Source organism: Micropterus salmoides, unplaced genomic scaffold, assembly GCF_014851395.1.
Source record: "Micropterus salmoides isolate LMB-PRFRI ecotype aquatic unplaced genomic scaffold, ASM1485139v1 Ms_hic_scaffold_4, whole genome shotgun sequence".
Classification (NCBI taxonomy): domain Eukaryota; kingdom Metazoa; phylum Chordata; class Actinopteri; order Centrarchiformes; family Centrarchidae; genus Micropterus; species Micropterus salmoides.
In genome coordinates, this window is record NW_024043372.1 from 32,631,754 (window position 1) to 32,920,111 (window position 288,358).

The 288,358-nt window shown below is 40.3% G+C and overlaps 6 protein-coding genes and 2 long non-coding RNA genes across 10 annotated transcripts; 2 read left to right on the top strand and 6 right to left on the bottom strand.

The window, feature by feature from the left end:
• Positions 1 to 65,398: 65,398 nt before the first annotated feature.
• LOC119885849 (ADP-ribosylation factor-like protein 8B) lies at positions 65,399 to 71,124 on the bottom strand. The gene is made up of 7 exons (XM_038696143.1): positions 70,917 to 71,124; positions 69,358 to 69,438; positions 69,174 to 69,247; positions 68,784 to 68,877; positions 68,251 to 68,318; positions 67,403 to 67,473; positions 65,399 to 67,305 (listed from the first exon to the last, which is right to left on the bottom strand). Exons 1-7 carry the CDS (start codon positions 71,037 to 71,039, stop codon positions 67,256 to 67,258), a joined length of 561 nt encoding a protein of 186 aa, XP_038552071.1. The 5' UTR covers positions 71,040 to 71,124; the 3' UTR covers positions 65,399 to 67,255.
• Positions 71,125 to 71,243: 119 nt separating this feature from the next.
• Positions 71,244 to 72,750, top strand: LOC119885850. Its single transcript, XR_005441395.1, has 2 exons — positions 71,244 to 71,819; positions 71,939 to 72,750. It is a non-coding gene; the product is annotated as an uncharacterized LOC119885850 (long non-coding RNA).
• A 40,160-nt stretch (positions 72,751 to 112,910) lies between these two features.
• On the bottom strand, positions 112,911 to 116,438 carry LOC119886685 (N-acylethanolamine-hydrolyzing acid amidase-like). Its single transcript, XM_038697587.1, has 11 exons — positions 116,181 to 116,438; positions 115,424 to 115,588; positions 115,170 to 115,293; positions 114,895 to 114,985; positions 114,699 to 114,784; positions 114,440 to 114,612; positions 114,297 to 114,359; positions 114,149 to 114,215; positions 114,009 to 114,037; positions 113,551 to 113,620; positions 112,911 to 113,177 (listed from the first exon to the last, which is right to left on the bottom strand). Exons 1-11 carry the CDS (start codon positions 116,351 to 116,353, stop codon positions 113,160 to 113,162), a joined length of 1,059 nt encoding a protein of 352 aa, XP_038553515.1. The 5' UTR covers positions 116,354 to 116,438; the 3' UTR covers positions 112,911 to 113,159.
• Positions 116,439 to 121,699: 5,261 nt separating this feature from the next.
• On the bottom strand, positions 121,700 to 125,255 carry bhlhe40 (basic helix-loop-helix family, member e40). The gene is given in 7 exon segments (XM_038696735.1): positions 121,700 to 123,174; positions 123,177 to 123,491; positions 123,494 to 123,847; positions 123,995 to 124,118; positions 124,487 to 124,594; positions 124,698 to 124,761; positions 124,875 to 125,255. Coding segments are annotated over 7 exon segments (1,233 nt in total). The 5' UTR covers positions 124,952 to 125,255; the 3' UTR covers positions 121,700 to 122,983.
• Positions 125,256 to 127,712: 2,457 nt separating this feature from the next.
• LOC119886455 (inositol 1,4,5-trisphosphate receptor type 1-like) lies at positions 127,713 to 219,047 on the bottom strand. Its single transcript, XM_038697213.1, is given in 63 exon segments — positions 127,713 to 129,024; positions 130,546 to 130,707; positions 137,552 to 137,712; positions 138,706 to 138,871; positions 142,390 to 142,538; positions 143,417 to 143,509; positions 143,788 to 143,977; positions 144,179 to 144,343; positions 144,853 to 145,028; positions 149,670 to 149,792; positions 152,806 to 152,998; positions 153,461 to 153,568; positions 154,037 to 154,171; positions 154,242 to 154,337; positions 155,080 to 155,190; positions 157,064 to 157,264; positions 158,022 to 158,284; positions 158,677 to 158,860; positions 165,250 to 165,434; positions 168,189 to 168,318; positions 169,173 to 169,220; positions 177,589 to 177,624; positions 178,996 to 179,107; positions 180,648 to 180,796; positions 184,864 to 185,048; positions 185,161 to 185,281; positions 186,353 to 186,481; positions 186,660 to 186,785; positions 187,727 to 187,978; positions 188,143 to 188,343; positions 188,456 to 188,581; positions 188,723 to 188,860; positions 188,973 to 189,044; positions 189,183 to 189,350; positions 189,508 to 189,673; positions 189,768 to 189,822; positions 190,099 to 190,237; positions 190,324 to 190,517; positions 191,020 to 191,173; positions 191,266 to 191,290; positions 191,292 to 191,405; positions 191,500 to 191,751; positions 192,020 to 192,041; positions 192,044 to 192,210; positions 192,298 to 192,417; positions 192,835 to 193,007; positions 193,090 to 193,248; positions 193,343 to 193,484; positions 193,676 to 193,836; positions 193,920 to 194,019; positions 197,085 to 197,239; positions 197,715 to 197,744; positions 197,857 to 197,901; positions 198,133 to 198,237; positions 198,507 to 198,653; positions 198,905 to 198,988; positions 199,152 to 199,250; positions 200,345 to 200,503; positions 201,620 to 201,706; positions 201,943 to 202,058; positions 214,118 to 214,188; positions 217,402 to 217,515; positions 218,859 to 219,047. Coding segments are annotated over 62 exon segments (8,274 nt in total). The 5' UTR covers positions 217,494 to 217,515; positions 218,859 to 219,047; the 3' UTR covers positions 127,713 to 128,937.
• A 9,366-nt stretch (positions 219,048 to 228,413) lies between these two features.
• Positions 228,414 to 232,871, bottom strand: setmar (SET domain and mariner transposase fusion gene). Of its 3 annotated transcripts, none has more exons than XR_005441530.1 (3): positions 232,717 to 232,871; positions 229,348 to 230,480; positions 228,414 to 229,268 (listed from the first exon to the last, which is right to left on the bottom strand). XR_005441530.1 is itself a non-coding variant. In XM_038697558.1 (3 exons), exons 1-2 carry the CDS (start codon positions 232,816 to 232,818, stop codon positions 229,683 to 229,685), a joined length of 900 nt encoding a protein of 299 aa, XP_038553486.1. In that variant the 5' UTR covers positions 232,819 to 232,871; the 3' UTR covers positions 228,414 to 229,509; position 229,682. The 3 variants fall into 3 exon arrangements, 2 of the variants coding, with proteins under 2 accessions (XP_038553486.1, XP_038553485.1); XM_038697558.1 differs by having other exon boundaries at positions 228,414 to 229,509; positions 229,682 to 230,480; XM_038697557.1 differs by lacking the exon at positions 228,414 to 229,268 and having other exon boundaries at positions 229,335 to 230,480.
• A 10,806-nt stretch (positions 232,872 to 243,677) lies between these two features.
• LOC119886383 lies at positions 243,678 to 244,260 on the top strand. The gene is made up of 2 exons (XR_005441481.1): positions 243,678 to 243,760; positions 243,897 to 244,260. It is a non-coding gene; the product is annotated as an uncharacterized LOC119886383 (long non-coding RNA).
• Positions 244,261 to 257,175: 12,915 nt separating this feature from the next.
• lrrn1 (leucine rich repeat neuronal 1) lies at positions 257,176 to 272,129 on the bottom strand. Its single transcript, XM_038697827.1, has 2 exons — positions 271,830 to 272,129; positions 257,176 to 260,319 (listed from the first exon to the last, which is right to left on the bottom strand). The coding sequence occupies exon 2, from the start codon at positions 260,157 to 260,159 to the stop codon at positions 258,006 to 258,008; it is 2,154 nt and encodes a 717-aa protein (XP_038553755.1). The 5' UTR covers positions 260,160 to 260,319; positions 271,830 to 272,129; the 3' UTR covers positions 257,176 to 258,005.
• Between the last annotated feature and the right edge of the window lie 16,229 nt (positions 272,130 to 288,358).

The following is a 288,358-nucleotide window of genomic DNA, read 5'->3' on the forward strand; positions in this document are numbered from 1 at the left end:
CTTTTGTTTTTGTCCCCATTCATCATGAGCCGAACTCAAAGATCTAAGACTTTCTCTATGTACACAAAAGGCCTATTTCTCTCAAATATTGTTCACAAATCTGTCGAAACTTCTTCACTTCTCCTTTGCTGAGATAATCCATCCACCTCACAGGTGAGGCATATCAAGATGCTGATCAGACAGCATGGGTATTGCACAGGTGTGCCTTAGGCTGGCCACAAAAAAAGGGCCACTGGAAAATGTGCAGTTCCATCACACAGCACAATGTCACAGATGTCACATGTTTTGAGGGAGCGTGAAATTGGTTTCCTGACTGCAGGAATGTCCATCAGAGCTGTTGCCCATGAACTGAATGTTCATTTCTCTACCATAAGCCGCCTCCAAAGACGTTTCGGAGAATTTGGCAGTACATCTAACCGGCCTCACAACCGCAGACCACCAGCCCAGGACTTCCACATCCAGCATCTTCACCTCCAAGATTGTCTGAGACGAGCCACCCGGACAGAACACAACGGTCCACAGGCCACCACCAACCTGATCAACTCTATGCGAAGGATGCATTTGGCAAATGGTGGTCACACTAGATACTGAGTGGTTTCTGGACCCATGCTACCTATGCTGTCTGATCCGCATCTTGATATGCACACCTGTGAGGTGCAGTGTGCGAACTAGCCTATACCACGGCTTTCGGTGGGGGGGGGGGGCAAACTGTGAGTCTTACTGATGAATCATTAATAGCTGCAAGCATGTAGGCCTGGCTGTGAAAATATCAGGCATGTTTGTCTTATTATTATATATATAAATATAATTATTATATTATATATGTAGCCTTTTTGCTACAGTTATGCTTCACACAACAGCTGTTTGCAACCTGACCTTTCTTTTCTCCATGAGAGGAAAAATTTTGAAAAGTTGCGTGGCACTGCAGAGAGCCCCCAGCTGCAGTAGTGCGTAACATTCATCCAGCCAGACTAACGATCACGAACCGTTCAATATTTTAGAGAAATGTCAAAAATTCTGCTTTTAGGGGAGCTGATGTCCTCTCTAGGGGAGCTAAGCTCCCACTGGCACCCCTGTAGGTCGCACCCTGGTGAGGTGGATGGCCTGTAAAATACACCTGTAAAATACCCATGCTGTCTGATCAGCATCTTGATATGCCACAAAAACAAAAGTGTTGCGTTTATAATTTTGTTCAGTATAATTAACACTAGCAATGTTGTGGGCATAGCAAACTGTCACTACAGTTGCTGCTGAAGCTAACATGCAGAGATTAGCCAGCACACTAGCTCCAGATAGCGACACTCACAACTCTCCTGCTACCAAAGCTAACATCACAACAACAGCATATCTTGGTAAGCTACAAATAAAGCTTAATGTGTGCGGACACTGATACTCATACCCCCCTAAGCCCTCCTGTACTGTACATCCCGTTTGTACATGCAACACTAAAATTAACATATTCCATTGTTTATTGCATTTAGGCTTATTACACTATTCATTCATTTAGAGCGTTTTTAACCATACCGTAACATTTTAAACCATAGAAGCCACTGCACAGTAATGCCGCATGCATTGGCAGATTAAAACCCACTTTTTCTTTATAACAAAGTACATTTCTTTAAATGTGTTTTATATTTATTACCTTGTTGTTAATGCAAGGTAGCATAATATGCATATTTGTCCTATTGCACAACAGGACCGAGCAAGGCTCTGCAATTAAACCTATTATACAATTGTGAAAGATTTGAAAATAATAGATCATTTACATACAATTGAATAAGAATTCACCACTAAAAAATCCCCCTGCAGCTCTGAAAACTACAAACTTTCATACAGTGCTTGCACACAAGAAAAAATCTGATGGTATAAAAGGTAAAGACAGAAAAACAATATGCAAAGATTTTTTAAATTACCATCATAATGAAAGTGAGTGTGTCAGAGTGCGAGGACTCTACCACTACTTTCTGCTGCTTATCTACCACCCCATGTTGTTGTCCTCCAGTGTTGTTGCGAAGTTTCAGAGCAACAGAAACAAACAGCATCCCTGTAACCACAATAACTCACTGTCACTCCTGCCTGCATGTGCACGTTGCTAGAGGAGAGATGCTGACTGAGATTAATCTAGGCAGCATGCAGGGAAATTAATTTGCCAACAATATAATAGACTTTTGTATATTTCTCACATTCCCCCAGATGGTTGAAATAACTCACTAGATTGGTCACTAGTCGCTTTTTAGAAATAAAGTGGATATGGCGGACTAAACTACTGATGAATCTTCTCAGGGTTTGTTTGAGTGCAAACAGAGTTGCACCTCTACTGTATTTTTGACAGAGTAGCTGCTCAGAGGATGCTTCGCATCCCCAGTGATTAATTACAGTTTTTCTCAGTTGCTTTGGTGCATTTCTCAGATCAGAATTGAAATTCTCAAAACTAATTGTTCAACCTCCACATCATCTCGTCACTTGTGCACATCATAAAAGCACTTTCTCATTGTTTTGAACAAATTGCAAATGACTTGACACACTGATGCAAATGATTATGTACAATTGTCTGCTGCCTCCTACATTATCAATTGCTTATGTCCTGCTGATCACAATGAATTATACCAGTCTCTGTTGAACAATCTTACCCCCCAAAACATCTAGGCATAAGCATAAGTTCATTGCATTTGTCACTACATGCAAAATGGTTGAACACGTTTTCAAAAATCAAAGTTAAAATACTTTATTCATATCCTTTGCCTACAAGTATATACTGTAGCTAAACGAAATGTTGTTTCTTAAGGACCACAAACAAAGTAAGAATAGAAAACAACAACATCACAATAGCAACACTCATACCAATACTCAATACCAGTAAACAGTAACAATACACAGTGAGAAGTATATATATATATATATATATATATATATATATATATATATATAAAGCGAATGTTGTTTTCCCCTGAAAACAGGATAATTAATTTTCTCGTGATCACGAGATAACAAACCATAGCTGAATACAGGGGCTGGCAGGTGCATTTCTTTAGGATAATTTCAAAGCAATTACCAGTGTCACTGGTTAGTTCAGTTGGTAGAGCACAGGGCTCAGTTTGATTAGTTTGATTCCTGTTCTTGTTGACTTTCTTTTTCTTCTTTTGTTTGTATTATCCTCTTCAGCAAATTTGTTATGAAGAGACTGAGGGGAATCCAATCACACATTTCCCGACGGCTATTTCAAAGGTTCCGAAAGTCGTCAGGAAATGTGTAACGTTACATGGATTCCCCTGAATGAGAAGGAATTTCCTCTGCCTGGGAATGATGGGGAAATGAAAAGTCCATAGGTTGATGGATGTGGACCAAGAACGCACATAGTCCAGCACGTGCTTTACACTAATGTGAGCATGTGAAACAGTCTTTTCATAAGAACTTTGTTGAAGAGGATTATGAAAAATATAAAAGAAAAATTTAGTCTTCAGTGAGAATTGAGCACACAACCTTAAACCTATAAGGCCTATGCTCTACCAAGTGAGCTAACCAATGCATCAATCCACACTATAATTACCATTATAGTTATCTCGAAATCACGAGAAAATGATGAGTAAAAAAATATTTGATTAGGGCTTCCGTATATATATGAATGTATATATAGATAGACATTCTATACATGTCTATTAGAATTTTTTTGTAAATGTGTCCTGAATTGATGAAGATATCTGTTGTGATGTGGAAGAGAATCTGTGATACAACAGGCAACAGTCCTGTCTCTTTCTTTTCTTCTTACAATGACATGCTCTGTCAACAAATTACAGTACGAACAGTAAAAGCATAGCTGTGATTCCTGTCCTCTCTCCTGCAATGTATAAGTTTGTACTGGTGAAAGTGATACATGCCATACAAACAAAGTGCAGCCTTGTGCATTTTCAATCATTGTCATCAAAATCTTAGCCAAAATGTACATCAGAAAATATTTAACGAGTACACTGTTATATTGACAAGATGGCTAAACATTTTGACTTGCTTGTTCATAAACAAGACACAAGGACTTGTCGTTCTGATGGCACTGACAAGTTCAATGACATAAAGATTTGCTTTTGAGAGATAGATTAAGGATTTTGAGCAAGTTATGGGCTTTTGCAGGTAATCCACTGTGTTGTGCCGTTTGTATTACCTGTTTCGAGAAATGCACTTACTGTTTTGGAAATGTTAAGGATGATTCGAGAAATGCACCAAAGCGACTGAGAAAAACTGTAACATGTGAATTCAAATGAAAATCTTCCATAGCTTTACCTGTCATCAAATCAACCAAAACTGAAATCTTAACAGTCTATTGTGCTAGATTTTGAAATTTTTTTGTTCACTCAAATTAAAGAGAAGTACTACTTAAGACAAATCATTCACTTGTTTCTCATCCAAATCAGTTTGTCTAAAAATTCTCTCTCTGTTGCATTTTATATATTGACATTGTTGAAACAAAAAATAGACACATTTTCACTCACTGACAACAACAAGTTCAGAATTATTAAATCTGCAGGCCTTCATGGAGGTTGAAAAGAAAAAAGAAAACTGCTCGCTTCCTCCTCCCAGGATTTCCATTCTTCATCAGCTGGTTGATTATCCGAACAAGCCCAAACCTTGTCTGTTCTCCCTTATGACAGCCCATTACTGCCAGGCTTAGCATGAGCCTTGTTCAAAGCAGAGAGGATTAGAGGATAATTAAAATGAACAAGCTGATGTCATCTAAACTTACTTGTTTGGCGGAGGGCACCAACCAACACTGCTCTATTGAATCCCCTCATTCAACCGTATTTCTGGGTGCAATTAGAAGCCACACTTGTTCCACAAGGGAAGTGGCACTTGATACTGCGGTGACTGGCTGGAGTTCCTGTGTACTGCAATACTTCCTCTGCTCAAATTATTTGGGCAGGGCAGTGGTTGGTTGAAATTAGTGTTTGGTTTGGAGTAAAATATGTAATGGCCAATAAAAGATAATACCTTAGTCCAGGAATGCCCCTCATCACTATGGAAGGCATGGCTGTAATTCACTGTCTTAAGTTAAAATACCTGTTGTCATTCGGTAATAAAATGTAGTGACCTTTCATGTAATTTGTAGTGACCGTCCCTTGAACTCACCTTAAACGCATCATCAAATACAGATGTGCATGTGGTGGCAGGGTAACATACTGTATATATAAGCAACAATGTTTGCAGTGTGATGATGATGTGGTGTTGGAGAGAATTCATACAAAGGAACAAGGTGACAGGGTGGTTCAGTTGATACCATCCACTGTACACTGTAACCAAATAATCCAATCACTAGGATGCACGAATAAATAAATAAATAGAAATAAGGTCATGGTTGTTCACAGCTAAGTGTCAAGTTAAAGGTCAGCGGCTGAAGAGGAGTTGAGTCAGATCAAAACAGCAGTGCTGAAGGGAGGGGCATTGCTTTCAGTATGTGACAACATTTCATGATCACTTTGGCTGATGCACAACAGGGCCCACAGCAGAAATACCTCATTTTATTCCCAGTTTCCCTCATGCTTATTGTTGCAAAGCACCCTTGACCTCCATCATTCCAGGTTACTGAGTTCACGAGTCATTTAAAAAAGAGAAGTTAAAGGACAAGATAAGAGCTTAATGGAGGCAAAGGTCTCCATCTAGGTGTGGCATTGACTGTATATATTGTGTCATATTCATAATTGAAAGTCCATAAAAATTCAGAACATATCTACAATGACTACACCAATGTTTTGACGTATTTAGAACAAACCAGTGGGCTTGGGATGAGAGCCACAGTTAGGGAATGGAAATTGGAAGGTACTGAAAAATATTGGTATTTTCATGGGATTTGATAAAAAGAAAAATATACAATATTACTAACCTTTTCCTGTAAATTATGGAATACATTACAATTATTTACAAAGAAAAAGTTGCTTGTAATTTTGTTGGTTTAACTTTATTCAATTCTAAAAAATAAAATTATCATCAATTATCTTCTGTTTATTAGAAATAAATTGTGAGAAATACCAAAGCGAGATCTGGAAGTAGTAGCAGTAGTATTTTCAGTCCATTTATCAGGAGGCATAGCAGATGGTCCTACTTCTCAGTCTGTGGTAGAGCCCGACTGATTTATCGTTGTGCAGATATTATCGGCTGATATGAGCTAATTAAAGATAAGTAGGTGTCGTCATTTATAATAGAGAGACAGAGAGTCAGATCCTTTATTCATGTCAAGTGTTGCAACAAATCAGATATTTTTAAAATGTTTGTTGTGGTTTTATACATTTGACTCTTATTTATCAAAACTTTAATATTTTGTTATAATCTTTGTTTATGTTATGCGTTCTTAAAAAAAGGGGGGGGGGGGGGGGGGGGGGGGCATATCAGCCGACATTTTGGCATTTCGGAATTTTAAATCCTCAAATATTGAAATCGATATAGGACCTAAAAATCCCATATAGGTTGGGCTCTAGTCTGTGGTTCAATCCCTGGCTCCTCCAGTCTGCAGATACTGACAGCGTGTGTGAATGGGATTAGTTTCTTTTTCTGATGAGCAAGAGTTGGTGGATACCAAAACAAAGCCACATAAAAGGAGAAAAGGAATATTGGACTTAACATTTGGATGGCCATGCAACACTGCATATTGCATATTAATTCTAATGTTGCTCTGTTTCTACTGAATGTATCAAGAGGCAAGTGGTGATAATATGTCAATGTTGTGTTAACAGATTGCTCCTGCTGCCCCCAAGTGGCCACAAAATTCCATGTCTATCCACTCTGATTTGGAATTGCTACGATATCTGACCATCAGATATTAGTTTATTCATGTGATTTCTCAACAAACTGCAAAGTAAAGCATGGACACCATAAAAAATATTGTTTTGGTGAAACTCTTTCAATTACATAGTGGTTACAAGCTCCTCTCCTGTGGAACCAGGTTCCAGTTTGGGTTCAGGAGGCAGACACCATCTCCACATTTAAGAGTAGGCTTAAGACTTTCCTCTTTGATAAAGCTTATAGTTAGGGCTGGCTCAGGTGAGTCCTGAACCATCCCTTAGTTATGCTGCTATAGGCCTAGACTGCCGGGGGATTTCCCATGGTGCAATGTGCTCCTCTCTCCTCTACTTTCTCTCCCTCTGTATGCAACCTCATCCCATTATTGCATGTTACTAACTCGACATCTCCCCTTTCCGGTAGTCTTGTGCTTTCTCGTCCCTCTCCTCTCTCCTCCTATCACTTCCTGCAGGTGTTTCTGGCTCTGGAGCTGTGGAGTCTGGATCTGTGGCTGCGGGTCACCTGCTGCCCGCGTGTTCCTGCTCGACACCCTCTGCTACAATTATTGTAACCAGTCCAATTGTTATTAATGTTATTATAATCATTAACATTACGATTATTATCATTAACACTTCTATAAATATCTGTGTCATTATTCATTTAGTCTATAGCAACATCACCTTTACTGTCTGTACCTCTGTGTGTATATTGTGTAGGCTGCCTCCCTCCCCTCTCTCTCCTTCTCTCTGTTCCTCTCTTGCCCTCTCTCTCACTCTCTCTCTCTCTCTCTCTCTCTCTCTCTCTCTCTCTCTCTCTCTCACCCCCAACCGGTCGAGGCAGATGGCCGCCCACCCTGAGCCATGGTTCTGCTCGACGTTTCTGCCTCTTAAAAGGAAGTTCCTTTTCCTTGCCTCTGTCGCCTAGTGCTTGCTCTTGGTGGGAACTGTTGGGTTTCTGTTAATATCACGGTCTAGACCTGCTCTTTTATGAAAAGCGCTCAGAGATGACTGTTAAAATTGAATTGAATTGAATTACAATGACCAGTGGCCCAAAACCCCAAAACAACTTTGAAGTCCCTTTAAAACCAGAGAGAGGAACAGGGTAGAATTGTGATTCTTGAGAGCATATAGTGTGGCAAAAAGCAAGTGAAACTACGTAATTTAACAACATACATAGATCAAAATGAAGAGAAAATGAGTTGAAGCAAGCCATTACTCTTTCACAAAATAAATGCTTTTACAGGAGAAATCTGATACCTCAATCCCCATATCTCAATTACCCTTTCCCTCTAAATCTTTACTGATAGAGATGCATTTATTTTCCCGCTTCCCCCGGAGGAATCAGAAACAGATGTAGGGAAACACTACCGCTGGCAAAACAACACAGCATGATTAGGAAAAGAGGATAAATGACAACATAAGGGGGCCCCAAAACCTATAAATGGACACTTTGCAGGACATTGTGTGATCTGGAGCAGAGGTCCTATCGCTTCACGCCAGCAGAAGCTCAATGGAACTTTTAAAGGAATGAACTCTGAGAAAGTGCCAGGTCACGATGAGGGGAGGGGTGGAAAACAGCCATGATGCTGAATGCCTGACCTAGCATTTAGATGAGTTAGCCTCCACATCTTACTTTCCTCAGGGAATAAGCATGTTCCACACTGTGTGACTGGAAATATCAGCCAGAGCAGCTTTCTGTGTTTTACTTTTACAGAAAAGGTGGCGTATTCTTTTTGGTTCATTATATTACAGTGTGCCTTTTAGACATTGACCTTTGGCTGCAGTCTGTAGTGTTAAACTCACTCAATGTGGAGCAGAGCTTGGCTGATTTTAGTGTAAGCTTGTGGCAGCTGAATGCGCTGTGACAGGCCTTGGTCACTGTTCCCACCCCCCTTGCTTCTGCAGACAGCCTCCAAAGAAGCCTTGTCAAGCCCAAGGGTCTGGTTAATGCACTCTCATCCACTCAAACACATACACACAAACAGAAAATACACGCACACAAAGACCTTTTCACTTTCTCTCAGAGGAAGCTAAATCATTCACCAGCTTTGGCAAGCTAAACAAATCGTCAAGTCTTCCACACCACCTTGGAAATATTTGCAAAAGCTTACATATAAGGTGTTCTACTAAATAATGCATATTTCAATTATGGATAAGTTAATGACATTCCTGGAACAAACTGAAGCGAGGTTTGCCTAGAATATGTGATGCCCCATAGGCTCCTGTCCTTTCTTGAACTTCAACAATACTTTAAAAGGAAAACTTTTATTTCAACTAGTGTCTTATTGCTGTTGTTTTGACCATCATTTCTATCTGCTATGATAACACTATACTCACCAAAATAATTAGTGAGACAAAAATGAGTTTAGAACTTCACTTAAAGGAAGTCAGACAGGGCAAAGTATATGTGTGAGCAGACAGTCATACAGGTTTTAAACAAACTGATTTTGGCAGCTATGGGCAAATGTTGACCATTGTCTAATGAAGGTAAACAGAACACAGTTTCAAAACAGAGTTTTAACTATGAGCATTTCTAAATTTAACCACATGGTTTCTTAAAACATGTCATTTTGCTTCACTTTGTGAAGCTTGTGTAACTTTCAAACAAAACACATTCCACATATTAATAACCATCAATAACCATTTTGAAAAATGTTAATAAAACAATAAAATCTATACAGGTACAGTAGGAGCTGAAGGGACTCGCAGTGTTCTGTCACCAACAACTTCAGTCAGTTGATACCTGTGTCGAGTGAGCCTATAATGCTAGCTGCATTAAGCTGATCAAATATGCTTTATGGTCGATTATTTTTTCGCTTTATTACTTTATATATCTATATATTGATCAAAGCATATTTGTATGTAATGGGTGTGTGTACTGTACTGTAAGTTTGGTGAAACCTAACCTCAATCTCGATTTATTTAGCACTAAATAATTTGATTGATTTTACTTGGTTGTAGTAGTTATATCCACTCATGGGGTTATAAGGTGGTTGTTTTGACAGATGAACTGATAAGCTTAACATTATATGGTAATATATAGTATGTTTATAGATTTTATTTGTTTAATATACAGTTGCAGGAAAAAGTATGTGGTCATAAAATGTAATCTGATCTTCACATAAAGGCTCGTGCAGACTACACGACTTTCAGCGTCGGGCAATGGCCGTGCCGTTCACACTACACAACTTGCCTTCTTCTGACGGGAGTCTTGAAGTCATTGTGGCGTTGACACTACATGACTGATCAGTGACAGGGGGTCACACACTACACGAGCTGACAGCGGCTGTGTCACCTACAGCACCTACACTCTACAGAGAAAACAGCTGTTGTTTGTTATTATAAAGATCGCAATTGTAAAGACAAAGCATATGGCGAAAGAGTGGATTAGCAAACGCAGGTAGCAGGAATTGCTCGCTTTGGTTTTATCTCTGAATAAAGCACCTATGATAATCTTGCTTAACTGTGGGCTTATTTACAACCTGTATGATTGTTTGACCGCTCTGTAGCAATCCCAAACTCAGCAATTATTTAGGACAGTTCAGTGTTATTATAACTGATCACAATGATGGCCAAAACTTTTTAATTAAGATTTTCATTTAAAACTGAATTGAAAAAGTATGTCACAAGTACATAACTCTAAGCATCCTCATTCAAGTATGGTCCTCTACCCTTTTGCTTGAGTGAGTCTAACTTGTAGAAATACTAATGGTAACTAACTAACAGTCTCTATAACTCGGTTGCAGTTGTTGAGCTCTAAATTGGGAGAACAGGACTTGTTATCACAACTGTCATCTCTCCATTCTTATCAGTCAGGCGTGCTCTGAAGGCAAAACAATTCAAGACTGAATCCAAGGCACGCTGGTATATTTATGATGCTCTGCATGCAAAGTTATTACATAATGTGTTCAAGACACAAGGTTAACATTGGCTATATTTAATGTAGATCTTGTCATTTCTTTTTGCCTGACTGTTCAGAATTATGTCAGTGTGTGTGGCCACTAGAGGAAGAAAAAGTCTTCTCACCCAGTCTCTTAAATCAAACAGAGAAGGGTGAAGGGCTTATTGGCTTCATCACCAAAAAGCATTTATGTATGCTTTTCTGTAATATTAGGTTTAATTAATGTGTTCATTATCAATGTGAAAGCAGGAGAATCAAATACAGTGGAAACCTCATAGTGATCACGTCTGTCAGGGTCAAATTGATCACTGTAAGCGGATGGTTATTATCAGTGTTGGGCAAGTTACTCAGAAATTGCAATAAATTGCTAGTCACTTATTACTCATTAAAAAAGTAATAATATTCTTTTACTTTTTACTGGGTGATAAAATGTAACTTGTTACATTAATCGTTGCGTTTCTATGGGCTATTAGTTTCACTACCACCACACCCTGTCAAAAGAACGCCTTTCTCTCTCGTTCTCCATTCTTACTTAGCTTCTTAGCTAACAGCTGTCTTGATCAACATATAGTCCAATGCCGCTGACCTACTGCAAATTCACGTCAAGCATGCATTCAGCAATGCAGTAATGCAGCGTTACTTGGATTAGTAACTGTAATATTATTATTGGTTTGGAAATAGTAATCCCTTATACTGATAGCTACTGGGAAAATTAACAATATTACTGACCAACACTGGTTATTATAACCAAATGATTTTTGTTTCCTTTATTTCTCCTGTAGATTACCATCCAATTGACAATTATATATTTATTACATTAATTTAAAGTACTAAAACAAACAGCTTTGTTATTTAGGTACTTTATTTGTCACATACATGTAGCGAAATTCATTCTCTGCATTTAACCCATCCCTCAAGGGAGCGAGCAGTGGGCAGCTACTGTACAACTCCAGATCTATGCCAGTGCCCTGGTCAATGGCACTGACTGGAGAACCTAACAAAGTTTTTTATACTTACTGGATTTGACTGTTTGAACAGTCTGCACGGCTGTACACAATTTGTTCAAGTACTACACTGTGTATGTAATTCCACTGTAATTCCAAAACACTGTAGAGTAACACAGTATTATGTATAAAATATATCTTTTAAAACAGTATTGTGCTGTTTACAATTATAGTAACAGTAACTGTAACTGTAAATGCGGTGATTTCAGTGCATGTCTAAATTTTTAACAAGCCCCAAAATAAACTGCAGGTATTAATGTTGAACTGGTAGCAGAGTTTGTACGTATTTATAAAATATTCAGATGTTTTCCCACATGTTGTCATGTATGAAAAGACCCAAAACAAACACTGTAAGCGGACTACTTGATTATTGTAAACTAATTACTTAAAGAACATTTGCATAAGAATGATGCTGTGCCAAGCATTTTCATCACTATAAGCGGTTTCCACTGTAACAGCGTCTGCAGTGTAACATAATGCCTCTCTAAAAGCAATACACACCTGTATTGTATTGTCTTCTTTTTAATACACATATTTCCATCAGAAAACGTGCAAGATTGTGTACAATGAAAAAACCCGCCTAGATTGTTTCTCCAAGCTTCACTTTAGAAATGTTAATTGTTTACAGTGAGGGAATCCAATCTCCAGATTAGGGGCTCTTGAAGTTTTTCATACCACACTGAATGAATTTGGCCTCATCCTGAACTTTATTGCAACCAGTTGGTGCTCTTGTGATACAGGGTTTCTAACATGCCCATTACCTAGACTATCGATTTTCTGCTCTCAGTACAGTTTTAAAACTGGCCAGCAGACCCTATGGGTTTCATTACAGGAGGTACTGGGAACACAACATTGTTTAAAGTTTAGTTTAAATTTAGATTAGGTCAACCCTAATAATTTCAAATGCAAATCATGAGCTGTGAATTTCTCCAATATGGATCATTCCTAGGGATACTGGGCTTGTATGTGGCACACTAGCTGCACAATATTTCTTTCTGCACTGATGATCAGACAAAGCATGCCAGGCTTTCTTGGCTTATGGTACCTTTACTGCCACTGTTTCATCACACATTCTACAGTAGACTGAAAGCTGTTCTTAGCAAGAACAATCTCTCTTGGCAGTTGAGCATACCCGCTGTCTCCAAAAGCCAATGACAACATCTGGTTAAAGCAAATAAGTAATTTACTGTATGTCTGCAGTATGTGAAAACACTGGGAATCCAGCTTGTGTGAGTGAATGAACAAAACACAGCGCCATCTAAGCGTGTCTCCTGTGTGACCGTTTGGTGTTTACACCCATCATGCCCTGTTAATTACCCGCATGTCTCCGGAGCCTTCAGTTATATCCCTAGCGATAACTGGCTTTAAACAACCATATTTCATAAATTGATCTTATCTTTTAATCATCTTAATTGCCTGTATTGCTTTGAGGATTACCTTCTTCCTAGTGAGTCTTAATCTCTGGTCTTCAAAACAAAAGACAGACATGTATAACAATGCCTGATATAAAGAGGGGAGGCTTCACCCCGCTGTGGGTCGAGGCATCTTCACGCAAGTTCTCCGCACGGAATACCAAGTGGCTGCTGGGAAAACCTTTGTTGTGCCTTGATGGGGAATAGGGGTATTTGACTTAGATCTCTATGATTGCCTGTGGGCTGCGGCTACACACCATTTGCTGCATCTCTCAATAGCTTTCTGCAGGGGGATGCATGGGCAAGCATTACTTTCAGCAAAAGCATTAATAATTTCTCTTCACCATAACTCCAAAATCATATTTATTCTCTGAATGATTTCATTGAAATGTATCTTCATTATAGAGAAAATCAGCAAATACATATTTTTAACTCTTTCAAATGATTTTCAGAATGGTTCCTCAGAGTGGTTTTTGACTCAGTTGTATATTCTGCCGTGTTTGACAGGGCTTAAGTAGTGGAGTTGACCCCAGTCTGTCAGACCCTGATGCAGGCACACACGGGACCTGGCCTTATCATTCTGAGAATGTTGGGGTCCTCCCAGATAGAGATGTCATCTCACATGCGTTTTGTTTGGATGGTTTTACACTTTTATCATTCGCACATGGAGCATGACGGACCAAACCACTCACGCACAGGCTTCCCATAATTTCACAGCTTCTTCGTTATTTTCTTCAGAAGCTATGACTGTATGTCACTCACAAAGGTCATATGACCACAAGGGTTTTGCCACATAGTACATCATCTTTATAGCTTACTTTTTGTTTTGTTTCTGCACATCTGCTTTTCATCAGACAACTGCGCTTGATTTTTCACAGACCTTCACAGTATCAGGTCTCCATTTAAAATCCGCAAATGGCTTGTTGCTTAGCAGATTATCAGGTGAAAATAGAATTCATATGGGTTTTGTGATTGAAAATGTGTGGTTCATAAAAACTGCTGATGAGGTGTCACTTCTAAGCAAGAAGAATTAATTAAACTAGCACTTCTGAAATGTTGTAGGGGAAGTTGTGAGGATTTTAAATGTCTGGTTTTTATTTGCTTTCAATACATACACATAGACATATTGCTATGCAACCATCATTGTAGGCGTGGGACATTTTAAGACACATGATCGTTTAGACCATATACAGTCTATGGTTTAGACTGATTTTGATCACCTAATTTATAGTGTGGCACAGTGTTGTAGTCTAAATGATACTCAGGTACTGTATATGGTGACAGCCTCAGAATGCTCCAGGATTTCCGTATACCCATGTAAAAATGCTCAAGGATATGTAACAATATAGTTTTGTAACATAACTTTGACTCTATCAATTTGTTTTCGCAAAATATCAGGTAGAGAGATGTGACGGCAAAATGAGCAAACGTTGTCGAACATGCAGAGGGACTCTCGTAATCTTTCCTAGCTCCCACCCGAAACATTACCCAGCTGCCACCGTTGTTGCGAGTCATATCCATTTCCTGCCTGGTGAAAAATGTCAAAAATGACCTTAAAAAAATGGTTCACTGTACAAAGATTTTTTTATGTAGAGCAATATTAGGAGTAGGAATAATTTAATTTGTGTCTTTTTCTGCATGTCTTTATATGATTTACAGTATCTCAGTCTTAGACTTAGGTAAGGTGACACAAACACAACATGTATCCAAGCATACAAAACACATGATCATAATGTTTATATACATTATATGAGCAATATTTTAGATAACTCAATACAATATTAATTCATAATCCTATAGGGCACATTCTCCTGAAAACAAAAAAGATGCAGCATGTCCAGACACAGAACCATGTGAACATAAAATAAAAGTATGAACTGGTCAAGGGCTGTGAAAACTGTAGAGAGTCAGAGTCCAAGGCGTTTAAATCTCCTTGGCTGTAAATGTACTTGGCTGTTAAAGTCTGTTGCTTACAATAAATTGTTTCATCCTGATAACACGTCACAGTCTTTTGGAATGCCCTAAATTATGTGTGAATGCATGTAATGTATGCGTCAGTGAGTTTGGTGGTGAAAACTGTGAGATGGGTCCAATTAATTCTAATAAAAATTTGGTCGTAATCTGTGCCAGACTGTACCATATCAGTTTGACACATGTTGGATCGTGTGATGACTGTGTGGTTAATAGTAGTCTACAATGTAAATAAGAATTTATATGAGAGCAGAGGCACATCATGCTCAAGTCATCCATCTGTGCTGCTAAGGGTGTTCCAAAGTTATTAAAATGAATTCTTAGGGGAATATGTTTGATTAGTTGATTTGTCAATACAGCCTAATAGCTATGACAAAATAGGTAAATTGTCAGTTGTTCCAAAACGACATATGTCTGTTGGAAACAGACATACTGTATGACATAAAACACGTGCATTTGCAAGTAAGTGTCCAGCGACAGGCGTACCTTAAGTACGTTAAAGTCATGTAACCTAAGTCGCATAACGTTGAACATGTGGTAAACGTTGTGAAATGGTCGTAAATTGGTTAGGTTTAGGCAACATAGCTACTTGGTTAGGTTTAGGAAAAGACTTGGTGGTTTGGGTTAAAATAAGTACGTATAGTCACGTATGAAACTTTATGTCAACTTTGTTTCACGCAGGACTTGAACCTTGGTCAACCGAGTGAAAGTACTGAGTGTACTTTACACAGCCATCCACCTCTCAACCCTCCTTGTGCGGACTTTGTCACTTGGTATACTACATCACCTGACTTGAGGTTGCGGCCTAACAATAAACGTAAATATGGGTTGTAATAAGCTGCTGCATATTCAAGCCATACAAACGTTCTTCTGGTAAGGACAGGCTGTGATTGGTATCTATATCATATTTTAATGGCAGTCCATCCAACAGTTGTCAAGTAATTTAACCTAACATCATTGTGGCACTGCGATGGACTGGCGACCTGTCCAGGGTGTACCCCGCCTTTTGCCCGTTGCCAGCTGGGATTGGCTCCAGACCCCCACGACCCTGTACGCAGGATAAGCGGTTGACGATGGATGGATGGATGGATGGATGGATCATTGTGGCACTGGAGGGAATGTCCAGGGATCCCCATAGTCATTAGGATTCATCCTCTGGGGTCTATGAATGCCTGTACAAAATAACAAACCATTTGACAGTTGCTGAAATATTTCACTAACCAAAAATATCAAACTCATGGTGGTGCTAAAGGAAAAGTCTGGGGAACATGAAGGTCTGTACAAAATTTAATGTCAATCCATTTAATAATTTCAGTCCATACCAAAGTGGCTGAGCAACTGACATCACCATCCTTAGAGCCATGTCCCTTAAGTGGCTAAAAAAGCCACAATTTACAATTTTTTTCTGCTTCCATTTTCTTGCCTGACTTTAATTCACTGTCACTACCTTGCCTGACATCGCAATCGCAAAGTTAGACCAATTGTTTACATAATTTCAAAGGCAGATAATGGGTCATTTTTTGACCAAGACCAAATACTGAATGATGTGTTTTTCACTCAAAACACTCCATGCTACATCACAAATTATCTAGAACTGATAGTCATAAAATAATATATCAGGTCATTCAAGTTTCATTCTGGTCGTCAGATTTCATGTTAAAAGTCCATTTAGGGGTACCACATCATTGGTCAGACTTCCAACATGCAGCGGTGATAACACATTCCTGATAAATGCAATGTTGATTGAAAACAGTGAACCCTACACCTCTGGTTGTTGTGTAGAAATGGCGAGCTAGGGAGCTTGTTTGGCTGACCTTTCCCATCATTAATCAACTAGGCCGGGACTACTCTGCATGTGTCTGACATGCCACTCCAAACAACACCATGCTACAGTTAAGCCTTCAAATACAACACAGATAATTTCTAATCGCTGTTTAGCATGCTAATGAGATATGAGTAAGCCTAAAGTTCATTCCTGTCCAAGTTCTGGGTGACAGCTAGCTAACACAGCCACTATTTCCACTTTAGTCGTGTGATGGAAAACAGTATTTAGAGGTACAACTTTCTCCTTTTAAACACCCTTTAACATGAGATGTTTGGTGTTTTTTTAAATCAGTTATGTTATCCTACATCAATGTTGACTATGTGAGCAGTTTTGATACTGAATACACAGTTGAGGTCAACTACCAACCTCCAAAATAGGACACAGATCATTTGGAAACTATACCGCATTTCTATGATGAGTGTGTTCGGTCAGCCAAAGCATTACTCTGAGGAGCTGAACCAGGTCCAGAAAGCACATAGGAAGGTTCATCCGAGGATCCACTTTCTTTGGAGTATTTTCAAACTGCCATACGTGGAAAGTAACCGATGCCCCCCTCCCCACAACTTCACCCAACATTTTGCATCTGCCCTTGGGCCATCATTGACTGAGTACCCACCATCCCGTGTAACACGAGAGGTGGGGACTTGACCGCGGTAGAAAAGCTGGAGTGGTGGGCTATAAGAGGCTTCCCACGTCACCTAACAGGGGACTTCATGCAGAGAAAGACAGACTAGAGAGTGGGGAGACGCCACGAAGATCAGGGCGGCCCTTTCTGAAGGAAGAGCGGCTGGCTGCCAGCAAGAAGATTGGGTTTCCCTACAACTTGTTGCCTGGCGCTAAATAAACGCTGGCATGTTGTGTAGAGACACCCAACACCCTGGCTGAAAGGGTTGCTCACCCCGAGTTGTTCACAGCACCCAATATATGACCCTGCCTGTATCCTCTTAACCCCTTAATTCCCTTTCTCTCTTGCCCATTGCTGCTCCTGTCATGTCTGACCTACCAACAACTGCTTCCTTACTGATAGGGCATGGCTGCCTGTCACTAACAAGGGAATGGCTCAGAAGGTAGAGCAGGTCATCCACCAACCAGAAGGTCAATGGTTCGATCATTGGCTCCTCCAGTCTTGCAAGTGTCCTTGAGCAAGATACTGAATGCTGAAGGCTGTTCCAGTGAATGTGTGTGTGAATGTAAAGCACTTTGAGTGGTCAGAAGACTAGAGAGGCACTATATACGTACAGTCCATTTACGTGTAGTTTAGTAAGACAAAGGTATGTATATATGCTAGTTTAATCATCTCAGTGAGTATTAAAATTCAATACTTAATTTACTGCAAATTTTATGCCTACTGTGCACAAGCAAACTATTGACCCCCCTCCCTATAGTGCTGCTTTGCTTCAAGACTCAAGGCCAAATCCAGACAACACACACAGAGGCGCCTCAGATTCTCCTTATTCAGAACTCCAAGGATATGCCCCAATATTTTTCTTTTTACAAAACCATTTCACAGAGAAAAGGTCTGCCCAGTGCTACAGACCTCAATAACTGGCTTCCGTACCACAAAGGGAATTTATCATTAAAGAACCACAATCAATATCTCTCACCCCCTGCACGGCAAAGCAAAGCAAGACCCTGATAGCAAAGACCGGTGCTGAGCTCCGAGAGGGGAATGCGGGGTACCAGAGGAGCTAATTAGAGAGTGAATGTCGGCTATCTGGTTAGCCCACATCCAGCTGTGGGAATGGTGCTAATGAGGCGTGCTGTACCAACATAGACAGGCTGTTATTGCAACATGGAAGATCACTGCACTTCCTAATCTCGTATGCTTGTATAATCATTCAAATAATGCATAATTAATGTTTTTATTCCCTTCTGGAGCTTCATGTTGGCAAGGAAAGGAATTCTGCCAGCTACATGGACACAGCATGCAAGATCATGTCTGACACCATGCAAGCTCTTCAGAAATGCTCTGAACATTCCTGAGGTATGTAGAGGGCTCTTCTCAGAAACAACCTTATGTTTGTGTACAAATGTTCAAAAGACACATTTTGCATGTTATAAAATAGGATGTTTGCTTTGCTAATAACTTGTATTGATATGCAATACAAATGCAGACATAGATAACATAAGACAACATTTTTTGTATCAAACAAGAATACAATGTTCCAATGTGTTTGCAACCAATTCACAGTTACAGTCCAGACACAGCAAGTATTACTTACTTTATTATTATACTAAACTTTAACAAATTGAAAAAACTGCCTTTGAATGACTCCTTGAAAGGTACCTCTTTTGCTGATTAATCTAGTAATTACCAATTAGCTGTGGTAATGGCTTGCATCCAGGCACACTGCGGTGCAGCATGCCTGTTTTATCTTCATTAGAAAGAAGGGGGCTGTGAGCAGTGAGGCACATGTTGACCCCTCTCTCCTGGGATACATCACTTGGCAGCAGGTCAGGCTTCATATCAGACTAAAAGTAATTCCCCCCCCCCCCCCCCCCCCCTTTACTTGTGCTTAAAGCACATGCTTTAAGAGAGGTTAAATAAAGTTTTTTTCCCCAAGCTATCCCAAGGATTTCCTTCATTTAAAAAGAACAGTCATAAACCAACATTAGTTGTCAAAATCAGCTTAATCATCTGTAAGGTTAATATGATAAAGTGTATATCAGTATATCTTAACTACTCAGAGCTCAGCAGGTAACTCTGAAGCATATTACTCCATCCACTTAAGGCCTTCCGGCTATGGGCTTCAGTTCAGAGCATATTACTGCCAGTTCTAAACCAAACCTAATTGCCGCCTCCTATAGTTCGGGTTTAAACTTCCTCCAAGTCTTTCCTGTGAAAGTGGAATGTGCTGTACTGCTGCAGCACCTTTTCAACATGACCTCTGAGATTGAAAACATGGGCTAATTCAGAGGCTAATATCTGCAGCTCTGTCAGCATCGCTATTGATTGTGTACCTCCCTCAGTTTCATAGGCTCCTCACCAGGGTAAATATTTACAAATGTGCACTCAATAACATCTGCTGTGGTTTGGGCTCAGCAGCATGGTGGAGCAGGGGAGATGAAGCACATCATGAACTCATGGGAATGTACATGGTCTCAGGTTCCATCCGTTCCATCGACAGGCTTCAAATGCCACAAACAACTGGTCCCAGATGTATGCCATGATGCAATACAGATGAATTAAAAGCTCAAGGGACATCTTTGATTGTTTAGCATAAGGAATAGATAAGTGGCAGTTGGCAGAATTATCATAGTGTAATATTGATCAGCAATGGGACTCATGTGAAACATCTGTGGAAAAAAAGGCCTTTTCCTACACACTAACAAGTGAAGCATGTGTGTGGCAAAATGTAGTCTAAAAATATATAATAAGAAAAAAGGAAATTCCAAGTGAATGTTTCCAAAACAGTAAAAATGTTGACTAAATGACAGCAAATATGCCAAAATATAAGAACTGACAAAAAACATCTACAGATTAGCTGGAAAATACATAATTGCTTGTTTGGAAACTAGTTAATATTAAAATTGTGACTGGGTGATTATCTTATATGCAAAAAATTTAATTAAAAATTGATTTCCCAGTATGCACTGTATGTAAAATTGTACAAATCTCTGAATCTTACAAATGATGATATACAAGTTGTAAATTAGAGGCACAGATACAGATCCAAATTTACAGATACATCTACATCAAGTTACGTATCTTGACATTAGTTTGTGAATACTTAATACTTATAAGGCTGTTCTAATCTCATACTAGCAGTTCTTAAACCAGGTGCAAAAATATCAAAATCCTAAAACAAATTCAATTCAATTCAATTTTATTTATATAGCGCCAAATCAACAACAGTTATCTCACAGCACTTTTAAAAAGGGCAGGTCTGGACCATACTCTGTGGTGTTATTTACAGAAGCCCAACAATTCCCACCAAGAGCAAGCACTAGGTGACAGAGGCAAGGAAAAAACCTCGAGCAGAACCATGACTCAGGGTGGGCGGCCATCTGCCTCGACCGGTTGGGGGTGAAGGAGAGGGAGAGAGAGGGCGAGAGAGAGAGAGAGAGGGCAAGAGAGGAACAGAGAGAAAGAGAGAGGGATGGAAGGAGAGAGAGGGGAGGGAGGCAGCCTACACAATATACACACAGAGGTACAGACAGTAAAGGTGATGTTGCTATAGACTAAATGACTAAATGACTAAATGAAAAATGGTATACATATTTATAGTAGTGTTAATGATAATAATCGTAATGTTAATGATGATAATAACAATAATAACAATAGGACTAGTAACAATAGTCGTTGCAGCAGAGGGTGTCGAGCAGGAACACGGGGGCAGCAGGTGACCCGCATCCACAGATCCAGACTCCACAGCTCCAGAGCCAGAAACACCTGCAGGAAGTGATAGGAGGAGAGAGGAGAGGGACGAGAAAGCACAAGACTACCGGAAAGGGGAGAAGTTGTGTTAGTAATATGCAATAATGGAATGAGGTTGCATACAGAGGGAGAGAAAGTAGAGGAGAGAGGAGCTCAGTGCATCATGGGAAATCCCCCGGCAGTCTAGGCCTATAGCAGCATAACTAAGGGATGGTCCAGCCCTAACTATAAGCTTTATCAAAGAGGAAAGTCTTAAACCTACTCTTAAATGTGGAGATGGTGTCTGCCTCCTGAACCCAAACTGGAACCTGGTTCCACAGGAGAGGAGCTTGATAGCTGAACGCTCTGGCTCCTAGTCTACTTTTGGAGACTCTAGGAACCACAAGTAACCCTGCATTCTGGGAGCGCAGTGCTCTGGTGGGGTAGTAAGGTACTATGAGCTCTTTAAGATACAATGGTGCCTGACCATTAAGAGCTTTGTAGGTAAGAAGAATGATTTTAAATTCTATTCTGGATTTTACTGGAAGCCAATGCAGAGAAGCTAAGACAGGAGAAATGTGATCTCTTTTCCTGGTTCCTGTCAGAACACGTGCTGCAGCATTCTGGATCAGCTGAAGAGTCTTAAGGACTTTTTCGAGCAGCCTGATAATAAGGAATTGCAGTAATCCAGCCTAGAAGTAACAAATGCATGGACTAGTTTTTCTGCATCATTTTTAGACAGGATGTTCCTAATTTTCTCAATATTACGTAGGTGAAAAAAGGCGGTCCTTGAAACTTGCTTAATGTGAGACTTAAACGACATGTCCTGATCAAAGATAACTCCAAGATTCCTCACAGTGGTGCCGGAGGCCACGGCGATGCCATCAAGGGAAACTATATCTTTAGATAATGCGTCACGGAGGTGCTTAGGCCCCAGAACAATAACTTCAGTTTTATCTGAGTTTAACATTAGAAAATTACAGGTCATCCAGGTTTTAACATCCTGACGGCACATTTTAAGTTTAGCTAACTGATGAGTTTCATCTGGCTTAATCGATAGATATAACTGAGTATCATCTGCATAACAATGAAAGTTTATGGAATATTTCCTGATAATATTGCCTAAGGGAAGCATATATAAAGTGAAGAGGATTGGTCCGAGGACAGATCCTTGAGGAACTCCATGACTAACTTTGGCGTGCATGGAGGACTCATCGTTAACATGTACAAACTGAAATCAATCTGATAAATAGGACTTAAACCAGCTTAGAGCGGTTCCTTTAATGCCAATGAAATGATCCAGTCTCTGCAATAGGATCTGATGGTCAATGGTATCAAATGCAGCACTAAGATCTAGTAAAACCAGTACAGAGACAAGTCCTTTGTCTGATGCAATAAGGAGGTCATTAGTAATTTTCACCAGTGCTGTCTCTGTGCTATGATGAACTCTAAATCCTGACTGAAAATCCTCAAATAAACTATTGCTCTGTAGAAAGTCACACAGCTGTTTAGCAACTGGTTTCTCCAGGATCTTAGAGAGAAATGGAAGGTTAGATATAGGTCTATAGTTGGCTAAAACATCCGGATCAAGTTTGGGCTTTTTCAGAAGAGGTTTAATTACAGCTACTTTAAAGTACTGCGGTACATAACCATAAAGATAGATTGATCATATCTAGTATAGAAGTGCTAACTAAGGGTAAAACTTCTTTAAGCAGCCTAGTCGGGATGGGGTCTAAGAGGCTGGTTGATGGTTTAGATGAAGAAATTATTAAGTTAGTTGGTAAAGATTGAGGGAAGCAAAGCAGTCTAAACATATATCTGGTTCTACAGCTGTTTCTAAGGTTCCTGAGTCTAGAGATAAGTCTTGGTGAATTTTGTTTCTAATAGTTAGAATTTTATCATTAAAGAAGCTCATGAAGTCGTAAGTACTGAGAGCTATGGGAATACTTGGCTCAATAGAGCTGTGACTCTCTGTCAGCCTGGTTACAGTGCTGAAAAGAAACCTGGGGTTGTTCCTATTTTCCTCTATTAATAACGAGTAGTACACTGTTCTGGCATTACGGAGGACCTTCCTATAAGTTTTAAGACTATCTTGCCAAATTAAACGAGAATTTGATGACTTCCAACATTCAGTCTTCTAGGTCTCTTGAATCTGTGTACACAAATACTCCAGTGTACCCACAACAGGTGCATGAACACACTCTGTTAAAGGTTCTTTTATGCTCTACCCTGGGAACCTAAATGTACACTACCATGAGTAGACTGAAGTCCAGTCAAATGTTAAGCTTTGATGGACACAGATAGAACATATGAGAAATATGAGACTGCTGGTAGGGACACTGGCTACGAAACAAGCTACACTGTGTCCTCTCTACCCGTATCATTAAATGTCCTTTTCCTCATGTCAATCACACTTCAGTGTTATACACATACACCATGGATTTTTACTGATGATTTCCTCAGATTGTTTGATTGATTTTACTGTAACTAATTGTGAAAATTAAATATTAAAGTTGAGCTTTCACTCAATCAAAAAAGTGGTCAAAACCACTTACCACTTAGAATATTGGATGTGGGTAGAACACAGCTCAAAAACACCCCGGGAGTCATTAATAAACATTATATTACAAATCTCTGTAAAACTTTATTTTACAGGTCCTTAGGTTCCTAATAACTTCATAGGAAGTATTAAGAAATATGTAATTTGGCAATAACTATTGCAAAAGAGAGTATTGCATGTATATATTTAGTTTTGTAGATCTGCTATACAGGGTCTTCAAAATATAGAGATATACTCATTTAAATGCTGTGAAAATGCAGATGAAGTTGGTCCTCACACCTGCAAATCACAGACAGGGTGTTCACTGGCTTTGGAGAAATTAGTAAAAAAAAGATGGCTGTATGGGATGTCTGTGAAGATACTCAGTTTTCTAGATCATAGCTATCCAAAGAAGGTTAAATTAACGGCAACTGGACTTGGTTGAAGATACATGAAGACATTTCGCCTCTCATCCAAGAGGCTTCTTCAGTTCTAACTGACTGGCAGGAAGTCCCAGGTGTTTATGGGGTCCATCACCTTGATAACAACCCACAGAGCTGCCCTTGATTTTACCTTCATTGGATAAGGCTGTTATAATAATAATAATAATAATTTATCACAACGCCTCTTTTTTTTTTTACATGTTTAGTCTCTACCAACTTATATTGTGCAGAGACAGCATGTCATTTTACCTGCAAATGTCATAGAGAAAAAAAGTATAGTATAAAGAGTGACAAAGTCATGTAAGGATGAGGTCAGGGTGGATGGATGGGTTAAACAAACAGAGGACACAGGTTCATTCAGAAGGCCACTGTTTGTTTCCCATATGAAAGCAAAAGTCAACTTTGACTTATTTTAACTTGAGTATGTAAGTTAACATACTTAAGTTACATCACTTAATTTAAGTACATAACTTAAACGTGTTTATTTAAACCCAAATCATGATCTTTTCCTAAACCCAACCAAGTAGTGTTGGTGCTTAAACCTAGCCAAAATTGTTACCATAATGACAAAGTTCACCTGACTCTGAAACTCAGTAGTCATAGTTTTGGTCACTGCTGAATCATTCCCCAAGAAACGCATGATTCAGTAGTGGACTAGAGGAAATCAACTGAGGCTCTAAGATGTGGATTCGTCTAGCCAACGGATACATTGCTCACACCACAAACACACATACGTACATCCAGGCTGAAGACATTTGATACTGAAGAGAAATGAGCAACAAGAGCTAAGTCTTACGATCAAGAGGTCTAACAAGCACAAAATTCATTCTTTGCTTATGTTACAATTAACAGATAAGTAGGGTTTGTGGTTGTGAGCAATATGCAGATGTGGCCAATTTATGTGTGGATATGGAGGTTACAAAGGTCATGGTGTCTGGGGCTCCAACCTCCACTCTCATTTTGGACAATGCACCATAAAAAAACCTCCACATAACTTGATGGTTAGCCTTCTTTCCCACGGGGGTGTGAGCTGGGGCCCCTGGCACTGAAGGCTTATAAAACAGGGCCCAGATTGGACCCCTCCAGCAGCGTGACAGACAGGGCACCAAACTGCTCTTACCACCCCTGCATAAATAATGCCTGTGTAAATGAGCTGGGTAGCCCCCCACAGCCGCTGTGACCATGTTTTTTTATGAGTCGTGGTACGACACTGTGCCCCATGTAAGCTATAATGAGCCCTCCTACTTACTGGATCAGGTAAGGGTGGGGCTACTTTGCTGTTATTGGGTATGCTGTTTAGTGTTAAGTTACTTCATCATTATAGTGATAGATGGTAATTAAGGTGTGGATGGGGCAGGCTGTCGGCCACCATGCTGGCTAACTGCTGACCGATGTTAAATTCAAATGAGGGAATTAAAGTTATTCCGATGTACAAGGCAGGTTGATTTATGATGGGTTTTTTTAAGATAAACTGCCTTTTTCATCAAATGTGCAAGCAAGCATAGTTAGAGGTACAGCAAAATAGAGGTAGATTGTAGGAATATGTACATTAAGTAAAGCAATACCTATCATACAAAGCAGAAATGGCAATATTAATTTTCAAACCATGACATGACAACAGTAACAAAGGAGGTCATCGTGGCTTAGCAAAGAGTCAGTCAGACTGATGTAACACAATATATAAACCAATGAACAGCCCGACAGCTATTACCTATAAAAGTCATTGTTAGCAGACACTGCAGGGGAAATGTGTCTTTGTGTGGAAGGAAGGAAAATGTTTGAACAGACACACTAGAGAACTGAATACTCGAAGGTGGAGGCTCCACTCACCCTCTTTTCCATTAAAGTCATGCAAGCAAAGTTAATGTCCTTACTTGTGGTGTAGCATTACAGTGAACCCCCTGAAACTATGCTGGCTGTGCATTAACCAATGTCATATGTTTACTGAGTGATGGGCCGTTCTGACCTGAGACGTCTTAAAACTCATTCATGACTCTAAGACAGCAGGAGAGCTTTTAAATACTGATTCGAGGAGGCACTGAGAGACAGGTCATGTGAGTTTGAGAAGTTATTGTATGTCTTTGTCAATCTGAGGTGAGGCAACAATAAAAGGTACTCTATAAGGTGAAAGTCTGGTGTTAACACAAGTAAGCATCTCTAGACACACTGTTCATCACTTTTATGAGGGTCAAGTGGCCATGGCTATGTAGAGGAGACATAGGAGGAAGTGGCTAATGACTCCATGTTTACTCAGGGACCCACACAGCAAGACCATTGGCTCAATTAACACCCTATTTGCACCACCCTAACCCTATGGCACCAAACAGGAACCATTTATAGAATATTTACTTAACCTTATTCACAATGTTACTCATAACCCAAACTCGAAAGTTAAAGCATGAAAACTTGGGAGGGAAATGGCATTCCACCAATATGGAAGAATATTCTTTATTTTGGCAAGATAGCTGCAATTTTACCCCCTGGTGCTTATAGGTATACATGCCCATTTTTTTAAAATCTGGTTTTAGCTTAACATGTGCTAACAAAATGGAGTGCTACATAACACGTTTAGGAAAAGTCAAAGGGAGAATTTACTATTTTATTGAAACATTTATATACAACTGAAAACCAGCCACGGGTAAATTTTACCTGTTGGTGGTTCTAGTGTTAATAAAGAAAAATAATAATAATAAATAATAACAACCTCACGTTTCTTTTCACAGCTCTATTGACATTGACATTTAAGCTACATTTATTTATTTGGCAGACAATTATATCCAAAGTGACATGGCTATGGCAACCAGCAGCGGCCTGTAGCTCCTTCAAACTTTGCTACACTATTGTTTTTTATTTGTTTTTCCCAGCTTTAGTGCCAAAACATGTGTTACCTCTGACAATAAGTACAGTCATTGAAAGATGAAGACAGGGTTTTTGGATTTAAAGGCAGCAGACCACGATCCACCTGGTCCAAACAACTGGACCAGATGCCACGGCAGGTGCAGTGATTGCTCAGAGATGAAAGAGAGCCAGGAGAGGAGCCATGCTGGCCCACCTTGGATTTAATTCTGCTCCTAAAGAGCCGGTCTGGCCAAAATGGGTCTCATGTTGACCAGACAACAGAATTCAGAGACTGTTGTGCCCACATTGTTGCAGAGACCTGCCCCATTAACATCCCGGTTCAAGCACTCAGTAGGAGAGCCCAAAGGAAACTAAAGGACAGTACCCACCCAACCACAGCCTGTTCACCCTGCTGCCTTCTGGGAAGAGATATAGAAGTTTTAGCTGCTGCACCACCAGGCTACAGAGCAGCTTTTTCGCCCAAGCTATCAGACTCTAAAACTCTAATTCATCCTCACCACTGCTCCATTGATCACTGAATATTGTTTATTTCTGTTTTTTTTATAATTGCTTCTGTATTAACATATATTGTCTGCTATGTAGCAGAAAGGAGTTACAAAGCTGAGTTTTATTATATGACATGTTATATTGTGACAATAAATGTATCTACCTACCTACCTGTAATGACTAATAAACAACATTGTACCTTTTACCTTGTACCTTGATTTGAGGAAAAACATAAAAGCAATGTATTTCTATAGCCCTCAATAGTAACAACTTCATGAGCTTCTTCAAATTTTACTTATTAGAAACAAAATTCTTCTTGCCCTTAACCGCTACCAAGTTATCTTCAGACTCAGGAACATTAGAAACAGCTGTAAAATCTAATATATTTACTGCTTTGCTCCCAACGATTTCATCTATGCCATCATAATGTCTCTTGGACCCCATCCCAACTAAGCTGCTCAAAGAAGTTTTACCCTTCGATAGCATTTCTTTACTGGACATTATCAATCTGTCTTTATTAACAAGTTATTTTTGATCAGTATATGTCCTTTAACTCTCACATAAAACAAACTCCAGGGACTGCATTTTTCACCTACATAACATTGCAAAAATCTAGCACATACTATCTCAAAACAATGCAGAAAAATGTCTAGGCATTTGTCACTTCTAGGCTGGATTATCTACTATAATCTAGTCGGCATTTAAATAAAATAATGTTAGAAAAAAAATACATTTTAATTACATTTTATTTATAATATTATACTACAATACTAGGAGTTAACTTGCTCTACCCTGAAATAACAATATTGCTCCTTAATTTCTATGTCTTGGATCATCAGCTGGTAAGGATGCTTAGGGATGACAAATGTGATGTTTGTCTACTTCTGTCTGAAATCAAAGACCCATTGTTTTAAAAAAAAAATATATATAAATTTTGTGTGGTAAATCTGCCTCCGTTGTCATTGCAAACTGCACCTTGCACTAAGCTAGAATTAAAAACTTGACAGGTGTAGAAACAGTAACTAAGGAGCGGGGCAGGGCTTAGCAAAGGTTAAATTTTAATCTTATGTGTGCACCTGGATGTATTAAGGAGAATTGGAAACTGCAATCAAAGGCTCTCCATTCATTCTTGTACAAGATACTCAATGGGCACAGATTACAAAAAAGCCTCTGTAGGTTTCCTTATGCTTATGCATTTTTGGACCCATAGAGCATGTGCACTAAAGTCCTTCTAACACAGCGTTGAGCACATGACTTCCACTGGCCAAGGTTCCCTGCACACATGAATAGGATAAAATAATTTAATCACACGGCTCAAATGTACTGTATCTATCCTTTTACAGCCGCTCCTTTTCCAATAATTGTGTGTGTGAAAAATACTTTTTCAATGCCACTTTGCCAAAATCTCTTCACATCAAAGCTCTGGTCCTGCGGGCTTTGTGCTAGAGCACTGGATGGGCCACTTATTTCTGTCCGAAACCGACCCGTGTCCGAGAGTGCAGTAACCAAGCCCAACCCGAACCCGACAGCCATTCTGTTTTCGATGTCTGAACCCGACCCGAGCTCGGAGCAGTTAATGTAATCTGAAGCACTGAGTTTGTGTTACCATGTCATGCAATTGTTATGTGTGTAGGCCTGTGTCTTGCGTCCAGACGTTGCTGCCAAGTAACTGACATAGGCCTAAACAACTAACCCCATCACTGAACAGCAGGATTGAAGCGCAACCCAGTGAACACACAGACAGTAGGTCCATCAGTTTTATTTATTTTTACACTGTATTTTCAATAAAAAGAAGTTGAAGCACCATGTGAGTACGCCATAAAACTGTGATTAATAGCCCGGACTTTTATTTCCTAAAATTACTGAATTGACCCTGCCTATATTTGGGACAGCATCCAAATGGAACAGGCCTTTAATTCCTTTCGCACAAAACTGAAATAGGCTACTATGATACAGTTTATTTATTTAAACAGTATGAATATTAATTGTATAAAAATGATAAAATAATATCAAATGCACGTCATTCATTTGATCTAGCTCTGACAGACTGCTTATACACTTTTATTTTGTAGACAGCAACGTACAAAACACACGGTGCAGGATGAGAAAGGTGTGGCAGAAGTTAGATGGACTTCACATGAAAGTATTCACAACTTGGATTATTTTTTACAAAAAGCTGTTTTGTTTCTTTTGATGGTGGACCCTTACAGACTAAAGGAACAATAATCAAGGAACGGACACATTCGGACTTAACAAGCACTTCAAAGGTAAAGGTCTGCACTTTTTTTTCATCTCTTGTACCATGCCGTTACACCGGTAAATCTATAGATTTAGACATTGGGGCTTGTTGTTTCTGTTAAATTAACTGAACAATTGAATTGTAGAGAATCTAACCTATCTAACGATGTGTAGCATACTGACATATTGATCATACCTTTAAACTTAATATTTTTATTAACGATGTAAGCAGCTTAAAAACAGCTGAACCGGGCGACCTGGCGGGGTTTAATAATTTTATACAGCCAAAGAACTTCTATAAAAAACAGACCTGGCGTTTAATCGAGACCTGTGTTCATTTGTGAAAATGTGTTCCCACACCAGGCCAATAAACAGGGTAGGCAGCTATTTGGGACTCGGCTATTAAGTTTTACAGTATTAGCCCAGCCAAAGTGACCGAACCTGACCCGAAACCGATGAGATCTCACAGTTGTTTCCTCCTTTGGACAGCAGGAGCGGGGTTCAAATCCAGCTCAGGGCAAGCCTCCAGCACAGTTCTCCACGCATAGACAGCAATGTAATACAATTAAGCTCACGAACATATCCCCAGAGCTCCCAACTGCTTTTTAGGAGCAATAAGCAAGACATTAATGAACTCAAAAAGATACAATGATGAGATCTCATCTGTTACTTTCATTTATCCTATTGTAATCTCAATTCAGTATCCATTTGTCTTACCCAAGTCTCAAAACCTCAATCTCTTCTTCTCATCCTTTTCTCCTAAGGGTTTTAGGAGCAACAATTCAGACTGGAGTGATCTCTAAAAGATATACTATTGAGATCTTAGTGTTTTCTCAAGAGTTAAAGAAAAGACTATTCTGAGCAAAAGATTTTATCCTCTGGGTGTGGCACTGAAGGTGTGTTTGTGACTGTTCGATCCAAACAGTTTCAATAGTTGACAGTCTGAAAAGGCTGTGGGGTCTGTTTTGCATCACACAGGTGTTACTTTGTCATGTGTCAAACTGAGAGAGGAAATGTTCATTTTGATAGACAGCAGACTTGTTCCCCCCATCCAGTTCATCTGAAAGCACCACAGTGTGCTGTATGTATTTTTAAATGGGTGACTGTTAAGTATTTAAAACATGCAGAGGGGGCCCTTTTGACAGACAACCAAGATGTAGGCAGCCTCTCAGAGGTCATTCTGGGTGACAATGTAAAGGGATAGAGGTCAGCTGGGACTTGGTACCTTTGCCTCTTTTATTTCCTCCAGGATGAAGTGCCAGTCCCCTCCTGCCTCCTCGTCTCAGGCCAAGTGACGCCTGATGAGACCCAGACAGAGGTCAAACCTCAGCTCAGAACATAGAAAACTGTAGAAATTCGGCACATACCAAGCTCTGTTGGTCCATAACAGGACCAATGCACTCTGTTTCTCTCTCTTCTCACGGGACACAACACTAAGGAAGCAATAGACTGTACCAAGACAGTGATATGGTATGTAATGTATTCAGGTGCTGTTATTCTTTCCATGCTTAATCTGCAAGATAACAATGTGTGTACAAGAGTGTGAGGATTATGCCAGGAAGTGTTCTGAAGCAGGAAGACTTAACGATCTCTTGCAACATGTTCACCGTCACAGTGCCGATCTGAAACAAGAGGTCTTTACGCTGCTCTCCTTCACTTTGTTTCTGTAAGGCTTAAGGATTTCCTTCCCTGCTGTCCCCTGAAAAGTATCAGTTCCAGGTCAACCAACCAGAATGCGCTGCCTGTGGGATCCAAACTAGTCCTCTAGACCAGGGGTTTTCAAAGTCAGAGACTGCGGGCCTCACCTCAGACAAAGCTTGGGAAACAGCAAAACTCTCACACATGTAGGCTATTGTATGTGATCTCCTTTTGATAATAATGCAATAAGTAATGTAATATTGTTTCACTTCCATTCACTGAGCCTCCCCTGAAACTGTTTGGAGCCCCACTGGGGAAGCCCGCCTCACACGAATGAAAACTCCTGCTCTAAACTGTTTCTTCCTGTAATGAGAGATTTGTTACGATTTCCATCATTGTCAGCAATGGCTCATTTAGCCCTCCAGCAGATAATGACATGTTGGTGTCTTTCTCCTGTGAAGTGGGTGAAGTAGCAAAAGGAGAACAAAAAGGTGGAGAGCGAGTGAAGATGAATAAAGTTGTTTGTTCTATGTGTGCTGGGTCACACAGTGCATGTCTTTGTGTATACCTGAGAGGCTGCAGAGAGGTCAGAACACTGACAGACACACAGGTGTGGCTGCTATTGATGAGCAGTGCTGCCAGACCTTAACAGAGGGATAATACTTGACCTCTGTTAAGCAGACTTGTGGTGTAGGAAAATGAGTAACCTTAAAGTGTTGCTAAAATTGTTATGAAAGATATTTACAAAATTCACATAAATAATTCATGCAAGCACGTAAGAATGTGACGTGTTTACGTGTTAGTGCAGGAGTTATGGAAAGTACTGAAACATCCCATGTACTTGTAAAGACATTGCTGTGTTTAAATAAAAATCTATCCAAGTACGAGTCGCTCATTTACTTAATGCTTCTACGGTTCATATTTTCATGTTAAATGTAAATTTAAAAAAAAAACCGACTTAGAGTTGAAAGGTAAACAAACATTACCGCAAAGCATGTGAAATATATTGTTATTTTGTGTTTTAGTTGGCTCAAGTTAGATAATGTTAGCTTGTCGGCTAATGTGTTGATTTTACCCTGCAAGAAGTGCAAAACCAATAATAATGCAAGGCTGGAGCAGCCAGATACGTTTGCATGGATCTGACATTTCTGGCTTTGTAATGTTCAATGAGTTATTGTCGCTTTACCGTTACTCAGGTACACAGCTTCTTCGCCTTAGCCGCTGTCTTAGTCGCCATAACTTACAAGACATAATATGCCATCAGAGCATGGGCGTCCCTCTCTAACTTCAAGAAGCTCTTGAAAACTCATCTCTTCCGAGAACACTTCCTCTTATAACACCTCTAACTCCTAACCTCTAACATGCACTTCCTGTGCTCTTCTTCTTCTATCACCTACAATGATCTTGTATTGATTGCACTTTTTGTTTTGATTGCACTTTTTGTTAACTTTTACTTCCTTCCCTAGGTATTTACCCCATTGATGTGATATGTACTGTGAGCTCTTATTAGTATTTATTGCTGCTCTTTCTAGTATGTATTGTCAGTTGTAGATCTGTAGTTGATGCTCTGTTGATGCTTGTATGTTGTTCCTCAAATGTAAGTCGCTTTGGATAAAAGTGTCTGCCAAATGAGTTAATGTAAATGTAAATGTAAATAAACAATAATGCAACATAATGGTGCAGGACACCACAGTGGAAGACCCATTCAGTACAGTAACGTTACCTCATACGGTCTATTATACTGAAGTGTGGCAAAAATCTCATTTATAATATTCACTCTAGCTCACTGACTGTTTTCGTTATCATCCAATACATTCAGCTGTTCTGACATTGCTGAGCCTCCAGTGAAAGATACACGCATAGTTAATGAAAAGCCGGCAGATGAGCTAACGCCAATTTATCATGTCAGCTAAATGCAGTCAATATATGTCATTATCATGCAACAAGCATGGATTAGTTCAACATCAAGCTGATATAAATATTACTGTAACACTGCAGTAGGAGTTTACCTGAGTTTCCAGCATGTTGTGTGCAGCTGTCTCCGGTGTGTCGGCCTCTGTTTTGGCCCACTCATTAGTTCGAGTAAGCGCACAAGCACATACTTGGCAAAGTAGTGGTTGCAATATGAAACCTCACCGCTAGATGTGTGCACCAGATTAATTTGTAAGATATGTCAGTGCTGAGTTTACAACTTGTTTTCAACGAGTGGCCAAAAAATCTATATGAAAGGTTTAAAAGAACAGGTGTGACTGTATGTTGGGTGTTGAATATGAACATGAGAATTGATAAGTAATAACCAGTTTACAAACAAGTGTTCCACCTCTTAATAATGCCACTACACTGTTTAACTCCCAAACAAGGTACTTCAACAGTTACAACACTTACGAATTTCTATTTAATGTTTAGATTTAATTATTATTTTGATTCTTTCTGATTTCCTCACCATTGTTAGAGGCGAACACAGATCCACAGATTTTACAAATCAAATCTTTTTGTGGCTCCAGAGGGAGCTGCACAAAGTTTTATAAATTAAGTAATGTCATTTGAGCCAGGGTCAGTTGGGACTGGAGACTATGAGCTTAAAAATGACAAAAATCAGGATCTGTGGAGTTAGAAAGAGGTGAGCTTACCAGACTTTTGTAGCCCGCTCTGTTTTCTGCTTGAGGCAACTCGAAACTACATAATCCACTACTAACATAACATAGCCAAATTTCTGACTGAGCTGTCATCCATCCATACATCCATTCAATATTCAGACCACAGGAGGCAAGTAGCCTAATGTTAAAAAACTTGGATTTCTTTCTTTGAAGAAGTTACTGCTACTACCGCTGCCACCCAACTTCAGCCAATTAAAACAAGTGCAACTGTGGGCACACCCCTACAATCCCTTCATTGCGCTGGACCTTCAACCTGTCAAGACCTACTTTGTTTTCAGTGTCCACACAACTTCTTCTACTGCCACATTCACACAGCTCCACAAAACAAAACCCTGTTGCCAGCTTCTCATGAGAACACTGTGAGATCCTCATGTGATATTGATGAAAGACTCCGTCAAGACGGGTTATAGATTTTTCTCAGCCTCCTTTGAAGAACATCAGAATCGCTTGTTTTTTTTTTCAGAGGTTTATCAGGAATAGAGATGAAAACCTGTTCTCTGGGGATTGCTGTTGAGATCAGAGATATGTGCACTCTTTTCTCTCAAACACGGATGCACCCGCGTGGTGAGGATGTCTCAGAGTTCTTCCAGGGTTAGCAAAAAACTGGATGAAACGATCAAACAGAGCAGCAAACTCTGACTTGAGAGTGCTGTCCAGATGTCCAAACTCTTATAGGTTTTAATGTTCTCATCCCAGGGATGAATGACAGACTCTTTGCAGTTTTCTCTGCCTGCAGCATGCTTCATATTGGGCCAAAGGAATAGAATGTTGTCAAGGTTGCTCAGCAAGACATTGTACTCCAGAAGCCTTTACTACTTCTTTCTACTCCTCTCTGCACTCCCAATTTTCTTTTTAACCACTCTGTCTGGTTAGATTTAACCATAAGTATATGTTGTCACCCTCAATCCACAAACTCTCATGGTGGCAGAGACCAATTCAGAGGTTTTGGCACCAGATTAATCAACTTATCATGGTCACTGTAAAACTGAAGAGTTTGGATGCTGATGATGCTTGGTCCCAAGGTGACCACTAACATCCCAAACAACTAAACCTTGACCACAGGATCACAGGCAGTGCCAGCATACTGTACCAACACACACATACATACTTACACGTGTATATATAAATTATGGTCTGCCTTCTATTTTTTTAGGGAGGTTTTGGTACTGTAAAGACCAGAGAGATAGCAGAACAGAATGCCAGCTTTTCAACATACACAATAAATATGGTGTATCCACAAATCATGTGAGGCTATAATTATTCCACGGAATGAAATCTTTATACCCAAGATACCGAGATGCCATATGCACCATTCTTCATGTTTTGTCAGGATTTTTTACATTTTATTTAGTGACTGTAGAGAGATTGCAGGAAATGAGGGGAGAGAGAGAAACAGGAGGAATGACATGCAACAATGATCCCCAGCTGGATGTTGTGATTGTATTGCATGTACTGTAACCATTCAGGCACCACAATAGCATTTTATTTTGCAGCTACATTTACATGGGTTGCTTAATAAGGAAACAAGACATCATATTAGCTTCTAAACATTAAATTGTTGGTTGGCTGTGTTAATAAAAGCTTCCTGCGGTTTTAAATCTGTCCGTTATTCATGCATGGACCCCAGAATGATCGTTTTTACCCAATATTCCCAAACTTTTCTTTGGGTCGGCAGGCAGCTAAAAGTAATAAGCAACTATAGATACCATACAAAATTACCTGTAGGCTAATGCTACATATAAGTCGGACCATAACCCTGCTGTCACAAATAAAAGATTGATTGATTGATTATTTATCTATTTATTTTTTGCTGAACTTCTGTGTACAGTTTCAAAAGTCCTTTTCTCTGAAGAGCCATGACCACAGTCATTATCCCTCTAATTAGCTTATAGCTAGAGGAGGAGGGCAAGCACATTTATTGCACAAATCACCCTCAACTACTTGATAAATGTGTCATCTGTATGGTTACATGGCGTATTATTAGTGGTTTTGAATAAGGTACAGTTGTTCAGTTCACAGTTGGCTGTGGTTGATTTGTCATTTCTCTTACTGTCCACATATCCTTCTCTTAGTAAACTACAGTCTTTTGCCAATAGGACTGTCCCATGAGGGACACACATGAGATGATGACTGTATGAGTGATTTAACCACTGCATCTATGCTGAGTGCTTCTCTTCACAGTCATCCACATGCCTGACCGCAACCATCCCAGGAGTAACATCTGGAGGCCACATGTGCTCAGGACCTGGGTGGACCAGTGCCAGGGCCCAAAACAGCTCAGGGGGACATTTTATGCAAGGCTGGGATTGCGGGATTATCCAGGCTGCATGCTTGTCAATCATTTTTAATTACCAGGACTGTATATTGATGTGAGCTCCTTCACCATATTTTGGCTGAGCAGAGCGGTGGAGCATTTAGTTAATAGCAGGGGGTACATACATGGCATTACCTCTGCTCTGACTTGATTGGGCTCTGCTTTGACAAATTAGGCTCAAATTGCAATTGTAGCCTGTAGACAACATCCAAAACATTCACTGCTTTGTTATGTTGTTTGTCATTTTTTTTTTTGTAAATTAAGGGATTTATCCAAATCCAAACACACTGTCCTGCAAAGCACAAACAATGCATTTACTACAAACAGCTAGTACTATTTATACTGGGGACAGAGGGAAATATAGCTATAGTGTATTGAAAACTGAAAACATTATCTTGGGTTTTCTTTAAAGTTCTTGCATGTTTTAGCCATACAACACAAATGTTTTACATCCCCACCAGTCATTTCCCAAAGCATAACATATTTCTATAACCTGCTGAGAGTGTTTTTTGCACTTTAAAACAGCCATGGTTTTCACCTTTATTATAAAAGGCTTGAAACCTGCTTTAGCTGATACAGAAATGAATGTTTGTCTGACTTCTGCTGCATAACCAGGTAGGAAACCAGGATTGTGGACATTTAATTGGGTGATGGAAGCCAATGAAGTCTTCTGGCAAATTTCTGATTGTTGTCACACGCCGCGACTCATCCCTAATAGATTCAGAATGACTAGATTATCTTTTGTTTTGTTCCCATGTTGACCCAGCATTGTCCTTCAAGACAAAAGGTCTTTTTTTCAAGCCAGCTTTTACTACCTAGATAAATCGACCCAGGTTATGTGACACAGTGTTTGTAAACAGAGATTCAAAATCATTTCAAACAGTGATGACATAACATCAGCTTGATGTGCAAGCTCACAACAGTGTTCTCTGCTCTTTGATCAATGACTCGTTCCCTGATGCTTGTGAGCACCACTTTTGTGTGCTGACATATTTACAACCGTTGTGGAAGTGTTCTTGGAAGTTTAAAAGTAAAGGATTTTGGGAAGGAGAGTGTGTCAGCTGTCCCAAGTGGAAACACAAATCAGCTTTTGGTTTTTGACCGTTTGGCAGTTATGCAATGGCGTTTAAAGGACTTTGTTTCATGTGGGTGGCATCAGATAATAAGAACCAATATCCAATTTATGCTGTTTATTGGCTGCATTAAATAGCATTCTGTGACACTGTGCATACGTACAAAGGTAAAGAAATTTTTTAATCGCAATTAATCGCATTGTTATGTGCAAAACTGAATAATGAGTTCTAAAGTAGCGTATTGCGCACTTTTAATTTAAATGTACTGCTATATACACAAAAGTGCAATAACATGTGGTTTGCCATCACTTTAAACAAATAAGGTGCTTTTTACCAGCAGTATTCCCTTTACACAGTAGCAATAAAATATTTCTTGTAAATCTCAACTTAAACATTAACGTAATCAAACTGAATATAAAACCAAAGCTATTGATCATAACATCATAACAGGCTACTTCTGAGCAACAGCTTAACAGACCTGTTCTAAACAGGTATCAGCAGAAAGATTTTTCTTTTATCAGGGAGCAGCATACACAGTCTATGTTCAGTAGCAAGTGTCCAAGTGAAGGTGAAGTGGTCGAGCATAAGGAGTATCAACAAGCGGTCACGCACACGCCTGCCCGCTGCCGAAGTTGAATTGTCTTTAACTTTTTGTATGTGACGCGCAGCACAAATCTTTGGAAGAGAGACTTATCCTCGCTACTTTTACTTCTCCCACACGCTGCATCCAGCGTAGTCTGCCGGAGCCTCCCTCTGCTGCTTGTTTGGGTGGGTGATTTGCAAGCTGATCAACATCTCACCCCTCCTGTGATCCATAGTTTGACTCTATGTGTATTCAGAGCCAGTGAGCAATGGACTTTCAAAATAATAATAATAATAATAATAAATACTGCATTAACATGCGATAAAATAAATGTCGGCATTAATTAATTAATGCGTTGACGCGATAGTAACGCATTAACATGCCCACCCCTGGTTAATACCAATTTGAATTCACATGTACTTTGCATAAATGTCTTTCTAACACTATTTTAATGAATTGTTGGTGCTCTAAAATCCAGAAAGTGTAGGAAAAACATCCACAATTGCGGATGCACTCATGCACATACTGCTGTGAGAATGAGAGTTCACAGACATGTAAGCTACATTACAGAAGAATATGACAGTCCTGTGTATGTCCACTCAATGGGAAAGAAATGTTTGTACAGAGGGACCTGAAAAGCTTTTTGCAGCTAGCTGTTGGGCCTTGTAGCGGCTGGAGACTTTCAGTGTAGATTAGCGTCAGCAGGTAACAGAGTGTGGAGCCTGTAAACCTCCTGGGACATCTGAAGGTAGGACAACGGTAGGCAAAGAAACAAAAGGACATGTGGGATGGAAATAGAATAGGGACATTCAACTGAAGTGCTAAACAGGAAGAGTTGAAAAATGATTAGGTAGTAAAAGGGTATGAAGACAGCTGGTGTGTAACACTTTGACATATTTGTAGATTTATAGTTAATGCTGCAGTACCGCAATTTTGGACCACTCACACATTCTTTTGCCAACTGCTCCAGGTCTTTGAGATTTGATGGGTCCTTCTCCCAGCAGCTGTTTTGAGATGGGATTTAGATGTGGCCAGTATGCTTTGTGTCATTACCCTGCTGTAAGTCACATGATCTCTGACGAAGGCCCAGCTTTCTGACACAGGGCACTACAATGCGCCCTGGAATTCTTTGGTAGTCTTCAGATTTTATAATGCCATGCAGTCAAGACATCCAGTGCCTGAAGCAGCAAAGCAACCCCAAAACATCAGTGAACCTCAACCATGTTTGACTGTAGGGACCGTGTTCTTTGCTTTTAAGGCCTCATTTCATTTTCTCAAAACAGAAGAATGATGTGCTTTACCAAAAAGCTCTATTTTAGTCTCATCTGTCCACAGGACATTATCCCACAAGGATTTTGGCTTCCTTAGGTAAATTTTGGCTTCAATCCAATCTGGCTTTTTTATGTTTCTATGTCAGCAGCGGGTTCCTCCTGGGTCCTCCATTTTCATTCACATGGCAACGGATAGTGCAAGCTGACACTATTATACCCTGTGTCTGCCGGTCAGCCTGAATTTGTTTGGAAGTTGATCGAGGTTCTTTATCCACTATTCGAACAATTCCTCGTTGCCGTCTGTTATAAATTTTTCTCTTTCATCCACGTCCAGGGAGAATAGCACATCATCACATGCTTGAAATACAACTATTTCTGAAGATTTTGAAAAGGTACCAATAATTTTCTCCAGTCAATTTTTGCAGTCCTGTGTGGAATGTCTAAGATTTGGCTTTTTTCTCTGCTTTTTTGTGTATTTACAATGCAAACAAAAGAAATAAACATGAGATTACAAAAGCATTTGTAATTGTGACAATTTTCTGGGAGAAGTAGTGTAGTTTCAGGTATAATGCCATATGAATTAGAGCATGTCAGATTTGTTCTAAAAATGGCTGGGAAATGCAGGCATCCTTTCAAGTAAAAGGTGTGTCTGAAACAGCTTGTCAGTTTGAAAAGGTCAAAGTAACTTTTGTTTTGTATCACGGATGGGAAAACGTCTTTTTAACTTACAGTGACTGCGGTTTTTAAACAATTCTAATTAGGTTTTGAAAGTGAACACAAGTGCTTCGGTGTGCGTGCAAAGAAAATAGAAAAAGAAAGCTACACTGCTCCTGGCCCTATATTTCATTGCACATATACACATACATATGTGCATGCTTGTGCATGCGTGTAGGACTATGTGTGCATACTGTGTGCGCACACTAAGCAAACTCTTTAAATGACCCAAAGTTAGCCATGCCTGGCACGAGTCCCCCAATATGAGGGAAATACAATCCTTCTTCTTCTCTAACTTTAAGGCTTAATAAAGGAAAATTGCAGTGCCCCTCTAGGAAAAGTCTTTATGAAAACAAGTCCTGTTCAGTGCCTCACTCTGGAGTATGTAATCACAGGTTACAGGGGGCAAACAAAATGACATTTCATATACCAATATGATCGCTTAACTGCTGTTGGAGATTTTTTATCCTTGCTGTGTGGCACTTCTCACTCAGACTCTCTTCATGGTGTGTGGAGAGAAATATTTCATCTTTATTATCTATCATTACACATTAACATGAAATAAAGTTGAATCTGTAAAGCTACATGTTAGTAATGTTAGTCATCTACTTGGCTCTTGACTCTCAAAATCATAAAACTGAAAGAAATTATTATTATACAGCTTTTTTGGATAGCAAAGCTGTTGTGTCGGGTGGTCCAGATTGAAGAATCTCAAAACTATAAGATTGATTGCCATTGAATTTGGTACATTCATGTTCCTCTCAGGATGGATCGTAACAACTGTGCGGTGTTTTATTGTCTATGGTGATCACTAAACTAGTGCTTGGCTGTACTTTATGTTCAGTGCTAATTAGCAAATGTTAGAATGCTAACACGCCAAACGAAGATGGTGAACATGGTAAATGTTACACTGTACCTGCTTAACTTTGACAAGGTAGCATTGGCATTGCGAGCATCCTAGTGGGCCATTGTTAGCATTTAGCTCAAAGTCTCACCGAGATGCTAGCATGGCTAAATCTTTTTGATTAATATTTTATTGGTTTTATTATCTTTTTATTACTTAATTTGTCAGATTTATCATAATTTGAGAACACTATTTCACTCATTACGTTTTACTATGCTTGGGTCGTATGGCTGCCTGAAAACTGAAATGAGGCTCTGTGTGTAAATGTCTATTCAGGGATCATCCTTCAGACATTCCACATTACGTAGACATTTTTATTTTCATATTGTGACTGTTATCTGCAGCTACTCTAAAGTGGTGACACATTCAATCCGTTGTTGTGAGGGTCTCAGATCCAGAGGACAAAACATTGCCACACACTCAACTGAAATGATAGCTGTAGACAGAAAGATAAAGGTTTAGATAAACAGACAAACACAAACACACTCAAACAGAGCAAAACTGTACCACTACAGAGACGCTGCTGATTTTACAGACATCAGGCCCTGCTTCATTTCATTCAAAAAGATCAAAGACTGGATTCTCTCTCTTTGCAATCAAGATGCACACTAAGATTTTAAATATGTATCCTTTCTGTCTCCAGGGAGAAATTGCACAAAGCAGAGAGGTTTAATCAGTTTGGACTGTGATGAGCTCATGAGAAAAAGATACGTAGCTTTTGCTTTGTCTTATTGTGATGAAAACAAACATTTGAGTGAATGCATCAGACAAATGCTCAAATTGGATGGATGGGTCTGTGAGATGCTGGATTCAATTTACTTAAAGTCTGTTTCTCACGATGGTACAATAAAAGCAGCAAGAGGAACTTGAGCTGCTCATTGTCCTGACAAAAGCACCCTGATATATCAACTGTAACTTGTTGCACTATTATACCAGTGTTCACATAATGCACACACAAACAGAAGACGTCACCGTGATGACATTACAGTATGTTGTCATGGTTGGCTTCCATGCGGTGACATTGTGGAGGGACATAGAAATCACAGCTAGACCCACAATCTGATTACAACAACACAGACATAGAGATTAAACGTTCAAAAGCTCCTCATATAGAGTCTATTGAGTGGATGGAAACAGAGTAATATCATCATAATGCCATGTTGAATAGTGTCATTTTGGCTGCCTAAGACCACAGGTTGCAGAATGACTGTCAGGCAAAAGAATATCAACATTAATGCAGGAAGCAGGAATGCTACAGTTGTTGCTTGTATGTGGTAGTTAGGAGGGCCCAGTGGCACAGAAGGCCCCACATGAAACCAGTCACAAAGAACAAGACACCTCCAGAATGTAATGTCTAGTTCAGACTACATGACTTTCAAAGTGGACAGATCGCTGTGTTGTTCAGACTACACAAATTGCTGTTTTGTAATCTGGAATCTCGAAGTCATTTTGGTGTTCACACTACATGATTGTGGTGTTCACAAGCTGACATCAACTCAAGTCACCCAACAACTGGTCGGGTCTCCAAACCAGGTTTTGTCAAGAAAACACATGCAAGGAGTGGCGTGGGAAACGACAAAAACCCCGAGCAAAACAGGAGTTGTTCATTTGAAAATGGACGTGGGGAAGACACGAGCGGTGCAAGCTGTTTGCGCAATGATTGGATCTGGTAAAACCTGAAAAAGGAAAAGACAAAGAATATGGGTAGAAGAACGGATTTGAAACGCGGGCAGCAGGGACTGTGCTACAGAAAGAGTTTGTGGTGAAAATGTTTTGTAATGAAAAAGTAATTGCCTGCTCTGCCGGCTACCAACTCTCATTGGCTGTAGCTTGCGCAGCAATCACTGCCAGTGGCGACACAGGATGTTAAGTTGCCGACAGCTCCAGTTATTGAGCATGCTAGAGCTCTGTCTGGCGTTAGCAATGCCTTGGTGAGCCTCTTTAGTGCGTCGTTGAGTAGTTCACACATAGCAGGGGTTTTGTCTGCATGCTGAAATAGCTTGAACCTCTTATAATTATTGGATCATCAGCTTTATGACTATGACTTATTAATTTTTATCTGAGTCTTACAGTTCAAAGATTTGAGACAGTCTTACAGTCTAGTTAAATGCAGGTGATTCATTAAGGCGTGTGTATTCAAATTTAAAGGGAACCCATTCTGTTTTTTCAAATTATCAAGAAAATGTTGCAAAACTATGAATTATTATTAATTACAGTTTATTACACCCAGAAACTTAAGTTGGTCCCATATTCCAATCAATAATTATATGACTTCAGAGGAGAAATTAAAAGCTCACTGTACAATTATAACCCACACTGTCAGTTGTAAACATACATCACAGTATACAACCTCCCGGTTCAAATCCACCTGCTATGTGTTTTCCTGTTCAATGAGGGATCATTACTGATAAGTAATACAGTAACAGGTGTGTCCAAATAATGATTTAGATACAGTAATAAGGATAAACTGCCAGTCTGTTTACAACCCCAGTTGTCCGGCCACTTGTGTTTCCTTTCCTGTTGGACTTTATTATAACAATGTAGATTTCAGCATTTGTGATGGCCAAAATATGACAAGAAGTTTCAAAGAACTTTCAACAGTAATGTACATTTTTGTCTTTAAAGAATTCATTAAGTGCATTACTATTTTTCTATAGTTTTATGCACATTTTCAATTTGCATCGATCTGTCTGGAGCAAGGGACATACTTTTACTTTTACTTTTACTTTAGTTTTTGCTATAATGTAATATTTTCTTCCAGTGAAATCAGATTATGTTACATCCATTTTTCAGACTGGAAAACTCTGCATAACTGTTGTAAAATAAATTTAAAGTGTCATTTACTGGAGTTACAAACCTCTGACATGAGAAAAGAAAGCTGAAAGTGCATCTAGCTGATTGGTAACCAATGGACGCACATACAAGTCCTTAGTTCATGTAGCATGGGATCCCCTGCCCCCCCTCTTTCTCCACCTCTGGACAATCCATTACTCACTTCTCCACCAGCATGCATTCCATCCAATGGCTGACAGGACTCAGGACCCCAAATTACAACCTCTGTCTAATTTATGCTCGACTGTGCTGCAAGGCCACGTGCCTGTTCGTGTTGCTTATGTGGAAGCTGCTGACAGGGCATTAGAGGTTTGACACTTAACTCTTAGTTTAACTGAACTCTGAGGTACTGCATGGTGCAAACCAAACCCAAAAAGCTGTTTTAAATGTCTTCCAAGAGGAAAAGTGAATGCTAAGTCTATAATTTTGAGGTTCAGAAAGAGGTTCAGGAAGGTTGTGTGCAGCACAGAGAGACAAATTGAGACGATGTTGCTGACATTAATTAGTGAGGGAGGCGAGGAACTGGAGAATTTGAAAAGATTTCAAAGCTCGCTCCAGAGAGCGGTGGGCAGAACAGGCTGGAGAGAAGCAGTGAGGCACTATTGCACTGCACTATAACTAATGGATGCTAGTTCTTCATGAGGCCTGTATCGTAACTGTCATCCACTCTCTGGTTTATGTCTAAATATGACTCCTGGGCCCTTTACTTTCTCTCCTTTTCTCTCTCGTGCTGTCTTTTAAAGAGACATAATTGCCCTCGACAGCTGCTAGAAAACTATATAAGATCATTTAGAAAGAATCCTCTGTTTTGACATAATTACCTCTGTACAGAGAGCAACTCGGACCCCCTTTGAGACTCACTTTCTACACTTTCTGTTCCTGTAAACAAGCTGCTTCTGAAAGTGCTGTGTGGAGGATTTTGGCATCGTTTTGCAACACTGAGGAAGGAAAATTAGAGTGTGAAAAGAAAATGGGAGTGACATCAACTTTTTAATGAGTGATGTCGAAGTGGATGATGGAAATTTAAGGGAAGATAAATAGATGTTGTGTGATGCAGAACAAAAATTAAATAAAGAATGAATTTTTTGGGCTGTTTAGTGCTTTGGCATAAGTAAACAAATTAAAAACAGAAAGACAATACAAAAGAAAAGTGGTGGAAAGTAACTAATTACATACACTATACTCAATACTGTACTTGAGTACTTTTTACTTCCCTGAATTTATCTGACATCTTAGTTACTAGTTACTTTACAAATTGAGATTTGTGCACACAAACCACATGAAGAGTTTATATAATATGACATTTTCTTATAAATTGAACTACCCAACAGTTTATACCGGTATAGCTGAAACGATTAGTGGATTAATCAATTCGTCGATTGACATATAACTAATTGGCAACTATTTTATAATTTTTTATGTAGAAACATTTCATTGTTTCTAGGCTCACATATGTAAGGATTTGCTTTTCCTGCACTTCCTGAGTACTTTTACTTTTAATACTTTAAGTATATTTCCTGATTGTACAGTTTTGCTGAAGTAACATTTTCAATGCAGGACAGTATTTTTACAGTGTGGTATTAGTACTTGTACTTAAATGAAGGATCTGAATACTTCCTCCACCACTACAAAAGACATAATTGCTGCTGCACATTACTGTTTCTTTGAAAGCTCTAACTCTTACAAGTGACACATTGAGCTGGTGGTGATCCATCACTACTCTCAATTTAGCACTAAGTCAAGCGCCTCCCTCTGTCCTTATGCACATGCACAAAGGGTGATGATATTTTCATAACCCAGTTATGGTGAGGTAATAGTCTATAAAGGAAGGCCTCCGCCAACAGCTGCAGTGAGGATGATATTGGCCCAAGACCCTGGGGTCTAAAATGGACTACACCCCTTTCTTCACACCTAGGCCCTGAAATCCATTTCATTTACTGAAACCACAGAACAGGAACAGAATGTATATATATATATATATATATATATATATCATATCATATTCATTCATATTCATTCCCTTCTCAATAATACTTTCCAGAAAGACAGAGAAATGGAAAACAGTAGTGATACTTTGCCTTCCATGAAAAAATATTATTTATTTATTAGACTTATAAATGATTAACAATTAGCCAATAATATACCCATAATTGAATTTGACAAACAGCGTAATGACACACTTAAGAGACTGAGATAATAAATAACCAGAACGCTCAGGAAATCCTGCTTTAGTCTCGCCATGTCGACTCGTCACCTAAATATACATTACTCACTAGCGACGTTACAATCAGCCATCATGCATAAAATAAACACAGTTCACAATCTTTATTTTGAAAAGAAGATGGAAATAATTAACTTGGAGCTTCACAGGCTAGAGGTTCAGCCAACATCTGTATGTTGTCGCAGCTGTCCACATGAAACATGATGAGCATGTTGGTGTGTTTATGTGAGTGGGGAGGGGGAGGGGGGGGGGGGGGGGGTGACTCACATTCAGGTATTTTCTAGTTACAGATAAAACTAATATTCCAGACAGTTTCTGTTAATGCCTATGAGGCAAAATTTTTAGTTTGTCTGATGCCGTGTGGGCAGCTGGGTGTGCAGAACACTGAAAAGTGGTTTAAAATATGAAGCACTTAATGGCAGACAAAAAGTCAGTATCATGACCAGCTGATGATCCCGTGTAGTAATAGTCATCTGGACATGCCAATGATAGCAGCTTAAAACACACTGTATAATCCATTCATTACACTTTTGTGACTGTGAATTCAGTTTTGGAATTCCGTAGGAAAACCTCCGACATGGCATCCCTGCAGCCTAGCTACAACTGTTTAGCTATGATTGGACTATTGTACTGTTTGAGGATTGGGTTTAGCAAAAGGTAAACTAAGGCAAGTTAACTTTAGCAAACTTTAAATGCTTTAGGTTTTCATTAAAGTAATAGATAGATTTGATCTATATTGATCTAGGAAATAGGTTTCTTTTTGTGTATATTATGCAAATGGTTTTCTGTCAGATGCTGAAATACTTTAAGCCGCAAGCTACAGATTGAGGTCTACTTGAGGACTACAGCGGTGTGTTTGTTTTACTTTGCCATTCCTCTCTGTGTAACTGTGGTGGTTGTGATAGGAATGAGGGTCTTTGGGGACAGTCAGGACACTCTTCCCAGACCAGAAGGGAACAGGTGGCTATTCCTGTAACCAGGCCTTTCCCTAATATCAGTGCGCTTAGTGAGCACGGTGTTAACACTTTTATAGCTCCCCTGGGCAACCTAAGACCCATGGCAGCCCCGTGTAAAAGCCTGTGGTGACAGGTCACCTTGGCAGAAGGTGGAACTGTCTGCCTGGGCGCTCCGCCACGTCACACGGGTCAGATCTGTGGACAGACATGCAGCCTCAGCATCAAGATGCTGCTGGCGAGAAATACACAAACAGGTGGTGTGTGTCTACTGTACTGTATTATCATTATACATACGTACATTTATTAGTGTTAAAATGACAATATTATTCATTTTTACACCAAAAATGTTGGTGGTTGGCACTTTTTCAGTTTAACCAGAACATACAGGGTGTTTACAGTAACATAAATATACCTTGGAAAAATGCTGGATTTTTAAACATATACTGTAAAAGCCATATAACATTTATGTAAAATTATGTATGGAGTAGCTTAAATTTATTGTTTATTGTTATATATTTATTGTTGAGAGGTGACCTCTTGTGGACTTGTGGACCAGGAGACTGCTGTTCATGTGCCATGTGAAACCAAAAGTCAACGTTGACTTTACTTCATTGACATATGTAAGTTAGGTTAAGCTACTTTGGTAAGTCACGTGATGTACCTTAATTTACGTAGCATACTTTTTTTCTTTTTTTACCCAAACCATGATCTTTTCCTAAATCTAATCAAGTAGTTTTGGTGCATAACGGTAACCAAACTATGACTGTTTCATAACATTAACCACGTGTTTATTATTTTTATCATATACGGCTGTTAATCCAATACGGCCGTCGCTGGTACTCTCCACCTGTCATATACGTATGTCATTTTAGGAGTCTATTCTGTCGTTTAGGTATGAGGAAGTTGCACACAGCAAGTCAAACATAGCTTAAACATTTTATCATACGGTATGTTGTAGTGCAAGGATTGTTTACCTATTGATTTTCCTTGTTGAGATCAATGGCATGTCTCTGTCAGCTGAACGAAAGCAGAGCGCCACTAGCCATGACATAACATAAAAGAACTCCAGGCAAAGACAGGAATGAACACTTTGATCCCTTCTCAGCCTTATAAAGAAAATATTAGAATAAATTGCCCAGTGGTTCTGGCCAAAAATACATTCATACTGTCCACCGTCCAGCTGAGAACTTCAGAATTACAGGTGACGAGATTCCAGTAACCTTAATACAAGACAAGTATTACTGAACCAGTTACTGAGGAACATGCAGGCATCCATTGTCAACCGCTTATCCTGCATACAGGGTCGTAAGTGAAAAAAGTTTACATAGTTTCTAACTGTTATCATATCACAGTAGCAACTTAAAAGCTTGACCTTACCTTAGCCACAGAATGATGTTTGGTAAACTAATATCATTTTAGCTACTTTCAGCCACATAAACGGACCACCTCAAGGTGATAGATGTATGTCCTTCATCACGAGGCCTGCATTAAGTGAGACATCAAAGGCATTACAGTAATACTTCAAAAAATAAAGTTGCCTATATAATTAATACAGTAACCTTTTAGCTAATCAGGACTGTGTTGCTTCCATAAGATAAAGCAATCTTTGATGTATGTATCAGTTTCACAGGGAAACACTATTTAAGGACAAGTTAATGCTTAGACCATCCTAGTTAATGTTACAGGTCCAGATTTTTGCCGGCAATGATTTATATGGGCTGTCAGATGACATTACAAGTAACATTCTCCTGGTTAAGCTCAACAGGCTGGCTTGGCTATTAGCATGTGGCAGCAACAGTTAGTGGACACATTTACAGGAACACCTTTACAATGTAATGCATTCCCAAAAAAAGTTTTTGTGTTGTATTGTAATGCAGGGCATGCAAAACTTGTAACTGCTGATTTTTAGCAACGTTAGAAGTGTGGCTATAAAGGGGTGGTTGGAAATAGTTGGCCCACGGGCCAAAGCTGGCATGCCAGCAATAATATCCGGCCTGTGGCCAGATTACTTTATAGCGGCAAAAAAACAAACGAACTTTATAGCGGCTGGTGCTGAAACAGATCTCAGTCATGACAGCAAAAGTTACTCACATAACCACTTCGTCTTAGGTGATTGTGCCTACAAAATAAAAGCACAAGAACGTCTTTGCAGCTGTACTTTATGTCGTGTTTAATTAAGAGCTTTTGTAACAATTCGCCTTACACCAAAACAGCAAGGGAAAAGTACATTACGCAAAATATAAGGTCACAGGCGGCTCTGATACCTGCTGAGGTAATTACGGCCAGCAGCCTGCTTACTTTAGTTAAAAAAAACCTAGGCATAAACAAACACACAATGTACATTCACTTAAAAACGCCATATCATTTGTTCACCAACATGTATTTACAGATAAATCAGGATTATACCACTTCGTGCAGCACACACAGGTATTCGTTGCTGGAGGCTCAGCCGCACTCCAACACATTAAACAAACATTGCAAACATTGTCATTGTTTCCCACAGTCAATAATATTCCACAATTAACTTATGCAACCTCGCCACAGTCTGTTTAACCGATGGGATGATGCAGTAGTTCAGAAAATCCATATAATCCATATAATCCACTAAAAAGCGTAATTCCTTGGTTGAGTTCGTCTGGCAATCCTGTAACACAGAGTCTACTAAACTAAAAGCTTCTCCTGTTGCACTCCAGAGTTCCCCCTAAATGTCACTTCTTCACCACTCTCCTTTTAAAACCTATCCGGCGGCAAAACAATAATGGAAAAAAAATGAAGGATAGTCCATTTAACAGTCCGTGATTACAGCACAGGCCTCTGATTTTACATGTGAAGGAAAAAATATTACACACAAAGCATGTTCGCCATCCCATCCCAAGTTGTTCATAAAGATGGCATATGTGACTATTAAACTTTTACTACGAAAGGTTCTGAAGGAAATTCAAAAGAGTCTCTGGCTTGCTTGACACACCTCCGAAAAAAAAAGCCGTCAGAAAACGTGAGATCGGATTCCCCTGAATGAGAAATGCTGGAATTTCCTCGGTCTGAAGATACTGCGGAAATGAAAATAAGCATCCATAGCTTGATGTGGACCAATAGCCAGGAGGCACATGCTCCTGTACATGCTTCATTGTGAACATGTAAAATGATCTTTTCATAATCAATTTCTGGAAAAGGAAGAAAAACAATAATAACGGCAAGTGGGGATTGAGCACACAACCCTTCGAACAGGAGTCCTGTGCTCTACTGACTGAGCCTAAGAGGCACACAGTAAATGATGGATTATAAATAATATATTGACTATGTTCTCGCCCGCCATCTAATGACCAGACCAGTATACTGTTATGACCTTGGGTCATAGCTGTCATTTTGCCTTTTGATGAAAGTTCTGTTCTTCCCCTTAAAGGCCTTTCTCATTTCACAGTTTGTACCTACTCGCCTCCTCACCTCCCTGATCCTCGCTCCTTGAGGTGCATCTGTGGAATTGAGATGTCCTTCAAGATGGCGTCCTGAGATCGATTTCCAGGTCACAGGCAGGAGGACAGAGGATCGAAGGTATAGGCACAAAATAGAGAAATGAGAAGAGCCTTCAGTGATTGTGTGTGTGTGAGTGTGTGTGTGTGTGTGTGTATTTGTAAACAGTTGGGCACCAGGGATTGGTCCATTCAAGTTGATTGCTGACTCTGGATAGGTCCAATGAATGACAGCAGCCTTCTTAACCCCCAGCTGACAGCAATCTGCCCTCTTCACTCTGCCACTACCAACCATTGGCCAGTACTAAGTAGTAAGTACAGCAACCGCAGACCAGCTATCTGAAAGTTTGTGTAGTTCAGTGATGTGGATTCAGTGTTTGAGTGACTTAGTCGTTCTTCCTAAATACATTGTTCTACAACTGTGAACAAATATCTTAACGACAATGGGATGAATTGTGGAAGAATAAAATTTGGTATTGACATTTGTGTCCCCCTCAGGATGAATCGTAACAACTTTGGTGATCACCTGACCTTAATGTCTATCGCCATCATCAGGTCAAAAATTTAAGTTGTTCAGTACTAAGTTAAAACTGCTGTAGACTTTCTTATGTAAGTTTCATTTTCAAATATCTCTGACTAAAACTGGAATTTAAATAATGTGACAAGTAAGTTCATTTCTGAAGGTACACTGAATCCACATGTCTCAGATCAATAAATAAGATTAAAAGGACTTTTTACTCTTGCCTTGGTTTAAACATTTGGTCTTGATTTCCCAGAGCTAATATGTCCTGCGCGCACTGGGACGGCAGTGACACAGCAGTTTATTGAGAAACTAGCCAGTCCATCAAAATTATGACCAATATAGGTCTACAGAAGAGAGATATCATACATCATACATATTGCGTTTTCATAAGTTCAACAAATGTGTATTGTCTCCAAACAATTTCCATCATCTAACACAATACCAAGTTTCACAGAACCATCGCAGCAACAATTACATGGAACAAACTGTTACAATACAGCTATTGAGAACAGTTATATAAGCTGCAGGCTGATGGCCAAGCTGTCCACATCTGTTGCATTTTGTACCTGCACAGTGATATTAATAATCTGTAGGTCTTCAGCAGAACAAAAAATAAGAAAGGAATGATGAAGAATGTGTTTACTTTAGAATCTTTCATAAATACTGTATTTGTGGAGAGGTCATGCGGGACTATAGGTGCCTTGTTTGGAGTGTTTCTCACACAAATTTACAGAAGGTCAATCATTTCTTCCTGCAGGAGCCTTTGCTCACTCTTCCCAGATATATCTGGCCCCGACTCTAGAGGGGGAGGACATAAATCTCACCCCTTAAGAGATTATACACTATTAAAGGCACATGATCCAGGTTGGATGGAAAGCAGATCTTTGGAGGGAGCTACAGGAAAGACTCCAGCTTGCCTGGAACGACTCTAGCTGACACACTGGCCCCATTCTGTACCCCATTCTTAGCCCTACAAGCTGGTTTATTACTAGAGTCCTGCTGGTACCTTTGAATGCTGATGGTCAAAATCCTATCTAGTGTTGTATATCAAATTTAAGGGAAGGATCATAGTGTATCTATAAATGCATGATAATGTAATGGCTCAGTGACTGGACTGGACATAGAAACAATTATATCTATTATTAGTACTCTCAGATGTCCACACATCAAATTATATTTATGATACATCATTGTGCCAGATGAGAAAGCAGCAAGGCATTGACAGATGAACACACTTGTGACTGCATAGAGAATGGATAGATGGACAGATAGCTGGAATAAACACAATCCGGGGGGTAAAATCTTCACTCAGACAAAAGCATTTCTCTGTATGTTCACTATTAACTCTTTAACTAGCGGCTACAAGTGGAATGTTCAGCAAAACACAGGACACAAAGTGATGAGGACCATGTGCAAAAGACTATGCACAGAATTGGCTGATATGTAAACAAGCTTGTGGAATTCAGTGCAGTTTGGAGTCAGTTTAACACTGAATTTTGAGGGAGAAAATTTCTTTTCTTTTAGCTTTTGGAGGCATTTGATGACTGGTCATTACAAATATCGGGGGGGGGGGTAACTTTCTATATACTGGTGGGGGCATGACTACACAATCTGCAGCTGAAAAATTGCTTTGTCTTTGCAATTACGCTTCACCAGCCTTAACCACTCTCATACAACCTGCAGTCATGGAAGCCTCTTGGGGAAATTATTCTGAATGCATTTTGATGAGCTTTTAAAAAATTCTGAGTGGTCTTAATGAGTCCCTATTGTCTTTTGATGGTCACAATCAGCATTAATGCAAAGTACAGATGGAAAAGAACACTATAAACGACAAAGCTGTTTGTTTCAGTGTTTATTGCATATTCACTTGCCAAGATAAAAAAAAACTGTGTCCAATATCCCTTAATTGTTGAAGAATAAAGTATATCATTTTAAAAAAAGTAAACTGAGATGTCAGACACTTAAGAATCATTGTTTATCTTCAAAATAAAACACAATATTTTGTGGAATTGTTTGAACAAAGTATTGCACATGCTATGGACACCTCTTTATTTGTTCATTGTGGGAAAGTGGTGGAGGGTTAATATAGTGCACTATAGTAAATATGAAGTGATTTTGGACCGCCATGCTAGCAGCTCTGTGAGGCTGTACTTAAACACAGCAGTGCTTTCAGCTAAATATTAAAGTCAGCATGCTAACATGCTCATAATGACAAAGCTAACTTGCTGATGTTTAGCAGGTATCATTTAACTATCCTAGCAAATGTTAGCATGCTAACTATAACACAATGCACAAAGCTGAGGCTGATGGGAATGTCATTGGTTTTGCAGGTATTTGGTCATAAACCAAAGAACTGGACAAATAAAAATTTCAACCCGATGATGTTGCTGTATGGAAAGTCAGTGGATCCCCAAAGTTATTACAATTCATCCTGAGGGGGACTGTGTGTATCAATTTTCATGACAATCCATCCAATAATTGTTGAGACATTTCACGTAAAACCCCAAATATCAACCTCATGGTGGCACAAGAGGAAAATTCAAGAGATCACCAAAGTTATTAGAATTCATCCTCCAGAGCCAGTGGAATTCTGTACAAAATGTCATGGCATCCTATCCAACTTTTTTTGAGATATTTCAGTGTGGACCAAAGTGGTGGGTCCAACTTTGCAGTCTCTTGAGCCACACTCCTAATGTGACCAAAAAACCTGCACTTTCAGCTTTAATTTCATTACATGTCTGGTCTAGCTTTAGGAAATAAACAGCGCCGAGATACATTTACATCATATTCATGGCTCTGTCTTTAATAGTGTAACCCCCTAGGGTGTTGTATTTTGTTGACTGAAAGAGGAGTCAGAGGTGAGATCTGGAGATGATAATCTCTATTTGATCTTTCTACCTCTGGCACATCCTAAAATCCATTCTGACATTAACCCTATTACCTCAATGATACTTAGACTAGATACAGACTGACACACAGACACTAAAATTTCCATAACTTCTTGATTGATGATACCCATGGAAACAGTATGAAACACATGTCTAGTGGTGTCTATACAATCTCTGTAAAACTTAAAGAGAAATAAACACATGCTGTGTGTTTGTGGTTACTAAACACACTCTGACACACGGTGAATTGCTCCCTTTCTGACAGTTGAACAAAAGCTGCTCTGTTTGAAACAAAACATCAGAATGTGCAGGAGAGGCCCCAGACTTCACTTGGCCTCCCCCCAAGCTCTCCAATAGCTCATCACAGTAAGAATAAGGAAGGAACTCCGCTGTGGTTTCATGGCAAGCTCAAACATGAAAAGATGTTTGAAAAATTGCCATTGTCGTTTTTTTTTATTCTGGGTTTGCGGTATGCACACTAGATAAAGAGACGTATCAGCAATGCTATTAAAACATTTTTGAAAATCGTGTTTTTTGAGTATGTACAAGACGAGGAAGATACACCATGAGTGGACGTCTCGTGAAATCGCTTAAGAAGAGTCATTTATCCACACTCAAGGCCTATCTGTATCGAAAATAAAACCGTCCACACCTATCTGGAGTTTGGCAAAAGAGAGGCTCTTGCAACAGGCTGCTTAACACCCAAGGGTGGAGCTGATGAATCAAGACAAGTTTGTTAATGTATCTGTCCCTGGGTGGGTGGGTGGCAGGCGTCAGGCCAGTTTAGCAGGCAAGCATGCAGGCCAAGGTCCTTGGATGGCAGCATGATAGACAGGAGGGGGGAATGGCTGGACGAGGTGCCTGGGAAGCTTGCTCTAAGAGGATGACAGCTCTATAAGTCAGGCCCTGATAAAGCAGTCAGGAGTGACAATCTCTGGGCCCCAGCCAACGCAGCGTCCGTCCTGCTCAGATAAAGTCAGACAGGCCATCCATCAGTCCGGAGACAGAGAGCTGGACCCATGCTCTCCTGCCTCAATGGAAACGACTCAATGACCAGTCGCTCCTGGAATGTGTGGAGCCTCTTGCTCTCGGGCGGCAGTGGTGGGAGGAACAAAGATGGCTGTGAACCCTCCCTGGAGAATCACGCATAGAGATTAGCGGGATTCCGTGACGCGTAGCCTGTTAAGAGGTAGAGGAGCCACGTCTCTGGGTGAAAGCGTGGAGATGTTGGTTGACAATGGCAGGGGCACGACACGTCTCTAAGTAGCTAAGAGGACCACCATGGCTGTAGACAGCAGGGCAACACTAGAGAACCTTCATACCATAATGAGAAAGCAATAAGCCATGGAAAACTGCAAGTGTCACATAAGACATTCCACATGTCAAGCCTTCACAAGGGCAGATAAAGCCAGTGTCACAGGGAAATGAAAGAAAAAAATCTGTTCAGTTCCCTTGTGACGACACAACATGTGACAACATGTGAGATATAAAAGGAGATGTGATTTCAGATAACAGCCACAGGATTGGGTGCACAAAAAACCTATTTTGAAATTTTAAATTGCCAAGAATCTTGTGAATACACAGTACTGTAAATGTAATTATTCAGTGCAAACATCTTCACCTGGAAATGCCTCTCACTTTCTGCTCTGTCTATACCCACACAGCTTTGCATTGTGGTCTCAAGCCAGGAACTTGTCTGTGTATTGTGGCAAAGACAATATAACCAATTTCACAAGAACAAACAATAATTTCCCTCTCCTGTTTACTCAGAATTTGCCTCTTGGAGTTACATGTGGCAGGAGTGGAGGAGGTTCTGCATTAAGAACCGAGCTAAATATGGCTTGATTCTGTCTTAACATTTTCCAAGCGTTAAATTAATTTGCATGCATAAAAGATAATTAAATATACTAACAGCAATATACTATGTGTGTTTTTGAGCCAGAGATAAACCCTTCCAATAAATGAGCTCATTGCTTGCCTCTGGTTAAAGTTTCTGATAAGTGTGTGGCTGTTAAAATGGCCCTGTCACTGGCATCTGGTTTATGTCATTGTCATTGCTTTAATGAAAATATAAAAGGAATAGTTCAACACTTGTGAAATAGGTTAATTACTTGCTTGATGAGAATTAGATGACTCACTCTTATGTCTGTCCATTAGAGGGGTGGTCTTAAAGAGGCAGGAGCATCTACAGCTTGTTTCAGACAGAGGCTGAAATGAAGGCCTACATGAAGGGACAGTATAAGATTGAACTTTGAATCATGCAAAGCTGCCATAGAGGAGTCACAGAGCTCCCATATAGGACTGGAAAAGTAGTATAACAGGTCTCCTTTAAGCGACACCCACCAGTGGTTAGCCTAGCATTAAGACTGGAAACAGGAAAGAACAGCTAGCCTGGCTCTGTCCAAAGGTAAGATGGCTCACTAATTAATATATTGTATCTTATTTGTTCAATCTGTACAAAAACTCCTTCATCCCTCGTAAAACCACAAATGGTAGTTTTTACACTTTGGTTTCTGTATGGATCCAAGACACGACTTGTTCATTTGTGAGCTTTAGAGATGCCATTAGGTGGATTTTTTTTTAACCTTTGGGCAGAGCCAGGCTAGTTTCCAGTCTTTATGCTAAGCTAAGCTAACTTGCTACTGGCTGTAGCTTCATATTTAATAGGCAGGTATCAGAATGATATCAAGCTTCTTATCTAAGTCTTGGCAAGAAAGAGAATAAGCATATTTCATAAATGTCAAACCATGTCTTTTAACAATGATATCAGAAGGCATAAAACAGCGTTATAATTCTTCTGTGGTTGTGAAGTTTCAGCTTGTCTTGATTTCTCTGTAAGAACTGGCATCAGGTCTTTCTATTGAGTCCCTGCCTTGCGTATCCTAGGACATCAGGTTAGTGTTTACAACCAACCTCTATGAAGTGTCACCTTCAGAGGGGATTGTGCTCATTGTAGCCTGGCAAAATAACTTGGGAGTCTCACTCCACCAGAAATAGCAACTTGTCCTCATTTCAGAGTCAAATGCCAACAGCAAGGAAACAGCATTCCTGTAAAACAATAGCATTCCAGTCCTGCTTCATCATGCTTCTTTACGGAAGGACTCTCTGCTCAAAGACAGGGATACGCTGTGCTCCAGTGTTGTTCTATAAGCAACCTTTAATCATGCTCTCAGAAATGCTTTCAACTTGGCAGCACACTGAGTGCGAAGGACATGCTAACTATGTCAAAGAATGTAATTCTTTCTTCAGCTGTGACTGCCATGCCTCGTCTCCTTTCCTGTGTATCCAAACACTTTTCTTCATCAGATCGTGTTGAAACACTTCTTTAATTACACTATAACACATAGAGGTGGTTGGATTGGCAATCTTTAACACAAAACATGGCAACAGAATTAATGACTGGAAAGTTTGCTTTGGAAATGTCTCAACGACAACATGCTAAAGCAAAACTGCCACTTGGAAACCATTGCAGGCAAGTCAGTGAAATGAAAATGGGCAATCCATTAAACTTGTGCACACAGAATACACTGTGGAAAACATGAACGTGTTATAGGAAGGAAAAAGGACGTCATAGTAGTACTCAGTATCTAGTTGTAATACTGACAGGCATACAGCATACTTTTCTTTGTGTCTCTCTGCAGGCTGCTTGTACTGCAGCTGAAAAGAGTGTATATGTTCAGGCAGGTGGTTGAAAGTTGCCAAAGTGCTATTTTTCCTATTCCTGTGACTGCGGTGGCTTAGGCTACAGCTGTTTCTCATCAGCAAAACTTCAGCCTTCTCACAGTATAATGGAGCGCAAACCCCCAGGGAAAACTGTTGCTTCTACTGTATGAGCAGGAGTAAATCATGTCACTCAAGAGACAGTGCTGCGGATATTTCCCTCATGTAATAAAAGAAAAGTGAATGAGAAAAAAATTCAAACAAATGTATTGTAAGAGGATTAAGCCAGAAGACGAGCAGCAGATCACTGCCTATCTCTCAAGATGACATCACATACTGGAGGCCTCCTCACAAATCACTTTTCATAGGGAGCTATGCTAACGACACCATTGCTTCAAATGCAATGTAATGCGCAGCAAGGATGAATGTTTGATTACCTTGTGTCTGCTGTGACTCTGGGAAAGTTGCAGGAGGTGTTGGCAGGGGATCAGACCAAGGTAAAGGCTGTTCTTCCACCTGATTGGCTTCATGATGTCTGCCAAGGCCAGCTACTTGCACAGGAAAGGCTGCTAATATCAAAGACAGGTTACCTGGTCTGAATCCATCTATCACCGGCTGTCCAGCTGGCAGGAGGGAACATCTGTCCCTCTCATTGAACTGAATCCAAAGTCTCATCAAGGCCTTACTTAGAGGAGTAGGGGTGGTGGAAATGATGCTGAACTCTCTCTGGCAGTCGGGCTCATTGTTCAGAAGAAACAAAAATGAGGTAAAATATTGTCGTGCAAAACAAAACCTACACCTATAGGTTTGGGCATGAACTATCAAAACCTTACACACTGAAAATGGCGGTCAAAACTGAGCCTTTAGGTTGCTACACTGTTTGCACCACATTATTTTGCCCCTATTGTTAATATTTCTTTCCAACATTCCAGCCTGCAGTGCACCATTTGTCCTTACAGCCTTACCATTCATAAACCACAGGGTTTTCAGCCATTGTCAACCTGAAGCCACGATGACTGGAGGATAAAGGACTCGCACAGCCCCTGTGAAGTCCTTTGAACACACTCATCACCTGATGCTCCACGCAAACAAAGAGCAACAGATTCCTCAAGCCTCGAGCCAGGACGGCTGCCAGCGCACAGTGAGAACATCCTTTGTAGGGATTTGTGCAACATTTATCAGAAAAGACACATTTTAGTGACATGTTTTTTAAAATCTTTTTACAATTGTCTTGTGTACCCCCCAGGGTTCAGTATGTTAATGAATAATCCAGTCTAATTAGCTCCATGTTAGAGAACTTTGATAGGGTTACACTGATAAATCAAGTCACAATGTCACAACATATAGAGAAAAACTTGTGTGCATGGAGTAATGAATACACAATCAGACCAATGTGTAAGAATTGCCCTTTATGAACAATACTGTCATGTTTCTGATTGAATATATATGTAGTGGACAAAAAAGAATTTTCTTTAAAAAGTTTATCTGATTTTACAGTAAAGGAATAAACATATTTGCGTTCTTTTTGAGAGTTAGATGAGAAGATTGATACCACTCTCATGCATCCATGTGGCTTCATATATTTAGACTGAGGGAAGTGTAATCTTAAATTGAGAACAGCTGAACATAAATCTGCTATGAGAAATTAAAACACGGATTACGCTATTGCAAGGAAAGAAACCGCGATTTTGCTGCCTCCCTTAAATTCACTGGGATCGAGATAGTCAATCCTAACCCTAGGGATGGCAAGATCATAAATCAGATATTGAAAAGGGAAGCATATTGGATATACACTCTCAACTCCTTGGAGCCACATGGTTTGAAGGCATTAACTCAATTTTTGTAACTGGTGCATGTATGTTTAATCTACACTGTTTCTCTGTGCCTACAGGTGATCTTGTATGTAGGTACAGATGAGCCACTTAAACCCCTCCTGACACAACCCCCTTTCCCTCCCCTCCCTTATTAAGACATGGTATATTAAAAGGTATATTCTGTAATGTATTATCTATTTTGTACAGTACCCTCTTTCCTATATATGTTTTCTACTTTTTGACATGTATCTTAATATGAGGAAATTCATGTATTTTGGACTTTCTGATATTTATGGTGTCTTATTGAAATGTATGCATTCTGGATCTACTCATCTCCTGTAGTACTGGAGTTTTAACTAATGTTGTAGAAATATAGTTGCTATTGTCTATTGTTGTTGACTTTTTGAAGTGCATTTGTATTGGGGAATTGGAACCGGTTGGATTCTCCTTGCACCGAATTATTTAAATACACAGCTGATGGTAATCAAGCACAGAGAAAAGTTTTTAATGCAACCTGTGAATAAAACAGTGGCAATGCTAGTATTCTGGTGTGTGCTGGAATATGTATTTTTTTTTTGTTTATTTTGGTTTGCACTAGATGGCACCCAGGACAGAAGCGTTTCTGTGTGTTTGTGTGCAAAATATGAATCTACCACCAGCGGCCAGTTAGATTAGCTTAGCACAAGGATGGGAAAGATGGGGAAAACTGCTAGCCTCAGACCAAAGGCAACAAATTTAGCATAGCAGCACATCCATCCATCCATCCATCCATCCATCGTCAACCGTTTATCCTGTGTACAGGGTTGCGGGGGGCTGGAGCCTATCGCAGCTGACATTGGGCGAAGGCGGGGTACACCCTGGACAGGTCGCCAGTCCATCGCAAGGCCACACATAGACAGAAAACCACTCACGCTCACATTCACACCTAAGGGCAATTTAGAGACACCAATTAACCTAGCCTGCATGTCTTTGGATGGTGGGAGGAAGCCGGAGCACCCGGAGAGAACCCACAGGGACACGGGGAGAACATGCAAACTCCGCCCAGAAAGGCCGGGGTTTGCAGCACATCCAAAGCTCACTAATTAACACATTACATTTCATTTGTTTAAGCCGTACAAAAAGTGGTTTTGGTTTTGTAGTTTTACAGGGGGTTATGCTGGAGTTGTTCTTGCCCAGGCGCAGTGAGTGCCTTGAACTTTGTCATCACTCCAGGAAGTTTTTGTGCAACCTTTCCAGGCAGAGCCAGGCCAGCCATGTCCCTATAGTCCCAGTTTTTATGCTAAGCTAAGGCAACTGCCTCCTGGCTGACCCTCTCATCTAACTCTAGGCAAGAAAGGGAATAAAAATGTTTCCCAAAATGTCTAACTATTCTTTTAACTGTGCTAATGGTAATAACTGTTTCTCTGAACTAGATGTGTGGTTGAAGAGAATTGGCAGGTAACCTCAGGGAATATGAATCATATATAACCTGCTCCAGCTTGTACTTGCACTGCGTGGTTTGTGACCTATCTCACTTTTATCTACTTTTACAGCAGGATAAAGAAATTGATGATTGATATTTTGTATTGTTAATCCCATGATGTTCGTGGAACAATTTTCATTATAGCTACTTAGAGAAGGGCACAATCTTATCTACCATTAAATAAAATGACCAAACCCCACCAAAGACATTTAAAGACTTAAAAGTGCAGTTGTCCACAACTCCGGCTTCACTATTCACCCCACATACCAAGTATACTCGCTCATTCAAAGAATTACACTCCCTACATTAACTTTTCATTAAACATACATAAATCCAACATGGTTTAATAAAGTGGACTACAGTAAATCTGCCTTAAAATGCAGTCTGATAAATACTCAATCTATATGTAAATATGAGGTACATTGGGGGAAAAAAATCAAAACGCAAGAAAAATGCATTAGCTGCCTTATTTGATCAGAGCCCCAGGAGCTGAAGTTATGCTTTTTAATGGAATCTGAGGAGGAGAGAGTGTCAGAGCCGAGGCATGGAGGTGAGAGTATGAAAGCGTTCACAGGAGAGCTGGCTATCTGAGAGGACACAGGATAACAGAATGGACCTGAAAGATTACTCGCAGAGTGGAAATGGAATTATTGCATTTGGAGGTCTCAGCAGCTTCTCTGCACTCCCACAATCATTAAAAAAAAGAAGAGAAAGTTATGGTTTACATCAAACAAAAAATAACTTTCCTGTTTGACGCTCAAACAGTGGTTTTCTGTTCTGGGTCGCAGCCACTCCAACCAAAGCAATGCCAACTGAACACCTCAGTATAAAACATGGGTTAAGTTTAAGTAGATTTTAGGATATATTACTTGATTCATTGATCACAACTAATAGCTTCACCAAATTCACAAAATCAGTGGGAAAGAGTATTCATGTAACACAGACATAAAAACACACATTATGCTTATCTTTGTATTATCTAACAAAAGTGTACAGTACCACCAGCCTTGCTGTACTGAGGCACAGCAGTGCTTTCCTAAAATGTTAATGTCAGCAAGATAATATGCTCACAAGGACAATGCTAACATGCTAAGGTTTAACAGGTATGTTGACCATGTTCAGGTCTTAGTTTAGTAAGGTACCAGATTTCTGAAATGAAAACTGGGGACATTTTTGGTTTGGTATATATGAAATTAAAAAGGGGGGACAATTTCAGTTTTATAATCTGTAAAATATAACTCTTCTGAATGAAATCAAGTCATTTTGAGTCAGAAATAACCTTTCAGTCAATAAGTAGAGGCTGCAATCACTTTCTGGCAAGTAGAATACTGTATTTTATGTGTTATTTAAAGGTATTTCAACAGGTAAAAAGGAGTGGATTGGTTGGTACACAGCAAGTTAAGTAATGTAGAGTCAGAAAGATAATTGCCTGGGCGATACAGCTTTAACATGCTACGTGCACTCCAGCAATCACTTTTGGTTGGACGATCACTGTTCGGCACGACATCTGTATGTTCTACTGTCCAGTCTTTCTGGCCACGTAAAATCTGATTGGATAGATGGATGGATAAAACGCCTTTGGTGTGAGAGACCCGGGTTCAATCCCCCACTGTGACCCATTCACCATTGTGTCCCTGAGCAAGACAGTTAACCCCTAGTTGCTCCAGAGGCGTGCGACCTTTGACATGTATAGCAATTGTAAGTCGCTTTGGCTAAAAGCGTCAGATAAATGTAATATTTGCTTATTTTCATACAAATATTTGGACATGAACCAAAGTACTGAACTAAATTCAATGTTGACCTGATGATGGCACTATATGAAAAGTCATGGGATCACTAATTCCAATTACATTTCATACAGAGAAGGACATGAATGTGTGGATTGAATTTCATGGCAATCCATCCCAAAATTGTCCATGGCATTTGCACTACTTTCTGCTAAGAATCCCAAATCGAAATAAATTAGTAAGTGTCCCAAATCTCAATGTATTGCTCACTACTGAGTAAATTATTTAGTGTCTATTTTGCTATGAGCTGTGAATGAGTGAACATGAGAGTGGACCCTCTAAGGAAGATTTCAAGGTGTTTTTGTCTTAAAAAGAAGTCCATGCGTGTAAAGAAATATGCATCAGATGCAACAAAAAACAAAACAAATCGTGTTGTTGAACTGAAAATCACATTGGGTCAAACACTCTCACTAGCATATCTGCACTAATAAACGTCACTATAACTGGGATAAAACAGCTAAGTTGAGAAATGTACTCGACTTTGGAGTCTTAGCAAGCTATTACAGGGTGTGTGTGCATGTAACCATCTGTCTTTTACAGGGTGTAGAGCAGTGAAAGATGGCGATATGTGCCATGCGGCTCTGTATGAATCATGTGACATTCCACACATAGTGATTAGTGCCAAATTATGGTCCACACGGGGACCTGAATGAAGCGTTTGCAGATGCCTGTCAATGCCGGGGCTTCAAACCTCTAATCCCCAAACTATAGTTTAACTTTGGAACAACTTATTGACGTCTCATAAAACAGAGGCTTTAAGATCCCTGGACAAATAAAGCAACACTTAGCTCAGCTGATGACAGTGGTGCTCTGATGTCATCGCTGTAAACAAGAGGACTTACGGACAAAACAGCGGTAAATAAAAAACTGGCCAATGTGCAATCACGTCTTAAATAAAAATGACCGTTTTCATCCTGCTCATATTTATTGAAACACTGAGCAAAACACATCCGCCAATGCTTCATTTGAGATCCCACCAAGTAAAGTTGCATCTGCTTTGCAATTCTCTGCTGAATTTTAGATTTAATATCTTGCTGGTTAAAACTCATTCCAATACAGGTGCTGTAAATCAGAAGACTTGACCTTCACCTTCAGAGCCACATGTTCGCAGCTTGGCGATTTAGTGAGATGCTCCTGTGGGTGCACTGTAAATGCTGTATATCATAAACATTATGACTTCCAAAGTCTAAATGCTGGAAGTGGACTAAATATTATTACAGGCCTGTCTGGAAGACACAAAAACTGTTTATGATACAGGGAATTGGAGAGATGAGCAAGGAAATGGAGATACTGTCTTAATAGGGAAAATACGGTAGTTACTAATGCTTCCAATGTCCATGCTAAATAAACTCAGATGCACACACAAACACACATATATGACCAACCAGGAGGAGAACCACTGCCCTCCCCCGCCCCGCCTCCCTCCAAGATTGTCTTTGATTGGACAGACATTAAACATTTCCTCACAATAAAAAAAGCTTCAATGTGAACAGTTTCTGTGCATCGGACAGGAAGCTGAATAGATGCTTGCAATGGCAAACAGCTGTTTTATGTTGCTACAGTTCAATATTAATTCTGAGTAAGCTCAAACTTGGCCACAATGGAATCCATTGGACCACAGTGGATTACAATACAGCCGCCTATACATAGTGCTATGTCTCTGTGATCCTGATTATGTTAGTATTAGCAGCCCAATTGAAAGTTGAGTTACATCCTTTAAGACATCTATAGTGGTTTTAAAGAGGATTTTTTAAACTCAGGGAGTGAATGACGCCTGGAAGAATATTCCATAATTAACTTTTGCTAATAAATGGCTATTCATAGGACTGTCCGACAAGTTTGCACTAAGAAATGCAAACTGCGCAGTTGTGACAGGTGGTAGGTGCAAAACATGTTGTGTTACATAATGAGCCCATTGGTAATAGAGTGTAACTACATTAATGGTACGGCACGCCTTTGGGTCTTCTCTGTGACCTCCTCACATAAATCCATGTGGCAGGCTTGTAACCACTACTTAATCACCTGGACATTGCAATTGTAAACCACACACATATATAAAGTTCCCATACAGACACACACTCCACGGTCTCCACTGACCCATGGATTTCATCAGATAACACCTAGATCTGTCCACACGTTCCAACTACTGCCCTGGCATATAATAAATGCCAGCAGCTGTTCATTAAACGCCGCGTTTAAGAAATGAGATTAATTAAGGTGTTTTTGCTTTAACAGCACAGACCAGCTCTCCCGACGGCTCTGTGCAGCTCCAGCTGTGAGAACACGACTCACTTTATTGCCCCTCAGCTTGTGACCCATTCCCTGCGCTTGTCCCAACATTCTGCTTAGCAGTGCGTTATATTTCTATGCATAATAGCTATTTCTGCCAAGAATCGCTGAAAGGTGTTAATCAGCTATTATGGGATCTATAATTAACAATAGCTGCTTAATGGAAAATACAGAATCATATCTATCCACAAAAGGTAGAAAAAGGTTAAGGTGGAGGTAAGCTGCCTGATGATCCTTTGTGAAGTTTCAATCAAGTAAGACTTAGTGCGACAACAGTGGTAAACTGAGATGGAATCAGTCATCGCACTCATATACTCTCTGTTCTATTCTCCATCTCTTTTAGATAGATTTATCAGACCCGCACAGAAACAATGCCTTTCAATAATCACTATAAACAGAATTGAAAAGCATGTTCATGATGCACCAAAAGAGAACTTCAGACAAAACCTGGGAGTTTACAGTCCGTAGACTAGCTCCCTTCATTTATCCTTCTAAAGTCCTCTGCTTCCACCTAGTGGTGACAAACCAGATTTACAACATTTCAAGGAATTTCCTTAAAAATAAAAACAAATTTATTAGCAATCACAGGGAAAGAACGCATGACATCTACAGGAGCATTTGTTGGAATAAAAATGCTAACGTCTTATTTACAAAGTCTGCAATTGAATGTGAATAAATTCAGCACATGCACATACAAATTGCAAATAGGCTATATTATTACACAGGTAACAAAGCTTTCCCCAAATTACCCACACAGTCCCCCAAATTTTACAGCCCCTCACTGCTGCTGTGGTCCCAACAATCGACATTTAGGATTACGACGATCACAACAACAACAACAACAACAACAACAGCAACGTGTGAGCATGTGATGGATTTGTAGACAACATTACAGTGAAATGTAGAAGCCGTGTAGGCCTACATCCAGTTTTGTAGCAGAAGGGATAACTCAACCTGATCCAGAAACACTCACACACAGAATAAAATAATTAACTTAAAGTGATCAAGATGCACTGGCAAAGCAAGGGGGCAGATTAATACACACTGTAAGAAATCATTGTCTTGTCGCTGAAAGGAAATTGCGTGTAAATCAATATATCACTTTTAGAGGAGACAGTGTTGTCCTTGGACTTCTAAGGCTTCTACAGAAAGACATCAGGATTGAGAGGGGTGTGGCAAGGCATGGATCGAGCATCCAACGCTTTGAACCAATGGACTGTCTTCTGTTCTTTGTAAACTCAGTCATCATGACTAACACTGGCTTTCTGTTATCCAACCAGAACAAAAATGGATTTTGACAGATTCTTGGTCACACCCATTCTGTGTTCAGACAATTTTTTTTAAAGTCCTGTAACAACCTGAGAACTGCAAGCCAAACTTAACCCACATGTCAAGCTACATAAGAGTCATAGGCTACAGGTGAAACAACATTCAAATTAACCATCAACCAAACGTAATGTAACATTTTCTCATTCACATCCCTCTCACCCATTACTTCATTTCTCATTTTTCGTCTTTTCTCAGACATCGTAATGTGTTTATATGATTACAAACATAAAATGAGATTGTCAAGGGCCAGCGTTAAGTGTAATCAAGGGATTTACGCTGTGTCTGTACCAGTGTTTATTTATAATAGTGGGTTATAAGTTGCATTGGGCAACAACTGTCTGATTGGAACACTCACTTAGCCAAAGGCACTTAAAACTCGGCTGACCCATCTTAGGATTTTGCCTCAGACACAACAACCAATCACAGTCTTACCTTCCATTCATCTTTATGTTATGTGTAAACTTGAATCTAAGTCGCTAAATAAAATAGATACATCCATACGCCAGCAAATAAAATGCAGGCTACATTGCTAACAGTTTATCAGGAATTGAAGGCATTAGCGCGAGCCACCATCATCCATTTGGCAAATAACTGTTAAAAACTACAATCACGACCTCGTCACGTAAACACCAAATGTTGACAGGCAACAGAGCGGATGTCTGAATGTGGGATTACAGGAGCTCCATCTTAGTATAACCAGGGAACAGTAAACTGCAACTTCATTAGATTATTGTGTTGAAGGGAACAGAAGCTATTAAAACAAACAAAAAAAACAACTCCATGACGTACACAGAGCATGTCCCAAATGGCAAGCGATAAGGCATGACAGGTATGGACAATCCACCTTCTAGCACAGTACTGAAACAACTTTTCAAGACTCCAGATAGTTGGGGTGATGGTAGTGCTGTACAGGGGCTACACATCTATGGTAGTGTACTGGGTGGGTGGTGCAGGTGGTGCCGGTAGTGAGCAGAGAGAGCTGGATTACTTCACAGAGGCAGTGGAAGGGATGGCTGTCAGGGACCCATGACCATTAGGGGGCTGAGGCCAGAGCTGCGACTGGGGGGGGCTTCACTTTCAGCTTCTCCGTGACTTTGAATGCTGGATGAGCCACTGAAGTGTGATATCTGCAGGCGGGAGACATTTTTTATGACATCAGCAGGCCCAAATAATATTAAACATCTGTGTCTATGTGGTTGGCAGAAACTCTGATCTGCTCTTTACCTATATTGTCTTTCTCTTTGCAGGAGACAGAGTAGCAGCAGATCTCTCGGTCCTGAATGGCAGATAGATTCCTGAAAAAGGACAGTAAAGAACATTACATTTACCAGTAAGGTGGCTGGTTAATAGCATATATAAAAGGCCTGAAGTGCACGTGCCATTGTACAGTGGAGATTCTTCCCTGACTAAACATTTTGGCCTGTCATCAAATTACTCAATATTCATCAAACCTAACAGCTGACATTTGTCATTTTAACCGGGGAAAGCGATGGTCGGAACTGGCTGAAAAGGAGAAGCTGTTACCTGAAAGGTTTAGGACACTGGATTTGTTAGCGTCAAGTTCATTTTCACTTATTACATGCAGTGAAATGCTTGCACTAAAGTGGGCAAAACACGGTAGAATACTGTAAAGAATTCCGATTATTAGGATTACCTTGGGACATCATTACCTACCAATAATCACAGCATTACTTATCATTTGGGTCTAGTTTTATTTTGATAACCTCTGATTTACAGCTATTCCCCTGATAGAGCCAATGATTCACCTACACTATCTGACCAGAAGTCTGTGGACACTGTCTGTGTGATTGTTGAACATCTCATTCCAAAACTGTGCATTAATATGCTCCTCCCAACAGCTTCATAGTATTTATATATGGGCATACAGTGTATACTTTAATGTAATGGAAATGTCTGATATCATAATTTTTGAATCACCACTGGGAAAGTCTGACATAATGACACTGACTCATCATGCACTAGCTATGACTATAGTATACTGTACGTCTAAGGTGAGTCCTGACGTTTCTGCAGGAAACAAAAATACAGTATTCAGTATTCTAATGCCTCACATTTTTTCAATGAGCTGCTTCTCATCAAGTGCGTTGGGTAGGTCTCGTTTGTTGCCCAGTACTAGAACCTGAAACATGAGGAGAAAAAGAAAGGGCCGATCAATAAACAGCACATTAATGTGTCAGCACAATCGCACAGTTTGATCAGACAATTTAAAGGATTTCTCTCAGCCATGTGCTTCGCTCATCATGGAATCCTTACTGCTGGGCTGAAATAAAATGGTGTGCGAGGTTTCAAGTCACAGCAGCTGGAAGCCTATCGATTTAGCACGTCAAACCATGTCAAGTCTTCTATCAGCTAAGATTTTGAAAACACGTTTAAAAAAAAACAGGCAGGTTTCAAATGCCCACCTAAGTGTAATTTCATTAAACCTGAGTTACTACAACTCAGTAGTCGCAGTGATTACTAATAATGAGGTCAATCCCTGCCTGTCTCCAGAGTCACTAGACCATTTAGGAATCAATGTGATGAAACAAGGTGAGGCTGTAACATCATGAACTTTTGGGCCAAAAGGCCGCAATTGTCCTCTTACGGGAATTCCTTGTAGTTGTGGCTTGTCTAAAAGGTTGTGCAGTTCATTTCTGGAAGCTTCTATCTTCTCTCTGTCTGCAGCATCCACCATGTAACTGCAAGGGCAAAAGAAATGCTACTTAGAGTTAAATACACATCATTTCACTAAACCAAAAATGAGAAGCTTTTCAAACATTTTGTTCAAATATTTATACAACATCAGAGTGTGTAATGGATTTTTTAATTACACAATTATGTGTAGAGACACCAAGTCAAACATAAACATATTAAAGTGTATTTTATTAGTGTATGTATATTTTCCATTCCGTTTTCCAGCAAGCTTAGGAAGCCAAAGAGTAAATCTGTGGTCACAGACGCCACGTGCTGTACTCTGGAGTGTTCACAAACGTACACAATAGCATTGACTCCTCTACAGTAGCGCTCCCACATGCTTCTGAAGCGGGGCTGTCCACCTATGTCCCATATCTGAGACGAGAAAGCACAAAAGTCATGAGCAAGACAGCAGTGTAGAATATACAGGTCTAGCATTTGAACAGTGAAAGCATCCAGCAGGATACTTTTGCTTGTTGGCCTACCTTTATTGTCACATTGCCTTTAGTGACCTTTCGCATGTTGAAACCGACTGTGGGAATCATGTCTTCACTGAACTGGCCTGACTGTACAAGACAAAAAAAAAGGCAGGATGCAGGTGAACACTGATTTGCCTCCTTTCTTACATCGTAAGCAAGGTCCTATTTAATTTCTACTATTTGGGTTTGTTGTGAGTGTGTCTGCATCAATGTATCCACATCCAAATATGTTGCCATTTCTTTAAAGCATTGTTTCATCTGATTTAGAAGTCATATGAAAAGCCAAGCGTATGTGAATCACTTCTGCACATGGGGTCAAACTAAATAAAGACATTTTGATAAAGTTGTTATTGGCAGCTTGAAGCCTCCAGCTGAATACCTGCCCTTTTACTCTGAATCATCCCAATATGATGCCATCAATGCATCAGCATACATTTGCTTGCAATCAAGCCTTCTGCAACCAACCAGCCAACCATAATAAAGGTGGGGTCACCCAACTCTGAGGCCAGCCAAACTGCTTTGAGAGGCAGTCTTACGCCTAAAAGCCTTAAGAGCATGATAAAATATTTGAATACATTCAAAAAATCTATATAGCCTTGGTTGTGTGTTTCATTTAAGTCCCAGTCTAGCAGCATTGCAATGACTATTTGAAGCAGAAGACTGCTTTGTTCAAAACTAATTACAGATCACCTGACATGACTACAACAGAGCTGGGAGAGAAAATGTGTATTGTTGTGATGAATCCAGGAAACAGGGAGCCTCCACTACTGTGGCCTATTACTGTTTTCTTATGGCCTTGCACCTAGAAACACAGACTTAAACACAACTGGAGCACAGAATAAAACCCTTACCCTAGTCTGTGACAGGCTAAACAAGCTAGACGCAACAACAGACAGATTCATAACAAGTTTAAACATTAATAGTTAGAAGTGACATGATAACGTGTCATAAATCAGACCTAACAACAACAGGAGCACTGCTGGGAGGAAACATAAACACGAAGCCTATGGCAATACTAAACTCAGCTATGTAGGCTTGCCATACACTAGGATATTATAAACCAATCTATATATCTACATTTCTGATCTTTCTAATAATATAGGCAGCCTGTGGCCATGGTGGCTAAAGGCCTTGTCTGCTTCAGTGCACATCAGATACATGACGTAGACAAGAAAGTCTGTTTACAAAGCTAACTCATGTCTCATGTTGTCAACATATGCTTGATGTTGACACACCGGTAGCTATTACAAAACACTGACGAGTCTATTCACATGACCTGTTTCATAAGTAAGCGCACAGTCATACCGAGAACTTAGTCATTCTAGCTAGCCAAATAACGACTGAGTGAATTGCAGGGCTGATAACGTAAACAGTTAACGCAGCAATATGGGCTACTTGTAAGGCGCCAACACTATCCAGTCAAGCAGCCATGTATCTGATTTTATGGAACAATAAGATAGAAATGTTGTGGCGATTATACCTAACTTCGTCTACAACCTCTCCCAGGTAGTAGCCTGTGCCCGCACTGACAGCACTTGCTGGCTAACGTTAGCCCCTTAACTTACTGCAATCACATTGACGAATGTGGTTTTCCCGGAGTACTGAAGTCCCACTAACGTAAGCTCCATCTCCTCTTTCCAAAAGAGGGACCTGAACCAGTCCAAAAGCCTGTTTATGAGGGCCAGCATCTTGGATGACACAGTAGTCGCAGTCGCTGCGGCCGTTTGGATGTGAATCGGCTAAGAGTCTAACAGGAAGTGGCTAGCTGCTTTGTCATATCATGTGATCTCCTGACAAGTGCGGCTGGTTCTGCGTTCCTGTCGATAACAGAAGTGCATGAACTTCTCAGGAGCGCGCACAATGAAAGCAGAACTCTGTGGATAATTTACCTCGGAAACTAAATACATTTACTCAAGTACTGTATTTTGAGTACTGTAATTTGAGTATTTTTATTATATGCTCCTGGTCACACATATATTCTATACGTAATTGTTATGTGATATTATTGTAAACGTGGATAGACTTAGGCTAGATGGGAAACAATTTCCTCACAATTTATAGCAATCGAACACAACTGCTGTCCAATTTAGCTGACAGGTGAAATTCATAACAATCAGTTCTCAAACACATTTATACTGCAAGGGTGAGACTGAATGTTACAGCTGTGAAATATGGAGCACGCAGGAGACAGACAGGGCTCAGAGCCTGCCCAACCCCAGAGGAAGGGGCATTAGAGTGCAGGGTGGCATGGTGAGCAGGAAATGAAGAGGGAGAGGGGGGCACAGAGGACGAGGAAGAGCCACAGAAAGGCAAAGACACAGAGAGATCTCAAATGATTTACGGGCAACAGTTATAGACCAAGTTGTCAACCATGGCCTTAGGATGACAGAGGCTGGCCAGAGAGTGCAGCCTGACCTGGGCCGGTCCACAGTGTCATCAATAGTCCAGACATTCAAGAGAGAAAACAGGTATGTAACCAAATATCATACTGCAATATGCCTTTACACTGATACTCCAGTATTAATAATGCATGTCTCAGAATGTATGTAGAATACATTGACTTTACTGTGCTGTATTTTCTGTCTAGGATTGAGCGTCTGCCCCATGGTGGTGGTAGAAGATCAGTTTTCACTGCTCAACAAGAGGTTGAAATTTGTAACATGCTAGTAGCAAACAGTGCTATTAGATTAAAAGATATTCAAATTGCAGTCGGCCAGACCAGCGTGGAGGGAACAGTACAGTGTGTGCTGCCATATGTGAGAATGATGTACTCAGCCACATTCCCATCATTGGGCCCTATAACACAACGTCTCCTCGATTTCCTGGAAACTCTTTACAGGGATCGTAGTCCTGAGAATGAGAGGGGGTTGGTCACAAATGACTTGCCAACGTATGTTACAGTTTGGGACAACGTAAGCTTCCATCGTTAAAACACAGTTAAGGAATGGTTTGTGACCCAGCCACATTTTTTTTATGGAGTTTCTCCCACTATACTCCCCATTCCTAAATCCCATTGAGGAGTTCTTTTCAGCATGGAGATGGAAAGTATATGATCACCGTCCTTGCGACCAGTTGTCCTTATTGCGTGCAATGGATGCTGGTTGTGAGGTTATTACAGCTGATTGTTGTAGGGGGTGGCTGCGTCATGCCAAAAGATTTTTTCCCTCCTTGCATTGCACGGGGGGATATCAGGTGTGACGTGGATAAATGTTGTGGCCAGACAGGAGAGATTGGATGACCCATGAGGTTGATAAATTTGCATGTTTTGTTTTTTCTTGAACAGACTGTACAGTATTTGCTGATAATTTTGCTGTTTTTTTTTCTGCACAAGCTTTCTTTATGTATTTGTGGTTGGCTGGTGTGTACATACAATGAGAAATAAATGTTTTGATGAAAGCATAGTGTGTGCCATGGCTTACATCAATACTACTCAGCTGCCTAAGTATTTGCAATTGGACCATAGTGGGGAACTATCACACTTTCACTCATTTGACAAGACATCTTTGCATTTTGACTGTCTTAGTCTAAGCAATGATAAAGGAATCTTTTGTTTTGATTACAATAATTTATTCATTGATGGATTCATTTACATTTGAAACACAAGTTAATTCATTTGAGTAATCACCTTTTGCAGGTCACATAGAGTTGTGCGCTGAATATACCACATTGTGTGAGGATTGTACTTTTTGACAATTTTCAGTTTGTTTCAGTAAATGTGCCAAATCGATTGAGCAAAACTGTAATAATACAAAATAAAATCAACAAATAAATTATGATGTATTATGGATAGAATAAAGACTTTATTGATCCCTTCTTGATTTGATCCCACCAGTCTGTCAAGCTCATGAAGTTTGCGGATGACACCACCCTTATTCACTCATCTCTGGCAGGGATGAGTCCGCCTACAGGTGGGAGATTGACCATCTGGTGACCTGGTGCAGACAGAACTAACCGGAGTGCAACGCTCTTAAGACAGTGGAGATGGTAGTGGACAACATATATATAGACAACATGACTAAACATTCTTTGTATCTTGTTGGTAAACATGTCTTAACTGACATAAATATTACTTTTAAGAGATAGATTAAGGATTTTTAGTAAGATTCGGGCTTTTGTTGGTAATCCACTGTGTGGTGCTGTTTACTGTTTTGCACATGTTATGTATGTATCAAAGCGACTGAGAAAAACTGTAAACTAATGTACATATTAATGCATAAATAATTATAATTCAATAATATACATTATGTTGATATCGGCCATTCTGCATAATGACTATTTACAGTAAAAGTCTGAATGCAGGACTTGTATTTCTACACTGTGGTGTTGCTGCTTTTACTTTGGTAAAATATCAGAATCAGAATCAGTTTTATTGCCAGGTATGTGTACACATACGAGGAATTCTACTCAGGATTTTACATTGCTCACGATGTGCTTACTTATACAATAATACCATAACACAATAATAAAATAATAATAAAATTAAATCAGACACAAACTACAGAATAGACAACACTAATATACACACTATGAACAAAACAATATAGACATATTGACAAATAGTGCAATGATCAGAGTGCAAAGGATGCAAGAGTAAACCTATTCTCATTATGTACATGTTGAAGGTGGATATGATATACAGGTACACATACACATACATGCATACATGTACACAGTGTGATGGAGCATAGTGCAGAGGATGCTGGAAAAAATAAATAAGACCTATGACCTTATGACCTGAGGCAGGTGTATTGGTATACAGTATATACAATATGACATAGTATCGACTACTGCCTTTGTGAGAAGAAGTTTAGTGTAGTTTAATGGTTAAATAATATTTTGCTAGAAACACACAGAATCACAGCTTAGTTCAAATAAGCCAGAAACAGCTGATCTGTTTTTTGAGTGACTAAGGATAAGCATATGTATTTTACTTGATTAATGTTAGCACATACATGTTACATCAGTGTTATTTGTTTTCTAAGTTAGTGACATAAATTCTTAGATAGCCCTGGTGTAATTTTTAGCTTTAAATGTCCATCAAAATACAACTTTTGATCTGATTATACCAGATGCTGACATTAAATTAATGAGTCCAATTATGCCACTCTGTCTCCTAGAAAGAATGTTTATATTGTAGTAATCTGCAATGCTTCAGAGGAAACATAATGCCACCCGATTATGTTTTTCATCAGTGGAAATGTTAATGAAGTATGCATCTGGCAAAAAAGAAAAGTTGAATGTATGATTGATTGATGTATTGAATGTATTTTTACTGACAATGTATTTTAATTCTTCCCCTATAATATCCGGTAATAAGGTTTTTGTTCACATATCCCCATACATCTACATTTCTGCTACTAGCAAGGTCTGTCACTATCTGCATGGCTGATTTAGCCATGCAGATAGTGATAGTCCATGTGATTTTGTCCCTTTTCAAACATGAATGCTCTACATACATACTGGAAACCATCTGAGAATTAGTGTATAGTTTGGATTTGGGACACAGCTATAGTCTTTGTCCTTCCTTATGTCCTCTCTTGCAATACCTTTTTGCATGTCTGATCTGTCCTGGAAATATTCTGCAGATATGTCCAGACATCCTGCAACAGTAAACATCTGGTCATGTAGCTGATGGTCATAAACTTTCTACCTCCATGAGGGAAAAGGTCCTGTGTGGGGTTAAGGAATGGAAAGTAAGGTTAAAGGAAAAGTGACACCATCCTGAGCTGGACTGTAAACCACGTGACTGGAAGACATGGTGAAACACCACATTGTCCCATACTATCAAAAAACATTCTGGATTCTTCCTCACTTGCCCCCTTTCCCCACCATTTTTATTTATTTTTAGTTATGTTAGGTTTTGAACGTAAATTTAACAATTTGACAATTGTATGTCAGCGTGCAAAACTGAGTGTAAATACAGAGTTTCGGTGATGGTTGAGTTTGAGGGGAAAAAACTGTTAATAAAATGTGAAAGATGTGGTCACTGAATGCATTTTGTATCTTAAAGGCTGTGTGTGTGTGTGTGTGTGTGTGTGTGTGTGTGTGTGTGTGTGTGTGCAGCAGAATTCCAGAATTCTGCAGGATCTTTCATGCCTTTGATGCATCAACATTCTAGAATCTTACACGTCTACACCGAGCCTGACTAGAGGAGCCTCTAAGCCAGACAGCCTCAGAAGTGAAATGCAGGTGGACTGGACAGGACACAATATTAAAGGACTTCTGGGGGCATTTATATGCCTTTATTGTGGATGGAGGAGAGAAGACTGGAGTGAGAGTAGAAACAAAGCTCTGAACTCGGATCATGGATGTTGCAGTTGATGGTCCCCAGGCTGTAAGTCTCTTAAATTCAAATTCATCTTCGGCACTGCTCCATGCAATATAGTTTATTTCTTTTTACCATTATATTATCTGCTTTAGAGCAGAAGGGAACTACAAACTGCATTTAATTGTACAAACATGTTGTAATATGACGATTACATTTATTTTGTACCTTGTCCCTTAACACCCAAAACTTAGAATATTAGATTGGGAAGGTAGTATATGGATTTTGGACATCACATTTCCACGTATTTTGCATACCCCATCTAGCATGCTAACTTAAAAAAAAATTACAAAACCAGTGTGAAATTTTCATGTTCAATGTGTGGCTTAACATATTAATTGTTGAAGATGTTACATATCAGTGTCATTAACATAAGTTAAGTTTAGCAGTTTAACTTTCAATATGTTACTGTACATATTAATCTTACAAATCTGCATTATGTACTAAACATTGATTTCTAGAAGTCAGATTTCCAGGTCTTTCACCTTTCCAATCTTCAAAAATCGAACTTTTCAACTATAAAATTTCACATTCAAGGTGCAGTTTACATTATTATAGTTTGTGCGCTGCAATTGCGAGCGGGGGAGGGGGTTTTCCACACGGTCGCTCCGCTTTAATCTTGAGAAGCTGCAGAGCTGCAGTATTTAATCATTAGTCAATGTAACAGCTAAACCGAGGCTTATTGTTGACTATTTTCTCTCTGCTCGCCTGCCATTCACTAGTCATGTGCAGAGTTTTGTGTGCATGCCATGTGGCCTGCAACTGCATGCACATCGTGGTTCCTCGCAGGTCTATTTAAAGTTCTATTCAAAAACGATATAACGTAGACTAACCATGTTCCGTACACACCGATTTTCTGTACAGATGACCATTTTCCCACCGATCGCTTAATAATTACTTCCAGGTTATACATAAACTATATATGTGTGTAATCATAATTTCCCCCTCTTTTATTCCCGACCAAAAAAGAGACCCCCCCGCCGCTTGTTTCAGTGTGATTTCAGTAAGTTTGCTAGGTGCGCCCACTGCGCTTGAAAATGGAGAGTGGGCAAGCTACAGTCCAAAAAGCAGCTTGGGTGGGGAGACTACTACAACAGCGAAAATGTACATTTAGTTTGAATTAATGCTCCTCACAGTACTACACTCTTTATAAAATGATTATTATGTTATCACAAATCAAATATATTACATTTTGTTGAATAAATTCTTTGAAATAGGACTTTTTAAACATCAATTCCGGGCAATGACCGCTCTCACAGGCAGCAAAGACGCAGCATGTCTGTTGACACAGACGCTGTTTGCATGTCATCCTGTGTGCAGTGATGACATTAATATTTATAAAGGATTAAGATAAGGTTAAAAAAAATTTAACAAATGCACATTGTTTGCCCTTATTCTTGTTCTTCAGAAAGACATGGTAATGTTGTCCAATAACATTTTACATGGTTCATGATTAACTCACGTGCCTTTTAGCTTATTAAAGCTAAAAGGCACGTAGTAATTACCTCGTGTTTTAAAGAAATTACATTTCCTGACCTTTATTAATAATTTAAATAACTTACTCTCTTTTAAAATAAATTAATAACTCACATATGGTACATGTAATAACGTCCATTTTCGCCATTGAAATCAAGTTATTCGGTCTGTACGGAACACCGTTGATAGCCTGTACGGAACACCGTTAACCCTAATGAACAGCCGTACACATACTTTTCCCCACTTATCTTAAATACTATTGGTTCAAAAGACATCAATCAAAGAATAAACCGTCCAATAGGTATTCCCCCAGGGAATGAGCATACAAACATGCTTGTCAGGCTCTCAACAACAATGTGGTGGTCAGTGGAGTGCAGTGATGTGCGCAAAGTGTACGGAACATGGTTAGTCTACGTTAATATTCTTTGTGTGGTTCATCAATTTTGATAAATCCCACAAGGTGCGTGAGGCTAGGGCTCAGTCTCTTCAGCAAGTTTTCCTCTTCTGCCACACACACTACGCCTACACATGCACCCTGACCCCTTTCCTTAAGGGTTAGGGTTACAATTTTGGATTTATTTACTCACTTATTAAAAGCTTTTTTTCTTTTTATATGTTTATTTACAGCATTATATGTTAAAATTTATATTGCAATATGCAGTATATTAACTTGTTGGGAGAAAACTGGTAGTTCTATTTAAAATCACACGTTGAGCACACCATGTCGCCAAAATGGCATGATCCTTGTTTCGCTGCCAAGCTTCGACTGTGAGACTGACAGTCGAATCAGTCTTGCCCATTGAAACATCACATCTTTGACAATTCGGGGTCAGTCCTACTTACTTCCAAGTTTGAGAAGTTTTTATGATTATGGAAGCTTTCACATTCTCTTTTAACTTTTTTAATTTCCAAAAATTACTTTTTTTAAATTTTACTTCCATAACCTACATGAATGTTTTCCATTCATTGTGAACCTTGACACGTTGATTTTATTAGCTATCATTGTGATTAATGTGACAGGAAACCAGTGTGTATACAAGTGGCAGCACCCTATTGGTTTTGGAATCTTGCACATTAGTTTGTAAAGTTTGATTTATGACTTTGAATTCACACTTCTAGGACTTTCACCTTCCAAATCTAGTATGCTGACTTCCAAAACCAATATGCTCCGTTCCTTCATTGTGAAGATTTTGATTTTGTAACGTTTAATCGCTGTCGCTGAATTGACTGGAAACTGTGTAGGCTACATAAATGCTTTTACCCAGGCAATATAGTACAAATTTCAGCGAGGCATCAAGAGCTGTTACATGCAGCCCTAATGATCTCTTCCTGTCTTGTAAGATGCCTTCAAACTGCCCCTGTAATGGCAAGTTTGGAAGGCAGCATCGATGCTAAATTGATGCTGCCTATTACCCAGTAGCATAGTGTTTGCTGTATATTGCTTTTTTGCTCTACTCAGCTATCAGTGTATTTTGTAAGGACAGCTTCACTAAGAGACATGTTAAGGTCACCAGAGGTGCTGGTCAGACCCCAAGTTGTTCTCCCATCACACCAGTGGAACTTGGCTGCCATGCAGGAGGCAGGTAACTATGATTGGACCGTATAGCCCCCGTCTTGCCTACAATTGCCTCATTGTCACCAGATGAGGCTGTCAGAGAGGATGCACGCTGTCATCGTCCTAAGTGTAGACTGACTGATGATCTCCTCTCCAGGAGTTATAACATAGCGGCACGCATGGAACGTATTGGTGATTCCTTTTCTCACCTCATCCTGGCTCTATCTCAGACCCTGCAGGAGTCTGGTGTGGGCTCCTCGGCCCAGACTCTTAGTGATGCATCCCGTCAGACCTTTGCCTTAATGTCTAACTAACTGTCTAATATTTAACTTAGAAAGTTGATGTCAACAGTGACACTGGTACGCTGCCAGGTCTGTCTGGTGCAGTCTCCTCTGTCGGAAAGGGGTATCGTCGCACCCTCCATTCCCTTCCTGTGGTGCCGGGTCAGATGTTTGGACCAGCAGCTCAGCAGGCACTACAGCGGGCAGATCAAGCTAGACAGCGGTTCAAGCCAGACAGCGGTTTGCTGGCCTGCAGCAGGGCCCGGTTACAGTTCCGGAACAGAGAGCTCTTGTGCCATCTGGTCCCAGTTAGTGGTGTATCATGTCAATCATCAGGGAGCACCAGGTCCAGGCAGGGTCTGCAAGTATCAAAGCAGCTCCTGACGTGGGCGTTTCCTCACTTTCTGAGCCTCAGGGCCATACATCTCCCAGGCGCACAGGGCAGTGTGGCAGATGTGCTGCCCTGCCACCCGAGATAGTGGGAATGATTTGGAGCCAAAATGGCAAAGCAGAAGTGGATGTCTTTGCCTCAGAAATGTCAACACATTATCCCCCATGGTACTCTCTAATGGAGAGTTCCCAGCGCTTCTGAAGCAGCTCAGTGGGGAGCCATGACAGCCCTCAAGGAGACCAGACCTTCGCTCTCAGCTGGGGGGACGCATATGGTATCCGAATTCGGACCGCCTTCAGCTGTGTGTCTGGCCTTTGGAAGCCAGGACCCTCCTGGTATCCTGTGACCAGTCAATGATCCACACTGTGGTAAGTCTGAGGGCTCCCTCCACTTGCTCACTCTATGCTAATTGGTGGAAGCTTTTTTCCCAATGGTGCAGGGAAAAGGCTGAAGTACTGGAGAACTGCTCAGTAACCAGCATTCTCTGTTTCCGGCAGTCATTTGTGTCATTTGTGCATTGACCGTGAAAGGGTGCAGACCTAGTAGTCACTCTGTATGCAAGCATTAGTGACTTGAATCTGATTCTGGAGGCCATGGGTAGCCAGTGGAGGTCACACAGCAATGCATTGACATGTGTCCTTTTGGGCTGATCAAAAACCAGATGCGCTGCTGCGTTCTAAACCATTTGTAGGGGTTTCACCACACAAGCTGGAAGACCCATATTAGATCCCAGTTACCCCAGTTCAGGAGGTACTGGACCAGCTCTTTGTCTTAAAGGGTCCGATCCTCTAGGCCTATGGGTATTACCCTATTAAGTATAACTGAGGACGGCCTAGCTTCTAACTGTCTTCTTACGAACGCCTACCCTGCTTACTCTGAATTGGCACCTGACTGAACAGCCCTAGAGCCAAATACCACCCCAGTCACGCCCGTTAATGACATCTCTCTTATCATTGATCAGTGCACTTGGTATAGTTGCTAGGATTGTGTTTAGTGGCCAGGAAAATAGGCCCAAGGATAAGTTAATTTCGTTGGCTGGAGCAACCTATAAGAACCAGATGTTAAACACACAATGAATTACTACCTTAGTGAAGAAATAAAATCAGTGTCTACTACTGGTACTTTAAATGCAGTAATTATATATTTTATTGCAAAATTAAGCAAGGGCAAGCATACAACTTAAACTGATTAAAACTTAAGTAAACTAATAAAATCTCTAAAATTCAAAACCTGATTATGATAGCTGAGCTTGAGTATTTTGATGTCTTCTTTTTTGGAGAGAAAGGGAGGGGAAGGAATAGTCTGCGGTGAAAATCCTTCCTCCGCTGCTGAGCTGTTGACTCTGGTGGAAACTTGAGGCTTTGTCCAAAGCCCTTAAATTGTCTCCAAAAGTCTTCAGTCTTAGAAGTTTTTCTCTCTTTCAACTGCAATAGAGTCCAATAATTCTTCAGTTGGTTTGGTCGTTGTGGTTATCCTCTGTGGCTCGATCTCTTGAAGTCCACTTAAGAAAACTCTAAAGTATTCTCTAGTTCATTGCTGTTCAATTCCCCAACTCTTGTCTTAGGCTCTTGGTCCTGGGCGGTGATGGTCCTGCCCCCAGTCCGATGCCTCTTGAGATCTGCCGAGGAATAACCCCGATCTCTTTCTGACTCCTCTTTATATATCCTACTCCAGAGCTGAGTTCTCTTGTCAAATCAGCCACCACCCTTTTCCTGTCTACCTGACTACTGTCACATAGTTTGTTCATCCATACTTGAGTTGGGCCAGAGATGTCCTTATTTGGCCATTTAATTTCCCCTTGCTGACCCTTCTCTCCCAATGACTCATAGTCATAAGACCGTTACACCCATCTCAGTATTTATTTTACAATCAGAAGATCAATTCAATTTATTCAGCTTCAGTATCAATAAGATATCCTGATTTTCATGACACCCAAGTTTCTCACCACCCTGGTTGCAGTGATGGTTGAGGAGCCAATTTGTACTTTGATGTTATGGTGGATAAATTGCTTGGCTGGAATGACCAAGAGTTCAAACTTAGAGAGGTTTAGTTCAAGGTGGCAAGCCTTCATCCATGCAGATATGTCCAAGAGACAGTCTGTGATCAGCGCCGAGACGGTGGGGTTGTCTGACGGGAAAGATAAGTAAAGTTGCGTATCGTCTGTGTAGCAGAGGTAAGAGAAGCCGTGCGAGCGAATGATCGGCCCCAGTGAGGTGGTGTAAGCCTTGGGGTACCCCTGTGGAGAAGCAGTGGGAGGAGGATAATTGTCCTTGCCACAAAACATTGTAAGAACGCCCCAAGAGGTAGGATTCAAACCACAGGAGCGCTTTATCCGAGATGCCCATTGCTGAGAGTGCAGATAGGAGGATCATGTGATTGACTGTGTCAAAGGCAGCTGATAGGTCAAGCAGGATAAGAACCGAGGATAGGGCTGCAGCTTTAGCTGACCTTAGGGCTTCTGTTACAGACATAAGAGTCGTTTCAGTAGAGTGGCCACTCTTAAAACCACACTTATATGGATCTAGGAGGTCATTCCGTGAGAGGAATTCTGAGACCTGTTTGAAGACTGCCCGTTCGATAGTTTTTGATAAAAATGGTAGAAGAGAAACTGGCTGATAGTTCTCAACTTGAGTTGGGTCGAGTGAGGGCTTTTTAACCCAAGCCGTTATTGAAGTGGTCGGGAAGGTTCCTGAAGCCAGAGAAGTATTTATCACATGACTGTTTGCCGGGACCACAGTAGGAGATTTGGCTTGGAGGAGATTCGTAGGAATCGGGTCCAGTGGGCATGTAGTGGGACGGCTATGGGTCAGGAGTTCTGATACTTCGTTCTCCATGAGAGGAGTAGATGAGGAGAGTGAAGTGCCATTGACCTGGGAGGTCAGAGGAACAGATGTAGTGGGACTGCTACATGTTAGCCTTGGTGTTGAGCCTTTTGCACCATTTCCCGAGGGAGATGGAGGGAGACATGTATAAGGACTGCTACATGATAGGTTTTCCTGTGCCGTGTTCACATAGTGGGAGCTGACCAGGGGCGGGAATAGAATGGTTGATTTTGAGAGATTTAGAGAACTGGCTAGTTATAGCCGCCACTTTGCCTGTGAAGAAGGCAGCAAAGGTATCAGCAGACACGTTTGTGGGTGGTGGAGGTGGAGGAGGATTTAGCAGCGTTTTAAAAGTGGAAAATAATTTCCTTGAGTCAGTTTAGAGAACCCAGTTTTGGCAGCACTGATGCTTGTTGAGAAGGAAGATAAGAGCAGTTGGTAGCCCTTAAGGTCAGCATGGTTTTCTTTCAGCGGCTCTGAGATCAGTACGAAGCCCACGGATGGTATCAGTTAGCCATTGGTGGGACTGGTTCAGGTGGGCAGGCTTGGTGGATAGAGGACACAGGCAATCCAGGCACGAGCTCAGTGTAGAGCAAAGAGATTGTGCGGCATTATTGACCTCGAGTGAGGAAAATGTGTTGAGGGATGGTAGAGAGGATGCTACCACTGAGGCAAAGTGAGTGGGAGACAGGTTACGGAGGTTGCGGCGGTGTGAGACAAACGGTGCTGGAACACTGGGCTGTTCCTGTAGGCATACCGTGAACTGAATGAAAAAGAGGTCAGACATGTGTAGAGGAGTGACAGTTAGGCACTCTCTCTGGGACAGTTTCGGACAAGAACAAGGTCAAGCACCTTGCCAGTTTTGTGGGTTGGGAGGCTGAGAACCCGAGTTAGATCAAAGGACTGAATCAGAGACAGGAAGTCTGTTTAGTTTGATTTGTCCAAGTGAATGTTCATGTCACAGAGGACAAGTAACAGACAGTCATGATCTGGGATTGAAGACAGCAGTGTGTCAAGCTCGTCCACAAAGCTACCCACTTGTCCTGGTGGACGGTAGATGACAATCACAGAGACCGTTACCGGAGCGGACACCAAGACAGCATGCTATTCGAAGGAGGCATACTGATTCAGGGGTAGCAGTTGTGTAAATTTCCATTTGTTAGAAATTAAGAGCCCAGTCCCACAGACAACAAATCATTTTTACACGTCAGCTTTTGTACACATTAAACAAACAAGGTAATTACTGGAGATTAATATAAGACAGTGTTCAGACCAAAAAAAGCACTGTGTTCAAACACTTTGTGGAGGCATGTCCTCATGTGCTGATTAGACCATGAAATATCACCTAGGAAGGCTGGTTGGAGCTGAAAGGTCCATGCGTTTTAAGTAAACACTGTATAACTGTTTATAATACTATGAGAAAGGATAACAACTCTGGAAAGTTGTCACGCCAACGTTACTTTAAAAAATATGCTTTTTACACACAAAACGTATGAAGAGATACTAAAATAGCATGTTTTGATGTAAATTAAATTACTTAACAGTTTATGCAAGTCCAGTTAGTAGAACTACATCAGTTGGGCTAATTGACAGAAATTTAATTGGCAACTGTTTTGGTAATAGTCATTTTTTAAAACATTTCATGGTTCCAGCTTCAAAAATGTGAAGACTTGCTGCTTTTACCTAATTATTTTAATGTATTTTTGATAATTTTGAGGTTTGGACTGACAAAATAAACATTGTGAAGGTCTCACTTAGGGAACTGTGACAACATTTCTCACTATTTTCAAAATTTATTACAATCGATTAATGGAGAAAATAATCAGCTGATTAAAATAAAAATAATCACTAATTGCAGTCTGATACAAAATAGTTCAACCTCAACCAACTACATTAATGCATGAGGAATAATAATCTAATGATATAATAGTATACAGTCATATGCTTTGAGTAGGCTACTTTTATTTTTAATTTGCTACATACATAGTTTTACTGAACTTTTTCAATGCAGTACTTGCAGAGTATTTTTACAGTGATATGGCCTATGTTACTTTGGTCACCACTGGCTAAAAAAGACAAAGCTGCAGGTTGCAAAGAGCTTGCAGAGTTTTTGACCGCATTTTCAATAATAATTTAGCATGCATGTGGCTGTACTCTCCAAAATCATCTGCTCTCACTATCTTTGATCACAGGCAAGTGATTTCGTCCAGGAATTGTACAGTAAAATCAAAATGCTGAAAAAAACCCTACAGTTTCCGCATCCATCGGGTTTCACGCTTCCAACTTCCACTCCATGTGTGCATGTGCATCCATGTTGCCTGGTAACGAACGTGCTTTCAGCGGGATCACGGAATTCACCCGGAAGCAACAAATTTTAATTTCTGATCGGCTTAAAGCCTCTGGCATTTAGTAGGCAACGGAGAAAGCTATAAATTCTGCACAAAAATGATCGTCCATTAATTGAATATTGCATGACAACTTCGAGGATGTTTTCTCTTAACTTCTCAGCGTGAGAAATACAAGGTGTGGCGTGTGAGCATGTGAACTGGCTGAAATGCGTGTGTCTATCGGTGAATGCGTGAGACTTGAGAGCCCTGATACACACACACAACATGATTTTTGATGGAAGAATCTGAATACTGAAACACATGACGCAATCAGCTGATAGTTTTACTAGTAGAGAAAGTCTCATTCTGTTGGAGCTACATTAACACTCAGTTTACTGAGTTGGTCAATTTGTTAATGACAACTGATATGACTTGATGTTTCTCATTTAAAACAGTGACATGGTCGGCTAAAAGGGGGATGGGGCTATCTGAATGTTTTGTACACTGAGCCAGAGATATTCATTTAGTCAGCTAAATCAAGTCAAATACTGTTTCTTTACTTTACTTTACTCCGGTGGCAGGAAAGGGTATGAAGCAAGCAGTCCCCAAATCAGACTGGCGCCGCTTGTGAATGAGCTGTATGCTGCAGCAAAGCACACTATAATGCAAACAAGTTAGATGTGACTTTTACTTTTAGTAAGACTTTTAATTAATGACACTTGGGATTAAATTTAAGACCAATTTTACAATAACCAAAATTGAAGAAAAGAAAAATGCCAAATGAGAAAAAAACATGAACTGACATAAATTAAGCTATCTCTACTTAGGGTTTAGGGATTTTTGCCTAAATGTTTAATATGATTTAAAAATCTGAAAGATTGCAGAACCACTGTATCTTTCAACGCGAGTAAACTTCCTAGGTAAATCGGCAATTTACATCCATAAATCCATAAAGGTCGCAGAAAAAAACACTAACGTTAATAACAGTCATCAAGTGATAGTTGTCTGTACACCCACCTTTCCATTGCAAACTGTAAAGTTCTGCTAATAGCTTATTCGTCATACTTTTAATGACATCAATTTTACAAAATATTAGCAAATATCAGTTAAAAAACGGGACTCAAACGAGTAACATTAATGGTTAAGTTACACTAGAACCTGCTATCTAAGTTCGGCTATCAGATTAGTTTAGCTTGTTACTAGAGGGGTGAAATATACTTAATTAAATATGCCCTCATGACTGGCTTAAAATTACTGACCACTGCAGGTAGTTGATGTTAAAATCACTCCTCTCCCAGACAGAAACATCTTATCCAAATTGGGCTTTGTAAACTTTTAACTCAGTTAGTTAGCTATCTTAACATTAATGCTAAGGTGCTGTAACTGTGATGCATTATCTAAAGATATAGTTTCCCTTGATGGCATCGCTGTGGCCTCCAGCACTACTGTGAGGAATCTTGGAGTTATCTTTGATCAGGACGTGTCGTTTAAGTCTCACATTAAGCAAATTTCAAGGACTGCCTTTTTTCACCTACGTAATATTGCAAAAATCAGGAATATCCTGTCTAAAAATGATGCAGAAAAACTAGTCCATGCATTTGTTACTTCTAGGCTGGATTACTGCAATTCTTTATTATCAGGCTGCTCGAAAAAGTCCATTAAGACTCTTCAGCTGATCCAGAATGCTGCAGCACGTGTTCTGACAGGAACCAGGAAAAGAGATTACATTTCTCCTGTTTTAGCTTCTCTGCATTGGCTTCCAGTAAAATCCAGAATAGAATTTAAAATCATTCTTCTTACCTACAAAGCTCTTAATGGTCAGGCACCATTTTATCTTAAAGAGCTCATAGTACCTTACTACCCCACCAGAGCACTGCGCTCCCAGAATGCAGGGTTACTTGTGGTTCCTAGAGTCTCCAAAAGTAGACTAGGAGCCAGAGCGTTCAGCTATCAAGCTCCTCTCCTGTGGAACCAGGTTCCAGTTTGGGTTCAGGAGGCAGACACCATCTCCACATTTAAGAGTAGGCTCAAGACTTTCCTCTTTGATAAAGCTTATAAGTAGGGCTGGCTCAGGTGAGTCCTGAACCATCCCTTAGTTATGCTGCTATAGGCCTAGACTGCTGGGGGATTTCCCATGATGCACTGAGCTCCTCTCTCCTCTACTTTCTCTCCCTCTGTATGCAACATCATCCCATTATTGCATGTTACTAACTCGACATCTCCCCTTTCCGGTAGTCTTGTGCTTTCTCGTCCCTCTCCTCTCTCCTCCTATCACTTCCTGCAGGTGTTTCTGGCTTTGGAGCTGTGGAGTCTGGATTTGTGGCTGCGGGTCACCTGCTGCCCCCGTGTTCCTGCTCGACACCCTCTGCTGCAACGACTGTTGTTGCTAGTCTTATTGTTGTTATTGTTATTATAATCATTAACATTACGATTGTTATCATTAACACTACTATACATATCTGTACCATTTTTCATTTAGTCTATAGCAACATCACCTTTACTGTCTGTACCTCTGTGTGTATATTGTGTAGGCTGCCTCCCTCCCCTCTCTCTCCTTCCATCCCTCTCTTTTTCTCTCTGTTCCTCTCTTGTCCTATCTCTCTCTCTCTCTCTCCTCTCTCTCTCTCACCCCCAACCGGTCGAGGCAGATGGCCGCCCACCCTGAGCCATGGTTCTGCTCGAGGTTTCTGCCTCTTAAAAGGAAGTTTTTCCCTTGCCTCTGTCGCCTAGTGCTTGCTCTTGGTGGGAATTGTTGGGCTTCTGTAAATAACATCATAGAGTACGGTCTAGACCTGCTCTTTTATGAAAAGCACTATGAGATAACTGTTGTTGTGATTTGGCGCAATATAAATAAAATTGAATTGAATTGAATTGAATTAACATGAGCTAACTTGTAACCATAATCGGATATTGTCTTAATAAAATGGCAAACAAAGCAACATTATCTATGACCGGTAACATTATAATTTTACCGGCTAGGCAACTGTACAAAAAAATCATATTTTGACTGCACAGTTTAATGTTAACTTAGTTAGCGTGTTCGTGTCCTCAGAGAGAGCTGCCGATTCCCTTCGAATTATTGTGTTTCCGTTGTCAGTGTTTGTATAAACTTTATTTAATGTATGGTTTATAATGGACAGTGGTGCAGAAACAGTCACGTCACACACTCTTGACTTACATTTTTAATGTTATCTGTCAGTGGCCAAGTCACAATAACCTATGGTTTTACTGAATATTTGAGTAAATATAATTTGTTAATAAATATACCTAAAGAAACCTCATGTCTTGACTGGCTACTATCTGCTGTCTCAGAAGAGACATCTTTTGTGCTGTTTCAGCCACCATAGCTGTCCTACGGGTAGGGGGCAGTGGTAGACTGGACAGATGGTTGCAATTCACAACCTTCACCACTAGATGGCACTAAATCTTACACATTACAATACACCAAAATTATTCTTCCCCATCATCCCTTAAAGTGGACAAGGACATTGTCGACTAGAGTGGCATGAATGTCATCAGAGACTGTTTGTCTCCTCCTCCTCCTCCTCCTCCTCCTCTCCGGTGTTCTCAACCTCTTCCTTCACGTCTCTCTGTATCCATTGTTCCAAAACTGAATGAACTGACTCTGGCCCCTTTAACTATCAATTGAAGGTTCTGATTGGTGCATGATCAATTATGACTCTTTTTGTTCCCACCCGGGGGATTGTGTACTAATTGAGCTCAACCTGTGCTGACTTGAATGAACGATATTGAATGTTAGTGCTTTCTAAATTACATGGCGTAGCCAATGAGAAATGATGAGGTTTGCATGTATAGTTTTGCAATGACAGTTCAGCAAATCTGAATCATGTGTCAAAACAGGAGAATAGTGTTTACAGTTTAGGGAAATGGGTGTGCTTTCTGATAAATGGCAGAAATGGTTTTGAAGTTTTGTTCAAAAGCCTGGTTATAGTGTTTAAGCAATCGAGAAAAAATGTAATACCGTTCCAATCTGGTGAAAACCACATATCTATTTGGTGATTTTCAGTGTCAGATGATTTTGAAATGTTGTTTTTGTCTCTTTGGGGAGGTCCAAGCCTTAATTGGGGGTGTCAGACCCCCCAATCCCTCCCGTAATTCGAACTATGCTTGCACCTTCAATGTAGATGTTAAGAGCAGAGCCACTGTTTCGAGGGACAAATGCTCAAGTGAAGTGAAGTTAGTTTACATTCAACATTCATCAGTTACCTTCAATAGCTCCATGTCAAAGCCTCCATTTGTCCCAGTTTTGGGATTTGATCAAGAACTAATTTAGACAAATTTAGGCCACAGTTTTGACCACTTCAAAATCACTTAAGATGATGATGCAGTCGAGAGTGCAATGAACCGAATGTCTGTCCAAAGTGCCTTTCACTATGGGTAGAGTTAAGTGTGACTGTCTGCAAAGTGCAATAAATCCATTTCAATCGTCAATAACTTTTTTGTTTTTCAACATAGTCACTACTCGTATAGGGTAAATTTGAAGTCCTTTCAACCTGATTAATGGGCCTAAAGATGTCCTCCCAATTACATGACGAGTAACATCGAAATGATTAAATGATTGCAATAGCAACTGAAAAAGCACCATCTACAATTAATTAATGTAAAGGTTCTCTGTTGACAAATGCTCCTTGAGGAAATTATGCTATACTATATTGCCAAAAGTATTAGTACAGCCCTCGGAATCATTGAATTCAGGTGACTTCCATGGCCACAGGTGTATAAAATCAAGCACCTAAGCATGCAGACTGCTTCTACAAACATTTGTGAAAGAATGGGTCACTCTCAGGAGATCAGTGAATTCAAGCGTGATACTGTTATCGGTTGCTGTGCAATAAATCCATTCTGGAAATTTCCTCACTACTAAGTATTCCACGGTCAACTGTTAGTGGCATTATAACAAAGCGGAAGCGATTGGAAACAACAGAAACTCAGCCACGAAGTGGTCGGCCAAATAAAATCAGCACATGCTGAGTTGCAGAGTGCGCAGAAGTCGCCAACATTCTGCAGAGTCAATAGCTACAGACCTCCAAACGTCATGTGATTAGCTCAAGAACAGTGCGTAGAGAGCTTCATGGAATCGGTTTCCAAGACCGAGCAGCTGCATAACCAAGTGAAATGCAAAGTGTCGGATGTAGTGACAAATCATGCTTCTCTGTCTGGCAATGCGATGGACAAGTCTTGGTTTGGCGGTTGCCAGGACAACGGTACTTGCCTGACTGCATTGTGCCAAGTGTAAAGTTTAGTGAAGGAGGGATTATGGTGTGGGGTTGTTTTTCAAGGGTTGGGCTTGGCCCCTTAGTTCCAGTGAAAGGAACTGTTAATGCCTCAGCATACCAAGACATTTTTAACAATTTAATGCTCCCAATTTTGTGGAAACAGTTCCACTTCCTGTTCTAACATGACTGCACCCTAGAGCTAACCCCGAATAGTAAAAGATTTGATGCTTCTCACAGTCGAAGCATCGCAGCGAAACAAGGATCATGCCATTTTGGCGAAATGGGGGTGCTCAACGTCTGATTTTATATAGAACTACCAGTTTTCTCTCAATAAGTTAATCTTCTGCCTATTACAGTATAAATTTCAACATTTAATGCTGTAAATAAACATGTAAAAAGAAAAAAGCTTTTAATAAATGTTTTTAAAGCGAGTGAATAAACCAAAAATTATAACCCTAACACAGTGTCATGTGCGCATGTGTAGGCGTAGCATGTTTGTGTGTAGTGGCAGAAGAGGAACACTTGCTGTTGAGTTGGAGCCCCAGCTTCACAGGTGTTGTGCTGAGTTTTCTGCACCTAGCGGGACATTTGGATCATTCATCACCATTAATGAAACACACAAAGAATATTGAAATAAACCCGCAAGGAACCGTGACGTGCATGTAAAGATAGTTGTTGGCTGCACGGCATGCACGCAACACTCTGTGCAAGACCGGTGAATGGAAGGCAATCAGAGAGAAAATGGGCAACAATAAGTCTCAGTTTAGTTGGAAATGTACAATTTAAGTTACACTGACTAATGAATAACGAATGCAGCTATGCAGCTACTAAGGGTGCAAATTATACAGTGACAACCGGGGTGGTCAACTTTTTTTCCAGGTCAAAAAAGAAAATACAATGTACAATGTTTACAATATCCTTGCTTGTTTAACTAATGTGTGCAGTCTGAAGATAATGATAAATCAAATTCATTACACCAGTTCATGTCCTGAATTCCACAGTGAAAACAAACAAATATTGTGCTTACTTACATACTTAAAATGAAATAATAAACTTATATTGATTGTCAAAATGTGTATCTACAATAACTAATCCTCAGTTTCACTGCTAACGCCTAAGCACCTGTGTTGGCTAACAATTACATGAAATGATATAATGGTAATGTAATGACACGATGGGCCCTCAGCTAGCTAACATCAGATAGCCCATTTAAAGTAAAATAAATGCTAATTACAAAACTCTAAAGGTAGGAAAGTAAAGTGTATTAAAGCAGCTAGATAGCTAACTACTGACATTAACTTCCAGCGTTTCCATTAGCGTGTGATGCACTGAACTGGAGCAGCTGCTGCTGCGAGTGATGCAGACGGAGAAGACGTTCAACTAACGTCCAGGTTAGGAAATGGTACGGTACATTTTAGGGGTGTCAGAAATCATATTTCAAGATTCTTCAATATATGAGTATGGGAAATTTTTAGTAATATTTATAATGACAGGTAAGAAAGACCCCCCTGAACTGTTTTTTTCTTGCCTCTTGTGGGGGGGGTCCAAGCCTTAAAGGGGCATTATGGAGTTTCCAGCGGCCACTAGCGGTGCGGTTTTAAGATTGCAACCAGGCGTGCGCTCTTACGCGTGCTCACTTGAACTCATGAGCGAGCATAATCCGAAACACAACCGCTTTCATAAAGAAATCCTGCAATAAATGCAGAAACACCAGCATGCAGGCTGTGGCTTTCACATGTTCAGGTTCTGTTACTTCAACGTTCCCGTCTCAGAGGCAGCTCAAATCAGCACAATCCTCCCTAAAAAAAAGCCAAGTGACAGCAGCTATAGACAGACAGGGAGAACAGACAGAACTGGAAACTCAGGTAAACTCCCACTGCAACGTTACAGTAATAGTTTTATCAGCTGCAGTTTGAACTAATCCATGCTCGTTACATGATCACGGTACATTTACTGGATTTAGCCGACGTGCTACAGCGTTAGCTCGCCTGCTGCTTTCAGTAACTTATCTTTATTATCTGCATATCTTTCCCCAGAGGCTCAGCAATGTCAGCACAGCTAAATGTATTGGATGATAAAGAAACGGGTAGTTAGCTGGGCTGAATATTATAACGAGATTGTGTCACACTTTATAATAATAAGACCGCAGTAAGTAAATTTACTGTAGTATCAGTGGATGGCTCTTCCCAGCGGAAAAATCTTTTGCTCGGAATAGTCTTTTCTTTAACTCTTGAGAAAACACTAAGATCTCAATAGTATATCTTTTTGAGATCACTCCAATCTGAATTGTTGCTCCTAAAACCCCTTAGGAGAAAAGGATGAGATGAAAAGAGATTTAGGTTTTGAGACTTGGGTAAGATAAATGGATACTGAATTGAGATTACAACAGGAGATTGGAAGTCACAGATGAGATATCATCATTATATCTTTTTGAGATCACTCCAATCTGAATTGTTGCTCCTAAACCCCTTAGGAGAAAAGGATGAGATGAAGAGAGATTGAGGTTTTGAGACTTGGGTAAGACAAATGGATACTGAATTGAGATTACAATAGGATAAATGAAAGTAACAGATGAGATCTCATCATTGTATCTTTTTGTGTTCATTAATGTCTTGCTTATTGCTCCTAAAAAGCAGTTGGGAGATCTTTGTGAGCTTGATTGTATTACTGTCTGTGCTTGGAGAACCGTGCTGGAGGCCCTGAGCTGAATTTGAACCCCCCTCCTACTGTTCAAAGGGCAACAACACTGCCGCTGCGCCATCCAGCTAAAATTAATAGCGAAGGACTTATTGTCTTTAAATAGAGTACAATTTTCCTTTACTTAAAAGAGGAGAAATACCATATCCACAAGTCCTCAAAATTCTACTCAAGTAAAAAATGCTCAAGGTGCTCATTCTGTATGACAGACACATGTTTTTTCTCAGTTCTTGCGTACATTCTGTCCTTAATGAATTAATCTCTAAACATCATGTCAAAGTATTGGGTGTTCCAGTTATGCTGGCTCTGACTACCGTGCATTATTTTCAATGTCAAAATTATATTATTTTTCTCACTAACTTGTAACAGATAATTAACAATAAATACAACAAGGATTTGAAATTAAGGGGAGTAAAAGTACAAACCCCCATAAAAGGAAAATATTCAACCTCAACATTTGACGTGAGTAAAGTACTTGAGTAAAATAACCCCTAAGTGGGGTCAGACAAAACTCATCAGATCTCATCTTTTGATCAGAGTAAGACAGAGGTGAGATTTTGCTCCTGAGGCCAATATGAGAAACTGAGACATATTTGAGAAGAATCGTGAGATCCCAGGAGTCCTAGCTGAGTTTTCTTTGAGCTCTTTCTCTGATCTCATGGTGCAATGTTCAGGAGACTTAAACAAGACTTCCTTAAGATCGGTTAGAGATCTCTTGTTTTGATCGGAGTCAGACATAAATGAGATTTTATATGGTTGTTTCTCCTGAGATGAATTTCAGAAGTTGGAGAAAAGGCCTTTGGTCTCACCTTGGTATTAAAAGCAGCTCATTTGTGTCTTGGAGAAAAGAAGGAAACAACTATGAGACCTCATCTTGGATTTTGCTTTCCTATGGGTTCCTCTGGGTTGTATATTATGTGGGTCATGTTAGTTACAGCGACTGAGAGGTGGAGAAGCTGTATACCTGAGTATTGGTAAAAGGCAATAAATCTAAATTGAACGCCTCAAAGCAAACAGTGGCAGGTCCGAGCTAATGTAGCGTTAGTTGGCTGCCCCTGGTTGCATCAATATAGGATAATAAACAAATCGTTCCACATTTGCTTTTTACTGTTACATCATTTCTTGCAGGCTATGACACTTTGACATAATATCTGTGGTACACAGCATAGTAATATGGGCCAGGTTAGTTGGTGAATTAATGTGGAAAGCGATATAACTTTGCAACATTAGCAACTGCTCGGCGTTAGCTGGCGAGCTAATGTGACTTTCTCTGTGTTTCTCACTTTGTTCTTACTCGACATCATCTGAACCTGTTTGGTCTGAAGGGCTTCAGCACATAAACCTTTATTGTTGTTTTGTATCCTTACGTGGAGCCTGTGTTTTGCTGTGAGCCGGTTGTTTTATGGTGTTAGTGGACTGCATGTCGTGAGCTGACGTGATGTCGCTGTAGTCAGAGAGAGGCTCGGGAGCGCGCACAGGGCTGAATCCGACCCGGAGACCTCACATTAAAAGCACTCCTCCCACTCGCAATCACCGCGCACAAAACACACATGATTCGACTATTCTTTGACAATTCTGTGCAAGTGACTTGACTGGCCTGCACAGAGTCCTGACCTCAACCCGATAACACACCTTTGGGGTGAATTAGAGACTGCGAGCCAGGCCTTCTCATCCAACTTCTGTACCTGACCTCACAAATGCGCTTCTAGAAGAATGGTCAAACATTTCAAGATACTCATAAACCGTGTGAAAAGTCTTCCCAGAAGAGTTGAAGCAGTTATAGCTGCAAAGATTGGGCCAACTCCATAGTAAACCCTACGGATTAAGAATGGGATGTCATTAACCCTCACATGCATGTAATGGCAGGCGTCCCAAAACGTTTGTCAATATAGTGTATGTGTGACCTTGATAACTGTACTCTAGACTACTCTCCTTGAGTCCTCTGTTGGGTTGAGATTTGGTGACTGACAGTAACAGCAATGAAAATCTTAGCGACCAAATCCTGTGTGTTGGATGGATAGGTTTTGATAACTTCAAAATGTAGGTTGAAAATGAACACTGTGCCTTGATGGTCAAATAAGGATATGCCTGTTTCTTGCTGGGATGTGTATCTTGAAATAAAGTACAACAAGGGTTGAAGCTGGTAAATTCAATAACTTGATGATAACTCCCAAGTTTTGCTTGATCGTATCCCATATTTGTTTTATTGGTACAGGATTACTTGTCCTATTTTTACAATCCATGTCCACTACAAGGTCATTAGCGCCACTGTCATGACTTGTTGAATTCCACATCCTATTGTGTGGGTCACCATACTAATCCATTCTGGGGGTCTGATGCCTTTGTCTTGTCAAAAGTGGATATCCTCCTTGTTTTTGTTATTGCTGACTAGCTGATGCCTCAACATTAATGACCATCAGTTTATCCAAGCTGGTGCATTAAAGGGTAAGTTTGGAACTTTTTACATCGAGCCATATAAAAAAATATTTCCTGATATTGCCTGCTATTTTTTATATGGATGTAACAGCACTGGTAGAGAGTAGTCCCGGCACAAAGTAAAGGATTGGACTTTAGTTATTTGTTGTAGAGTCGTAGTTGGAGACGACTTTAAAGCCCCAATGAATTGTTTTCAGGATATAAGTGTAGGGTATATTTACATACTTATTAAGAAAAGTATTATCTGTAGATGAAATGTAAGCTCATGCCAACTTTACTACATGACTGCAAATTACAAAATCTGTTTATTCCAGCGTTTACAAACATTATCATTATAAACAAATCTTCCCACCCTCAAGATACAGAAAATACAGTTAAAACATCATAATTGCCTTTTGCCTAGTGAGAGTACTTGTTCCAAGAGTTCTGTCAATGAGCTAGTTACACTCCACAGGGTGACAGCTTTGGGATGATTATGTTCGGTAGCTCAACAAGAGAATCCAACTGCATCTCACAATTACCGCCAAAAAAACATTGTATTGTGCTCAACACAAAAAAATGTGTATATTTTTTTTATTTATGATGTAGTATATCAAATTGACAGAGATGTACAGATAATCATCAAATGGAATTGTATACAATGCTCGGGGGTCTGCCATGTGGTTGTTGGGACATGGTACTATAACTTAAATGGCTTTCAAAAACCACTGTAGTGGATGTCATGCATCAGCTTGTATTTGTGTATTTGAGCTAATTAAAATGAATTGAAATGTACTATGTCATTTTATTGTCAAAAAAACATTATCCACAGGTTTAAACTGTAGGGTGAATAAATGAAACAGTTAGCCTAATCATAATCTTTGGCTAATCGCAATTGAATCAAATGACCTGTGTCCTGTTGGGTCCAGCAACGCACAAATGAACTACTGTGTTTCTTGTGGCCAGTAGCTTGCGGAAAGAAGCTTTAGGGGGAAATTTCCTCTAAGATAAAGGTATGTTATCAAAATATGATCAGGTTCTGCAAGGTAAGGCAATCTTACTGAATTACACTAAAATACAACAGAAGAAAAGAGCTAAAGTCACAGACATTCTCAGCAGCCTGGAACAGTGGCATTTTGTGGTTAGTCATCATATGGTAAGCTTTGTTAGTGAGACTAAGGCTGTGTTCCAAACGGGCAAACTGCTGTCTCAGAAGGTGTCTTAACAGGACAGCGAGGCATGAAGTTGCTGTTCCAAACGGCTCAAACGATCTCTTCCTGTCTCATAAGATGCCTTCAAACTGCCCCCGTAATGGCCAGTTTTGAAGACAGAATCAATCTGATTTGATGCTGCCTATTACCCATATACGAATACGAAAAATGGTCAAAATGGCGGACAAACAAGCCGAATTCGTATACAAATATATGTTTTTAGTTTTCTCGCTTCCATTTTTGAAAAGTTAGCGAGAACTAAACACTGAACTATCATTGTAGCCTGTGACTGTAACCAACCAAGTTTGTTCAGTATGATTTCTGAGGCACCTGTTAGTCATTTGCCTTTTCAATAGCTATTTAGCTCATGCTAAGGCTAGCATCTCCTCTGACAGCCAGAAGAGACTCAAGACGGCGTGCTGACGTCACACGTTGCCGTAAGTGCTGCCCAAGAAGGCCGTTCAAAACCAACGTTAACAGAGATGACTTCACTTGAAAGTGATGCCTTCTGAGGCTCACTTCTATTACAACACGTTCTCATCTCAATGCGTCATAATTGACACTTTCAGCCAGCGTGACAAAGCGTAAGGATTTTACGCTAAAGGTACCCTTCAGCGTCCGTATGAAACGCCCTCCTTTCCTACGTTGCAGCAACACAAAGGAGGCTAACCCTACCTGTTAGCACATCGGCCTCACGGCGCAGCTGTAGGGTTAGCCGGTCGACATGCATACATTCAGTGACTTAGGTTTAGGCACTAACATTTCTGATGGTTGTGGTAAGGGTAGGGGCTTCGGGGGGCTGTCAACACCTTTATCACGAACGTAGCTAGCTAGCTAGCTACCGCTAGCTTGCTAGCACTTCCGGTCTGAACCGGACGTGCACGGTGCGTCTCCATGAGATGCTAAAGGGTACCTTTTGCGTCAAATACCTACGTTTTGTCACTCTTTCTCAAATCGTCGGTATATGATGCCCTGAGATGAGAACAGGCTGTCTATTACGGTAGCGAGGCAGCGAGGCAACTGCCTTCTGTTTCGAACACAGCCTAATTGTTAAGTTCTGTAAGTCAGAACAAAATTAATTTCCAGCGTAGCATTCCAAGTACAAATACAAAAACAGATAATTTAGTTGGTTTAATAGATTTAAAATAGGGTGTTCTTGCTCATCCCTATTTTTTGTATTTTCCTGTTACAAATTACTTGTATTTTAATTAAATACATTTTGTCATGCCAGCATTTTTATCTTTTTGATACTGTTGATGCAGGTATTTGTGATTTGTAACAAGTCAATTTGTGGTGCTTATCTCTTGCTTCTAGGGTGAGCTACAACAAATTTATAATAACAAATGTCACCATGGGGAATTATTGCAAAGGCACAAAGCTGAAAGAGAACAATCTTTGGATAATATCAGTGGTGAGAGATAGAGTTATAATAGATGTCTATGAAGATTCTCAGTCATCCAGGTCATAGTTATCCAACGAAGGTTAAAATGAAGGGCAACTGGACTTGGTTGAAGCTACTGGAAGACGTTTCGTCCCTTATCCAAAGGACTTCTTCAGTTCTGACTGACTGGCAGGGAAACTCAGCTATTTAACCTCAGTGGGGTCGTTATCTCGGGTCATCAATACCGCTGGTTCGTTAGTGTTCCTTGTTGCTGTGACGACAGTCGTTACAGTCGTTGAGACTACCTGTGGCCAAGACTGAACGACCATCGTTGGTATCTTCACCTGAGGCCAATAGGTTACGTTTGTGGTACCTGGTGGTCCTCAAACGAGTGTCCTCTGTCCTTCAGATGTTTGAGGACCACCAGGTGCACATTTTAGACAGAGAAGATGGATGGTTTGAAAGAGGTGTCAAGGAAGCCATCTACACCAGGGTTGAGAAGCCGTCATTGAACAGGGGAGGGGGTCTACGCCATCACTTATCCCCCACTTACAATGCTGTCCTTTCATCACTTCCCAGGAAACTCAACAAACGTAACCTATTGGCCTCAGGTGAAGATACCAACGATGGTCGTTCAGTCTTGGCCACAGGTAGTCTCAACGACTGTAACGACTGTCGTCACAGCAACAAGGAACCAGCGGTATTGATGACCCGAGATAACGACCCCACTGAGGTTAAATAGCTGAGTTTCCCTGCCAGTCAGTCAGAACTGAAGAAGTCCTTTGGATAAGGGACGAAACGTCTTCCAGTAGCTTCAACCAAGTCCAGTTGCCCTTCATTTTAACCTTCGTTGGATAGTTATAATAGAGTTACAGTCACTGGAAACATTACAAAGAACAACACCAGATGGAATTTGAGTGCATGGACAACAATGTGTCTTCTTTTATTGGTGAATGTAAATGACGTGGTAGCACAACAGAAGAGAGATATGGACAGCTGTCAATGCACATTCTAGTACAGAGACAAATGATAATGCTGACCACTGCCAACACGACTTGATATATGAAGATAATAACCTCATTGAAAGTCAGAATGAAGCTGATGATTGTAATAGTTACGGATGAGTGTGTAAACCATTATCTGTATCTGTAATTATGTATGTATGTAATTAAATTATGTGTATCCATACTCAGAAGGGGCGGGCTTTATTCGAAGATCAAGGCAGTGTGTTATTTTTCAACTTTCAGAGCAACCTTCTCAAACGAATACAAACCCCTTCCAAGACCACTAAATCTGTAAACATTGGAGTAACACGTCTTGGCAAGGTAAAACAACTATAAGGTGAGATACATTTTAAGCCTGCCAACTAAAACAAAAGAGGTAAGATCACAAAAGCCCTTGTCAATGGTGTAAGCACTGCTTGCTGACTACAAAAGGTTGCATGAGACACCTTCTGCAGAATTGATGGCAGGTTACAGACACGCAGAGGAATGTGGAGACCAGAATAACGGAAGATGAAGACAAAACTGAAGAACATGCGTACCACTATCCTGATGTCAACAAGTTCTTATTCTGGGACTACTTGGGAATATTCCCACTTTGGTCCTCTGTCACGTTAGGTCATTTGGCCAGCCATGCTTCAGACGCACCTTCAAAAGTGCAAGCAGACAGTACTTGCACCATGCAAACAAACTGCCATGCAGAGAATTGGTTTGGGATAGTAAAGAACCACATACTTTAAAAAGAACATTTTCTGTGGCTTGGGGTGTTTATTGGGAAGCTCCATGCCTCTCTGAGAGCTCACTACATAGAGCCAAAGTTTCCAATATGGTACATTGTTGGAAAAAAGACCTTGAGGGAACGGGGTGATGATGAACAGTTGCCAAAGAGGACTGTAAGCCCTCACCAAACGAAAACCAAATGCTTTGACCCTCTCCAGGACCTTCCAACTCCAAAGGCAGTGAAAAGACGAAAGACATAAACAAGCCAGAAAGGCAAGCCACATTGTTACACATAATGTAAATTATATTAAGTTGTGATGTATACAGTTGTATTTTTTGTGTACAGAAAGCAAGCATAGTTGATTCCATCAGTAGGATATCACAAATTGACAGTACATTTGAAAAGTCACCATGATTGGACAGCTGGTATAATTTTTGTGACTGAATGACTTCATTTTTACCTTATGTTGGTGCTCGATTGAAGTTCATAAGTTCCCCAAAATAAATAGGTTTCTTCCTGTAGGGGTCATGACTATTCTTAAATTTTTTTGTATCTGCATGACAAACAGGCCAAGCAATACGGTATGGTTACCTCAAAAGGTGACATTACTGGAAAGATTACTGAGTCACTAGATTTCCTTCATTTGGATCAAGTATGTGCTCAGCAAATTTCATGGTAATCCGGCCTGTTGTGGTGGCAGCCCGGCTGACGGTGAGTGTCCTGTTTATTTCTCCTTTTTTTGTGATTCTATTTTCCCCTGGTTTTGTTTTCCTGTACTCTGCCTGCCTCCCTGTGTCTCCTTCCCTGCATGTGCTCTCCCTCTCTCTCTCGCCAACGACCCGCACCTGCACCTTGACAGCCTCCTCCTCTGCCTGCCACACCTGCTAGCAATCAGCCTCATTTCTGACAGTACTTGCACCTCGGTTCTATTTCGTATAGGCTTCGCCCTCTAAGGCTATCGGGTTTACCCCTTCTGCGCGCTTGCGCGGCACTGAGAATTTTAGTCTACGCCCACCCACAGTGTGGGCCTCTCCTACGTACGCACTATACACAGATATTTTTCTGATGAAGAAATCTGCCGGGCAGTGTGGGATGCTGTTGACATTTTGCAAGTTTTCCGGCAGTGCCCAGCTGCGAGCTCATGCATAATCACAGCATCAATGGCACGGTCCTTCTGTGCATCCAGGGGTTCCTCCTTGGTTCACAGAAGCCAGGCTGTGTCAAATGAGCCCTTGAAGCGGTCATTACGCTTCATGCAGACAGGATAGCACTACACGCCACCCTGCGCGTAGTGTTATCGTACAGATAGCTTCAGGAATAAGGGGTTCCACTCCTCCTACTTCCAGGTCAGGAAGAAGACAGGTGGTGAGAGGCCCATCCTGGACCTGTCACTCTTCAACAGGGCGATTATGGTGAGACCTTTTCGCATGTTAACAGTGAAACAGGTGATGGAGTGTGTCCATCGACCTGAAGGACGCTAGTTTCTGCGGTTTTCATTCCAGGGCGCCCAGTACCAGTACAACCGCCTGTCCTTCGGTAACTCCCTGGCCCCGCGCACTTTTTCTAAGTGTGTCGAGACGGCCCTGGAGCCGCTGCGGCAGTCGGGCATCAGGGTCCTGTTTTATCTGGACAACCAGATAAAACTGCTGGTGCCGCCCCGGGACGAAGCGGTGGTGCAGACGGACCAGCTAGTTGCACACCTCTCTTACCTGGCCTTCACAGTGAACTGGAAGAAGAGTGCTCCTCTCTCTCTTACGTGGTCCTGCCTTGTGCGCAGCTGATGCGGTTGCTGTCGTGACTCCGAATGCATCTCTACAGCTACAGGCCTGTTCTTCCCGATTTTTGCGTTTGGGTCCACTCTGTCCCCACACCACAACCTTTACTTTTTGAGATATCTTGCTGACTCACTGACTTGGCAATAACAATGTCATTAATTTTAAAAAGCAAAGCACACAATGCAAATTAATCTTGTAACTGTATAATGTTGTAATCATACTTAGTCAATATGTACAAGGGTAGATTTATTTATCACAATACAACAGGTTGTAAAGCGAAATTGAGTATGTAACTTCTGTTACATAGCAGACATAATAGAGTAATATAAAAATATTTTTTAAAAAGATATAAAAAGATTTTAAAAAATGGTAAACAAAAATAAACTGTATGCAGTGGAGCAGTACTGAGGATGAATTTGATTTTAAAAATCTGATAGCTTGGGATAAAAAGCTGCTCTGCAGTCTGGTGGTGTGGCAGCAGAAACTGCTATATCTCTTCCCAGAAGGCAGCAGGGTGTAGCTGGGGTTTTGCTGACATTGAGGTTTGGACGTTCTCTGTGCTCCAGTCTGCAAGAGTATCAATTTCTTCTGATCTAAAGTCTCATCGTTGTTTGAAGTCCGGCCAATGGTGGTGTCATCCACAAACTTCACAACAGAGTTCTCTCCATGTTGGGGGATGTACAGTTTGAACAGGAGGGGGCTGAGCACAAAGCCCTGGGGGGCTCCAGTGTTGAGTACTAGAGTGTACTAGAGAGGAGGTGTGTCCACCAATCACCAATGGGGTCTGGGGTTTGTGAGCAAGTCCCGAGTGTTGTATTTAAACCCTGAGTGCTGAGTTTGCTGATCACTTTCATGGGGGAGATTGTGTTGAACGCTGAGCTGAAATCCACAAACAGCATTCTGATGCAGGTGTTGTAAGGTGTGTAAGGGCTGAGTAGAGGGCAGTGGAGATGGCATCCTCTGTGGATCTGTTGATTCTGAAAGCAAACTGGTGAGGGTCCAGGCCGGCTTTGATGTTGTTGTTTATGTGCTGAAGAACCAGTTTCTCAAAGCACTTCATCAGAATGGGGGTGAGTGCCACAGGGTGGTAGTCATTCAGACTAGACACTGCAGACTTTTTAGGTACAGGAACTATGGTGGCTGTCTTGAAGCAGGTGAGAACCCTCTCCTGAGACAGTGAGATGTTGAAAATGTCACTAATAACATCAACTAGCTGATTGGCACAGGTTTTTAGTACACGACCAGGGATGTTATCAGGCCCAGCTTTTTTTGAAGGCCTGCAACATATCTTTGGTGTTGTTGGTGTTGAGCTCTCTCTCCAATCTCTGCTGATGTCTCCACGGTGCTGTAAGCTTCTTTATCACCCAGCCAAAAAGCAGCTTTTTTAGCTCTGGATAGAGCTCTCAACTCTCCATTCATCCAGGCCTTATGATTGGGGAATGATTTTCTCGTTTTTAGCGGCTCTACGCTAACCTTTTTCCCAAGGAGCACATGTGCTCCTTAATAAAAAAATTTAGGAGCACACAAAGAAATTTAGGAGCGCAGTGAAAATGTTCAAGTAATACAGAGTTTAACAAACTATTCGTTATATATAGTATATATATATATATATATATATATATATATATATATATATATATATATATATATTTATGCTACGTGTGTGCTCCTTCTCTTTGTGTTCAACTATGGTGTGAAACCATTAGAGGACTATGGAAGTGAAGACCCTTGTATCTGTACACTCATCAGTATTTGCACCAGTGACAGATTCCTCTCGTTCCCCTTCTCGGGGAACCAGGGTTACATACGTAACCCGAGACGTTCCCCTTTGAGGGAACTCGAACTGCGTCGGTTACGACACTATGGGAACGAGATACCCACTAAACCGTGCCGAAACCCCGCCTGCCCCAGTGTGCAATAAAGTGGCACGACTAAGAGGAGAGCGCACGAGTGCCAGGTTCCGAAGGAAGGTCAAGACTGTAAAACCGAATGAATGTGTGCGGAGTGGCCCAGCCAGCCGCTAAACAAACATCCTGCAAAGAGGCCCCGGAAAGGAGGGCTCGAGAGGCCGCCATGCCTCTGGTAGAATGAACCCTCACAGCCATAGGTGAAGGCAAACCGCGCACCTGATAGGCCAGGGAAATAGTCTGAACAATCCAGTTGCTAATAGTATGTTTGGATGCAGGGAGCCTAGCCTGGGGGACCCAAAACACACTAGCAGCTGGTCAGCCTTCCTCCAACGGGAAGACCTCAGAGTGTAAATACTCAGTGCTCTGACAGAGCAGAGCAGATGAAGTCTCCCGTCCTCCGCCGTCACATGAGGTGGAGGATGAATGCCTGCAGCACTGTGGACCCTGCCGAACAAGAAGGCACTTTAGGGATGTATCCTGGACGAGGGTGCAGGATAGCCCTAATATTCCCCGGGGCAAATTCCAGGCTTGCGGGGAAACCGAAAGCGCTTGGAGATCCCCCACCCTCCTCAGAGAGGTGATAGCAAGGAGAAAGGCCATCTTGAGGGTTAAGTGCTTAGCCTCAGCTGACTCCAGGGGTTCAAAGGGGGCCTCAGCCAATGCCCCAAGAACCACCACCAGATCCCAAGTCGGAACCTTGGACCGAGTCGCAGGTCTCATCCTCCGGGCACCACGGAGGATCCGTGTGGACGGGGCCCTGGAGCTGAGGAGGGTCTCGACTGCTCCGGCTGTTAGACCCGCCTCTAGGTACTGTGCCCCCTCAGGGGCCAGACCCACAGTCGCCATATGGCGGGGCAAGGGTGAAGAACCCGGCCCTGCGCCTGGGACAGCAGGTCTCTCCTCAGAGGGACCCGCTACGGCGGGCTGTCCAGGAGCGATCATGATGTCCGAGAACCACACCTGGGTTGGCCAGAACGGGGCTACGAGCAGTAGGCCGACATTGTCCTGGCGGACCTGCTCCAGAACCTCCAGAAAAGTGTACAGACGTAGCCTCGGCCACGAATGTACCATGGCGTCCAGACCCAATGGGGCTGGAGGAACGAGAGAAAACCATAGCGGGCAGTGCGTAGTCTCTTGAGACGCAAATCCACGTCTATGGGGCCGAACTCTTTGCACAAGAGCTCCACCACTTCGGGGTGAAGTCTCCATTCCCCGGGCCTCAGCCCCTGCCTCGACAGCAGGTCTGCTCCCTGATTCTGCGTCCCCGGGAGATATATCGCCCTGACCGATAGTAACCTCTGCTGGGACCACAGGAGGATCTGACGCGCCAGTCTGTACAGAGGGCGCCAGCACAGACCGCCCTGGTGATTCAGATAGGCCACCACCGCTGTGTTGTCGGAACGAACCGGGACGTGGTGGCCTTGGAGATCGGGCAGGAAACTCCTTAGAGCCTGGAACACCGCCAACATCTCGAGACAGTTGATATGCCACTCGGATTGATGCACCTGCCAGGATCCTCTTGCAAAGCGGCCGTCCATGACCGCGCCCCAGTCCGTGAGGGAGGCGTCTTTCGAAATGACCAGCCGGCGACAAGACCCTCCCAGCACGGGCCCCTGGGACAGGAACCAAGTTTCCTTCCAAACTGATAGGGAACGAAGACACTTGCGCGTAACCCAAATCAGACGGAGAGGATTTCCCCTCGGGGAAAAACCCTTGGTCCTTAGCCACCACTGCAGAGGTCTCATGTGCAGCAGTCCAGATGGTATTACGCTGGCCGCCAGGAGACCCAACACTCGTTTAAAGTGTTTTATAGTGATGGCGTGGCCTAACTTCACCCCTTTCACGGCAGCCAATATGGTGTCGACACGTGCCGGGGGCAATTGTGCCCACATCGTTGTCGAATCCCATACTACCCCTAGGAACGTAGTCCGTTGGGTGGGCGCCAGCACACCCTCGCGTTGAGCCTCAGAAGATGAGCCAGAACGACATCTCGATGCCGAACCGCCAACTCTCGAGACTGGGCTAGGATGAGCCAGTCATCGATGTAGTTGAAATCCGGACGCCCTGGAGCCTCAGCGGGGCCAGTGCTGCATCCATACACTTGGTGAATGTGCGAGGGGAAAGGGCCAGGCTGAATGGAAGAACCCGATACTGGTAAGCCACACACCCGAAGGCGAACCTCAGGAACTTCCTGTGAGAAGGACGGATGGAGACGTGGAAATAGGCGTCCTTTAGATCTATCGTGACGAACCAATCCTCGGATTGGATGTGCGTCACGATGGCGGGGATGATGAGCATCTTGAACCTGAATCTCCTCAGAGACCGGTTAGAACCCGCAGATCCAAAATAGGGCGCAGCCCTCCGTCCATCTTGGGGACTATGAAGTACCGGCTGTAGAACCGGCGTCTCTGTCTGGGGGGGAGACACGTTCCACGGCCCCTTTCCTCAGCAGAGTACGAACTTCCTGTCCCAACACCAGACCTTGCTCCACCACAGTCCAAACCACCCTGTTGAATTTTGGAGGGCGGGTTTTGAACTGTAGTCGGAACCCATGTATGGCAGTGCGCAGGACCCACGGAGAAATGTTTGTCAGGCTCCTCCAAGCCTCTGCAAAGTCTGCCAACGGAACCAGCCCCTCTGGTGGACCCCTGAAGCCCCAGAACGGCAGGGGAGAGCCGCCGAAGATCCACGGTGAGTGAGTCTGAACGCCGCCTGACTGCAGACCCTCGGGGCAGGCAGTACGGCGTGGACTCGATGGTGGCAGGTGCGTCCTGAACGTGTAAACGGCGGGATAACATCACCCGTTGCCACGGCGGAGGGGACCTTGATCGGCCTCCGGGGGGGGGGGGGGGCGGGAGGGGAGAAAGACTCCCCTACCCTGGTCTTCCCTGAGCTCCGTCGGGACTGGATGACGGTCCTCAGATCACGTCTCTCAGAAGGCTGAGGGTGACAGCACCGTCTCGCTACCCCAGCTCCTCGGGGGGGCCCCCGAGAAGCGACACTCTGCTTCCTCTCCTCTCCGTAGGAGCTCGTAGAGGGAAGGGACCTACGCCTGGCAGCCTCAGCTGCCTTGGGTCCAGACCGGCCCTGCGTCTAACGCTCCATGGTTCTGCGACGCTCCGCCAGATCTTCCTCAGATGGACCCCCCCTCTGAACCATCTCCTGTAGCAGGTCGGCTTGGTAGGCTTGAAGCACCGCCATGGTGTGCAAGCTCGCACCTGCCTGGCCCGCTGCCATGTACGCCTTCCCCACGAGCGTAGATGTGGTGCGACATGGCTTGGAGGGTAACGCCGGCTTCTCCAGGGAGGACGCAAGTCGAGGGGAAAGCTAGCTAGCAAGTGCATCCTCCACCCGAGGCATCCTCCCATTACCACGGTCCATAACCCCCATCACATTACTGTAATTCAGTGATAGGGGTGTGGAAAGCCGTGTAGAGAAGGGTCTGCCCCATGATTACTCAGTTCATCACGTAAATCAGGAAAGAATGACCGGCGTGGAGGTGGCGCATGGTGCTTAAGAAACCTTTCATCAAGCTTACCACTAGCCTGTGGTGTCTGCTCCTCCTGTGGCCAGTTGATGTTGAGCTTAGCCACGGCTCTAGTCACCACCTCCAGCAGCACGTCATAGTCGGGCGCCGCCAGATGACGCCGCCCCGACACCCGGAAGTCATCGTCCACTACGCTGAGCACGTCCGCCTCCTCGGAGTCGGATTGCTGCAGCGTCTCCGGATCCAAACCACGAGCGGGGGAAGCCGAGAACAGGCTCCCGAACGAGGAAAGGAAGCTTCGGAGCCAGCGGATGAAGGTCGGAAAAAAGCCTCAGCCGTCCCGAAATCCTCCGACAGATCACGCTGTGAACCCCATGAGTGAAGCCGCCGGGCCGCCTCAGCGGTGCACCACAGGGAGAACACATCCGGCCATCCTTGGAAAAGGGAGCCATGCTGTACCTCAGTACCCGCATGTAAAAGGGCTTCGCAACGGGCGCAGGCAGCCCCCTCGAGAGCTGCCCGGGCGTGCTCCATCCCCAAACATGAGACACACATCTCATGAGAATCTCCATCCGTGATGTACCGAGGGCAAGAAAAAAACACACCTTCTGTACATCTGGTTGCCGGACATGCTGGTAGACTTCTTCAGGTAAGACACACTGCTTGTAGGACTGGAGCTTTCTTCAAACAACATACAGAGCGCCTGCTGAATAGAAAAAAGCTAATGATGAGTGTGTACAGGTGTGCTTTATACTCCTCCGGTTATTCCGTCACACCTTACCGTTCTAGCAACAAGCCAAGAGGATTGGAGTGATTTCATTCACGTTCAGACCTGCTACGCCTAGAGGCGTTCCCATAGTGTCGTAACCGACGCAGTTCGAGTTCCCTCGAAGGGGAACTAGTTTAAATGAGTGTATTAGTATTTATATTATTATAATAATATAAGATAAAAAGATCAATTTTAATCTAATACATACTGTTAGTATGTTAAAATATTAATGATTTAATATTATTATATGCATTGTCATTTTATGTAATAGTACAGGCCACTATATAGCTCACCACTAGTATAGTATTTATTCCAGTTGGACAAACATCAGTTTCATGTTTTCATTCATTAAATCCTTGCGCAAGAAAAATGCCCTACATTTGCAATTTGTAATAATCCGAACCATTCATGCAGAATAAGTTCAACATTTGAAAGTTTACTGTAGCATGTCAAACTTTTTTTTATGTCCCACCCCATCCAGGCTGTGATTGGTCAGTTGACTAAAAGCTAGCTAACCCACAACCTCCTTATCTTCTCCCTACTGTCTTTTGTCTCACCTCTCCAGCCAGTGACATCTCTGTTTTGAAACGAGCTGCTCAAGCGGCCACCAAGCGACCCGCCCATCGGGATCTCTCCCGGTGCTCTGGTGACTAGCTGTTTTTTTTCCTGCCAGAGTTTCAACAACTCTCATATGATTGACACCAGCTTTGCATTGCGTCCTGCCTGCCCAGTTCTTGGGGTGGGGTTGTTTTGAACGATTATCGGCGCGGTGTGCGCTGCCAGGAATTGGTGTATTTGGAATTAGTGTAGACGTGGTCCAGCGTGTATGTTCCTCTGGTGGGGATGTGGACATGCTGGTGGAATTTAGGTAATACTGTTCTCAGATTTGTTTGATTAAAATCACCAGAAACAATAAAAACACCATCAGGTTGTTTTCTCATGTGACTGCTGATGACTTTCATACAGTAGTGCAACAATAAAAACACTGGATAATTCTTTGGGCAAATAGTAGGGCCGACATCTCAACATTAAAAAATTCCACATCTGGTAAACACTGTCCATCCACTTTAGCTGTGTTTGAGCACCAAGCATTATTTATGTAGATACACAGTCATCCACCCCTCATCTTACCGGACTCTAGTGTCCTCAGGCACGTTGCTCTGCAGCCAAGTCTTTATTACTTTTTTGTATATATGCTTCTTTAACTGTTTGCAAAAGCTTGAACAAATGAGTTTGTGTGCACCTGGATGTCTGTTACTGTATGAGAATGTATGTTATATTTATTTGTGTGTGTAACTGGCCTTTAATAAGGATGAGTATGTGGCATGAGAGGGTGAGTAGGGTTTTAAGGAAAACGTAAACGGAGAGCTCTAATTCTCAACTTTATAGTAGCTTGGTATTTCAGTAAGCACAACATATTTTCAGAATTATGTTATGCCAGGATTATGTGGTCATCAAAGTTGTGGACGCCATCATCCCACTCCTGGTACCTGTAGATCATGCCGCAGTTCAAGCATGACTTTCTGTAGGTTGATATGCCTTCATGTGGGAAATATGTAAAGTATGATTATAAGAATCAATGAATGAACTGAAATGACTTGCCTTCAACTACACCTGTACTGATCAGTAGAGGGTCATGAGTACACAATCAGACTCCTTGCATCTGGCCTGGGGGAGTTCGGCAGGTAGTTTTTTATTTGCCATGAGGTTGTTCACCATCCGTGCTACACCTTTATCACTTGGTGGATAGTTCTCTTTCACTTCAGTTGTGTCCTGTCCTGGTGTGCTGTGGTGGGAGGGTTCCCTCTTCTGTGGTTTTCACTCTCCAAAACAATATCCTTTTGGTTACAAAGAGATGCCATTTACCAACTGCTTTATGTATGCAAGATTGCCTTGCTTTTAAACAAGAACAATGCCAGGTGTTCAGCTTGCCATCATAAGCTGTTACAACACTTCCGAGCCTACTATAATAAGACACCTCCGACTCGTACACCGAAATATGAATTTTGTTGATGGTCCAACAACAGTTAGCTGGACAGCACCCTCACCCTTTCCTTCGCATTGACGCTGTATGAGACTGGACTTCCGTTTCCCATCACACCATTTATTCTCGACCATTGTTACCAAGGCCTCCTCTGTCAAAGTCACTTGTGTGTTGTCTGAACGTGAGCAGTACAATAAGGCACGTATAAGCTGACATTCAAATGGCAGCATCCCACCAATTTTGGTGTGGGTCCCCAAATATTTTGTTGGACCAGAAAATGTCCTTTGGACTGCAATCACACCATTTGTCACATCAATGTACTCACATGCCAAAAATCTGTCCTTGGACACCGTTTCAAAGCAACATGTATGCTTTCTTCGTAAATGTGTTTCTCCTAAAAAGTTTTTATTTAACTTCAGCTCTTGAGGGGCCATTGGGCACTGTTTAAGGGCCTCTGGGTACTCTTGAGGGGCCATCGGGTGTGCTGTTTAAGGGAATCTGGGTGCTGATGGTATGTTATGTGCGTCAGAAATTGTGCTGATTATTGTTGCCCTGCAATAGCAACATTTAAAGTGTGTCCCAATTCGGCAACTCAAACCACACTTAATGATTGTGAATTCTGAAAGACAGTAATAACAGTAAAGTAACAAGTTATAAAATTTAATTAAATACATCGCGGTGAAACTGTTAAAATCTGTTGTTGGAGCCATAATAACTTTACTATGGTATTTAATAAACAAACAAAGAAATAGTACCATATTGTGCAGCCTTATACGTGCAGAAGGGGCAATGAAGAAGATGACTGCTGCTGCATTTTGCTATTTTGGGACTCTCGCCCTCCAATAACATTCTAACTTGTCTCTATACATCAAAGAAAATAAGCATAGACATAAGCATAAAATAAGGAATATGAAAACTATCATATTGTAAGTTAAATAGGCTACTATGTGTAATGTTAGGCTGGGCTCTATTTTGGGACCTATTCTGTTCTCTATTTTTATAAACGATTTAGGTAATCATTTATTTAGGACATTCAAGCAAACATACACTTCTATGCTGATGACAGTGTCATTTATACACATGCTCCTTCCATAGCACAGGCTGTGCACGAGCGTCAGACTACATTTCAGTCATAACAAACTGCTCTGCTCAATTTAAAATTGGTTTTAAAAGTTCAGTGTGTTCAGTTGCAAATTGCCCCCCCCCAATTGTATAGCTACATTGCTACATGAAGTTTACAAAGGCATTGTGTGGTGAGGATCAAGGCTCCTCTGGCTTTGCTTAATTAGATAAGCAAACATTTTTTACTTCCAGGGCAGTAAACACCCATATACTTAAAAGGTAATTACTGTTTATTTCAAAAATGTTTATTTTAAAAAGAAAAATCTAAACACTTTCCACCCATGTACTGTATATATAAAGTTTCCAAAACCTGGGGGGCTGCGCCCTAGCGCCCTCTATTGGCCAGCCACCACTGCGGTGGAGCATAATTTTAAACAATAGACATTTTGCTATTATCAAACATCATATCGCAAAGTGGCATACGGTAGTAACAACGGGCCCCATTGCAGGCTGTTATGATGGGCCCTTGGGCTACACCTGTTACGAAGCACACACTCACACTCTGCGTTCGTGTCTAGAAGGGAACCCTTTATTGGCACAGACACGCTGCAGCAGCTGTGTTGTGTGCGCCCGGACGCAGCAGGCTAAAGTAAAGTACTATCATGTGATGGATTTTACAGTCGGACTGTGCCACCTAGACTTTTGTATTTGCAAAGTATATAAGTCAAATGGAAAGTTATAAGAAGCATGGCCAGTGCTGTCATTGTCAAAATCCTGAAACGTCAACAGCTGAGTGCAGGAGGTGTGCACAACACTGAAATGGCACAGACTTTTTTGGGCAATTTCAGTACAACAACCTCCCGAATCATGACAATGACATTTCTCTTCGACAGAGAGGCAGACATTATGGTGAATAAGAAAGAAAAGTGGCCTACTCATAATACAACACCATCTGCCCCTGAAATGATAACAGCCTTTAAAACAGCAGCACGTCAACGACACCAAATCCACTGAAAAAGCACTTACTCACAAGTTACTGAGCTATTTGAAAGGCATCCAACGAGCCTGCATTGAGGGAGATCTTTGACAATGTCCTCAGTAATCCAAAAGAATCTTATGTGGGGGCTTTGCAACCCTCTCCTCCTGTTATTTTCTCTCCTGTCTCTTCTTGAAAATACTTTTATGTGCGAATAGCATGACTACTAGCTTGCACATGTGCTCTGCTGGTCTACTGGTCAGATTTTGTGTTTCACCCGATTTCTAGAGTCTTGTCGTCTTGTCACATGATCAAATAGAAACTTAAGATTGGGAATTCATGCACAATATTATCACATATCACATATTACCCAGCAATCATCACTGCATATGTGGGCTGAGTGTATATATATAGCACTTGCTCACCATTGACAACACAGTTTGAGGTGAGATAGGTGTTTACTATTGGTTGATGACAATGCATTTTTATCATTTAACTGAAACTGACAACGGCCAGCTCGTAACTCGGCGGGGCCACTCTCGTCTATATCTACACCCCTGCACACAGCCCTAACTGATATCATACACAAATAACTAGTTCTCACGGTAGTGAGAGCAAGACAAGAATCAAAGAAACCAGAAATCAAAGAGAGCAAGAAAGAAACCAAGATGTTGGTTTGGACAACAACTTTGCAAGCTTTGGAGAAGTGTGCAGTTTTTCTGCTTCTCTTAACTCCTATGACTGTACCTCTACCAAACTAAGATTTATCAGATCTTAATGTTAATTGAGTTCAATAGCACAGACCAGTTTATCTGGATTTAAAGACCTATTATGCTTTTCCATATTTTATGACTTTACAATGTTACAATTTCAGATGTTTATGTTAAACATGGCCAAAGCTTCAAATATTGAGGTAAAAGCATTAAAAAATATCCTCAGATTTCCTCAGCTTTTTATACTAACAGCTCCATTTGATGACACACGGACCTACAGACACACCACACAATCACATCCTCAATATACTGTAACTCTAAAGGGAAAGACCGTAACGGCAAAGATGGCGGTTAACCCGCCCTTATGTCCCGGTGACCAGTGAAACTGCAGTTCTGGCTCTCTCCCGATCCATTCAGATAGGAGCCTGGTTTTGTTAGTCCGAAAGAGCTGCACGGAAGCGTTGCCAAGATGGCTGCCGAGTGGCATGACTTGTCTATAAGGACTTTGGTACAGCTCAGCGGGAACAACAGCCTGGTAACATGCTTCAGGTCTTGGCCAATCAGAAGACAGAGGGGGGTCCCTAAAGACACAGGAGCATCTACAGCTTGTTTTAGAGGCTGAAATGAAGGCCTTCATGAAGGGCCAGTATAAGATAGAAAATCCATCCATCCATCCATCGTCAACCGCTTATCCTGCATACAGGGTCACGGGACAGAAAATGTCTTTTTTAAACTTTGAATCATGCACAGCTGCTATACAGGATTGGCAGAACTACAATATAGGACTGGAAATGCAGTATGTAATAGGTCTCCCTTAAGGGTTTAATTAATGACTTTGCACAGCGAAAGGTTTGGGGAGTGACCCTATGATGTAAGTATTTACTAATTATTTGACTAATAATTAATCTAGCCTACATACGTGTTTGTGTTTTTACCTTTGCACAGACATAAAACATTTTGTCAATAATGTCAAATGAGTTTATCCCATTCTTCCTTAGGCTTATTTTAACTGCTCTTCAGCTGACTCCAGATTATCACAGTCATTAAAGTAACCAAATTTTATTAAGCTTGACATATAAATTGCAGGTACATAAGGTGACAAAAATGATCACAACAATATTTTCTTTTATTCCAGACACAAAAGCACTGTCACTCTGAAACGCTTGAGACCAATGCCCTTCTAATTTGGTTCATTATATAATTTCCACATGATCATGAATCTGCATATCACCATGTATAATCATGTTGTTAAGTTCAGATACTGCAGCAAAAATCTGTGCATTTGTGCCTGCTCAGTCCAGTTGGCAGCCCTTGAGAGAGATAAGAAAGAATGAGTGAGAGAGGGTCTCATACTTTTAGCAATGTCTCATCACTTCATGGCTTATTATTCTAGAACTGAACAACAACGTTTTGGTGCTAGACCTTCAGGCAAAATTTAGCTCAGTCTAGCACCGAAATATATATATATATATATATATAAATCTAAATATATATATATAGATAAATAGATCTATTTAGCAAGTTGGTCAGTGTGCAGGAGTTTTTCTTTGCAACTTTGGACCCACCCGTCTCTCTCCGACACACTTATTTCTCATTATAGAGGTGCAAAGTAATTATTATTATATTATTCCAGGACAAAATGATTGAGAGAGAAAATTGAGGGTACAAGCAAATGTAAATTACCTGTGGCCTGACAAGTGTATTGTACTTCTCGGGGGCTGCAGCACTCATTACTGTTGTGTAAACAGTAATTCTGGGAGATTATCAAGATAGCAGACAATAGATACTGTCAAATGTCATGCTACACAAACTTTTTTATAACAAGTAATGTAAAGGGTCCTTAAAAAGTAGAAACAATAAGCATATAAATAAGTCTATAGAACTGCATTTCATGCACTCAAAATCTTTAACACTTTTAATGTTTTGACCAAAACTCAGCAACTGCTGTTCTGTATGTGACTTGCTATGTGCTGAATGTGTGTATGGTGTCAAACAAAAGCCTATTGACAATATTGCTGAGGTGGGCCAAAAGGGAACAGAAACTGGTATGCGCACAGCTGCCCCATCTCAGCAACATGAACAGTCATGTGACTCCTTGAAACAAAAATGAGAGCAAATTGAACAGATAACGTTCTGCTTACCCATTGCAGACAGGAAACAGCGACAAAACCTGGAGGGCAAGACTCTGTTATGAATCCATACACTGTTTCTGACTTTCAAAATGTGCAGTATCACATGCACTTTGGTCTCCTGAAATATAGATTTACCGGTTCATACTTGCCTGATAAAGTGTATCCATGTCGATGTGATCTTGACCAGTAGCATTTAGGGCTTTGTTGGCTATTTCTCTACGAAATGAACACATATCAACATCATAATAATAGTAACAAAAACAATATTGTGGAAGTACATCATGGGAGATGACTCACCTCCGATGATCCATGGCAGGGGGAGGAAGCCAGTGGTCAAAGTTTGTCTCCACTCTGTACCATCTACAATTTTATATTTGGTTTCAGTTATGGAACATGCACCACAATTTAAAAGATTCTTCTCAGATCCTTTATTTTCCTACCCTCCATTCACAGGATCCAGTGACCAGATATCAGCGGGGCCTGTCCGGTCTCTGGTGATGACAGCCCCTTCCCCTGCACGCACCCCACCCACAATGTAATACACTCCGGTGATGATGGGGGTTTTGGAAAGACGCATCACTGCATCCTGAAAGTCCTCCGCTTCCTCCAGTGTCTACATAGGTTACACACGATTAGTCAAAGTTTCACTTCCACATACAGTATATACCCTTATTATTCTAAATTCTCTAACATACTCACCTCCCTAACCAGCCAGCTTACTGGGGATCTCCGAAAGAGGAAAGCAGACACCACGTTCTTCCACCAGTTCCACCAATGTTCATTGCCTGATCGTCACAAACACAGAAACTAACATGACAACAAAAAGAAACAACAGAATCTGACTATTGCAATATTTCTGGACAAACATGACAGCTGAGAAGGAGTCTGGTCTTACCTCGCTGGTCGCCAGAGACAGTAAACTTGTTCGGACTCTGTCCCGTCCATAGGCCAACGTAGCCAGCAAATGAAGTTCCACGGTACGCCACCTGAATGGGTGTGTCAACAAACCACAACAAAATCAAATGCACCCCTTCTATATGTAAGGACTTTCATTTTGCACATACTAAAGTGTACTGACTGGCATCATTTTGGATAAATGATTTTTACATTTTTGGGGTATAGTTTGACGAGGTATAACAGTTGCTATGCATGCATGAATACAGACTGTACCTTTCCATTCTTGAAGAAAACAACATTGACAGTCAGATTCCTCAGAACAGGATGTGGATAGTCGAGGTTCCTGCCGTGGTACACGTGTCCATTTATATCCTGAGCTACGATGCTAGTGCAAAATCTAGGAATGAATAAAGTTGGTTTGCATGCATGAGAGGGCTTTCACCTTAATCTTGCACACTTATTAGTCATTGTGAGCTTCTGCATTGTTTCTATTGTGCATGTGTTATTAGATTTAAAGTCATACATACGCAGATATTTCATAAGCAAAGTTGAGAATTATAACATCTGAAAGGTTTCCTCCCAAATGTGACGCCATGCCACGGATCTCCCCCGCGTAAGGCTGAGGAATGTACTTTTCCAATGCCATCACAATAGGTGCAACGGCGTGATGCACCCATTTTGGAACTGTGGTGCTGACAAAAAAAGAAAAGAAAAAGGAAACATGTTTGTGTGCAATAACTGTCAGCACCACTACTGGGAGATAAACACAGTACCACAGTCCTCATTAACCCAGAATTTAGTTTAACTGCTGATTCAAGGCTGACAGAAAGTGCCAATATTAAGTTAACATTATCTTAGCATGTTAGATTTCTAATTTTCACTAGCAATTTGTGGTTATATCCCTGGTGATCACAGTTCACCCCCTTTGTTTACCACCAGTGAAATTATCATGTAATAGAAAGTGAAAGCATGCTTCTGTGACCTATTAGATACTTAGAATATTTATATGCAGATCTAGACAATCTTATTTACAAAAGTATATTTATGTATCACTCTTATAGATATATAACTTATATCTAAGTTAAATGCGTTGACTTACCTAACATATGCACTAACGTTACTCTCAGCTATTTAGCTAACTTCAGCAGCATCTGATAAAACGTAGCACTACCTTGTAATTTGTAACTCAACTTTACTTTCTAGAAATACAAAATATATAATACTTACTTTGAATGTACAATTCATTGTTAGTAACAACATGGTTTGAGCCTCTGAGAAACTCACTCAATGACTTCTGCGGCGGCTTTATTCAGGTAGTCTGCGTCAAAGACTTTGATCAGAGGCAGCCATCGCACTTCTGGATCTTCATCCAAGCTGATATTCAGTGTGGGTGGCGCGAACTCTGCCCGAAACGACACCACGAGTCCGAGCAGCAGCACCGCAGCCCGTAGCACCATGACCGGTCCAACCCGTGAGAGCCGGAGGCTGCCGCTGCAGACACTGGCTGCCTGTGACTATGGAACAACAAGCAAGAACAAGGAAGAGACTTCCGCTCCGAGTTTTTCAGAATAAAAGAGTAAAAGTACGAATTGCGCAATTCTCACAATCGTGTGCTCCCGCAAACAAAAGGCTTTTAGCTTTTTGATAATAATATTAAACACAAAAAATACTTATTGTAACCAAAGTATCAAAAGTATCTGATGATTGTCATTTATGCATTAACATGTGACTAGAAAACTGATTTGTTTTGTATGTAAAACTAATTTGTCAACAGGCTAGCTGCTGAATAATGCAGGCTACTAGTGGAGCAAAAGGACAACATTTCACTCCGAAATGTAGTGGAGTTGAAGTATAAAGCTGAATAAAATGGAAATACTCAAGTTCAACCTCAAAACTGTACTTTACAGTAGGCCTACTTGAGTAAATGTAGCCTACTTGCCAACACTAAATAACACATAATAATAATTAAAAGAAATAATAATAATAATCTCACCAGTGTTGTAATATTTCTTGCTTCACTTGTGTTAGGCTACTTAATAATAAGTAATTTCTCATAATCAATTTAGCATAGGGGGTAAGTGACACAAAAACGGTTTGACAGTTGTCACCCCTCTCACAATGATACAGGAAGTCAGTTAGAGGAATCAGGGTAACTGAGCTTGAAAGAGGAACTCTTTGGCTTTGTGTGTACTTAATATTCCATATGTAACAGTTTCTGAGGCCCTGCCATGATTTTCCTGCAAAGATGAGGTCTCATGCTGTTTTATGGAGAAAAACAGAGGAATAATACATTTTGTGTTTTAGAATAATTAGAGATATGGTTGCATTTTCCTACATACTTAATCTTGTTGTTGATATTTTAACAAAATAATTAATTTAATTAATTTGTAGGGAGTACACTTTTATTTTGAAAAAAATAAAACAAGAAATCTGATAATTGTTCTTGCCAGTGGAATGCAGTAATGCTTGAAAATCCAATCTGAATGATTATTTTGTCTTTACTGAGCTTTGTAGACATTTGAACAAACTATTCTTCACAATTTCAGTTAACTTAAAATTTTAAGCAGCAGGGGGGAAACGTATTTTTAGGCTGATGTGCCTTAATATTATTGCATTGTAGGCCAAAACATTATATACAAAATATCACACTTTCAAAAAATCGCTATTTTGCTATAATATACAGCATATTCCTATTTATTTTATTTCTATGCAATCCAAAAATACTTGAGTCTAGATTGATTATGATCAGGAGAAACTGCTGCTCATCCTCATGAGGAAACACACACTCAGCTGAAAGTGTTACGTCATGTGATGCCGGAACTGATCATTTTGTCTTTGATGACTGAAAATTGCATTGGCCCCGAAATGGAGATTTCTTTTGCTGCAACAAATGCATAACATACTGTAAATCTTTCATGAACTTCATTAATTCCTTCTGCATGTGCAATGCAATGGTTAACCCCTGTATTGTCTTGGGAAGCTCTGGTATCCCTCAGGTCAAATTGACCGGGGAGATATTTGGGTTTTTAAAAACAATTCTGATATAAAACTTTACTTCATAAACCATTGAACATATATTGTCTTTATCTCAATTTCAAACAAACTTATAGTGTAAGAAAATGTTTGATGGTTAGAATGTTATGGAATGAAGTGGTTTGCAGGAAGAGTGCAGGAAAGTAAGAATAACCATCTTCTTGGTGCTTAAATTATAATAATGTAACATTATCTGTGTGTGTTTGTGTGTGTGCATGTCTGTGTGTGTTTGTGTCTGTGAATGTGCATCTCTGTGTAAGACATATGAAGGATGTAAATGTGTGCAGTATAGTAGCATGTGTGCTGAATTGTTTTTGTTTGTTTGTACATGTTTATCATAGAAAATAAGCAAAGGCCATTGAGTTTCAGGTAGAAAAAAATTATACTTGTACCATTTTTCTTCAGTTTGACCTGAATTCCATATCAGAGTTTAAGTATTTTTTGTTGTAAATAACTGTTTGCTGCTATAGCAGATTAATTTGATTAATATTATTAGCCGCAATAGTATAGTATTTTTCAAATAAATATATTAAGGAAGAAAAGGTGTGGCAAGAACTACCTGTTGTTGTACTTGATATATGAAGTTGTAACTTAATCTGTAGCAAGAGGGTGTGACATATTTGGATAACATAAAAAGTAGTTTGTAAAAACCTATTTATAATTATGTGAACTGCAATCTGTTTTATTGATTTCTTTTTAGAAGCAGCTGACCTTTTATTATGCTTAATAAAACAGCAATATGTGAAGGGCTTTTTCATTTAGAATTTATGTTAGACAACACCAGTGACCATAATATGTTGTCTATACAGTTTGATACAACCAATGTCAAGCTTTTGCATCAGGTTCTTCTGAAAACTTCTTGTCCTCGGCTAGTCCTCTGTGTGGCTGTTTGTGGATCAGCCTCTCAGCCTTAACAATTTCACCTGCCGCCTCATTCACAGTGCACACTGTTCTAAGCAACAATCCCCATGCATAGATTCCATCTTAATCTGACTTGTTATGTTATTCTAAAAGTCATTCTTTTGATGTTGTATTTGGAAGCCAGTCTTTATCTCGTGACAATCTTTGCTGCTGCCTCTTTTACACTGGTGTCAGTGTTTTCAGCTGTAGCCATCAGGGTTGCCACTTAAAGCAGTGAAACTCCAGAGAGGCCACATCCTGCTTTGGCTAAATTATGAATTCCCCTCCAGTCAGTAGCGGTCGGATATATTCAGATAAGATTGTGCACTAATTGAGGATGGCAGAAAAAAAGGAGATTTATTCAAAATTGTGTGTTTGTGCTTAATGGTTAGTGTGTGATATCAACACTGCCATGGGGAGAGTTTGGGATAATGATTCCCAATGCAGCAATCAAATGTTATACTGTATATTTGGTCATACCAAAACTCCTTACTTACCTCATCTACCATGGCAATTATCTTTGTACTCCTATGGAAACCTAAACCTACATTAATAAATTTTCTGTGCCACTTGGGGGCAGCACATACAAGCTGTAAACAACTGTCATGTGTTTTTTACCATTCACACTGTAAAGTTGATAGGGTGAACTTGTTAGCTAACAGTTGCTAATCTATGCATAGCTAATACAAGCAACATTAGCTTTCGTTTAGTCAAATATTCACTCTCCTTTTAGCTCTGGTCTGGTTCCCTCCTGAGCAAAATATCTGGTTCTTTAGCTGCTAAATGCTCTACTCTGTTCACCAACTAGCTGCTAATGTTGTCTTTTTGCTGTTTGGCAGTGTGCTGTGGGTTTATCAGAGTGTTTTCACTGAAAACATCTTCCTTCTGTGGCTGGAAATGACCTTGATGGGAGCAGTGAGAATGAACCAAAACAATTAAGTTGCGTGCAGTGAAACTAAAACAATGTACTGAAAGAAACTGAACTGCTTCATAACGCTGAGAAGAAATACAGAATTAGGTGATAATTCTGTGTGACTCTGTCTTTGTTTCATTGTTAAATATAAAAAAAATAAAAAAGTTGCCCTAAGCGGCCATCCATTTAAATATTTTTTTTACTCTTTTATTCCCGCGATAACGGGATAATTATCATGTGATTAGTGTCAGTAGTTAGCTCAGTTGGAGTACAGGACTCATAGTTTCTGGGTTGTGTGACAAACTTTTTAAACAATCTTTTCCATAATTATCTTCAATAAAGTTCTTTTGAAGACACTGTCATACGCTCACAATAAAGCACCTGTTAGACTGTGTGCATCCCGGTGATTGGTCCACATCCATCAACCTATGGACTTTTCATTTACCCATCATTCCCAGGCAGAGGAAATTCCTGCACTTCTCATTCAGGGGAATCCATTTAACGTCACACAAAGGTGTGATTGGATTCCCCTGAATCTCGTCATAACAACTTTGTTGAAGAAGATAATAAAAACACACAAAATAAGAAGGGGAGAAAGCAGTGATTGAAGACTCAATTCTTAGGTTACAAGTCCTGTGCTTTACCATCTGAGCTAACCAGTAAAACTAATAACTTGTCTGAAATTATCCTAAAGAAACTTACCTGCCAACCCCTGTATTCAGCTATGGTTTGTTATCTCAAGATCACAAGAAAATTACCTCATTATCAGAGAAACACTTGTAATTTGTATGGATGGTCGCTTAGGGCTTCCATATTAAAGATTCTGTCAAACTCTTCTGTATTTAATGCACAGAACAATGGCCAAAACGACAAGCATGGGATTTTGATGAGGTAGTTTCACACTGACAGTATATATGTCAACTAACTTTTTACTGACATATTCTCAGTTGGCAGCATCAATCAGTTGTGGTCTAGTGAAGATTTATACCAGATAAAGTGGTAGTCAATGCTGTATGAAGTACTGAATCCACAAGGTGGTGCTGGTACACCATATTTGAGCACATCAGGACTTTCAACAGGCCCGTGGAGCATAATACTTTAAATGCTATAAATACTGTTGGGGATTTTTGTTTATCAGCAGACCACATTATAAAAAAATTCTGCTATCATTACAAGAAAAGCAAACTTTCCATTTCCACACTTCTCAGGGAGACATGGTGGGCGGTAAGCATATGATATAGGCTCTTTTATTATCACTATTACTACTACTACCGCGCTATTACCACCCAGGAAACTGCGCCCGAACAAGTAGCAGGAGGTTGGAGGAGACTGGTCTTCCATTATTAAATGTGAAAGTAAATCAAAGACATAAAGTCCTTTCCCCCAAAAACCTCAAATACCATTTCCATCCACTGTGGTCTTGACAGACATATTGTCTGCTCCTACTCAGCACATTTTCAGTATTGTTACAGTGGATGCCATACAGTATATAAACCAAATAAACGGTATGGATGAGAAATGACTAAACCAAAACAATTAAGGTAATTCAGAAAATTAGTAGTTTACAATTTTACAGAAAACCAAAACATCATCACCTCTAGTTTGTAAACTTATATAGTGCATTGCAGTATCAGTGTGTATTTTGTTTTGTTTTATTTTGTGCATTTAGAAAGCAACATCTTGTCCTTATCCCAATTGTGGCGAGTGACTGTAAAAGACAAAATAGATTTATAAATATGAGCATTTGCCAAAATTCACTAACAGCCTACAGATAATTCCTTGAAAACGCTTTAGAATTTGAAATGTTTACAGCCTGTAATCTAAGACATGCTATTGATTTACACAGGCTCTGCTGCTTTATGGGTTATGTAAGTGTTATGTAAGTATGTGTTGCTATGAGGAGCTGTCAGGTTGGCTGCCTACAACACGTTTAACCCATCAGGCAGTGAAACGCAAATTCCACGGGGGGGAAAGCTTTATTAATATTTTAATATATTTCAATAATACTTTATATACAAAATATATACAACAAACAACCTTTTGTTACAAGTCATAATAAAAATTCCAAGTACCTCTTTCTATACAAAACTATTATTTTTGTTTGAACTTTACATTCACTCTCTTTGCCACAGACATAACATTTAAAGCAAAGACATTTAAACACCTGCCGTCATCGTGTCTGCGTTAAACGAGTAAAGGCAACAGCATGAGCTAAGGTCAGGCCTTAACTTGACCGAGAATTTGTGAGCAAGATGCAAATCTGGCTGAGCACAATGCTATATACTGTACACGTTCTCTTGGCATACAGCAAATGACTACCTCAACTTTTCTCTGGTAGCGATGCAAATACACTCAGTGGGTCACGTATCAAAAATAAAGATGTACAAGTAGTATAAACAAAAATTATTACACAACACGACTTCACAGGAACTATCTAGATGCACAAATAGTCATGAGTCACAAATTAAACCGTAAAAGCATGTACGGCCACATCACTCTTCAACAAACACAGTGAGTGACACACCTTGTACAGTGACAACGCCCTGAATTCTTTGAACATCGTGAACACTTGTGTTCAATCAGGTAATTGAAGGGTCAGAGGAGCAATGGCTTTTGCGACGTCAACGGTCAACACGAGCCAGACATTTTTTTGGGTAACATTCTAGTCTAAGCTATGGTTTGTTGCAGATACAGGAGAGACACTGAAAGTAGATCCTCCATTCACAGATCTACAGCAGATAATAACAACTCAAGCAGCATCTACAAGGGGCTTTTGTTCAATCTTTACATTCATTACAGACTGGTGTGTGTGCAAAAAAAATAGGCCTAAATAATTTTGAGGGGGGCTTATGGTGCATTACATTCTGGGTTTATTTCTGACATTCAACAATGAGTGCACAGAAGACGAATTTGCTATAAAAAAGACCCACTTGCGATCTTTTGCATCTATAAACGGACCACTTTCACAGTGTTTCAGAGTCATGAAACAGGGGATGTATGAGCCTTTACATGGGCAGTCCAGATGGCCCCCAAATCCTGTTTCAGTGTGCGAGGAGCTGATCAATAGACGATGGTGACCACTTGGGGTTCTTTGTTGGGGTCAGTGTCCTGATGGGCCAAGCAACGGCTGTGGTTTGAAGGAATACCAGTGTGTTTTCTTGTGTTTACCCTCTTTTCAGTGGGCCAACCATTCAAGCCCATCAACATTCAGAGGGCAAGGTTCCAACAGAAACACATCTGTTCAGTCTTTGGTTTCCAAGTTCAACGGGGGGACCTGCCTTAACGTTTTCTGAATAACAGGGGAATCCATGTGGTTCTGGTGGGGTACTGGAGACCCTGACCTCGGGGACATCACCAGAGATGAGGCGAGTGTCTCTGAGGGCAAGCTCACTGCAGAGCCGCTCATGCCTGGGTACATAACCGGCATGCCCCCGGGTACCAGCATTTCTCCAGCATGGGCAGATAGGCGGCCGCTGTTGCAGCTGAAGGGGGGATGAGGTAGAAGGGGAGGCAAAACGGGGGCTGGTTGGGGGAGAAGCTCATGTAGCCGCCAGGACCTGATGCGTTGTGAACAACGAGAATCTCGTCCTCTGAGGAGTCAGACCTCGACCTTTTGGCCTGAGGCTCATCACCCTCCTGCTTGATGGCACCGGCCGTCCTCTCAGACGCGACATGCTTGGCATTCTCCCTTTCCTTTGCGTGGCTTTCTGACCATTGAGCTTTGGGGTCACGCTTATCATGTTCTCCCCATAGCCGCTGTCAGTGTCTGTGTCACTGCCGCTCTGTTCTCCCATCCCATGGGGATAAGTCCTTTGAATGACGGGAACACAGTTCTTAGCTGGGACCTCAGAGACCCTTTGGGATTGTCCAGCGGGTTTCTTTGGTTTCTCTGAAACCAGAGGGATGGACTCGTCTGGGTGTAGGCTGCTTCGATGTTGCAGGACTTCGGCTGCTACCTTTTGGATGTGGCTGATGACATGGGAAGGAGTGAGGTCCCTGCTGCTTTCTTGGCTGGCCACATAATGGAGGACCTCTTTTGCGCACAAGTGAAAGCCAGAGCGGAACATCTCCTCGCTGCTCTCTGCACTGTCACCCCCATGATCACCTGGTCAATTACAACAACAAGGTTAAAAATTTACTTCACAATGGTTCAGTGAATTCTGTTAGGTGCAACAGATTGCAGAGCAATCGGTCTGATGAAAAACAGCTGCTTGTATTTTACGTCTACACAACATCACAACATCAAACTTACTAATTTGCAGGTCCTTCTGCAGGGCGATAATTTTCTGCTGCTGCTGCTCCAGGAGGCCACTCAAGGCTTTCACATGCTTAAGAGTGAGTTCCAGCACCACGGCTTTCTCCAAATGACCCAGCGTCTAAAACAGGAAGACCTTCGATAAGCATGTTGATCTTTCTTATGTAACACATTCTGCAGCTGAACAGAGGACAAGCCTAGAACACCCGGGAAGTCATGCAATCCACGTACACACACACCAAATTCTCAACAACAAAATAAAATCTAAAACCTTATTAGAATTTAGACAATAAAATTATTAAAATTATAAAACTAAACTAAACAAACAAAAAATATTCTGCTCTCCTCTTAAAATCCAAAACTTTTATTTTCTTGGTCTCCAAAACAGAATCCTAGGGCTGGAGCAAACAAACTGCTCAGCAGAACCATGTGGCTTCTCAGATTCCCTGGCTGTTAGCAGACATGCCATATGTAGAAGATAATACTCACTGTAAGCTTAAGATGTTCTGGCAACAAATCCTTCAGCTGGGCAATGCATTCGTTGATTCTGTCACGTCTTTTCTTTTCAATCAGTCGGTGTGGCAACTTGTATGTCTCCTGGAGAGGGTTGAAATGTTAGTGAAATCCAGGCTACTCAGTTGAAACTGATACATTTTAATTAATTTATTATTAAATATTATGCATTTTAACTTGAATTTACCTTGCTCTCATCAACTCGCTTCATGCCCCTCCTGGGTTTGTACACATAAATGGGAAAATCCATTCTTTGGAGATAAAAATAAAACTAGTCAGTCTTTAGTTTGGTATGGGTTCATTAAGTGTTTGATATAACAGTAGGATAGAATAGAACAAAATAAAACAGCAAATGTTCTCTTACCCTTGCATGTCAGCTATATCCAGTGGTAGGTGTTTTGGCCCACAGGGAGGTGGTTGCGCACTGGTAATCCTCTCCATGTCGCTCAACTGTAAAACCTGAATAAATAACTTCAAAAAGCCTTCAAAGCGCTCCAAATGTGCCTCTGCAGTCGCACTTTTCAATGAACACAAAAACAATAGAAAATGTAAAGATAAAAAGTATCTCCTGTTATCCCGTGTGTGAGTGCTCTTGCAGTATTGCCACTCTGAGGTCCGGACTCTGTAGTATGTCTAGTAGGGAGGCTCCACGCTCTGCTCAATGTGCGAGAGCTGGGTGGGTTTTTGACTACGTGTTAAATAAACCCTGTGACTGCAGGCACGTCTCTCGGCTGGAGACACAGACTCGACACCGTCACATGAGCCTCACGTGTTGGACGGCTCTTTCAACTCTTCACCCTCCCCTCACCACACACACAAACACAACCCGCCCTGATGCTGGAGTACAACCCATTTCTGTAGTACTCCCCCACCGGGGCAGAGTCCCGTGTGCCACCATGCGCAGGCTCTCGAGGCAAACCGTGTTTGCAGAGCCGACCGTGTTTACAAAGACAGAAAGTGGAGCAGCTCCCTCGTCAATATGAAGCGGCGAAACATTATTTCTTAAACTGCAGCCTTTTTATTACACTGTAACAACAATAAAAGAAAACTCTGTAGCCTCTTGATAACGAGTGACGAGTATATATAGCTTATATATATATATATATATATATATATATATATATATATATAAGCATATGAGTGAAGGCCTATATGGTTATTAAAAGCAATGCAGTAAGACCACGTTGTTTTTAATTAATAACAGAATAACTAAAGCCTATAAAATAATAAGTCTAATTATTATTATATATATTTACTCATTTACTCATAGGCTATATTATACATCAGGCATAAACACTGAAGACTTAAATCGTTTTGACACGTTTGAATAAATGGGCTTTAAAACAGAAAGAAAATACCTGGATTTAGCCTAATAGTTCTAAAACAAACAATGACATGACACAATGAGTTAAGCAATAAGTGGGCCTAATACTTTGGCGTTTTGTTTCCAACAGAGCAATTACTCTGTAGCCTGGCATGTGTCACGCGCTCACCGTGTCATTTCATAGGCTGCTGTACCCGTTTGCCGTGCGGCACGTGCACCTGCAGCGGGATGACACTGTATCTGTAGCGGAGCGTCTTGTTTTGTTTTTTTTCATACCGGCTGCTGTACTGATAGTAGGCCTATTAAACGTGCTTGTACCCGGCGGGCTGTCACGTTGAGCTCCTCATGGCTGCGAGAGAACCGAGGGGCAGAGCCCTGGCGGTGACGTCACTCGCGCAGTCAAACGAGAGCGGCCGACTGGTCGCTCGGTTCCACTCGCCGACATCCCGAAGCAGCCAGAGACCATAGACAGAAACAGCTCCTGAACAACGCAGCGCCAGACCGGAAACCGTGAGGTAGAAGGAAAAGGGTCTCTGTCGACACATGTTCTAAATTCTGATCAGACCGTGAAGAAAACGAAACTGTGGTCTCAGACACATCTCTCTGCCTTTGTTGGCTTGTGGAAAGAAGCCATGCGGCAAAAAATGTAATAGAGATGTCATTATACGTTTGTTGTTTACTTTTAATACTAAATATTACCTAAATTGCTAGAATTGCTATGGTGCTGCTGCAGGGGTTTTTTTTCTACCTCCTTACCATTCCTTGTTCATCAGACCACTGCATCTGAAAAGATTTAGTCCCCAATTCTCTGGTGGAAGAAGTACTGGATACTAGCCTACTAAAAGTCCTGTATTCAAAATGTATTAGCAATAAAATGTAGGCTACTTTAAAAATCAAAGTGCAAAGTGGCCCCTGTCAGCGAGATATTGAGATATAATTGGATTATTTTTAGTGATGTATTAATATGTAAGATTTCAACATTAATTGTTTTACATGGGTTAGTAACTTATTAACTGGGTAACTTAATCTATAACAATGCATTAATAAAGGTTTATATCTATCTCATCATATTTTAGCAGGTTATATTTTTTGTATGTAAAATCAAAAAGGCTAAATCAATGTAGTGGAGTTAAAAATTTTATATTTTACACTGAAATGTAGGCTTGGAGCAGGAATATAAAGCACAAGTACCAAATTGTTCTTAAACACAGCAGGCTACTGGAGTAAATTTGCTTAGTTACCTTTTATTACCTATATTCACCCATGTTGTACAGTTTAGACCTGCTCTATGAAAAGAGCACTGAGATAACTTCTGTTATGAATTGGCGCGCATAAATAAAATTGACCTGTATAAAGTGTGATGCAGCATGGCACTCATTTTCTCAAGACTACATCAAAGCTGCAAATGGGGAAACTATTAGCAATTTTCCATGTACAAATAATATATAGCCCGTTACCCCATATTCTGAATTTCCTGCATTTGACTTGTGGAATATATTGTATATTGTCAATACGTGGCATTTTCCAGTTGTGACTAAAACGTTACTTGAAGTGTGAATATCGGATTTGTTTTCCCACAATCAAGTATAATGTGCTCTATTTCCTTTTCTTAAATTCCTATCAGTGATATGTGCATGCTTTTTATAGCATGGTGATACCCTTACTGCTTTATATAGCTACTCTCTCTCTATATATATATCTTTATTTATTATCTGCGATACACATGGGTAATTATGTACCAAGGTGTATAAATACACTTTAAGGCAAACAGATGAACATTTTTTAACAATAAAGCACATTAATGGTTTACTTTATGTGGATCATTTCTAATAATAATCCTATACTCTCAGTTCAACAATAAACAAACACAACGTGGAGTAAAGGGTAATTACATCACTTTTAATAAATAATTCTACTTTAATATACAAATTGACAGTGCTTAGATTTTTAGTTAATCTTAATATTCATAAGTAACAGTTTTTTTTCTTCATCTCATTTTTCTATACAAAAGCTAAAGATAAGCAACAAACGCTATGTACACACAGTAGTCCAGAAAAAAAAAAGATTATTATAACAGCATGAAAACTAACTACTTGAACACATTTTAGTGAACGTGAACATAAAAGTCAGTGACTCTGCACAAGTAGCAAACTTGTATCAGACTTGATGATGACAAACAGGCACAAATGGAACAAATTTGCTGCAAAACACGAAAACTATGCTAATGACATTTATTACATTAAAAGTTACGCAACTCCTGAGCAAATTGTAATAGCATGAGTGATACTGAATATATTATACAGTATATTGACAAATCAAACATTCTAAATGTCCATTAGAACTCAATTAAATAAGAAAGCAAATTTATCATAAAATAAGTTAGCAATGAGATATTACACCATTGGATTCACACAGGTGAAAGAAAACTTCTGTATATATTGCTCCCACACAATATACTACCTCTATTGAGTGCAGCTGACGCTCAAGAAATATGCACACTTCAAGAAAAAAAAAGAAGAAAAAAGTTTGACAAAAATGAGAAGGCCAGCTTATTAAATATTAAGTCTAAATTTGCGTAAGTAAACCAACTACTCCCTATTTTGTCCAGTGACAATAAAGAACGAACAAAACCATTGGCCCCGCTTTCTGATGAGACTTAAATTCACACACCAATGAGGTTGCATATTTAAGTTAATATATTGCACAACATACAAAAATAAGACAATAATACTGCTTGTATAAGCCAGAAACATAAATAGAAAACATTAAAATAAAAAATGAAAAAACAAATGAGTCTGCTTCCTCCTGTCGTGTCAGCTATATCATGTTTCAACTGGTAAAGGCCATGTGTCGAGAAATCCAATTAATTTCTACATAGAAAACATTTGGCACCAATTCCAACTGGACTGAACAGAATGAGGTGGGTGAGTGTTACAGTTTGGAGTAACACATGCGTGGGGTAGCGCTACACATTGCCTTATGACTACCTATGTTGCAGTGTTTCCATATCATTATAAGTTACCTCAGTCCAGTACACATTACGTATACTATAGTACAACCTCTGAGTGACACAGCCGATGGTGAGCTGCCATGTCAGCTGACCTTATGCAGGCTGCTGCGGGTTGACATTCATGTGCTGAGGGTGTCCCAACAGGCCAATCCTTTGCTTCTGCTTCCTTTGTTCTGTCATCTGAAGATCAGAAAAAAGGCACATTTTAGCAAAAACATTTTACCTGCACCTCTGTTGGCACGTACGTCCTCTTTCGCTGAATGTGCCGGCAGCCTCTGTTGTCTATAGTCTTCATCGATTCATTCTTTCATATCACTTTACAGAAACGAACAAATGCTGCACAAACGCTGCACACTGCTGATCTGAAACAGATGCTTTTGAAATCCTGCCAGCCTCGTCATCCACATTGCTGTGTCCTCTGACGAAAGTGTCAGAATACATTCTACTAATACTGAAACTCAGTCAAAAGAAATTTCAGAGATCAAGCAAAGCACATGAGTCATAATACAGGTGTTAACCTTTATACCAGTAGGACCAAGAATGGGTTTTCTGCTAAGAATTAACTTTACTTAACATAAGGTAGTGATTTGCGCCTCAACACTGAAACATAACAATATTAAAAGTGAGAAGACAAAGTGGTCTTGTAATGAGTGTTCCAGGAGAAATAATTCTGCATAGACAGACAAAATATCATTAAAACACATCAAGTGCACAGTGTTAAGTCAGTTAACAGTAGAATACTGGCCTTTTTTACAATATAATTTTCTAATTAAGCCAATTGTCTTAGTTATGAAAGAATACAGAGAATGCTTGTAGCCTAACTCTGAATGAATGCCAATACCTTCCCGAAGAATGAGAATTTAAATTCATGAACGGACACTTTTACATAGTGCGTTTTCACTTGTTTCTAGTATAATAAAAGGAGTCAAAACAGGCCTGACAACTTTGTACTGAAATGTGACTGATGCTACCGTGCCCTTCACAGCTTTCAGCAACACAATAATCATTTCCCCATGTCTGGGTCAAAATGTCTCGGTAACATTCACTTCCTCACAGATAGTTCTCATTTCAAGGGTAAAGACACTTTTACAATTCTGTTTACTAGAAACAGTGGATTGCAGCAATTGTGCAATTTAAGCGTTATTTGCCTTTACACTGCAATATCAGCAGATTGTTTTCTTACACAACTTAGAAACACTAAAGTCCAAGTGTTTAGTGTTACAAAAATAGTCTCTTAAAATGATCCTCAATGAATAAATATCTCACTAAACAGTCTAAGACATTTTGAAGGGAATAACTTTATTTGATAACTTTGAGCTCTTCTAAATATTGAGAACGGTTGGTTTCTTGTAAATAAATAGAAAACAAATACAAACTCCAATCCAACAGGTCAATAATGAAATCCATAGAAACTAAAGGTAGATCACTGTTCATTGATGCAAATAAAATCCTCATGACAGCCTCATGAGCTGTGTGGTGAACTATGACTCATCACCTTTTGCATTTAGTAATCATCTGCATCTAAAGGGCAATGAGCGGCAAACAAACAAAACCTCGAGCAAAGTCTGCTGTCCACATCTTTAGAAAAACTTCTCTCGCCTCTCTTCGTCTCTCGCTCTTTATGTTTTCCCCGTGATGAAGTCACAGGCATCATAGCCAACGTCTTTGTCTCTATCGGTGTTTCACTTTAGTTTAACCAACCTGTTCTTTGAGCTCAGTCAGCTGGCCTGACAGGTTAGACACCAGTTTCATGGTGGACTCCAGCTTCTCCTGCAGGCTTCTGATCTCATTCTGCTCTCCGTCTGCATCGCTGCTGACCAAGGACATGGCACGCATCCGTGGGAACCAATCCAAGTTGTGCTCCTGGTAAACAGAAATCTGAACGGTTATGATCAGTACGTCAACAGATAATGGCATGAAATGAATCACACTTCAGGGTACTTTCTGAAATCTACTGTTAGTTTTGCATTGTGGTTTGATCTAAATGTAATTCCTTAGAAAAATTATTTTTTACTGTCACTGCAGTTGAAAATACCTCACACATGCAAATGGCATCAAGTGTGTACAACAGCTGGGCCCTATTTATTTCTGTTTTTCACCGTGGGGCTTGTTTTGTTCTCTTTGGCTCTGTGCAGTGATTTGAAGCTTATTCTAAAGGCAGAATCAAATTAATCATGAGGGACTTTCCATATTAGACTCACATGGGATATGGTGGCATTCTTGAAATCACTCTTAACAGGCAGTTCACTTATCGTGATGCGTTTCTGTCACCTCTAGTCTTACCATGCACACAGCACAACTGGCAAATGTACAAAAATCTGTAAACTAAGACGGGGAAACAAACTTCCTCATTTGATGATACACATGCAGCGCTGAGATAAACACACAGCTCTTGAATGCTCCTGTGGGCCACAGACACGAGCTGTAATAAGATGTTTCACCAGGGGCTGATATCAAGTTCAGTAGCCTCAGTAGCTGGGACTGAGCTGGTGTAACTGCAGTTGCTGCTGTTCTGTGTGTTATGAGGATTTTTAAAGTGTGAGGTGGAGGGTTAAAATGTGTTTAACATAAGAATACACTTTTAAAATTTAGGCTGTAACATTGATTTTTAGTGACAAGAAGCTGCAACACAATATCTCCTGGCATGAATCAGACTTTTGACACGTACTCCTCGTTTGTGGGTGTCAACAGCAACCATAAACCTCAAGGTTAAACATGTTAATTTTATCTGTTCTTTCTCAACTGTGAACTGTTGCAAACTCAGAATTGAGCTGTGCTCTTAATTGCAAGGTTGATATATTTTCTCACAATATAACAGGTTATAGAGTGAAATTGAGTTTGTAACTCACTTCTGCTACATAGCAGACAATATATATTAATATAAAAGTTAAAAATGTTAAACGGAAATGAACTATATTCAGTGGAGCAGTGCTGAGGATGAATTTGAGTTTAAACGTCTGATAGCGGATCGGAAAAAAGCTGCTCTGCAGTCTGGTGGTGCGGCAGCTAAAACTTCTCTCTCTCTTCCCAGAAAGCAGCAGGGTGAACGCACGTGATATTTCAAGAACAGATTTTTTGATACATAGTTTGAGTGTATACTGTCAGCACAAATGGTTTAAATGTGGTTGATGGTGTAAACTGAAGGGCCAGAAATATCAGTTAAGAAATAAAAGGCAGTTTTACATAGTAGGAAGTGTGGGACGTTTCAAAAAGATTTTTATTATTGGTTGGTTTTTATGTATGTGTTTTATATATGATAAAAATAATGAAGCAAAAACAACAAAACAATCCTAAAGATTTTGATAAAATCCTACCCTGTTTCTATACTGCAGCTTCAGCAGGTGAAACACAGAGGGGCTTTTATTGTGACAGAATAAACGCAACGCATTTGTCACAGAGGTTAGCGCGATCATCTATCCAAAAGCTGCACAACAAGTGCTTGTTGCCCTCAGAATTCTGGAACCTGTGGTATGAAACCGCACTTGCAGAAACCAACTGTGCCAACACAACCAGAACCGAAATCTTAAGGAATAGCATTTGTAATATTTGATAATAAAACTAGTATTTAATAAACGCAACATTAGTAGTGCTAAAGCTATGTATGTATGTTTGTACAGTATCTCACAAAGAGAGTACACCCCTCACATCTTTGTAAATATTTGATTACATCTTTTCATGTGACAACACTGAAGAAATGACACTTTGCTACAATGTAAAAGTAGTGAGTGTACAGCTTGTATAACAGAGTAAATTTGCTGTCCCTTCAAAATAACACATCGCACAGCCATTAATGTCTAAACCGCTGGCAAGAAAAGTGAGTACACCCCTAAGTGAAAATGTCCAAATTGGGCCCAATTAGCCATTTTCCCTCCCCGGTGTCATGTGACTTGTTAGTGTTAAAAGGTCTCAGGTGTGAATGGGGAGCAGGTGTGTTGAATTGGGTGTCATCGCTCTCACACTCCCTCATACTGGTCACTGGAAGTTCAACAAAGAACTCTCTGAGGATCTGAAAAAAAGAAAGGTTGCTCTACATAAAGATGACCTTGGTTATAAGAAGAAGGGCAAGACCCTGAAACTGAGCTGCAGCACGGTGGCCAAGACCATACAGGGGTTCAGCAGGACAGGTTTGACTCAGTGCACGTGCTCAGCGTCATATCCATAGGTTGTCTTTGTGAAATAGACGTATGAGTGCTGCCAGCGTTGCTGCAGAGGTTGAAGGGGTGGGGGGTCAGCTTGTCAGTGCTCAGACCACACGCCGCACATTGCATCAAATTGGTCTGCGTGGCTGTCGTCCCAGAAGGAATCCTCTTCTAAAGATGATGCACAAGAAGACAAGCAGACTGAGGACATGGATTGTCATGGAACCATGTCCTGTGGTCTGATGAATCCAAGATATACTAATTTGGTTCAGATGGTGTCAAGCGGAGTACAAAGACAAGTGCGTCTTGCCTACAGTCAAGCATGGTGGTGGGACTGTCATGGTCTGGGGCTGCATGAGTGCTGCCGGCACTGTGGAGCCACAGTTCATGAGGGGAACCATGAATGCCAACATGTACTGTGACATACTGAAGCAGAGTACGATCCCCTCCCTTCGAGACTGGGTCGCAGGGCAGTATTCCAACATGATAACAAGCCCAAACACACCTCCAAGACGACCGCTGCCTTGCTAAAGAAGCTGAGGGTAAAGGTGATGGACTGGCCAAGCATGTCTCCAGACCTAAACCCTATTGAGCATCTGTGGGGCGTCCTCAAACGGAAGGTGGAGGAGCGCAAGGTCTCTAACATCCACCAGCTCCTTGATGTCATCATGGAGGAGTGGAAGAGGACTCCAGTGGCAACCTGTGAAGCTCTGCTGAACTCCATGCCCAAAGAGGGTTAAGGCGGGAAATTAATGGTGGCCACAAAAATATTGACACTTTGGGCCCAATTTGGACATTTTCACTTAGACATTAATGGCTGTGTGATGTGTTATTTTGAGGGGACACTGTTATAAGCTGTACACTCACTGCTTTACATTGTAGCAAAGTGTCATTTCTTCAGTGTTGTCACACGAAAAGATATAATCAAATATTTACAAAGATGTGAGGGGTGTACTCTCTTTTGTGAGATTATATATGTCTGTAACTTTAATGCTCCTGTCTTCTATTCATGCAAAAGTGACAGAGACATGAAACCCAACAGCTACCTCAGGATTTGATGCGTTCAAACATGACTGACGGCCACTCGGCTGCATTCTTTCACACTTTCTATCTTCTCTGGCACTTCATGACCACATCCCATTATTGTGTCTGAACTTGCTTCAAAATAAGCCAAAGTCATAGGAAGGCATTTATGTTCAATTCTTCACAACATAAACAAGCATCCCATACAACCACGTCAATATCACGTGCCCTCATCAGCATGACCGTCAGTCCTAATGCAGCATGAATGAAAAGGATGCTGCGTAGCTACTGAGGTCACTGGATAGAAACAGTGCAGTGCGGAAGAACTGGTGTGGAAAAGTCCCTCAGTTTTCGTTGGTTGATTTGTTGATGTAGGGGCAAGTGAGTTGGCCGTCCGAACCACAAACCAGTCCTGGGTCAGACGGCAGCCCAAGGGGAATCACACAACACTAAGATAATGAGCAGCACACACTCATTCTGAAAGGAGGAGACGACTGCTGTGAGCAAGTTCCACTTCCTGAATGCAAAGAGACAGAGGCTGTGTTTACCTAGTTCACCTGCTCTACCCCCCCCCCCCCCCCCCCCCCCCCCCTCCCCCCTATTTTTCTGTTACCAGTGTTTCCCACACTCAGTTCTGCTCATATACTGTCAACAAAATATGAACTACACACGACAGAGGTCATTTCCCCATTTTGGATTCGGTATGCCGGCCAAATGCACACGTGTGATTGTTTGACGACTTTGTCATCAGCAGCCCGGCCCTCTTTCCATCCCCAGTGTTTACAAATGAAAGCACTTCCAGTAAACTGAGAATTACAGCCACGACTTAAGACTCTACATCACGTTGGTTCAATGGAAATGACGGAAGTACATTTTTCATTATTAAAACCGCATGGCCATGACAGAGAAACAGGATGCTATGTGGTTAAAACAGCAACAGAAAACGTCACAGTCATGCCACAAGCCACCTGACGAGCTCACAGCCCACTCAGTCAACAAATATGCAAATAACTGCCAAATACCACACATCTATCAGACACAGCCACATATGGTTTAGGCATATTTTGCTTTACTCCAATAATAACTATTTTTAATGTTTGTGGCTATGAATGTTTCGAAATCAGTTCATGGACCTAGGGCAGCCTGCAGTGTTGAATGCAATAAGAATGAGGGCAATGAGCGCAAGCCAAGCATCATCTTTTTACACCTTAGATGTGACACTTCACTCAGAGCCCTCCACCATTGACGTCAGTCCCAGTCATTGTCAGAGTAGTCTGATTTCTACACCCCCTTCTGTCCTGTTGCTTCTTCCACGTTACTGCAGCATCAAATAAATCGAAACACAGTGGGAGAGAGGCAGCACAAATTGATAGCAAATGATCCAAATCATTAGTTAATATTGTGGGATTAATATATAATAAATTGCCAATAAAATAGCCAATAATTGATTTGAACACAATTTTGTCCTACTATTGGGAGTAATTAATTCTCCCAAATTTGTGCAGGGTTTTGGAGTTTGTTTGTTCGATTTCTACATTAATATTTATTGTAAAACCTTTGTATGGTTTTATAATCACTACTCAAGACTATGCTAGAAATAGTCTGGGTCTATTAACATGTAAATACACAAACGGTATGTATTAAGTTAGTCACAAATGCTACTGCTTAATTAGATTAAAAAATTGTCCCATTTTAGTCTAGATAGGCAGTAATATAGGTATATAGAACATTTATATATAAATAAGAACATAAAAAAATGCACAGTATATAACTGTGATTTTTCCCCTACACCAGTACTACTGTACATTGTCACCGTAGAAAGGAAACTGGGGAAAGTTTTGCAAAGTTTGCACACCAAGTGGTTCTTTTTAAAATTTACACATTGAACATTGTGTCTCTATTTTTGCACAAATTTTGGATTAAAAAATAAATAAAAAATTACTGTTGCATGTCGTCCCTCTCTCTTCCTCTCTGTATCCATGCATGTCTTGTCTGTTAATCTGCTATCACTACATCAAAAATACATAACAAAAAATCTTAAAATATATATAAAAATTAACAAATAAAATAAAGCTGAATGGATTCCTTACATTAAACAGGACTCAATTTAATAACATAATCTCTATGAATGATAAATGTGTAATTTGACAAAAGCTCTTTGTAGACAACTCAGGCGACAACACATGGAGGAGCTGCATTTTAAGCGGAGAGTTAATGTTAAGGACTGGGTCAGCTGATGAGTCAGCAGGTTCTTTCGCACCATGTGCGCCTTCTGTGTCTAGCCTGCCCCTTTAACCTGCTGGTCAGATTGCTCATTTTGGCTGTAAGGTTAATGGGTGCAAGGTTAATAAGAGAGGTTGGGGGGTTAATCCCAAATCAGGTGGTTCCTCACAAGACTGAGTTTAGCAGATCAAGGCAAAAATCCAGCAAAGTGCCCTAAATGGTATCTAATGAGAAACTGTGTCAGAAACTAACAGCAGCACAAGTGCGTCAGGGAAGCAACCACTTCAGAAGAAGGGGCTTTCCTTTGGCAGTTAAAATGATTTGTAATTGCTCACAGACAAGAGAGTATGATGCAACAATCAAACAATCAATTTTCTTTCTGGTTTTTATTTTTCTATTTTTCTCTACAGAGTTTGTCTGGTTGAATCGCTTGCGACGTAAAAAAAAAAGCCAGATTGGACGAGCGTGTGTGTATCTCTTATTTCGCATTTGTAATGCCAAACGCACAAATATGTACTAGTCGAGATTTCATCATTTTCATGATAATGTAATCTTTGCTAGAACGAGGCAAACTTTGTTATTTCATTTAGATTTTTTTTTTTATAGTTTTACAGGACATGTACATACAGAACAATATATCAGAATATAATAAAGAAAATATACACAAAAATTAGTTTTTATGTCCTCACACTGCTAAAAAAAAAATCATGAGGCCGTGTCCTGGTCTATATGAAAGATGAGTTCTCTGTGTGTGTGTTTAGCAAGGCATGGCTGCTTCAGGGGATTAACACATTTTATACCAATGGCAGACTCTGTCTAGCTGACTGATGTGATAATACTTGGGAAGGATTCAAGGTCACGGAGGCAGGGATTACATAATTCAGTCCTGGTAATCTGGGGCAGATGATGTAAAAAACTGAAGTACTGCCCGGTGCCGAGAAACAAAAAGGCTGCAGTAATCAACTCAACCCAAACCCTAATGAACCTGATCGCTCGAGTAACAACGCCTACAGTGTTATTCAGCTATCAAGGTTAACCTCAGGAAAGACCACATGAGTAGCTGATACCTTTGTGCACGGTACTTCTGTATGTGTACTCTCTGAGGCACATTCAAATATTTTTTTACCTGCAGTAGAAAACAAGGTGGGGCAGAGCTGTATTTTGAAAGGAGGGGAGCTTGAAGAATTGAGGCTTTGCTCAAGGATATTTTATTTATTCAAAAATGACCCTCTCTGAGTTTCCCTGTAATAGGCCTTGCAGTGTAGATCTTAAGGTTTTGATTGTATGTAGGACAAAAGGCATGTGCACGACAGGATCCTTACCCTGATCATTTCGGCCACATAGCTCTCTGGGCCGGTGTATTCTGTCGAATCCTTGACCTTCACCAGGACGATGAAGAACAAGTAGTGCCACATGTTGTGCTCAACTTTGATGTGTTCTTCAAAGGTAACCGTCTTATTGTCAAACTTGTCTCTCTCCAAACCTAAAAATGAGAGGACACAACCCGACAAACAGAAGCACTCACACAACCAAATAAACACAGTGCTCTCATTTCTTTGGAAGAGTGAAGAAATACACACAATGTGGCTACATGACACAACCATTCTTGTGACCTAAATGAAGATGAGTAAAAAAACAAGAGGAAATGGGCTCACGAGTGATCGGGCAGACAAAACGTCAGCTTTTGCTAAAAATGTTCACATATTTATTGTCACACTAAATCCCACTGAATTTGTAAAAGAGGAAAAACCCTTCAAAGCGTTGGCCAACACAAAGCAGTAACAATGACCAGAAGTGACCAGTGATTATTCAGATGTAATAAGTGAGTAGCGATGGATGAGGCCAGGGTGTGAGTGAGTGTACAGTCTAACATGGTCAAGACCAAATGGCAACAGGAAGAAACACTCCTCCTCCACAGCAGCACCTGCCATGACTAACCATTCATTCTGGGAAGAGGAGGCGTTTCATTGTTTACACTAACCAGAAAAACAGCCCCCATTTTGCAGAGCCCTGATGTGAAGCTGCAACATAGCAGCAGCACGCACATACAAGAGCAGGCTCAGAGCAGACCACTCGATTGATTCCTCTTGATTTCATCATCATCTGACAAACCTCTGGGTTCACACCTTCTGACTGTACCGCACGACTAATGCGATATACAGCAGCGTGTCAAGTATCGACTGCAGCTTCAACTAGAATGGAACTGCTAGACATTTCCGTTTTGTTAAATTCTAAGAAGGGAGTACGACTACTATACATCAATGATGGGAAAAAGAGGAAAAGATGTGTCAAAGGTCATGAGTCATATTCCTCTAATGTCAACAAACCATGCATTTATCTTTAGCTACTGAGGAGGCAGAATGGCTTGAATGGCAAAACAAAATTTAACCAAAACAGCAATTAAACGGTCTTCCAAAAATATGTGTTAGCTCATTTTGCAATATCGCCATGCAGGGCAACACTGAAAATGCCTCACCGCAAATAAAACAGGTTGTCTTCAGGATTTCCTCTTTTTTCTGCTTCTCACTCCTCAGGTCAGCGAATGTATCGATGATGACACCAAAGATGAGGTTGAGAACAATAATGATGACCATGAAGAAGAAGAGTAGGTCGTAGATCACCCTGGCTGCGAAAAGGGGCTCCTGTTGAAGCCAAACCAGAAAATTTGTGAGAACAAGCAAGGTCAGCTGGTAAAAGTCACTGTCATGGTGGGAATATGGGCCCAGTTTAGAATTTCAGTATATAGCAGGTTGCACAGAGCTTAAATCTCCACACCATTAAACTGTTACTCAATTATTTACAAACACAGGTTTACAAGTTTGTGTTTTCTCGTTCAAAAAATATCCGCAAAACAGATTCAACTCATTTGCTGATAGGTGAACAAGGCTGCTTTTTGACCAAATTATTAGATTAGATATCACCAACTAGCATTATATATATGAAAAAAGATTAAGATGCTGATGTCATTTTAGGTGAGCAATGGGAAATTCACTAAATAAATATCAAGTTAATAATAATAGTGATATTTATTTATTAGTAATATGTATTCAATATTGTAGTTTTCAAGGTCATCTTTCACGTATATAGACACCCACCTGTTCAGTAATTTTGAAAACAAAAATAATATGTGAAACTATTGTAAATCTAACATTTGAGATGTGACATTTTAGTTTAATGGCTAAAATTCACCAGATGTCAAGTTGTATCTAAACTAGAGGTGGGAGGGGGGGCTATGTTGGGCTATGGAGCCTATTTATATTTTATTTTACTGCCATCACTGGAAACACATCGGAGTGACTCATAGCGCCCTCTTTGCATACAGGGCACTATGCAGTGGTGCATATACCATCCTTGTGTGTCAAACACAACCCGAACTGAAAACAGTACAGTGAATTCACATGAAAGACAAACTAACTGAGGTCTATATAAGTGAGTCATGTCTTCAGTCTATGGTTCAAGCTGTAGATTTAACACATGTTGTGATGGTGCACAAGCTTGTCTTCATCCTTGATAAGCATCATTAATGCTTTTTCTGATATGTTTGAAGTTATGAAAGTCCTCTAAGTAACCTCTTTGGCCTACCAGTACAGCATATCTTATTCTCAGAGAGAGCCTCTTAAGGCATGCTGCAGCCCACTACACTTCTTACAAGGAACTTCTTCTCTCTTTCTCTTTTTTTTTTTTTTTTTTTTTTTTTTTACACATGGAATTAGCCAACCATTAATTTGTTTTGCTTATTGGGTCAAATATGTTACATACTTTTTGAAGTAAGAGTTAATTAAATAAAATTTTTATCTCAGTAAAACATAAATGCCCTTTAATATCTCATATCAGTTTTCTCCATCCACTTTGATGTCATTCAATTTAATGTATGTGTTTGACGTGCACTGCATATTGTTATCAGTGTTAATTATGTCCAAGTTTACTATAATCCAATAAATTGTGGACCACAACTTTAAGGCCGAAGGGGGGGGGGGATACCGTGATACATTACACTTTATATCTCAATCTAAACTCCATTTTGCTCCTTGCCCTTGCCTTTCTGTGCAACAATAAAACAAAAAACTGCATAAAATAGCCAATAATTGATTTGAACACAACTTTGTCCCACTATAGGGAGTAATTAATTCTCCCAAATTTGTGCAGGGTTTTGGAGTTTGTTTGTTCAATTACTAATTAATAACATTTCTATTTATTGTAAAACCTTTGTTAATTTTTATATTTACTACTCAAGACTATGCTTGAAATAGTCTGGGTCTATTAACATGTAAATACACATAGGTTCAATAGTAAAAGTTCAACAAAAACTAGGGCTATGTAACCACAGCATATAACACTGTACATAAACTTCAAATGTGAGAAATAATAGAGGTGTGAGTGTGAGAAAGTGTATTAAATGCTGACACAAACGGTATGTATTAAGTGAGTCACAAATGCTACTGCTTAATTAGATTAGACATATGTCCCATATGAGTCTAGATAGACAGCGATATAGGTATACAGAACATTTATATAGGACATAATAATGATTGTTAATTTGAATTATTTACATTGAAAATTGTAATTTGCATTTTTTCAAATTTATTTACATAAAAATAACAATTTTATTTAATTTAATAAAAAAAATTATAAAATAAAAAAAATAATAACTGTTGCATGTCGTCCCTCTCTCTTCCTCTCTGTATCCATGCATGTCTTGTCTGTTAATCTACTATCACTATCAGAAATACAAAACAAAAAAAAATATTTCTTTCATTTAACAGGACTCAATTTCAGGGTGTAACATAATCTCCATGAATGATAAATGTGTAATTTGACAAAAGCTCTTTGTAGACAACTCAGACGACAACACACGGAGGAGCTGCATTTGAAGAATGCAGACAGTTAATGTTAAGGATGACTGAATCAGCTGATGGGTCAGCGGCTTCTTTCGCACCATGTCCACCCCTTTAACCTGCTGGTCAGATCGCGCCCTTGACAAACTAATTTCGACTCTGCAGGATGCAAGGATAATGGGAGAAAGATCCCAAATCAGGTGGTTCCTCACAAGACCGAGTTTAGCAGATCAAGGCAAAAGCCAGCAAAGTGGCCCTAAATGGTATCTAATGAGAAACTGTGTCAGAAACTAACAGCAGCACAAGTGCGTCAGGGAAGCAACCACTTCAGAAGAAGGGGCTTTCCTTTGGCAGTTAAAATGATTTGTAATTGCTCACAGACAAGAGAGTATGATGCAACAATCAAACAATCAATTTTCTTTCTGGTTTTTATTTTTCTATTTTTCTCTACAGAGTTTGTCTGGTTGAATCGCTTGCGATGTAAAAAGCCAGATTGGACGAGCGTGTGTGTATCTGATGTGTTGCTCTTATTTCGCATTTGTAATGCCAAACGCACAAATATGTACTAGTCGAGATTTCATCATTTTCATGATAATGTAATCTTTGCTAGAACGAGGCAAACTTTGTTATTTCATTTAGATTTTTTTTTTTATAGTTTTACAGGACATGTACATACAGAACAATATATCAGAATATAATAAAGAAAATATACACAAAAATTAGTTTTTATGTCCTCACACTGCTACTTAAAAAAAAATCATGAGGCCGTGTCCTGGTCTATATGAAAGATGAGTTCTCTGTGTGTGTGTTTAGCAAGGCATGGCTGCTTCAGGGGATTAACACATTTTATACCAATGGCAGACTCTGTCTAGCTGACTGATGTGATAATACTTGGGAAGGATTCAAGGTCACGGAGGCAGGGATTACATAATTCAGTCCTGGTAATCTGGGGCAGATGATGTAAAAAACTGAAGTACTGCCCGGTGCCGAGAAACAAAAAGGCTGCAGTAATCAACTCAACCCCTAATGAACCTGATCGCTCGAGTAACAACGCAGCAACAGTGTTGTTCTCAAGGTTAACCTCAGGAAAGACCACTTGAGTAGCTGATACATGTGTGCACGGTACTTCTGTATGTGTACTCTCTGAGGCACATTCAAATATTTTTTTTACCTGCAGTAGAAAACAAGGTGGGGCAGAGCTGTATTTTGAAAGGAGGGGAGCTTGAAGAATTGAGGCTTTGCTCAAGGATATTTTATTTATTCCAAACATGACCCTCTCTGAGTTTCCCCATAATAGGCCCTGCAGTGTCTATATTACATTGTACCTCTTTGGATGGCTTCCGCAGGACGTCCCCAACACCTCCTCCACTCCTGAGGCCGTGACTCAATACTGTGACAATGCACATGAGCAGGGAGTCACATGTTCGCTCCTTGTCCTCGATCACCACCGCTGATGGCTGGATGGCAAGGGAAGCTATGGAGACACAAAAATACTGTCATGATCATTGTTTGTATAGGCTGAATGCAAAGGTTTGTCTGCTCTGTAAGATGCAGTGTTACCAACAGTCAACAAGGCCTTTAACCCTAATTCCATAAAAAAGAGACGTCACTAAGATAACAGCTACCCAAAAAATAGAAAACCTTAGATCCAATATACAACGACACAATATGCTTTTTAAGTCTTGTTTCATTCCCAATCAGGGGTGTGTGGGGGCATACAAGAATTTACTTAACTAGCCACAAAAACAAGTCACCACACTAACATCATTAGCCAGACAGCCTAGTAGTAGTAGTAGTAGTAGTAGTATTAGGACAGGGACGACCTGGACAAGGTCAAGCCCCAAGCAGCTTGAGGATTCGACATGGTTGGCTGATCAATTTTAAGGCGCCGCACATGTTCATCTTTGATTGGAGGCTTTTCTCCATGAAGGTCAGTAGGTTTGCAAGAACTTGTTGTTGGTGGTGAGAAACTCTCGGCACCATCAATGCACCACTGACTTGCTTGTACCTGATGCTAATTAATCCCTGACCTTTCAACTGTAGGCCCCTACATCAGGTCTTAGGCTCTGTCCCTTGAGACAGACAAGGAGTATAAACCTCTGGTGTTGCTCCCAGTCAGTCCAACCAGTCTAATCCCATGACCAACCGACCGCCCAGATTTACAGCTCAGTGGGACGAATTTCCTCTGACTGAGTCAGACGTCTGCGAGGACATAAAGACCTTTACACTCTCACACATGCATGCTTGCACTTGCAGTCACACCATGTTGCCCACCCCAGTCTCTCTCTCACACACACACACACACACACACACATTTACAAAGAAAGTTACCTTTCACTTTTGTCAACCTACCATCCATCACGGCCTCTGATGAACAGTTCTCCCCATTTTCTTTCTGGCACACTCCGCTAGAGAAGAACTCTCCCACCATACTGGCTGCATGTTCTGTTCAAATGGGAGCACGAGACATTACGCAACTGCACAATTTGTTTTCACACTTTGTAAAATTATGTGTTCACTATGCATATTAATGGTAACATCCTTCATATGCACAGATTGTTGGTGATGATAAAAGCAAGGTAAGCACAGTTATTAAACAGAACACACTTTTCGCATTCCTTAGCTTCACTTTGACTACACGTATTTTTAACAGACATCCAGCATGTGTGTTTGTGCTGTCTGGGTCAGGGAGTAACTTATGTTCGTCCTGCTAAGGGACATACCTAGTGTTTTGTTGGGTATCCTGTCGACAGCCAAAATGAAATCGTCTTTGAAGAAGATATAGCCCACAATGGAGAAGAGGTAGACGAGGATAAGGGCCAGCACGGCTGTCAGAACAATGGAACGGCCATTGCGGGTCACACTCTTTATTACGTTCAGCAATGTCTCTTCTCGGTAAACCAGATCAAAGAGCTGGAAAGAGGAAGGATTCAGAGATGTGGAGTGCAAATGTGAGCATGCTCATGTTCCTCTGTGTTACAGTGCAAAATGAAAAATTGTACACTATGATGTCTATATTTCTATTCACCATAAGCTGGACATTATTGTTAGTATTTCACTATCTAGGGTGTCTGTGTTCATGTGTGTAAATTGTATATATGGTTGCTGGCATACTAGCAGGCTGTAAAAGAAGACATGGACGAAGACCCCCAGGCTGCAGATAATCAGGTAGAGCAAGTGGTACAGGAACTCCACATCCATGATCATGGCTATGTAGCCACGCGTGAACGTTCCGCGGTTCCCAACGAAGCTCATCAGGAAGATGACCTTATTGCATAACTGCAGAACAATGGACACCACAAAGAGAACAGGTATAGACAGCAACATGTCACAATAGCGCACAGAATGTTTAAACTGAGAAGGGAAGGCGTACATAGCAGTATTAGTATGTATTTGTGTATGTTTTCAAATGCTTAGACCACTAAAAATAAAGTGGATGTGGTTGACCACCACAGCGGTGTGGAATCTCCCTGTTTCTTGTGTCAACACCAAACAGCTATGAGTAACATTTCTATTAGCTGCTGTTCTATTAATGCTACCTCAGCTGTTAAATCAATGTGTCTACATGCCAACTTGAATGTGAAATCAGTTTGAAGGATTGATGTGTTCCTGCACGGTGTACACGCAAGTCCTGAATCATTAGGTTAATGTTTAGTTAATGTTTGGCATGTGACTGCACCTTTTGGACAGGCAACTTCCAGTCCACCTACTGGGTAATAAAGAATCTATACTGTATGTGACATTGCACATGGGTTCTGCATAAGTGCCTTTCACTGATGCACACTTACATTGAAACCCCCCAGCAGGAGCAACGTGGGCTCCAGGCCTACAGAGAAGATCAGACGTAGAATGGTGGAAGCAATGAGCGCCCGGATGCCGTGAGGCTGAGGCAAGACGATGACTATAGCCAGAGAAAGCAGCATGGCCATCCACAGCAAGGCAGACAGATGGGGCTCCAGGGTACCTGAGGAGGAGGGCGGTCACATTAGGGTGAGGTGTGAGCCATTCAATTATAATTGATGTAGCCAGCTATTTTAAATAAAATGTGTGTATTGTTCTCTTTTTACCATCACAAGAGACTAATTCATTTAATCAGGGGTGAGACATGTCACATGTCAACTGTGAAACACACGTACACATGGCTTTAAGGATTTTTAATATCTCAAATGCAACAAAAAGGTTGTAAATAGCTTTTTTTTGTCTGAAAATGTAACTAAACATCCCAACACCTTCACTCCAATATATCTTCTTTGCATATTCAGAAAGAATTGTGACATCGACACGCACGCAAAGTGTTAGGTGCAGCAAAAGTAAGCTGAGCACTTTTCACCAAGGCCTTCTTTCATCTTTACTCACTTATAAATAAATATGCGTTTGGAAATTTCTTGTCATGACAAGAGTGTCTTCCGGAGAAGGCACAAGATTTCAGGTCTCACGCTTCTCTTCTCTCCTTTGAGCTCATCACAACTACAAAAACACAACTTCTGGAGTCACATTTGAGTTATGTGTCGCCATGACATAGAAATATAATGACCAATTTGGATACCAGGTGGAGAAACTGAAGCTGACTTATCTACCATTTGTGAATCATAGTGAAGGAAGTTCCCAGTGGTTTCAAACACGAATCCAATAGTTTTGGAATTATATTATAAAAAGAGCTCTGTGTGTGTGTGAGTGAGTGAGTGAGTGAGTGAGTGAGTGAGTGAGTGAGTGAGTGAGTGAGTGAGTGAGTGAGTGAGTGTGTGTGTGTGTGTGTGTGTGTGTTATGTACTCTACATCAGTCATTGCAGAGCAGCAAATTGTTATCATGAGGTCAGCAGGCAACAGCTCTGTGCCAAATCCTGGTCAGCATGTAGCAGAAAGGCTGCATCAGTTTGCCAATGTTTTAATCTAATTCCTCTTAACACACAAATACATTTATCAAGTCAGAAATGCAGTCAGTCAGAATTTCAACACGACTCCGGACCTCTCCCTCCATCCCCTCCCTTCTGAGGCCTCCTTCTTCTCGCCTCTCTGTGTACTGATCACATGACAGGTACTCGTTACATAACTCCCCCGCTTGGCTAAAAATACACTTGGCTCCAGCTAAATTCATCAGGGATGGTCCTGGGCACTGCAACGTAATAGGCCGCCTGGGCGCTTGGACTTGGCAGCCAACTGAGACACAGCAGCTTGTACGTCACACGCCTACAGTCTAAGACCATTCATCTCTCTGACTTGCTTACTCTACAGCTATTAGAAGATAGGCTGACCTTTACACTAAACCATTTACACTTCAAAGTAGATTCTACGTAAAGCCTGTTTGCCATAATGATGAAAACGGAGATTTTACTTTACTTAGCTAAGTTTATCTTATTGTTGGAAAGTGTCTGAGCTATTGCTCTGGTGTCTGCTTCTACCTGCAGGGTCACATTCTAGCAGCGCCTGTGACGGAGAACAGGCTCTGGCACTTTGTATGGGGTCAGGTAAGCGTTGACCAGCAGCAGTCAAACACCCACCTGGCTTCAACCACATCATTAACCTATGGAAACCTGGAGTTACTCAAGAAGCTTTTTTTCTAGGAATAATGCACATGTGGTGGCTACTGGGAAAAGTTCCTAACCACAGTTCTCTTCAAACAAACCACTAACCTTCCATTGACAGACGTGTGAGTGAGGTGTGCAGCTGATACAATAAGGGAATTTACAGTGTTTCAGTTGTGTATATACCACCTGCAAATTTGCAGTGAATGTGTGTCATGCCCCAATTAAGTTCACCAGCGTAGTTTGGTTTATTCAAGGTTTGCAAGCAGTTGACCTGAATATCAACAAGAGAGGTCTAAGCTTACATGATTCCAGGACACAGAGTGAGAATGCATGTATCTGTGTCGACATTATATATTCACTACTGAGGATCCTAACCGAGATTTTCTTTTTTTCGCTGCAGTTTGAAACAAACGTTGCTTTACCCATCTTGCACAGATTGGCGTGCACCGCTAAGCCCTCAAAGACCTTTGACACTGAAAACCACATGGAGTTTCTAGAGCTAAGCTAACAACCTCTTTTTTTGTCTCTTCTATATCGCTGTGAGGAAGTTCAAACAAAAGGGACCTCGCCGTTTGACCCCAGACAGAACAATTGAAAGTTTATGCGAATCACAATGTGCGTCTTCACTCTGCTACTCTGCACTAGAACAATGCAGGCCTTAACAGCTGCGGCTTTTCACATCCCCACAAATACTGCCCTCAAGGAGAACTGAGAAAAAAGGAAAGGAGACAGCAAAACAAACACAAAACTGAAAGCGCAAAACAAAGTGTAAAAACATGCTCCGGTCTCCGACTTATTCCTTTTAGTTAAATCGGTCATGCAGGAATTGGTTATCGCTTCAGCCTATCACTTTGAATTAATATTTTATCTCTAAAGTAATCTGTCGCACTTTGTGACCCAACACTGGATCAGATCTCCTCCAAATTAAATCTGTACATTTAGGCCACATGACAGCACCTGACTGACCAGGGGTTAATATGGTTTGGGACACAAGGTCAAATATTTAGATCTCATAAAGGAACTGCAGAGCCTCTGTTTTTCTGGCTTTGTAATTTCTGGTAAAATAGTTTGTTTTGACCCAAGAATTCAGTTTGTTGTCTATCAGTGTTGAGGAGTTGTTTGTCTTTGTATTCTCTGTATATATTCATTAAACTATATTTGAGATTACATACTACAATGATTCAGGATTGTCACATGATCGACAATTTTGGTTGAAAAATGTATAATGAAATCCAAATATTGAGAGCTGACCACAGATAATAGTTTTCTTACTATAACTATACAATAATAATAATACATTTCATTTGTTAACTTGAATGATGGCCTTTGGCTGATTTATTTGGTATTCAGACATTTGGACAAGTTGGATTTATCTGAGCTTCCCGCAGTCATAACTACGACTTAAATACTGATGGTGATTGCAAATCAGAAACTGGTAATTTCAGTAACTCTGAATTAACATGACGCAGCATCAATGTCAGGACAATTTATTATAAAATCCTATTGCTAGTAAACAGCTCGGGTCCATGTTTTCTTCCTGAAATACTGAAGCTAAGCAATAGATGACGCGCTCCGCAGATTCAGTATTAAAATAAATGTTTTTAAAATAAGTCTGATGTTGGATTTAAATGCTGTATATGTTTCCAACATTGTTTTATTGGTGCAAGAGGCTGTATTGTACAGTTGAATGGTTTTGGTACTCAATGTTTGTGTCAAACGATGAGGATATAAGGGCATGTGTCTTACACAACGGCAGCGACTGATCCTTTTCCTGTACCAATGCCACAGGCAAAACACGTGGATCCATTAAGAGAGTTTAAGTTTAAATATGTGACATTGTCTACAGCAGCTTTGACATAAAGTAACAGGTGAATTAAGTGATGCAATGTTACACAGGGTTACATGAGAGTAAAGTAAGAAGTCTGACATCTGACTGTTTGTTGTATGTGTATCTGTTTCTTATCACGGAGGTGTCACTTTCAATGGTATCTCAGAAGCAAGTTGTTTCTGGCCTTATGGGTAGACCACAGTATTTACACAAGTCTGTACACATGCAAACACACGCAGACACATAACTAATTACCAGAAGTGATACATATGGAGAAAAAGACGACTCAAACCAAGAAGTGTGAGAACGAGACTAGAAATCTGATAACATGTTATTGTCAAGCGCAGAAAAGGTACAGTATCAATAAACAGGTCAAGACCTAATTAAGAACTAATCCATCTTGGTCTTTTGTGACGGCATTGCAGTTCAAGATCCAAATCTTCAGCTAGGATTACATTCTCATCACACCTCCACTTGTGGTGAAACTCACTTTGGTTAGGGAGGTGTGAGGCTACACCCAAACCACAAGCACGAGAGCACACAGCATTCTGTAAAGTCCTGCATGTTATAGTATGTGATGATCCAAACGCATGCCAACAACTATAAATACATGTGAAGAGATATATACAGCCAGAGAGACAGTCTTTTTTTTATTCCACGTGCTCCTCTTCCTTGTCAAAACCTGGCACCTACATTACCTAAAAAGCAACTCGGTCGCCTACAGTTACGCTTGTAGCAGTTAATGAACCCTGGAGCCACTAGCTTAAAGCAGAGATGAGTAGCAGGCTACGGAGGTCTGGTAAGCTCACTTCTTCCAAACTTCACATCCCCAGATTCTTTCCATTATTCAAACGTGAGCCACTGGAAGTTTCTTTTTACATGGCAGCAAAGAGCTGCACCAGGAGGGTGTAAACATGCATGGTTGTTCGGACCAAAAATTAAAGTCCTTAACAAGCCATAGTCCAATTTCTGTTCTTGTTAATCTTTTGCATACAGGTTTCTGGTAATGTACGAAAAGAACAACAGTGTACACCCGCTGCCCCCTGCCCCACCCACGGCCTTCCCATAACAGTTAATGTTTGTGGCTCTCACTCCCATTTCCTGCATTGCAATAGTCACACTCATTGTGTTAACCACAGTACACATACACACAAACACAGAACACAGACAGGGCCTCACTAAACTGCTGTTATCTGTTGTTTTCCAAGTGTTAAAGTGAAAGTGTAAAAGGTGAAGACTTTAGCAGACAGACCTCCACGGACGCCCTCCAGAGGGTAGAAGAAGGCCACGAGCAGGTTCATGAGCACAGCCAGGTTGAAGGAGATGCTGCTCCAGAATGACATGTTCCTGGAGCACCAGTACAGGATGGGCTGAGCTGGAGCACAGGGTATTGAATCAAATTAACACAGGTCAATGTACTGCAGAGAGAACAGTGCGGCATCAAAACATTAAACACAAGCACAATTTATCTAATAATTTCATGCAACACTTTAGCTTATGGTAAAAGTAAACCACACAATTACTGATCAGTGTTTCACACCAAGGAGAAGCAAAATGCATAGATAATAATTCAACTTAATTTTTTTTTCCCCACAGCAACATTACATTTATTTACATTTATTAATTGAGCTGACGCTTTTATCCAAAGCGACTTACAATTGCTATACATGTCAGAGGTTGCACGCCTCTGGAGCAACTAGGGTTAACCCCTAGTCTTTGGTGACACATTGGTGGATGGGTCACAGTGGGGCACTGAACCCAGGTCTCTCACACCAAAGGCATAGTCTTATCCATTGTGCCACCACCACCCCTAATAGCATGTTTTATTATCTAGACTTTGATTTTTAGCACTCCAACATTGTGTGGGGACTCATGTCAGTGATTTAAGAAATGTTTGGGTGAAACACATTTATAAAAAGAGAGTCATAAGCACCAAAACAGTTCACTTAGAGGGAGAAAATCAGGCAAAACCTAAATCTATTTAAGTACAGAACACCAACTGTCAGGCTGATTTCACAAACATGATATGATTTTCTAGTTTAAGGAGAGTAAACATGTTTACTTGCATACATGCGCACACACACACACACACACACACACACACACACACACCCTACTTAGACCTTGGTCAGGAGATCAGTATCATGGCCAACCCTATTTTGAGCTAGACTATTCATTAGAAAAGAAGGACTGTGGGTGGGGACTTTTACCATCAGAAGTCACTTTATTCGTGGCATGATTATCACCAGCGGAACAATATAGTTTCCAGCTGTACTGATTCATTCAGATAGGAGAGAGGTTATCATCACGTGCTATCACATTATAGATAATCTTCCTTCTCAACATGCTCTTAAACCAGTCACTTCACTGCAGTAGCTGACAGAGAATCAGCCACGGGTCAACAGGGCCCTGCCCTGCTAAAAGGGAAACTCCAAACAGTTCAGGTCTGCACGACTATGGTATTTAAGATTAGTGGAAATGTTTAGTTTAAAAGAGGAATTATGAGATTCCTCAAACTGGCAGGTAGATGAAGCAGGTTGACCCATTAATCCTATTAAGATGGAACAGACTTGGAGCACACTGATAGGTCAGTTGGCTAAGATGCAACATGTAAGCACAACATCCTGGGTGTGAATCCAGCAAAGTATTTTTATCGCATATCTCTGCCTTCTTTCCTATTTTGTAAACTTCCCTGTTTACTGTCCTTTTTGCTTATAATAAAGCAGAAATACCCCCCCCCCCTCCAAAAACCCCCCATCAAATTAAAGATAGGACAGGCTTCAAGCTCCATCCATAGCTTTTCCCCCCCCTAAGACAAAAACACAACATTCTACACTTGTGTGACCTCTCAAACCCCAGTTTATCAATCATCCACACTGGCAAAGCCACCGTTTTAGGTTTAAATTCACTATTTGCCAGTAAATCCCAGTAGATCAGAGCAGTTTCTGAAATACTCAGACCAGCCCGTCTAGCACCAAAAACCATGCCATGGTCCTTTCTTCCCCATTCTGATGCTCGCTTTGGACTTCGTCTACACCTCCACATGCATTGAGTTGCTGCCATATGATTGGCTGATTAGCTATTTGTTTTAACAAGCAATTGAACAGGTGAACCTAATAAAGTGGCCGGAAACAGAACACCATGTGTAAACTCCAAAGCAAGGGCTATTTTGTGAATGGGCTTGCAATGTGCAACAATTTGTGTACTGCCCATAACAATCGGGTTTATCATACATACAATCACACTCACAGAGCTGACAGCACACTCTCCTGGCTGGACAAGAATTATTTTACATCTTTATAGAACATATTTTGTTATCCCATCTTAGCACTTAACTAACTTATACAACTTTTTTTTTTAAATGACTTGCTAAGTTGCTTATCGAGGTTTACATGCTCTTTCCACTTCCATCCCTCCAGGGTTGGTTAAGGGGGCAGAGTGCATCCCCTTTCACACATGGAAACAGCAGACTTGCTGGGTACAGTTATCAGCGTGAGTTTGTGGTCTTTGTTTAAACTGTTTAAAATGTATTATGGTATAGAAAAACCATGTGATGCCCATCACAGATTGGTTTGGCTTTCTTGTACTTGCCAAGGACGTCAGCAATGCTGCTAACGGTAGCCATTTGGAAAATAGGAACACCAAAGAAGGAGAGTGGTCTCACTAAGGCTGGCTAATGATGGATTTTAAAGGTGACCACACAAGTGAATACTTTGACTACCTATACATAGACTGCCAACTACAAGCAGCACTGGCAGCAGGATTGTCCCCAATTCCTACAAGTTGTCAGATCAACCAGGGCATTTTGTTATTATTTATATATGAAGTGCAATTTTTCTAAATTAAGCGTGTTTGACTCAGTATGACAATGCCCAGTTTATTTAATACATAATCAGTTACGTTTTGACTCTTTCTGCACACCTGCTTTTGCCTCTGAGAGTTTTGTGGTTGGCAGAACTGAAACTTAAAGTTATGGGTTAGATCTGTCTCATGCTCTATATCTATGATTTATTTTTTGTTTGTTTTGTTATACTTGGCTTTCTTTGGTGGCTGAGACCTGAGGCGTATATTGTGTTGCATGTTGTGGCTTTTGATGACTATAAAGGCGTGGAGGAGTTTGGGAAATCATACTAGATCTCGAGTTGATGAGTTGCAAGAGTGACGTGCGAGGAAATTTTCGTCTCCAGTTCCCAGCATGTCAAATTAACCTAGCATTTATGGTGCGTGTGTCTGAAAGAGGCTTTAGTATCTGTTTCTTATTCAGGGGTGGTCCTCATAGGCCCGGAGGGATGCAAGAAAACAACACGTAAACCAACTATAAAGGTAAAGAGTTGAGGAGAAAGACGCACAGGGAACCGTGTTTGTGTTACCAGTAGCCTCTTGAGTACCTCGCAGCTTCTTCTGCCAGTTCATCTCATTAAAGAGGTCCTCAGAGCGCAGGAAGAAGTCATTGATCTTGCTGCCTTGCTCATCCCGCTCTGTGGTGTAGTAGACACGCAGCTTGGACTCTTGGGTGAGGAACTCACAGATGTTGGGCACAGGGAAGACTATCTGCTCCATGGTGCGATCCAGTCGTACAATCTGGACACAACCACAGAAGCAGCCACCACTCTCTGTCACTGTGGCAGGCAACTAAATCTTGACCCTATAATGTCTTCTTTAAAGCAAACTGTATTTTGCAATTTTAAAAAAACTTTACAAAACTGGCTGATAAACTGAACCAACAACAACTAAGTTAAGAACGTTGTCAACAATCAGCATTCCTTCTTTTCAAGGAGGGCACACGTGGAAAACGTGCCAACATGCCAAAGGTGCTTGTCATTCTGTCAAGGTACAAGAAGAGCTTCAAAAGCAGGCCAAGAAAAACAGCATCACATGTCTTAAGTTAATTGTGATGCCAAGCTATGTCACAATACTCTGCAGCAAACACAGATGTCTTGTGATACATTGTGGCAGTATTTCACAGTGAAACTTTAAATGAAAAACAAAAATGACAGATCCAAAATGGTACAGTCTAGCTCGGACATAGACCTAACAACTGACCTCAATCTGAGCTGTGTGTTTGGCATAGAACTCCAGGGCCTCGTCACCCTCTCCATATGTCCCCCCTGGCTTTAACATAGCCTGCAGTTCCTTGTTGTGACGGGCTAACTGAAATGACAACAAATACCATAAAACCAATGATAAACAGATTCCTGATCACTGACACTTATCACAAATACTGTTTGTATTATTGTCAGAAAGGTTTGCCTTAAATGTGAACAAGTGTTAACTACTGAGCCAACGTCGCTGGTATTTAAAAGCTGGGTACAGTACACGCTATTCAATGCAAGGTGTTCCGTTCATTCAGTCACAAGGCTGCAGGGTGTGGACTGACGGTGGCTGTTGCGTAACTATAACTGTTGTCACTAACCTAAATCATGGATTGAAAAGACACTCTGCTGAGTGGAGAAAGGTAGGTATCACGTCTTTAGAAGCCACAGGAAATGACACAGACATCCAGTGAACACTGAGAATCTATTGGCTATGTCGTATATTATGTGGCCGTGCATGTGCTACAGCATTTGCTTGTGGGTTTGTGTGTTTCCATGCCGATTTTACGGATAGTTGGTGGCTTACTTGATGTGCCAAGATGTAGATATTATGACCAACATTGCGTGGAGACGCAGAGTGCTCCTCCTCTTCATTCTCACCCTCCTGCGGCTCCTCCACCTCTATCTCACCCTGCATGTAGGCCTTTTTGATCACTTCCACCTGAAAGAAAATAGACTGTAAGATAACATCCACTTTACACTGTGTGATGTTTGTATGATGTCATACGCACCAGCTCTTTAGGCCTCATATTGTACAGTATCCTCTCAGCGTTCTCGCTGTCATGGCGACTTTCCATAATTGCAAGAAGCAGCTTGGAGGCATTATTCTATGAAAAGATTAGAGAGTACAGATAAGAGCGCAAACAGAATCAACTCAGGTACATTTTCTCTACATTGTGTTCTGCATTCCAAACTGTAACAGGAAATCCAACATTAAATACTTTTACTTTGCCATGTGTCATTGTTATTATAATAATAATAATAATATATTTAGCATATCTGATTTAAGACAATTCTGTTTCAAGAATTGTCTTCCGTCATTGAGATTTCCTGTAATGATATATCTCAAAGTTAATGTTGGAGAAAATGGCAAGCAAGACTAGCAAGAGACAGCTCAATATTGAGAGTTTCCAAATGAAAAAATCCAAGCCTCTCCCTTCAGGCCTCCCTCTAAAGCCACTCCCCCAAAACACATTTTCACTCCGAGTGCATGGGCAGAGTGCGTGCAGGTAGGCAGGCGGGTAGGCCAGCCAATCATTTCATTTTGACCAAATAAATCACTGGCCGCGCTTATTAAAGTCTGTCACAGCCACAGACTGCTGTCGGGATGTAAAGAGAATTTCAACAAATATAAAACAAAAAATGCTTCTGAAATAAATATCCCAGCTTTAACTTTAGCGAGCCAAGTAGTTCATAACACTTGTTTATGTTTATGTTGTAAAATTCTCAGTAATTTTAAGCAATGTAAATCTCTAGTGTTTTTAACAGAAACATCTCAGTGTGATGTCATGTCTTCACGGGAACAGTTTTCTACATGAAGAAGACCTAAACTAACCAATAACCACTTACTTTGAGCTCCAGCACCAGATCCATCCTCTTCTTGCCAAGGGGGTTGATGTCATTGAGGATGAGAGCAATGATGATGTCAATACCGTTGCATTCATGAGTGGCAATGCAGTTCTGAGAAACAAATAAAATAAAAGTTTAGACCAGAGCAGGAGAGTTAAAGGTAGAATCCTGACTGACTTGACTTTTATGTAAACACACTCAGCAAACAATTCAATATAACATTTGACTTTATCTTGACAACAAAATGTTATCATGATAAAGAATTTCATATCATTTGATATCGATAATTATCACAGTATGTGTCAAATTATTATTTCTTTCAAGATTAAAGGCTGATTTGTGCTCCTGAGTGAAAGCTGAAGAAACCAGATGGTTATTACACATGATGCCCGAGGATCACTAACAAATCTGTGGTAGAACATTCAAAACAATTATGATAAAATCTTACGTATATATATATATAGGTCATTGTTCCAGTTCCAGTTTTTTCCTAATAAAAATAACGTGTTAATTCATTTGTGATTCAAGTGAATTAAATCAAACATTTATTGAGCATTTGTTATATCGTTATTGAGAAGAAAAAAAATTTATTTTATTATTATTTTGTGAAAATCATCATTATTGTTTTATTGCCCAGGCCTTTTTCTAACCCTGCAAGTTTTGTAGACATACTCGGTAAACACAGCAGTACAGCATTTTCAGTTATGACCAGATAACAAACACGATCTATAATCTATTAATCTAGTGGTGAAACTCTTTCTTCTCACAATTTAACCCTACACACATGATTTACACTGACTCAAAATGACTGATTGACGGCATTTAATAAACTTAAGTCACAACACAGATGCTAGCACCAGTCAGCAGTGTTCTGCCACGCATTTATCATCAAAGTCTGAAATGCGGCACGACAAATCTTAGGATCTTTATTTTGTAAAAGTGCAAAAATGGTTTGAAAAATCTAAATTGAGGAGAACACAACACTGTTTTTTAGGCTTTAATTTAAGAATCATCTTTTGAATAGCCAGTGATAAGGCCTTATGTTTGCTTGTCAACAAAAAAGGTTGGAGTAAAAAGAAACACATTCCAGATTTTGAATATTATCTGTCAAATAATTAAGTATTTCATAAACAGGCCTTTTTCCTTCTGTGGTGCCCCATATCGATCAAATTCCCTTAAGCTGACCAACCCTGACACAGTCACGTGCTCATGAGCTGGATCACATTTCATTACTATTGGTCAATTTTAATAGATAGTGGCTTTGGACTCACGCATTACAGTTAATTTTGACAAACATGTACCACACCCCAAAACTAAATAATGGCTCATGCTAGCCAAATGGTTTGGAGCAAAGATGCTCACAAACAAAACAAAAGTAATTCCAGAACTTGGTTCTGTCTTTCCCCTCTCAGTAGATATGAACAAAGGACTGTGTTTTAGTCTGGCAATCCTCCTCTAAACCCTGTTTGAGGGAACTGAAATCCATTCAAACAGCGACTGCATTTGACAAGTTGCTTCTTTAGTCATGCCAGTTTCACACTTGCTATAAAACGACCCCACAGCAGCTTCAACAGAGGATGCCACCATCTTGTGGGAAGACCAAGCAATGCTAATCCATACCAAAGAACAAACACAGGCACACTGCCCAGAGTAGGCTGGAGTTACTCTTTTGATGAACGACAACTGACTGCATAGCTTGAGAGCGGCAGCTGAGCGCTGGGCATGAAAAGAGAAATTCTCAGGACTAATTACAGAACTACCCACACAAAACCACTAGTAGGATTACTAAAACAAAAAGGTCACTCTGACGTAAGTGGAGGATAATTTGATTAAGTGCCAAGTGAAAAGCACATTTGAAAATCCAAATGGAAAATAGACGCTCTCTATACCGTCAAACCACAGACAAACTGTGGACTAATCATACTGTTAAAAGTACATCTTTGCGTGAGTTTGCACGCTCATTTTCTGTGTATATATGTATCACCTGGTTCTCATGACAGGGACCTTGGCAGTACTCGGTCAGGCTCTCCACAGTCTGGTTGATGAGTCCTACGTTCTTCTCATTGATGTAGAGTCCCAGCAGCCCTAGTCCCCCAGTGGTGCTGCCACAGATACAGTCCAGAAACTGAAGTGTCTCACATACCAGATTATAGTTGTTCTTGTTATTCTGGTTGCGCAAAAAGTTCTGGAGATGGATGGAGATAAAATATACACCAATATCTGAATCATATCCTTCTTACTCATGTTTCACTTTGTCATCAAGACAATGTCTTGTTTTAAACTACAAATAACAGAGCCAAAACTTTCATGCTTGATGTTTGGCAAATATCCAATAGAGTTAAAGCAGGCTGATTGGTCATGGTCAAAGGGTCTGTGTGGACAGCTGGTACCAGAAACACTCCTTTAAGCTTCTACTCAGGGAATATTAAACACAGTTTTCCAACATTTCTCTCTAAAGTTTGAAATAAATTTATCAAGTTAAGAGTTGTGAGGCTGTCTGTGGAAGGAACAGAAATATCTCAATGAATTGATCTTCTGTGCTGCCTTGTTATCAGTAAATCATTATCTTGCACCTGGGTCAGGACCGACAAGACAGAGTGATTCAGCACGAGTCAACTACTGTTTCATGAAGGTCAGGTTTGGGGTGTAAACAGAATCAGTGCAAGAAGGAAGTCTCCTGTCTAGGTTACTGGAGCTAGCCATTACTAAACACCAACACACTCCTCATAGTGAAACCAGACCAAGACATACAAGATATGGAAACAGCTGCATCAGGAAGTTCTGCAAATGATGCCTATTTTCGACATGGTTTCGTTTCTGTATAACTGAGTGTGGTGATAGAAATTCAGAACACAGGTCAGGAAATGTTAGCATGTCATGGTCCGGGCAGAGGGTGGGGTGGGGGGGTTAGGCAAAACAAAGGCCCTGGTGTATTGGCTGACCTGCAGATCTCTGTTGTGGTTCTCACAGAGCAGCTGCATGAGGCGCAAGATGGGCTGCATGATGGTGATGATGACACTCATCTCTCCTTCCTCCTGGCCCTTATCAGCGGCCGGGACGGGAGAGCCATCAGCGGCCGCTTGGTGCTCTTCGGCTTCAGCCTCGCGGCGGTAGGTTGTGAAGGCTTTCTTGGTGACAGCGGAGGCCTCCACTAGCTGCTCCTTCACCTCCTCGGTCACCACTGCCACCACCGGCACATCTTTGACTAACCACGGGTTTAGGACAGAGTCAAACACAGACCAGTGGAGATAAGACCCAGAGTTAGTCACGTATTCATGTACTGATTTGTATAATCACTCGCTCTTTTTCAGGGGAATATTCTCATTGATTTTATCATCTAAATTTAGACCGTATTAAATGACTTTGATCAAAGCATACAGAAAATTTACAAGATTTAATACCCTAAATAAATGATGTGGCAGTTTCTGTTTTCACACATATGGCATTTAGACGCTGGGTGTTCAAACAGACCAATTGCCACGCACACAGAAGATAAAAGAGGTTTATTCTGCCAGTTTGATTATCTCGTGTGATTCCCTTAAAAAAAAAAAAAGATCTAACATTTCCTGCTGGTGACCTAAACTCCCGACCCCTCACCTTTCTTGCGTGCTAGCGTGTCTTTGTCTGGTGGCTCATCTTCCTTCTTTTTGCTGCCCAGGTCACTTGTATTGACCGTTACAGTGGCTTTTATCTCCTGCTGAGCCAACTTCATGCGCTCGTAAAACACCTTGAAGAATTTTTCGGACTTGTTGTCCCCTGTTAAACGATGGAAGAAGGACCGCTGCAGAGAAAAAAAACAAAAACAAGAACGAATAAGACTGTGGATGTAAGATGTACTTCACTCTCAGCTATATTCAAGCGTCTCTCTGTGTTTTAATGAAGGGTTACTGGTTAATTATACTAATGTCAAAATTCACCTTGTTCAGAGAAGAATGTCTAGGTCTTCAAAGTCAGAGGACTTTTTTATGAGTAACTTCTTGCCCCCACTTCTTATCTTGTCTTATAGTTTCTACACACTGCTGAGAGTCATAGGTGCTGTTAGAAGCAATTGCATAAGCCTCCTCTTACAGTGCCAGGAAAACATGCTGCAAGGCCTCACCGTGCTCACCTGTTTTCACACCATCTGCTCTCTGCTCCCTGGGCATAACACGTTTCTGGCACCCTGAGGACTATGCTGGGCGTTAACACTTACAAACAGGCACGCAACAGCAAGACAAAGACATGATTTGCGATTTACATGCAGCCGAACTCAAATACATGCACACACAAAGACACAGCTACACACCCCGCTGAGGACACACTACTGTACATGCCTACCTTACAAGTGTGAACGTGCATACATGCAAACAAAAGGTGTGTACATTTACACATGCAGTTAAACACACACAGCTGCAGAAACATGTTCCAAGAGTTTGGCCTCACTTACACGGCAATAAAAACTTTGTTTAATTTATGTGATTGCATGTGACCACACATTTCTGCTTTTATGAGCTTTTCAACAACAATGCTATGCAACAGTAAAAGTTTGATCCAGCATGAGAAAGAGGTTTGTGAAGTCGAGGTGAGGAAGGAGATATTCTGCATATTGCTGAACTACACAAAGGGCTATCTTGTTTAAAAACCTTGCATGCATGGAGCTGTTGTTTTTCTGCAACAGGATCATATATGTCCCATTTTCCTCTCGACAATCCCTCCTTACATAAGACCTGTAATCAGCTGAGTGGTTACAGTGAGAGCACACAGCGCCGCAGCTCTAACACTGTTACATCAGCCCAGAGAGGGCAAGCTGGGGAGAGAGCGAGAGCGAGAGCGAGAGAGAGAGACCCTGCCCTACTTTTCAGTGCCAGAACGGCACGAAGTGAATGTGTGGTGTGCAAGGAAGGAGGGAGGGTCTAAAGTAGGAGGGGAGGTTCGATGTAAGCAGGAGTTATCACATACATAGATTCTGGGACAGTTTTGAAAGCCTGTTATACAAGATTCTTTCCAGGTTTGCTCAACTCAGTAAAGTTTCTAAAAGAGGGTAAAGACGTGCAAACAGTGAAACAACGTGCAAGTTTTGTTTTCCTGCGTAGAAAATCTTCTCACTAAACCGGTTTCATAATTTTCATAATTCACTTGACTCAGGTTTGAAGTGATGCAGAACACTTAATGTATTAAGCAAAGCTGAGCCGTTTTCCTTCTGTCATGCAAACAGTTTCCTCTCGCTTGTTTTTCAAGCTGTTAACATCATGTTGTTGACAAGATAGGGCCATTCATTGATAGTGATCTGATTAAGAGTCAGCAGAAGACTTATGAAAGCAGGCTGACTTCACCAGACAGAGACACAAAGAGCCCCAGGATAGCTGATTTATAAGATTACCATATTAAATAGATTTCGTAACTAGGGCCATAAAAACTCAATTTCTTCACCGACGCAAATACATTATTATGTCAGCACTTATCTGTCATAGTGAATATCTAGCATACAACAACGGTTGCCCTTTGCTCTCCCTACAGAGTCAGTCAAACTAGGGCTGGGTATAAAACCTGTTGTTTTTTAAAAATAATATTTTTTGCATATTTCCTGTAACACGTAATCAGAGCGCTATCATCAGTAAGGTACTAAAAATACTTGGTGTCTGTGCAGATCTGCAGGTATTTTATCAGCACCAGTATATAATTATAGCCAGCTCTATGGTTGACATGAAAATACACTTAGGAAATCAGCTTTTGGCCGATTCATGAAACATGAGAACATGGTATATAAGGTAATTTACTCAGAGAGTTCACTAATTTCTTTCAACACATTTTGATCTCAGGTCTGAATCAGAAGCTCGAGAGCGCTGCTGATCCTGCAGCCGATAGTCATGTTCAGCACAGCAGGTTTAGGTCGATAATTCACTCTCCCATTCTACAGATTCAACAAGGTGGCACAGCAGGGCCTCCTTTTGATTATTCTGCACTACCACTTCTCTCCACTGCATTTCAGCTGCCACCCAGGCTCCTGGCATTAACACGGGCCAGTTATGTAAGGCCTGTTTATACCATCAGCTCTCTCTTTCTTTTTATGCATCTCCCGCCTTTCCAGCCTGACACCTTGGTCAGTGACGAAACCATCTCTGTGCTGTATATATATGCTACTGTGTATATGTTGTTATACTCTGCATACTTACTAAATGCATAAATGCTGTTCATACTGTACACATAACCTTACATTTGTACTCAATCTTCAACTCTGTCCACATTTAATATACTCACAGATACTGTATAATGTCTTTATATTGTAAATCCACTGTACATATTGTAGGGTATAGCATAACAGCACTTATGTGTATAAAATCACTATATTTCTGCACTTCTGGTTGTATGCTAACTGCCTTTCATTAGCTCTGTACCGGTCCTCTGCTTAATGACACTAAAGTTGAATCTAATCTAAAAAAATTGGAGGGTTGCGGTGGCGTACTCTGCCACACCCAGCTGGTAAACACGACCATCAGCTCATTGAAGCTACAAAAAGACTGCCAGATACGAGGTTAAAATTAAAAAAAGAAATACACACGAGTGCTCACAAGATTCTGTAAAGGCAACAAGCCTAGCAAAGTCTAAAATGTATTCAGTGACCAAAAACAACCAAAAGTAAATGCAATGACTTGACTAAAAAGTTGCTTAAGGCTGGACTGAAATAATTAAACTTTTATAAACTGGGTTTTGAAAGGAGAATCCCCTGCCCACTCTGTCAGAAGAGAGCTGGGATGTTGACACCGGTGCCACATGACACTGATGCCTGGAAACTCACTTTGCAGATGCTTTTTAAAGCTTTCCAAGAGGCAGCTATAAAGTGAACTTGAACCGAGCAGAGGTGGGGGGAGTAAATTATGTTTGGAAAGAGGCTGAGGGTAGCAGCATGCCACAACAAGCCTACAGAGGGGATGGCACCTGTTTGCTCCTGTGACAGTTCAGCATCTGAGGTCATGAAGACGGTGTTGAGTAGATGGATGGTGTGCAGGGATGAGCAGAACTTCCACACTTCTTCTCTTACATAACACAAACTCTATCTAAGGGCTGTTTTTGGAACAGGCTTTCTAGCCTCCAAGTATATCCAGGAGTGTGTGCGTGTATTTCATGTTTTGATATCCTGGTGGGGACTATAACCTGAATGCACACTAACCAATGAGGACTTGTATCACAGTGGGAACTTTGCTGCTTATCACTTAACAATAACCTTTTTGGGGGGAGGTGGGGGGGTGGGCATACATGTCACGCTACAGGTTATCTTGTATTTAATACATATAATTCTTAATTAGACTAACAAAGCAAGGGTTGTGTGACTGTTAATGACTGGTGAGAGCTCTGCCCTTTCAAATTGTTAAGCGTACCACCAAATACCAAGATAAGGAAAACTTTAAGGCAAATACTGAGATAGCGTGAAAAACTTTTTTTGTTCACCCACCAGTGATTGTGTACTGATGAGGTGCATCAGTGATATCAGTGAGTCAGACGGCACAAAGGGCTAGACAGGCACTCATGACTCAGTGATCTGCATTCTGTGAGATTTTGAAAGTGAGTTTTTAAAACTCACTTTATGGCCTATACTCTGAATAACTCTGCATTTAGCCCAGGCATTAGGGCATTTTGACATGTACTGTAAATGGATGCAATTTGTTGTTGTTTCAGTTCAAGTGAAGGTGCGAGTGAAACCTAAGCTGTGGTATGCTATTACAGCTAAATTAAAGTCTTTCCAACAGCACAACATGTTTGTGCTTGTAAAGGATGTGACCAGATAACCCATCAAATTCAATTATTAGGATTTAATAAAAGGATAAATAAGAAAAGGGCTGAATCCTGCAGCTCTAAATAACCTTCACCTGATGTTGTGGCTCTAATTATTTTATCCATCAGATAGACATCTCTGGTGAAGGGAAGCTGTGTGGGTCTTTTCAGTGTGTTACTCAGCCAGGGGAAAGCCAGGAAAAGGTTGGTAGGATTGTGTCCTGACCTATTTCCTTTTGTACTTATTAACACACTTGCTCTGTCCCTCAGGCCTGCCATCTCAAGTCCAGCTAGCACAGAGATTTGTGCCCTGGACGAATTCATCCTCAAGCCAACCAACAGCCCTCAGTCTCGCTCTTAAACTTGCTTTCCTGGAAAAGTTGTTGGCTAGGCTACGACCCTGGATTACCTCAAAAACAAACAGACTGCTTGGAGAAATCTGTGGGCATGTTTTTGTCCTGCTTTTCATTTAGACAACAAGAACCCTTCTGTCCTAAAAAGGGGGCAGGCAACCCATCGTTATGCAAGACAGGGAAATGTGGTGCATCTGCTGATATGTTGTAAATTCACTCTGGACCATGCACGATCTTTCAACAAAGCTCACTTGTCTCTGTACCATGCCAAAGAAGGAGAAAAACACCTAACTTAAATTCTGAAACAATCTCCTTGTTTAAGCCAATGAACTGCATTGAATTCACTTTGAGGTTCTTTTCTACCAGCAAATGTTACAGAGGAAAATTGCCCTTTTGCAGTAGGAGTCAGATGTAGAAATTCAGATTGTAGATTCTGTCTAATGTACTGTATGCAAATAACTAGGTGGTATTTCCCCAGAAGTACAATAAACACGAATAATGGGTCTGATTCTCAACCTACACACCGTCTGATATTGTGTAAAACATTTGCAACAAAACTGTGACTCAAGTCAAATAACATTGTAAATATTTACAATGGCCTGGGGTGCACAAAACAAACAAAAAAAGTCCCACACCCTGTCCAAAATGCACGCCACAGGCTACTTTCAGCAGTGGACATTGAGCTACTTCACCATAAAGGTCCTCAAAAAGGTAAATCAGCACACAATGTGAAAGCTAAGTCAATAAGCCAGATGAGTTGATCCGTCCTAAAGGAGGCTGTAGGGAGTGGCTTTTCCTCAGGTAGCACCAGAGAGCTACTGAAATCTATTGGACGTCTCCTGAGGCTTCTGAGGGTTTGTGCTTTTTTACTGCCCCCTTTCCAACAGCAAAGCCTGGCCCAATAAAGAGTTTGGTCGGAATGTTAGGAGGCCCAGGGCTCTGGGCTCATTCACCCAGGCAGAGAGGCAGCAGCTTATGTAACAGGAGTCATGCGAGTGCCTTTTGTGTACGCTCTGGGAAGTCAGGCCTTATCAGATAACGATTAGGAGTGAGAAAAATACATTCACATAAGAATCACAATTCTTCAGCCTCTATGATCCTGAATCGGCTCACTAGTGCCCAAAAAAAAAAAAGTTTCTGGATCAAATCTTGACACCAAGAATCGAATCGATCGTAAGATCACCCCCCTCCACACACACACACACACACACACACACACACACACACACACACACACACACACACACACACACACACACACACACACACACACACACACACACACACACACACACACACACACACACTCAGTAATAACATTATGCAAATACAAGCCTTTTATGCAACAAGCCTGAATGCAAGTCAACACAATACACAAACCACAAACCAGAAAACACTGACAGATGGCTTACAAGCAGTGTGTATTTGGTCACAAATATTTGTATACACAAATTCTAGTTCATGCATGCAGACACACCAGCACCATCCTGCAAAGCTGAAATAATGCCGTTGCAAACACAGCAGCTCTCTCCCCTCTCAACCCGCTTGCTGTGAGGTTCACAAAGAGTTAGTGTTGCCCTAGCAACCCCTGGCTGGCTGTGGGGAAGTGATGACGTATTTGGCTGCTTTGACCTCTCCCAGCAGACTACCGTTCCTCTCCTTTTCTAACTTCCCTTTCTCCTCCACTTCCACGACCCAAACTCACTTTCCCCCTTTTTTTTATGTAATTCTAGTCAGTATGGTCAAACATGTCAGGATACCAGATACCCAGGTCATTACACTGACAACGGAGTAGCTTTCCTTTCCCAGTTGACGCCATCCTTGGTCAATTTTATTTCTATTGACTGTTATCGAGCTTCAGGGCAATAACTTCAATTCTTCACACCACAGCTTTGAACCCTTGAGATAACATCCTCTCTTTGAGATTCTGCTCATGCCTCTCTGAAGGGAATGCTTTTAGTAGTCCAATTTAATTGCAGGCTAGATGTGTGAGTGCTGGACCTCATTAACACTTCACACCCACCCTCCTCTGTACCATTTGTGCTTCAACAAAGTAACCCCAACTCACCTGGATTACCGTGTTTCCACCCTCTAGCAAAGCAATGGCCAACAGTATGCTCTCCTGGAAGATCCGGTCGCTGGTGGCGTTCATGATGAGGTCAATGACCAGATCAGAAGCCCCTTCTTTGTCCAGGTGGCACTGGACCTCAGCCAAACTCAGATCCCCTCGACCTCCAACGCCAGAGCTGACAACTAAGGTCACAGAATCAAAAATGATTATCATCTACATTAATACTGTAGATTCAGATTTCAGACAGGTTACATATATTATCATTTTTGATTATTAAATGCACGGAAGGGTTTGACCATTTTAATTATAGTGCATACTTTGTGCAGTTTGATGGATGTTGTTATCCAGGACCTAAGTCACTGCTTTCATATTTAATATTTGTTGCCAGAATATGAATAATAATATTTACATTTAAGTCCACATACAGAAATAACAACTCTTAAATCAACATATTTCTTTGATCAGTGTGAGAAACGTTGCTCGAAACCAACGCTAATGCAGTTTCAGTGTCAACAAAAGAAAAAAAACTTCAAACAATAAATTGGAAAAGATGAAGACTATATCAGACTGAATGAAGAACGTGAAATTATGGATTATCAGATTTTTGAGGGTATAAAAGGTAAACCTATCAAATGAGCAGTATACGCAACTAAATGGCATTTTAAAGCCACGATTTGAACATTTCTAAATTCGATGCCCCCAACTGCCCTCAAAAACACAAAAGCAAAAGTAGATAGTATTACAAGTTGCCACTTCCCCTCCACAGATCCTACCCAATGAATCTGAGACCAAGGGCTGCAAGCAACTTCAGCAAACTGCACCAATTATCACCAGGATTATACAAAGCAAAACCAGAGATTTTTTTAATCACAAAAAAGTTTACATATAGTGGCTTTAACAAAGATTCCATTGGATGTTTAAATCACAGTCACATGAAAAAGTATGTGAAGTATGTGAACCCTTTGGAAGGCATGGTTCACAGCAGGCAATGCTTCATGAGAATAGCAAAATTAAAATAGTTTTTTATAGTGCAGGGCAGCTCTAATCAACACTTCCAATCTCTTCTCATTGATTGGATTCCAGGTTGGACTCCTGACTCCAATTAGCTTTTGTCATTATTTAAGTCATCAGCCAAGTGGTTCACATACGGTTTTCCTCCCTGCACTGTGAATGTTTACCCCGTGTGTTCAATAAAACATAAAAAACAAATAATTGTATGTGTGGTATTAGTTTAAATAGACTGTGTTTATCTATTGTTCTGACTTAGATCACATTTTATGACCAATTTATGCAGAAATCCAGGTAATTCCAGAGGGTTCACATACTTTTCCCTGCGACTGCATATAAGCTGCCATTTGATTAAAAAGAGAGTTTGTGATTCATGGAATGAGTCACAGGTGTCTTTTCTATCCATTGAGCCATAGTGCACAAATAACGTCAGATGTGTCCATGGAGGTGCTTTAACTCCTACTGCTGCTGCTGGCTGCAGGCTGCAGTCTGCAGCCAGCCAAGGAAGCAGTGCTGAGATAACAGCACCCATCAGAGCCATCTCTGGCTGGGCGAGCCACTGAATCAACAACACATCCCATTCTAGATGGAGCTTGGCTCTCTGGTCGCCTGGCAACAACACGGCCCACAGTATGCTCAGTAGCAGAGCCGAGGTCCAAGGGCTTAAAAAGAGTACAAGGTCATGGCTGTGAATAAGATAAAAAACAATTTCTTCGCTCTAAAGCATTAGAGATGAACGATGAGTCATAGCTGTGATGAGAGACACGCTGCGATTCGCTGGAATGAATAAATGTCAGTTACGAACAATCTCTCAGTCTGGATTGATTAAAGATTGAGAGACAGGTGGATGGAGAGATTGCTTTAGTTGGTAATAACAAATGTTTCCTGCACATATGTAAGGCCTTCTGTAAATGTGTTATTGTGAACCAGAATGTATACAGAGTTCATGTGGGCGATGTCCACCCACATGAATGCTATCTTGTGTTTACAACTATCTAGTGGAAATTGTCAGTAGTGTCACTAAAACTATCAGCAATCTGTGTAACTAACAACAAACATTTCCAGCATGACAGGAACTTCCACATAACCTGTAAACAGTTTCCTGTGAAAAACATACAATGATTTAAAATAATTTTACTTTTTGACCGAATGTTTACCCAGTACCAGTTTAAACAACTGGCAAACTCTCATTACAGGTACAACTCAACAGTCTCTTAACTGTTACTCTTTACTTTTCCATGTATAAATCAACATCTGAGTGAGTGAAGAGATTATTATAAAAACTAAGTAATAAATAACAAAATAAGTAGAGAATGTTTTATACAGATAAGAGTTTGTGCTCTGTACACTTTAGTGTTAAAAACTCCACATCTACCATTGATAGATAAAATCTTCAATTTGACTAGATTATCATGAAGATCATCTGTCCACTTATCTATGGCAAAGATTTTTGAACTTTGGTTAAAACTATACATGAGCATTTTGATCAACTTAAATGTTTTTTTCCCCCAATGGTGGCTTTTTTCTTTTAGCAGATTCCACATTTGCAAGGGTCAATAAAGTTTCTTTGACATTAAAGAATTCTGAGAAAATCCAATATTTTACTTTACAACACCTTCTGTGGAGATGTACATACAATATAGGTTTGTGGTTAATTCTCTTTTTATTTTTCTTTAGCTTCTATACAGTTTGAATGGTGTGACTAAAGCTGAAAGGTTTCATGTTTGTCCAACTAAACCAATCTGCTCCTGACTGCCATATTGCTGCTGGCAGCTATAAACTAAAGTATTTTGATGTTTGATTACATTTTTTTGTGCTGTGTGTTGATCTTGTTGCAGCACTGACCCAGTTTCCCCAAAGTAAATCATTTCAAAAACTTATCTATGAGTGTAACCACATAGACACACAGTTACTGTATTGTTTCGCACCTGTAGGTGGTTTTCCCGGTGTTCCAACAGTGAGTGGGCCGTTGCTAAAGGTTGTGAGGCTCTCTCTCCTCTGGCCTGGTTTGACGTTTCCATAGTATCGATTGACCAAGATCTGCCGTAGGGCTTCGCCCTATCAGTGAAAATGGATGTTAGGGGATTAAGTCTAATTAAATTTACCATGTTACAGAAATGGAACTAGAACCCAGCATCAGTGTTACTCTGCTAATATAGCAGTACAAGACTGAAAAAAATTATGCAAGAATACACTTAATTACACTAAAGTTTTTAGTCCCACACAAAAAAAGCCTACAATATGATGAGGCTGTGCAAGCTTCTTTGAAAAAACCTGTGTTGAAATGAATATTTGAATTTCTGACCATCTCCCGTCTCCTCTTACATTTGCTCCACTTGAGAGCCTTGTCCTTTGTTTTATCCTATTTTGGTCCTTTTAGAGCTGCTCAAGGCAATTAAATAAAAAGCTTTAAAATGACTGCAGTTTAACAGAAATACACATACGAAAAAAAGAAAAGTAAGAGTGCCGTAGCCAGAGCCTAATCTATTAAAATATCCTCCTTGGAGAACTTTACAGTCAAAACAACCCACAGCATCTTCTTATTTGACCTTTGCCATTGACCTCAGTCAGTGATGATCAAAAGTGACACTGTGCTCTCTCCCATCTCATCATATAATGACATTCAGTATTTCCCCACATTGGTGTAGTGAAAATCAGTGTAGTTCCGTCACCCACATGGTCCCTCTGGGCCGACCATGTCACAAGCCGCCAAAGAAGACATAAAAACCCAAAGTTAATGTACATCCTTTGATGTGCCTCATATGTTAACATATCCTTTAACTGACAGGGGGGTGAGTGAGCGCCATGCTGTGGAAGCAGTGTGACTGTGAAGGCATCGCAACAGTAAGTCGTCAACCATCAATAGGATGGCGGCCTGGACCAGACCACAGCAAACCAAACTCAATACCTACCCTCCTTTGATCCTCCAGTTGCTTCTGTGGCTGGTTGGGATCAAGCTCCTTAAAGGTGAGGTGAGTTAGCAGAAAGCAATAAAATATGAAAAATTTAAAAAAAAATAAAAAAGACCAGAAGGGAAATTTAGAAAAGAAATTAGAAAACAAAATAGGGTGTTAATACAGTGCAAATTAGTTACTTTACATGCATGCAGGAAATTGGGTGCAAATTAGAACATGCAGTTAAGAGGGAAGTGGTTGTGTCAGGGAAGATGTGAGGTTGAGTCAAAGGCATGCAAGGCTTCATGCAAGAAAGGACTGGTACATCGTAGACCGTACCTACGTAGAGTTCATTATTCAGAAAGTTTATTTCATACTTTATTTCAAACATCTAAAATTTTATGTCAGCAACTTTTAAAAATGCCCACTGCTGACAGTCCAGTGTGAGGCAATTCAAACATTGTAGTCTTTGGCATGTGGTGACTACCTCATTACTTTACAGTCATAGTGGCTAAAGAGCACAAATTATTTACACAAGAAAATGACAAGCTGCCAGAAACACAAGCCAGGAGAATGGAGGGTGGGATTAAAAAAAAGCTCTCTCCAGGTTACATAATGGAGCCGTGATCTACTGACACACACTAAGCTCCCCTGCCCCCCGAAAGAAGGACAGGAAATTGGACTTTGCTCAAAAAAACAAGAAAGCTGAATGAAAGGCAGGAAGAGGGAGGGAAAATGAATGAGTGGATAAGTTGGAGGCGGAACATAAACAAGGGCTGATATGTAGCATAATTCCAAAAAGTTCCACAGAGGGAGCAATACGCATGAGGGGGCCCTCAAAAAGAGGAAATACAACATGGGAATGGGTTGTGACTCTTATCTGTTTAGATAAAGAGATGACTGAACATAAGTGCAATGGGATGGAGTTAGTATATAAATATGACAGATGATCTTTGATCAGCAGTGACCCATATTAGTGGGGCAATATGGGTCTTAAACACACCTCAGCAGGGACTTCAGGCTCAGGTGGAGGTGCCAGCTGATTGGAAATAAAACGATGATGTTAGTCAAAGTTTGAAGATGTTGAATTAGTTACATTGCTTCTGCCTCCAAAGAGTTGCACCGTCCCAAGATACTCACAAATGTCTTGTCCCTAAAGGCCGCTATTCACTGATGCATCTATCTGTATCTGCCTTTCTACTGCTCGCTAAGATTGCCGGTCACATGCACAACTGCACATCACACAAATGTGTGTGACTTAAAGAGCCTGGGGCAGAGAGAAGGCGGACAAAACAGGCTGCTCTTTGAGGTCTCGGTAATAAGGGATTGCTTACAGTATGTAGGAAATTACTTCATTTCAGTGTTTCTTGTGTTATGATGGGACAACATGGATGAAAAGCAACATTAACCTATTGCAGCAAGAAAGCAAAAACTGTGTACACAAAATAAAAATTGTCTTGCTGTCACCACACTACTGGAATCTTTGGCTACAATATCTATACTACGCTGTGGTATGTTTAGTTTTCTGTGGTTCACTGTTAACCTCCTGCTGCAAAGTGTTGCTGCCTATCCACCGACAAAAAAGATACAAGGCTAAAACGAATAAATATGCACACTCATGTGACTGTGTATTGATTTCTATAAAGACCATGTTTATGACAATTATTGTTTTATTATAATATATGAAAGTATTATTGTGTTGTTAACATTATTGTTAATGTTATATTACGATTCAACTTGGTATTACACACAGGGGAATACAGTTCAATTCAATCACTGACATATTTTTGCTGTTGGAAAGTTTGTCTTAACAATCTGATTAAGAAGCAGAACTTATCTTTAAACAGTAAATGTTGGCTTTTATGGACAGAGCTGCTCGGGTTATCATAACTTATTTTCAGTGCATCTCATGAACTACTGGAACCAACAACAGATTCAATTCAGTAAAAAAAAAAAAACATTAAAAATAAAAATTTAAAAACGCATTAATATTGAACTTTGATGACAGGTCAGTTACATAGTCTGAGCAACCACAAGAAGAATGCACTCAGTGCAGTAGAGCGCAGATCTCCACCAGGCCTGGTATCACCATTATGAATAACATGACGAGGTCAACTGAGTCATTGTGCATGTTAACCTTTGCTTTTCGAGTATCATGCAATGTCATTTAGTCTCTAATGACTTGTATTGTTAAGAGTCGGCATGTCATTTTACGCATAACTATCAGAGAAAACAAATGTCAGGTGACGCAGTACAGAGACAGACAAATTCCATGTAGGGACAAGCTCAGGATCGATGGATGTGTCAAACACACAAGACTTTCACCTAAGAGACTGCGGTTTGTGTCCCATGTGACTTACTTTAACTTACATATGTAAGTTAGCTTACGTAACATATTTAAGTTAGGCAACGTAACTTAACTTACATATGTAACTTAACTGACGTAGCTAACATGCCTGCCTACCAGCCGGTTAAGAGGACTGAGGAGTCAGTAGTCAATGGCAGTATAAAACATAGCAGTCAATAAAATTTGTTTAAAAAAAAAATAAGGGATCAACATCAACCACGAGTTGTCCTTGAGCAATATTGTGCACAAAAAATAATAGGCTGATTATCTGTGGACAGATACACACACACATACACAGACACAAATAACCCATCCATGCTCATGCCTGATGGAGATAATAATAATAAAAATTTAAAAATGCAAATTGGCAACCAAATGGTGAAGCTCAAATAAAAAGGACTCTTATTTCTTTGCACAATATTACCAAGTCCCTAAATTCCTAACATTCTATTTAAAATTAAATGACACTGAATAATAACTCATTTCACTGACAAAGCTTATAAATATACCCATCCACATGTTCACACGAGCACACACAAAACTTCACCGCAGAGGGGGCAGAAATGTGAGGAACTAAAAAACAAACCTGCAACCTAACATGGGCATGTGTCTCCCTTTGTAATTTAGTCATGTGGTTTATGCTGATTAATTGTGCAACTGGACAGGAATTTCCCCAAATCAGCCCCCTTTACGTCAATACATTGATTTCCACAGAAGAACGGTGATGCAGTGTGTATGCAATTGAAGCAATATACAATGTCTTCTAATTCAGTTCAATTGTAACCGCTGCTTTGCGGGGTGGAACATAAAACACTGTCATATGCATAATCTGACCTCTTTTGCTATGTTAATTGTCAACAGCTCATTGTAGTTATTTGGAGTCTAAAAGGACGCATCGGGTGGATCGCACCATAATTGTAAGCATCAGTTCCACTTGTTGTAATTCCCAGAATGTGTGATAAAATACCCACAGAGGCAATGCCAGACAAATAAACACAATGGCATTTAGGGCATATGCGGAAACAGAGGCCGTTAAGGTCGTATGATCTCGCTGACCAGACAAACTCATATATTCCTCTGGGGATGTTGCACCTTTATCGAGGGGTTGCCAAAACCATCCCTTTGTTTAAAATGACATAACTAAGAGCCCATATCCCATAACAGCCAGACACCGTCATAAAGCAAAATGGCTGTTCATAATTAAAGAACAGGCCAGAAGGACAGATTTATCTAGCAGTGAAAATATTTAACAGCAACACAAGCCGGCTTAAAACAATAACCGGGTGTTACATTGGCTGAAGTGTACACTCAACACCAACCTAGATGCCTAGATCCAGGTGCACTGCTGCTACTGTCTCCTGGAAGACATCTCTACTGCACTTTTATTGCCATTTACCACTGAAGGGCACACATCAGTGGAGGGGTTAAAATTCTAGGAAAACTGTTGGCTCTTATGTAACTGCTTCCTGGGAGCTGGTTGGAGCCCAAGAATCGTGCAGCATTAAGCAGAGGAAAGTAGAACAGTTCTGCATGTTGCTGAGGAATGTCTGCAGCTCCCCCTCTTGACCAAGTAAAAAAACAACAGCTCAGAGTCTCCTGATTTCACCCACAGTAGCAGGCAGGAGGATAAACGAGGACAAGCAGAGTCTATCTGAGGCAGTTTGGCAGAATTAGAGATGGGAGTGGCAGCTGGATAAGTTAGAGAAGACCAGTCAGTGGAAAACAAAAAAGCACAGCTGTGAAAGTGAAAGTGAATTGGACCAAAAAATATTTGTGAAAGGTTAGGTAGGGATGTGGTGAGAAAAATGCATGGAGAAAAATTAGGAAACGGTAATGTAGAAATCTGTATCTAAACAAATAGTAATTTGTCGGGATAATAAGGAGATTGTGGGGAGCTGGCATAAACACAAATATATGGAGAGCTTGACACACACACACACACACACACACACACACACACACCTCCACACTAGCAGAGAAATAGTCCCTTTTATAACCCTAACTACCTGTATGGGTTACACGCTCAGCACCATCCTCAACAAACAGTATTACATCACCAGAATAAGACAAACATCTCCATCTGACCCCTTTGAGCTCCCACCGTCTTACAAACAAAGAAGCTCCCATTCACATGAAGCAAACACAAGCGCATGCAGAGAATGATATGATCAGGCCTGACAGTGAGGGTGGCGGACTGGTCAGGTCTTGTTTTCCCCTGGCTCGCATTTTATCACATTTCTATTTATGGAACAGTGAGATAACCCCTGCTAATGGGTGAACCGTCACTCCGCTTTATCCTGCGCTCTCATCACTCCCCCTGAATACACACATAAACACACGATCCGGCCCACAAACTTGGCATGCAACAACTAGAAGTATGTTGGGGTCTGTCAAACAGTAGTGAAACTGACAGCTGCACTCATTCCTAAAGACCTTTGGGTGGGAGTTGTTATGGTAGGTCAGAGAGCAGCAGCAGGCTAAATTGGGGTTACACAACAGCTATCATGGCAGTTTATCTTGCTGCTGCTGAGAGGAAGTTGGGGTTTTCGCCTGCCTGTCTCCCATCTGAATGATATCCACACACATGCTGCCAGCCAACAGTCTGGGCACTGTATGCAGTTGTTAACATGAGCATGTGCATGAATGAGTGACATACAGCATGTGCTGTGGAGGGAATATGTGTACATTCTTAACACGCACATGGGAGGAGCCGATGGAACAAAGCGCTGGTCTCCGAGAACAGCCCTGTATTTCTGGAAGCAGGGGATTTCCATTGCTACAGTATCAAGCGGCATGTATAAGGGAGGGAGGGAAGGAGAGAAAAAAGACAGGGAGACATAACAGAGAAACTGAGAGCATGTTGCTTCCTGGTAACTCTGGAAAGACCCTTTCGGATAATTTCTCCATTTCCCCCAACTATCATCACTGTTCACTTCCCGTGCACTCACCACACTCTTGATTAAGTGACTAGTCCATTGTCTGCCAGTTTTTCACTCTTCTGTGTTATTTTCCTGCTGGCAGAGATTCTCCAGCTCTGAACTTCTTGAGAAGCTACTTAATAGGCTGTAATCATTAAAATGTGCCAAACAAAGCCAGTAAAGCGATCCCAACACTTACTATCCACTTACTATTCTGGCGCTTTCAATCACATTCGTCGTCAACAGTAGACAGAGTTTGCACAGTTGTGACGGAGATTAATCTGCTGACGTACGAGCTCAGTAGCTGCTATGATTTTACCCATAGTACTTTTAGGGTTTCTGTTCTAAAAAGCTCCTAAGAAAAAGCTATTAAGTGGACCTTGGGTATTGACTGACAAAACTGTCAAACTATTATTTCCAAGATAGAAGAATCTTGGAAAGGAATAAACTATGATGCTTAACTTTAAGCCAACATGGATGGGATTTCCTTAAAGTCCTACGAATTAAATCACGTTATGTCAACACCTGCTGATGAAAATCTTGTGATCTGTTTGTAAACTCCAGAAAAGAAATTAGCGGACCTTGAATAAGTACTTGTCAAATTGTATAATACACTTCTAAATAAAGTAATTAAGTAAGTGATTTACAACAACAACAAAAAACCATTTTAAAGAGCAGAAAATGACGACAAAAAAGGCAAAATAAAGCAATAAAGGGCAAAAGTTTTAAAAAAAGCAAAATGGCAAGGGGACCTGATCAAACCATGAGAATGACTCCAGATCATTGTGAGTTTTAAAAAAGTGATTTAAAAAAAAAAGTCACTGATCTGGTTGCACCAATGCAACAGACATTCCAAAGCTGAGGAGCCAAGACTGAAAAAGGCTTGGACACCCCAGGTAATCAAATGAGTAGTTCAGACCACCAAAAGACCCTAAAAAGGATCTCTAGCTATGTTATAACGCACATAGCAATTGCTGATGCAAATTACCTTGAAGCTATAATCTGGTACAGTGCATCAAATGGAAACATCCCTTTTAAATAAAAAAAATAAATGAATGGATGAATGACTAAGTGACTAACAGTAAAATGTTCCTGGGAGCCCCCCAAGCAGTGCCTTTAGGCAAGGGTATGAGTAATATTCCAAATCTCGCAGGCAGACTGTGAAATGGTCAGAAGACCAGTGGCTTTCTTGAGTAAACAGGAGGTGAGTGGACTGACTTCTGGTCTGAATAAAAATAACTGCAGCAGTCCATATGGGATACTTTAAGCTAAAGCTTAACTAAGTGTTTCTGAAACAAAACCCCCTATAAACTATGAACAGTTTTATGTAGGATCGCTACGTCCCATCCTATGGTATTAGTAACCAGTGACATGATGTGACACATGGTTCCTCTCAAGTCACATCCGTGTGGCTGATATTGTTTGTACCTTGTGTGTGTGTGTGTGTGTGTGTGTGTGTGTGTGTGTGTGTGTGTGTGTGTGTGTGTGTGTGTGTGTGTGTGTGTGTGTCTCATCATGGCAACATGTGGCCCTGGGGACAGCTACTGTAGCGAGAACTACCACAGGGGCTGTTTTGAGTACTTTGGCCGGTATTTATATTTCTGTATGTAGTTGAGATCAAAATAATGGCCGAGTTTGGAGATGGGTGTGGTCCAGCCCATGAGTACAGAACACTCATGTGATAGTAATGACTACTACTAGGTTGGAATGTCAAAGTTGACGGGCGTTGGAGCTGGTGTGATCCTGTCGCAAGTCTATCTGTTAGATGGAGAATCCCCAGCTATATATACACTCACACCTGCTCTTGTAATGGTGGCAAAGGGCTTAGAAGAGTACACTCTCCCACCACCATCCATCATAAAAGGGCTGTGCAGATGACGTAGAAACATTTCATGGATGTTACGCAATGTAACAGAATTACCCAACTAAACCATGTTCATTTTTTCGACTACTAAGTTGTTAGTGCGTTCACTTAGTAAGATTATACTATCAACAGCGCTATTGGGGGCTTTAGTGACCTGGACGTTTCTATTCTACTATTAAAAATATAAGATGACATAATTAGCACAAGATTATGAACAAGACAATTTTGAAAAATTAGATGGTGTAACTGAGAAAGTGAAAATCTCCTTAATGGGACAGGAGTATGAAGTTTAAAGCTGAAGTGTTGGACTTTTACATATAAATGAACATCCGTTACATACAAGCCCTTGCCAAACGAGTTCACTCAATGCTGATTAAGCCTATCACAGGTAGGTAAATCTCTCCATATACGCAGTATCCCAGAGTTCTTAAAACTGCTGCCTATGGCGATGTTCCCGCGCAGTCAAACCAGTACTGATGTATTTTATGCCAACCAGCAATGATAGTTTTGCCAGAGCTGAAGGGGGGGAGCAACCGTAGCAACAACAACAACTCAGTATGCCAGAGTGCCTTATTTAACCATATTTTAACCCTAACCCCACACTAACCAATGGAGGCAATGAGTACTAGCCAATCAGAGGCAGAGTTGTCAATAATCTGACAGGAAAAAAAATAACGGTGGCACAACCAATACGTCATCAGCACACGTTGGAAGTAGTTTTACACTGCTGGTTTAAAGACAAAAGATTGGAACTGGTGGTTACAGCATGTAAAAAAGTGTGTCCCTCCACAGAAATACCGGGGCCCAGAAGTCGCACACAATTTGTGATGAGCAATCTTGAGCTGCATATAGGTGCTGTAATTGGCAAGCTGTATAGCCGTTCTGTTACAAAGCTTCAAATAAAGCTGTTAAATTGGATTAATAATAGTCCACCTAAAAGTATATATATATAATATAATAGTATTATTCTAAAAACTAATTTCTTCCTTAAAGAAGGTCCTCCAGTACAGTAAGTAAGTACATCACCATATGACTTACTGATTAATTGACTGATAGATATACACACACAACAGACAAGCATATTGCATAATGTGAGCTAGACACAATAGCAGTACAGCTACATTTTAACGTGGAGATCAGGAGCAACTCTTACAGGCACAAAACAGGGAGGGATGGACTAAGCTGCCGACTGGTGTCACAGATGAGTATGCGATGCTAGAGAGTCTACTTGCAGTACAAGCATGTCTACGTTGTTAGTGGGAGACAAATCAGATGTACATCACAATAGTAAGTAAAATGATCAACCTCAGCCACATCCATCTCATCATCAAAGGCAATCAGCTGCAAGAGAAAAGGTATAAAAGGGGGCAGAGAGTTAGCAGAGGTAGATTAGTGAGTTCAAGCTCAGTCAAATCATAAGTGTGCAAATGTAAAGCTTCTCACACACACACACATGCACGCACGCACGCACGCACGCACGCACGCACGGTGCATGTGAAGTTAGTGAAAACAGCAGGAGGATAGCATGTTAAAGCGAAAAACCAGAACATAATAAACAGTGGCAAAAACACCATCCACGTGTTATTGTTTTACAATATTGAAATCCCACATGATATTGTGCTTGCTTCACATTCATTTACAGAAAAAAGTTTAAATGGCGTAATGCTTCTGGCTTCAGAAGACAAACAGACTAGCTGAAATCTTCTGTGAATGTCTTTTATCAACAGTAGCTTTCTCTTTGCTCATAAACCTGCAACAACAAAACTTGGTTTCCCATCTCAGCCTCCTATCTGAGTGGCATTTTTCAATAGTTGCAATAGTCTGTTCAAATATTTGCAGCACTGCCATATACTATTTCTACTGTACTATTGATTTACACGATTTACCTTCTGTATGCTTGTAGATTTAATAGACCTCTCTGGTTTGCTATTGGTGTGCTATGGAGTGACTCATAAATGAAGGCCAACCAATTCTATTAAAGCTAAGGTAAGATAAGTGTTTCTCACCATAACCCACGATGTGTATGCTTGAAGCTCTACAAACATTTTAAATGAATCTCTCTCCCCAATTAAATTTGCACTGTTTTTTAAAAACACCAAATTTTGGTGGTGCATCTGCATCCTCTTGCATGTGCATCCTGCAGCACATGCATGAGATACAACAGAAAAGTGACTTGCTCTTAAAAACACGCTCCATAGTTTAGTAGATAGATTAGTGCAATCGGTCATTAGTAGTAGCCACCGAGGTCATTAGTAACCAATGAATGCTTTGTAGAATGGTTGAGTGAAAGAGTTGAAGCATGCATGTTGAACATAGTGTAAATAATGTTGACTTTGTTGACTTAGTGGACGTTGGACAGAAACCAAGAAGGGAATCTATTGTTTACTACAGTTGTATCAGTGTTTGCCAAACATAAAACTAGACATGATAATGAGTAGTCATAATTACACAGGCTGCAGTGATTACAAATAAAAGACTTGATGAGATAAGTATGGATCTTTTCTGTTCAGCACGCTACACAGGCTCCAGAGGCAAGAAAACGCCTTTTATTTGACAATTTTTTGATCTTATGTCTTCCAGTAAGTTTGGTGCAGTGGGACGGGGACACTGTATCTTGAGATGTCAGTAAAGTGTTTCATCTGCTGTGTGTGGGTGAATCTTGGGAACAAATACAAGCAGGTGATGAGAAACAGGTTCACAGAAGGCACGTACCTTCTCCCCATAGCCCCGGTCTTTTGTCATCATTTCCCTCAGTGTCTGCAGGACTTTGATGCACAGACGCTCTTCATTCTCCTCCAGCAACTGCTTGGTGTGTTTGATCAGTCTGGTCAGGAGAAGAGAAAGAAAAAGTGAGGCCATACAAACTGATTGATGAAAGCTGCCATTCTTCAACCACCTAACTGAACACACCTCAACTCCAGTGAAAATCCCAACATATTATTTTGGCTGATTTCAATCATACAGTGATCTTGTTTTAGCCCCAAACAACAAATTTGGAGGATAAGAGCCAGACAGCACATTTAAATATCTTGGATGTAAATGAAAATGACAAAGTTATGCAATTGGGAAACTACTCAACACCAGGGCAGATGTTCTTGAGCTCTCACAGACCTTTAGAGACCAGTGATTCCACTGAGTTAAAGGTTGGCACACTTTTCCACAAACTACTGTACTCCACAATTTTAGTAGTCGGATAATCCCTGCAACAACAATGGCTCTTTGTGTCCCGCTACTACGTTCCCTGTAATCCAATCTGAGCTCTTATCAGCCACCACAAAACACCATAAAAAAAAACACATTAGTGTCAATAATTTAAATTTATTTATTCGTGTTCAAGATATTTAAATTTCACATTCAATGCAGACTTTTCATTACTACTACAATGAACAGAATTATAAACGCAACACTTTTGTTTTTGCCCCCATTGATCATCATTTATTGTGGCCAGCCTAAGGTACACCTGTGCAATACCCATGCTGTCTGATCAGCATCTTGAAAGCCGCACCTGTGAGGTGGATGGATTATCTCGGCAAACACACAGAAAACATAAACAAAGATTTTGACAGATTTGACAGGCCTTTTGTGAACATAGAGAAAGTCTTAGATCTTTGAGTTCAGCTCATGATGAATGTGGGCGAAAAACAAAAGCGTTGCGTTTATAATTTTGTTCAGTGTAATAATTACTACAGCATCTCGTTTGTTCGGAATTTCTTATGTGTCTATTTTGTTAAATAAAAACAATTTATGGTTGATAGGAAATCTAATAAGCCATTACAGTAAATACTACTTGAATACATTTTTCTTCTGTCAACATTTCTTTACTTTTGTGCAAATTGGTTTGAGAAGCCAGCAGGCTTTCTGGTGTACTCAAAGCCAGATGCTCAATGTCCAGGACCTTTAAATTGTATGCAAAAGAGAAATGTAGTTAAAGTTAAACCCCAGTTCAGCCTCTTAGCACCTTCCCTGAGGCTGTCAGATACCACATTAAACTAGCAGCATAAAACTCCATAAGTGGGACAAATTCTAACCATAACCCTTGTGTTATCGAAATGATCTGCTCAAGAAAGTGTAAGGAAGTCCCATTTCAAACTCACTTCACTCACAGAATACTGCTGAAGTCCTGCCCAAGTCAACCCCTGCCTATCTCAAGCTAGTTGTTCTCCAAATTGATTTTTCCACTGAAAAGATATGAATGGAAATCGATGGCTATCTAGAAAGTAGGAAACACAAAACAATAAAAACATATATTTAAGCATCCTAAAAGTATAATCTAAATTGTTTATAAGCAAGTGAATGAAAACTGTAAATGTTATCTAAGCCTAGGACAAACAAAGACAACGTGGCGGTTGGGGCATTAGACTTACTTTGATATGAATCCTCCACTTTCACATTTCTTGCGAGCTTCTGTGTTCTCAGGGAAGAGCAGCTCTGGACGATGCAGTACATCCACCAGCACTGAGAGCTCAGCTTGGACCAGTGGCCTCAGACGGTCCTCCAGCGCTGACACTATGTCCTGCAGGGCATAGTGAGAAACCGTACAAGAGTTTAGACATGACCAGAAACTACAATATACAAAAGCAAGTTCTGTGATGAGTTCACAGGTTTAGACTTTAGCCTCCTCACTGACACACCTAATGAAACCACACTCTTGAATTTGTTTTTATCCCAAACTTTTTATTTAAAATGTAAATAAACCTGCCAAAAAAACAGGCCATATTAGGAGGGTTTGCAAAGGAACACTGGCTGCTGCTCAAACAGAGCAAAAGCATGGCATGCTGAGAAAAACACAAAATATATGGAGGTGTGATGGTTAAAGCAACCATTTTGGTGAAGTCTGAGATCCGCCCAATATTTTGCAAAATATGGCCGCTGCCACTTGCCATAAAGGAACGAGGGGATGCTGAATTGAACAGACTGGAGAGGGACAACATAATCACACCAGTCAAGCATGGTGAATGGGCAGTACCGGTTGTAACTACTGACAAAAAGGACAGTTGTGTGATTACAAACTAATAGTGAATCAGGCTACCCTTTTCAAAGAAGGTCGCTCTCTTGATGATGAGTCAAAGAAGCTGTTGACCATCAACACACACAGAGGTTTATTTGTCTACAAAAGACTGGCTTTTGGTGCGAGTCCAAAGAATTATTGTAGTTTATTTGGATGATCTGCTTGTGACAGGAAAAGCAGAACAGGAACACTTGCAGAAACTACAGAAAGACCTGCAGAGGCAGCAGGGGAGCGGATTAAGGGTCAAGAAGTCCAAATCTGAGTTTGGAAAAAAACTGAATGAATACCCAACAGTCGGGGCATCCATCCTTCCCCATACAAAGTCAAAGCAATTAAGGATACACCACCTGCCACTTGTTTCAAAGGAGTTGAGAGCTTTCCAGCGTCTAGTGAATTACTATTGGAGATTCACAGCACTGTGCTTGCTCCGCCATACAGGCTGCTGAAAGACCAGGAATGAATGACAAGGAATTGCTGAGTGAAAAGGTACTGGTGCACTACAATCCTGACCTACCTCTCACACTGGCTTGTGACTCGTCTGCATACTGAGAAGAAATATTCTCTCTCCGATAAAAGAAGACGGATGGTTCTGGTTTTTGGAGCAAAAAAGTGGGGGGGAAAATTCAAGCTTGTGACCGACCATAAACCCGTTTTACAAAAGCCTGCCCACTATGGTTGCAGCCCGAATCCAAAGTTGGACAATTATCCTCTCTGCTCTGATTATCACATTTAGTACTGTGCCTTAGAGAAACATAGCAATGCAGAAAGCCATTCAAGAGTTCCCCTACCACACACCAGTGATGCAGGGACTACAGCTATATCAGAGACCATTCACCCACTGTTGGCTAAACACTTGCAGGCTCCACTGAATGCTGACCAGGTGGCATGTGCGACACACACAGACAGGGTGCTACACAAAGTTTCGAAGTATGTCAGGAGTGGATGGCCAAATGGATGGGAGTCAAGCCTTCCACACATGCAGATGAGAACTGTCCGTTGAGCGAGGGTGTGTCCTTTGGGAAACCAGGGTGGTGATACCGGAGAAATGGAGAAAGACTTTGTTAACGGGCAGAAGCTCAGTCAGTGGTGGCTGGCTTGGGAACCAGAGGGTCGCTGGTTTGTATCCAGCAGAAACCAGTCATATGGAGTGTGGACTGGTAGAGGGAGAGGTGCCAGTTCACCTCCTAGGAACTGCCGAAAATGCCATGAACCCCTAACTGCTCAGTGCAGCGACCACAAGGCAGCCCCTCGCTCAGGCGTCTCTCCTTACGTTAATGCATGTGAATAATGTGTATAAAACAGAATTTCCCCTAATTCTTGTTACAACCAAGGTATGCAGAATACCATCTCTGAATGCACAACACAGCGGATGGGTTACAACAGCAGAAGACCACACTGGGGGCCACTCCTGTCAGCTAAGAACAGGAAACTGAGGCTACAATTTGCACAGGCTCACCAAAACCGGACAACAGAAGATTGTAAAAACGCCTGGTCTGATGAGTCTCGATTTCAGCTGTGACATTCACATGGCAGGGTCAGAATTTGGCGTAAACAACATGAATGCATGGATCCATCTTGCCTTGCATCAACACTTCATACTGGTGGTGGATGGTGTAATGGTGTGGGGGAAATTTTCTTGGCACACTTTAGGCCCCTTAATACCAATTGAGCATCGTTTAAACGCGACAGCCTACCTGAGTATTGTTGCTGATGTCCATCCCTTCACGACCACAGTGTACCCATCTTCTGATGGCTACTTCCAGCAGGATAATGCACCATGTCACAAAGCTCAAACCATCTCAAACTGGTTTCTTGAACATGACAATAAGTTCACTGTACTCCAATGGCCTCAATAGATTTTATAAATAATTTCTTACATAATATCCCTGTATAACAAAAGGATTCATTAATCCAATGAAAGAAATAAAGGTAACAGGACAGGACTGAACCTGTAGGCCACTATCACATATTTTCATACACACACACGCCTTCAAAACAGCATCAATTCTTCTAAGTACACTTGCATAAAGTCAGGGATTTTGTAGACACATCGTCAGGTGTATAATTAAACAATAAGAGAAAGCAGAGGAGCCTGAGCACGAAGACAAGGGCTGAAGCTGCAGCGCAGGAAGGCGCAGGATATATAAGGGATTATATCTGTTGAGCAGAGTTATAGGATTACTCCTACGCCATTTCAGCCTTTGAATTATACTGTATATAACAATATCTTCTGCAGGCTACGTGCATCCAAATCAGCTATTGCATCCAAGAAATCAAGCTGGGACCAGCCTAAAAATACCTGTGAGATTGCTTTGTGAATTAATATAGAAGTGACATATGCAGTACACAACATATTGTACTTAAACAAAGTAAACCATATGTGTGACGCACAACGACATGCCAAATGCACTTCCTGTCACATCTGGTGATTATTAGTGTGAAAATATGCAAATACGTGAGGCTGCATCATGAAGACTGCTGGTCTGTTGGGGATTCTAGTACTGTGTGGGCAGAACAAAAGGGCTTGTAGGGCTTCAAGAAAACATAACAGACAATGAACAGTGTTCATACATACATCCTGACAAATGCTTTTCCCTAAATAAATGCAAAGGGAAAACTAAACTAAAACTATTTTAGTACCCACATTACTCTCTGTACAGGAATGGGTTGGTGTATAACCTGAAACAACCAATGACAATATTATGATTAGGTTGGTCTGGAGACTGGAATTGTTTACTTCATTAAAAATATTATTCACTTTTCAGCCCATCCCCTCGGCTTCCTGTGTGAGAAGAGATAACAGCTGAATTGAACCAGGCAGAGATTTCAGACTTCCAGTGAATACTGAGTCATGTGTTACAAGAAACAGGGAGTAGTCGCTTAGCCTATGACTAAAAACACTTCTACAGTATTTTCTTTGCCTTACACTTACCAAAAGAAAATTATGTACCATGTTGGTCTCACGCTACACTTTTGTTTATACGTTTGCAAATTACAGTCAAGATGTAAAGGCAGATTGAGTTTACTCTTATCATTTTTAAACATTTTCCTGACACACAAGTATTCACTTGTCCTGGTGAACTGTAGAGGTTCGATTGCATTAGCTTTCCCATCTAGTACTATTTATTAATAAATGTAATGTACATTTGGGAGTGGCAAATGACTGAATAATAGCTCAGCCTTTCCAGTAGGAATATTTTGGGATATATGATATAAAATAGAATAAATAAACAAATGGCACATGCATAAAAATAAAGAGCTGGTCAAGGATATGCCTGGACCCGATCAAAGAATAACAGTTGGCAAATTGCTAGTTTGTCTTCCTATTGTAATCATAACAAATGCACGTGAATAGCTGTCCTTATTTACGACAGAGGTGAATTACACTTTGTAATTCTTTCTTTCTTTGTGTTATTTTTTTATTTTTACCATCCCACCACAGTCCTGCTTGTTAGAGTTAGAGAAGATGTCTGGTTGAATAATTAAATCAAAATGAATGAAGAAAAAGAATTAAATGAATTACACTGAAATTGTAAAAAAAATTATATATATATGTATGCTTTGCTACCAACCTGTAGCCTCTCAATGATGTTTCTGTAGTCTTTAGAGGTTGTCAGGCCAGAGTCTCGTCTGGAAGTGTTCTTTGCAGATAGTCTCCAGCTGAGGATGCTCTTTTGCACAACATTATTGGACTTGACAAACAAGTTGTTCACCTGGCTGTCCAAGTCCACTGGGATGGCAATGGCCCGGCTCTTGGCTGGTTCGGGGTAAGAATGTAGATATTTCTATTTAATACTTTTACCATACAGTATGCCACAATGCCTTTTCTATAATAGATTGAGACTGGTTGAGTTAGCCCAGTATCTTACCCACGTCTGAGAGTACTTTTATGCAAGCTTCCACTGAGGCCTTCTGAAGAGGGTTAAGCCAGTTACAGTGGAATACCCTGAAAACTCCCTGAAGCAGTTGGACAAATACTGGCTGACGAGTCTGTAAGACACAGAGAGAGAAAATTATAAGAAAAAAACACAATGACAGAGAGAAAAGAATAAAAGGAAAAAAACATACTGTATAGAATATAGGGAGATGAAAAACTGTGAATAAGAATTTAATAAGAAACAAAGTGACTTTTGTGTTCCCTGAATAGGCTGAACTCCTAAACCAACTTGTGCTGGGGATGTCAACATAGGGATGCTATAGCACCTATGGTGGAAGGGTCTACAGCTTTGGGTCCAGTAGGCCAGCTGTTTATGATTATGTGCCGTCCGAACACAACACACCAAACCAGTGTTTAGCGGAGAGTTCAGCTGATTTCTACCACCGTGATGAAAGAGCAATCTATCAGCTGGCCATAGTCAATAAATACCTCAGTTATCTTTCCAAGAATGGCGGCCTGTTGCAAGAGAAAGAGGGTCTTGATGTCATCATGCATTGGTAAACCTCAGCAAGCAGAATTATCAGAATGTGCAAAGGCACAAGGTAAAAAGAAAATCAACAATTTCTGCTGGGGTCAACAAACCAACTCCAAATAGCAAGAAAACAGGGTGTGAAGTGGGCAACTGTTTGGAACACAACACCACAAAGTTACTGTAAGAGGGATTTTGCAATACTGTAGGGTAATGGTCATGGTTTATTGGGAAAGTGGTGGGCGACATGACACCGCTGCATCAAGGTCTAAGAATCGGCATGACCATGTTGCGTGAGTACATCATCTGCACCATGTCCCAGTAAAGCCTTGTACAAAACACCCACAGATCTGGGAACAACAGAGTCTGTGCGCTGACTAAGCTATGAAAACCTGAAAACCCACATAAGGATCCAAGGGTTGGGAAACAAAATATGAGCGAGAGTCATCATTACTTACGTATACATAGCGTGCCATCTATGCAGAGGAAAGAATCATAATTTATACTACGTATATAAAAAACAAAAAAAAGGTATGCGAGAGGGGTTTCTCTTCGTCAAACAAAACAACTCAACCTGATTTATAAACTTTAAATGGCACATGTAAGACTGCCTTGAATATGTATTTCAGATACTTTACTCCACAATCCAGATTACCTGCAGGCTTGTGCTCTGGTCAGAGAAAGGAGAGCTAAAGAAACATGTGACAATGCTCATGACTGTCTCAGTTACATAACGCTCCAGCGTGGTATCTGCGTGCTTCCTGTCACTGGTGTTGTTGCACACCTAGGTAGGAACAGAAAAGATATTAGCATGCACAGGTAACTAATCACTGCATGCTGTGATGACATAATCAACCAAACCCATGACATAATATAAAGCATTATAGTACTCTCCATCTATTGATCACACTGTCTAATATCAGTCTGTCTCACTTTGAGACGTCAAATACACTGTGGCTTACCCTACAAATGTCCACCAGGAAGTTCTCAAACAGCTTCCACATATGGTTGGAGGTATAAATCTCCTTCATCTCCACCTCTGTGTCGACGTAGCAGTGGTTCAGGAAGTTGATGTAGGCAATCTTCACCTATTATGATCCAAACAAACTTAATAAGGCACATTTTTATTAATAAGTATTGTACACAAACATCTCTGGGATACAGCATGTAGGCAGCCATATGCGTTAGTTCCTCTGAACTCTAATAACAGGGTCAAAAAAAAATTATCTTTTCCAGCAAACATGGCCTCAGTTTATTAGATTTCATAATCACAACATGGCATCTCACAATGAACACTTTGATGGTGTAGTCTTCTTATTTTAGTCCTAAAGCGTCTATGCCTACATCTATAATTGCAAAAATGTATTTACATTTTGTCGACGCTTTTATTCAAAGCTTCTTACAATTGCTATATATGGATATATGTCGGAGGTTGCACGCCTCTGGAGCAACTAGGGGATAGGTGTCTTGCTCAGGGACACATTGGTGGATGTGTCACAGTGGGGGATTGAACCCAGGTCTCTCACGCAACTGCACCATCACCACCCTTGTAGTAATAGTATTATAGATAAGTCCAACACACTGTATATATTGTACATAGACATGTATACATGCATACATGACTACCCATCTTATGTACATAAAGTAAACTAGGATTGTTTTGACGTATCTACCATTCCAAATACATATTTATCTGATGGATTAATCTCATTATTAGGCTGCATTCAGGCCTAGTTCACTGGCACTGACATCTCTTCCAAATGATCTCTTTTGTTAGTTTAGTTGTGTCAACTAACAGCTGATAATAAAATTACTTTCGGTCCCCTAAAAATGTGGATATAAACACTCTGGATTAAAAGTTGACAGCCTGCTCTTTAACCCAATTTTAACGCTTTAATTTCAACTTCAGTAAGCTAAATGACACACACACTCTAATCACTATCCGTTTGTTTCAGTACACAATGATTCTGAATCCTATATTAAGACACATTTCACCTGGAAATAGATAAATAAAAGTCATTATTCATACCTCAGGGATACAGTCTTCATGGGTGACGACCCGTACAATATCATCCAGGGGAAGCAGAGAGTTGCACTTAATCTCAGTGTAGACGTTCTTGCCCTCAGTGCAGACAGCCAGCAGTTCCACCAGGTGGATGTGGTACATTAAAGGGCTGTTTTCATCCATTCGGTCCCTCTCTGAACGCATCATTTGGACTAGGGTCTGGAAGGAGGCACGGTCGTTGTAGAAGACCAGGACATCCTCGCCCGAGTTCACCAACTATTGTCAGCATCATAGAAGCTCATGTTACCATTAGTATCACCACTATTTTCATTGCTTTTACCAACACCTGCATCTTTCAGCTTTACTTTGAATCACTATTTCTCCCTGGTACGTATTACTAATGTTCCATTGTCCATTGTTAAAAATATCATAGAACTGACCTCAGCCATGACAATGTCCTGACACTTCTTGATGAACTTGTTCTCAGCCTTCACGATGGTCTGCAGGAACTTGAGATATTGGACATGTCGACCGTGAGTCTCCGTGCAGTGAACAAAGTGCTGAACCACTCGCTCGTTGATCTCACTGCACAGCTGGAAGTTATTCATGAAGATGTGCTGCATGGTGACGGCTTCTAGAATCTGAGAGAGTTGGAAAAACAAATTTCAGATTTGTTTTCCCAAAAGAAACTGAACTGTATCCACTGTAGAAATCAATCCCTGGGAGTAAATCTGAGATGCCTGAACTACTCACCCCTGGGTTAAGAAACAAGTTGATATGCTTGTGGAGAAGAGCCTGATTCTGCTGATTCCCTGCACAGAAATTCTGCAGGAACTCGTGAGCCAGTTTCATGATCTCCTGCATTCGGACATCCTCACCCTAATGCAAGATAACAGAGACAGACTTACCTTTTGATTTACATGACATTAATGGGGAGCTGGCGATGTGTAAAAACTATGCAAAGCTTCAAAGCTTTCTAATTCTTCTGCATGTGATAAAATACTAGTTGCACTGTTGTACCTTCTCATAGGGGATCTGTAAGAGCTCAAGCACTACACTGTGAGCTCCCATGTTCCTCAGCAGCCTCTGCTGCTGTTTCTTACTCTTCTTCCCTGAGCTTCCCTCCTGGACACACAGCTTACTGAGACGCAGCAGGATCTGACACACACACACACACACACACACACACACACACACAGCAGGAGGGTTTAAATTACAGGGAACAAATCACATACATGAAAATAAAAGATTCAAATATAAATGAACATGCCTCTTTTACAACTCTGTAGTTGTAACTGCTGGAGCTTTCTGTCTTCTTCTTGTCTGAACTAAGTGAGTCTCCCTGTAAAACAAGGAGCAATGAGAAACACTGTCATTTAGAGTCAACATAATCTCTGTTGAGGCATATTAGCCTTTTAATGAACTTTCCTTCTTCATCAGTTTAACAAATTTTATGTTTTCATGTTCTCGTAGACAGCACCTTCTTTTTATTGTCAGACTCTGAAGGTCCATCTCCGTCCATCCCATCTTCACCTTGCCTCTTATAAACCCACAGTTCAGACTTCTCCACAATAGAACGCAGCTGGTCCAAATCTGTCTTAATCTGCTTGTAGTTATCCACATCCTGGCTGGTCACCAGCAGCTGGACCTACATTTTTAATTGAGTGTAGATTTTCATCAACTTCTTCTCATAAATCCTTACATTTCTCAATTACTGGTTTTGCACTAGTGAACTTATGAGCACTAGCCCAGATGTGTGCATGGTCAGACATTAAAATTGAGTATTAAAAAACGCTGCGGCCTACTTGTTTGAAGGCCATGAGGACCTCCTGCCTCTGGCTGAAGTGTCTGAAGAGCAGGTGAAGCGCTCCAGACACGAGAGGAGGATAATCATGCATGGTCAAGTGCAGCAGGACCCTTAGAAAGGTACGACCACCGTGGTCATCCAGGTCCAGTGGAGTGTTCTCCTCACTAAAATGTAATTGGAACAGAAATTACATGACCTTTCTCTTGCTTCCTCTTGCTTTATAATAGCTTTAGGAAAGACAAGCAAGCATTGGATTACCTTCCTCCAAAAATCCCCTCTGCCTGTTCTTCAATGTTCTCAAAGTCAAGATTTCCTAGAGTTATTAAAAATATTCAAAGCAATTAAAAAAAAAAAAATCTATTTCAAAATTAATATGAAACAAAATGCTAAATAATTGCCTTTTTTTATTTTAGGCATTTTTCACTGCGGATATTTTAACTTGTCACAGCAGAAAAAGTGAAACAAATTTGGTAAACAATTGCTCAGTTCAGTACCTTTCACACCTTAAAGTGAACATAGATATACCAGGCGTTTCCTGCTATGACAAGCCACAACATCTGTAAAAGGTTTAAATCAAGTGGCATCATACCTGGCATCTGACCTGGGACATTATTGGTTCCATTCTGGCTGGCAGCATTGTCTGTTTGTGGGTTGTTCTCGTCAAACTCCCGTTTGAAAATACAAAGCAGGCAGGAGATCCTGTAGTCTAGCCGTACATTCAAAATGAACTAAAAGAAAAGACAACAAGATCCGATATAAATTAAAAAAACAAAGTGTTTGTTATGAAGAAAGAACCAGTGTCCTGATGTCCTACCTGTAGAATCTCAATGACCTTGAGCTTTGTGTCCATGACCATGATGTCTTCCCTCTCTGGTTCAGTCTGTGTTTTAACCACATCTCCCTCCGGCTGATGAGTTGGTGTGGCGGGCAACAAGCCACCTCCTCGCAGCACTACCTGGGTCATCAACTCCCCGACTCCATGAATGGACTTCATCACATTACTGCCAGCTACAGTACATGCAAAACAAACAAACAAACAAACAAACAAACAAAAAAAACCCCAGACCAATAATAACATTCAAATCTGCAGAAATTATGAAAATTTGTGTGGAATGATCCTACTTGTTTTTAATTTGGATATGAGAGGCCACCGAGAATCAACCGTTGAAAAATGAAACTGTATTTCAACATACTTTGTAAGATGGTTAAAACATCATTTCTAAATTTAATTCTTTTGTTTTTTAAAACTCATGTAAGAAGATTTAGGTGTGATTGTGCATGCTATCTTTAAATTACTTGCAGGGCACTGTATCTGCACATAGCTGTGAAAATGAGAAGTTAACCAGTATGTAATTGAATAAATCGGTCCTGGAATAATGTTCCTGCAAGAAAGATTTGAGACTAAGCAAAAGTAATCGACAGCTAAAATGACTTTTGAAAATCTTGACTCTCTTTGTATGATGACCATCATGATCATCCAAGGTACTAATGTACATTAAAGCTGATTTACCTTTGGTTTCCTCTCCCTTTTCCAACTTGTTGATGGGGTAAATTGTGCTGACATGGACACAGTCTAAAATGTTCAGTAAGATCTTTGTCAGTCGAAGCAGGTCACTGAAGTTGTAGAAACCAAAGTATATGAGGTTCCTTGCCAGGTTCACTACCTATGGACAAGTACATTGAAAGCCATGACTTATAATTTACATAAACCAATGTCAATTCTCATCTGTTCATACCATCCACAAAGAGGCATTACCTCAAAGGTAAGTTTGTTTTTCTCTGTCAGAGAAGGGGATGTTCTGTGACACCACCTCTCTCAAGTAGTTCTCCACAAAATCCATTGTGAGGCAGAACCGCTCTTTGATCTCATCTCTGGTGGTTCCATCGTTGTCATAGCTGGATATTTAGAGTAGAATCACATCTAAGAGATGCTGCGACATCTTTGGAATGACAATGCAAGTCGATCTAAATATTCAGGAGATGAACTCACTCATCAATGGCAATCTGAGAAGGGATCTCAGACCAAAGACGGGCATATTTGACAGGTGTGACCTGCTCCTGGGGGTCACGGTCCACATGCATGTGCAGCATCAGGCGGCAGAAAGACGCCCGCAAGTCAAAGGGCAGGTCCTCATCAGACATACAGCGCAGGATCAAATCCACATCCAGCTGACCAGAGATCTTGTTGATAGCCAGGTACTGACGGTCCAGACACATCCGGGCAAAGAGGTTGAGCTGGCACCTGCCAGGGAATATCATGTGAGCTTGCAATTATTAGTCATCTCAAATGTAGTTACTGTCATATTCAATATCTTTGAATTTTACTATATGCCTGTATGATGTTTGGTCAGACATCATGTCATGTGGTTTTTCATTCACCTGGTGGTTTTGGATTCATGTGCACTATATTACCTTACTTTGACTAAAACTCTCTTCAGATTAATAATAAAATCATTCTGATATGATTTTACAACAGTGCATGTGTTTTCATATGTGTAAAGATACCTCACCTGTAGTAACTGACAACATCTGGTCGTCCTTCTGGCCCTCCTTTGCATCCTGGGCCAACTCCCGGATGCTCTTACTCCGGATCTCCTTACAGTTGTCTTTCCAGAACAGCCAGACCTCCTCTTCATCCTCGGCCTCCATGGGGTTCTCTCCATTTGTCGTTATCTCAATCTCAAACCTCGACAGGACCAATCTGGTGAACAGCATACATTTTATTTATAATATGCTCTTTTTCAGTTTTACTAAAAAATCTAATAATTAAGAAACATGCAAAGCTAACTTGGTTTCGATGAGGATATCAGCATTGGTAGGGTCCAGTACGGCATTGCAGATCAGCTCCTGTGTCACAGGGATGGACTTATGCATGGACACACAGAGGTCTGAGAGGTAGTCCAGAAACCTGGGTGCAGATTACAATATGTTAATTTTATTTTTCCATAGCCACTGGGGGAGTTAAGAGATTTGCATGGTTTCAGATTATATTACAGACTGGAAAATTAGTACCGGAAAATACTAACAACTTGTTTTCCTCCCACACTTTCAGTACTGTTTATATAATAGTTGTGAGGGCCCACTTTGTCCAAACTTCAGGATCAGCCTCATTCACATATCATTACCGACAATTGACCGGACTGTCAGCAAATTACCTGCCAAGGACATGCACAAGCAGTTCCACTTGTATATCTCTGCTCACATTTCCATACTTTTACATATAATACATTCCTTAGGAGTTTTTTACAAAAAAATCTGACCCAAAGTGCCCCCTTGTTCTATGAAGGTTTATCTTCCAGATCTTGTCCCTTCCTGTAAGCCTCACCTCGGCTCCCGGTTCTTCCTCACTAGAGTGACAAATGTGTCTATCTCAGCAGCAGTGATGTGTTTCTCTAGCAGCTTCCGGTTATTGTGGAGCAGAGCCGTTATCGTGTCTTCTGCCAGTACATCATATCCTATCTGCTTCTGCATGAAGCGGAACTGTTTGGCTATGTACTCCTGTAAAAAAGAGGTGATGATTACTGCAAAGAACAAAGGCCATAGTATCAGGGGTCACAGTGGAGTTTTCATGTCTACCTACCTGGTTCTTCCTGTAATCCTGCTGAGAATGGCGTAACACCCTGTAGCAAAGCCTGCAAATATGTCTAAAAGGAGCATGCCGCTGGTCTCCAAGCTCCTCCAGTCGCAGCATAGGACCGTCACCACTGTCTGTGAAAGGGGCTTGGAGAAGTTTGAAAATCTAAAATGGAAATGGGGAATTTTAATACCCAAAAATGAAGTTAATCACATACTTTCTATCAGTGCAGTTACAGTCTCTGAGGTTTAAGACCAACCTGCTTCAGGATATTTTGCTCTCTCATGAGTTTCTGTCTTTCTCTGTTAGGTTTGTTAACCATTATCTCCAAAACATCCTGCCCGCTGTTGGGGATGTCCACAACAAAGAACACTAGATCTTCCAGGAGCTTGGTCACGAACCTGAAGAGTGTACATATGTAGGTGTGCATGTCAAGCACAAACAAAAAACCATTACAGACTGATTTAAAAATAGAATTTATAGTGAGCAGTGATATCCAGTTTTCCTTCTATTGGAAATTTACAAATATATAGATCTTTTAACACATAATAATGTAGCAATTAAATTAAAGTTAATATTTTTCCCTACATACCTTCTTTCATTTTGTGTAATGGTGCCCTTTTCAAGCTTCCCTGCAATGGACGCCAACACTTTACTTGCATCATTGGCAAAGTCTAAATCACGCACTTCTGCTGGCGGCACCGGAACAATAGCAAAAGCTTCCTTGTCCTCTTTTACTGCTGACGTTCCAATCTGAAAAAAATAAAATGTTTTTCCATGTTTGTTCAGAAAACCTCAGCAGTTCCATACCTCTTGACCTACCATCAGCTACTCACCCGTAGCATAACAGGTTTCTCCTCCTCTTTGTCAATGGGGTTGTTGGTGCTGTGAACCCACGTGTTGGTGCACAAGTGTCTTAGCCTCACATAGGAGCTCCTAGAAGTAACGGAGGAAATTGTCTGAGATGAAAAAAACCCAGGCACAGAACTAGGTGTCATTGTGCTTCAAACATCTGACCAGTTATGGAGAAGTTACTTGTTGGACCACTACAACAACCTGAATGGCCAACAGCCACTAGTCCTATTAAAGTGTCCTTTAGGGGCTGAACCTGCTAAAGACTACTGGACATATCTTGACCAAGGTGAACAAGAATCTACACTGCCCTTTAATGAGACACTGATTTTTCTTATCAGAGCATTGCTTTAGTGTCATTTAGACCTGTGTTTGTGGGGAACTAATCAGAAGATGAGTTTAAGGTTTAACAGGTTCATTAGGAAGTGGCGCTGACACTTTCTGGTCAGTCGGTCGATTGGTTGGTCAATAAGCTCTTGTTCGACCAAACTCATTGGAAAATTGCTGGTATTACTTTCATAAGGATAAAGGTGCTTTTTATTCCTTTATTCTCGGGGGCGGGAGGGACATAGGCAGACCTGGTGTATTTTATTTTTGAGTGATAGGCTTTATTGCGTTAGAAATAATACTGATCGTGAATAAAAATATTCAAATACATTTGACTTAACAAATGTGTTCCTGATTCTTACTCTGTTTCTTGTATGGTTTAATAGACTATAAGACTTACAACACAGGAAGTCAAAAAACTCCCGTTTTCACAACAACCTAACAGAGAACTTCTTAAGAAAGCAGTCCAGAGTAAAATGCACACACACCATGCCATCAAAAATAAACCTTTTCCACTCAGCTCTTCTGCCCGCTGAGGATGGGGGCCGATGCAGCAATTTGTGCTGATTCTTTACCATGGTCAATGTCAGTTAGTTTGGAGGCGAGTAAATGTTTAATAAGTAGCTAGTCAGCATTTTGCACAGCTAACGTGGCAACGTTACAACACTGAGTGACAGTCAAGAGAAACTGTGTGAAAGTTAAGCCTTACTGGAAGCTAACTAAACAATGGGAGTAGTAGGTTGGATGCCAGAGACTTATTTTTCATGTTGCTTTTGTGGAACTTTACCGCAGTGCTAGCTCAGCTAGTGTTAGCTTTGTTGTTCTCCATGATGCTCACTGGGGTGTGTCACTGCTGTATGTACTGACAGACATCATACCCGGCAGCTACTTGACCCTTTTTTACCAGGTACAGAAGAGTGCACCGTGGCCGATTTACAGTTAATCTGGAGATAACCATGTAGGGCCATCTAGGTTTGGATTTTCTTCTTAATAATAAAAACCTTCATTTAAAAACTGTTATCTTTGTCTAATATTTCAATTTGTTTGATCTGACACATTTCAGTGTGACAAACATGCAAAAAAAAAAAAAAAAGAAATCAGGAAGGGGGCAAACAATTTTATACACCACTGTATCTCTGCTACTGGGCATGTGTGTGAGTGTGTGTCTCAAAGGTCTGCCGGTACAGGACTGTGTAGTGTAGTCTGAGAGTACCACAAAGACATATAGTAAGAGTTGACAGAAAAAATATGATGTCCATTTGTCTCCACCTAGTGGTGTTACCAAGTTTTTAACCTTCACTTGATTTGCTGTATTTTTCTCCACAAGTACTTCAATAGAACATGATGACTATTCACATACAAGGGGCAGAATAGTATTACACAGTCCAACACTCCAACACTATTTTCTAAGGCCTCATAAATGATGATAACATGATTATAAAATCAATGTGCCAACCAGAATCGGAACTTTCGAAGCATCACAAACATAGGCTTGCATATTGCATTAGAGAGGCGCATCTAATAAAGTAGTAAATCAGTATATTGGTATTTAAGTTTCTTGCTACTCCTACATGTGTTGCTCACTTGTTATCCTTGTAACAAGTGAGCAACACATGTAAACAAACTTCGATGGTAGGGAAGAGACTGCTTAAAATAGCTTCCTCAGCCATGTGTGAGGCATTATAGATTAGCCAGTAGTGGCCTGTACAATATCATCTCTCTTCCATTAAACATTAAACCTCTAAACATAGGAAAGTCTGAGCCAACTACATCTTTCATACCTGCTCCACATGTGTAAGAGTAGGGGTGTGTGTGTGTGTGGTTTGTCGGCCTTTAGTGACAGTAGCCTGTAACCATATTCTTGGCAGGCATTATGTAACCGCCTTCTGAAGCTAACAGGCTTACCTTTGTTTACCGCTTCTCCCTGGCATTAATTAGTCGCCAGGCTAAAGTTTCAGGGACAGGGTTATTTCAGGTAGGAATGGGAGGTTCTAGCAGCAGTAGCCCGCAGCACGCATGCACACACCTGATGATGTGACACAATGGAACCTCTGTTTTTATCTGATGTGTTGTTTGTGACAGGGATAAAACACTGCTCTGCCATATGATGTGTGTGTGTGTGTGAAGGCATATGCAGTGTTTATGCAGTATCTAGTTTGTGGCTTTAACTCCGACACACAACAAGTATCTTGCATGGCATTTAGAAAACTACCCACTGTCTGCCCACTGTCAGCCTGATTACAATGGTTTCCTGTTTCATTCCATGCTGGGACTTTCTGTCTGCCATCTAATAGTGACTAGTACATTGAAATTCACACAGACAGACATGCACACACACACACTGGAAAAGTCGGCACAGAAGCCAAAAAATGTACCCTATGAAAACCCACAGAAGTAAATCAACTTTTCTGGTCTCTGACCTCTGCAAAATAAAAAACAGAAAAAATAAATAAAACACAGCACAGATGTGACACTCTTCCTAACAGTGTCTTATCCTGCTATCTGTTATCCAACCAAACACAGAAGAATGGGCAACAATCTCTCATTTGAATGTCACGTCAAGAAGTGACCAGAACAAACAGCTGGTAAGCCGGCACAAAACAGACCATACCTAACAAAAAGGGTCCTTGTCCTACACTTGCTTATATTTTGTGTGTGTAGCATGAAGGAACTACAAATTTTATTTTGTTATGCAGCCTTATATAAGCTGTATAATAACTAATTAACAACCTTGTACCTCGTCGACTAACATTTTAAATGAATCTAGGCAATCCAGAAGAAGTATTGTATGTTTGGTCTGTTGGTGTGCTGTATTATTATACCTGGGTACCATGGAGTCCCCGCCTCTCAGAGTGGTAGGGTCCAGCTCAAAGATGGAGGAGATGTCCATGCCGTCGGGAACTGGCACCAAAGTGTACATGATCTTCTCCTGTGGAGCTCGCAGACGACCTCGTAAAGCTTCATTATCTGCATCCAGCTAAAGCAAGAGAACATGCAGTGAGAGGGAGTAAAGCACTGGCTACAAACTGCAGGGAAGTTACTGCCACTGATAAAATATGCTATCGACCCTCAAACATGATGCCAAGGAGTATGCATGTTTTCACTTTAACCTACTAGTTGCCATTGAAAGCTGATTAGCTCTAAATCTTGACGGACTTAGTGCACATTAATGAAATAAAAGTCATCACTACAGATTGGGCCTTGTTGGCACATAATAAAGAGCTACAGGTAAATAGAACATCCCTGTTAGGATCAGTATGGCTTGTACAACACTGCCACCTAATGGGGATTTTCAGGGAGACATACATCAGCTGAGAGAACAGCATGGTGACACTCTGTGGTGATCTACTGCTACTGCTGCTAACAACAAAGCAGCAAAGACAGTACTGACAGTCATGACAATGATTTTTGTACTAGGCTGCTGCAGCCAAGTAAAGATTATATCACAGTACCTGGAAATTAAAGGGTGTAAAGTCCACCACCTAGAGCAGAAAGCAAAGACCCAGCACAGAATTGAACAGATTAGATCAATAGCGGTGGGGCAACCACATGTGATGTTGCTATGCACATATGGGAGAAGAGATCAAGTCTTACCGCAGACCGCTGCTCAGCACTCTCCTCCTCAAAGTCTGCATTCACCTGGGAAACGTGTCAAATATCCTCCTCAGCATCATTCATTTCAAATTGCAGTCAATGCACAAGGCGTCCAATTTACCTGTCTGTCTACACACGTGTCTGTAGACATACAGGTATTGCTTTGCTGGACTTAATGCTATTATGTCAGAAACATACTGTAAGAAAGGCAAACAGTATGCATGGGTATGACATTTTAACAGTTTGAGATAAAAAGGAAAAGAAGTTGACACACACCTCACCCATCTCAGCAGCCAAATAACAACCTGTGGCCAAGTGTTTAAATCTAAACAGGCTGTTCCAGTAGCCTGCACCTCCCCTACATGGGTCATGGTGGACCACCTGGCAATGGCAATGGAAAAAGACATGTAAAAGAAGACATAAATAAACATCTTATGTCAAACTGGTAAAAAGCTGGATTATTTTGTTTCTCTTGGTTTGATTATTTCTGTTGCACTAAAGTAATATTAAAAAAACAGTATGCTTTCTCTCCACAGTTAGGGCACTGTGCTCTTAATACCAGACATTTAGATATCCAGTTAATAAAGGACAAGGACAGCCAAACACCATTAACTGAATTAGCTTTTATGCGGAGAACATGCCGTGCTAACCTCTACTTCCCACAGAGCTTTGCTGCTGGTAGCGGAAGTGGCAGACTGCCTGCCGGTTGTTCTAAGAAAAACATACTGGTTCTTCCTGTGGTCGTCACAAGTGAGGAACTTCTCCTGCTCTGCATGGAACAACCGGACTACATCACCCTGCCATCACACACAAAGACACACAAACACATACATGCACAGTGTGTTACTGATAAAACTGATCATTTTTATTGTATTGCTTACTTTGTAGTTTCTGTTTTTGTATTTATCTGACATTCTGAGATTTTAATGTTGTAGTTTTTTTTCATAATATGTAATATATAATATTCTTTGTAACCAATTAAGGAAGGTGCGTTTTTACAAATATAAATAAATCATACAGAATGTATGACATCAATGAGTATACCTACCCCTTTAAGTATTGTTTCCTTGTTGTCACTCCATTTCATGAATAAAACAACTTTCCAGCTAGTGTTGCAATTTACAGAATTAACCTGAAAGACAAAGGAGAGAAGTGTGTGAGCAAACTACAGAAATCTAAAGCTTGGAACATGTCTTGTTGTATAATGCAGGCCTTTAAGCCAGAGTTTCCTCTTATTCCACTTCAATGACCAAATATGGAATCTATCTTATGTCTTATTTACTGAGTTCATGTACCTCATTGCATCCTGGGTTGTCAACTAGCTGGTGGCTGCTGGCATGTAGAGGCTGTCCTGCATTCACAGGGTTAAGGACCACTTTATCTCCTATCACCACCTGCAGGAGCAATATAAATACAGAACATACCGCATTTAAAGGAGCATCTGGTTTAGATAAATTCAATCCTAAGGAATGTGTTACTCAGAAACAAGAAGTGATACCAGAGTGCAATATCAACTGGAATGTAAGCATCTTTTAAATACTCATTCAGGGAATCTTTAAACAAGATGAAATACTGCTGATCTGAGGGCCACTGTGTGGGAATTAGCACTCTATTTAAATTCCAAACCATAAGTATGTCACGTCCCAAGATATTAGCCATCATTCTTCAACACTGCAATTCTCTTTCATAACAAGGTGAACATAACACGTACGTATGGGAGATCCGGTTACATGGATCATGCTAGTCTCCAGATAAGCACTGGGGGGAGTCGTGGACCATAATGTGTGTGAAAGGAATTGATCAGACAGAAAGGTGTAGCACTGGCCCTGATATTAGATTATCTGTAGGCATAGGCAGCAAACATCAATGGTCTAACTGGTCTAATGATCAGTAACATATGTCTATATAATACTGTCTTCAACCTAAAGAGTTAGGTGTCCAACATTATCTATGTAATTGATCCAGCAACCTGCAAGTGAACCATCATGGTGCTAAAACATCATTAAGGGCTTTCCAGAACTATTATGCATGGGAAGTGTAGATAACCAGTCATGACTGGAGGGGTTAACATTGTCTTTAACTTTAACTTGTTGGGCAGGTAATGAAATTGTCATGAAAGCTGAAGCGTCTGAAAAAGCACTTCTCAGTCCTGTCTCAAAAGCAAACAGCAGAATGTTTTGTTGATGCTGAGAATACTCTGTGTCCTGTCCAACTACCAAAAACAACTCACAAACACAGATAAATGTCAGTTTGTAGTTGCTTGGAAAGTAGAGCATAATGAAATAAAAGGAAGGGCAAACTGCAGCCTGAACTGGTGCTCACATTGGGCTAGTTGTCTTATATTTTGAATTCATTGTTTTATAAACACAAGCTAAATGTAACTCCATCTGACTTCTGTTTTCAAACCTTCTGAAAAGTCTAAAAATACATCCTAAATTTCTGCTACTGAGCATAATTAACTTGAAATCCCACATCCCACTCTACCCACACTGTCTCCCAGGGACCGCAACTTGTAGAAGGGCTGGATGTAGAACCAGGATCCCTCATTTCCCGCTGAGTCCAGAGTCACTCTCATGGCATTCTTCTCCAACAGTGCAGGAAGGCGCTTGTTCACTGTCAGGTATTTATTGCTTTTCAAATGCAGCAACTGTTGGCCAAACAAGAGAGAGCATTACATGGCTGCAAGACACATAGCTACTATGAACTGGCACAACTGGACCCAATGGAACACTGAAAATAGGAGTCTCTGGAACGGTTTGGCGTCTTTATTTCTTCTCAAAATGATTTAAGTACTTGAAATCTCATATCTTTAAGTGCTTCTTATGACCTCTGCTGGTTCACATATTTAATCAACTGTTCCCAGACCTGTCAAAAAAATCTATCACCAATTACACTGGAATTATATGCTCCACATATTTTTGGGAACCACAGCCAACTTTACTAAACTTAATCCTACAGCATGATACATGGTAGTACCAGCGAGTCTGCACCTCATTTGGAATAATATATGATGTGTGATTGTGAGATGGTGAGCTTTAACCTATGTTAGTTTTAACACTAACAATGTGTTCTGCTAAAATATTCCCATGTTTGATACAAGTAATGTACAACGTTAAACACGGCTGGTCGTGAATATAGAATGTGTCATTACTGGCAAGAGATAAATGATCAGTTGTGGGCCAGGGGCGTAAAGTGGAGGGACTAATGGCCCCTTTCCTACTTCCTACCCCGCTACTTCTGGCGCCCTTGCTCAGACGACACCCTTCTTCGAACTCGGCCTTCATTTTGACATACGATATAAACACCAACGGCAAATGTCTCAAAACTTCTCTGTGGAAGTTCCCATTGCAGCAGGTGTCTCCTGCACCACATTTTGCCGTGATGAAACACACACACATAAACACGCCGTCTTAGCTGGTAATTATTTCCTATTGTCCCACTTTATTACTGGAATGACAGTTCATTGCAACTAGGACATCCTACACTGTATGAACCGTCTCCCTTGTGTACATCACAGAGGAGGAATGCATGTCCATTCTTGGTTTCAGAATATCTCATATCTATGTGCAAACCATTCCTGGGCAATGAGCAAAGAAAGATAAGACATTACAACAGGCAACTTTATAACACGCCTTTGTGCTGTAGCAATTATTTAAAACACTCTGCTTGATATTGACTAGAATTCTGTTTTAATCACAGTGTCATACATGGTGCTGCAGTTCTATTCACCAAAGCACCTTATCTCATAGGTTCCTGAACACACCTGAATAACATTTCCATACTGGATGACTGTCCCCAGCAGCTTGCGATTTTCAGACTCATTCTGCTTCTTCTCCAGGTCAGCAGCATGCTAAAACACAAATCAGGGAACAGAGATGCTCAAGACAACACTCAGCTGTCAGAGGGCAGTCATTTTTCACAAATACTATTTCTGGAAGGAATGATGCTACATACACATTTATATTTATATATAATAAATATTTTTAAATACAAGTCTGCAGCCTTATTTCACTAATACACTAATCCATTATTTTCACCATTAACAAAAGTCAAAGAGCAGACACACTAAATAAAGAGGGCACTTGCATGGAGTTTGGTGAGGAGGACTGTGTCAGTGGTGCTGTTGCCTCCAGGTTTTGCAGCCTTCCAGAATTGTTTCTGTGCCGAGTATCTGTTCATAGGACACAGTCTGAAAAGGCAGTCTGAGGAAAGAAGACAAGAAGAGTGTGTGTATATATGTCAATCCCGTACAAATTTTGATAAAATCAAGACTAGATAGGTCTTAACCAGTCTTACTCACATATACTCCTGAGTTGGCTAATACTAAAAATATTTGACCCTAGACTCTATGCACAAACGGTAATGGATCATCATCTAATGATCATCATCCACTACTGGCCACGTTGCCACAAATGTTTGTGGCAACCTCTTCCTCTAGCTTTTGTTCTTCAGATATGTAACTGAAATTTTCACATTCGTGCTCCCCACAGGATAAACCCTTTAAATTATGAATCCTCTGTAAACACTTCTGCTTCTTTGAGGCCAAAATATTGTTGCATTATTCTACTTAGCCCGATGATGTGAAAATAGGCCATGAAGTGATACAGATCTGGTGTTGTGGCCAACAAAATGGCATCAAGGGGATCACCAACAGTGCAGAACAGGTGACTGTGCTGTAGGGGGCCAAAGAGCTGGATTGCCCAAGGGTAATTTTGGACCACCTAGCAGGGTCTGGCCATGGAGGACAATGAGAGGCAATTCATGCTGAAACTTATTTCTATTTCTACCAACTAGTCAAATTGGATATGGATTAAATAATTAATTAATACACAGTTTTCCTAATTAATGACTTAAAAAGTTATAATAACATATATTATATAACATATTTGATAACAAATAAATGAAGAGATCATAGAATATTAAAGACGGCAATATCTACTGAAGTTGAACTGAACTGAAATGAACACCAAAACCTTTGTGGATTCACCTCATTTCCACTGTTTAAGATATCCAAACCAGTCAGTCCAAACATCTTGCCAAAACTTTCCCATTTCATCTCACACATGCCCATTTTAACAATGGACACTCAGTCAAGAGATAAGTCTTTCCGGTTTACTTGCTCAGGTGTCCAGCAGTAAAATACTGTTTTAAACAAACAATAACTGCCAGAAAGAATGAAATATAAAAGTTTCATTAAATAGTATTGAATGTCTTCATATACATATTGTACAGCTCTGTGTTAACTGGTACAAGGGACCTGATTCGCTATGCCATGAGTAAAAATAACCACTCTGGCAGCCTCCATCAGAAATACAGTCAAATCAGGAGTCTACAGGGATTAGCCATCATGGGGCATGGGGTGGAAGAGAGGAGGCCAAGGACCAAAATGAGAAAATGGGGCACTGGGAGAACATCTGCCTGCCAGGGATGAGCAATTAGGTTTATGGCGAAAACAAGAATAAAGTATGTGGACTCAACAATTTCCACCATGGAGTAAAAAAGTAGTGTCCATAGTATGTATAATCCTTGCTGTTTACAGTCCCACAATATATTGTATCACATTTCATAGATTCAAAAAACATCAGCTGTGTGACTCTACACATGTCAGTGATGACAGGCTTATTATATATGGGATAAGGACACAGCCATGGTTTCTGAATAAAACACTCGAGACCTGCCCTGAAACTTTTGGCTTTGGCTCTTGCCGCACACCTAATTGTAATGATGGCTTAACCTTTTGAAGACACTCAAATTGGGTATCAGGTGTCATTATGACTCCTAACAGGAAAAGCACAGGTGAATCTGATAACATTAATGATGGCACCATGTCAGTAAACAACACCAGACTCCACATGAACAATGGCAGGGCCCTGTAACACCTAAATGGGATGAAGTCGTCATTATTGGTATTAGTTACACCTGTGTTTGACAGTCAAGTTGTCCACTGGGAAAAGGTTTACTCACATACTGTAGTATGTGAACTGTACAGGTTGAAATTCACTACTGACAGAAGTCTTGACAGACTGTAGTTTGCAAACTGCCTCCATTTTAATCGTTATGCATGAACCTTTCAAGCTCACGAGAGGGCATGTGTGTTGTTTTACACATGTAAGACCACCCACCCCCTGCTCCTCCACTGTAACAGTGACTTCTCTTATTAAGCAAAGCATCACACTATACTATTTATTTTTATTTATTTTATTTTTATTAAATTTGCCATGGTAATTCCTTGCATGCAATGTTATTTCTTTGTAGTTTATGTCCACATAAAAACATGCTTGTTGTTAATAAAAAATTTTTGGCCGTTTGTTGAATAATGTCAAATTTTATAATCATTTGAACCAAAGTAATACAGTCAGCTATACAACGGTAAAGGAAAGTAATACAAAAACAAACCATTCTTTAAGTGGCCTTTAAAGAGGTGGTATTATGGTTTTTGGCTTTTCCCTCTCCTTTATTGAGTTATATATCTTTTTTGTGAATGTAATAGGTTTGCAAAGTGAAAAAGCCCAAAGTCCAGCCCAAAGGGAGTTCCATCTTCCACAGAAAACTCTGCTCTGAACTGCCTGAAAACAGCTCGTTTGTAGTCCAGCCTTTACTTCCCTTTCTTGTGACGTCACAATGAAAATACTTGTCATAACGCTCGCTGAGCGACTACTCCGACACGCCCTCAGAAACGCCGGTGGCAAAACACTGAGCTGCAGCACACACCTCTCCTCTCCCTTCCAAACACTAGCTACCCTCCAGGCAGTCAATGGACAAGAAGTTGTTCTTTGATGTAGAGACAGAGCTCAGTTAAAACTTTATGGATGAAAGATACTTTTGTTACAGATTAATAACTCACCAGTCTGAAACTCTTGCTCCAGTCCAAATTGCCAACCTGGTCGGCAACATGTAGCCTACAGCTGAATGGAAGCTGTTTACAGTCTTTTCGCCGACCCACCTTTCTCTGCTTCTGATTGGCTATTACCGGCCTTTGGCTATTAGTCCTTAACTAGGAACTGTGCATGTGCAACTCCCAACAAAGATCATTTAGAGACAAGATGTATCACTCCATAGCTAAAACGAAGCCTTCAACACAGGGTGAAAAGAGGAGCTGCAGCAATGTGCAGTATGACACATAATATGGTGTTTTTTGAAAATTAAACTATGTAAACCTGTTCTGGTACAACCCCTAAATAGGATTTTGAAACTGAAAATGAGCATAATACCACCTCTTTAAGATCCTCCACTGGGCCCAAAGTCTTATAGTTTCCTCTTTTACCCCATGGATGCGTGCTGTGGACAATTATAAAGATAAACCAAAAGTAAGCACACATGGCTGCCGAGTTAGCGTATGTGGAGGCTTCCACCGAGTTGTGACCATCTTCTTCGCCGTCAGACAGGCCAAAACTACCGCTTTGGCTTTTTGTAAATAAGGCTGAGATAAGTCATATAAAACACTGGAGGACCGGAATGTGTAATATGGTGAGGAGATTTTCCTTCACCACTTTCAAGAAATTAGGGCATTCCCAAATCATATGATAAAAGGACCCAACCGGTACCTATATGGCATAGTGTACAATTTGAGTCAGCTTCATAATGTGACGTTTACGAGGAGTCATATGCATCCTGAAAATGAAATTAAAATTAATTTGTTGATGATTAAGATTTCTGGATAACTGCTTTACCGAAACACCAGCCCAATCAAAACCTGGGATGAGGTCATTGATATCAGACCATCATAATGAGTTTACTGGTAATGGGAGATGTGTTTTCTCTAGAATTCACCCATTTGGAGATAATTTGTTCCCTGAGTCTCATACAATACTTTGAGCAGCTCTTCAAGCCTGCCAAAGAGCCAATAGGTAGGAATAAAAAGTTGAAGCCTGTAAATTAAAATGGATAGAGAAGTCTTCAAAAGAGTATAGGTTTTTATCCAACCTGTTCTCACTCCCAAGTTGTCTTATATGGATGCTTGGTTCAGACTGTTATGAAAATAAAGTGAGCCAGGTGTCAGGTCTGCTGAAGAAATGTCTGATGACAGCTTTGTTTATAGAGTCTGACAGATACTTCATGGTCCGCAATATTGTCCCTGTGCTAACCCATATTGTCTATCGGTTTCTCCCTACAAGGTCATCTTTAACTGACCTAAATCTGTCACCTACGTCACACTGAAATCTAATAGCATCATGTATTTGGATTAATCTGTGGAGACAGTAAGTTCTGTAACAAATTTATTCATAGTGTGAAGGCCCTATGGTAAAAAGTAAAGTTGGGAATTAGAAGTCTTCCAGCAGATCTATCTTGTTGCACTGTGAATAATTTCAGACCAGGGTGCTTGCCATTCCAAAGTAATTTAGTAATTATGTCCCAGAAATGAGATGGAGGTGGCAAACACAACACTGAACTCACAAAGTTGATCCAAGGAAGCACATTCATTTTAATAGCCATTTTAATAGATATACCAGATATACCTTAATAATTTTTATAATATATAATTTTCTTATGCACATTTACTATATGATTCAAACACCTAATTTAAGGCTTGCATCACATAATTTACACATAATTGATTGGAAAATCAATATATTAGAATATGTCAAAATAGTAATGCTGATTATTTTATACAGGATTTAAACTCTATTAATTGGGACAGGTTCCAGCTAATTCCTTTTGTTGAAGATGTATGGAACTTTTTTCACTCTGAACTCACCAACGTAAACGATAAACATTTTCCATTTAGAACCGTTAGAGTTAAGGGAAGCACTTACCTTGGATTAGCTCTCATCTTATCAATCTTTTTAAGCAAAGCCACTTCATGTGGTCTTTAACTCTCTGTGTAGATTTGTTCTGAGGTGTCCTTTAAAAACTCATCATTGTCTAATGTATTAATCACTAAATTGGCTTCAGCTTAATTCAAGAACAGACGTCCATTGGTTTCAATTTATTTTCAAATGTGCCTATTTTGATTGTCCACCATATCTGAAAGAACTCTTGATTCCTTGTGGTTCTATATATCCACTTAGAGATATGCAATATATGTCTTTACTGTACCAATAATCTTCTCAGCTGCTGGACGTAAAGCTTTTCATTATAAGGCTACTTGCGATTGAAACAATCTCCCTTGTTCCTGGAGATCCATCTCATTTTTTTGCAGATTTTGGTACAGCAGTCAGCTGTGTTTTCACATCACATTTTATCGAAATCCACAATGGAAAACCACAAAAAGGAGAGTAGAGTAGAGGCAAGTTGAGCTGGTACCGTGCTGAGGACTAAAGTAACTCAATTATTTTGAGTATTTCTTCTGTGTTTTTGTATTTCCTGTCTTAGGTATGTTATGTTTTTTTTCTCTGTTGTATTATGTATGTGTGTCTTTGGACCCTCTTGAAAACGAGATGCTGCATCTCAAGGGGCTATCCACTAATAAATTGAAATTGAAATAAACATTTTATTACTTGCCTCTAGTTCAATCTAGCCTTGACAGTGGTTTGGTTCAATTTGTCCAGGTTTTGAGATGTCTATAAGTGAGGTTTCTGTTGCCACCCCAGTACAATATCAATATCACAGTGCAGCATTGAAAAACACTCATAGATACCACTCCTGCAATGCTCACAAAGTACAGTACAGTACATACGCAGTCTGACACACAAACAAGATCACATAGTACAACTAGAAATGTACACCCTAGATGGCATGGCATCTGTCATGACTTAAATAATAATAAAATCAGCCCTTATCACTTCTCACTCTCCTGAAAACATTCATACCAGACTTGCTAACCCTCTCGTTTTTCACTTCACAGCAGGATGTTTAATGTTACAGTAGGTGAGTAATGGACGTTACGCTGACAGACGTGATTGTAGATTTATTCTCCATAGTTCTTTACTTCTAAATATTATTTAACATAACTTAAAGCAGCTATTGCTGCCCATTGCTAAATTAGTCACAAAACCAATGCCGTGTTTATCAGTGGTGGAGCGCTAACCTTACTGAGCGATTAAACTAGAGTGTTTGACGTATTCTAAATCTGCGAGCTGCTTGTCAGAAAGGATTAAACCAGAGCGTTGTGAATAAACGTGAGCTGTACAAGAAGAAAGTTACCTCTTCTTTTGAATGTGAAACGTTAGTGTGAAATCTCAAAGTTGCAGGTCCTCCCTGTAGACAGTCATTTAGTATTAGATTAATTAAACAAGTGTTTTCTCTGTGTCACTGTATCATAGAAAGCATGTTTTAGAAAGTAGTCATTGTAGCAGATTAAATGTAAGGTAATAACTATTGCATAACAAAAAATATATATATAATTATTTGCCTATGTAGGAGAACCCTGATTATCATTATTATTATTATAGCAATGACATTAAAGATGATATATGGTATTATTATTAGTAGTAGTAGTAGCAGTAGTAGTATATGGGTATTTTTTTTTACAGTTTCTGTTTTGCTGACCCCACAATACACCATCTACTTTAATGTCCATTAGTAGTAGTACTCTATAATTTATAACAAATCAGATATTTTTTTATTTTTTTCTGTAGTTTTATTTGACTCTAATTTATCAAAACCTTAATATTTTTTGTTGTACTTTTGTTCAAAGTTTCTTTTTATACTGCATTATGTCATGGTATCTTGGTATTGTCTCAACATAACAAAATTTTAGGGATAATCTTTGTTTATGTCAGGCGTTTCTTAAAATAAGGGGGAAAAAACAATATTGGCCGATATATCGGCTATCCGATTTTAAAAATCTCAAATATCAAAATTGGTATCGGACTTAAAAATCCCATATCAGGCTGACTCTAATACAATGCCAGAGTTATAGTATTGCACACAAAGTGATGATTTTGAGCATACAAATGTGTGCAAAGGTCCCTTCCATGCAGTCCCACTTGATCTCTCAAAAGATCTGTGTGCATAGATAAAATGGAAACTAACAATGCAATCAACACACAAAAACATCAGCCCCTCAGATCAGAGAGAAAGAAGTTAGGGTTTAACATGCTTTGTTACAGCTACCTGCGATACAGACTTAAATAGCTTTAGTGTGCTATTAACACTCAACAGGTATGTTAGGATTTAGTCCTGGACTGTGGTACACTTTGCTTCTGTTTAATAGTGAGACTGCAACCTTCAGTAGGGTTAATTTATACCAATATCTATGAATCTATTTAATACAGACATAACAATCTGTAATTTCTGCACATTTCTAAATGTACCATAATACATACTTAACTTTGCTAAACAAAAATTGAAACACATGGCACCATGGATTTCTAATTATTTGGTGTTACATATGTGACAAAGTCTACATTACATGGTAATGTGATGTCTTAAAGGTGCCAGGAGCACATTTAGTTTAGGCAGGATTACTGTGCTGTTTTATGGTGTTAAACCAGAGCTTTGAATATGATTTGAATAGCTCAGTTAGATAAGGGACAGGTTTTTTGCATTCCCAAATGGAAAGGCAATGTCTTGTTTAAATCCATAAAACACTATTACTTATCTGCTCTTCACTCAATAGAACTCTTCCTGGTACAAAAAAATAACACACAGGACTCTGAATGCCAGGGCCAGCACAGCTAGCAGCAGATAACATAGTGAGTAATAGCTTGCACTTGTAACTTTAGTACATCAATCATGGCAGAGAATGGTCAATTATTAGCAACCCTAAAAAGATACTGACTTAGAGGAAGAGGGATCTCTTGGGTCGATTACATGCTGATCTGTGCAATACAATCTTTCTTCATGAACTGGTAAAAGCTTTTCCAAAGCAATATGAGGCAACTAATACTTATATTTAAACCATATCCTAATTTCAGCATAAACATTCTATCAGACAGAGAACAACAAATCTGCACACTTCAATCTCGACAATAACGGTGGCCCAATGGCCCGAGGCCAGTAAAACGTAACGTCGGGACAGTTGTACTAGAAAAATCATTAGTATTAAAAATAAATAAATTAGAAAACTCAACATCCTGCAGTTGTTTTGCAGCTCATGGCGCACACCGTTGTCCAATCCAGAGTTGTAGCTACGTGACGAGTGGTTGTCAAATGTTATTTCTCTAATCTCAATCATGGGGCAACCTCTGGGTCGAAAGTGAAACCATGCAGATGGAATCCAATGAAAGTTAAAGTCAAGGGCAACTGGACTTTAACTTTCGTTGGATAACTATGACCTGGATGACTGAGAATCTTCACAGACATCTTGCAGACAGAACTGCATTCTCTCTAACAGCCAGCAGGGGGCGAGTCCGCTGGTTGCAAAAAGAAGTCCGGCTGCATCAGAAATAATGGTGAAATGTTGCTACTTCTCAGCTGATTTATTAGTCTTCTTCAACACAGCATGATGTTCATTTAGTATATTATGGTCCCATTTAGGGGAAATAGACGACAATGCAGCGTATGCATTAGGGCGGGACTACCTTGTGATTGACATGTCACTACCATGGCGACCTGTCAATCAGGATGGAGGAGACTTGTATCCGCTGCTCTGTGTACATTTTTTTATTAAATGGCTGTCAGCAGGAGCGAGAGCATGTCATGTTTGAGTCTGTTAGTATGTTTAGTTTTAAAAGTAAATTGTTTTGTTAACCTTTTTATTTTTTATAATTTTAACTGTGATTACATTTTAGTTTAGTTTTTTTCATATCCAGGATGTATTTAAAAACCAATGCATGTTAACAGTATAACATAACTTATAAGTCGTTGGTTTTGTTGTAACACTGATAAATAACAAATTTAGGAAAGAGGGCCAGTAAAAACTGTCTTCGGGCCAGTAAGTTTCAAACCCACTGGCCCAAAAAAGTTTAACGTTGAGTCCTTGGATGTCATGATTTACTGTGTGTGCATTAAACACATTCCATCCCATTAAGAACAATCCACTTTTCTCAGTTCATTCAGACTATAATTTTAGTGGCATGAGCATCTACTTTCCATAGAGTAGATACAAAAATTACACTCTTGCATGAAATCTAATATGACATACCTTTTCCTTAGCTTGTGCAATGGTGACTCAATTTCTTTAAAAGGTAAAGACAGATTTTGTTTGTTTCGTCTACCCCACACTGCTCCACAGCGTTACAGTATTTTCATTTTCGGCTTAATTTTTGAATTTGTTGGCTTAGTAAAAATAGGCTACATGGTTATCTCGGAGAGAAAATTCTGCTAAGTACTGTAGATAATCAATATGACTGAACAAAGAAATGCTTCTTTCTTCACAGGATGAATATACTCTAAGATTGTTATTGTGTTGTGTAATGTTGTTTACACCTTTAGTGGTCATGGATTTATCAAGCAGGGCACACTGTGCTGTTCAAGCAACAAGGTTGTCTTTTAGTCTAGCCACCATGTTAGTGTTGTCTCAGTTCTAGAAAAAAATCCATGTGTAATAATCCCACTTCTGATGAACCACCATAATGCCCCTGCTGAAATAAGGTGCTAGAAAAGGGCTTAAGCAGTGCAAATTCACTGGAGTCGCAAAATCATATGAAGAGGGCACACCCTGACATACTGTCTGAACAGACCAATCAATAATGCCACATTACAAATCACTTCCAGATATAAACCAAGTGAGCAAAAAAACTTTTTTTTTAGCAGGTCACCAAAAGCCATAAAGCTCATCATTTAGATTCTAATCAGTCCAAATACAATGTAATAGATCCATAGCACAGGGGTACAATAGATTAAATAGTAAGATAAACATACAACAATAAATTCCATTTGGTCTGTTAATCACAAAAAAAAATGTATTTTTAGCTGCTTGCTAATCTGTGCAGATGTTTCTGCTGTCAGGTTAGAGGCTGATTATTAAATGTTACAGGAGACCTATTATACTGCATTTCCAGCCCTGTATTGTAGTTCTGTGACTCCTCTATGGCAGCATGATTCAAAGTTTAAAAAATAATAATTTTCTATCTTATACTGGCTCTTCATGCAGGCCCTCATTTTAGCCTCTCTCTGAAACAAGCTGTACATGCTCCTGTCTCTTTGAGACACGCCCCTCCTAAGCCCACTGTCTTCTGAGTGGCCATTGTCTTATGTGTATACCAGGTTGCCGTGGGGATAGGGCTGCACGTTCATTTGTTGGCGTGACCAGCATTCTCTGCATAGAGCAAATGACCATATATGGCAATCCGGCTTGGAATGACATCATACCGAAAACATACCGAAAAGAGTTTAAAACAGAGCATTCAGAAGAGGACGCTTTGGCTCACATGGATTTAAAAAAAATACTTTGACCTCATTATTTGAAGCTTTGGTCATGTTTAACATGAAGATTTGACATTGTAACATTATAGAAATGCCAGAAAATATGAAAAAGCAATATAGGTCCCCATTATTAAGATATACAGCGGGTTGCTGTAATGGAGTGATGCTTAATTCTGCCTGGCATTGTGCCCAAGGTTATTATAGTTTTGGACTTTTCATTAGTTTTTATTTTTATTTTGTTTTGACTTTTTGTTTTCAATTTCAGTTTAGTTTTTAATGTGGGTTTGCTAGTTTAGTTTAGTTTTTATTTTTAGAAAATGCTTAGTTTTAGTTTGGTTTTTATTTGTTTTAGTGTTAGTTTTAGTCTTTGTCGCTGCATGATGCTCAGTTCAGTTTAGTTCAGTCCAGTTTAGTTTTTTCACAAAACATTAAAATACAAGTACAATCAGAAAAATTCGTGAAAAGGGACACCCTTTTTTAAGCTATCTGAAGCTTGTACGTTGGGGGCCCAAACGCTAATCAAATATATAAATAAACGAAGCACATGCAATCTACAGTTTCTAACCTACAGTATATACAGAAAACCCTAAGAGCAAACCACCCTCATCCTACTACCCAGTGGTCCCAAGAAATTCATTACATCAGTCTCTAGCTCCATCATTCTTGGTTAAATAGGTGAAATACAATAAATGGAGGTGAAATATAATTGATGGACAGCTAAAAAATTGGAGGATAGTGGAGGCCCCCCTTGGAGCCATAAACAACAGGAGTAGTATGTAAAGGTTACCAATGCGCGCTCCCGCAAAACGTGCAGGTGAAAATTTTTGATTAATAAAAAAAATAAATAAAAATGTTGGGGGGTCGTAATGAGGTTGAAAAACAAAAGGTGAAGAGGGGTGTGAAAATAGGGGTTTGTATTTAGGAAAGTCCTGTCTTATCCTCTAATAGTGTCATATGTGTCAATAAGTGTCATAGCGTCCTCCAGCTTTCCAGTTTAACCCAGCTAGACTTGTCTAAGTAGGCTAGTTGTATATTTGACACAGCATTGTAGGCTAGACAATGACTCACCAGCAGCTCAGCCCCAGAGGCCCCTGTTCTTCTCTGCAACATTTTCCATGTTGTTAAGAAATGGTTTTGTAGCAAAATAAAGGGTCATTTTATCCTACGTAACACTCTGGAGTCTGACAAGGAAGCTAGAAAACCAAGACGGCTCCATCTTCCTTCTCACACCTGTCCACTTAAAAAACCCTGGTTTTCCCCTGGTTTTGTGGATCACGTCTTTTCCTTGTGGTCTGGAACGGGTATAAGGGCTGTGGGCGACATGGTGATGGATGGTGTGATGTTCTTTGATCAGCTCAGAGAGAAGTACATTCTTTCTCAGAATAGCTTCAGATATTTGCAAATACACCGTTTTATCACCTCTCCTATTAAGTTGCACCCCAAGGGAGTTTCTCTTGTCAGCCCTGTGATGAACTGGCGACCTGTCCAGGATGTACCCTTCCTTTTGCCCATGTCGGCTGGGATTGGCTCTAACTCGCTTACAACCCTGCATGTGTAAGCGTTTATAGTAATGGATGAATGGATGGGTTCTCTCTTTTGGGTGTGCAGAAGGCTATTCAAAATCTTGATACCAGGAAACTTATCACCCAGTTTTATAAGGCCCTGTCTATTCCACATTACAAATGCACAGCTCATTTCAGGTCTCTTGGGGAGGCTGACTTTGGAGAGACTATTCTGGATGATGAGTGGGATAGTGTTTGGTCAAGCTCTTCAGGATGCTTATTTACCAATAAAACTAGGTAGTTGCAATTTAAGGTTATACATAGGCTTCAAATTATTCTGGGGAAGGATAACAAGTATAATCATTTGCTTTCAAAATACTGTAATACATGTAAAGCTAAAGGTTTAAACTAAAGTCTGAAAGAACACCAGAGAACAAGTCAAAAAAGATACAAGGTAAAAGAAAAAAACAATAACTTTTTACCCAATCTGCTGAAAACTACAACAGTGACATTAGAAAAATACTGTTTATAATAGTACACTTAAACTGTAATGGATTTTGAGGCCTTACCTCTGAATTTCTTGGGTGGGTTGTTGAGGTCGCCTGTGTCCGGTTGTACCACACAGCGGTCATCCACAAGCCTGGGAACATCATCATAATGAGTCACTAAAGACACTTAAATAGACTTTAAACCTCAATACTCCTTCTAAAAGCTTTCATTTTCCATATATGAACTATGGGTTGGGGTATAGGTTGTGTGAACAATGCAACATGCTAATGACAGTGATAACTTAGCTAACACAACTGAATTGTTTTGCTAATTCATGCAGCTCATGTATCCAAAATTAGTTCTCCAAATCTAAGAAAATAATCTATTTAGCAAGAACTAACTGACAGAAACGATTGGAATGACAGCTATGTCCCAGAAAGCATACACCCTAGTCAGTAAGTCTTTTCACAGCATTTGACATGGAATATCACAGGTACAGTGTATTTTATAACATTAATTAATGGCTGCATTCCATTTAAATGAGTCTGTTCCCAGTTTCTTGTATTCTGAATGGTCACTGACTGACCCAGCTTACCCAGACATTTAATAAAAAGGTACCCTGTGGAGTTTTTGACCATTAGTAGCACTATGGAGCAGGTGTGTTATGAGTGACTCCACATGGCTCCCCATTTTGCTTGTTTTGTGCACATGTACAAGGACCCACATGCATGGCTGACATGATACACAGTCCTGTCAATGGTGTCAGATTTTTCCAATGATCTACTTTTGGCTGTAACATGCAGCAAAGGCAGAGAAGACGCTGGTAAACACAGATTTAAACAAGAGAGGAATACTTAAAGAAAAATGGATTGCAAATGTATTTATTAATAAATACATTTGCAATCCATTTTTCACGTTAGAGCTAAACATAACTTCCGTGATTCCGTGATTATAAGAAAACTCAGCAGCAGAATCCATCATTAACAGTATTAGTAATTATCATGCTTTTCGTGTTATATGTATTATATGAAAAAGTAGAAACTGCTTGATTGAATCTGAAGTGCCAGCTCATTTACAGCACATGAATAGCAGGATAAAGACATTATAATACATTATTATTACATTGTATTCATAAGCAACCCAGGAAGGCTCTTGTGTTCAATATTCTCCAACAACGCAGGAGTCTGAACAATCTAAACAACCTAAATCTCTTCTAACCACTGAAAGAGTGCAACCCACCACACTAAAAACAGGCTGTGCAAACATCACGTTCTAAAGTTTAAAATGAATGGAGCCGTCAACCACAAACTGAGAGGATGAGGTTACAGATTTCTGAACTGGGGCACAAGTGATTATTGTACCTGTAAACAAAAAGGGAACCTGGGGCTTTCTTAAAGAATTTAACAACAGCGCAACTTCATCAAAATTGACTTTAGCACCGTAATTCCTCCTTGTCTAGCAATTTCTTCAAACAATATACAAAATATGTTGGTAAAACACTTACAAGCATACCCAGGAACTCTGGGGAACCCCCTGGGAATACTATCAGATAGTAGGATAGCACAAATACAAAACTTCAGTGGGATGCTCTAGCTGGCCGAGTCAGTTACATCTTTTTATAGCTCACACAGTGCACACTGCACTGCAGGAACACTGTTAGGATGAAGGAAGAATACACATGGTGTGAGAATCTAGAAATGAAAAGCCTTCATCACACCGCTAGGCAAAGGTCCAAAACAAAGAGGCCATCTGTATCCAAGGTCAAGAAGAAATCTCCTCTTGCATTCTGGGACACAGCCTTACATCCTAGTCTCCCAGCATCAAGTCGTTGGACGGCATCCACTCTGAGGGGTCACATTCAATATGCTGACAGCAAAAGCAACACCTAATACAATAATGCTATTTATAGTTACGTCCTCTAAGCTCTTCTCATTAACAGGAGAGTTCACAGCAACAGCGGAGGGGTGATTACTAGGCATGACAATACGAGATGGGAAATTTGACAAACGAGCTCTGTCATGGTGGCAGTCTTCAAAGCTGTGCACACATTTGTTGCCGTGGTGGGTGACGCACGACACTAAAACTGTGAAAGAGCATGATTCCTGAGAGCTGGCAAGGAGGAGGGCCCGGCACGGCCTGTGGTGTGTGGCAAACGAATAGTGACATGGTAAGAGGAGGAAGATTGCTGCACTTAGATGCTCCGATGCTGTGCTCATAGCATTTTGTTATTTCTGACTGCCAAGACTTGCTCAATTTGCACATAATGAGATGCACTTTTAACTCGTTGCCTACAATTAGGGAGGGGGGAAGACTCCGTCAAGTACTTAAATAAATGGTGCTCAGCATGTGGTAGGAAGAGGCATGATAATTTGAGGCCAGAGTACCAACTGAGCGCACAATATCAAGGAAATAAAAAGGAGAGCAATGACTACTGCAGGATCCACCACTTCTCAACTTCTGTTTTCATAGATAAAACAAAAGCATCAGATTAAGGCAATATAGACATTTGACTGCAGTCAGTCTTCCCATTGATAAGCTGACCATGCTGCAAGAGGTACAGATATGCGGGAACCATTAGCTTTGTAGTTGAAAACACCAGCGTCTTCTGGTTCTCCTATAAAACTTTCTATATTAAAAAGGACTTGAAACCCGGTATTCTATACAGTATATGGAGATGCCAGCTGTGTGAAACATGATTTTCGTACTTACGAAATACATAAAACAGGGCTAAGAAAGCTGTTGTTTAATTAGGCAAACAAATTACAGCAGAGCAAATAGGTTCCGCCTGTTACTGTGGGCAAAATAAATACTTCAGCTTGAGTCTAAAGAGGGTTCAGTCCAGATAAATTGAGGAGGTGGGTCTTCAGTTTGTGTTTAAAGATAGTTATTCTGCAATCCTTCATTTCCTTCTCTAGTTTAACGATTCATTTAAGTCTGTCTCTGTTTCAGGATACCCAAACTCAACTCTCACATTTCCTTTGTTTCACTGAAATCAGATCACTTCACCATAAAATGTGAAGGAACAATGGGTAATGTTCATGTTGGCACTTTGTACTTGCCACCAACCAAACAGGCTTTTAAATCTATTCAATATAAAATGAGTCCATCTATTATACTTCCCCATCAACTCAGCACAGCCATCTGTTTGGCTTGAAAATAGCAACCATGTCGGTCATAACATGCGTTACTGTGTTTATTTTGTAGCTTGTACTATGTTATAGTTGTGTACTCTGCACAGTGAGATAATACTGTATGAAACTCCATCCATCCAACAAGCTCACCTGAAATCCTGCAGCTTGAGGTAGCAGGGAGGTGGGGGTGGTGAAAGGGTCATGAAAACCGACAGAAATTCAAGCAGGCTTACCCTAAAGTGCTGATAAATCCACAGGTGGAGCCCTCTGCATACAGGGAACAAATGTCCCCAATATGGAGGAAACTGGACATCTTGTCCGACATGGTTCCTCAGGTTTGACTACACCTGCAAAAGATTGACAACAAATGTCTTTAAAGCTCTATCAACTCACAAGCTTTGAAATATTAGTAAATATTTCACTCAACTAGTCAGTTAAGTGATAAAAATAATCTTTTAGATAATGCATCAATCGTATACATCACTCATAAAGTAAAATACTAAACATTTGCTTGTTACAGTGTCATGTTTGTGCACACACGCGATGTCAGTAGCTGATTTAGCTGAAAAGGAATTGTAAACAGCACCTACAAGGATCCATTATTACTTTTATGGCACTGACTTTGCTGCTGGAGTTTGCAGCGGGTTCCAGACCATCTGAATTTTTTAAGCCCATCCTAAGAGCACCACCTACTGTAAGACCGTAAGTAGTAATTGTGGAGATTAGAAAAGATTTGAAAATATTAATATTATTAGCTTATTAATAAGATTAACATTATTTACATTACACACAAATAACTGAGCTATAGTGATAATCTTTGTGTAAATGTGTCCACGTGCATTTTGTTAACATGAGTTATGTCCCTTTTAATTTAAAACAAAAAGACATAATACCATGGATGAGTAATTAACTTAACTGAGTATTCAACTTAACTGAGTATTCAAGTTAGACACAGAATTACTAGTTCTGAAACAATAAAATATTCCTGCCAAGAAAATGAAATTATGTTCCTCTGTGCACTGTGCCATGCCTGAGGGAAACCAACACATGCAAATATTAAAATTAGGCCTCCACTCTTTAGTCTCTTTCCAGGAGAAGCCTGTGGGGGACAAAAAACAATATCCCTAACCCAAAATAGGTTACGTGGTCAACGTAGTCTGTCCTCTTTCTGTTGTCAAAGATCATTTTAGTTTGGACTTTGACACAGACTCAAAAGTATGCGGCCCTGTACAATCAAGCAATATCATTTAAAGGAGAAAAGCACAAAATACGACATTTTTCATTAAATATAGCTACGTTTATTTCTATAAAATTGATTTGTGCGTATGAAGCTGAAGGTCATATTCAGGCTACCCAGACTCAGATGTCCCACTCCACTCATCTGTGACACCTACACTACGTAAAGTTTATATTTGGTTCCACAATATGTAAAGTAATTTGAACGCCCTGTGACACACTTACGCACGTTTTCTGAGACGCCAAATGTGACACTAACACCTCTGCTAGCTCCAATAAAAACTGGGTCGCCTCATTCTTTTTTTGTTTGGTTTTTTTTTAATCGCGCGAGCTGCAGCAAAACAACAGCAACAAACGAGCGCGTGGGCTATTTCCTTGACAGGGATGCTTTCAGCTCAGTGTTACAATGAGCAATGCCCTAGCTGGAAAAGCTACAGACAGATAAGGACTTTACCTGACAGAAATGAAAGAAGGCGTCAAAGACAGAGAGGGAAAGGACCGCGTGAGGAAGTGGGTCAGCGCAGGATCATTTCCACAGCGCTATCCTCGGTTAAGTCCATGGTAGTGAAACTCCAGGTAAGAGCAGGCTGAGTTGCGTTATCTCTGACAGCTGAACGCGTCCTCGGCAACAATCCGCTTCTTACCTCCTCCACATGTCACTGAGGGAACGCCCCTTTCGGTACTATTTATACTGCAGCAGATCTCTCTGGGTAATGTAGTTCTTTAGGCATTTAAACTGACACGTGCGGTGCTCATAATAAGCAACAGACTGTAAAACACTGATAATACAATTCAGATATGCATTGTTGTCTTGATAGAAACTGTCCTTTTATTTCATTTCACTTCATTTTATTAAATTTTTTAGATATAAGGTTTTCATCTTTGAGGTGAAGAAAGTGGTGGCCTTAGTCACTTCAGTTTCATTCAATTACTATATTCATCCCCAGCTGAGCACACATCTCACAAAAACACATAATAACATAACATATAATACATTTGGAACATTTTTTAGTTTTTTTGAAAGTTGCTAACTTGTATAAACATGAAAATAATTGCAATGGTGCACAATGAGCATAGAGGTATGTTTTCTCTCCTTTGGTGGGTGTATCAGAGGTGTTACCCATTTAGCAACATGTATATAAACCACAGACTGTATAAACACAGCCATATTAAAAAGTGAATTGCAGTGCAGTTGTGTACACAATCGGATGCTCAAGGCACCACCGTTTCAGTTTAAATAAACATTTTGCGCTGGTCATTGTTTACAGTCCAATTAGCAATAGCAATTTCAGAATCCATAAGCTATCATCCACAAACAGACTACAAAAGGCTTCCGATACAAAAATCTTGTCCCTTGAGTACACATTCAGCGTTTGCATGTAGATATTGGTTAATAGGGATTTGAAAATCACTGACTGAAATAAACTGAGAGATTTAAACAACTACTAAATGGATTTCCATGAAATTGTTTACAGACATTCATGGTCACCAGAGGATTAATCCCACTGACCTTGGTGATTCCCATAACTTTAGTGCCAGCAGATGATCATTTCTGTTGTTTCACTTTTCCTGTGAAAAATCTCAGCATCCCTAGGTTAATTGAATTCACAAACTTTTGTACAGACATTCGTTGTTGTTCAATGCTTTGGTTTATAATGTAATATAAATGCAAGATTAATGACATTCCCATCAGCCTCAGCTGACATACATCAGTATGTCAACGCTGTCATTGTGAACATGTTAGTATGCTGAGGTTAGCATTTAGGTTGCTGAGGTTAGCATTTAGGTTGCTGAGGTTAGCATTTAGTTCAAAGGACCACTCTGTACTCACAGAGCCGCTGGTGTGACAGTTCAGTGATGAAATGATTTCTAAAAAAGAGAATCCGACCTCCCAGTTTAAATTACATACTGTGCAGCACACAACAGCGAATTAGGGCCACTGTAGGAAAAACAAATTACGAAACAAGGGGAGGGGATAATATTCAGAGAAAAAAAATCACAAATTTACAAGAAAAAACACAAATATTCTCTGAGATTATAAAGTCATACGTTTACGAGAAAAAAGTCTTACAAAATACTAGTTTTCAGATATGCCTCCGTACTCTATTAAAGTAGGGTATGCAGAGCCGTCACAGCTAAGCTCCTTTCACCAACCAGTATTTTGAGATACTTCAAAGACCAAAAGCATAAAGAAATTAGCAGAAGAACTGCAGACAATTATAAATTACTAAGATGTGACATGCTTAAACTTTGGCTTTGTTGTGGTGCTTCTGCCTAACTGTCTGAAAGCCCCACCACTTCTCTATGTCTGCACTGAATCTTGTCTTGTTTTATAAATTACTTGAAGTTTTTCTAGAATATTTTTTAAAAAAATTCTCGGAACATTACCTCCCTTCCCCCGGCTCTCTACAATGACGATCAGTCGCAAGTACAAATAACTCCTTCACATGTGTCACATGTTACGGACTGTAGTGAACATGTATCTGATGACCAATTCCATGTGACTGGAGGTTTTCTTTCAATGTCTATATTATTTCATGTATATAGTGTCAAGAACAGCAGCACACATACTGCCTTACAAAGAGGCGATCACGCTGTGCATGTCAAAGTATGAAAGGACATGAGATAAAGACATCAGCTGTGTGTCCAGTCCCCTGTCAGAAACACTGATTCGGCCACCGGCAGTTAGATTTCTAGGTTAGTGATGAGGGCACGTGTTTAGAGTCTATTAAATTAGAGTCCATGTTTATATGTTTATTTCTTTTTCCAAAGAGACTATTGTTATATTTTGCTGGGTATAACAGACTACGTGCCATACTCTTACAGAGAGTTTTGTCCGTGGACCACAAGGTTTCCGAGTTTATGATGTGAGCTTTGGAAACCTCAGTCTCACAACTTTCAGTGAGATCTAGTTCATTTGCAGTTGACCCATTATTATCACACTGTGACATTTTCAGCTACTGGAATTGGAACAGACTAGTGTACCGACATATTCAGAAGCATGTGTGATACTGAACTCACACATAACTTGCCATATGAATAAAATTAAGTGTAGACAGACCAGTCCTCAAAGGTCATTCTTCCAAAAAAAAAAAAAAAAACTCACCTCCACGAAAGCCTGCATACAGAAGATGGTTACATTTGAAAAATGTGCTAAAGCTTGATTATTCATAACCATTACTACTTCTAATATGAATGAGAGACAGAGATACACAGGAAGAGAAAAAGCACTTTCATCCCTAATGGGCTCAGTGGCATTAACCAAAGCCACTGATGAGCTGCTAATTTGGTTTCTTAGCTACAGCATCTCAAGGGATAATAAGAGTGGAGTAAGTGGTGGTGCACAAGTGTCCATTACCATGAAAGTGCTTCTCTCCTTTTTCTGCATTCCACATCTGCTTTTCTCCGGTCTTTAAGATGCAAATGGATGCAGAATGTTGTAGAGTGGTCTGAGGCCACAAAAAAACTTTCACACTGATTGATGTTTTCATGCTCTTTATTCATGTTCTGTTCCTAGTGTTGACATAAAATCCAGCTGTGGTATGATGTAGTGGAACAACAACACATTACGAATGTGATGCCACTTTATGTCCTGCCAGAAAATCTCCCCTTTTACTGGATATGCAATCAGTCACCATTAACAACTTGTACCCCAAATTATATCAAAGTACATCCAAAACCACTTATGTAGAAACAGACCATGCTACTCCCTTTGTTAAATCATAATCAGTGTGAAAGGAAGGATGAAGGATAAGGGCTTTGTCTCAGAGTATCATTGTCGGACGCGAGCATGTGTGTGTTTCTGAATGCGCTGATGTCAAATTCATGACATCACAATATCTAAGACTAAGACTAACCTTTATTTCACAAAAAGTGTTGTCTGGCTTTGGCTAAATTTGACATTAAGTGAAGTACAGAATACAGATCACTGAGTACTCAGTTGTCATGGATACAGTGTACAGACGACTGGCTACCATTCTACCACAGAGCAAAAAAAAAAGGGTTGTATATAAAACTGGACACAACTGATGCTGTGTTTATGAATTGTAGCAAATCTGATGTCAGACAAAGTTATGATTTGTAGCTTGGTAAAGATAATGCTTTCTTATACCCTGGGTATTTGGGTCAGTGTTTTATTATAGAACCCTGCCTGAAACTGAAGAGCTGGTCTGCTGTCAAAAGGTCTTTCCCTCACACAATACATGATCACAACAGTCAACAACCATTGATATAAATAGACAGGAGATGGGATGGATGTGGAGACAGATTTCCAACATACAGTAAGGGTCATGAACAAGAACTCAAGTTTGGTGGGAGGGGGAGGTGATTCATCCCGATTGGTAGTCTGACTTGTAGCGGACTTAGAGACATGGGCTGGTTTTCCAGACAGAATTAACAAATGACTAACAAATTAATGAATGCAGCATCTGCATGCTTGGAATGCACCAGAGACAGAGGGATTACAAAAAAAAAAAAGCAACCATCTGTGTGGGTGCACAGATTGCGAGATTCATCACTGTGCATGTGTTAGAGTGAGTATTCTCATGTGCAGATTCAGGCCTTCCGTAAGCAGCGATGTGTGGGCACAATGGTTGGTAGTTTTCTTGTCTGAGGCTCTGATAGTCCTCTGTGTGGGCCCATGCCTGCAAACTAATCCTCGCATTCATCAGAAATGTCAGAATAGAGCTAAATATATTGGGAACAAAGAGTCTCTTGTTTGGAAATAATGTTCAATCTTGATTTCATCTCAGAGATTAAGTTCCAAAGTCCACATCAAGTCTAGTCTTCTTTTAAGGAGAGATGGAGGACTCTGTAACTCTATAACTTTACAAATTTAAAATTTAGTGTCCTCTAACTGCTGTTCTGGATCTGGGACAGTGAACCACTTAAGACATGATGCCGCAGGGAGCAAGAACCATAGATAATGTCTTATTAGCAATTTCAATCTTAATGTAGAATACTGATACAACTTTGTTTAACTTCAACACTGTCACATTCACAGTTGTGTATTCTGTACAGATTTGGTCCATTTGACAATTTAATCTCTATTATTGGAGCTCTCACGACTAGAGCAATGAGTCAAGGCTTTCTCAAGACCAGAGTGTAACATGCACAACTGGAGGACAGACCTTTGTGGTGTGAAGTGTGGCCACCAAACAAACAAAACACACACATTGACATTAAATACCGAGCACAGGACCTTCCAGCATAGTGTGAAAAGAAGGTCATACAAACATCAAGTCTTTTATCCTTTCTCTGTCTGCCAGCATTTTTGAGTCTGTGACAGGGACGGGATGTCAACGAACAGTCCCTGTAGAGTCGAGTCAGTTGCACAGTGTAAGCTTCGGAGGTTTACCATACATCAGTTTGCCCCTCCCAAGAAACCCTGCATGAAACCAACCCAACATCTACTTTTGCAGACCACAGTCAACCACTGAGCAAGAAGTGGGTTAGGAGAACATACAGCTGAACCATCGGGCGTGAGAAAGGGATATAGTGAAGACTTTTTGTTTTCCTCGTTTTAATAGCCTTGCAGCCTGTTTGCTGATATTCATGCCAGTGTTTCCTTATAAACGGAAGGTCCCACCTCCTGTCTTGCCTGCAAGACAACAAGTATTGGTGAGGCACCCTAGTATAACGTAGAGATCTACCTCACTAAAAATAAAAGACAATTACGCTGGTATAATGACCTGCATATTCCCAATGGAATTAATCTGATTAGACCAGCTGCAGAGATATTCTAATTAGGCCTTGTGGTTTTGTGCCATAACTTGTTACCAATGTAGAAAAAATTTGTTTTACATTCTGTGCTGCATCGTGGATTCAATTGGACATTATACGGCAAGCTGCATGAAAGAGTATTGTGTAACATTTTGTGTGTATGTTTTCAAATATTCACTTTCTGCCAGACTCTTACAACAGGCTGCGTATACAGCTACATTCAGCTAGTCCTCTCTTCATGAACACTGCGCACAGAGAAGAGGATCATCCCCTTGGTTACGACATAATCAATATGCCAGACCATACACACATGCCAGGGGAAATTATCTGCCAGGTGCTGGTTTTGTGGAGATAGGAGTAGAGTTTTTGCACAATGTTGCTAAATAAACAGTTGCCTGTTTGAGCTAATCCCATTGAAGGAGAACAATAACCAAGGAGGCCGTGGTCTGAACTCACCTATTTAACCTGCAGAACGTGTTCTCTAAGCTGCTTTATCTGCAGGTAATCCATTAGGATCTGCAAGGTTGGAGGACTCCTTGCCTCACATGCACTGGACTTTAAGAGCCATACCTGGTTACCTAAATCAGGCCGTGACATAAGTATTTAACTGTTAAATAATATCCATTGAAAATGCATAGTAATATATGACTTAGATCCACACACACATATATATATATATATATATTACAGTTGTTTTACTCTCAGCCTGACACACGAAGAAAATTTCTTCCACAATTGCAGCACCGTCGTCATGGGCATTTACACACCCCATCAAGAATGTAGACTCAGTGGGATTACTGGAAGCAATATTGGGTCATTATGGAAGATTGTGATTGCATTAGAACATAATGACAATGATTAAATCAAGGCGAATCTTGGGGATGATGAAACTTTTTTTATTTAAATCTTAAAAATATTGCTTCTAAATTCCACTCAACCACTTTTAAGCACACCGAAGACTGCAGATGTACACTCCAAAACTGCTTAGTTAAGAATGTGTGTGCTGTTCATCTAGTGTAGGTGTATTTATGATATGTATGTACTGTATGTGTAGGTCTGATCAGTAGTAGAGCAGCTGTAGGGGTGGGTGCTTATTGGGTTTCAAAACTTCCTGCTGAGCCTGCTGCAGGGGTCCAGGGACAAATTTAAATTACTATCTACAATGGGAGGAGCCAATTTTAAAAACCCCATTGATATCCCCTTGCAGTAAAGCTGAAGTGAAGCTGTACAACCTACCACATTACACATCCTGTTGGAATGTAGCTGATAGCTGTCAGAACAAGAAAGGGTATAGTACAGTGTTTGATTCAGTGTGTTTGCTGAGTGAAGAGTCACACAAATGTCTAAAAAGCTTCTTAAAATTCTATGTTGAAGAACAACCAGCTCACTTGTTTTGAAACAGTTTTTCCAGGCTACTGAGCAACTTAACACAGGAATGCAAACACATCAGGGGTGAAAAATGTGACAAAATGCAAATCCCCTAACGGAGTCTGGTGGTCTCAGAAACTGATCTGATATTCCAAAACAAATCCAAAAGCAAATAGTTTAGTTTTGTTATGATTATGACAGTTTAAGCCTAGCTAATATTATCTCAACGTTAAAAAAACTGAATGTTAACATTAAGTTGCCACTTTGGATGAGGAGCTCAACTTGTGTTGTCATCGTTGGCAAAATGGTAATAACAGTAACATTACTGTATCTACAAATAAAATTCGGATTAACAAGTACAGTAGCTAATGTTAGACCCCATGGAAATAATGTTACGTCCAAATAGTGATGACTAGCATTCGCCAAATTAGAACTCAACCTTACGTCATATATGCAAGGTGACGGGTTTCCATCCCTGTTTCATATCTAGTCAAAACAAAAGAAGCAGGAACAGACATTGAAAATGTACAGAGCCATGTGGTTTAAAAGAACCACTGATTTCATACATTAAGTAAGTACATCATTTAAATATAAAGACCTCATTAATTAGATTAATTATGGGTTCTGATACCAATGTGCCAATATAGTTCTTGTTTTTCCGTAGCGTATGGACACTGGCTGTTGTCAGGGTTGTCTCATACAAAATGGTTTTTAAAAAATGTTGTAATTAACTCCAATTAGTCGAAATAGGCTGCAGCTTGTGCCAGTAATTCTTCTCCTTTCACAACGAAGTCAAGAGTCAAAATAGATATTTCAAACTGGACTTTGAAGTGCCTTTGCCAGCTGAGACCCAGCAGATGACGTTTGTTTTTTTTTCTTCTCTTTTTCTTGATTTGGCTGCAGGATTCAAAGCAAGGACATCTGCTCCCTCATCAGAGAGGTGCTCCAGTTTTGAACAAATGGACTGCCATTTGTAATTTCTCCACTGGTCACTCACCCTGAAATAGTGTCTCGCTCCTTTATCAATGTGATGTATGGTTCTCATTAGAAAAAGATGTATCTTTGCATCTTTTGTCCTTAAAACTTGGCAACACATTTAGTCTCACCAAAGTGGGGCTGTGACGAAGGAATCTCATATTCAGACACCCCGTATTTAAGAATCAAAATCTGTTCTTAAAACAAAGCTATATAACTTTTACTGCAGCCACAAGTGGGAATTACTGATTAATAGTACATTGTTTCCCCCTTCTTTTATTTAGATAATCTTGGCTCTATTGCTGGTTCAACATTTTGGGAAATACACGTATGTGCTTTTTCACGAGAGCACGAGAACAAACGATATGAGGTCACCTTTGGACAGAGCCTGGCAAGCTGTTTCCAGTCTTTATGTTAAGCTAGGCTAAATGATGGACAGACTTGAGAGTGATATCGATACTGTGGTTTAAAGAGCGATGAAATCACAACATTTGATATTTTGCCTCTGTGGTCACTTTGGTATGAGACATCACATTCGAACATTTTTGGGTGTTCCGAAGTTTTAAACCTGCTGCTGTTTAAAGTTGACGCCGCCACTATGCAGAGTAAGCAAGTATACTTCCAAAACTATTCAAACAATCAGGACACTAGTCTTCTAAAAACAATTTCCTTGAAAGAATTATTTCCTGAGATGGAAGACAGTCAGTGTCAAAATACCATAACAAAGCAGCATAACTCTTGCGTTATAAGGCAGCCTTGACATGTTTTCCTATGAAAGGGGGCGTGCAGGGGGTTCAGCGGGGAAGTTCACCTCATGATTAACTGTTGGTTGCTAGGTGACCATCTTGGAACAGAGCCATTTGCTTGCAGCCCGGCTCTTCGATAGTCCCTATCTGAGAGCAGCCTCCATGCACTTCTGAACCAACCACTGCTGTCCAAATCACCTCCCGTTGCCATAGGGATTCCAGGGACATCTGACTCAAAAATGACATGAGTCATGCATTTGAAGTGAGACAGTTTTCTCTTATACTCATAGTAGACTTGTTGAAAGGACAGAGGAATCTGGTTTATCACAAAGGCACAACAAAGAGGGCCACGCATTGAAAGGGGAAGGATTACGGCCTGCTTCTGGTCTGCAAATTAAATGTGAAATCTATAGGTAGCGGAGATAAAATACAAGACCACTGCATACCTGATTTAGCTGATGGTGGAAAGAGAAACCCTGACCCACACCTTTCTATAAATCTCTATCCTTCGGTTTAAGGGATGCCCCCCCCCAACCCCCCTCCTCTCTGTCCTAGTTTTCTTCAAGGCCACTGCCACAGTTCCCCCACCTGGCAGTACAGTATTTCTGACAATATACTGTATCTTGGCATCTATTATTAAACTATATATTTTCTACTGCTGATGTGACTGTTCTTTCACTTCAGACTGGAAAATTTGCTTTGGTTTGTCTTTTTACTACTGCTGTATGCGTCTGATCACAATGGATATGGATATGTTTAATGGGACAGTTCAAGACGCTAATTTGCTGTATTGTCCATTAGATGAGAAGATCAATACCACTTTGTCTGTTTGTCAAATATGAAGCTACCGCTTGCAGCTGGTTATCTTAGCTTAGCCTAGTGTAAAAGCATTACTTAGTGTTTTTTATGAGGGGTTATGTGCTAAAAAGCCTGTCAATGTCACAGCGCCTCATTTTTACACTTCAGTTTTTGTACAGATTAAACAAACAAGATGATAGAATGTTAAGGAGTTTTAGAGGTGCTGGTACGTGCGTTTTGTTTTTTAAGACAGAGCCAGGCTAGCTGTTTCCCCATTTCCAGTCTTAGCACTAGCAGGCTGCTGGTTGTTCATATTCGTTCAAACATGAGAGTGGTATCGGCCTTCTCATTCAACTCTCGGCAAGAAAGTTAATAAGCACGTGTCCCTAAATGTCCAACTGTTCCTTTAGGTTGAGTTTTTATTTCCTGGGTGTGGATCAGATCAGAAACAATGCAAAGAATAGCTCATTTTGAACAGAAAAAAGCCCTCACAGAGGAGAAAATATAGGTCAAAACAACATCATCCTGCCACATTCGCCTCTCCACTGGGTGACACAAAAACCAATCAATTTCACAGTGGTCTCCGATCAGCTGAAGCCTTCCATCTCCCCCCACCATTTAGTCTCTCTCAGCCCCAGTGTGGCCGCAGCGCTGGTCCCATTTCTGGATGTAACACAGTCTCCATCCTAATTAACCTAGATCTAGATATTAATAAGATGAAAACAGGTCTAGACTAGAAACAGTGGCAGATTGAAAGGAGAAGGTCCTGATTTCAGAATGGTCACACCAAAGTGGGACACCTTCGCCCCTCCTTTGACAGGGGAATAAAGTCTGTTTCTATATAAGAAAACACCCCCTGGCCCTTTTTAATTGGTCCCACCTCTCTTGAGGTTTGAGTGGGATGAGAGGCTGAGAATATCTACAAGGGGAGGATGAATTGCATGAAGCCAGATAAGAAACGTCAAGAGGATGGAAACAAATAAAAGCTTTGAGAATTTTGATTTGTTTTTGACTGACATGACATGTTATTGCAAAAAGCTTTGGCAATTGTAAAGGTGTAGAGATCACCTCTGTAGCGTATGTGACTATTAAAAGAAACCTATTAAACATCATTCCTCCAATCTCTGTCAGTGCAAATGATGGTTCTGCTCCTTCCAGATTAATGTGTGAGAAACGGGACTTTCCATGAGCCAGGTCAAGATGACAGCTGCAAGACTGTATCATGTGGGAAATGTCCTACACGGAGCACGCGTCCCCTGACAGATGAAATGGATTATACAAGTGAAAGGACAGACAGGAACAAGTTTTCTCTCAGAAAAATGTAGGTTTTCTTACCAATGCATAGTTTTTATTGCATCCCCTTACACTTGAGTGGAGACAGTGGCAGATGAGGAGAGGCCGGGGGGGGGGGGCAAACAGGAAACAATGACAGGCAGAGACATGACTCATCCTGCTGATTGTGTTTATGGTGCCATCAACACGTCGCATTGTCTTGTTCTAATGAGAGGTTGAATTAACAAAGATTTCAGGGAGACTGAAAATAGACCAAGACATATCTAAAGAGACAGTTTGAAATGAAAATAAGGAGAAAACAAAAGGCAGAAGGCTTGACAAAAAAATCTTTTCTCCGTCATTCAGAAACACTCTAGTGACATGAAATTTTATTTACATTAGTTGAGAATAGATAAATCCAGCGGAAGGAACCGAACACAGTTGTCTGCACCACAACGGCACTCCTTCCTCTGGAGTCCATCTGTCCTACTGGCCTGCGTGGCGGCGTCACTTTGTGTGGACGGCAGCTCTGCAGGAGGTTGGTTACTGTATAACCCCGAGTAGTCAAATGTCAGCTCTTCTTGTGCATCAATGTTCCGTCCAGCAAACAGCGCCAGTCTAGGAACCACCGAGTGCACGCGGACTGGCTGCATGAACAGGTTGGGCTGGCAGGAGTGGTTGAGAAAGCGGCCTACGTTTCCCACCACGGCAGGGTCCACAAACGTCTCAGTGATGGAGCCCGTGCCTGCATGCTCCCTTACGGCGATGATGTAGTTGTTTTCCTCGGATCTCTGGGCAAGCTGTCTGCGTCTGGCCTCCTCCAAACTGATCAACTCTCCTGCATACTCGCACACAAACGTCCCACGTGGGATTGCCTCTAGTGCCCGTACTCCCCAGCCCCTGTTCTTGGTGCTGCAAACCTCCAACCGGAGTCTTAGCCCTCTCTGCACCACCCGGTTAGAGCAGGCATCACTGCAGGAGCAAAGGGCATTACACTCAAACACAGGTGAGCAGTAACCAGAGTCTATTCTGCTGAGGTTGAGCAGTGTGCCAGTGCTGTCGTATGCCTGCCCATGTGTCTGCAGGCAGGAGCAGCTCTCGGTGAAGCAGGAGTGGGAAAGGCAGGAGCACCCAGGAAGGGTAATTTCACTGGGGTCAGTAGAGCATCCTGGACCCTGAATATTATCTGGAGAATACTGAAAAAATGACAACAAAGAGCAGTCAAAGGTTAACAAAACTGTCAGTAACAAAAACAAACACACACAAACAGTTGAAGGGAAATTCAAAAAGCAAATTAGGCAACATTGCCCGTAATTCTAGGAAATTTTCAATTTACAGCTGAAACAATTAATTGATGAATTGTTTTGTCGATCGACAGAAAATTCATCATTTCAGTCAATTTCCCCAGCAAAAATGCCAAACATTCACTGGCGTCAGCTTCTCAACTACGTGGTTTTGCTGCTTGTCTTTGTCTCATGTGATGGTAAACTGAATATATTTGGGTTTTGGACTGTTGATCAGACAAGACAAGACATTTGAAGACGCCACCTTGAGCTTTAGGAAATTGTGACAGTTATTTTTACAGATGATTATTCAAACTGCAGATCAGTTAGTTGCTGCCCTAATTCCAGTTTATGGGAAACGTCTTTTAGACTACAGGTCTGAATGCTTCGTAACTGCCAACTTCACAATCATTAGCCTACTTTAACAACCACATTACCCCATACAACTATAGTATCACCACACTCTGCAATGATATGACTGTATTTTGTATGCTTTAGAATTACTTTTAAAAGTGGTTTCATTATAATGCAGTCAGAAAGGTCTCGAGCATCATGAGCAAGGAGTGCTAACTAGGGCAACTCCTTTAGTTCTAGAGGGCAGTTATTTTTTGATTCCCTGAACTGCAGTCAGATGATGTGGCTGCAGCCTGTAATCATTTGCTGCCATCTGCCGGTAAAATAATGTATTTCATTTGATGGAGTAATAACCATCAGGTTTTAATGAGTTTTTTGTTACAGCCAGAGGTTTTCAGTACAAAGCAAGAATACAAAAGAAGGACTTTGAGACTACTTTGATTATTCTTTCAAGACTTGCACCATAAATAAAATGGAGGCAAAAGGAGACACAACAATTACGCGATAAGTTGTCGACTATTACATTAATCGGCCACTATTTTGTAATTTCTAATTTCTATGCTCTGATTTCAGCTTAAATGTGATATTGTCTGGTTTCTACTGAATGTCTTTAGGTTGTGGAGAAAACACATGGGAGGACATCATGTTGAGCTTTGGGAAACAATGATCAACATTTTCTGGACATTTTCTGACATGTTATAGCCCAAAAAACAGATTCATCTACAATGAAAATCATATGATTTTCCTAACACATGTCAAATGTGAGTCTTTTTATTGCAGTGTATTTCTGACATCCCTAATCGCATCTTGCATGGTGCCAGTGCTATGCAGAGAAAATTAATTTGGACCAATATATCGGCCGATAGTGTATATTGGTATCAGTGTATGTTTTCTGATAAATAACAAAGATATGTTTGAGGTACAAACAGTGTCACTTTTACATAGCTTGTCCTACAGAAAGCACTGACAAGTTCATTTTTCTAAAATAATTCCCTTTTTTTCAGTGCATACATGTATCGCAGTCACAATTCTTTATAAACTACCACTTGTTTGTTTGTTTTATGTGTTGTTTTTTTTTAATTACTGTCAGTCGAATTATCACTATAGTGTGTACAGTATGTTAAATAATCAGTATCTGTGGGGCTGTAGTATTTATTTACATTAACATGTCATATCAGTTTAATTTAAAGGGGAGTGGCACTGGTGACCTACCGCAGCAGCTCTTTGGATGATCTACTGTTTGCCCATCTGTTCCCGGATCACAGGATGATAATGTGGAAAGAATAGTAACGACTCAAAGCTATTTTCACTGTAAATCAGTTTTGGTTGATGGACTCGGCATGTGCCATCATGCATAACTGATGTGCAGGTTTACAGCCCATACAGATGGGATGAGGTTACACTGTCAGCTGGCTTACCAATGCATTGTGACCAATGTGTAAATAATTAAATTAATTAGGATTGAATTCTGTATAGACGTTTCCTGGTCCTGGTCCTGGTCCTACATGCTCTCAGTGTCACAGTTAAAATACTGGGACACTTCAATAACTTACAACATCGTTAACGTTAGTTATTACTAAGACTGTGTTTCCCTGGAAGTCTACTGTAAAGAGAAAAAGAACTGCTGTTGATTTTAGTAATACTTCCAACACATACTATAAATAGATGTTGTTAGAATTGTACTACTCTTACAACACTCTAAAAGGAGGTGGACTTCAGTGGATGTTTAGCAGCTAAATGTGTTCAACTTACGGGCGCAACTGCAGACAGACGTGCAGCGTAACGTTAACGTTACCTGAAATTCAGGAAATGTCAGTACACCTGAACTCCGCTCAATTAAAACAGCAACATTTTCGAGACCGTTGCTCAAATCCGCACCGTGCCAGTCAATATTCATGTCCGAATTTTACAAGGAAGCAGCGGCAAATGAGGCGAGAGGTACAAAACCTCAAACCTAGAAGCTGCAACTTCCGGCAGTTTAGCTACAGGCTAGCGACCTCTAGTGACGTGATTGTATCATCACGCCAGTGTGATCATAAAGCGTGTGGTTTGACCATCTGGCCCTACCCAGAACAAAGTGGGCAGGAGCTCATGAAGGACAAATACAGCACAGCACGAGATAATTGTTTAATCTAAACTACTGTGAGGGTGAAACTGGAGAGCATTACTTCTTAGAAACGATCTCTCAGTGTTACTGACCTCTTTATTCCGTTTGTTTATAGGCTATCCCATTTGTTCAGTAATGATTTTGATTCTTTGCTTCTCTCTGTCTTTGTTCAACATTTGCCCTCACATTCATCATCGTCATCCCTAAGCAGAAGTTGTTTTACAAGTGTTCCCAGTGTGCTCAGACAACTGCAGCAGACTAATGTCGTTTGTCCTGCAGGTGGCAGGACTAGTTAGGCAACATACTGGTGTTCCTGTTTTGAATCCACAGCTGAACTTCACCATTGTGAGCCATGGAAATATAGAAGGAATCAATCAAAACATGTGCCAAAAACTTGTTCATATATAATCTAATAAGTATGTATAATAGCAAGCTGCTTGAAAGGCTAAATGTCTTCTTTGATGGAGCATGTTTCACTCTGTTTCTCAAGATAAAGTAAACAAAATCCCAAAGAGCGTACTTTCTGACTACCTGCATGACCAAACAAAGTTGAAAACATGACCGTGTGAGTATGCCTATGCAGTGGTTTATTCTCTGGTGGCTCTCTGAGGCAGATGGGGGGGGGGTCACATTGTCAGCTGGCATTTCCACACTACACACAAGTGACCAAGGGTTCTCCTTTGAGAATCAGCCTCCATCTTTGTCCTTGGGCAAAATTAGAGCTGTCAGCTGTTAGTCCTGCATCAAGGCTTCAGAGATTGCATACTCGATCACAAGTTGAAATTTTAGACGATAACGGTACGATGAATTGACAATAAACTGATTGACTGTTTGATTTGACAACAACAGAGGTTAGTGCTAAAAGAATGTGGGCTTCATGACTCAACTTTTGTGTTGTGCTCCACAGCCGGCGCTTTCACTTTAGTTGAACATTTGGAAATTGCGTCATGTGTGATTCCGTAATTTCCAAATTTGCTGTATAGACATGAGACATGCTTTTTTTTTTTTTATCTTTCATCTCATTTTGAAGTCTTTTCATCTACCTCTGCTTTGTATTACTGTCCTATCATTCTCAAAAAGACAATAATTAAACAAGACTAAGAGTCTACAGCCACGTCAGCACCTCTGTGAGGCGATCTACTGAGCTAAATGCTAAAAGTCAGTACACTGACATGCTCGCATCGACAATGTTAACATGATGATGTTTCATAGGTGTAACGTTTAACATGTTCATTATCTTAGTTTAGCATGTTAGCATGGTAATATGCTAATTAGCACTTACACATAGTCCGGCTGAGGCTGATGAGAATGTTGTTAGTTTCAAAGGTATCTGATCAGGTTTTGAACAAACAGGCTACATTTCTGACCTCATGGTGGCACTAGATGACAAGTCAGGGGATTACTAAAGTTTTTACAATTCATCCTGTCTGTCCCTGACTTCATGTCAAAAAAAATCTAATGTCAAGATGTTTCACTCAAACCTACAAATGTCAAACTCATGTTGGTGCTACAGGAAGAGTTTGAGAGTGACCGTGTAGATGATGAGCTTATTTCACAGATTAAGTAAAAACATTGATCAGCTGGTGGTGCTAGAGGAAAATTTCATCAAAAAAATTCACCTCAAGGGGGGGTGCCTGTCATGATAGAAATAAAAAGGTGTCAGACTCTAAGCCACATATCCACAAACTCATGGTTAAAAACTGTTGAAAAATCAAGGGAACTACAGTATTAATTATTCATCAGGCCTTTCACCTGCACAGGGATGAAAATGATCTTTTAGCTATCTCTCTGTAGGCATCAGATGCATGAGATTTCAACTTTTGAATTGTTTATTTAATACGCATGGTTCTTTATAAATAAAAGACAAAATCACTGAAACATGATTCAAAAGGTGAGCAACCATTACGCCCACATATCCTTGTATTCAATTATTTGGGCCTAAATAAAGGCCAGATTACTAATTCTGATGACTGCTTCATGTATCTCACATTTTAGAGCAATAATACTCTTGCCATTGCTTAATGTAAATTATAAATATTAATGATTTTACTTTACACTTCACAGATTTCAGGATCATTTTGGGTGTATCTTCCTTAACTGAATAATTTAACTGTTCATTTGTTTTCTTGTAGCCTTTGAAATGGTCTTTTGGGGAGTAAATAATATGACTTGACATTGTTGTTCTAATTGTGCTTTCTGACAATAGGGTGAAACAGCTTTCCTTGCTCCAGATGAGGGAGGCTGTTGAGGGTCTTTTGTGGGTGCCACTGACAGGGATCGTTTGGCTTTACACACAAACACACCGTTGTGGCACTACCTTTGGGGGGACCCATCCTTGACATAATGCATTCCCTAGACCCTTACCCAAACCTTAACCCTAACCTAATTTTAACCTCGACCCTAAAAACAAGTCTTGACCCTCAAAAAGCCCTTTAAGCTTCTGGGGTTCAGTATTTTGGTCCCCACAAGTATAGTAAAACAACCCCCACCCCCCCAAACACACACACACACACACACACACCAGCACAAAGGAGTTGAACACTGAGGATGGACTACAATTGGTTGGAAAGTTAATGAACCAAAAGGCATGGTAGAACGTGTTCTCTGGGGAGATTATCAACAGCACTCCCTCTGCTACTGTGCTGATTGACTTGGCCTCAAATTGGCTGCGATGCTTCTCCCAGCTTGTGAGGAAAGCTGCGGCGTGGCCGAGTGGATGCACTCTCATCTGGTCTGTCAGTGGAGAACAAAGGACATTTCAAAGGTTTCCCTCATCTGCATTTGTCTGTTTGAGTAGGCATCATCATGATGAGTTGACCCCTGAGGTTTCAGAGGGGCTTTTTCTGACTGCTCCACTGAGTTCATCAAATGCCATCAAAAGCAGCAAAACAAACAGAGATTCAGTTTCAAGCATTAACAAACAAACAAACAAAATCACTTTTGCTGCCGTTTACGCACCCTGCAGCAGTCATCCCACGAGACTACTGGGTGCCTTCCTCTGCTGCCAGGCAACTGCAGTGACAGTGTGATTCACTCACATGACAAGATTTTGGAAAGCAATTAAGCGAGGAGTCAACAGGGTTCATCAGCCTCCTGAGGCAAGCAACATATTTAGATCTTCACTATGAGTTTTAAGAATGAATTAAGTTTGATAGACATGTTCTAAGTTAGTCAAAACTGTACACCGATAAACAAAATCTGGATTCCTTTTTAAACATTTTTGGCTTTTCTACTACAGCTGTCCTTTGTGGAAAAACAGCAGATTGTGAAAAACTGCAGCGACAACACAAGCAAGCTTCTCCGCTCGCCCTAATTGACACCCCAGGCTTGCTCCATTTGTAAAAACTGCTCCATATATTGACACCTTTCTACCAATAGCTTAGAACGAAAACTGCAAATCTCTGGAGTGCTATTGCAGTCCGTGTTTTGCCCCAAACAGTACTGAATGTTGTGACATGTGCTCTGTGTGAGTGTGCCTGTGCTGTGTGTTAGTGACAGCTCAGATTCTGATTTTCTATTATTTCACAGCATCCCTCCCCTTTTCTTCTGGTCTCCATATAATATGAATTGGAGTAAAGCGTCATCATGATTTGAGCAATTGAAACATCAACTTGTGAGGATACGTGTTTGTCAAATTTGAAAATTTTGTGTCCAGGCCAGTAGATCTTTTTACCTTGGTTTGGTTTTAGTCATTACACTCCAGGTCAGCTTTTTTGATTTATGGTTAATAAAGCTCAATTTGATTCTTGAAACTCCACCATTATCACCTCCTGTGCCATACTGCAAATAGCATAAGGTATTTTCCAAAGATTGTGAAAGCATTCCCAATGGAAATTTGGGCCATGAAGTTTTAGATTCCTCACCTGTTCAAATATTGAATCATGATATCTGCTCCCAGCTTGATTTTTTTTTTGTTCAAAAAGGGAATAACATGGTCATTACTCTGAGCAGCATGTATAACAATAAATTACAATATAATAGATGTGTGTATATTTCTCACTTTTCCCTAATGGTCTGATTAACTCTTAAATTTGTCACTAGTCGCTTTTCAAAAATAAAGAGGAAATAAGAGATACATGAGTCTGAAAAGTCACAAAGTCAAAAAGTGTGTGTAAAAAAATGACCCTTAGCGATAGGCAGCAGACCAAACCCTGTGAGGCATATCAGTAGGGAGGACATAATCTTTCAAAACTTCAAAACGCATTGGACTCATAGAGAACGAGATTCTTAAAACGTTTAGGAAAAATGACTAGAATGTTCTTACACAACATTCTGTGGTTAGTTGCAGTTTTTACGTGGGTAGTGGGTAGTTTTTAAAGGTACAATGTGTGAAAATGGAGGCCAAATTCATCCACCAAAAAAATAGGGGGGAGGTCATAACTGCTGCTAACTGCCAATAGCTATTTAGATGACTTAGCTGAGCAGGTAATTTAGTGGCCCTATTAGCTGAAGAACCCAGCAGCCTCCCACTGTACGTGTCTGGACTGGGACCAGTAAGAGTTTATTTCAAACAGTGGAAAGACTAACCAAGATGGTTTGAGTTTTATTTTGTTTCTGTCCAGTTTGAAGTTAACAAGGCAATTACTTCAGTGAAAGAGTGAAATTTGAATTCAAAGGGTGTGCGGTGGTTTGATGAGGACAATAGGTGTAAGAATACCAGAAATACTTTATTGATTTGTTCAGTTACAGTTGCTCCCATAACAAGGCATTAAAGAAATAGAATATAACAATAAAATATAGGTCTTTAATAGCATTATGTACAGATAAATAGAAGTGTGTCGAATTATATACAGTACAGAATTAACCAGAAATGTAATTGTCGGATATTACACATTAACAAGTATTTAGTACCGTTCAGTTTCTCAGTTTGACTCTCTGAGGGAGGAGCTGAAGAGTTTGATTGCCCCAGGCACGAATGACTTCCTGTGGTGCATTTTGGAGGAATGAATCTTGCACTGAAAATGCTCCTGTGTTTGAACATGTCATGGAGTGGGTGGGAGCCATTGTCCAAGATGACACGTAGCTTGGACAGCTTTCTTCTCTACCACTGACAGAGAGTCCAGCTCCACCCCCACAATGTCACTGGCGGATCGGTTTGTTGAGTCTGTTGTCATCTGCTACCCTTAACCTGCTGCGCCAGCAGGGTAAGGGTAGCAACAGCAGACAGGACAGCACTGGCCACCACAGACTCATTAAGCATCCTCAGCATTGTCCGGCAGATGTTGAAGGACCTCAGCCTCCTCAGAAAATAGAGACGGCTCTTGCTCTTTCTGTTTATTGTCAATGTGCACACCCAGGTACTTGTTATACTCCACACTGACCCCTTGGTTGGAGGGGTCACTGGTGCCTACATATCTATATCTATATATATATATATCTATATAGATATATATCAAGAATCACTGATTCTTGACAATTTGGATAAAACAGGTTTGAAATTTGAAAAAAAAAAGGTTTAATATTAAGAAATCTAAGCACCATAGGTACATACATATGTGACCACATGTTGTAAATTTACTTTTGTTAATTTTATATACTATTTCTAATGTACTCCTATAAAAACGTTGACATTATGCAAAGTTTATCATTACCATTAAATATACAAAATAAGATGGGATACAAACCCCCCCACATTTTTAATGTTAAAGTAATAATCACTTTAATAAATCAACTAAATTGGAGGAACAGATTGTACCCTTATTAATTTAAAAAGAAAAGATCCATCTGACAGTGGTGACTAAACACCTGAAGGTGTTGACACAGATCGGATGGTGGTGGCAGTGGCCTAATTACAACAAAAAATTCCAACCTTTAAGCCACTCCAGTTAATGCTTCCTTACTTAACAACTGTACTAACAATTTGGTACATCAAATAACAACTCATCGTGTACATTCTATCCTTCTGTAAATATTAACAGTATACAGTTTATACACCTTGAACAAAAGAAATCAATTTCTTGGCTTGAAATTCTTCAAAAACATTCAGTTAGCTTTATCAGGAAGTAAACTATTAATATGCTCCTCCTCTATGAAGTCCATAACTTCAGCAGACAGGTGGTAGATCTCCCTTGTCCTGCTTGTTACGGCCTGGTGACGAAGGATCCATCAGTTTGACCAGAATATCTTCAATTGGTATGAAGCACATATCTTTTCCACCTGGTTTTGGATGGAATCGCACGTTGGGCCCATGAGTGTAGAAAAACTCCACATTAACATCTTGATGATGAGCATCCAAAGTGACAGCCTTTGCTAACCACCAATTTTGGTCATAAATGACTGCAAGCCAATCTCCGCAATTAATGATACCCGTGGATATATCTGTTGTAGTGCCATAAGGACCATTTTGGGGTACATGCTCCATTTCCTCCATCAGTATTGCCAAAGGCCCTCTGTTCTTTTCCATTGTGGTTGGGCCATCATTCAGTCAAATGAAATGTTGTTGGGTTGAAACACTGGCACATCTGTGGCTCGCTGCAGAAACATGACAATGATCTGTAATGGATACCGTTTCCGTAAAGTGTGACCTGATGGATTTTCCTCGTTGCTGGTACAGGTTTTAGAGGTTGAGAAAGGAGTGCATCGTATGTCTGCATGTCATCTTCAGGTTCTGACCAAAATGACACGACTGTACCTCAGAACTATATTTGCATTTCCATCCCTGAGAAAAGTCCACATGTACAATTACAGTGCTTTCATTGCAGTTCTGTATCATGCTCCTGTATTCTCTGGACTGGTTCTGAACCAAGCACACATGTGTTGTTGTTTCACTGTTTAGTTTGTCTTCATACAGTTTGATGACCTCTGCCAGCGTACCATTGTGCTTCAAAAGTCTTGTATGGTAGTGAATTCCATCTGCTGTTTGATCCTGAACACGTTCCCATTGCTGCCACTCAACATTGGTCAACTCTTGCTGTGGGGTGGGAAGTGAGTGCTTGTGGAGACACCGGGTGCAGGTGCGCAGAAGACATGCCTCGCTTGTCTGAGAACAACACACAAGTTCAAAACTATCCTCCAGTTTGCTAGACTTCACAATACCATATGCTCTTAGAACTTCAAACATCAGCTTTGCATTTTCATGGCACTGGCATTGGCATGTCTTTCGATCTGATGGTTTTGGTGCTGTGATATAGAATGGACGTAAAGCACAGAAGGATGAACTCCCTGTGGAGGTTGAAATATTGTGTCAAAATCATTCTCCGATGCTTTATTTTCATCCTTGTTACCCTGTCCTGTTTGTCAGTTGTCATTTGTGCAGTATTATGCCATCTGGGTTATTGTTTGAATGTAAGTGGGGGTTTTTTTCAGTCTTGCGCAGACTATTGTATGTCAGCCCGAACTGCTTTGTCTTGTGTATTAGGCGATATTTCTTTAGAACCCTGCCTGACAGAGTCAGGTTCTTTGATTTTTGAGCAGGCTTGTTTTGATTAAATTCTTGAATGAGCGAGTTGTGGAAGAGCAGGGTTTTCTTGATGGAGGTGTTTTTGAGTTTGCTTCCCTGTAGCATCTGTTCTGTTTTCTATCTTGAAGATAAAGTTTTTTATTTCTAGTTTGCTCTCGTCGCCAACGCTTTTTCAGTTTGTTTCTATCTTTTATTATCTCTTGAAGTTCTTTTTTTCAAAGCTTTCATCTCTCTTGAGTATCTTGCTCTTGTTTTTTTCTTTCCCTTTCCCCTGCTATAGTCTACGACTGCTGGCTCTTGTAGAGTCTGATCCAATGGACTTTCTCGGGGAGTTTCTGGGCATTGTGGGCCTTTTCTCTTACGCTTCCTTGACTCTCATTGTCTACGTTTCCACACCTTTCTCTTACTTCTCTTTTTTCTTTCATTTAAATGATGGTTGATCGTTTTTAGCTTTCCATCCTCTACTCTCTTTTTCCATCTTTGCTTTTCCTACTGGCTCACTATATATTTTTGCTCTCCTCTTTTTTTGGTATTCCCTGATTCTTCTCCTTCGCTTCTCCACTGATAGCTGTCCAGCCATAACTTCCTAAAATACATAAAAGGAACATCAGAATTTAATAACAATGAAATTGAGCAAAATTACTATAAATATAATTATTTTATTTGGTGAAGTGTTATACAATGTTTATGAAATGGTGCAACAACATTCATTTATGTTTTTAGTCATTGGGGATAGATATAGTAAGGACTATTTGTTCAAGAAATGAAGGGTAAATTATGTATAGTATAAATAATATAAAAAGTTTACAAGCCATATTACTATTTATTGTGATCATAAAAAGTATTTAAGCTTGCATTGAGATGATCATTTGGATGTTTTTGTCAACATCGTCAAACTATGTGTCACCACCATCAGACATAAAATCTGACGGTGGTGACAAAAATACACTTTTTAACATGACATGCATGAGTGGTACACAGGAGCCATCTTGTTTTCCCTTTGTTGCTAGCTACCCCTATCCTCTACTTAAAATGCTTTAATTTAAGTTATAATTTAAAATAATTCTTTCCATGCAAAAGAGGCCAGCAGCAACATCGATAAATAGGTAAAAAAAAAAGATGTAACAATAGCAAACTTACAGGAGCTTGTTTTTACCATTTAGTAAATGTGGAGGGTGGAAAGCGGGTCCTAAGGAATAAAGTTGACCATGTGGTTGCCTGATTTTATTGCTTTTTAAGAAATATGTGACGGTGTTGACAAAAACTTGGCACACATTTTGAGAAACGAAAAAATAAGAATATATATTGTTGAAAATCCACTGCTTTTAGTTTTAAAAATCTTTTTTACTCTACTTTTTCATCTGGCATTTATATTATACATTTAAATATTTTTTCCACCATTTTTGATAAAATTGTAATCACTTGTATGAGGACAACTGATTTTGTGGGTACTGGGCTATCATAAAATCAAATAATTTATACATTTTAACACAAACATATGAAAAAAAAAGTATTTGTGCAAAAGACCCTCATTTGAGTAACCCTGATAATTTTAAATAAGAAAATGTTATTAATTTTCAATGGAATTTGCAGTTTTCTCAGTGGGACTGATTATATTTGCTTTCCTGACAATGTGAGGTTTTTTTTATACTACTGGACTACAGTATTGCCTTTTGGAGTATTAAGTGGTATTATGAGACAGGACAGGTATGTATGTGTGTGCATGCAGCATTAGTAGTGGAAGAGAAAAAAATATAGTGTTCACAAATCCTTTACACCCACCAGAGTCCTTTTGTAGGTTTCCGCAATGGGAAAGCCCCTGCTGGGCTACTGCTGGATGAATCTTGCCGCAGACATCTTAGAGGGACAAAGAAAATCATATACTGTAGCTTCAAAAGGGCTTTCATAGGGTTCAAACTAGGGCTGTCAAACGATAAATTTTTTCTTAATCGTGATTATAACTGAATTTCAATAGTTAAGCATGATTAAAATTCTATTATTATTATTATTATTGTTGTTATGGTTATTATTATATATCTTAACTGTTTTAAGTCTGTATTAACAATGATAACAATTCTTGCCAGTGTATCTTGATTGGAAATCAAATTAATGCAAAGAAAGTTTGTTTTTGAACTTGACTTTAAGATTTATTTGATTATTTCAAATCAAAAGATGTGCAACGAGACTGAGGTAAAACAATCAATGTAAATGAAATATAGTCTTCCTTAAGCTTGCTTTCAAAAATTCTACAGCAAAAATGCATGTACAAAATGTACACACATTATTATAAAGTGCATAACAAACAAAATACTCCATAGCTACATTATTTTTGAATTCAGTTGAAACCAATGAGACAGCACTTGCTTTAAGTAGGAGTTTCAGTTTGACTACTTTTTCCGTTTCATACAGGCTATGTATGCGTGGAACAATTGTCCCCCGCAACGACAATGCATATAATTTGCAATCTCCAAAATAGTGCTCATCTCATCACGATTAACGCGTTAATGCTGACAGCCCTAATTGAACATGATGAGAGTTATCTCATGCATCTACGAATATATTCCATAGTTTGTCATCATAATTTGAAACATTTATCTTACAGAATGTAGAAGTTACAACCTTGTAACACAATCCTAACCCTCCGAAACCAAAACTGGAAGGTCAACATGTAGGTAAAGAGTCTGTGTTCCTCCACACCTTTGTGGAAATGTTTGCCTGAAATCTATATAATAATAAAAGGCTAACAGCAAAGCACTTGTTTATTAACGCATAACAATTTCCGATGATTTGTCTTTCATAAAACACACTGCAGTCTGTTCCTGCTGTTGCCATGCATGCGTGAGTGCATGTTCATAACTGTCATGGGATGCAACCTCGGTCTGGTCTGTTTAATAAGTAGTAGCATTTTTATTGTTTTTATGCAGCTATAAATAATAATTGCAACTGTGAATACAGGTGAAGCACATTAGGGATCAATAGGAATAAACAGGAAACAAAGTTAGACAAAGTGGACAGGCTCAGACAAAAAACTCAACCCTACAAAATAACACAGAAAGTAAAGCACATGAAAACGCACAAGAACAAATTTAAAACGGAAAAATCATACATGTTGTAGGGGTAGACCTGTATCAGCCTATTTTGAGTGCAGTGGTAGTGTGATGGGTGAGCACCTAGAGTGAGTGTGCATTTGGTGGGTGTGGTTTTTCACATTGTTTAATTGCATGGGGATGGGCTGATGGCAGACAGGTGTGCTTGGGCGTGACCTCCATCTGCAAGCTATTTAACCAGTCACACACTAGGCTAAGGAGTCTTCTGCTTGTCTCCTGGATGCAGGTACAGAGTTGTGATTTTGAATGTCTTCTTCCCTGGGTGTATATATAATTATGTGGGCTGGTGGCAGTGTTTGTCGTGTGGAATGTTTTATAAATTGCTGTTGTCTAAGAGTCTTCTGCTTGTCTCCTGGGTGCAGTGTGCGGGTGCGCTGAAGCTGCTGATATCTGAAAGAGTGTGCCACACGGCTGGGCCGTAGTCTGGGGAGCCGGCAGTGCAGAGCCACCGCTACTTAGTAGAGTTACCAGAGGCCCCAAGCAGTGAGGAGGCGACAACCGGCCAGCCTGTGATCAACAGCAGACCCGTTTCTGTCGTGTTTGGCTTCGCCCCACGCAGGAAAAAGAAGTTGAGCACACCCCGCCACGAAGAGCTGCATTCCCATTTAACTGACCCTGAATTTCCCCCATTTTGAACCAACCTTGTAACTTTCTTAGCTTCAGCCTTGTTTTAACCCTTCTTAGGCCTATTCTGTACAAATAAACTTGGAGGTTATATTTTGCACAGCTTGTAGTATTGTTGCCCACTTATTTTACTAACTGGCTGGTCAATTCTGAACTAGTTTGGGGTGTTGCATAAACATCCGAACAGTGATCCAAAACAAGTGTGACACACTATGGTCTTTTTTTTTTTTTGTTTTTTTTTAACAGCGTATGCAGCCTTTAAGCGGTGCCAAAATATGTACTTTTAACTTTATTGTATGTGCATGTGTTACTTCTGTGAAATTGGAGAACTGATCACAAATCATGTGGGAAGATTTCAGCAGACAGGCGGCACAAGATTTTTGCTATATTATTGCTATTCTGATATATTAACTATCCTCCTCCTTCTTTCATTCAGTGATGCCAGGTCACAGACAGGGTATATTTTTTTTTATTTTTTTTTTTAAGGCCACTGCAATCTGTCCTCATGTTACCTTACATTAAATGAGTTCCAATTAAGCCAAATGTTGGGGCCTAGAAATACTTTATAATGTTCATAGAAACGTAATGGGTTAGGTTTAAACAGAAGGATACTCTTATTTAATTTCTGTACATTGTTTATCTTTTCTTTTTAATCGAACCTGTTTCTTTTTATTATGCATTGCTGTCTTTGAAAAACAAACATTAAAAAAATGACAGTTGCCAAACAGAAGGCCGAGTCCTGTCTCCTTAAGGGTGCAACACAAACATTTGTCAAGGGACTAGTGTGTGTGTGTGTGTGTGTGTGTGTGTGTAATACAGCTAAAAAGAAACTTCATATGTTTTGCTCTCTACAGATCAGTATGATGAATCAGGATAAAATGAGTGAGCCTTATCTTGAGGGGTCTTGTAGATTCAGCACAGCCAGAGCTTGAAGTGGAAAAATAGGTGCCAGTACTCTCCATTCACCCCCCCCCCTATAAATCTGTGTATTTGTATATAATATAATAATAAATACAAAGTATATTGTTATCATAATATTAATATATTTACAGGTCACATGGTAGAGTATTTGTAACATTTAAACAGTTTATTCAACAATTCAACTGTTTTACAAATAAAACTGATATTTCACCCATGTGGTTAAGGTTTGATTAGGGCTAATGTTAGCGTATTCCTTATAAGTTCAGAAAATAGTATAGACTACTAATATAGCTTACCACTATAGGCTACAGTATTAAATTCAGATGGACAAAACGGCCGTTTCATTTTTGTGTGTTGTTGCAAGAAAAAAGCTCTACATGGTGGCCAGTCTCTGATTTGTTAACGCTAAGTGCTAACTGGTCAATAATCATAACCATTCATGCAGAACAACGAGATCAACATTTCAAAATTTCTGATTGCTGTCAACAAGGGCGTCACATAAGGGCTCAGATTAGGGGTGTGACGATACACTTGGGTCACAAGAACAAGACGATGATATTTTTACACTATTTTGAAGACTATTTTAGCTTAAGTAACTTTTTTGGATAATGTTTCTTCTATATTTCAGTTGCATTGCATGTTTTCTTATTGTGCATTGTTTCATTTGTTATTTAACATTTCTTTTTGCAAGCTGTTTTTCAGAACATCACAACAAATGCTTTCAAAAAGTGATTCTGACATGTCCCCAGTGTCCCCAGTGTAAATGACGCCTATGGCTGTCAACCTTTTTTAATGTCCCACCCCATCCAGGCTAGGATTGGTCGCTTCATGGAAAGGGACAATGATGAGCTACTTTCTGCACAGGGCTGCATGAAAGACACCCGAGCTTCTCTTCTCCATCATCTGTCTCTGCCGACAGAGATTAGCAGGCAGGCGAGAACAGGAACTGGTGAGCGACACGTAGTATCAGACAACCTGATATGGAGGGCAGAGAAGGGTACCGGCAGCTTGTGAGAAGTGCCGGGACGCCAAAGAGTAAAATGTCGAGGTGCCGGTACTGCACACCCGTGTGCCCTAGCACAGCACAGATTTGCTTAGTTTTGATTTTTCATAAGTTTTGTTGCTAAAGAAATGGACCAATTTGGACAAAAATAAATATAAAATAAGATAATGTTGACATCAGTTATTTATTGTCCACCCTGCCTCTCACACCCTCAGAACACAACAAAACAATATGTGGAAGGCTTTTCTGGGTAGCCAATACACTTAACGAACTTTGGGTTAAACTAATCAAAACACAAGGATGAGATATAGATGGGATCTTCAGGCCACCTGGATAACTTTATTGCAATATGACAGATCAAAGTTATGGTTGCACTCTAGTGACAACTGAACATAAAACTTCAGTTCCTACCTCCTACCTTCCTAGGAAAACAAATCCTCCTAATGTGTCTGTCCCCTGCAAATGTCAAATGTTTCAATCTTTCCCACCTATTGTTTCAACAATATTAATTACTATGTTGTTGTCACCTATGACCTTCCAAGTACATGCAACTGTTTTACCTCCTCTCGGCCTTCACTGGCCTGTTGTGTTCTCTGGCTACTGTCAATCATCCTGTCTGTCACTATGGCTAGGTCAGCTAGTGACTCATCTGCAGCCTCAAAAAATGGTTTTGTATTGTTTATAAGTGAGTACATAAGTATCTGTCTTAACCAGAAAAATATATATTCAGACCCAAAATACATTGGTTTATGATTAACATATACTCAGCCTCAAGTCACACTCACAGTGGTTTCCTAAATTTTAATCATTTAAAATTTCTGAAAAGTAGATTAAAGCGATGCAGATGTTGAACTGAATAATTTAAATAGATTTTCCACCCATAAAATGATGAATAAAGTATTGTAAATACCTGGACAATATTGATGTTGATATATGACCCTGCTGCAAAAAAGATAAATTGTGCAAAAAGTGGGCCCTGCTCTTATAATTACTAAAGTGAAAATAAGTTACTTATAAATGCAATTTTCTGTCATTACCTTATTGGAAACATGGCTGACTGATGAAACAGTAGATGATAACATGTCTCCATTCCACTGTGTTCATTCATGTAGAAAGGACAGGTTGGGTGGTGGAGTCGCTACATTTTGGGAAATTAGTTAATTGTATATTGCATGGTATTTACCACGAGTAGAAAACTATGTTTCAGCATCAACCTTTTTCAAAAGTGATAATCCTTCTCCTACAGCTTTTTTTCAATGTATTCTACTTATCCTACTTTTACACTCTCATTTACAAAACAAGTAGAGTGACAAATATAACTGACACCCTAACAGAACGTGGTTTTCTTCTGCATTCTTTTTTATATCTTCTTTATATGTTTATTGTATGTACTAAACACAAAGGCAAATTGAGAAACTACTTCGTAATAAAACGTATTCTGATAAATGTTATATTATAAATAACAACAACAATCCATTAAATAGTACAGTTATAATGTAAAATAAGTACTATCTTAAATTATACAAACAATGGTATCTTACTGAGACTGATTCGAATGGATCACACCAGAAATGAACCGCTCCAGAGTTCATGTGACAGCAGTCAAAAATTCAAACTTTTGTGATGCTAGTATTTGCTGTGAAGGACAACTTGATTCTAAATTGCTATCTGGGTATCATTGCATGTTCTACTGAATATTATAGTGACAGTTGCCTCCACCTGTTTTTATTATTGAACTGGAGAATTAGTGCCACCAGTGTTTATCTCCAAGAAACCAACTCCTAATAATCATATAACATTAGTTGATGGAAACTCACATTCAGTCGTGTTTAATTTTGCCATCATCAAAATTCTGTTGAATCCAGACATCGTTACAGACAGAATGTTCTACCTGTGTTAACGTGTATCGTTGAACAACAAGAATGTTAAATTAACAACAACCTGACAGCGTAGTTGTCTGATCCACTGAGTTTAGTCAGTTTCAGTCAATCTGCAACATCAAGACGATAGGAACCAAATATATTTTTTTTATATTAATGCTTCTATTCATAAACAATACAATGTAAGACAAGATTACAAAGGTTAAATATGCATTTGCAATATAATTACTTCAGGAAGATAACAGGGATACAAAGGTTAATCTGCATGTTCACTTTACTTGCACAAACTGAGATCTTTCTTGTAGACAGTTGTTGATGTACCCATACAAATGTTTTTGTGTTTTGTTTTGTCACGTTCTATACCTTGGTCCCGAGAGAAACTGTGTCATTCATTAAATTGTATTTGTTATGGGTAGACATTTAAATCAAAAATTAACTCCACTCTTAAATAATCAACAATGCCAACGTCTAAACTTTAAGTTTACAATATAATGAGAACATTGTTAATTTTAATAAATATACAAAACTCTCTGGAAAATGAAACTCACCACTAATAATGCTGTGGCATTATCATAGCCCATCATTTTATCTAAGAAATCTGTAAATCAATCATGCAAATGTATCCATTTTTTTCCTCATGTTAACGGAAGCATAAAAAAAGCAAAATGGCTTGCTTAAAATGATGAAATTATTTGGATTAATTAGATCATATTAAATTAGATTTAAAACATAAAGCATGACCCAGGTCCATTTCAGGACTTCATATGTTACATCACACAACATGATTCAGTTTCCTTTTGCTCTCACAAGAACAACATGCAGTAACACAAGTGTACATTGTTGTACAGATCAAAGGGGAATCACAGCAATGCATAATCTCCAGCAATCAATGCACAGCCTTAACAAATCAAGTCAGTCAGGTGTGTGCCTTTTAAAGATGTTGAATCTCTCAAGGGGATCAAATCAATACCCTTTGTCTGTGGGTCAATGGTCCACTTGTGCTGTGGAGAGACAAAAGTCTCTCACCTCAGACTGTCTTGTTCACTGTGCCTGGTCACCCTCAAGCTGGTACTTACATCAAATCAGTGTTAAACAGCATTTTCATTCAAATCTTGCTGGCCAGTTCAGGTTCAGCACCAGCAGGAGAATAACCTGTCAGTCATGTGTTATCGCTAACAAGATGCCCCTGAATTACTGTGGGTACAACGGTGATGTTTCACACCATGATCATCAGATTTTTTTGTGCATTTCCCATTATGTCAGTGCCTTGTAGGTTCTGTAACTGTCAGCAGTGGGGTATAATACTCACTGTTCACTGCTCATTGTCAGCCCCTCCTCAGTAATGATCAAGCAACTAAACTGCCTCCATATTTCTTCAAGCTGTCTCTATGTTCTGCCTTCAGCATGCACAGAGGCATGAAATGGGCTGTCTATGAGAGGTCAGTTTGCCACAGTCACAATGGAGAATGATTACAACACACAGCAATGAACACATTTTTACTAATGGTGTGTCATCATCATGGAAAATGGAAAAAAGCTTTTGAGCAATGGAAGGCAACTAGCTTTTGTTCCTCCTATAAATTGTCAATATGATCCCTTGAGGAAATATTTGCTATTGGCAGGGGCAAGAAAGTGTGCTGCTAGCATTCCTATAATGGCAATGCTGACAATAGATGTTTCACATATATAAAGTTTAACCATGTTCACATATTAGTTTAATGCTAGTATGCTAACATTTGCTAATTTACATTAAAAACAAGGTGAGGTTGATGGTAATGTGTTGAAGGTGGCCATAAACCAAAGTATTGGATAAATAAAAACTTGGTACTAGATGAAAGGTCAGAGGATTTCTGAAGTTAAGTCATCCTGAGGAGGATATGAAGTGGAGCTAATTAGCAGAGTTTCAGGAGCGCGACCACACATCAATCACGTCATTATTTCCAATGCTCTCGCATTCAGCCCCCCCCTCCCCCTTCTCTCTCCTGCCTCCTGATCTCCTTCTTCCTCTCCATAGGGTTATAAGGGTTCCGTCTGTCTATTCAGCAACTGCAAGCCTCATACATATTTCTGTTTTGATCATCAATAAATTATTTAATCGTATCTATTGATTGTGTGGTCCTTGCAAGTGAATGTCTGTATCAAATGTCAAGCTCATGGTGGCCCTACAGGAAACGTTGTGATTCTAATCCAATACATGTCTTTCTACTCAGCCCTGGCTCTGTAAATAGTAAAAAAAAAAAACACACAAAGTGACCGGCACGCTGCCACACAACACTATTTCAGCCGTTTCAGCCAAGATCTGTGTGTCAGGTAACGTTACAATAATTGCATACAGACATTCCAGTTACTTTCTTGTTGGCCAAGACATGCTGTTGTTGTGATGTTAGCTATAGTAGCTGGTGTGTTGGCTCCGGGACCGTCTCATCTTCTCTACATGTTCGCAGCAGCAACTGTAGTGACAGTATGCTAACTCACAACTTAGCTAACGTTAGTTACATAACATGCTGTGTTGTTTGTTTGCAACAATATGTCATGGTATTTGTCATGGAATAGGATTTCTCCAGAATCCCTTACTCCACTTAAGGGATCAATGACCAGAGTCATAGGATTCATCATCTGGGCACCATAAATGTTTGTACCATATAGAATTGCAATCCATCCAATAGTTGTTGAGACATTTTAGACCAAAGTGTCAGACCAACCCACCGTCAGAGCAACATTGCCATCCCCTGGGCCTACCAGCAAGCAACATTTAAAACCTGCAGCCTCAGCCCTGACCAATCCATTTATAACTCTAAGCTCAGAAATGCCTGATGAGTAAAAAAAACACTCCCACACTCACTGTCTCTGACGTTCAAATAAAGGGCTTCTTAAAGGCAAGATCCGTTTATATTTTGTAACCCCTGGACTCCATGGCTCTACAACGTCGCACCCGGTTTTGTTCCATCCTTCAGAAGCAGAGCGTTTTGCCTGTCTGATTTTGTTGACTTGCTCAGTTAACTTGGTCATTTTGTCTTGATTTTTGTGTTTCTACCATAGGTAAGTAGGCTACATAGTTAAATATCTGGTCAGTTTTAACTATGTTTATTGTTGATACATGATCGGAAATCCGCACAGTGTGTTTTATTTTGAAACTGACCGGATTCTCTGTGCCATTTCCGTGTCTGACTTCCTGCCACGTTTGATCTGCTCTCTGTAGCTTGACGCAGCTTCCATCAAAAATAGACTAGTTGCGTATTCTTCGTAGAGCAGAGACGCTTCTTAAGTGCACTGATGGCATCTGGTGGAATCACAAGCACAGCTCCAGTGGCTACTACGTCACAGGCGGAACTCAGATGGTTGACCTTTTCTGAGCTGCTGTCTAATGTCACCATTGGGCTGGTGGAAAAGTCAGAAACAGCATAAGGTCAGGCAAAAATATGTTGTCATGCAAGGTTGAAATCTGCTGGCGTACATTTATTGTAACACTAAACACAAACATAGCACATGCATGTGTGTGGCCAATTACTGTATGCACACACACATAAACAATCAATATAAGAGAACATTTTGCACTGTTTTGATGACCAGACATTCAATAGAGTAATGGAGTGAGTCAACCTCTGATTGTTTTTTTCCCCATTAAATTGTGTACTTCTTACAATTGTCTTTTGTTTATTCTGTAAACGTTTACATGCTGTGTCTTTTCCCCATGGATTTTGACTTTCATTGCTACATTGCACTTTGTAACGCCTGTTTGAATAAAGACACAACTGTAACAGTAGAAGCTACGTCTAAGAAGATGGAAATGAGCTTCAAGCCTCTGTGTCAGCAGTGAGACTTCACACCCATTCACACATAGTATGCTGCAGGCAAAAAGCAAATCCCTTTAATTGGGCCCTGGGAGAATACACCAGAACAATCCGTCCAACAATTCATTATACATTTAACAGATGATTAATATTACTGAAATGCACGTTTCCACATTTCTATTGTGATTTTCCCGACAGTATGCCTCCACTATTCAGATATAGAAGCAATAACCTCATCAAAATAAAGTCCTACAAGAATAAGAAATATACAGCAACAAATGAAACAAACCTCCTCCTCTCCTGGTGATTGTAATTCACATTATCCAAACTGATTTTTTTGTTGGTAAAGGCTGAAAGAAATTGCCTCGTTGCCCCTATACTGCAGAGACCACATTTGTTTTACCATCATTTTCATACCCGTTTTCACTGTTCACCTTCCAATCCTGGAATAGGCCATTTGCATTCTGATTGAAAAACATAAATGTAAGATAATGAAGGAACTATGCACATATCTTTGTATAGATTGATGTTTGCCTGGCCAGGAAATAATTTCCATGCCTTCAAACTGTGCCAGGAAAGTACACCTCTCAGAAAACATTAAAGATTTTGACATCCAGCAGGTGTTGACACAGTTGTCTACACCTACGCTGAAAACTCATGTAAACATAATTCATCAAGACTAAGAGCATTGTAAGGCTGTACTATGGCACAGTGGTGCTTTGAGCTAAAGATTAATGTCAGCATGCTAATATGCTTGCATTAGCGTGTATATCATTTTGTGCCAATTAATATATAGATATTTTTCTGGAAGAGTGAAAGCTTTGGCCTGGTGGTAGAAAATCAGGGGATCCCCAAAGTCATTAGGATTCATTGTCTGGGAACCATGGATGTCTCGTAAATTTCATGGCAATACATCCAATAGCTGCTGAAATACTTTATTTCAGACTGAACCAAAGTAGTGGACTGGCCGATCCTTGTCAGCAATGCCAAATGAAGATTAAAAAATAATTCCAGGTTTGGTAAAACAAAATGTATATCATAATTAAATACGTTTTTTTACAAATCTAATGTTTTTCCCCGTACAAATTAAATTTGTCTAACATAAAAAGTGGGTGGAGGTCACGTAAACCAAGAGCTTCGACTTCACCACCTTCTGCACAGTTTCATTCATCAGTGGCTTGCTGGGTAACAAGCACTTGGCAAGCAGTTAAATTTATCTTTGTTCGTGTGAGAGTTTGGGAATAATAAGAGAACAGGCTCACAGGTGCTGTCTCTGCAGGGCAGCCAGTTGCTCTCAGGAAGAAGTGTGAAGTCACACCCACACTCTCCACAGAACAATGAAAATAATTGTGGCTGAGCCAGCGTGAGCCGCTGCACCCAGCAATGAGCCATGATAACTTTGGTTATGCATGCCTTCTCGCTCGCTTGGATAAAACAAACTGAGCTGACCTTCTGTTGAACCCTGTTGATGATCATCTCTTCTCAAAGTGGCGCTCCTCACGTTGTCCAGATACAGAGAGCCAAGGCACTCTGAGCCATCGAGGGCTGAATTCTGTGTGGATTACAAACGGTAGTGAAATGCTTTCTGATTTTCTCACTTCAATGTCATGTACTTTGCTGCCTATGACTGCACTCAGCTTTGGAGAAGGCTCTTACAGTTTTACCTTCAAAGGTTAAACAGGAAATATTTGTGCAAGGGTGCACTGTGCCTCCAGGCTCTGGCTAAATCTACATCTGTTGACTGCAGATGCACTAGCTACAACCTGGATGAGTAACTAGAAAATTACTCAATTACTTGCAAGAAAATGTCCCAGTACACCAAAGAGCAAGATTTTGTGCCGGTACTGTGTACTGGTGAGTGCTGGTGGTCACTGCATCACATCACCGTCCGTCCCACCCCCACACAAAGGTGACAAAAAATCTCTTGCCAGTTAAGAAGAGGACAATGTCAATAGATTCGCTGTCAAAAGGGACCTTGTGTGGGGGTGAAACTTGTTTGAGCTTTGAGCTTTATGGGCAACTTAACTGCTTTTTTAAAAAAGACAATATATATAAATGCCAGTGTCTCTGAATCTTCAATCTGAAACATTTCTTTCCATATGAAAAGGTTTATATTGATTACATATTTTGGAATAAATGCCGGCCAGACAGTTTAAATTACTGTTTCAGCTGGCAGCTGTCACTTTGTTTCCTCTGCTTACTGTAACTTTAATATTTACCACTATTGGACAAATGTCTGTTCACAGATTGGCTGCTGTCATCTCAGCAACTAAGCTCAAGACTAATTGGTCATAAACAATAATATTTAACATGTCATTGTGTTGTACTTCAGTGACTGTCAATATTCTTTTTAGCTGAGCTTTGCACTAGAAATTAGATGTGTTGCTTGTGTGCTCCTTTTTTAGCGAAGCACAGTAACACCCGGATGAGGCCTAAAACACAAACTATTTGGTATATCTGGTTTGTCAACTTAACTGTTTTAGAGATGGGAACATTTCCATATCCACAGCTGATTTGAATATGTAGGTTGTATATTAGACATAATACATAATATTTTAACTTTTACTTTGACGTTGCAAACTATTACTTATAGCATGTTGCTAACAAGCAAACACTTAAAAGGTAAGCTGCACACATTAGCTTCTCTGGCTAATTTACTTCCAAGACCAGGGAGCAGATGCATGGACTAACTTTGGTACATGTGATGTTAAAAAAAAGCTCTGTTTACGAATAGCACATCAACTGTGTAGAACATTCGCCAAACACATTGGTTGGTCGTCATTCTAAAAAGGTTTTTCTATAAGCAAAAACATACTGAAAAGATGAACCAGCATGTCAGCTAAGCAGCCAAATATGCTTGGCTTTAGCCTGTCTTTTTGCATTATCACGTATAGTTAACAAGTGAATATTTCATTTAATCAGATTCTCGTTTGTAAATAAGATAAGAGAAGAAGATAAGTGAGATTTTGAAACCCAATCAAAGCGCTAACGTAAGCTTAATAAGATCTAAAACATCTGATAAAATGTGCTAACGACAGCTGTCATTTCAGCCAGACTAGGAATGAGAAGCCTGCTTTCGCCTCTGTCTGAAAACAAGGACCCATTATTTCAAACACAACAAAATAATTTGAGTAAATCTGCCCCAGATATCATTGTAAACTGCCATAAGTTTGGTTTCCTCCTTTTGTAAGACTGAAAGTCCTGCTTTGGGTCCTAAATCTGTTCCTGCTTTAGCACACGGCAAACCCTGACAGGGTGGCGCTTAGCGAATGGTTGATGAGAAGCATATTAGAGACTTCCCACTGTAACGGCATCAGGAGCAGCAGAGCTGTGTTGCCAGCAGCATATACTCCTGTGCTCACAGCTCAACTACTCCTTCACCGTCTTTTCAGTTCATCCTGAGTTCCCAAGCAGGCGCTTATTCTGTTAGGCTTTAAGAGGATGGAGAGCTTTAGGTTCTGGCTCAGACGTGCCTCCTGCCTTCTCACTCTCTTAAATATTACATTTTGATTAATTTCTCTCAGCGGCTGCCGGTGGTATGTTGGAAATTAGCTGAAAATTGAAAAATTTCCCTCTGTAGGCTCTGAGCCACTGGGCGCTCTATCGACCTATCAAAGCAGAGAGCTCAGGCCAGAAACTGACTGGTCATAACCCAAACACGCCATCAACATACCAACAATAGAAACCTACAACAATTAAACTTGAAAGCGAACCTCTGTTTGGATTATTTTAAAGATTGTCCCATTTCTGTCAGATAAAGAAATATTGGACCATATTAAAGCTTTGAAATGCAGATGAACCAGTGGCTCTGCTTGAAACAAATGTGAAAATATTTGCACAATGACATTTTCTTTTTTCGTACAATACTCATCCTGTCTTCAGCTGCTTTTTTAACACATTGTACTTCACCTCAAGCATGACAGAAGAACAAGAGGCACGAAGCCCAGCTGAGGAGTGCTCTGTGCCATTCTACCTCACCTTCAGTGCAAGATGGAGCTTTTTTCTGCTCCACACCTTTGAAAGCATACATCATGTTTTAGTGGTTTCCCACCTGCGGGGTGTTGACCTTATCAGTGGTGTTTCAAGCTCTGGGGACTTCTCTGACTTGGTTGCCAGCACCCGCAGGTGGATGGAGGGAGGGGTTGTCATGGAAACAGGCCACTGGGATGGGACACGGTGCAGGCTCCGGCGCACGCTTTGAAAAGCTTTCATTGATAGCTGTCCCAATGAGCTGATTTCCGGTCTGTTACTAGGCTACCCACTGAGACAGTATAAAGGCTCGTCCGTTTTTTGCAGATAAAAGGACGGCAGTGGATTTAGTAGCAGTTTCAATGTGCAGGTTTGACAAATGCCAGACTACTGCTGCTTTTCCCTCCTCTATCCATCATTCTGAGCACAGGACACAGGTCTCCCTAAAGGGTCCATGACATTCAATGACATTTTCCTTGCAGCATCTCCTGACATCTCTATACATGAACAGAAGCAGTAGAATGACAAAGTGTTTACCTGTTTCATCATCAGCATGTGCATCTTGATGTGCACAACGCACACAAATCCAAATCAGTTACTGACAGTAGTGTGACACTGGAGTCAAGGGACTTTATCTTGGGATGTATAATTTGTGTCAAGAAAAATTTAACTTGAATTGCATTTATAAGCAAGTTAAAAGCATTTATATACAATTTATACATTATTTATAACACACTATGATGTAGCTTTAAATGTTAATAATTTGTCAACATATGGTCAGGTTTAAAACTGATTATGTGACAGTCAAGGGAGAATAAACGGATATCGTTTGTTAGCACCACAAAGCCCAAAGCTGTCAGTCTATATCAGACATATTTGGTGCCAAAAAATTCTGCAGTCCGTACTAACTGCCCATTATGCATGATCATCATCGTATCCGATCTTAGCTGCATTATACTCTCTATGTTGCTTCTTTTCTAAAGCTCTGAGATTCAAAGGTATGTCTGATTTAATAAAACAGACAGTCAACAAAAATACAGGCAATATATTCACTGTCTTGGTAGTGAGTGACAAATTTTTGGTTTTTGAAGTTACTGTATGTACTTCAAGGCATACTGTGGAGTCATTATATTGTACCAGGGCTAGAAATTAAATTATTCTCTGATAATTGCTTTGCAGAGGCAAACACACTGCAGTATGCATCTTCCATTCTCTCTCTGTCAACCCTGAGGTTGTAATCAAACACCTACGCTATGTTCATCACACTGAAATTAATAAATCCTAATGTAAGACATTAATGAGATGATTTTTCCCTGCAACAACAAATTTAAGTCATTAAACCTTCACTTTCAACCTGTAATGTCAGTTTCTCCAAGGCATATTAAATATAAAGAATGCATAATTAACCATATGTACTTCTTTATAAAAATGACACTTGATGTTGAAATCATGGTTTAAAAAATATGAGGAAAGAAGATTTTATTTAATTTGCTCCTCAATAAACAACATTTGTTTGTGTGTGTAAACCACAACAAAACCATGATTGTAGACATATTGTAGCAAAATAAGAAAAGAAATATTTAAGAAATTTAAAAAGCCTTACATCTATTTACCTAGTTCATAACATTCATATTTCTATTGCTGGTTTACAGTAGCTGCTCTGCAAACTTAAAGTCTAAATCAAACATACTGTTATTTAATGTACAAAAAGTAAATTAATTATAGCTGATACAACATTACAGAAGAATTGCTAACATTATTCAATAGACAGTATATCAAGTCTAAACGTACTTTGTCAGCTTATAGTTGAGTTGATAGACAAATTAGTATATATATTTCAGTGCACAACAGTCAACAGTGAAACTGTTTTACAAGAGAAATAAAGATGGCAACAGTTCTGCCAGAGAAACATGTCGAAAACAGGGTGGATTTCAGCTCTTCCTTCGCTCGCATTTGCTGAATCTGTGACAATGCTCATGCTGTGTTCATCAAAACAAGTACTAAAAATAAAGCACGGTGACTACTTAGTCCATGAAGCTAAACAAAGCTGCCATATTGTGTGTCAAAACGGGTGAGAGGCAAAAAGGCAATATGCTAAACTAAAGATCTGAAAATCTTGGTTTGTCATTCGCTTTATAGAGCAAGTCTGAGTGAACCAATGAAAATAAAAATAGGGAACATTAAAGAAAAATTTACTTAGTTCACTTTACACAAAGAAGCAAGTAGGTATAGTTGTGCTCCTGAAAGAAACATGTCTCTGTATCTCCCACTGAATAGTAACTCTCACCACATGTAATAGCTGCGTGTGGTGTCCACCTGACTGGGTTTTGTCTCGGATGAGCCCTCTTTCTCCTTCTCACTGTCTGCCTCCCACAAGTTGATAAGTGGAGGGTACAACTCGTTTAGCGGTATTGACGAGGTTTTCTGCATATACTTTTTCAGTGAATGGTGATAGTTTTTCCTCTTCCACCTCTTGGCAATGTACACACCCAGAGAGGCCAGACTGATGATTACAAACATCGTTCCCATGACTGCTGCAAGAGCAGTGTTGGTCCCTTGATCAGATATTTCCACAGTGAAGGTTGCTTGCTTCGTTGTCACATTCACGCACGACTTCTGCATTTGTTGGTGGATGTTGGAGACAGTGAGGCACACCTCGTACTCAGTTGCTGGTTGTAAATGCGTAAGGTTGTACTCATGGACATCCACAGGTACCCTGGCAGTGTAAGTAATATGTGGGTTGTCTATTTTCATAGTGGCAGATGACCATTTGAGGTTAGAGGTCATTACATTGGAATTTATTTTCCAGGAGACCAGAATAGAGTGAGATTCTGTTTGTTTGACGTAGATCTTCATAAGCTGAGTGCTGTCTAACAGAGTGCCGTTCACCCGCATAGCTGTCACTCTTGTGTCAGCTCCCTCTGAATTTTCAGCCACACAGGTATATCTGCCAGAGTCTTCCACTTGGATACGAGAAATTCTCAATGTCCCTTCACTGCTAAGGCTGTACTTGTCAGATAGGGTGTCCATCATTACTTTGTTCCCCATTGGTGTCACCCAATAGATTTCAGGCTCAGGTTGGGACATGGCTCTGCAGTCCAAGTCCACGGTCATGCCAATGTCAAGGTTGAGGTGGCTTGGGAAAGTATCATGGGAAATCATGGGCAGGCACTGGTTTGCTAAATTGTTCTGCAGAACGTCCCGAACATGTATGCCCCTTACTTCTGTTGGCATGGCACAAAACATAGACAGAGGTTCCATAAAACGGACAGTGGTTTTGTTGGAGCTCATCCACTGGATCACGCAGTCACAGCGCAGAGGATTGCTGTGGATGCTGATCTCACGCAAGTTGGGCAGAGAGTCCACTGTGGACTGGTAGAGGGCATTCAGAGCATTGTTGTTGAGCATTAGACTCTCCAAAGCTGGAACATCACGAAAGGCCTGACGGTTGATGTAGGAGAATTTAGGGTTGTTTGTAGCCTCCAGCTTTGTGAGCTCAGGAAGGTTGTCCAGAGCGTTCCGGTCAATAGAAACTAGCTCTCCCATGTTGTTTATACCCAGCTCCTTCAGTCTAAGCATGTTCTTGAAATCTCCTTCCTGAATCTTGTGCACTGGGTTTTTGTTCAAATCCAAGAATTTGAGGTTAGGGAGTTTCTGAAGGGCTCTCTGAGGTACTTGGACCAGCTTATTGTCATAGAAGGAGAGGCTCTCAAGATTGTCAAGTCCCACAAAGGCATTTCCTGGGATGTCTGTCAAATCCATCCCAGCCAAAACCAGGCTTCTAAGGTTGCCAAGTGGCTTGAAATTAAAGTCCATTATTCCAACAACGGGGTTGTCCCCAATCATGAGGATCTCTAGATTGGGTGTAGATTCAAACCACTGGCTGTTGATGGTCTTGAGCTTGTTGGAGTTGAGGTGAAGCCTGAGCAGGTTGTGGAGTCCAGAGAAGGCATTGGCAAAGATGGTGTTGATCTGATTGTGGTTGATGTAGAGCTCCTGCAGATTGCTGAGGTCTTGCAGACAATAATCGGGCATTTCCGTGATCTGGTTCTCCTCCAGATGAAGTGTGGTGAGCTGGGACATATTGGTAAGGCCAACATCCCGAATGCTACTGAAGTTGTTCTGGGACAAGTCCAGCTCAGTCAGGTTGAAGAGCTGCTCCAACTCCTCACTGGTCCTGGCAATGTAGTTGCTCTGTAGGAGGAGAACCTGAGTGTCACTGGAGAGGTTCCCCGGGATACGTGTTAGGCGAAGGTCATTGCAGTCCACAGTGATAGCTTCTCTGTAGGTGGACTGAGGGGTAAACCAGGGCCTGATCTCGCATACACACAGCTGGGGGCACTCATTGCTCTGGACGAAAGATAGTCCTAGCGATACCAGGATCAGGCCAGCAAACACCTGGCCTAGAAGAACGCAGTCTAACCTCCGTCTAGCCATACTGGGGAGGGATAGGAGTAGGGGCAGATGACTTTGGGAAAGAGTTTGTTACAGTCATCAACCAGAGTTTCCGCTGATTAGGTCTTTCAGTCCAGTGAAATGGTCAGGAGTTTAAGCAGACGTAGAATTTCACATCGAGATTTTGGAGCCGCAGAAAAATCTGGAAAGAAAGACAAAACATATCGTATCATTATACAGATAGTATTGCTAACCCATGTTTATAATGAAGAGAGTATATAATACATAAGTATTTTTTTAGCCATGATAGCATATTTAATTTTCATTCAGACTGGTGGGATGAATCAATGTCTCAAAACTCAGTGAGATCCACAAATACAAACTTGATTCACAAATGCCTGGTTGAAAGTTGTAAAATTTATTTGTAAATTAATTGAATGTATTCACAGCTATTTTTTTTTATTTGTGTATTTGCAGGCATGTGTTTGCAATATATTTGTGAGTTTCCAATTTTTTTTGCGGAAAGTGTTTTATATTTACAGATTACACATTTACACATGGATTGTTGATATGTTCACGTATAATATTGAGACCAACTGATCAACAGGTCAAATCTACCTTGTGAAATACTTCATCCTTCCAAACCCTAGAGATACCAATGTTAGTCTTTCAATCTGTCAGTTAGTCAGTCCATCACTTTGGTCTGAACTATTTATCAGGTTGGCCAAATGCAGCAAGGTGTGGGCCCAAATGCAGACACAGACGAAGCAGAATGCAGTTTATATGGTTTATTTAAACAAGATAACTAAATAAACAGGCTTTGATGAGTTCATGGCAAAGTCCAAACCAAGGTAGCATTCCATCAAATGTAACCAAAATCCAAAACAGGGCAGAAAGAACACGGTTCTTTGGATTATTATTTATTATTATTTGGATTAACAGTTGACATACGACGAAGACACGACAACAACAGAAGTGGGCACATTAAATACAGGGGCAAACGAGCAGGGAGGGAGAGAACAGGTGAAACAAATCAGCATAATCAGACAACAGAAAATCAAACTTGAAACAAACTGTTTGGTACATGAGTTGCAGAGTTGTTGACGTCATACACGTAGAAACATGGCTGATTGTTTGATTAATGGTGAGAAATCACATATTGCATATACATTTTTTGCTAATGTGTTATTTGTAATATGGTATTAAGTTATTATTATTATTATTTACTGTCCATGTAGAGTGACCTAGATTAATTAGTGCTAATAAATAACTTTCCTATTTGAAATACAAGCAATATCTTAGTGGTTTCAGGTAATGTCCTGGTGCAGTAACAACTCAGGGACAAAAATCAAGTTCATGTTGTTTCCATATTCTGACTTAAAAGCACATGAACGCATCGAAGTCAGAAGAACTACTATGCAACTCGGGAAATGAGACCATCCGAGGAGCATGTGAATTAAATTTAGTGACAAGACACAAGGATGAATGTAACCGAATGCAATAGAGAAACATTGAACCAGAACATAGCGGCAGGGAGTGAAATAGGGACAGCCATAAACAAGAATACAACAGGAAAATTACACTAAAAACCAAAACCATGACACTATTGGATAGATTGACATAAGATTTTGTACAGACATTCATAGTTCTGAGGGGATAAATCCTCTAGCACCAGTATGAGGTTTATATTTGTGTTTTTGGGTGAAATATCTCAGCAATATCTCTTATATATATCAATATCTCTTATAATTAACATGGTAAACATACCTGCTCAACATCGGCATGTTATTGTTCTCATTGTGAGCATGTTGACATGAGCATTTAGCTCAAAGCACTACTGTGTACAGCCTCACAGAGCAGCCAACATGACCGAAGACTTGAAGTTATTATCACAAAAACCTTCATGTTTCTTGTAAATATAGCAATTACTTATAACAACAGATTGACTAAGAGCAACAACTCCTTCTGCACTATCCTTCTGAGACTGCGAGTTATCTGCAACATCAACAGTTTTGAGAAAATGCAAGTTCAGCTCATTACAATGCATGCACAAAACACTGCTCTGAACTACTTGGAAACAGATCAAATTCCATTGAGGGCTTTCATCTATCCAACAGGCCCATAAGGACTCGATCATTAGCTTCTCCGAACATCATTAAACACTGTGAGATATTAGTGTGCCATGCCTCAAAGAAAGCAAAAAAAGATGCACATCTTAATTTTTAATGCAACATCTTCAGCATTGAAATTAGGGCAAACATGAAAAAAAAAGAAAAAGTTTTCAGCAGACCAAGAGTTTTTTTCCAGGATGATGTGGTACAGAAGGAAAATGTCAAAACTTTGAGCAGCATTCTATAACTCTACGAAGAGTTATGAATACAAATAGGGATTTCAGAAGAGGGTTGTGAGAGGACTAGAGGCTCTGATCTAGCCCATTTGCTTGGTTCAGCGAATGCGAGCTCTTGAGAGGTACAATGGGCATCTGCTTGCCCATATGGCAGTAACACGTACTCTAGTGACTTGGAAGATAAAGCATTAATTCTGGCAAACAACAAACAGCTTTTACTCAGTGCCAGTGCTAGATTTTAAACCTCTCACATTACAGTCAAATTATTTTTTTAATCTAGGGATGGCGATCCACCAATTTGATTCAGACTGAAAATTTAACAACCATGCTTCCTGTCATGTAACGATATTTGAAAACCATTTAAAAACATGAACTGATGCAGATCTGACTGGGATTGAAACATTGTCCATTTAAATAAATGTGTGGTTTGGAGTCAGTGTGCACCTTTTACTCTTGAAATTAAGATTTCACAGACATTTATGGTCCCCAGAGGATAAGGCCTCCTGACTTTACCTCTTTTATCGGATTTTGGTTTTCTTGTGATACTTTATCAAATGGCCAGACATTTACAGAACAATTTTTTTCATGGATTTATTCAAAATATACCAGTTATGTGTGTGACAGGCCCTTTTTTGCCCACATATTTACAAATAAAATACCACATGAAATGAGAATGAAAAAAAGATATTTAAAAAAACTGTAAATGTCTTGCTATAAGACCTAAGAAACAGTGTGTAAAATTATGATGAACTAACTGCCTTTAAGGGCGAGGAAAATTACATGGCATACAGGAAACATGTCATTTAGAGAAAACGGAAAAGACCAGTTGAACCTTTACTCGGAAAATGCTAACAAAGATGAAATTTACGCAATCTGCGGTTAACGAACTTGGTATCAAATTACAAATAATAATATTTATATATTATTGAAGATTGTTTAGCACCTTTTATGAAAGTATGGTAATGATAGTTGCATTATATGTTGAAATCTCAAAATTGACAGATTGAAGCAAAATCATCATTTTGGACAGTTGTGTCTCACCTTTAGTGAATTGTCTCCACAACCATTGGAAGGATTGTCATTCAGTTTGCTATAGACATTCATGTTCCCCTCAGAATGAACTAAAATAACTTTGGCAATCCTTGAAATGTTTTATCTACTGCCATCATCAGGTCAGCATTTGAATTTGTTAATTTTATGTAAACCATGCCTTTCATATTCCTTTTATCCTGTATGTGTCCCACTCACTCAATAATTCTGCATATAGACATACTATTTCTATAACAACAGCTTTATCCCTCAACATTGCTTATTGACAGGATTAAATTGCCAGCACTTCTTTAACATGCCCGTGCAGTATCCTACATTAACACCGCAACCACTGCAGAGCCATACGGCAGCACCACAGTACCACGGCCTTCTCCAGCTTAAGAAGATAGCGCTTAAGAGGCTTTCAAACAAGAGAGGTGACTAATTCATCTGAATGCAAACTGCCTGGCAACAGCACCAGGGAGACAGGAACATGCCCCTGCTCCCCCTATACTGAGGATTCCCTATAGGACAGGGCAGGGCATGCGCGAAACAGGGATAGTACAGTACCTTGTCTTTAAGCTAAAGCACTGTATACTGTGACGAATGTTGCACCAGTCAGGATTAGTAGATGGAGATACTGAAGTGGAGATTAGGTAGAGGCAGTGTACTGGATTCAAACCCAGAGGAGAGAAACAGGTCACTTAGCACTTTATTTAAAAGCAACTTATCAGTGGAATCTGAAACAGACGAGGAGCGTTAATTCATTGGTAATCTCATTATGAAAATAACTCCTTAAGTGCTTGTTTGAAATTTTGTCAATGACAAAATGTTGAGTATACAGAAGCATATAAATTTCAACATTTTTTGTTACTTCCATAGAGTGTTTCTTGCATTATTATGCCAAAAAAACAAACAAAACAACAGCAAAATTAGGACATTTTTTCAAGATACTTTGCATCATTTACCCCTTTATTTTAAAGAATGCTGCTTTTGTTGTCTCTTCTAGGGTTGGACTGATTAAGCGACTGTATTTTCATTTATGATAATTTAGCCTAACAAAAGGGCAGTTTCAGGAAGTAAATAACTAACAGAATTTGATCAATATACAATGGTAATATTATTGTTTTAATTAAAAGGATTAATACTGTAAATGTACTAGCGACCTGTCCAGGGTGACCCCGCCTTGCGCCCGTCAGCTAGGATTGGCTCCAGCCCCCCCGCGACCCTGTATGCAGGATAAGCGGTTGACGATGGATGGATGGATGGAATACTGTAAATGTAATCGTGCACCTGTAACTCACAATGTTGTATCTCTATAATGTACAAAAATATATATAAATAAATAATAAAAAAGAAAAATATCAAAACTGGATTCCAGATGGACTTTTTTTTATCATTTTCTTTCTATTTTGCATAAAATGGTTAGTGAAACAGGAGCATATCTACTACCAATTGCCACAAAATGGCTTTAAAATATACTATGTGTCAAGATTGTAAGCCAGATTTAGTATATACTTGTCTGCTCAAATGCTTCCTCATCTATTAACACAACTTGGGTTCATCTTAGTTTCCCCTCATTTAGTAAGATGCTGACAACTTTGTCTGTGCTTTCCTTTACGCAATGTTAGATTAAAAATGTATATTGGACACACAAAATATGACACACTTGTCAAAAGTTAAAAGTGGGTTAGCTGAAATAAAAAAAATAATAATGCTGTTCTGATGCAACTATGAGCACTTAGAAGGCAAAAAAATAAAAATAAAAAATCAGTGTCAACATCCTGTTGGTTGATTTTTCAACAACAACTAAAAGCTGTCTGGGACATCCTGACACAGAGCCACAGGAAATCTTACAGCAACACTCAACAACACAACACCAAAGACAGGAAGGCAGGAAATGGCAAAACCCAGAGGTCTTAACCACGACCACCTTTGAACATGTGAATGGGATACTTAAAATAAATACAAACAGCTTCTGTGTTGTCTAAAGTACCATTTAACATTACCTGCTGTAGGATACGGGATGATTTTGTATTACTTGATATATGGAGTGTTCAGTAGGTGTGATTGTAGTGCACCTTTTACTAATCAAAGACACAACTCACAAGTGGACATGTGTTTAACACTAAATTCACAGAAATGATTCAGGAATCCGAATATGTAAATTTATCATCTTTTAGACAAGGTGACATGTTTTCTTCTAGCATGCCTACTTTTTAGTCACCATTTTTGTTTTCATTTCCTTACCACAACCTACATCCTGCACATACCATAACTTCATTTAGATAATCTATCTGATATTGAATTATTTTCCATACTAGGTTCTGCTGGTGGTTGTTTTGAGATGTTTACCACCCTGGATGGGTTAGATAAACATGTCATTATAGTGCTTATAAGCCTATTGGATTATACAGTATATGGCTATGGTGCGCATTTCTAAACATGAACTGGTGAAGATCTGAATGGGATTGAAGCATTGTCGTTTTTAAATTTGTGGTTACATGCTAGGTTCTGCAGGTGATTGTTGCCAGTGGGTTAATGGAGCAGAAAGACCACTGACTATTTAAGGTGCTCTTATGGTATTGGTCTTGACAGTGGTCCTCTGAGAAATTATTTGTTACTTCTTACTGCTAATGTAATTTTTAGATTGCCTTAATGTTTAATTTCCTGTGGTTGGATAAAATCTATTAAGTTCATCTTATGGTTTTATGGTGAAATTACATAAATGAGCATTTTAATTTTCATGGATGATCATTAAGAGACAACTGTACAGAACAGATGACTATTTAGAATATGAAACACTCTGATGATCTTTATTATATTTCCACAATTATTTCATATAGTGACGTCATTTAGGCATCCACTGACTAATTCATTCATCCTTTGTAAGGTGCCTTTGCACCTGTTGCATCACAGTCTTTATGCAGTGCCAGTTACAGAATTCAATGGATGTGCTTTTAACAGATTTTATGTCCATATTTACAGTAAAACAGGTTGCTAATATGATCACTAGGTCAGCCAATAAGACCATGAGGTGCATGAAGTTCCACACTGGATGAAGTTGTTGGTGGCACAAATGCACAAAATTCAAACCCAGTATGGCTGTTAAACCACTACAGGGGTACTATGTAGTACTGATAAAAACAGGTGTGCCCTAAATTCATAATACACATACATTTTAAGCAGGTTTTTAGTATATAAGTTGTACACACTGGAAATGTGACTGAATTAAATATACTCAAAGCATGCATACTAAATATGGATACGGAGGTGCTGTTGATGGATACTATTCTCTGATAAGTATCCAAGAATTACATTTGAGTACTCTGACAATCTACAGACATTAGTGTGAAGATTTTTTTAATATGAACTATTTTCTACTGAAGGATCACCACCTACAGCTACTGAATGATGGCACTGAGAGTTTATTGGCTGCAGGTATTTCATACACAGTGTTGTTAGGAGATTGTGCTTTTCCTGAATGAATACGTTTCTTATACTGAGGAAATTTGGTTTCCAGATTTTTCTAGATTTTTATATTTTTTCCAGCACTAAAACTTAAGGACTTGAAGAGTATTTGGTCAGTATTGAAATTGAAGTATAGAAACTACAGTGGATCCTAATTTGATGGGCTAAGCTGGGAACCTTTTTATGGCATGAATTGCTAAAGTTAATATGAACGTACACAGTAGCATTGCAACGCAAGTGTCGGAAGTTTCCAAAAAAAAAAAAAAAAATTGTATTGTGATAAACAAGGTGAAAAAAGAGGGATTGATGCAGTGAAGGACAAGCAAGTAATACTGATAATGTTTGTCAGCCCCATGTTGCAGGGGAAGACAGTGGCAGCTAGGAGGTAAAAATCACCCATCTGCTTTGTGTGGTGACATGAAGTGTCAGCTCATCTTTTCCCTCCATGCCCTTATAAATGCATAATTTGTAAGTTATGTATATTAAACGTTTTTTGATTGAGTGTGAAAATGAAATGCTATTAAATAAGCTATATGTCTCCTTTTCATTTAAAAATGAAAATAAAAATGATGAGTGATAATAGATTATGACGGAATTTTTACGACCCTGTCTGTCAAAATGATGGACAACGAAAAAGTCTAATGCAACCTCTGGATAATGACAGTAACTGCACTCATCCAGCTCACTCAAGTGCTCAGAATATGAACTTATAGTATTCTTCTGAACTCTAGAAGACATGTCTTTGATGAGTACTGATGGGAGGAAATAAATATTTTTTTCTATGCCTCAAAGTTTATTTCCCAATCCTGTCAGCCCACTAAATAAGCTTGGTAAATATGTGAGTGATGAACGATGTGAAAGTGAAAGTCATAGTCTCCAAAGACTAGATTATGCCTTCCTCTGAACCACTCTGAGTGACTTTAAAGTCCAGTTTTCAAATTCCTGTCCAAGTCAGTCAGAGGACACTCAAGCTCGTCGTCAAAGAAAATCCTTCCTTGAATGCGATAAGGACTGAGAGTGACATGAGAAAATGAAAATGTGATTTAAACTGGTTACATAAAAATAGATATAACAGAAATGAGGGGAAACGAATTACAGGTGGAGCAGGTGAGATAAACAACCCCAGGGAGCCAATAAACACACAGAGTCACAAACTGAACGAAAGCACTCCTGAATAAGATGACAGAACCTGAGTGACAGAGAAACTCAGGAAGGGGGGATATGTTATATTGAGAACAGACTGGTGCTCTGACAAGAAGGCTTAATGAAGAGACCTAATATATGAAGTGAAAACTCAAGTCTCTCTTTCCTCTTCATTAAAGAAAGAAAACTATTATAAATATTACAGCCTTTTGGGAAACACATGTTCAATCTGACTGCTGCAGACAAGCAAACATTTAAGCTTCGGAGCTGACGTGTACGTGGACAGCTGCGGACACCCTGGACGAGGACTACTTCTGTTTACTACTTTCTGGAGTCAGCTTGGCGGACTCGTTCCACACATGCGCAGTAGATCGGTTGGTGCCCTGGTAGCGTAGTGGGGAGGCACGCGGATGTCTGCACAGACCCTATACGCGTACATCCTCTGATGACGATTTTCTCGCCACGCGGACATGTAAACTATATCTTTTTCCTCCACTAATGAAGGATTCTTCCTTCAATGTGCCCAATATGGGCTGTTGTGAACCCTTCAGATTTAACACACCCCGCTTCTTCAGCTCAAATAAGCAGAAGTTGAAAAATGTTTTAAAAAATGCCTGTGGCGGGTTTAATTGTTCCTATAGAACTGTGGTCGCCCATCCAGAGCACGACAGAGAGGAAGCATTTCCACGTTTGTTTCTATGTACTGTAACTTGTGGATAGCTTCCCCTGACATAAGGATGAAAAATATGTATGGTAATTATGTAGTAACACCCCCCCCACACACACACACACCAGTTGGTGACAACCTGGTCACATCAGCAACCCTCATGATACTGATTTTACAGCAGCTTGATTGCTGCACCTCTCAAACTCGTTCACCTTCAACCAGGAAGCGTCACATCTCAATAGACTCTTGTGTGGAGATCCTCAGCCTTTCTCTCTTCAAGGTGATTGATTTGATTTGTGGCAGACTGAAGGTCTTGGAACAACCACTAATAAGGGATTACGGTAAGAAGTGCAAACTGCAGAGTCAGTGTAAACAAAGGTTTCGCACGAGCCATGAACATTTGAAGCACAGGAGTGGAACCTATTATCACAATAAAATGTTCTGATACTTTTAGATGTTTGGTTTTTATTTGTATATCTTGTAAACATGAGTAAAACATAACTTACCTTATCTTAAAACTATGATAAGTTGAAAAACACACATACAAAAGGCAATTTTGTCCCATTTTGTAAATACATCTGTAATTCAACAGGTCAATGATTATGAGAGAGCCATAAAATGTGTTGCTGAACTGAACCAGATTAAAAGGGAAGTGACTGGGCAGCTATTATTATAAATGAAGTTTTGTGCATTTACATTAAAACAATACACATTTGGGGGATCACTTCAGGGTCCAGTGTCTTACTCAAAGAGACTTTAATGTGGACAGCAGGAGTTGGAGATTGAACCAAAATAATTACATACAACCAGTTACAATTAATGACCTATCGCCTCTACCACCTGATCCACAGCCACCTCTGCAGACCAGATTTCACTTTCCATTCATTTGTATGAATAACGGGGCGAGACGTGTTAGCTTCCGGCCATGAATTAACCTGCCCTTCGCTTCACACAGAATTCAATCTTATTAAACTTTGACATTCCAAATCACGAGGCTCTCCAGTTACCGCCTTTTCTGGTTAACAAACTGTGCCAGGTGAGCACCATTACAAGGAACTTAACATCTACCACCATACACGCAGCTTCCATCCTACCTTCATTAGGTTTGCCAGTCTGCCTATTTGACCTTTAAGGTGTAAAGTAGCCATAAACCAGTAGAATACGCTAGTAAACTAACCTGCAGTGTACTAAATGGGATGGTCATGAATGCTATTATTTCATATCAGTGTTGTGTGTGAATGTTCATTAGGGTTGTGATGCAGATAGCTGGGCCTGCTCACTCTTTATTCCCTGGTACCTGACTGGGTGTAAAGGACCACCGAGGGCCAGGGCCTCCTTTTGCTACGACTACACACACACCACTTTTCCCCAGAGCCAAAAGGAAGCACAGGTGTGTCTCTGAATGTCTGTCTCTGACACATCATCACATGCACAATTCCATGCCACGCTAACTCCTGTACTGCAGCACCCATGATGATGTCTCAGGAGATAATAGATAAAATGCTGAACTGGTAATGAGTTGTCACTGAGAACACAGAGGACAAAGAGTTAATGCCTCCAGCCTTCTTATAGGAATAATTATAGAGGCCTGAGCTCAATAACCCAACTCCCCCTCTTCACCCTGCCTTAAACCCTGGGGACCTAAATGTTGTTGGTGTGTGGGGGAGGGAGGTGAAGCCCTTTACCCCCTCCCACAAGTCCTACTGTCTCCACACACACGCATACATGTACACACAGACACCTGCTTACCACACACTCCCTATTGTCACACTGTGTCCTCACCATCAAGTTAAAAAGAAAATAGACATCTCGACTTTCTGTGTGTGTGTGTGTGTGTGTGTGTGTGTGCCTCAGAATGCAGTATGGTGTGTGTGTATATGTGTGTGTACTTTGTCCATGTGAAGCAGGGTGCCGCCTTGGGGGAAGAGGGGAAAAAAACAAATCAATCAGGTGTTCCTGCTCTGTCCTGTACATTCAGTTTTGAAGAATGATGTAGCCTCCTGCTCGCTTAGAAATCTGCTCTGTAAGACAACAACATTACAGCGCCAACAAAGACAAAAGTTTATGTTCTATAAGAAGCAAATGCACAATTACAATGAGACCATGCTGTTTCCTGTTTAACTGAGTCTACTTTACTTTTGTGTCATTATACTGTAAAGTCTCTGAACCTACTTTTATGTGACCCAGAGGTCTACAGAGAATCCCAGCACTTTGTTAAAATAGGTCATAAAGTGGACTCTATTTATGTGAAACTGAACGGGGAAAGCAAAACCCCACATAAAACATTAAAAATAAATCCTTTTATCATCTCAGCGTTTCTACAGTATGTCCCTCTGCCTAAAGTTGAGCGACGCAAGTCAGCAGTCTCCATCACAAAAGCGCAACAGCTGCAGCGACAGAAGCAGCGTTTGTGAACTACAATAGACCCCCTGCCAATGCAACCCCATTCTCACCACTACATCTTCTACAGAGGGGATTGTCTTTCCGCGACTTTTCGCTTAGAACGGAGGAATCGAGACATCTGCCGACATTACTTTAACATTAATATGCAAATCACATTTTCACAACGCTACGCACGTCGCACGCAGCTCCCGCTGGCACGGCAACTACCGCAACGAGATCAAAGTTTGGTTTCTGTGGAAAAGGCTGCCATTTGACGCATTGTAAAGGGTTGATCAGATATGTTGTAAGGTGAAATGTTCCAAAAGGGATCCAAAACACATTTTAAACCTAAAGCCATACGCTCAAACCAGAATGCATTTATAAATATACAAAGAAAGATCATGCCCTTGAGTGTATCTGCATCCTAAATATATCCCAACTCATCTCATCGCCCTTGTAGGGAAATCTGTTATGAATGAAATGAAACATATTGGTTTCACACAACAAAACAACAATCAGGCTATCAAACCGTTTGATTGAGGGTTTAGATGATGTGGGTGCCAATCGCATCACTAACAAAAATATTTTTAACAAACAAAAAAATGCAGCTTAAAAAGGAACTAACAGGTTACAGCAGTGGAAATCCAGCATTTCCTTTCCTGAGGGGTCTCACCTCCTTGTTGGCATTCCAGTCCGATGTTCCCAAGCGCACACGTCCTTTACACAGATAAAGGCTCAATTGAGAACAATAATAAATGTTATTGTGCCGAGGGGGGGGGTATCCTAGGTGGTTCAGCTGGCGGCTGTTTACAGCGAGTTGTCGTTTCAACTATATCCGATCAGTCCCAGGGCGCCTCGGAGAGACGCATGGTGCGGTCTGCAGAGAGATCTCCAACCTGCTGCAACAAACCACCGACCGGTTTGTCGTCCCGATATTCCTCCGCTGCCGCCTGCTCCTCCTACGGATGGAGAAGAAAAATGCTAAAAACACCTGGCGCTGTCCAGACCAGTCAGCTGATTCCCCAGCAGGCTATTGGCTGAGAGCGCCTGTCTGTCACTGCCGGCCAAGCAAAGCAGAGCACCATCTGCTCCGGGCTTGTTGTGATGAGAACAAAGACAGGAGAGGGCGGCGGGGCATGGGGCGAAGGGGTGGGGTGGGGGGATGGTGGTATGGCATCACTGCTGAAAAAAGAAAATCTCCCCTCTGACCTCCTCTTCAATAGACGGAACACTGAGGATGATACCAATGTGCTACTTTGTGTCACTAAAAGATTACAAACAATACTTCTGTAATCTCTGATTGTTTATTTATTTATTTATTTTTAATATTAGGCTATATCTCAGAAGTTGTGGAGATTTTGCGTGGACATTTGCTTTGCTTAGCCTACTTAAATTTCCACATTTGAAATGTACAATATGTGAGACTTGACACTTCTTTCCTCTGTCAAATTCACATTTCAAAAAAGTCGGAGGAAGCATCCACATAAATTCACAGCTTAAAACTGCTGCTAGCTAGTTAGCTCAGCTACCCATGCAACACACATTGCTGTAATAGTTCCTATAGCTAACATCGCAGCATATTTTGGTAAAGTATCAGACTATCACCTCTTGAGATACAAGTGATATAACAAGACCTCCACTGGCCAGGACTAGCTCGTTAGCATGCTTCAGTAGATATCTCTGCAACACAATAGAGTTCTGTGACATTATGCCAGAAGTGATACGTCTTCACATCTGTTCATTTTAAAAAATGTTTTAAACTAAATGTCTGCCCATATCTTACATACTGTACCTTTATGCATGTTGGAAACACAACCATTTAGCAAATTTAGCAAAACCTAGATATTTTCATTTTATGGAATAAAGCCATAAAAAAAGAGTCTTGGGTTTGAACATAATGATAATGATGGGTAATGGGAACAAGGCACGAGGTAGATGTATTTATCATTTCACAATACAAGGTTGCATAAAAAGATTAAGTTGTTATGCTACTCACAAAAAATGTTATATAGACCTACAAAAATGATACGGGTGAATAAACAATCAGGCATAGTGTGCTGAGCGTGGAGGATGAATCTCATAGCCTTAGGCAAGAAGCTGCTCTAAAGTCTGGTATTTACAATAGCACATACTTCTATCTCCCTTCCCAGAAGGCAGCAGGGTGAACAGGCTGTGGCTGGGTGGGTACTGTCCTTCAGTATCCTTTGGGCTCTGCGTAGGCACCTGATGCTCGGGAGATGGATACCAATACCAATGATCTTCTGAGCAGTTTTAATCACCCGCTACAGGGCCCTCCAAACTGCACATCCCATGCCAGTTTGTGATGTTTCCAGTCAGGATGCTTTCTATTGCTCCTCTGTAAATGTTAACAGCAACTTAGCACAGGAATTTTGCCTTCTTAAGGTTCCTTAAGAAATACAGCTGTTTCTGAGCTTTCTTCACCAGCATGGAGATGTGGGATGACCATGTCAGGTTCTCTGTGATGCTGATTCCCAGGAACTGTTCACCTGCTCCACCTCAGCTCCACTGATGTAGACAGGAGTGTGTGTCTTTTCTTCCTTTACCTAAAATCAACAAGCATCCTTGGTTTTGCTGATGTTGAGCAGCGGGTTGTTCGCTGAGAACCACTCTGCAAGATTATTGATTTCCACCTGATATATGAAGTCTCGTTGATGTTTGAAATCCGGCGGATGACGGTGGGGTCGTCTGCAAACTTCACAACAAATTTTTTCACCATGTTGGGGGATGCAGTCGGTGGTGTACAGCATGAACAGGAGGAGTGTTAGAGTTGGTGGAGGGGTGACCACCAATGTGAACTGTCTGGGTTCTGTTTGTGAGGAAGTGAATATCCAGTTTCAGCCCAGAGTGCTGAGTTTGCCAATCAGTTTCATGCATGTTACAGCATTCTGATTTAGGGGCTGTCATTTTTAAAATGTATGAAGACTGAGTGGAGTGCAGCGGAGATGGTATCCTCTGTGCATCTGCTGGTTTGGAAAGCAAATTGGTCAGGGTCCAGGCTGACTTGGATGTTGATCTTTATATGTCTTTGATGGTGGCGCAGCAGGACTTACAGCTAAGATCATATCTTGGTTAGAGGAGGTAATAGCACATCTCAAACATGCCACTCGAGGCTTAACTAGAAAGTTTTTTAAGCTCTGTCGTATGAATAAATTTTACCTTTTGATGCATCTAAAAATGAGTTCCACTTCAAAATTTAAAAAAGTGAAGTCTGGGCCTGCACACTACTGCACATGGTACTCACTAATAATATTACTTATTGGCTAAGTAGTCACTCCTGAATAATTTAATTGCATTTGGAAATGCATCATTGTCTCCCATTTAGCAGTCCTAATGGAAAAAATTAGTGGAAGTGTCAGCAAATACCACCGCATTGGCAACTGTTTCCTTGTTATAAGCTACAGGTAATATGCCTAATTACAACTATATGCAAAGCACTCATTCATACATTACATATTACAAGTGAAATAATGAGATGGCGGTGTAATCACATACAAGAACACGCACAGAAAATGTGCACAGGCCGCCAGAGTAACAATATCATGCAGTGACCTTTAAATATAAATTCAGCTGAACACAGGATCTCATTAAACCTCAGGCTGAAAAGCATCCCGGCTCCATTAGCATTTTGTGCCACCATGTATGATGACATCTGTAAAGCATTAGCACGATCTGAAGAATCCATTTGCTCATGGTTGCGGTGAGACAAGGACATTATGAACCCAGTGTTGCCATACATGCAGGAGCTGAATGCGCTGCTCCTGCTCAGGCCTGTTGCCACGTCCCAAAGTGCATGGCAACTGCAGCAGAGCAAAAATGAGATGTGAAGGGGTTGAAGTAGAGCTCCTGAATGAATAATTGCTGTTCAGTCCACAGCCTCAAAACATAGTCTTCCCCTCAAATCCACCTTCCACTGAACCTCATTTTATAAAGCATGTAGCCTGAATACACTTAAATGTGGTGAAATAGGTGAAAATTCTCATTTGCTGAGTCTTTTATGGTGAAAACACAGTCATTTCCTGTTCTTTCATGGTGTAGCCCTGTTGTAAAGCTGCGTGCACTGTCCCCTAGAACCAATGTGCTCCATGAGTGTCCTTCACTTTGAAGCACCGCCGTCTTAATTCACTCCATAACATGATAAACCTGCATGTAAGCAGCAGAAGGAAAAGCAAACTCAAATGCAAACACTCATTTCAGGCTCTAATTTCACACATATTGTAGATTCAAGACACATGAAAATAGCCAGAAACGTTTTTCATCAATGCTCGTGGCTTTTATTATTCTATTAAGTTGCTTACATGACACGTTAGCCTGCTGCTAATTACCATGCCATGCAGGTAGACAACATCTAACAGCATAGCATAGCTGCAGCTCTTTGTTGGATAGGTTTTACAGTTAAAACTGTCTGCCAGGAGCAAGATCATCTTCCTTCAAAGCCACCCTTGGTTAGGTGAAGAGACAGTTGTATGTGGGTAGGAGGCAGGTGGAGAAAAAAACCCCATCTGTACACCTCTTCTCTGGTTCTGAACCATAAAGAGAGATGAAGACAGATGGCCCACCCTGGCCCCGTCAGAGCAATGAGGGTGCTGATACAGGCTGTGTGCAGCTGGACCCACACACACTGATTCTTTCAGTAAAGGTAGAGGGAACTGTCAGGTTGCCTGCATGTTCTTTCATCTGCTGTGCAGAGATGAAGGGCGTTTTATGTGTTATGTATAGTCCTACTCAAAGCTTCAGGGGTCCTACCAAGACGATCTTTGAAATGTATTGGATTAAGTCATCCAAGCTGTTATGGAAGTTTCTGTTGCCTTTCTTCATCTCTTTTTTGTGAGCATTCTGTTTGAAACAGTGTTTCCAATGAGTCAAATCACTGTAGCCATTTTTGATCTTTTTAGACATGTGCCGTCTTTGTCACACAACCAACACTAAAGCATCAAGCATACTGAGGAATATAGCCAGAATTGACAATCACCACTCGTCCTTCACTAGTTCACATTACACTAATTACTAGTGCAAACTTGTAATTCTGTGCATTTTTCAGCTCAAAACAGCATTTTCCAACAAATAAGAATTGCATTATAGTAAACAAGGAACATTTTAAGTACAACTATTTTGGTTGGTTCACCTTAAGTTTTAGTGATAGATCAGACTCAGGTTTTGTGTTTTCAGGACTCCTCACGTTTGTAGAGTTTTCTTCAGACCCTCAGCAGCCAGTTCAGCACCATGGACAGCACACACAGAGTGGTTCACCTGTGGCACTAAGACCCTGCTGTGCTGGAGAGAGGGAGTTGAAAACTGTACTTAGTGCAAATGCTTCAGTTTTCTTATACTTTTTCTTCATGACAAATCCGATAACCACAGTGTCTCTCCCTCTCTAAGCCTTGTCTTGCACATGTTGAACACAATGTTTAGATTTGAAAAAATGCTCAGGACAGATTGTGAACGCATGAGAATGGTTAAGACCGCAACTTTTGTGAATTTGTGCACTTATTTATACAGCATATTAACATTCAGATTTATCTACCATCATCCTTGATCGTGGAGTTGAGCACAGAGATAAATCTGGCCACTTTACTCAGAAAGCCACAATCTAATCCAAGAACAACTTGGTCCTACTAAGAAGTATGGTCTGTGTAGCCAAAGATTAGTGCATTCCTCTGTGCTAACTATTAAAACACATCAGTAAGTCACATCCTTGCATTGGCTGACCTATTTCTTTATCACTACACTGCACAGACACCATAGAAGTGAGAGTCACAGTACAATTGTGGTCCTTTAATGAAAGTTTTGACAATAATTATTTTTTAAATGTCAGTTTAGTCATCAATATATCTCTCTATCATGTTGACCTCTTTTTCACTTCTAGCATGCCCCTCTACTAAAAGCCACAGAGGACATTAGTGTTTTTGTATTCTAAAAACAAAAGCATTTAATTTGAAAGGGCAGATTTTGGCCACTAGCTGAACTTGTGAACTTGCTGAACTGTACAGGTGTTGCTTTAGGTGTGTGGTTTGTGTGTGCTGTCTGCAACCACACAAGGTTTTGCAGGGAGGGTATAGAACAATGCCTCTATACCCTGCATCCTGGAGATATAAGTGTCACGTAGTCTCTTCTCACACTGTACTTGTGGTTGTCTGATCTGCTCCTCTTGAGAGCTGTACATCTGAGAGAACAAGAGCCTGCATAACATCTCAAGAGTCCCGAAAATATCTGTGAGTTGGTCTATGAGTAGGCAGTTCCTAAGAGGTCCTGACACATTGCCAGACACTGTGCTTGCATCACATGCTCACCCCCATCAAGCACCAAAAAGTTACCCTTTTTTGAATTTCCTGTAGGGCTCCAAGGCCAGCAAATGTTTGGCCAAACACAGCATTCAGTCAGTCAGCCTATGCAACATTGTCTCTATCTGTTGTCTAACACGCTTCCGAAGGCTTTTTTCAGCTTTTGTAAGAGAATGTAACTGTCCAGCCCATTCTGATTCCCAGAGCGTCAAATAGCTACGCTTTGTCACGTCCTTCAGCGTCTGGTACCAGCGCACATGGCGTACTTGCACGTCATAGATCAATGCACTGCGGAATACCCTTTAGTGCCATTGTTTAACACTAAAAGTCTGATGTTCCTCTCCTATGTGAAATAAAAAGTTAACATTGATTCCATTTGTGTGTGTGATGTTACATAACTTTCATAATTTAAGTCCCATAAGTAATGTAGATATTTAAACCAAACCAAAAGTTTTGTTGCCTAAACCTAACCAAACTGCAACGTTTTATAATGCTGTACAACGTTAACCACTTGTTTTATTTATAAAGTTATATAAATTTATAAATTATTGTTGCTAACTTGACCGTGGAGCAATACACGTACAAAAACAACACTAAAGGGTACCCAGGGCGTTAAAAAGCGGCGCCAAAGGGTGTTGACAAAGCATCCTTATAAGAGACCCTGGGACGAGAATGGGCTGAATGGTCTGGCATGTTGGTTAAGTGTCAATTTACTATTGCTGCCTGCTGGAAATATATTTTGCCACCAATTATCTTGTCATCAGTGGTCATTATCAGGCCCACTGGTCTAAGTGCATGGGTGGTATTACAACGTCTGTGTCTTCAGCCACCACATTATATTCCATCTTCTCCCTTTCTGTACCATCTTTTTGTGCTCTGAATCTACATTTATGTGGTAGCCTGTCTGATCAGACAGGATAATCTGACATAATCAGATTATAATCAGATTAATGCATTTTTTTTTTAAAAGCCTCAGTATATTATGGCCCTTTTTTTATAAACAACTCCCCTTTTCTCCATCACCGCAGGTGCTTCAGCAATTCTATATTCAGGGTATCGAGTGTTGCTATTGATTGCCCCCGTTAACTTGTGCAGTAAACACTGGTTTATCAGGCCTTGTCATCTCCTCACAGGATGATACACTGTGCATGCTAAGCTTCAGATAACAAAACCAGCTTCAAAAGAAGCTGTCAGTGCCAGCAACAGACACATTGTGTGCACTGTGTTTCTCAATTTCCAGCAAGCTTTAATCTCTCAGAAACTGGATTGAACAAAAAGTTTTTGCTCTCAAGACTGCCAGGTGCAATCACATGATAGTTGTGTTATGGCAATTCAGTGGCAAGTAAGGAGAAACATCAATGAAATTAGCCTATGATACGAATGCTCGTGCAACTGTAGATGTTCTTGTTTCAAGGCGGAAAACAAATATATATTATCTCCAAGCAGAGGCAGTGTGTGTATATTGTTTAACATTAGCATTTCCATATGCCGACACTACAGCACCAAGACATTCTTCCCAGCCTTCACTGCAGAATCAGGGAGAGCCATAAATAAAGAGAAACAAAAAACCGATTCGTCTTTTTAGTGTCAAGTGAAAAAGGGAGGAGGGAGCGGGGTGTTAAAGGTGGATGTGGGTGTGAAAATGATTGAGGGCCAGACCTGGGCGAGGCTGAGCCCGATGTAAGGTGGCATTTGGCTGGCAAGGCTCCAGGAGGTCAGGCTGTCAGGACAACTGACAGTCAGCTGAGCACGAGCCAAATGATGCAGCCGGGAAGAGGCAGGAGGAAGCAGGAGCAGAAGGAGACGCTCGGTAGCTGTCTGGCTGGCTGGAGCCTTAGTGAACCACATTCCCAACTCTCACCAAGTGTGACTCATTGCAAGACAGGACTGGAAGAAGAAATAGGCACATGTCAGCCAAATTTGTACCCAGTTGAGAAAGTGAAAATGGTGAGAAATATTTTGTATTTCTAGCCCACAGTTCAGTGCCAGACCTTTTGACAAACATGTTTCTGAGACTGCATTATTTTATAAAACATCTGCCTCAAGAAGTTCTCGTCATCTGCTGCCCAGCTCTGCCCCCCTCTCTCTGACTCTCTGTTTTGTTCATCTCCCGTTAGCCTCAGAGCTCATGTTGCTATATCCTCCAGCAAGGCAAACTATCCTCCCAGGGCTAATTCAAGTGTAGTAAACCAACGCAGAGGTTAAAATGCGCCTCACTGACAGGTGAAATGTGATTTAAATTTTCAGAGGACAGACGAGTAAGTGAACAGAGCTACTGAGGATGCAGGGACCAATTTGTCCTTTAATCTGTTTCCTGAGATTGTGCTGGTGTAAATCACAGATATGCTGTGATGAGTTTTAATTTCATCTTTAGTTAATAATCCATCACAAGCCATGACAGAGGTTAAAAACCATGGAACAGCCCTATCACAAAGAAGAGAAAAAAGATGTTATTCATTTTATTTTTGCATTTGTTAGCAATGGAATGATTACCTAGTTTTCAACTTACCTCAGTTTTTTTAAGAGCCTCCACGCAATGGTTTTACAGTAAAACTAAAATAATATGTTGTTTTTTTTCATTAAAGCTGTGTCCCCCCCCCACACAGCTGTTTTCAATGACCTATAAGTTGGGTGGCGCCATGCTGGGAATTATGTGATACCACTAAACTTTATGAACTAATAATAATTATAACGGATTGAGTTGACCCACCTCAAAATGTACAATAAAACCAACAGAAGGCTGCGAGAGATGGCAATGAAGTGAAGTTTGCACCCACAAAGTCTTGAGAATTAGGCAATATGAGTGAAAACACCTGTGTGGGTGGATAATGGGTAAAGTCAGAAAAATAAAATACTGCTTTAATTACACACCTCTTTTCATGGACAAGAGCAATGTATAAAACTTGAGAAATACAAGTATTAACATGAAAAAAGTTTGGACAAATGAAAGAATGAATGAATGAATGAATGAATGAATGGACAAAGTTGCACCACCATGTATGACCAGAGTAAAGTGGTCCTTAATTCCACTGTTATTGTGGATAAATGAGCTGTAGCCTCATTATTGCCTGTAGCAGTATCACTCTGGATTTGCCTACTTAGTGACACTGGATTTTCAGTGAGTTTCTAATCTGCATGCCATGGCAATATCCAGTTTTAGTGGAGAAAAAAAATATATAAGGTGCTATCTTTACCATTAATGGGCATCTTAACCACTTGGATTAGCAGACAAGAATTTTACAAGAATTCATTTTCATCATTCTCCTAGACTCACTAAATGAAAATGTGTGATTAACTGCTTTCCGGACATACTGAGGTCATCAAGTGATCTATTTGCTTGCTTATGTTTCATCTCTTTGCAGTGAATAATCATCACTTAGGATGTGCATGCATGGGCACATGCTGTAAATGAGCACCCACACTATTCTCTTGTCTCAGCCTTTCTATAAATATCCACAAGTGATATGACTTAAACTCTAATACACAGTACAGTACGCCTACATTCAGCTCCAGGAGCTAATGTAGTAACTTTTCTTTTACCATCATCACTGACGGTGACATTACAGTTTGAGGTGAGAAGGTCGAAGGGAGGAACCAAGTTCACAGTTAGCCAGCTGATGGCCGCTATACTAATTGTAGTTGCGGGATAGATTTGGTAGCTTCATATTACTTAGACAGCCTGATCACTTTCTCACTTGTTCTTTTTTTGTCCTGTTTTTTTTTACATCCTTCCTTTCCCATGTAGCAGCCTTCTCCCCATGTAACAGATTTGCGAGGTGTTTCATTAGTCAGTCACTTCCCTCACTGGCTTCAGTCATGCATCCCAGCAATAAGGCACTCAAATGCACCAATGCATCCAAACAACCTGTGTGTACTAATTCAGATTTCTATATAACGAACGAAAGATACTGCCAAATATGCTCCCAAACGCTAGAGAGTATTGTACTGCATACTGCTTGAGGGTTGTGGGCTTTGCAATATGAATAAGCAAACACATAGTAAGAGGGTTTCTCTGTACTCTGTCAGCTGTGTGTGACAAAGCAAGGGAACAATCCTGCATCCGAAGGAGTCTCCCAAGGAGTTTATCCCAAGAGAGCGCGCAGCCTTTGCACCACTGAAGAAGTGAATTTACACCACAACATGCACAAGAACACTCTTTAAATATTAATAACATCTGCCTAGTAACCAAACATGAGCTCTCCATGGGATGCTCTACCACTGCTGCCCACAGAGCAGCAAAGACATGTCAAGCTTGAGAGAGAGCGAGAGAGGTCAGCTGTTCACTCAAATGGATAGGTTAATGGAGAGTAAATCAAGAAGTGGAGAATGTAGAAAAAATCACCACCAATGGAATTCATATACGTTCCAACATGGAGCATCAAAGACAGATCAAAAGCTAGCTGATAATCTACTTCTTCCTCCTCGGCCTCAGGCCCCATTTCTTGATATATACAGCAGTGGATATCCTCCTGTGATCATTGAGCCCCTGCTGGGTGAAGTTGGAATGAAACTGACGTGTGAATGGATGGTCCACTTCTTGAGATACTGGTGCGAATTACTTCTAAGATTTATACTCACGTTTCAGGAGCCTGAGAGCGCAGAGATTATTTTAACAACTCTGACATACAGCTGATTTAAAAAATGACAATTTCCCACAGGTCAAGTGTTCTCACTCAAAATAAATGTCTGTTTATTGTGTATTCTTCATGCTAGATATGATATGTATCTTTCTTTGAATCTCAAACTTTTAATTTTTCCCCTCTTTGATGTGCAGGACATGTTGGAGCTATATGTACCAGTATGTTCCTATGTGTATGCATTATCATATTTGTGAAAACAAAAACCAAAATAAAAGGCGTATTGAAACTGAAATGCAGTTATGGATATTTAAATCCATGTTTACTGAGCAGAAATCCTCTTTTGCGACCAAATGTCGTGCAAACACGTCCTTAATCCATATAATCTGATCAATATGATATTATGTCTGCTTAGACTCCCGTTGGGAACATTGCTTTGTTTGACATGATTGTGTGACATTTCTTTTGGCAAGGTATGTTGTTGCCTATGAGAATAGGATTCAGTCAAAGAAAAGTGCATCTGGGATGCTGAAGTCTCATCTACTTCAATCAACGCTCAACAATATGCAGCTACAGTATTTGCAATTTGAATCATAGAGAATCTACTCAAGTAAACACAATGACTTACTGCTGTAAAGGCAGATGTTAATGTGTCATATTGTGCACTTCCTATACACCCCTTAATTTCCAACATTTGAGATGATTTTTTATATGTAGTGCTGACTGTCTACAGTGAGCATTATAACAGCTGCTCTGGGAGGGAGATATTATAAAGCTATAATCAGTATTTTATAAACGGTTCACTTGACAAAGTTATTTGAGTTACATAACTTGTATTTGAAAAGGGGTTGCTTGTAGTGATGAACCCTCAGAGAATTATCACCTGACTGTAATGCTTTTGGTTGTCTGTTTTATGACTTCTTGAGTTATTCTTGGTTTAGCCTGTTGTGATTTTGGTTTTCTGATTCAGGTTTCTGTAAGTTTATTTGATCATGTCCTGGATTACGTTTTGCTTTGCGACTTTACTGTTCAGGCACTGCTTTTTAAACGTTAGCTTGACTAGCTAGGGCTGAAAGGGAAGTGAATATTATACTTAAACATCCATGCCTGCTGGATGTTTATTGCATGTCATCCATAAATATACATTCATAATAAACCTCTTCAATCTGATTTGGCAAAACTGACATAACTACGGCCATGCCAATACAGCAATACAAAATACAGATTCTCATTGTATTTATCTATTTTCTATCTATCAGTATATCTACAGACTTCGGAGCCAAATTGAAAGTAGTCTGATTTAAGCAATTATCCTGCATAACATACTGTACAAGTGGTAGCACTTCCTATTTTGTAATAATATGCAGTCTATTAACAAATAATAAATGGCTTAAAATATGCACAAATTGTTTATGATACACTACAAGCACAAACTATGATTGTTAATGTGAAGTACATCGGGTGTAACACAATACAATACAGTTGTTTAATATGTCTCTTATACTCTAAATGTCTGGTGAATGATTTGTGCATGTGAATAATCAGTTAATAACATCTTTATTACACACTGTAAGGAGTTGTTAATTGTTAAAATTTGGCAAAATAGTGTCAGAGTAACTCAAGCCCAAGTCTCTATATATGTTAACCATAAACAATGTACTTTGTGCTAAAATATTATCACTTACTGGTTAAGGTTAATAATATTATATAACCACTCATAAGCCACCTAACCCCAGGGACAGCAAAGAAGTCAGAACATACTGGCTAAGGAGGAGGAAAGGCATTTGTTTTCCGCAACATTGTGCTTACACAAATATATGTGATTAAGAATTACGTCACTCCTGTGGTTTTTTGTCATTCTCCGAACCTGGGTCTTACTGTCCTGAGCGTATTATCATCACCTGACTGCAGACAACTTTCATTCTGTGCTGTAGAGTCAACATTTCTCTATCGCTGTTTTCTCCTCGACTGAACATTTAGTATGTAGTCATTACAGAATGGCAACTCTGATGAAAGGTTTTTTTGGAAAAAGACATGACAGAATCCCTCAGGCCAAAACACCGCCAAAGAATCCATTCTTATGACTGAGTGTCTTTACTCCTCCCTACCAGCATCCAGCAACGAGAAATCAAAACAAAAACAATCTATACATTGGATCTAATATGAAAACAAGTAAGCATGCTCAGCCATGTGTGATACCAGGGAGCTATTCAAAGAAGTCTGAGGTTGCATATTGCGTTAGATAAATGGCAAATGCTGCTACCATTAAGCTGGCTGTAAATGCCACACAAAAGTGCTGATTACACCTGCTGGCCCTCTGTGTGCAGAGCACAATGAAGCTCTTTTAAACAAATTTGCAGAAGAGGATTGCGTACATGTGCAGCCCCCTCCCATGACTGGCACTTCAGACAGAAGGAGCTTAAAGACCGACCTCATGGGGATCAAACATAAGGCCCACAGAGCAAGCAGCAGCCTGGCTAACAGCATGATATCTCACCATGGTTGGCTCTCTCACCCAAAAGGCCATTAAACTGCTCCTGATTAACAATAAAGTCATACAGCTTCAGAAAGACACGATCTCTCTTTCTTGTTCTTACAATGTTTTCTGCCTGTACCGTGATAATTTACTGTATAAGGAATGAGACAACAACTACATCCTTTCATACTGCTGCAGCATTTAAATGCTGATCTGCGAACACTGGTCTGATTACACAGAGCAGTTATGCATTACAAAAGCTATATAACGAAAGTGCTGTATAATCAACAGTTGATGGGTTGCTTTGAGCTAAATGCAGCTAACATGCTCACAATGAAAATGCTAACATGCTGATATTTAAGCGTTTACCATTTGGTTGTAGTGGGCAGCTTCCAAGTGTGACTGTATGGAACTGTAAGTATGGAGGATAGTGTTCTGACTCTACCCTACTTAAATAATAGAAAAATAAAAAAAGAATCTGGCATGATGGGGTCGAGCACTTTACTTAAACTTGCTCCACTTTGGAATATGTTATGGTATAGAAGAAACACTTTGTTCTGCCAGGACTAAGTCATACTGCGCATCATATGTGAGATAGCAAGCCATTACTATAACTATTCAATCTTTATCCAGAATAAATGCAGCAATAGCACATGCCAGCATACAAATGATGCAGTCTTGCTTCAATTTTCAGAGATGACAATAAATGTTATCAGGCAAGAAAGTACGAGAGTCAACGGTGGTGGCGCGGGGGGGTTGAGTTAGGGACTTTGTGCAGCAATGACTTGCATTTCTATTATGGTTTTACATAAATTGTCACTCTGCGACCAACAAGTGGAACTGATGCCATGTAAGGTCTGGCAGGGTCGCCCTTTGAGGCAGAAAAGGAGAGCAGAGAAAGAGGCTTGTGTATTAGTATTCTGCAGTGGAACAGATGGAGTGTCTGTCATCCATATGCATGAGGCAGACGGCTGCCAGCCTATCACCTTGACCCTTGCTGTGGGACTATGACCTTGGACTCAATGGAAGAGAATGGGACCAGTCTGAGCTGTGGTGTTAAGGCTTTATCCCGGGGCTGGGAAAAGTGTCTGAGCCTCGTGACTCCAGTATTCCAGGCTGTGTTTGAGACTGTGTAGGAATGCTGCTCTGCTCTCAAACACCTGCCTGGCCACATGCAGTTTGTATTACTCAATGATGGATCGAGGGGAGGAGACATGAGAAAATGTCACAAAGACACTTCTGTGCCCGAGGCAGATGCTATGTAAAAGAGCACAGATTTGAGAGAGGGATGGAGGGCAAATTAATTACTAGAACTATCTGTTCTCAAAAAGATGTGTTGAAAAGAGATAATAAATGTTAAACATCAAAATCAGAATCAGAAAGAGCTTTATTGCCAAGTAGCATTACCCTTAAGAGGAATTTGTTATGGTGAATAGGTACTAGACATACACATAAACACACAATTGACATAAATAAATGTAACAGTCTATAAACATGGAATAAACAGATGTACAAGTTACAAAAGAACAACAGAACTACAGTATGTGTAAAAGAAAAAAAATAATGCAGCAGTTATTTACATGTGCATTAATCCGGATTTGTGTTGTGCAAAGGATTTGTATTTATCAGGGCTGGACAACGATTAAAGAAATCATTATAACAGACACCTTCTGAGCAACAGGTTAACGTATACATATTTTTTTCTGGACAGGTATCAGCAGAAAGGTTTTTCTTTTATCAGGGAGCAGCATAAATAGTCTATGTTCAGTAGCAAGTGTCCCTGTTAGAGTGAGTCAAAGTGGTCTAGCACAAGGCATAGCAACAAGCAGGCACATTCCCGTGAAACGGTCGCCGTTGTGCTCGCCTCACGCACACGCCCGCCCACCGCCGAAGTTAACTTGTCTTGAACTTTGTGAGTGCAACGCGGCGCACAAATCATTGGAAGAGAGACTGATCCTCGCTGTTTGTGAGTTTTAATAATCAGCATGCAGTGTGTAGCTATCAACTTCGCTATGACATTTGTCTGCTTGTCTTGCTTTTGTTTATCTACTTCTCCCACACGCTGCATGTAGTGTAGTCTGCCGAAGCCTCCCTCCGCTGCTTGTTTGGGTGGGTGATCAACATCTCACCCCTCCTGTGATCCGTGGTTTGACTGTATGTGTATTCAGAGCCAGTGAGCAATGGACTTTCAAAATAATAAGAATAAGAACTGCGTTAACGTGAGATAAACTAATTGTCGGCGTTAATTAATTAATGCATAACACGTTAATAATGCATTAACTTGACCAGCCCTATTATTTATATAAATATAAAAATAAAGTTGGCAAAATATAAAGAATAATAAGGAATATGTGCAATATAACAAAGTTCACTTTAGTGTAACAACAGATACTTATCTAAAAACCTAAATATAACCTATCCTAAAACATAAACATCTGTACAGTCTTCACCTAAATTTACTTGAAATGGAACAATAGTGCTATAGTTTCCCATAATTTGGGTTCCCTCCTGACATGCTGACAAAAGCAAAGGCAATAACAGCCACTTAATAACACAATTAACCTTTAAACTGTTCCAGGGAAACTAAAAACAATCACAGTGAAAAATGCTTTAGAAATCACTGCAATCCATAATTTAAATTAACTTTTCACAAGGCTGTCTCGGCCTTGTTTGGTCCCTTCTGTGGAAACAGATTTCACTCACGGTGATGGGAATTTAATTTCCAGTCTTCAAAGGCACTTCTGCCTCAGAATGCCAGTGGAGGTAACCTTTGCATAAAAAAGAGGGAGACACAGTGACATGCCATTTTGTAATGACAAAGCGCAGGAATGACTGATGTATATCAAGACATGTCAGCTGGTAGATTTCCACGTAATGTGTTGACAACAGCAACATTCATTTAATGTTTTCGTCAATGAACATGTGTTGACAACCTTTTCTTGATGACAAAAACAAGACTAAAACTAAATTAAAAGCAACCATTAAAACCAAAACAATGAGAAAATGTATTACATTTTTCGAGACCTTTCAACGGTTGTTTTGACGTGTTTGTTCCCAATGTGTAATGTATGTTTCTCTAGGTCAGTATGCTGAAATTAGCCATAGAGCTAGGTTACTGATGTTATTTTTTGAAACCTACATCCTCAAGATATTTTTTTTCAACCGGTTTTTACCACTGAAACTGCATTTGAAACATCCATTTCCCTTCGTTCTTTTGCAATTGCGATAGACCAATTGCTTCCAGTGTTAGTTAATTTACATTTATTAATTCATATAGATAAGCATGATCCCTGGGAAAACTTCGTTAAGCCCTCTGTGGTGCTGCTAAGTGAAACAGCGGTTCTGTCCAGAGTTCATAAATGACAAGTGGAATTACAGAGGAGAGTCAGTTTGTAACTAAAGAGCAGACATGGACACTGCGTGTGAAACTGTGAACAACTGTTGACTAAAACTAGACTAAAACAAAGAAAAATCAAATGACTAAAGGACTAATGACTAACTATTAGACTCAAACTTCATCAAAACTCATCAATATTAGGTGGCAAAACTAACACTGCGACTGTGTGCTACCATGCAGCAGTGACACAGATCAGCATTGGGTTGCACCATCTTTTTGCAACTCCATTGTTAGTCCTTACTAAGTTCTTACTAGTTAGTTTACTAGAACTAGAAAATTCAGTTGAGCAGTTAAATCTTAAGATAGTAAAGACTAACTAAGAAATATTACAGTTAGGTTGTTTCTAGGCTATGATGCTGTCAAAATAAAAATAAAAATCACCCAAACAGGAAGCACTGCAGGATCATAAGCTGTAGCATAACTTCCAAAAGTTATAACTTAGGGGAGCAAATG

Excerpts from the sequence above, each read along its gene's own strand:
- LOC119885849 (XM_038696143.1), bottom strand. The coding sequence starts at position 71,039 with ATGCTGGCCCTCATAAACAGGCTTTTGGACTGGTTCAGGTCCCTCTTT. Across the intron at positions 69,248-69,357 it reads AAGGCAATGTGACAATAAAG|ATATGGGACATAGGTGGACA; the intron begins GTAGGCCAACAA and ends TTCTCGTCTCAG. Across the intron at positions 68,319-68,783 it reads CACAACTACAAGGAATTCCC|GTTCTAGTACTGGGCAACAA; the intron begins GTAAGAGGACAA and ends CTCATGTTTCAG.
- LOC119886685 (XM_038697587.1), bottom strand. The coding sequence starts at position 116,353 with ATGGTGCTACGGGCTGCGGTGCTGCTGCTCGGACTCGTGGTGTCGTTT. Across the intron at positions 115,294-115,423 it reads TTTGCTTATGAAATATCTGC|ATTTTGCACTAGCATCGTAG; the intron begins GTATGTATGACT and ends ATTCATTCCTAG. Across the intron at positions 114,613-114,698 it reads TAAGCTGGCTGGTTAGGGAG|ACACTGGAGGAAGCGGAGGA; the intron begins GTGAGTATGTTA and ends TAACCTATGTAG.
- setmar (XM_038697558.1), bottom strand. The coding sequence starts at position 232,818 with ATGAATATTGACTGGCACGGTGCGGATTTGAGCAACGGTCTCGAAAAT. Across the intron at positions 230,481-232,716 it reads TGACATTTCCTGAATTTCAG|TATTCTCCAGATAATATTCA; the intron begins GTAACGTTAACG and ends TCATTTTTTCAG.
- lrrn1 (XM_038697827.1), bottom strand. The coding sequence starts at position 260,159 with ATGGCTAGACGGAGGTTAGACTGCGTTCTTCTAGGCCAGGTGTTTGCT.